Source organism: Acanthopagrus latus, chromosome 6 (assembly GCF_904848185.1).
Source record: "Acanthopagrus latus isolate v.2019 chromosome 6, fAcaLat1.1, whole genome shotgun sequence".
NCBI classification, from domain to species: Eukaryota; Metazoa; Chordata; class Actinopteri; order Spariformes; family Sparidae; genus Acanthopagrus; species Acanthopagrus latus.
The window spans coordinates 18,203,529-18,419,370 of record NC_051044.1 but is presented as its reverse complement, the minus strand read 5'-3'; the positions used below and the strand labels follow the sequence as shown (position 1 = coordinate 18,419,370).

The 215,842-nt window shown below is 40.9% G+C and overlaps 20 protein-coding genes and 2 long non-coding RNA genes across 37 annotated transcripts; 13 read left to right on the top strand and 9 right to left on the bottom strand.

The window, feature by feature from the left end:
* Positions 1-2,842: 2,842 nt before the first annotated feature.
* On the top strand, positions 2,843-4,546 carry LOC119020498 (G-protein coupled receptor 84-like). The gene has a single exon (XM_037099846.1). It carries the CDS (start codon positions 3,255-3,257, stop codon positions 4,479-4,481), a length of 1,227 nt encoding a protein of 408 aa, XP_036955741.1. The 5' UTR covers positions 2,843-3,254; the 3' UTR covers positions 4,482-4,546.
* Positions 4,547-12,366: 7,820 nt separating this feature from the next.
* Positions 12,367-17,408, top strand: LOC119020501 (G-protein coupled receptor 84-like). The gene is made up of 2 exons (XM_037099848.1): positions 12,367-12,455; positions 14,443-17,408. Exon 2 carries the CDS (start codon positions 14,444-14,446, stop codon positions 15,647-15,649), a length of 1,206 nt encoding a protein of 401 aa, XP_036955743.1. The 5' UTR covers positions 12,367-12,455; position 14,443; the 3' UTR covers positions 15,650-17,408.
* A 1,373-nt stretch (positions 17,409-18,781) lies between these two features.
* LOC119020500 (G-protein coupled receptor 84-like) lies at positions 18,782-23,315 on the top strand. Its single transcript, XM_037099847.1, has 2 exons — positions 18,782-18,834; positions 20,599-23,315. The coding sequence occupies exon 2, from the start codon at positions 20,607-20,609 to the stop codon at positions 21,828-21,830; it is 1,224 nt and encodes a 407-aa protein (XP_036955742.1). The 5' UTR covers positions 18,782-18,834; positions 20,599-20,606; the 3' UTR covers positions 21,831-23,315.
* Positions 23,316-23,318: 3 nt separating this feature from the next.
* Positions 23,319-26,236, top strand: LOC119020495 (G-protein coupled receptor 84-like). Its single transcript, XM_037099843.1, has 2 exons — positions 23,319-23,471; positions 24,149-26,236. The coding sequence occupies exons 1-2, from the start codon at positions 23,353-23,355 to the stop codon at positions 25,362-25,364; spliced, it is 1,335 nt and encodes a 444-aa protein (XP_036955738.1). The 5' UTR covers positions 23,319-23,352; the 3' UTR covers positions 25,365-26,236.
* A 1,488-nt stretch (positions 26,237-27,724) lies between these two features.
* On the bottom strand, positions 27,725-37,326 carry stat2 (signal transducer and activator of transcription 2). Of its 3 annotated transcripts, none has more exons than XM_037099827.1 (24): positions 36,831-37,324; positions 36,343-36,496; positions 36,082-36,226; positions 35,768-35,863; positions 35,109-35,201; positions 34,928-35,006; positions 34,702-34,781; positions 34,448-34,599; positions 33,841-33,999; positions 33,654-33,743; positions 33,400-33,459; positions 33,237-33,257; positions 33,026-33,119; positions 32,851-32,898; positions 32,652-32,735; positions 32,396-32,494; positions 32,164-32,299; positions 31,646-31,698; positions 31,074-31,159; positions 30,823-30,959; positions 30,511-30,699; positions 30,288-30,342; positions 29,973-30,064; positions 27,725-28,578 (listed from the first exon to the last, which is right to left on the bottom strand). In XM_037099827.1, exons 2-24 carry the CDS (start codon positions 36,471-36,473, stop codon positions 28,349-28,351), a joined length of 2,409 nt encoding a protein of 802 aa, XP_036955722.1. In that variant the 5' UTR covers positions 36,474-36,496; positions 36,831-37,324; the 3' UTR covers positions 27,725-28,348. The 3 variants fall into 3 exon arrangements, with proteins under 3 accessions (XP_036955722.1, XP_036955721.1, XP_036955723.1); XM_037099826.1 differs by having other exon boundaries at positions 36,343-36,474; positions 36,831-37,323; XM_037099828.1 differs by lacking the exon at positions 29,973-30,064 and having other exon boundaries at positions 28,382-28,578; positions 36,343-36,474; positions 36,831-37,326.
* Positions 37,327-40,265: 2,939 nt separating this feature from the next.
* On the bottom strand, positions 40,266-43,688 carry apof (apolipoprotein F). Its single transcript, XM_037099844.1, has 2 exons — positions 43,410-43,688; positions 40,266-42,848 (listed from the first exon to the last, which is right to left on the bottom strand). The coding sequence occupies exon 2, from the start codon at positions 42,810-42,812 to the stop codon at positions 41,484-41,486; it is 1,329 nt and encodes a 442-aa protein (XP_036955739.1). The 5' UTR covers positions 42,813-42,848; positions 43,410-43,688; the 3' UTR covers positions 40,266-41,483.
* A 10,343-nt stretch (positions 43,689-54,031) lies between these two features.
* Positions 54,032-60,292, bottom strand: c1galt1b (core 1 synthase, glycoprotein-N-acetylgalactosamine 3-beta-galactosyltransferase, 1b). The gene is made up of 4 exons (XM_037099849.1): positions 59,549-60,292; positions 59,103-59,372; positions 57,489-58,153; positions 54,032-57,242 (listed from the first exon to the last, which is right to left on the bottom strand). The coding sequence occupies exons 2-4, from the start codon at positions 59,326-59,328 to the stop codon at positions 56,931-56,933; spliced, it is 1,203 nt and encodes a 400-aa protein (XP_036955744.1). The 5' UTR covers positions 59,329-59,372; positions 59,549-60,292; the 3' UTR covers positions 54,032-56,930.
* Positions 60,293-61,744: 1,452 nt separating this feature from the next.
* os9 (OS9 endoplasmic reticulum lectin) lies at positions 61,745-70,926 on the bottom strand. 2 transcript variants are annotated; one of them, XM_037099830.1, is made up of 15 exons: positions 70,721-70,926; positions 70,112-70,294; positions 68,316-68,379; positions 68,159-68,235; positions 67,638-67,736; positions 67,257-67,458; positions 66,846-67,001; positions 66,017-66,138; positions 65,649-65,709; positions 65,325-65,407; positions 65,011-65,208; positions 64,679-64,874; positions 64,133-64,300; positions 63,500-63,609; positions 61,745-62,971 (listed from the first exon to the last, which is right to left on the bottom strand). In XM_037099830.1, the coding sequence occupies exons 1-15, from the start codon at positions 70,886-70,888 to the stop codon at positions 62,834-62,836; spliced, it is 2,025 nt and encodes a 674-aa protein (XP_036955725.1). In that variant the 5' UTR covers positions 70,889-70,926; the 3' UTR covers positions 61,745-62,833. The 2 variants fall into 2 exon arrangements, with proteins under 2 accessions (XP_036955725.1, XP_036955726.1); XM_037099831.1 differs by having other exon boundaries at positions 70,856-70,924.
* Positions 70,927-71,048: 122 nt separating this feature from the next.
* On the top strand, positions 71,049-83,989 carry b4galnt1b (beta-1,4-N-acetyl-galactosaminyl transferase 1b). Of its 3 annotated transcripts, XM_037099837.1 has the most exons (13): positions 71,049-71,867; positions 72,117-72,196; positions 74,478-74,579; positions 76,094-76,316; positions 76,398-76,574; positions 78,078-78,184; positions 78,452-78,489; positions 78,583-78,763; positions 80,233-80,325; positions 80,437-80,624; positions 80,709-80,849; positions 80,938-81,175; positions 82,029-83,989. In XM_037099837.1, exons 4-13 carry the CDS (start codon positions 76,102-76,104, stop codon positions 82,244-82,246), a joined length of 1,596 nt encoding a protein of 531 aa, XP_036955732.1. In that variant the 5' UTR covers positions 71,049-71,867; positions 72,117-72,196; positions 74,478-74,579; positions 76,094-76,101; the 3' UTR covers positions 82,247-83,989. The 3 variants fall into 3 exon arrangements, with proteins under 3 accessions (XP_036955732.1, XP_036955731.1, XP_036955733.1); XM_037099836.1 differs by lacking the exon at positions 72,117-72,196; XM_037099838.1 differs by lacking the exons at positions 72,117-72,196; positions 74,478-74,579.
* A 1,049-nt stretch (positions 83,990-85,038) lies between these two features.
* On the bottom strand, positions 85,039-113,698 carry arhgef25b (Rho guanine nucleotide exchange factor (GEF) 25b). 4 transcript variants are annotated; one of them, XM_037099832.1, is made up of 17 exons: positions 113,621-113,698; positions 111,381-111,486; positions 97,256-97,581; positions 97,063-97,164; positions 93,138-93,265; positions 92,111-92,177; positions 91,838-91,941; positions 91,570-91,639; positions 90,699-90,788; positions 90,517-90,609; positions 90,211-90,261; positions 89,941-90,018; positions 89,654-89,845; positions 89,383-89,563; positions 89,086-89,291; positions 88,904-88,984; positions 85,039-85,915 (listed from the first exon to the last, which is right to left on the bottom strand). In XM_037099832.1, the coding sequence occupies exons 1-17, from the start codon at positions 113,681-113,683 to the stop codon at positions 85,814-85,816; spliced, it is 2,040 nt and encodes a 679-aa protein (XP_036955727.1). In that variant the 5' UTR covers positions 113,684-113,698; the 3' UTR covers positions 85,039-85,813. The 4 variants fall into 4 exon arrangements, with proteins under 4 accessions (XP_036955727.1, XP_036955728.1, XP_036955729.1 ...); XM_037099833.1 differs by having other exon boundaries at positions 97,256-97,578; XM_037099834.1 differs by lacking the exons at positions 111,381-111,486; positions 113,621-113,698 and adding an exon at positions 108,091-108,465.
* A 19-nt stretch (positions 113,699-113,717) lies between these two features.
* ankrd33ab (ankyrin repeat domain 33Ab) lies at positions 113,718-120,749 on the top strand. The gene is made up of 4 exons (XM_037099853.1): positions 113,718-116,462; positions 116,547-116,676; positions 116,872-117,012; positions 118,739-120,749. The coding sequence occupies exons 1-4, from the start codon at positions 116,202-116,204 to the stop codon at positions 119,581-119,583; spliced, it is 1,377 nt and encodes a 458-aa protein (XP_036955748.1). The 5' UTR covers positions 113,718-116,201; the 3' UTR covers positions 119,584-120,749.
* Positions 120,750-121,429: 680 nt separating this feature from the next.
* LOC119020494 (activin receptor type-1B-like) lies at positions 121,430-132,954 on the top strand. Of its 3 annotated transcripts, none has more exons than XM_037099842.1 (9): positions 121,430-121,558; positions 125,059-125,304; positions 126,477-126,743; positions 127,284-127,514; positions 127,645-127,812; positions 128,891-129,047; positions 129,161-129,285; positions 129,400-129,530; positions 130,083-132,954. In XM_037099842.1, exons 2-9 carry the CDS (start codon positions 125,130-125,132, stop codon positions 130,206-130,208), a joined length of 1,380 nt encoding a protein of 459 aa, XP_036955737.1. In that variant the 5' UTR covers positions 121,430-121,558; positions 125,059-125,129; the 3' UTR covers positions 130,209-132,954. The 3 variants fall into 3 exon arrangements, with proteins under 3 accessions (XP_036955737.1, XP_036955735.1, XP_036955736.1); XM_037099840.1 differs by lacking the exon at positions 121,430-121,558 and adding an exon at positions 121,711-121,930; XM_037099841.1 differs by lacking the exon at positions 121,430-121,558 and adding an exon at positions 121,715-122,090.
* A 515-nt stretch (positions 132,955-133,469) lies between these two features.
* LOC119020503 (5'-AMP-activated protein kinase subunit gamma-1-like) lies at positions 133,470-139,977 on the bottom strand. Of its 2 annotated transcripts, none has more exons than XM_037099852.1 (13): positions 139,883-139,977; positions 138,523-138,574; positions 138,331-138,431; positions 138,147-138,228; positions 138,000-138,058; positions 137,826-137,871; positions 137,680-137,734; positions 136,956-137,082; positions 136,602-136,767; positions 136,459-136,496; positions 136,099-136,245; positions 135,584-135,683; positions 133,470-135,437 (listed from the first exon to the last, which is right to left on the bottom strand). In XM_037099852.1, exons 1-13 carry the CDS (start codon positions 139,889-139,891, stop codon positions 135,427-135,429), a joined length of 993 nt encoding a protein of 330 aa, XP_036955747.1. In that variant the 5' UTR covers positions 139,892-139,977; the 3' UTR covers positions 133,470-135,426. The 2 variants fall into 2 exon arrangements, with proteins under 2 accessions (XP_036955747.1, XP_036955746.1); XM_037099851.1 differs by lacking the exon at positions 139,883-139,977 and adding an exon at positions 139,165-139,217.
* Positions 139,978-140,366: 389 nt separating this feature from the next.
* On the bottom strand, positions 140,367-145,522 carry rhebl1 (Ras homolog, mTORC1 binding like 1). Of its 2 annotated transcripts, none has more exons than XM_037099824.1 (8): positions 145,015-145,522; positions 143,881-143,952; positions 143,706-143,773; positions 143,441-143,523; positions 142,980-143,036; positions 142,820-142,867; positions 142,129-142,210; positions 140,367-142,025 (listed from the first exon to the last, which is right to left on the bottom strand). In XM_037099824.1, the coding sequence occupies exons 1-8, from the start codon at positions 145,064-145,066 to the stop codon at positions 141,933-141,935; spliced, it is 555 nt and encodes a 184-aa protein (XP_036955719.1). In that variant the 5' UTR covers positions 145,067-145,522; the 3' UTR covers positions 140,367-141,932. The 2 variants fall into 2 exon arrangements, with proteins under 2 accessions (XP_036955719.1, XP_036955720.1); XM_037099825.1 differs by lacking the exon at positions 145,015-145,522 and adding an exon at positions 144,683-144,939.
* Positions 145,523-147,501: 1,979 nt separating this feature from the next.
* On the top strand, positions 147,502-153,860 carry LOC119020905 (zinc finger protein Eos-like). 3 transcript variants are annotated; one of them, XM_037100687.1, is made up of 8 exons: positions 147,502-147,657; positions 148,760-148,817; positions 148,913-149,017; positions 150,032-150,286; positions 150,626-150,793; positions 150,885-151,034; positions 151,313-151,444; positions 152,057-153,860. In XM_037100687.1, the coding sequence occupies exons 2-8, from the start codon at positions 148,778-148,780 to the stop codon at positions 152,938-152,940; spliced, it is 1,734 nt and encodes a 577-aa protein (XP_036956582.1). In that variant the 5' UTR covers positions 147,502-147,657; positions 148,760-148,777; the 3' UTR covers positions 152,941-153,860. The 3 variants fall into 3 exon arrangements, with proteins under 3 accessions (XP_036956582.1, XP_036956584.1, XP_036956583.1); XM_037100689.1 differs by lacking the exon at positions 147,502-147,657 and adding an exon at positions 147,854-148,033; XM_037100688.1 differs by lacking the exon at positions 147,502-147,657 and adding an exon at positions 147,854-148,099.
* Positions 153,861-156,729: 2,869 nt separating this feature from the next.
* On the bottom strand, positions 156,730-158,594 carry LOC119020908 (40S ribosomal protein S26). The gene is made up of 4 exons (XM_037100691.1): positions 158,464-158,594; positions 157,342-157,519; positions 157,104-157,234; positions 156,730-156,828 (listed from the first exon to the last, which is right to left on the bottom strand). Exons 1-4 carry the CDS (start codon positions 158,464-158,466, stop codon positions 156,793-156,795), a joined length of 348 nt encoding a protein of 115 aa, XP_036956586.1. The 5' UTR covers positions 158,467-158,594; the 3' UTR covers positions 156,730-156,792.
* Positions 158,595-158,726: 132 nt separating this feature from the next.
* On the top strand, positions 158,727-160,485 carry LOC119020909. The gene is made up of 3 exons (XR_005075441.1): positions 158,727-158,879; positions 159,045-159,087; positions 160,212-160,485. It is a non-coding gene; the product is annotated as an uncharacterized LOC119020909 (long non-coding RNA).
* A 123-nt stretch (positions 160,486-160,608) lies between these two features.
* fkbp11 (FKBP prolyl isomerase 11) lies at positions 160,609-164,969 on the bottom strand. The gene is made up of 6 exons (XM_037100690.1): positions 164,619-164,969; positions 164,434-164,496; positions 162,152-162,239; positions 161,984-162,017; positions 161,745-161,815; positions 160,609-160,862 (listed from the first exon to the last, which is right to left on the bottom strand). The coding sequence occupies exons 1-6, from the start codon at positions 164,742-164,744 to the stop codon at positions 160,654-160,656; spliced, it is 591 nt and encodes a 196-aa protein (XP_036956585.1). The 5' UTR covers positions 164,745-164,969; the 3' UTR covers positions 160,609-160,653.
* Positions 164,970-170,475: 5,506 nt separating this feature from the next.
* On the top strand, positions 170,476-177,271 carry LOC119021858 (ADP-ribosylation factor 3). 2 transcript variants are annotated; one of them, XM_037102400.1, is made up of 5 exons: positions 170,476-170,612; positions 172,376-172,631; positions 172,715-172,825; positions 172,913-173,037; positions 175,030-177,271. In XM_037102400.1, the coding sequence occupies exons 2-5, from the start codon at positions 172,484-172,486 to the stop codon at positions 175,189-175,191; spliced, it is 546 nt and encodes a 181-aa protein (XP_036958295.1). In that variant the 5' UTR covers positions 170,476-170,612; positions 172,376-172,483; the 3' UTR covers positions 175,192-177,271. The 2 variants fall into 2 exon arrangements, with proteins under 2 accessions (XP_036958295.1, XP_036958296.1); XM_037102401.1 differs by lacking the exon at positions 170,476-170,612 and adding an exon at positions 170,638-170,777.
* Positions 177,272-180,788: 3,517 nt separating this feature from the next.
* Positions 180,789-201,571, top strand: erbb3a (erb-b2 receptor tyrosine kinase 3a). The gene is made up of 29 exons (XM_037101643.1): positions 180,789-181,177; positions 188,521-188,678; positions 189,774-189,960; positions 190,334-190,459; positions 190,871-190,936; positions 191,680-191,798; positions 192,133-192,274; positions 192,540-192,653; positions 193,443-193,560; positions 193,926-193,999; positions 194,101-194,191; positions 194,371-194,388; positions 194,925-195,142; positions 195,228-195,360; positions 195,506-195,599; positions 195,744-195,898; positions 195,986-196,039; positions 196,139-196,280; positions 196,364-196,483; positions 196,577-196,675; positions 197,625-197,810; positions 197,937-198,092; positions 198,222-198,297; positions 198,398-198,544; positions 199,326-199,423; positions 199,552-199,743; positions 199,841-199,906; positions 199,994-200,255; positions 200,388-201,571. The coding sequence occupies exons 1-29, from the start codon at positions 181,090-181,092 to the stop codon at positions 201,161-201,163; spliced, it is 4,275 nt and encodes a 1,424-aa protein (XP_036957538.1). The 5' UTR covers positions 180,789-181,089; the 3' UTR covers positions 201,164-201,571.
* Positions 201,572-202,147: 576 nt separating this feature from the next.
* Positions 202,148-209,762, top strand: pa2g4a (proliferation-associated 2G4, a). The gene is made up of 13 exons (XM_037102095.1): positions 202,148-202,341; positions 203,660-203,788; positions 204,051-204,156; positions 205,014-205,083; positions 205,181-205,273; positions 205,557-205,620; positions 205,833-205,911; positions 206,695-206,773; positions 206,890-207,023; positions 207,706-207,800; positions 207,906-208,033; positions 208,143-208,196; positions 208,334-209,762. Exons 1-13 carry the CDS (start codon positions 202,260-202,262, stop codon positions 208,394-208,396), a joined length of 1,176 nt encoding a protein of 391 aa, XP_036957990.1. The 5' UTR covers positions 202,148-202,259; the 3' UTR covers positions 208,397-209,762.
* Positions 209,763-211,046: 1,284 nt separating this feature from the next.
* LOC119021938 lies at positions 211,047-212,918 on the top strand. Its single transcript, XR_005075807.1, has 4 exons — positions 211,047-211,156; positions 211,258-211,284; positions 211,774-211,796; positions 212,583-212,918. It is a non-coding gene; the product is annotated as an uncharacterized LOC119021938 (long non-coding RNA).
* Positions 212,919-215,842: the final 2,924 nt, after the last annotated feature.

Genomic DNA, 215,842 nt, shown 5'->3' with positions numbered 1-215,842 from the left:
TGAACAGAAATCATCCTGGAATTGGAATAAAACAAAATTGAGGGAGTAATGCAATGTGGGGTCAAGGTGAAGTCTGAGCTAGTGAGTCTTCGGTCTTTTGCGGAAGACGGTGGGTGACTCTGCTGTCCTGACATTGGTAATGACCACCATTGAGGCACCAGGACACAGAAGAGTTGTGACTTCACTGACCAACCTTTGTGTGCTCTAAGCGATGGTTTTACCAGCTATCCAGCTGATGTAATGGAGCAAAGTGCTTGCGCTGGGGTGTGTGGTCTGACCAGTGTTTGGAGGTAGATGGGTCCAGTTCCGCTGATGGTCTTTAAGGCCAGTACCATTGACTTGAAGTGTCCTAGTGCAACAATTTATTCGCAGAGGCAGGGAGTCCAGCCAAGAGCGAGCTCCAGTTGTCCAGGTGGGAGATGACAAGCACTTGCACCAGGAGTTATGTTGTGTCCTTTGTGAGTAAATACTGGATCCTTTGGATGTTGTAGAGGGTAGATCTACAAGTTCAGTTCAGGTTTGGGGTGCAGGATAGTCTCTGGTTGAGGATTACACCGAGGTTCATCGCAGTCGACAATGGCGACACTGTGACATCCTCAACAGTGACTTACAGGTTCGTGCAAGGACAGTCTTTCCCCTGGATGAGGAAGAGTTCAGTTTTATGAAGGTTGAGCTAAAGGTGGTGGACAGTTGTCCAAGCCAAGATGTCTGCCAGACATTCTGAGATGCATGTTATAATGTGGGTGTCAGAGGAGGGGGAAAAGAGAGGAACAGCTGGATGTCGTCTGCATAACAGTGGTAAGAGAATTTATATGATGTGATTGCAGAGCCCAGTGATCTAGTGTATAGTGAAAACTGAAGGGGTCCTAGTAGTGCGCCTTGAGGGAAACCAGTTCCCAGAAAGCAGGGTCTGGACAAGGAGTCATTCCACGTGACTTACAGCTTCATATGAAGCTTCATATTGAATGCTCGGACAAGAAATATGGAGTTTTCAGCAATATTGATATCGGTTACAAAGGAAATATGAGCAAATTTCTGAAAGAAAAAAAAACTGTTTGGAGAAATCAGAGAGAAGCAGTCAGAAAGATAATTCATAGTTTTCGTTTCGTTCGTCCTGCTGGAGAACATTGCGTTAGCGGCCGGACCGGGACACAATACAGAGCAGCAACACAGTTGTTTTGGGCGATTGTGATGAGTGATGAGTGTGATGTCCTGTGCTGTCGTGAAGTATGTACATCGATTGCTGCGGTAGCACAGTGGGTAGAGCAGTCACCTGCCACACAGGTGACTGGGGATCAAATCCCAGAAAGGGTACACATTGATGTATTTTTTGTCTTGTTTATTAGCCCATTGTACATCTCATGGTCCTGATGTCAACAGCCTCTCTGCTCTCTGCTCCTCTCTCATGGTCCTAATGTTAACAGCCTTTTGCCATTTAATAAAATGTTTTTTAAAGACGTCTTGTAAGTCATTGTTTTATTGCTTAATTTTCATTGAATATAAGAAAGTTGGGATAAGTAGTTGACTCGTATAAAATAACATGACACCGTGGACTGGATTTCCTCTTGTCCTCCCCAGTTTTTTCAGTCACCAGCTGCCACTGAGATATATATATAGGATGTCCTTATACAGTATTATTATACAGTATTATTCATGTGGCCTGACCAACCTCAACATACCCTATATACCCCTGGTATATAGCAAGAAATGGCCCTGATCTTTAAGGTCAGTCTCTTTCAGACTCCACACTGACTGAATGATGTTCAAGCTGCTTGACAGAGACAGATGGAAATATATTAATATCTTCAACACACATCTTAGCATCGCGCCTGAAAAGGAGAGTAAATTAGGCGTTGTTGTGTTCACATCAGACCAGATGAGGCTGCTGGTAGAGGTTATAAATACTCATGACTAATGCGAGTAAATTGACTGGGGAATGAATGCTGATTGTACACATTCTCAGTGAAGGCAAAAGCCAGATGTTAGCAGGTTTTAGTGGGTTGTTTGGCCAGGATAAAAGGGGTTTTAAAGATACAAGATTTCAAGACTAACATTGTAATGAGATATGACAACAGTGAATTAGAAATGTAATTCGTTGAAAGAGTGGTTCAGTAATGGGAATTTTCGTACAAAGTGTGCGCAATGTGAGTCATTTTTTCTTTATCATTATTATTATTATTATTATTATTATTATTCATTCATTATTTATACACGTTAGGGTACTGAGCAAGCAAACATTATGACATGAAGATGAAAAATTAAGTGTTTGTAGAAGCAAACAAGACAAACAGGATGTCCTTAAAATTGCGTAACAGGAAGACTGACTATCAGTTGATGAGATCACTGTATACCCTTCACCAACTACTGGAGGAAGTCATCAACTTAAAGGTATGGAATTTTTATTGCTGCAAATTATAGTAAAGTGATAGAGGACAAAGTGCTGAATGCTGTTTGCCATTGCTTGTGTCTTGAACTATATGTCAGCTAAATCAAGCATTTTAAAAACATCATCCTGGCATATTAGACTACACGATTCAAAGTTATCCTAATTCTGTGAAGCAAAATGTGCTAATGGCAGCATCTACAATTTATTTAGTTTAAAGAGAGACAACAGATCAGGCTTCAGTCTTTCACTACAGTTATTGTAAAGGGATAGGCATGACAACTGAGTGCTCCACAGGGTAGAGTTATCATGTTTTTTTTTTTGTTAAAAACACACACACACACACACACACACACACACACACACACACACACACACACACACACACACGTATACAGATACAGATATACATATATACTGTATGTACATTTAATGAATTTGAATGTAAATTGACTCTATTTTGTATTAAATGTTTTCAATCAAATGACCTGATAATATTCAACTTCACAGCTGGTATCAGTAGCAATACTCTGTAAAATGAGTTTTGAAACTGTTTCAAACATTCAATATTGATATTTTTCAATATCTTTGACAACACTACTACTGACAGTGATGTTTAAGATGTGTCAGTGTGTGTGTGTGTGTGTGTGTGTTGTTGTTTTTTTTTTTTAAGTACAATTAATTTTGGGCAATAAAAAGCCCATCCCTATGATTTAAGATCTTTATTTGACAAGTGGGCCAGTTGATGGTATTGACAAAGCTGTTCCTCCAGCACCACCTTTCTCCATTATAATGTTTGTTTCCAAAAGAAGAAGTTTAATATAATATGATTCTAATTTAACAATTTGCTTCCTATTTATTAGCTGACAGAATGAACCAAACCAACCAAACAGAGGACGTCCTCCTCTCCTGCTACAATCCTTCAGTTGTCGGCTATCACTACTTTGCTGTGCTGTGGGGATGTGCTGTGACCATCATAGGTACGGTGGGGAACCTGATGACCATTCTAGCCTTCGCCATAGATCCTCATCTAAGGACGCGCTTCAATGTGCTCATCGTCAACCTGGCTCTAGCTGATCTCCTGTACTGCACCATACTGCAGCCCATCTTAGTTGACTCCTATCTACACCTCAGATGGCGCACTGGTCAGCTGTGGTGCAGAATCTTTGGCCTGCTCTTCTTCCTCTCCAATTCTGTCTCCATTATCACCCTCTGCCTGATAGCAGTAGGCAGATATCTACTGGTCGCAAAGAGAGCTGTGTTTGACCGTGTCTTCTCTGACCTTGGTCTTTCTTTACTCATCTCAGCATGGACACTAGGCCTGACCAGCCTTGGTCCACTATGGCATGGTTACGTGTTTGTGCCAAAGGAGTGCATGTGCTCCATTCAACGGAAGACGTACCATCCCTACCCCACCATCCTGCTCTTTTTCTACTTTGTTGTTGGTCTGGGATGTGTTGGTACATTCTACTTCCTCATCTACAGACGTGTCCGGATTGCATCACTTGCTCGACTCCGCTATAGGTTCAGCCGCCGATCCTCCAGGAAGAAACCAGCTTCTTCAGCACAAGACACCAATGACAGTGAACTTGAGCGTGGTGTAGCCAACACATGTAGCTGTGAGATTAGCAGCCAGGCAGAACTAGTCCCAACTAGAGATGACATCAATAGCGAAAAGTCCTCTCAGCTCACAGCTCACAGCTCTGCCATGGCCGAATCAGCAACCAAATCTCCCCCTGATGTCATCACTACACCACCTTCACCCACACCTGCTCCCACTAACGCAGTCTCCTTGTCCCACTGCACAGCCTCAGCAAATGATAGGGAAATTAAGCATGTGACACGCATGTGTTTAGCTGTTTTTCTGGGTTTTGTGTTCTGCTTTGTCCCCTACCTGTTAATCAACATAGGTGACAAACATAACCGTGCCCCACAGGTTTTGTACATGGTCTGCCTAAACCTCACCTGGCTCAACAGCTGTATCAACCCTGTGCTCTATGCTGTCATGAACAGACAGTTTCGACAGGCCTACCATGTGCTGCTCACCAGGGCTGCAGCACCATTCACCTGCCTGTGGACCTGGTGGTCGTCTCTTTGAACACCTGACCTCCACAAATTGAAAGAGATAGCTCAACAAAAAAAACAACATATTTTTCCTTTTACCTGTAGTACAGGTCTTCAGTCTAGATTGTTTTGGTGAGAGATAATGATATTGGAGATGTCTGCCTCCTCTCCAATACAATGAAAAGAAAATCAAACAGCAGTGTCTCTTTCCAGAAACAATGAGCAGGTTAAGATAACAAGACCTTGTAGTTAGTAATTTCATTAAGTAATTTTTCTCATTTTTGAAACATTGTTGCCTCATCAACCATGCCTCTGTCTTGACAACTACTTCGGTAACTTTTCACTTGAGGTGACTGAGCAAGCTGTATTTTGCTCATGTAAGCTAAGTGCTAATGTTAGCTAGCTAGTTTCTCCTGCATGCTTTCTTCTGTGGGGAGATATTGTTGCCAGGTGAAGTTCCACAGAAAGAAAACAATTCATCATACTGCACAACAACAAGGTCTGTAGATAATCTTGTGTAACTGGATCATGATATCAGGAATGAGGAATTGCTAATGAGTTTTTAAAATGTACTTTGGGACTTGAGCGCCACGAGCAAAGTGCCATCTAGCTCTATTATTTTTGAGAGGGGGCAGATATCTTAAACACTCTGCAACTCACACCAAAACAATCCAGATAGACACATGGCACTAGAGGTGAGAAGAAAAAAAACATGGGATTTTTTTGATGAATGGTTAAACTGATGAATATTAAAGTGGTGTATCTGTTTAATTAGACCCCATATGATGTTCTAATGAAAAAATGTTATTCATCTTTCAGTTATTTTCAACTGTTTCTTTGTTCATCTGGGTCAGGGGTGGCAAACATACGTGGGCAAGAAACGGCCCACCAGGGAGTCCAATCCAGCCCACGGGCTTACTTTGCAAAGTATAAAAATCACAGAGTAAACTGTTCATGCTGACAGTAAAACATGTCTGGAGCTTGTCATGTACTTTTTTGCACTTTAACTAAGGAAACATTTTGAAGTTGAGCAGGTGAAGAGGTGTAAGTGACACAGTAACATGGCCCCAATAACAGCCAGGGTTATACTATTCTTTTTATTCCTAAATTCCTCCACCTGAAATGTTCTGTAACACATCTGGAGGCTCTAAAGAGAATCTCTTTATCACTTACTATGACAATCATCAGGCTTTCTATTCCATGTGAACAGGAAGTGATAATTACGTTTCTGTCGAGCATCCTCCAATCTGCAACATATGACTCTGAATCTGCCTAAACACCCTTTGTCTTGTTATTCATGTTTTTAATGTTTTAATGTTAATTTCTGTAATGGTTCATAATATAAGAAAAGCATCAGTGTGAACAAAAAATCTTAATAGGTTAGACATAGAAGCTGCATACACTTTAGCTCTCTGTTTGTGACCTAATGCAACAAAATCACTAACAACTTAAGTAGTTCTGCATTTGCTGACAGTTTCAAACATTTACTCCTGTAAGACAGAGACAAGAAATGTATAACTATTCGTCCAGCTGTATGATTATAGTTGAGGACTACAGACGAATGTCTCTATCAGAGTGAGGTCTCTGTTAAAAAGGAAGTGGTGAATCATCTTCCACCTGTGACTTCCTTTTCTACTGTGGCACTGGTCACATTTGCACGAGAGGTGGGGAGGACTGGATTAGAGTCTAGAAGGACCTTTTATCTTTTCCCTTTTAGAGTGACAAATTTGAAGAACATGTTAAAGTGGTTTTTCATGCATCCACATTTGCCCTCTCTTTATTACTTACTACATAACAATCATCAGGCTTTCGATTCCACTGGAAGAGGAACTTATAAATATGTTTCTATCAAGCATCCTCCAGTCTGCAACACATGACTCTGAAGCTGCCTCAAAACCCTTTGTTTCTGTTTTCATATTTTGAATATTAATTTCTGTAATGGTTCATATCATAAGCAAAGCATTACTGTGAACAGAGAATGTTAATTGTCTTAATATGTTAGACATAGAAGCTGCATACACTTCAGTTCTCTGCCTAATGGGATTAAATTCAGTAGCAGAAACTTCATTGGTTCTGCATTTACTGACATGTCCACACTTGGGCCTGTACGTAATGGTCTATATTTACTCCTGTGCAACAGACAGGAAGTGTATGTGGAACAGCAAAAGGTTCAATTATCACATTGGGTTTTAGTCACATTTAGTCACATGCATCCATCACTAATTCATTATTGCAGTGAAGAAGTAATTAGAGCCACTGGAGCAATGTTTACAGCTGGTATAGTATGCGAAACTGTCAAACTTAAGTTTCATGGACATTACTTATCCTGGAATGAAACTGAATTCATGTTTTTGGGTAATTAAAAAATGATGATGAAATCAAAATGGTTATTGTTGGTGTTCTAATGGAAACAGTGTATGCAGCTACATTTGAGGGAGTGATAACAGACAACAAACTCACTTGGAAACCTCATTTAAAATACACTATATTGCCAAAAGTATTCACTGACCTGCTTTGTCTTGTATATGAACTTAAGTGACATCCCATTCTTAATCCATAGGGTTTAATATGACATTGGTCCACCTTTTGCAGCTATAACAGCTCCAACTCTTCTGGGAAGGCTTTCCACAATGTTTAGGATTGTGTTTATGGAAATCTTTGACCATTCTTCCAGAAGCACATTTGTGAGGTCATGCACTGATGTTGGATGGGAAGGGCTGGCTCTCAGTCTCCACTCTAATTCATCCCAACAGTGTCCTGTCAGGTTGAGGTCAGGACTCTGTGCAAGCCAGTCAAGTTCATCCAGACCAGACTCTCTCAACCAGGTCTTTATGGACCTTGCTATGTGCACTGGTGCACAGTCATGTTGGAACATCCCCAAACTGTTCCCACAATGTTGGGAGCATGGAATTGTCCAACATCTCTCAGTATGCTGAAGCATTCAGAGTTCCTTTCACTGGAACTAAGGGGCCAAGCCCAGCTCCTGTAAAACAATACCACACCATAATCACCCTCCATCAAAATTTACACTGGGCACATTGCAGTCAGGCAAGTACCGTTCTCCTGGCAACCGCCAAACCCAGACTCATCCATCAGATTGCCCGATGGAGAAGCGCAATTCGTCACTGTGCTATACACCACTGCATCCAACGCTTTAGATTGCACTTGCTGATGTATGGCTTGGATGCAGCTGCTCGGCCATGGAAACCCATTCCATGAAGCTCTCTATGCACCGTTCTTGAGCTAATCTGATGGCCAAATAAAGTGTGTGGGTCTGTAGCGATTGACTCTGCAGAAAGTTGCCGACCTCTGCGCACCATGCACCTCAGCATCCGCTGACACCGCTGAGTCATTTTACATGGCCTACCACTTAATGGCTGAGTTGCTGTCATTCCCATTAACTTCCACTTTATTAAAATACCACTGACAGTCGACAGTGGAATATTTAGGAGCGAGGAAATTTCATGACAGGACTTGTTGCACAGGTGGCATCCTATCACAGTACCATGCTGGAATTCACTGAGCTCCTGAGAGCGACCCATTCTTTCACAAATGTTTGTAGAAACAGTCTGCATGCCTAGGTGCTTGCTTTTATACACCTGTGACTATGGAAGAGATTGGAACACCTGATTTCAATTATTTGGATGGGTGAGTGAATACTTTTGGCAATATGTATATAAAGAGGAAACTGTAAATGTGTTGCTGTTTTGAATAAAGCAATGGACAGTTTAGATTTTTGCTTCATCCTCACATATACGTGTGAAACATTTTTAGAGGAAATGGACACTGAAGCATTTCTTTAAGCACTTCTGTAACCTATTCTTGTTAACTGCAATCAATGAAAATGTCTAATAATGTATTGTATGAATGCATGAAGTATTATTTAAAGGTTTGTAAAAAAAGTAGTAGTAGTATTTTTTAGTCACTCATCAGATGAGGACATTTTGGGACTGTACGACAGGTCAGCTGCCATCCCAAAGTGCTATTATTTCAAAATCAACTTTTCTTATATCTTATATATCTGAATCAGACACTCTAATTGTTGAATGAATGCAAGATTATGTAACTGTGATGGCACAGGGTCTTCTAACAGGGTGAATGGTGGTGAATGGTTTCTGCACTATGTAACTTCACTGAGCGGGTTGGATCACAGTATTACATACTTGTTTATTTATAAGATTTTCACACCAAAATATGTGTGTATCACTTTTTTAAAAGTTGGTAAAGTGGGTAAAGCGCCAGAAAAACAGGTAACGGTAGAAAACAGCAAATCCTTCACCTCATCACACTGCATCCAATGGACATAAAAACTTGTTTTAATCAGTCTTAATCAATAATATTCTGAATTACACACGTTTTTCTGGAGCTGATAATAGAAGTTGCTGTGGACTGACACATTTCACTTCCGATCAGCAAGCTGTCAAGTCTTAGACCATACAGAAGCCACACACAGTGGTTGCTTTTCCAGTATCAGTCACTTTCAGATTATGCACTGACTGAACAATGTTCCAGAGACAGATGGGAAGATATAAACAAGCCAACAGCCTTAACTTCATCACACATCATAGCATCGGGCCTGAAAGAGAGAGTAAATTAGATTGTTCACCCAGTTGTTGTGTTCACACCAGACAAGATGAGGCTGCTTGTAGAAGTTATAAATACTCATGACTATGTGAGTCAATTGACTGGGGAATGAATGCTGATTGTACACATTCATAGTGAAGATAAAAGCTAGATGTTAGCAGGTTTTAGTGGGTTGTTTGGCCAGGATAAAAGGGGTTTTAAAGAAACAAGATTTCAAGTTTAAAACTGTGATGTAATGAGATATGACAACAATGAATTAGAAATGCAATTGGTTGTGCAAGTAGTTCAGTAATGTGAATCTGAGTACAAACTGTGTGCATTGTGAGTCATTTTTTCAAATATTTCAAATCACTATGTCTTTGTAAATACAGTACACCCCCCCCCCCCCCCCCCAACACACACACATGAAACAAATAGTTTTTTTTTCTGAATTTCAGCTGTCTAAAAGTTGAGCTCTACTGAGAGCAGACTGTTTCTGTGCCTGCACCTTTAAATGTTAATGAGCTCTGTCTGTCAAGGCTTGCCTTGCCTGCTACACGCCCCATCTCAATGACAGGATGCCGCTTACGCTAGTGGTAGTATGCGCTAATGTTATGGTGGATGTATCGCTATGGTTCGCCATGTTGTCATTCAACCATACCAGTTTGACCCAAAATCAGACCCAGAAGGAGAGGCTGCTGAAGAAATACAGACACTGCATCTGCGGCAGGACGTTTCAGAATGGTTAGTGTGCCTGAATAGTGTCAGTTTGTTCGTATGTGTTGTTACAGTTACTACCATGTAGCTAATGGCTAACAACTAGCGAAAGCTGTGTTGTCTCCAACACAGTCTCCAAATTCTTGGATACTGTTCGCATCATCTCTGTCTCCAGTCTGCATGTTTCCAGACTTTTTTTTTTACTGTGACAACCAAGCTCCATCGTAATATAATTAACATTAAACTCACTTCAAACACCATTGCATAGTGGACAGAAGCGGAGCTAACCAGTTAGCCAATTTCCATTTCCATTAAAAAATTAAAAGCAACCACTGTCTCTTCTGTTGTTCATAGCTCGGACAGAATATAGGCACTTATGTTGATTTATACAACCAACAACAGAGCAATTTGCGCATCTAACTCTGAGCGACGACATTGTGAAACACTGCTATCTTACCGCTGGACACACCGGACTTCACCTTGGGGATGAACACCCCTCTCTCGGATATCTCCCATCACCACACAGAGGAGGCCTGTCTATGTAAATCACCCCTTTTGTTACGTAACTAAAGGAGCTGAATCTGAACAGCCTGTAGGAGCGCCATTTTACCATTGGGTGGGCTGCAGAGACCATGCAGGAATCGCTTGTTTTCCTCATTCTGGGAGTTGGCAGGCTCAAGGAGAATCAGTTTATATAGAGACCAGAGAAAACGTGTTTTTCATAATATGGGACCTTTAACATTTTGGGATGTACGACTGGTTTTATGCCCCAAGTAACATATTTAGGCTGTCCTTTTTTTCTGGCTAGGTCCACAGATTTAGACAGAAGGCGGTAAACTGCTTTTGGGGCGGCAATAGCTCAGTCCGTAGGGACTTAACTTGGGGACATTAAAATTGCCAGTTCAAGTCCCACTGGGGCCAAAAAAAAGTACGATGTGGGCTGGCAGTTGGAGAATGTCAGTTCACATCCTGGGCATTGCTGAGGTGCGCTTGAGCAAGGCACCAACCGCTACAGGCAGGAACACACCGGCCCAACCATTGGACATCTGAAGTGTTTGGAGAGACTCGGATGAGGTCGGGAAAAAATATGTTCGGTGTGTTCAGCTGCGTTGGAAGCTTTCGGAGCCACTCGGACATTTTCTGCTCCGATTCAACATGCAAAGTCAGAGAAGGTTGGCTGTCAGCTGTCTGAGCCATTAGATACTCTGATTGGCGGTGTGCTAGCAAATCAGCACGGTGCGTGGGAGGGGCAGAATACTGTGTGCGCATTGGTTTTCTATGCACTCCGTCCCATCATTTCTTGTTTTCATGTTTTGGAGTACTGGCATGAGACTAGCTGTTAATATGTCCGTTCAGGACAAATTAATGTGTTTGTTTGGTAATGCCTTGCTGCATGTTTACTATGCAGCTGTTTTTGTCTGACATAGTTCAGTTTCGTTTTGATCGAAAGTAAAGAGAGTTGCGTGCATAAACCTCTCGTCCAGCGTCTTTAACACTAGAGCCACCCGCTTATTGCGTCATGCACAAGTGCAGAACATACATGCTACTGTGGATCTTGAACCACGACGAAGCGGTGTGTTCAATGCAACTTTTCTGCCGAACAGGTCAGACAAGAGGCAACGGAGTGGTCAGAGAGTGGTCAGATAAGGCAGTTGGACGTCTTGGCGGTGGGTGGGGGCCTTAACACTGCTCTTTGGGTGCTGTAGCATGTGTGGCAGCCCTTTCACTCATCTCCTCTACACTGTATGTGTGTTTGTGTGTGCATGTGTGCGTGTAATGCGAGTGGAATAAAGAATTTCCCAGTTTGGGTTTATAATAGTATAAAAAATTGGGGGTCTGTTTTGGTCAGCCAATTTGACGGAGGGTAGGAGGGTACACTTTTGTCCACCTCCATTGCTATGTAAATCCAAGCCGTCAATGTGCCGGCAATTGCGTGAGATGGGCGGAGGTGTCGATGACGTGCACTCTTGTGCGACCCACAGCTGGGGAGTTTTAAAACCAGGAAACAGCTGATCACAGCAGTCCATCACTTCATCCGCGGACATCAAGATGAGCAACTGGAAAGCTGCTGAGAGCTGGGAGATTCTAGTGTTTCCTCGGTCTCTATAGCTGTCTTTGTTGTCAGCTTGTTGTTGTAGTGGCATGCTACTAACGGTCACTACTTTCAAATTAAAAGCCCCCCACTAAGGACCCAGTTCTAAACTCCAATGGGGTACAATGTAAAGCTCTTATTTTGGAGACAAATTTGACCCGCTTCTCACGCACAACTTCGTGCCTCACGTCATGTCACATGTTTACGCCTACCCCAGTGGCGGCCAAGTTGCAGCTTTTTGGAAAAGAAGGAATATTACACCTCCCTTTTAGGTAGACAAGGCGGCACAATGCATTACATATTTGGAGTAACTTGCCCAACGCTGATTATAATCTAAAAAATTACTTCTAAATGACAGTAACAAGTAATAAAAAATAATGCAATACATGTTTGGAGTAACTTGCTCAACACTGGTAATAAGCAACTTTAGCACATAACAGTTATACTAAGTGTATCTGCATCTATACAGGTTAGGGCATGGAGCAAACAAACACTAAGACATGAAACTGAAAGTGCCTGTAGGAACAACTAAGAGAAAGAGGATGTCCTTAAATTTACACTTTAACAAGAAGACTGACTATCAGCAGATCACTGTATACCCTTCACCAACAAGTGGGAGAAGTCATCAACTTAAAGGTGAGAAATTTTATGCTTCAAATTCTTTGTTTGTTTCAACATGTTTGTGTGACAGAGTGACTACAGTAAAATTATATAAGACAAACAATTGGATGCTGTTTGCCATCACTTGTGTCAGCTAAAACAAGCAATTTAAAAATATCACACTGGTGTATTGGTTTATGAGTTGGTCAGTTTAGACTAAATTATTAAAATGTTATCCTAATTGTGTGCAGCAAAATGTGTGATGGCAACACCTACAATTTATTTAGTTTAAAGAGATACAACAGATCAGGCTTCAGTCTTTCACTAGAGTTATTTTAAAAGGGATAGGCATGACAACTGAGTGCTCCATTTGCACATCAAGACTGACTGAAAACATTATAACTTTTTCTTTATTTGTAAAAAGCACACACCCACACACATATACACATATATATACACACACAAATACATATATTATTAATAAATACAAATATTATATATATATATATATATATATATATATATATATATATATATATATATATATATATATATATATATATATATATATATATATATATATATATATATATATAAATAAAAACATCAATCAGGCATAACATTATGACCACTGACAGGTGAAGTGAATAACACTGATTATCTCTTCATCATGGCACATGTTATAGGGTGGGATATATTAGGCAGTAAGTGAACACACTGTCTTCAAAGTTGACGTGTTGGAAGCAGGAAAAATGGGCAAGCGTAAGGATTTGAGCGAGTTTGACAAGGGCCAAAATGTGACGGCTATACGACTGGGTCAGAGCATCTTCAAAACTGCAACTCTTATGGGGTGTTCCTGGTCTGCAATGGTCAGTATCTATCAAAAGTGGTCCAAGGACGGAAAAGTGGTGAACCAGCAACAGGGTCATGGGCGACCAAGGCTCATGCGCTTGGGGAGCAAAGTATGGCCTGCATGGTCTGATTCAACAGGCGAGCTACTGTTGCTGTTGTTGGGTGTGGGGCTGGATCGCCGCAGACCAGTCAGGGTGCCCATGCTGAGCCCTTCCCATTGCCGAAAATGCAGACAATGGGCACGTGAGCGTCAGAATTGGGCCACCAAGCAATGGATGAAGGTGGCCTGGTCTGATGAATCATGTTTTCTTCTACATCACGTGGCTGGCGGTTGACTTGGACTCCAGATTCCCCAGATCTCAATCCAATTGAGCATCTGGACAAACAAGTCTCATCCATTGAGGCCCCACATCACGACTTACAGGTCTTAAAGGATCTGCTGTTAACACATCTGGTGTTTTCAATTAAATAACTTGTGTTACCCTTTGTGGTGCAGGGAAGGAGCCCAAAGGAGACATGTCGCAGATGTTGAGTGTAGGCAGATTTAATGACATTCCAACAATGGAATATGCAGGACAGGATGTAGAAAAAATCCGGCTGGAGGGTCCATCACAGAGGGAGAGGTGTTGGAGGAGAAGTTGCTCACTGTGGTGCTGATAGACCAGGTGATGTTGAGCTCGAAGTGAGGGTGCCAGCTGCCGAGCTGCTGAGAGCAGGGTTGCGGAGTGTGGAGCCACTGGTGGGCACCGATTGCCAACCTGATGCAGGTGTGCATGTGCATTCCCCGCTCCAGTGATACAAAACTCCGCACAGAGCCTGACAGGCCGTAACAACCTGCACAGTCCTGTATAATATTCACCTCCTGTAGTCAGACATTACTTGAGATCAGGTTTGTATCAGTCGCAATACTGTGTAAAATGAGTACTGAAACTGTTTTAAACATTCAATATCAATATTTTTGACAATACTACTACTGACGGTTCCATTTAAGATGTGTCACTGTGATTTTGTGTACTATTAATTTTGAGTAATAAAATGCTCATCCCTATTATTAAAGATGAAGTACAGGGATACAATATATAATTGTATTATAGGGAACTCAAATAGCAGTCTCTTATGTTGTTTGCTTCTGTGTGGTTTGTTGACCAATTTCATTCCTGTTATTTGACAGAATGATGATGAACCACACCAACCAAACAGAGGACGCCCTCCTCTCCTGCTACAGTCCTTCAGTTGTCGGCTATCGCTACGTTGCTGTGCTGTGGGGATGTGCTGTGACCATCATAGGTACGGTGGGGAACCTGATGACCATTCTAGCCTTCGCCATAGATCCTCATCTAAGGACGCGTTTCAATGTGCTCATCGTCAACCTGGCTATAGCTGATCTCCTGTACTGCACCATAGTGCAGCCCAGCTTAGTTGACTCCTATCTACACCTCAGATGGCGCACTGGTCAGCTGTACTGCAGAATCTTCGGCCTGCTTCTCCTCCTCTTCAACTCTGTCTCCATTATCACCCTCTGTCTGATAGCAGGAGGCAGATATCTCATGGTCGCAAAGAGAGCTGTGTTTGACCGTGTCTTCTCTGACCTTGGTCTTTCATTACTCATCATCTCAGCATGGGCACTAGTCCTGGCCAGCATTTGCCCACTATGGCATGGTTACGTGTTTGAGCCAAAGTTTTGTGTGTGCACCATCACCCGGACAACGTACCATCCTTACTCCCTCATCCTGCTCATTTTCTACTTTGTTGTTGGACTTGGATGTGTTGGTATATTCTACCTCCTCATCTACAGACGTGTCCGGATTGCATCACAAGCCTTACTTCGCTATAGGTTCAGCCGCCGATCCTCCAGGAAGAAACCAGCTTCTTCAGCACAAGACACCAATGACAGTGGAGTGGAGAGCAGTGTGGTCAACACATGTAGCTGTGAGATGAGCAGCCATGAAGAACGAGCCCCAACTATACATGAGATCAATTGCTCTGCCACTGCCGTATCAGCATCCAAGTCTCCCCCTGAAATCGTCACTACACCACCTTCACCCACACCTGCTCCCACTAATGCAGCCTCCTCGTCCAACTGCACAGCCTCGGGAGATGATAAGGAAATGAGGCATGTGACACACATGTGTTTAGCTGTTTTTCTGTGTTTTGTGTTCTGCTTTGCCCCCTTCCTGTTAATCCATATAGCCGACGAACATAACCGTGCCCCACTGGTTCTGTACATGTTCTTTGGAAACCTCACCTGGCTCAACAGCTGTATCAACCCTGTGCTCTATGCTGTCATGAACAGCCGGTTTCGACGGGCCTACCATGTGCTGCTCACCAGGGCTGCAGCACCATTCACCTGCCTGTGGTCTTGGTGGTTGTCTCTCTGAGGACCTGACCTCCACGAATTGAAAGAGACAGCTAAACAAAAAAAACATGTTTTTCCTTTTACCTGTAGTACGAGTCTGTCTATCGAGACTGGAATGAATGTACTCCTTGGCGTGTGACAAGGGCCATCTAGTTCAGATATCAACACTCTGCAACTCACATTGAAACAAACAATCTCGATGGATAAATAGCACTACAGGTAAGCAGAAAAATAATATTTCTGTACAAATGCCATTTTCATTCAGCCATTGTCAACTCTTTGTTTGTCTGGTGATTAATTTAAAAGGTAGAGATTAGGAAGAATGGAGAAATAGGAGAAGGAACCTGACAGCTTTTGCCTTCAACTGACCACTGATGTAAGGTGTCAAGTCATAAACCAAACACAAAAATTTCATCAAGCTTAATTTGAGAAGTTATAAAACATGTGTCCTTCAAAATTCATGTAAATAGTTTGAAATTACTGTATATGAAGGTAGGTCTGGTAAGTTTTTGCAACAAATACAGCAAATACTAGTTTTACACTTGGCTGATACACAATAATATTATGACGTTAACTATTAATTAAGGTGTTACATAGCTAATGATACTAAAGATTAAGGTTATATTTACAGTTTTTCCACTGAAGTCAAGCTGCAAAAACTGGACTTGGATCCCATTCATCTGACCTGTATAATTACAAGCAATAAGGAACCAAACTGTGATGCATCACTGCCCCACAGTGGTGAGAATGGGGTGTTAGCTACATAATATGAGCGGGTGAAGATGTGTAAACTAGCCAGAACAAGTCCGGGTATAAGAGTCAACTCTCAAAGACCCAGTGTGAATTCCTGAACTAAGCAATCCTTAGAAGGACCTTTATCTTTTATCATACTAACAATTATGAAGGACATTTTAAAGTGATTTTATATGCTTCTACATTTGCCATCTCTTCATCACCTACTTTATGAAAATCATCATGTTTTCTATTACATTGGAAGAGGAATTAATAAATATATTTCTGTCAAGCACCTCCAATCTGCAACACAGAATCTGAATCTGCCTCAAAACCCTATTTTCATGTTTTGAATATTAATTTCTGTAATGGTTCATATCATAAGCAAAGCATTACTGTGAACAGAGAATGTTAATTGTCTTAATATGTTGGACATAGAAGCTGCATACACTTCAGTTCTCTGCTTGGGATTAAATTCAGTAGTAGAAACTTTAGTAGTTCTGCATTTGCTGATATTTCCACACTTGGGCCTGTACGTAATGGTCTATTTTTACTCCCGTGCAACAGGCAGGAAGTGTATGTGGAACAGCAAAAGGTTCAATTATCACACTGTTTTAAAGCATTTAGTCACATGCGCCCATCACTAATTCATTATCACAGTTGCAGTAACTGAGGTAAGAAGAAGTAATTGGAGCCACTGGAGTTAGTCTGTTTGGACATCTATATTTTGTTTCAAACTTGAGAGGTAGTTTAATGAACATTAATCATCCTGAAATTGGAATAAAAACTGAATTCATGTTTTTGTTGATATATGTAATTATTATGAAATCAAAGTGATTACAGTTGGTGTTGTCATTGAAACAGTATATGCAGTTACATTTCTTTTGGAGTGAGCCTTTTAAAAAATATATAAAGGGAAAACTGTAAATGTGTTGCTGTTTTGAAAAAAGCAATGGAAAGTTCAGATTTTGCTTCATCCTCACACATATACCTTTTTTGAGGAAATGGACAATGAAGCATTTCTTTAAGCACTTCTGTAACCTATTCTTGTTAACTGCAATAAAAAGAAAATGTCTAGTAAGTTATATAGTGTATGAATGTCTGAACTATTATTTAAAGGTTTGTAAGAAATGTTGACTTTTGAATCTCTTTCCCAACTCATCAAATAAGGACACTTTAGGATTGTACTATGGGTCAGCCGCCATGCCAAAGTGCCATTATTTCAAAATGAACTTTTCTTATAAATACCACCATTAAGTGGGCTGAACTGTAAATTCAGAGTTAAAAAAAAATAGAAAAGACACAAGTTCTTATTGAAACTGAAACTGGAATTGGGTGTTCTAATTGTTAAATAAATGCAAGATTATATAACCTTTTTACCTTTAAAAAAAAAAAAAAAAAAAACATTTGATGGTACAGTGTCTTGTAACAGGGTGAATGGTGTCTCTTTCTCTGCCACTCCACCTCCCATATGACTTGTTTCTGCTCTATGTAACTTCAGTGAGAGGGTTGGATCACAGCATTACATACTTGTTTATTTTTAACTCTTTCACACCAAAATGTGTGTATATGCAAGTTTTTTTAAAAGTGGGTAAATCAGCTACAAAGAGGCAGATTACCTTTTTCACACTGCCAACAGACAAGTCTGCCTTTCTGTTATTTTTTGACTTTGTATGTCACAATCATCATCACAAATGCAATGGAAAAACAGGGAACAGTAGAAACCAGCAAATCCTTCACCTCATTAAACTGCATCCAGAGGACATAAAAATTGGTTTAAATAAGCCTTAATCAATGATATTCTGAATTTCATGTTTTTTCAAGCGCTGATAACGGAGGTTGCTGTGGAGTAACACGTCTCACTTCTTTCTCTTCTCTGTTGAGAGTTGCTCATACGCAATGCCAATTCAGCGGCTGAGTAGGCTCAGACCACACTTCACAGTGACAGATTAAAAGATATCGACAAAAGCCAGCAGCCTTAACTTAATACACATCATAGCGTCGCCCCTGAAAAGGAGAGTAAATTAGTGTGTTCATCCAGTTGTTGGGTTTACACCAGACAAGATGAGGTGGCAGAGGCTGTAAATACTCATGATTTACGTTAATCAATTGACAGGGAAATGAATGCTGATTGTAGTTGTAGTTCAGTAGTGTGAATTTGAGTACAAATGTACGCAATGTGAGTCATTTTTTAATTTTTCTAATCATGCGTTTGTATATATGGAACAGTATAGTAACACTTGATTTAAAAAACTGTTTTTAAAACAGTTACACTGAGCATATCTGCAGTTATACAGTTTAGGTCACTGAGTAAACAAACATGGAGACATGAAAATGAAAAACTCAGTGCCTGTAGAAGCAACTGAGAGAAAGAGGAAATCCTTAAGATTACACTTGAACAGGAAGAATGACTCTCAGCAGATAAGATTACTGTATTTACTTCACAAACAACTGAAGAAAGTCATCAACTTAAAGGTGAGAAGTTTAATGCCGTAATTTGTTGTTTCTTTCAACATGCAAGTTTGACAAAGTGATTACAGTAAAGTGATAGAAGAAAACTAGCTGGATGCTGTTTGTCATAGCTTGTGTCTTGAATTGTTTGTCAGCTAAAACAAGCAATCTAAAAACATTAGCCTGGCATATTAGTTTATGTGATGGGCAGCTTAGACTAAACGATTCAAATGCTATCCTAATTGTGTGCAGCAAAATGTGCTAACGGCAGCATCTACACTTTACTTAGATTAAAGAGAGACAACAGATCAGGGTCCAGTCTTTCACTACAGTTATTTGAAAGGGATGCACATGTGCGTGTGGAAAAAAATCAATGAAAAAAGGGCAGTGATATTTAGGGCTGAAATGCAAATATTCCTGACTGTTGTCACAATACTGGAATTTCTAACTTTGATGCAATAACTTAAAGAATGTAATATACCAGGGGGAAAAATTGACACAGCATGGGCATATAATCGTAGATTCTTATTAAAACATACATTTAAGAGGGCTTGTGTTCTGTGTGATTAGTATTTAAGGAAATGTACTTCTGACTATTTAAGAGTGGAGTCAGATATTCAATATTGACATTTTTCAACATTTTTAACAATGCTACAACTGAATGTCATGTTTAAGATGTGTCACTAGATCACAAATTTGCTCCTGTGTTCATTTTGGATGTGTTCGATACCTTATATTCAAGGTATGTTTTGTTTTTTTAAGTACTATTACATTTGAGCATTAAAAAGCCCATCCCTATTATTCAACATCTTTATTGGAGAAGTAGGCCAGTTGGTGATATTGAGAAAGCTGTTCCTCCAGGAGCATTTTTCTCCTTTACGATGCTGGTTTTCAGATGAAGAGGAGGAATATAATTAGGGATGTCCCGATCCAATCCTTTAATATTTAGAAAATGCCAATACCAAGTCCCGATCCGATACTTAGCCTTAACTAATATTTCCCTGGATAATACGGATGACAGCAAACCCTTGTGTAAAGCCAGCTGACGTGTGAAAGCTTGTGCACGACGCAGCACAAGCTTGGTACATCAATATCATCCATTGCTGTTTTTCATATTCCTTACGTTGTCGCGTAAAATGACTTTGACCCGTTGCTTGTTTATTTCACACCTGTTCAGCATCTCCTCAATACCCTGTTTTATGTGCTCTGCTGTATGAGACCCAATAAAAGGAATGCACATACCAGCATGCTGGGACTTAAAAGTGGAGTCAATGTAATGTAATGCTGAGATGATAGGGCACAGTTGGGATTCAAAAGCTCCAGATGACAAAGAAAACCCTGATCCTCTACCACAGAGATGAGCTGGTTATCCAGAGCAATGAATTTAATGACCTTCTCTGTAATATTTTATCGTACCAAATTTGTAGTATTAAATGCAGCACTCTTGTTACCCCTTCACGCAGAAGTCGTATTGCAGATGTTACATGTCGCCATTGGATTACTTTCGCTTTCTAATTTAACCAGTTTCCACACTGCAGACATTCTATCCACAGTTTTTCTAGAGTGACGTTACATGGGCGTCTGCATTCTGCCACAAATTGTGCTCTGACATAAATGCCCATATCAGCCTTGATCCCACTCCTGCATATCGGCTCGGGACATCCCTAAATATGATATAATTCTATAATAATATTACTCAGGGAACTCAAATACCAGCCTCCTATGCTGTTTCCTTCATTGTGGTTTGTTGTGTTTTGCTAACCAATTTCCTTCCTTCCTATCTATTAGTTGACAGAATGATGATGAATTACACCAACCAAACAGAGGACGTCCTCCTCTCCTGCTACAGTCCTTCAGTTGTCGGCTATCACTACGTTGCTGTGCTGTGGGGATGTGCTGTGACCATCATAGGTACGGTGGGGAACCTGATGACCATTCTAGCCTTCGCCATAGATCCTCATCTGAGGACGCGTTTCAACGTGCTCATCGTCAACCTGGCTCTAGCTGATCTCCTGCACTGCACCATACTGCAGCCCATCTTAGTTGACTCCTATCTACACCTCAGATGGCGCACTGGTCTGGTGTGCTGCAGAACTGTCGGCCTGCTCGTCTTCCTCTCCATCTGTGTCTCCATTATCACCCTCTGCCTGATAGCAGTAGGCAGATATCTACTGGTCGCAAAGAGAGCTGTGTTTGACCGTGTCTTCTCTGACCTTGGTCTTTCTTTACTAATCATCTCAGCATGGACACTAGGCCTGGCCAGCCTTGGTCCACTATGGCCTGGTTACGTGTTTGTGCCAAAGGTGTGCTTATGTAGTATTGATGGGAAGACGTACCATCCCTACCCCACCATCCTGCTCATTTTCTACTTTTTTTTCGGTCTGGGATGTGTTGGTATATTCTACCTCCTCATCTACAGACGTGTCCGGATGACATCACTAGCTCTACTCCGCTATAGGTTCAGCCGCCGATCCTCCAGGAAGAAACCAGCTTCTCCAGCACAAGACACCAATGACAGTGGAGTGGAGAGCAGTGTGGTCAACACATGTAGCTGTGAGATGAGCTGCCAGGCAGAACGAGCCCGAACCACAGATGAGATCAATTGGGAAAAGTCGTCCCAGTCTACTCACAGCTCTGCCACAACTGAATCAGCAACCAAGTCTCCCCCTGATATCATCGAAACCTCACCTTCACCTTCACCCTCACCTGCTCCAACTAATGCAGCCTCCTCGTCCCACTGCACAGCCTCAAGAGATGATAAGGAAATGAAGCATGTGACACAAATGTGTTTAGCTGTTTTCCTGGGTTTTGTGTTTTGCTTTGCCCCTTACCTGTTAATCAACATAGCCGACGAACATAACCGTGCCCCACGGGTTTTGTATATGTTCTGTAGAAACCTCACCTGGCTCAACAGCTGTATCAACCCTGTGCTCTATGCCGTCATGAACAGACAGTTTCGACAGGCCTACCATGTGCTGCTCACCAGGGCTGCTGCACCATTCACCTGCCTGTGGATGTGAAGGTCATCTCTTTAGGCACCGAACCTCCTGGAATTGAAAAAGACAGATCACCAAAAATATACATAGAAACATTCCTCCAAGTGGATTGCTATTGGTTCATCTAGATAGTTTTGGTGTAAGCTGATGATTCAGGAGATATGGGCAAAAGAGATGCCTGCCATTCCCCCTCCATTCTGCAAAATATGACTCCGTACATGCCTAAAAAGCCCCCATCTCTGATTCCATATTGTTCATGTAACTTCTTACAATTCATTACCTAAGTAAAGCATCAGTGTGAACAAAAATTGCGTACAAGGTTAGACACTTCAGTTATGTGTCTGTGTCCTAAAGGGATTAAGTCACTACCAACTTCAGTAGTTCTGCATTTGCTTACATTTTCACACTTGGGCATGCACGTAATGGTCTATATTTACTCCAGTGTGACAGACACAGGAAGTGTATGTGCAACAGGAAAAGGTACAATAACCACATGGCATTAAAGCATTAAGTCTCATGTGCCCATCATTAATTTAATATCATAGCTGCAGTTAGGGCTGGGTGGTAAATCAGTAAAAATCATTAATTCGAGTTTGTTGTTTAGGACGATTTAAAAAAATTAAAATCGATGTACTCTTTAACTTGCTCCGCCGCCGCTCCACATGCCCTTAGCTCATAGTGAGCTCTGCCCTCCCCCAGCATTTATGTTTCATACAACAACATTGCAGCAAGCCAAGAGTTCATTCCTATAAAGGCACCGTCTCGTTACTAGTTGGGTTCTGTATTAGACCTCGAACAAACGACAGTCCATAGACCAACCCATTTATTTCAGCATCTCATACAGACGCATGTATCAGAGTGGGACACTTGTTGTTCACTACGAGATGCACAGGAGAGCGGCAGCCCCCAAATACCCACTAAAAAGAGCCAACATCAGCGGAATCATTTAATCATTGCGTCACATATGACAAGAAAGGGGCTTGGTGGACAGTTTTTATGGATGCAGTCATGTTGCTAAAGATATGGTGCCCATACATACCGTGGGAAAAGCCGGAGGTTCATCCACATACTGAAAATGTTCGACCCCAGGTTTGTGCTATGAAGCAGCAAGGGGGCATGTCTCAAGCCAGAGGTGGTAGACATGTTCAGCTTCCTTGCCAAAAATGTGTAAAATAGACAGAAAATAGACATTTGATGAAAGTTATGTTCACACTTTATCAATCCCAATGGGGAAATTGATCTGTTTTTATAAAAACAAGCAATCTGACATGATAAATTTATGTTTACAAAAGCATTTTATCAAAGAGGGGCACATTTCTTTCAAGTGAGTTTGAAGCTGTACTATTTAAAATGACAAGGCAATTTTGTGTGCAATAAAAGCATTAAAATAAACCAAATGTGGAAAAACTATGTTTTTGGTTATACAAAAAAGAAAATGTCCTGTGGAAAATTACACAAGATCTCTCTTCCTGATTTTAGACACGACACGGAAAATCCCTGTTGAACACCATTTCATCATTTAACCGGCAATAAAGCAACACTCAACATGCAAATGAAATGCAATACCAGCAGGAAACCAAGCACTCAGTGCAACAGACCACTGCAGAGAGTGACACACATACACATCAACAATTCGAAAGACTGCCAGGAACCTTCAGCCATAAGGTGAGAAAATGATAAGTGTGTTGTTTTGAACATCATCGTATCATCATATATCAAATGTTGAATTCTAGATTTATTGTATACAATGTGTTAATAATTCAGTCATAACATATGTGAGAAATTCGCCTCAGTGATGCGACCAGATTGTAAACTAGATGAGAGGGCTCAAATCTTCTAAAATCAAAATGTTAACAAAACCTGTTGTTATTTTGTTCATTCTGTATTTACACTTATCTGTAAGGGTAAATGGTGAAGAATTAGTTATGCGTGCCTGGCAATGTACTTTGGGTTACCAGAACCACAGCACTTATACACAACAGCTATAAATTAAATTACATTAGTTTATCGTAAAACTGCAGAAAACTTGTTGTTCTTAAACTTAAAACTGTCCTAACAATGATATAGCCACAAAAAAACTATTCAACTATATGATCATATATAACTTTTCATCTAGAGCTATGATTATAGCTGAGGACTGCAAACAGATATTTCTATCGGAGTGATTTCTGTTAAAAAGGAAGTGGTGAATTATTTAGACCACCTGTGACTTCCCTTTTCTTCTGTGGCATTGGTCACTCTTGAACAAATGGTGAGGAGGACTAGACTTCTGTTAAACTTTAACTTTCTGTGAGCCCATGACAAAGACGTCAACTTATTTTCTGATTCCTGTTCGTTGACAGAATGATGATGAACCACACCAACCAAACGGAGGACGACCTCTTCTCCTGCTACAGTCCTTCAGTTGTTGGCTACCGCTACTTTGCTGTGCTGTGGGGATGTGCTGTGACCATCATAGGTACGGTGGGGAACCTGATGACCATTCTAGCCTTCGCCATAGATCCTCATTTGAGGACGCGCTTCAATGTGCTCATCGTCAACCTGGCTCTAGCTGATCTCCTGTACTGCACCATACTGCAGCCCATCTCAGTTGACTCCTATCTACACCTCAGATGGCGCACTGGTCAGCTGTGGTGCAGAATATTCGGCCTGCTCCTCTTCCTCTCCAACTCTGTCTCCATTATCACCCTCTGTCTGATAGCAGGAGGCAGATATCTACTGGTCGCTAAGAGAGCTGTTTTTGACCGTGTCTTTTCTGACCGTGGTCTTATTTTACTCCTCATCTCAGCTTGGGCAATTGGCCTGGCCAGCTTTGGCCCACTATGGCCTGTTTATGTATTTGTGCCACAGGTATGCACATGCAGCTTCCATCGAACCAGGGGTCGCCCCTACAGCACCATCCTGCTGTTTTTCTTCTTTTTTGTCGGTCTGGGATGTGTTGGCGCATTCTACTTCCTCATCTACAGACGTGTCCGGATTGCATCAAAAGCTCTACTCCGCTATAGGTTCAGCCGCCGATCTTCCAGGAAGAAACCGGCTTCTTCAGCACAAGGAACAGACGACAGCGGTGTTGAGAGCGGTACGGGCAACACATGTAGCTGTGAGATGAGCAGCCAGGCTGATCTAACCCAAAGAAAGGATGAGAGCACATGTGAAAAGAGCTTTGCCAAGGCTCCAAATTCATCAGCAGCCAACAAGACTACCCCTGATATCGTCTCTACATCACCTTTATCCACACCTGTTCCGACAGGTGCAGCATCCTCCTCTCACTCAGCAACTACAGGGGATGATGGTGAATTTAAGCGTGTCACACGCATGTGCTTCACTGTTTTTCTGTGTTTTGTGTGCTGCTTTGTCCCCTTCCTGTTGCTCAACATAGTTGACAAACATGGTCGTGCCCCACAGGTTCTGCACATGTTCACTGCAAACCTCACCTGGCTCAACAGCTGTATCAACCCTGTGCTCTATGTTGTCATGAACAGACAGTTTCGACAGGCCTACCGTGTGCTGCTCACAAAGGCTGCAGCACCGTTCACCTGCCTGTGGACCTGGTGGTGAACACCATTATCCTGAACTTGATTGTTTTAGCTGATATTACCCCAGTAGAACATTATTCTCGTGAAACAGTAGTGCAGCTTACATGAAGCTACTATTAACTTTTAAGTTAACAAAAGAAGGGGAAGAATTACTCTCATACAGTGTAAAAAAGCAAAGGTTGAATATGATGAACCAAATTGCATTTATGTGGCATAACTAACATTTCAGACTGCTGCATTTCCTTTTACAACATTCATGTTGTATTCTGTCTTTTGCTTTAATAGTATTTAAAAGATTATATTATCTGTTTATATTATGTATCACGTAATAAATTCTATTTTTTGTAAAAATGTGTTCAGAATTCTGAGCAACAATTAGCCCATACACCACCACTTTTCTAGCTTTTACATCATATGGGAAAACACCAATGTTACAAAATTGGGATATTCCTGTGTCAATCACACATTTTTTTAGAAATTCAGGAACTTACAACTTTAACCTCTGACGTATGTCTCTCATGATCGTGCAAGACTAATGAGTAAAGAGGTTCACGTGACCTGGCCTTTATTTGACATGTGAGTGGGGTAATACTAACAGTGACACTAACCATTAAAAGGAGTGATTGAGGACCAGCCCTGGAGGTAATACTTCTTATAATAGACTAGTGGTTGGCGGGATAAAAAAAATGCAAACACACAGCTGCCTACACATGCCACTGTTTTAAACCACACTCAACCTTCACAGCAGCACTATATTGAGTGGTGTGCACCACTAACACCTGGCCTCTGGACTCACTTCCACTTTGACCTTTTGTGGGCAACCAATAAGATTAAAGCTGCCCATGTGTAATGACAGGAAAGTAGAAACACACAACACATGGATACAACACATCACACAGGGTAAGCAAATCTCACTAAAAAGATTGTAAACAATAGCATTGAAATGACTTGTATCTCAGCTCTACATTATGCTCTGTGCCTTACCAGGTTGTGAGCACAGTTCATCCCTCTGATTACAAGTAGAGAAGTCCCAAAAACTAGTGGGACACAGAACATAAGTTCTGGCCTGAAGGTGGCCCCAAAAGACCAGCCTACATTAGATTTTATCCTCTTTGCTGCTGCTATTTTACAAAATCACAAAGTGATGTGGCAGTAATTGTGGGCCATACCTAACAAATTTGATTTAATGCTGAACAATATTGATTATCTTTGTTTATTGAATCTGCTTCTGATACCAACACTAATTACTAATGAATACATGATAATACTTTAATCAAAAAAGCCCAGTTCAGTGCAATGGATAAAAGTTTGTGTTTGTAAATTTAAAAATACACATCCTTACAAGTATTTCTTTTGAGGATTGAATTCTACCAAGCCAGAGGTAACTGTAGAAAGTCAATACAAGGTGATTTTGGTGATTTTAATGATTTTACATTGCTCTATGCTACAATTAAGTTTGTCATGCATGTTCAGACAGGGCTTTGGCATGTTCAAACAGTCATATCAGTCGATGCTTTTTTATGCCTACCTATAGATTGCAGGTATTTAGGCATGAACTTAACTAGTGAAAAAGTGGAAATAAAGCTTTAACTAAGTAACACAGCCAATTTTCAAAAGTAGTACTCTTCATTAGTTTTGTTTCAAATTTTAATGCGAACTGATCAACACTGTGGTAATATTTCAAAACAGACCTAAGTGTCAAAAGTCACTGCCAGCACAAACAAATATAAAATGTCCTATTTCACCCTAAATTCCCTGACAACAGTAGAAGCTAAGTGAAATAAGAGGTATATACGCTACATTAAAATAATTTAGTTCATACTGCTCTGACCGAATTTTGGCCACTGGGGGTAAGTTAATGATCCACTGAACCACATTTTAGCTAAGCTAGCTTAGCCTAACTGAACCGATAGCAAAATGTACCTATTTTAAATAAACCTTACATTGCCAAATGGGCCAGGGCAACACCTGGCGAAAATGAACATTTACTGACCTTTAAGCACTTGTTGCGTCTCCAGAAACTCCTGAGAAAAACGTGTCGTTTAGTATGCCTGCGGTCCACCTTCACCGTCAGCTGGCTTATGTTGCTAGCCTAACTTGACGCTTCCGGCGCGGTAAGCTAGCACTGAAAACAGCTCTCTACCTGCTGCTGGTTTAAGGTGATAAATAAAGCTCCGTCGAAATGTGCAGTAGTCTATACAAGGCCAAAATACTCCAAGAGTTAGATCATCAACCATACCTACAGAGTGCTGAATTTTATTTAATTTAAGCAAGATAATTGTACTCAGTCTCACTATACGATTTTAATGAATACTGCGCCACCTAGAACCAGCTGTAGACCTGTCATCGTTTTATACAGTGATAATGTGACAAGAAACGAAATATTTTAACTTAACTGAACACACAACCAGTCAGCTCCCCTTTATTGGTTTAAATGAACAGGGTTATATAAAAGCATAGCATATAACTAACTTACAGGAGGCAAGTGCCATATGTCAGTAGTTTATCAACAAGTGTGGGCACCAACATAAAAACAACCCCAAAGGGAACTCACAATAAACATCAAAACAATAAATTAAGTGCAGTGTCAGCAATGTACAATGTCTCTTATAAACTTTTCCAAACACATCCCTTTAATGTGATACCATATCCGGAAACCAAAATGTTTCTGAAGCATGATAGTTGAGGGATTGAGTGCAGGTGACTGGTGCCTCTTTTGTGTCTTCAATAGTCTCAATCAATCATTTTTGACAACAGTACAACATGATAAAAGCAGATTTAAAAAATGTGAATTATGTCAAAGTTCAACTGCTGATTGAAACAGCTATTCTAAAATATTGCAAGTCAGGTTTAGCACAGGGGCTGCCAAGTACCAACAACATTCAGAGCAAACTATCACAATTAACACTGGTTTTGCTATGTATGACACAATTATGTGACATGGATGTTGTAACATAAGTGGCAACAGAGCTGATGATGAATGATAAAGAGAATGACATCAGAGGCTCACTGGAAAATGCTTCCACAGGATTGTGGGGGCAGGCAATTAAATCCCTGAAGACTCAATTCAGGAAGCCCCACATCATTTTGCAATATGTCACACTCAGCAAAGAGGTTGGGGTTACTGAGATATGTCAGTAAATCCTCCTCTTGGGTTGCAGGAGAGCCAGACAGCATGGGATCAGGGTGATACATTTCCAGAGGTGAGTTCAGAGGCTGAGGAGTGTCGTTTTGTTCTGAGAGCAGAGAAAGAGACAAGAGAAAGATGGTGTTTCTGTATTCATGGCTGTTGTTATTTCTGGTACTGCTTTCACTGAGGAAATGAGAGTGACAAACGTGATGTGCTACGCATTCCAAAGAAAACAGAAAGGTAGGACCATACAGACCAAAAGGATTAGATTTTCTGCATGCATGAATTGCCTGCAGAGTTTATGTAATTGAGACTGCAACGAAAGACCCTCATTTTTGAAGTTTGTATTTGTCTCCAAGTTTGTCAAGCTTGACTGGAAGGAATTTCGCTGTATTTCAGGCTTAAGTACGGCACTCACATGAAATTCCACATTGCAGTAAATACAAGTCAACTTAATATTTAAAGTATTCACTAAATACTTAAAGTATTCACTAAGTATCAAATATGAGGCCACAGCAAGCAGCCGCTAAGCTTAGCATAGCTTGAAGACTGGAGACAGGAGGAAGCAGCTAGCCTGGCTCTGTCGAATGGTAATAAAGCCGCAAACCAGTGATTCTAAACACATCTACATCTTATCGACTACGTATTCTATGCGGGTTTCATGAGGTTGACTGGTTGTGGCCAAGAAACAGCCCAGCACAGCTGAGAAGAGACAAATCCTTGTTTCTACACTTCAGTTTTTGAATGGATTTAGCTGACAACGTAAAACTTGTCAATTAGTGAGTTTTAGAGGTGCGGGCAGGTAGATTTTGTGATCATTTGAAAAAAGTTCATTTCCCAAAAGTTTATAACTTTTGCTTTAACCCAAATCCTCCACGGATCTGCATGCAGTCAAGCACATGCATCAAGCGTGATATTTACTGAAGTCAAAGTGAAAAGAAAAAGAAAACCGAATTGTCTTCATCCATACCTTTCCAAGCAAAGATGATTTCCAACTGATTGTATGTTCAATCACTGTCAAACAAAATGCTATCGCTACCACAATTACTCATAGTATAATAACAATCATAATGTATCCATATTTCATTTGATTTCATGATTAATCACCAATCAACCTATGGCTATATTTTACAGTGTCATTTAATTGATTTTCATACTTGCACCAAGCAACATGTTCAAGTGCTTAAGCATCAGAAGGTAGTGAAAAAGCTATAAAATCAAATGAATGTGTTAGTAACATGCTTCTCAAACCAATCACCTCCACAGCTGTTAGATTTTATGTTCAGTAGAAGCAGCCAACAGCCCCATAGGATACAAGTGAGAAGTACAACAATATCACAGCTGTGCCTGACATCTTTATAGAAAGCATCGTCCACATTGATTTTTCGACACCACAAGACCAAAATAGAGAGGGCAACACAGAGCTTTTTGACGAAGGGAGAGCGACTATTTGGATGGGATTTTCAGCTGGATGGGACAGCAAGGAGAGCCATGACTCACCAGCTCCCTCTCCATACAGGCCATTCATTGGCTCCAGGCCTTCACCCTGTGCCATGTCACAGGACATGGGTGACCTAGCCTCCAGTGTGTTCCTACATGACCAATGACAAACAGTCATTACAACCAGTTGCTCATGACAGAAAAGGGAAAAAGGGCGTGGGTACACTGCTTCTTACATGAAGTATGTACATTTTCAGCTTGCTGTTTAGGTTGTTGTTTTTCTTTACATAGCACATCTAGAACACAACATGTTTTTTTAATTCAAACAAGCAAGAAGCTGTAAATCATCTGAAAGAAACAGAGTGATATACTTACTCTTTTGAAACAAACACCAGCTTTGTTTTGATGTACTTTATGTAAAGGCTGTTATCTGAAAGACAGAGTTCAGATGTGATGTTAAGTGTCACATTCTTCTCCAACGCAATCAATTTGGCACAAATTTACCAATGACTACTGCAAAACACAGGTAAACTAACATTTACTAAAACAGGAAATGACATGAGGTGTGTTTTTTATGGGAAGCAAAATCAGTCTTTACCTCCTGTCCTCTCAGAGTAGTACTTCCCAAAAGCCTCGTCTTTGGGGGTGTTGGGATAAAGATACAGAAGAGGGTTTTCTGGGATATTTTCAGCCTCTAAGATCTGAAAGTTTCTGATGATTTCAACGAAGGGGATCTGGGAAAGGTCCGTTTTGGTGAAGGGCTGTACTGTCTTAACGTCAGGCTCACCTACATCAGACGGAGGATGATCATTTAAAGATGAAAAAACAGGAGGCTTGTTTATATTTCTGTCTATAATCCCAAAACTCTGAAGAATCTATCTGAGTCATTATGAAGTAAAACAAATCTTACCAGTTATGGTGGTTTCCACCCAAGAGAAAGTGATTCCTCCAATGACACTTTCACTGAAGCGCAACAAGAACGTGCCTCTCTGTTTTTTCTTGAGGAGGGATTTCTCTTTGCCTTTGCTCACGAACCCCATGATGTGGCTATAGTGCAGATAGAGAGTTCATGTAAAACAACAAACTTCTCCCATTTATCTTGAGTTAAAGGCACACATTGACTGTATTGAGCCCAGGTTAGAAAATGTTGAGAAAACATACCCATCCCTCCAAAGGTCTTCAAGGTATGATTTCACCATCACGAGGATGCCATCAAACCACACATAGAAAGTGTCGGGAGGATTTTCCTTTAACAAAATAGTTTGAGAAGGGTCATCAATACACAACCTTTCCAGAAAGAAGCTATGCTAGTGGCTCTTTGCAGCTGCAATGTTCATTGTAAACTAATCTAAATTGTAAGGTGTGTGTGTGTGTATATATTTAGCAGGTAATGCTTCCGATGTGCGATATCTCACTTTACCATGCTAGTTTTAACACAAAATACATGAAAAATAAACATAAGTAAATGTAAATGAACCAAAACACTAGACAACCTGTCATTTTGATCTCTGATGAGGAAAAATCAGGGGCTCAGTACAATAATGACATTTTATCTCGAGAGGTGTGAGATGAATGTATCATTTTACTCAGAACTAAAGCCGTCCACTGCATGGCGAAACCAGAGTGAGAAGTCAGAGGATCACCAAAGCAGAGGTATTTCGATTTCAAATTTCAGTATTTCGTTAATTTCTTGGGGTTTAAGTTAATCACTCTGATCAATTTGGTATTCTTACCTTGCTAAACTTTGACCAAGCTACTTGGCAGTTGTCATAGCTCTGCTTCTTTCCTGGTGGAATAGAAAATAAATTATTCAACTCTCATTCAATGACATAATCTGTAAAAAGCCATGGAAGATGATAAATTATTGGTGCAGTCCTATCATATCATAATCCTAATCCGACAAATCAATGGGAACTGAGTTCTGATGGCTGTCTGAATAATTCAAATAAAATTCTATCAACACTGTTTTCCACAGACAGAGACAAGCAACTGGATAATAATTAAACTGAGCTTAAATGTGATAAAGGGAGATTTTCTTTTTAAAATCTTGCATTCCCCAAAAGATACAAGAAAAACTAGATAGATAAGATAGATATGTTAACATTTTCAGGGTTTTCTTAATCTTTAAATTAAAATCCAAACAGTCTCAAAATGCAGAAGAAAATGCCTGACACACAGATGACTTTTAGCCCAATATAAAGCAAATTAACCGCAAAATAAGCAAAACTTAAGAAACTAAGGGAGGATTTACCGAATAGTCTGTGTGCAATCATCTCCAGCTGAGCATCATTCAGACCGCGTTTAGTGGCAGAGAGAAACTGCCAGCTCAGCATCTCTCCAAACTGCGGCCAAGCAGCTGAAGGAGTGTTGGCAAAGAACAGGACGTCCTGCAGGAAGGGATCACATTAACACATGCATACAAAAGAAATGTCAAGCAATAATTTCCAATTATAAACTGCAAAATGCTACATGGCATCTCGCACCTTGGTGTCCTGACTGATCATATTGAACCAGAGAACTGAAGCCCAGGCACTCTGCTGCTGGCTGGAGTTGGAGATGATGACCACCGGAAGGGAGCAGGCCTAGGGTAGGTGCCAGGGAGAAACAACTCTTCTTTAGATTATAATTCCATGATCAAAACAATAAAAACAATGATAACATTTGTATACTAAACACTGGTCAGAGACATTTTTATTTAAGTCGGCCATATAACATGAAAAGAAGCAGAAGAAACTTCACCTGCAACTCAACAGACAAGCCTTTCTGCTCAAATACTGTGTTGAAGTAGACGATGTGCAGCTCCTCTGTGACACTGAGAGAAATCTGTCAACACAAAACAAACACACACACAGATCAGCATTTGGTTGTTCATATCATCTTTAATTATGAATAACTGTAAGCACAGATGTTATCTTTATGTTTCCTAAAGTCAACTCACATCACTGGCTCCTTTGCCACCACCTCCACACTTCTGCTCCTTCAGAGTCTACAGACAAATAATTGTACACAAAACAATAATATTACCACCTGAGACACCAGGTGTTAAATCTAACTGTTGTGAAGAGTTTTGTTAGCCATCATATTTTTTCTGTTCTCATGTCAGTATCACTCACCAGATGCCTGAAGTCTGCCACCATGCCTCCACTCTGGCTCTCTGCCATGTTCAAGGCCTTGGTGTTGTTCCCCAGAACATTAAAACGTCGATATCTATAAACATAACAGGTTGACAAAATCAAAATTTACATAAAATGGGAATGTTTATTTCAGCTCTTCTGAACAACCCATGTGATATGGAAACTAAAGTTATCTGAAATAAATACTCACCCTTTGATCTGAGGAGCCTCCCTAATTTCGAGGGGGAGAAAAACAGCGATGACCACAGGCAGGCAACAAAACACCATCCTCTATTGTTTGAGGTCAAGGACTAACAGCTGCTCATTTGCTGTGTGTGTTGTGAGAGTAACTGAAACTAAATTAGGAATCTCACCTGTCCATGGACACATTCACTTTCATGGAGTGGTTCAGCTCAGGAAACTTGACAAGAAGTCTGAAAGTCATGTGTAAGATTTTAGCACTGTTAAATTAAGATACTAAAACGTATAACGATAAATATATATATATATATATATATATATATATATATATATATATATATATATATATATATATATATATAGACACACACACACACAATTTTTAAAAATACACAGCATTGTAACAATTGCCTGGAGTGGCACTGACCTGGTCTTGACAGAGAACTGGACGTTTGTGCGGAGCACCAGGGGTCCTTTCCCCTGAGGCATAGATGGCTGAATCTCAACCACAAAAGAACTTAAAAAAAAACAGTAAAAGAAAAGTGTCAGAAATTTTCACAGGGAAATTATAAGAGAGCAAGAGAGAGTAGGAAAATTCTTTCTAAAATAGAGACCTCTTGAGTAGGTCTTTCAAAAGAGTGTCTGCTCTTCTTTGCAGAGCAGGTTTTTGGGCCTTCACAGGGTCGTTGGCATAGGACACTTTTCCAACCAGCTCCTCCAGCTTACTAAGAAACTCCCGCACCTGGAACAGACACACTGCCACACAGGTGAACCTACAAAACAAAAGGACAAGTGTTGTTGTTAACACAGGTCTTACAAAATGGAGGGGAAAAAAATGGGAAAACACCAACTAACGAAGAAAACTGTAGAGTTTCATAGTGGTGGCAGGATTGGAGAAGTCTGACATTTCAGCTGGAAGACATTTCATGATATCTGTGCTGACCAAGAGCAAACTGTCTAGCCAGGCAATTTATCTGCAGAGGATTTACTGATACAATAATAAAAAGTAAAGACTGATGTTCAAAGTCAAAGTCAAAGTCAACTTTATTGTCAATTCTGCAGCATGTACAGGACAAGCAGAGAATCGAAATTTCGTTACTCTCAACCTCTAGTGACTTAACATAACATATAGAAAAGAATAAACATGTATAAATATATAGAAAAATAGAAAAGTAAATAGACAACTGTATGTGTAAATGTTGCAGGTGAAGATGGACATACCAGGTCTCTAGCTGATCCAGACATACATTGTCTGGAGCACCAATGCAGGCTTTCTGCTGCCTCCTCTGCCACTCCACCAGCTCCTTCTTCACCAGCAAGCTGATCAGCTCCTCAGTCTTGTCCAGCAGCTTGTGGAGGTCTGACAGTGTGCTCTAAGAAGTTGATTGTATTAGAAAAAATTTAACTTAAACAATAAAATAAGGGAAGAATTTAAAAGATAGCTGTGTTATCAAAACATTTTAATAACTCCATACCTTTCTGCATTCATCCAGTCTGTTGATGAGTTGCTGAAAAAACTTCATTTGCTCTTTCTTCACAGCCTCGTCTACCACAGCTGCATGACGGTTTCCACAGCAGGGTCACAGTTTCCACATAAGACAGACCAAAACGTGCAGCTGTGATTCATGTCACTTTATTACTCATCGTCAGAGAACAATGTCAAAGCATGCAAATATAACCAGACCCTGTTAATCACCTTACCTTCCATTTTGTAGGTTTGGAATTTAAAATCGAACTCATCTTGCTGCTCCTCCAGACATGACATTGTGTGCTCCATGCACTATATCCCAAACGTAAAGAGCCAAAGAAATAAAAATGATGAACTGTGATCTCTGTCATCTTCAAAGCACAACATAATGGCATGATGAAATATAATCCACACCTGCATGTCATTCCTAAGGCCAGACATTTTACGTTCAAGGTCCTGCTGGCTGCTTATCTCCATGGCCTCCTGTGCTACGTTCAAAAACTGGACCTGAAACAAAGCAAAGGAGCAGGAGGAACCGGAACAGAGATAAAAGGTTTTTGAGTTGTGATACTCTGTAACATTATTGGATAGAAGTGTGAGAGTGCCAGTTAAAATGATATCACTGCTTGGTGGAAAGTATTTCTAGCCCACACATTGAGTCCTGTAGTTTGTATTCATTACAAGTGGATCATTCTTAATAAATGTAAATATATTTTTCTGGACAACTGAAAACAGTTCAAAACATTTAATTAAATATACAAAGAACACGTAAAAATATATACAATTTATGAATCAAGTAACTGTTCTGCAAACACACAGTCCACCTGCCAATATATAACTTAACAGCTGACCAGAGTTGTATTGTATAGGCAGTCAAGATAGAGCAAAGTATTAAGTAATTATACCATAAAATATTTGCTTCTAAAAACAACAGATGTCAGCTGCCATGTCATATTGCATAATGCCTGTAAATCATTTGGAGGCTGTTTCCATTACACTATTGTATGAGCAGCAGGGTGTGTTCCGGGTTTATAAATGTGACATGCCAACAAGTTAATGAAAAGTTGTCCAACCTGCTCAGCTAGATCAGCCCTGTCCAGGACTTCTTTCTCTTTTTCCAAAAACCACAGGATATTCCTTGCCAAGGTACATGGGTCATCCTGGTACTTCTGTCAGGGGAGAGAGGTCAGACAGATGGCAGTGTCACAGTTTGGTACTTATAATTATTAGGCAGTTGCAGGCAGGGTAATAGGAGAAAAAAAAACACCAGGAGGGCTTTGCTTATCAATATTGAGAGAGCTGATCAGAACCATTACTGTACTCAAATTCATGAGGTTTCCAATTTAAAACAAACATGTTTTTTTCCACAAATCCTATCCACACAAACCTGAAAGTTCTGTTTATAGCGTCTGATGTTGTGCTGCAGCAAGAATGACTCCTCCTGAACAAAGCGGCTGTGTTGGATATCCAGATTCGCCAGCAGTTCCTGGAACAGCACCATGGCTTTGTCAGGGTCCTGTGCTGCTCGTAACCTGCAGAACAGAAAAAGACACAAGCAGTGTTTTACAAGCTAGTTAATTTACTGCATCACTGAATGGCGCCGTATGGGTTGGATAATAGAAGGGGCAAAAAGATAGTGCTGCCTTACCACTCCTGCTTCTCTATCCAAACTGACAGGTAGTGCCGAACATCCATGGGCAAAGCATCCCTGTCATAGAGCTCATGTAACTCCTGCCTGTACACATCAGACAGCTGCCTCAGTCTGTCCCACTGAGCCATCCTAAGGTTGATCAGGAAACCACCAACATACACAGAAACATCAAACCACACTTACCACGCGTGTACACAGTATGAATACTTCAGCAAATCTGAACTGAGAGACAGCGTCGTTTAATCTTAAAATGTGTCTGGTTAATACAAGTCAGTAAACAACAACAATTTAGGGAGCAAAGTACAAACACACAAAAGACGACCTGTGGTTACTGTGTACTGATTTTATAACATGATACGGCTGAGAATTACGTTTTAACAAGCTACTGGAGTGTATTTTATTTGTATGTTTGCAGGCTCTTGGAGAGACTGCCAGTCAACAACGCTGATAGGACTCGACCCATCAGTAACAACACATTTACTCACCTCTCTTTATGCTGCCAGTCCCAGTCCGCTTCGAAATATCTTATTAGCTAGCTAATTGGTGTTAAAACATGTGCATAGCTATTGCTAGCTGTGTTTTCTGGCGTTACTAGAGAGCTGTTGTCGAAGTTGGGAAAGCAAAACAACTACATACAGACGACAAGCGTGTGAATGTTATTTCCTTAGTCTTCCTCACTTGGTTCTCTTCTTTATTGGATGCCCACTAATCCCGCCCACGTCGTTATTCTCAAGCGAACCCCAGGTGCCATTTTGGCTCTTACACAGCTGCCGTCAACGCAGTTAAAGAGCCGAAATGTTCGAGTCAGGTCGCGCAGTTTCCGAGTGAGCTCAGAGCCAGCAGCTGATTGGTCGATCCGGACTCAAGTCAGCACGCGTTGTTGGTCCACTTCCACGCCAATCAGCCGTGTAGGGGCGTGGTAAACGAAATAGAAACTTATGGCCCTGTCCGAGGATTTCCCGAGAAATAAGGTTGTGAGAGTGATGATACAAACATGTGACGCGCTCACTTCCGGATCAGGAAACAACAACATGCGGGTTATGCGTCCCTCGTAACCATGACTATTTTTTTAATTTTGATAACAACGCACCATGTTAAAGGGTTTACTTGATATTAAGCATGCAGATGTTTTCATATTTGTTTTATTATACACAAAATGTAGCGGTCAGGTAATGAAGTAAAAAGTACAGCGGGTTTGTATATAATTGTAATACTAGGTAAAGTGTACGAAAAGCATCATATTCATATTCATATTCTATAAATAGATGTATATGAGATTGTGTTGGCTGCGTTCGTTTGTATCATTTGATTTGCATTTTTCCAAATAAACAGTTCCTTCTTCTGAGTAAGGCGGCGCAGAAGGGCCATTGCGGGTAGGCAAAAAAAAAAGAGAAGACGGAGTCTGGGGAGGGGGAATATTCCGAGAAAACTCGGATGTTTACTGAGGTTAAAATTTACAATGAATGGTGTGGGGGCTTTTGTCAAGAAAACCACATCGTCTCGTCTTGCGAAATCGGCTGAACCTCATTGCACACACAGCACTTGTGTGACTTTATCTCGAGGAATGTCAGAGTTTTTTTTCTCTTACATTTATGACTTGTCATCACGGAAATTCTTAGTTTTCTTTCTTGCAATACCACCCACGCCCCCGGCTCCTTATTTGATTAAGGCCTATTTTATTTTATTTTTTTACCCTGGTAATGTAATAACTGGTAATCGCCCTCCTCAATTTATCCTGCACTCACCCCTATGAAGAAGTTTATGTTTTTTGTTTTTTTCTTTTTCTGTGATGTGGATTCGCTAAAAATGACTCAAACACAACTTTGTTTTGCAACTCTGGTGTTGTTAAACGATAAATCACCACTAGTGACTAACCAGCGATGAGTGCCAGTGTGTTGAACTGTACTAAGTATAGTTCCGAGGTCCCTTGTACTTGTATTTCCATTTTCTGCTACTTTATACTTCCACTCCGCTACATATTGGAGGTAAATACTGTACATTTTACTCACCACATGTATCTGATAACTTTAGATACAGGCTACTTTGCAGATTACATGCTGCATCAGTAGCAAAGTGGCACATTTTAGTCAATATGTTTGATTGACGATCAAATAAAAAAACACACTGCTTACATACACAGTCTGATAATCAGAAAAAAAAATTATCATCATTTTATAAATAATCAATAATAGTCAAAAATCAGTCGACTCATGGTATTACAGTACAGTCGCGATCATATGTCTAAAAACATGTGTATCGTGGCAGTCTTCATGTCCAATGATTTCCACAGCTACCATCTTCCTGTGATGCAATGACAGGAACACATAGCACTTTGTAACAGAAATGTCATGAAGTTTCAATGGTAAATTTATTATAGAAAAGGATGTATGAAAATAAATCATAGTAACTAAAGACTGCCTTGATATACATGCTTATCTTGTGGTCCACAGCTGGCTCTTTGTTGACAGCATAGTTTTGTGAGGATAACAGCAGCATTTATTTTGTTCATCCCTTCAGTTCCCGCTCTCGCCAGTAGATGTCATACTTGACACAAAATTAAATTTGCCATGCAGAGACTCATCATGATGGTACCAGACTTATGAAAATCATCCAAACCCCCCTTGTTGGGTTCATTTATAGCACAATGTAAGCTACACAGCATACACTTTATAGAAATAAATAGTCACAGTGCTACTGGAGCTTCAACACACATTTTTTCTTCGACCAGCTGCCTGCAGTCATCAGAAGGTGTTTATCTGTTATCAGCACACCTGCTCAGCCATGTTCTGACCTGACCTGCATGTGATAACAGCATGAATAAACATTGTCATGATAACTTTGAGTGAGTGGGTCTTTAGAAGAGATTTAAAAGAAGCCACTGAGCTTGCCTGCCTGAGATCGCTGGGCAGGGAGTTCCACAGCTGTGGAGCGCAGACAGCAAAGGCTCTGTCACCTTTTGTGATGAGACAGGACCTCGGGACGATACGCAAAGCTGTGCCAGCGGATATCAGGCAGCGTTCAGGCTCGTAGGGCTAAAAGTCACATATGGGGATAGCTGAGAAAACCTAAGAGAGAGAGATGTTTTCCCTCCAGACAAACAGGCCTATTATCTAACATTATTAAATAGATCTTAAACTAGTGTAGCTCCTCTAATTAAATCACGTAATATTTTCCCTTACCAGGAAGCAGGCTGAGTGTTCTCTCAGGCTTATCTGATTAAATGGAGCCCAGTTTGTTCCTTATCTCTTTCCACTACATTTAGAGCCCTAATGAAGTATGTTATACTGTATATTTTAGTGGCAGCTACTAACTGTGGATTCATCAGGTCTATAATAGACTGAGAAAGAGTCATGGACTTTTTTAGCTGTTTGGTGTATATAAGAGCAAAGTTCACAGGGTGGTGCTCAGAACCAGAAGAGGGATCTTTTATTGACTGTCACTATTTACTCAGCTCTGTTCATGGTGATCAGCTGGGCCTTAGATCAAGAGTAAAATGAATTTGCCTTCATTGTAATAATCTGAAAGAGTTTAACCAACACTTATTGTGGTTCACTTTTAATTAGTGGCCCTTTGTAGCACATCAACTGTTTTGTTGACGGACACAAGTGACTGATGTGTCGAACTGTTTTGCATGGAGAGGAGGTTGACGACTCCAGCAGGAGTGGGGAAGTAGTGATTACTTTTTTGTTTACTTTCACAAACTACTTTGCAGATTCCGAGCTGCATAAGCGCCAAAGAAATGGATGTAAAATTTGAAATTATTTTATCAGGAATCAGACTAAAAGAAACCCTGTTTCTGAACCTATATTATGCAGTATACAAATTAATTGAATTATATGTGTAATTTACCTTTATTACGTTTTTCCAGATAGTACAACCTTTGAGTACCTTATAAAACACTGACAATCACTGTATACACACAGATTTAAAGTACAATTTATTGACATTTATGAAAGACACACACAAAACCACAAACTTTAGTTCTCCGTCTAGTGTCCCTGCAATTACACCCGAGGTGAGAATGTGACATGACATGATAAACTGTGAGAATGATGAAAGACAGTGAACAGAAGTAAGGACACTGCACTGGATGGAAGGCAAAAAAAAAATATCTTGAGGGATTGAAGGTTTACTTTCCTGAGACCAGTTCTTCAAAAGTTGCTGCTTAATATGATAAATTGTTGAACTATTTTGTTCATTATGCACAAACAAAGCTATTTTTCTAAGACACAAAAGGTTCAACGCTGACTTTATGAGCTTATTTTTTTATATATATTATTGAGAGTGTTCACAATGAATTTGTAATTTTCATCACATTTTAGGCTAGATCCTGTCTCTAATAAATGTTTGTTGTTTTTTTTTTTTTTAATTCTTACAGGCATAATATGCAGGATTTCTCTCCCCTTTCCCTATAAAAATGTCCAGATTTATACAAAAGTGATCTCAATCACCACTTACCACTTACTTACCATGCACTAAAAGTTTGTGGATGGCCTCTGCCTGAGTTTTAATTATCATTATTTATTTATTTTTTTTCAGTATGGTTGGGCTTCAACATTTAGGCGGTGGTGTGTTGCCCCCAGTCACCGACAGCGCAACACTGGTGCTATAGATGTTTGCCTCTCTGAACAGCTCAGGAGCCCTCAGTCTTTATAAAGAGCTGCAGGTCTGTGTGTCTCTTTGACCGACGGTGGTAGAAGCTTCACGCGCATACACACAGAACAGAGAGTCAAGGCCTGCTCTACAGCTGCAGTCACGTAAAATCTGTCGGGTTGTGAAGGTGTGGGCTGGCTTGTTCATTTGTCTCTCTCTCGCTCTACCGTTGAACCGGGGGGAGGGGCCAGCTTTGACTGATGTGTTTATCAACAGCAAGTAACAATCCTGCAAATTAGGCCTTTAAATTTACTGACTGACACCTTTGCTTGCACAGTCACACTGTTTTTTTTTTTCCCTTTCAAAATTAACTAATGCAAGCATTTGCATCTTGTCTTCCAAATGATTTGGTTAGAACCAATTTGTCACTCTTCAGTAACAGCTAAAAAAAATCTATCCCGTGTCATTGTTTAAAAAAATGAATATACTAAATATAACGATTTTTATTGCCGAAGCTTCACAGGCCGATTTCTTGATCCTCCAGTCTACTGGACAGTGATGACGCCCTCCTCCCAGCTGAACTGGTTCACCAGCACGTCGTCTTCCTCCTTCATGGAGTTGAGGAGATATCTGACGCCAGCTTTCACACCAGTCTTCATCCCTGCACCCAAAGCGTAGCCTGCAACCCCTGCAGTCCCTCCTGTGGCGACCATGAGCGCATCCGTGCTGAGGTCAACAGCGCTGAGGATGGCCCTCTCCTTGGCTGTTTCCGAGCAGTTGACTGAGGCATAATACACAGCTGTGCCGAGGTTGTAGAGGGTGCTGACCCCGGGGATCCACTCCACCACGTTGTACACACGCTCCTCGCTTTTGTTGATACAGCTCCTCTGGGGGCTTCGCTTCATCCTTCGACCTGAAGCGGGAGGGATCGAAAGATCCTCCTCTGCACTGCACTGACGGATCCAGCATTCATACTCTGTGGACTCAGATGGCAGGATGCGACTACCTTTCCTAAAGACTGCCTGATACCTTCCAGGTTTGAGTAGTCCACTGCTGGTCACACCAGCACACAGGACTCCCAGCCTCTCGCAGGTGTTCACAGCCTCCTCTAGATCACCTGTGACTCCGTCCACAGCTCTTCCTACCAGTGTGGTTGCATTCACCCTGGTCCAACCCTCACAGTGCCCTTCCTGCTTTGACACACCTTCTCCCATCGTGGCCAGCTGCTGGATGTTAAACATCACAGCCTCTATGTGGCGCCCGGCTTCATCCCGCTCTGAAGGCGATGCTGCTGATGCAGGTGCAAGCGTAGATGCAGACTTGCTCAACCTCCTCTCTATCAGACCCTCCACCTCCATCAGCAGCTCCTCCGTATCTTCTATTCCCAGCAGATCGTACAGTTTGAGCACCAGAGTCTGCGCCTCCTGTGGGCAGCCTGCTACCAACAACACAGGCACCAAAGAGAGACCCAGCAGCTCCTGGGGGAGCATGGAGGATGATGGGTCATCCACAGTGCTGGCAGACAGCAGCTCCTCACAGCTGACGTTACCCTGGATGTGGAGACGATCTTGAATATGCCCCTGAAGCCTCCCTCTAAGGTCTGATATTACACGTTTGGCAGATCGGATTCGCACCTCTTTTTGCGCAACCACCGATACAGGACCAGGATTTTCCACAGAGGGGAGACCAGGCTGCAGTTGGGATCCCAGGAGAGACTGATGATCCTGTATGGCTGTCTCCTCTACTTCTCCATGGAAGTCGTTTCCCGGAAGCACAGAGTTTTTCGGAGCCAAAGAAGGTGGGACCCTGCACAGAGCATGTTCATTCAGCAGGAGCTGGATCACAATCAGCCACTTCAACTTGGAGGACATCATTCTGGTCTTGTTACAGCTTTTATTCCCCCAAAGCCACTAAACACAAAAGTATAGAGAGAAACAAGCCAAGAACATAACAAATGAGTTCCCATTGTGCATACTGAACAACGAATTTAAATATATATACATTTCCTAACTACTCAGATATATATATATATATATATGTAGTTAGGAAATGTATATATATTTAAATGTTTCCAAACTACTCAGATTGTGTCAACTCTGCACAAGCATCATTCTATCTCAATGCAAAAAAGTCAGTTAAGCGTATTATGTGAGCAGAGCATATATTTTGTGAGAAAACACAGCAGGATAAGAAACAGAAAAAGTGTTCAACTGTCATGATTCCCACATTAGAAGAGGCCAGCAGGGAATTACAGGAGTGGAAAAACACTAAACAAGAAAAAAAAATCTGGATTTTTAAAATCTTTTCAAAATGTTTTGAAAAACAGAGGAATACAGAGCCCTCACACTAAGCTAAACCATTAATGCATGTCCTCTTTTTCCTGCACTGACTACAGCTAAAAATAGAATTGCTGTTCCACCCACAACTTCATATTTTCATGGCATTATTTTAAATCCTGTGGCAGCACCTACCTTAATAATAGTCAGAGCTGGAGTCCAGAGCGTGGCAGTGTGAGCAAGATGGCTTCAGAGGGTTGGATGCTTTTTTTGTTTACCCTCTTCTCCCTCCTTTTACTTTCTCAAAACATGCATAGCGATCCTCTTTCTCTTTGCCTCCAATGAGAATCTCCTTCTTTACACATGACATCCCACAGCCCTCCCTCTGTCTCATCTGTCTTTCAGCTCCCTCTTCTCTTTGGCCTCATTGCTCAACGGGGAGATCAGGGCTTGAATATTGATTCACGTGGGGAAAGTCCATGTGTCCTAAAGCAGTTTTTTGTTTGTCTGCCCTGCTATCCTCTCGTCCCCCGCGTCCCCCGCGTCCCCCGCGTCCCTCCGCGTCCCTCTGCGTCCCTCCGCTCCCTCTCTCTCAGTCGGTGGGTTTTTGTTTTTGACCCAGATACTTGAAAGAAGTCTTCCCACTTGCCGTGAGCAAATTTATCTCTTATACAGCCAAGACATGTGAGGGAACAGGGTGCTATCTGAGGGGAAGACGGAACGCATTCACAAATGAAGAATAAGAAAAACACAACACCATAGTGGATGCAGTTTTGTCAGTTTAGACCTGTTTGCTGTCTATGCATTTTTACATCTAAACTCATCACTTTTCTGCACTAACTTCATTTAGAGAAGGACCTATTTTATTCTCTGAGGCCCCATTCACTCACGCTATATATGTTGGTCCATCTTTTTCTCAATCAGAGTCATCACAGTCCTGTTAAAAACAATGTATCAAAACAAAATCCAGTTGTCATTAGTCAAGAATGATAGCCCCCATTTTTAGGTTTATGATCAAATATTTTTAACATACATTCAGCTCAAGGAGAATGAGTCTTGAATACTTAATAATTCAAATAAATAAGCTGAAGTGCAGGCTTTGCCTCTCTGCTCTGTGTGTGTGTGTGTTTGTAGGTTTCCCTGCCCTCAGTCAAACAGACACACAGGCCTTCAGCGCCTCATGACAGACCAGGAGTAGAGGAGCTGCTAGAGCTGCTGCAGAGTTACATCTCTGTAGAGTCCTGACTTTGTGTCATATTGGCTGGGGGCTACACACGACTGCACAAAGGCTGAAGTGCAAAAACATCCTGAAAATAGAATAAGTGGAAAATATGCCGATTCAGGCAGAGGGATGAGCATTTCGAAATCACCAAAACTGGAGATCTGTGGTTTTTGGATAGTCATTTGATAGCAATGATACATCATTTCTACATCAGTTAGAAATGTGAACTGAGACTCAGTATGATGAAGGATATACAGCAAGTCTCTGTAAATCCAGACCTTATGAGGAGAATACAGAATGACTATTAAATGCAGGCTGAATTTTTATCCCTTAAAATGAAAAATTAAAAAAACACTGTCATTGAGCAACAGTGCATTTTTCATTGGAGCACATATGCCATAAAATGGAAATCCTGACTCATCTCGACACAGTTTCCCAACCGGCATTCCTCCTTATGTTCTTATTTGTATTTGCTCTTGGATCAATGTTAAGTACTAAAACACTCTTAAATAAACACTCTTATTTTTTTAATTTAAAAGAGTTTTCATCTTATTCCTTCCCCCACTTTTACTATAACGTCATTCCTCTTACTTCCTTTCTACTCTTTCTTTTGCTCTTACACACACACACACACACACACACACACACACACACACACACACACACACACACACACACACACACACACACACACACTTTGTCCCCTCACACAAAAATGGCTTTATTCTGTTAGAGTACTCCAGAGCTTTTCCCTTTCTTTGGAAACAGAAAAAGGCTCATTCAAGACCAAATGGACCACAGCAGCCAAAAACAAGAAGATTCACTACAGTAGCACAAAAACCTGTGTTAGAGTAAACGTATCTAGAGTCTTATATCACCGATGAGTTTTTTCCATTGTGCTTTGTAAACTGTTCCTTGTAAACTGCCACTTTAAAGAGCTATATTTTGAGTTTAGTGTGATATCAATTCGCATCGTGATTTATGACCAGTTAGATTAAGATGCAGTTGTAGGAGAGCAGTGTTTTACAAAGAGCAGTCACCCTCTAGTATTAAAAGCCAAATTCTTTCTCTGAAGTACAGACAGTACTGGGATTTAAAGGATAAGATCACCTCCACGTCGATGGAAAGTTGAGTAAACGTCAAAGTCTCAAAAAGAAAATCTGGAGCAAAAAAAAAAAAAATCATGTGGCTTCATACAATTCGTCTTGTGTCATCCAGGTCTCTGGAAACCACAAGATCCCAAATAGATTTGAAAAGACATCATTTACAGGAGGCCAAAAAAAATAAGTTATTGCAGATTTGCACAGTTTTGTAACCTCTCACTTATTATGTGGCATAATTTTGAACAAAAAAAAAAAAGAGGAACTGACTTGGTGAAAATAAAACACATCAGGCTATGGTACTGTTGATCTCATCATCCTTTTGTGATCTATTTTTAATCAGTGCTGAGTCTGGAGGTCCTCAATTCTGTTTATTTATGAGACCCGGTCACTTCTCTGTCCTTCTCTTATTCACTCTCATCTTTCCCTGCTTTTTTAAAAGTAATCCACGAGAAAATGAGAGAGGGAAAAGGGAGGAGGAATTTATCACTCTCACCAGGAGATGTTGCTCCTTCACTGTCCCCTGCTGGAGACTTAGGAAGTGATCAAACAGGGCTAGAAGGCCTCAACTACTCCAAAGAAACATGTAAAAACAACAAAAACATTAAGTGGGACCTAAAGTGACATATTGTGTTTTGTGTGTGGAGTTACCTGGTTATATAGCCCTTGACAGGCTCTGTGTCCTCATCTGTGTGGGGAAGCAGCCCTCTGGCTTTCACGTATCTAACAACAACTGTGTGAATCATTAATTGTGGTGCCGTTTACATAGTCATTTCTGTGGGGACCTGAGTGGAATAACACCAGTTGATGGATAGGAAAAACCCTCCAGAGTCCAATCAAAACTCATCAGAGCGTGCTGATGCAGGCTGACTCACACACTGCTCCACACACAGATGTGATTTCATCTACCATCAGGGTTTGTGTCTGTGGAGTATTTGCTCTGTGAGTGGGAGTCACCATCGTCATATCGTCTTATCAAACTGACAGTCCCAGAGCAATTATCATGTCTGATGCTGTCATGTATAATATGTGAACACACGTTGCCTCGCTCACTGTAATGTTTTTGGGTGTGATATTTTTAATCCAGACACACACACAAAAAAAAGATTGAACTTGAAGTTAAGTTAAGCTTGGAAAATGTATCAATGGTTATTAGCAATGGTTGATGGTGAAATAATGATTAACTTAAGTTTAATGAACTATTAATTTACTGTTTATGGATGATGGTTATCATAAAGTGTTCTTTGCTTTAGGCAAAAACTGAATTTTGCATCCGTCCTCATATGGGCCTTAAACAAAGTTACATGGTATCCCTCTGCCATAAAGACTGTCAGACTTTTGATCAGTGAATTTAGAAACCTGAACTAAAGGACTAAACCGGTGCTTCACTTGGGTGCCTAAATTCACTTGTGATCAACAGTCACAAGTGAATTTAGGCCCACAGATGACTAAAAATCGCAACTCCTGCTTGCTGCCATGCTTGACTTTGTTTTTTTAACTGACAACAAGAAGGTGTTGGACAGGAAAAACAACTCACTCATGGATAGATACCTCCACCCATTTGTCAAGTTTTCCAGAGAATGTCTCTTGGAAGAACAAGTTTACAGGCATGTGTGATGGTGTATACTGACCTAGTCCAGAGCAAGGTGTCGTGTTGGTGAATGCAGCCTCGAATCAACTCTCCCCCAACAAATTTCCTAATCAGGGCCAAGCTATAAGGCACCTGTGTGCCACTGTTCTACTTCTGGTGTCTATGTGAGGAATCCCCATTTGAGCCCTTACCAGAGTGCTTTCTGTGTTTATGAGTGGTTCATCTGCACAGTAACACTGCTGTTGTGCCCATAGTTTTAATTTTAGTTTTGTCGTTTGCCCAAATTTCCCCCTTTAGTTTAGTTTTGTGTTTCATTAGTGTTGTATTTTGTCTGAACTAATGGTTCAGGTCAATTTTCCTCAGTTATATTTAAAGGTGAATTTGTTCAGACCAACTGGGTTACTGTACATTGTTGTTTGTTTCCTTTTTTATTACTTATTTTCTGACCATTTGTGTAGTTATTTTCCCAAGCAGAGTGCCATATTCTTAGGAGGCCAGGTACCCATGGTGAGGTCCCTTCACTTTTTGCTTGGGTATACACTATTGACTGCACCATTTTGTTGTGAGTTTTGCTGTGCTGCACTGAAGGTGAGTAGTGGTGGCACCCCTGGACACCGCCTCTGTGTAGTCTGCCCCCCAGAGCTTAATTTACCTTTTTCATCATCGTAGTTGGATCGACTGTTAATACAATTGCACGGATTGTCTTAATATTTCACACTGAGGCCTATTTTCAAAGATAATTGTAATAAAGTTGTTTATATTCACCTTACTGATTTTAAGAGTTTTTAATTTGCTCATTAACCCTTTTCCCTCGCAGCAGTTCCTGCCTGTTGACATGGTTTAAGATAGAACCTTTAACTTACTTAAAAACTTGCGCCTCTGCCTTTTCAGTAAAAAGCCTGTGTGTCCTTTTTCATTTCCCAACCGATCTCAATAGCTCAAATATTTCTTTGTTGCAAGTCAAGGTGGTGTTGTTCGGCTTCCCCTCTCAGTGCCCCTCGCCACACGTGTTCCAGTATTTAAGGCAACTTATCTTCCAGATGATTAGAAAATGCAATGTGAGAAACCTGCTGATCCAAAGAACTTTCAAGGTGTTAATTAAGTGAAACTGATCTAGCCTCCTGGGGTCAACAACTATGCGCGCACGCATGATGACGCATTACTTTTGAGGACCCTCACTGACGTAATGCATTCCCTAGCCCCTTACCCTGACTGTTGTCATCATGACTCAATGGCCAACCCTGACCATCACACTAACACTAACCTCAACCCAATTCTAACCTAACCGATAAAACCAAGTCTAAGCCCCCAATAGATCTTTGGAGTTGTTGCTAATCTAGTACAGCACCATGAAACATTGATCCAACTACAACACAAAGCTCCAAGCCAATCAGGCAATCTGAAAAAAAGTATCTCATTATTGTTTGAATGCAAGTAAGTCAGTGTGTGTGTGTGTGTGTCAAACCTCCTCCTCGGTTCCTCATGGAAAATCAGCTTTTCTAATGGCAATTACAGAAAGGGTTGGTTTGGTAAATGAAGAAGAAGAGACTGAAGGATGAAAGTCTCACATAAAAGCACATTTCCGCATCAATGTTATGCTTCCGCGAACCGGTCAGGTTGCTGAGTACAATGATGTCGCAGTGAAGCTGATTGTGATTGTAAAGCCCACTGAGGCGATGTGATTGTGATTTTGGATTATATGAATAAAATGATTTACATAAACACCTTGACCTTTGACTACTCAAATATAAACGGTTCAACCTCCAGACAGAGTGCACGTTTGTTCAAAATACATAAAAAATCAAATGCAGCCATGAACACAGCGTGGGTTAGCTCTGTATGCATATTGGCAAGCAACAGACTTTCAGTGTTGGCATACGTTTCTGTTCAATACATATCGTATTACTTTCAGATGACATTAGGCTTGAATGAGCTGACCTTCCTATCAGGAGGATGAGGAGATGGTGGTGAAGTGACAGCTAGACTGCCAAGTGGGAGAGCACTGTTCAAGACCAGAGCACTTCCTGTTTCAACTGGCAACACTGGGTCATTTTAGCCAGACGTCAACATTACATAAAACTGAAAAAGAAATGTAGCGTTTCAACATAGTCGTGGTTTGCAGGAACATAATCTGCCACCATTTATTCTGTTGATTATTGGCTGTGGAGATATGACCTCATGACTTCCAGGTGGGTGTAATCAAACTTTTGACTTTTTGTGGGAGGAACGGGTCGGTCAGAACGCTTCCGCTTGTCCCTTGAGTGGTCATTGATTTAGAGAGTGTGGGAGTTATTTGGCTCTCTGCTCTCACACACCAGTCAATGACAGCGTCACAAACACAAAACAGCAATATCCGCCCGCAGGGCGTACACTTTTTCCACGTCCTTTCAATTCTTCCTGGGACACACAGAAACCCTATACTTCAAGTTTTCCTATTGTTTACTCTAACAGTATGCAATGTTTATGTTGATTTCATGAAGTAAACACAGGTGAAACGAGAGAATGATATTTTTATACATATCTGTATTAGCCTACTAGAAATGCATCAAATGATTTTATCCAAACTCTTTAATCTATTCCACAAAGACTAATGACGAAGATGTTGCAAACTATGTGTGTGTGTGTAAGGGTAGGATGGGGGTTTGGGTGGCGGGTGGAGCTCTAATTGGATTACACATGAGCTGAAGGACTATAATAATTGGGGAAGAGAGGCTGCTGAGAGGAAAGACGTATTTTGAGTTGACACAGTTGACTGAACAGATCCCTGGCTTATAGTGGATCAGATCCAGATTTAACGGCTTACAGGTGAGACTTTCAGGTTACTTTCCTTTGTATGCAGAGATTACTGTGACACTCCATTATGAAAGGTTACTGTGTTTATTCAGAGAAGATGTATAGAACTTTATTCTATTCTATTCAATTTCTTACTTTTTGATTATATTATTTATTTTTATGTATAAACTGTACCAGCCTATTGTGCGTGTTTACACTGTGCACTGGATGAGTGAGTGAACTGAGTGACAGTTTGGTGTCTTATCTTCATTAACACAAAAAACCTGGCTGTGTTTCAGTGTTTAATCTCACTAACGATTACCTGTTAATTCTGCATAAATATTCAAAATCAATATCAAGTTTCTTTATATTATATAGTTTGAGATTGGAGCATACCTGCCCATTTTTACCATTATTTTAATAGTGGTCCACTATTTCCTAATAATTTGTTGTAAGCATCCTGCAGGCTACAGAACTGTGTAATTTGGCACTAATGCCCTGAGACTCTTTAAGTTTTAGTGACAGGGTTGATGATTTTTCATGGGAAATCCTTGAAAGAGCTGCATGACGTACACTGAAGTAGTTATTCTGAGGGGTTCTTTTTGGGAACACATTTCTCCATTTGTGTTTATTAATGTGTTTTGTTAATCTGATAATATAACTCAAATCTTATTTTTATGCTCCTGAATTGCTTTTATCTGTTTTTACAAATAAATCCCTTCAGTTAACATCAGTTTACAAACCTTTTTACATGTTTGAACTGAATCTGTTTTTTCTTTGCATGTTAAGCTATAACTTCAGTCATTTAATGGGAATTCATGAATTGGTAGTAAGGCTGCCACGATGCTCACGACATGATTGTTGTGGCCAAACCAATTCACAATCACATTAATACTGCATTAAATTTGAGGGGAGAAAATGCAAGCAATCAATTCTGCCTTTAACTTTGTTTGCTTGTGTGTTTTGTCTTTTTTTGAGAGTCTGTGACCATAACTGTAAAACAAATAGTGTGCAAAAAGTACAAGGACTATTAACTATTCAGTCACCAGTGAAACACAACCACTGGCCACTGGATTATTCAGACAGTATTAGCATGTGTATTATTATTATTTTTTTACTTTTATATTTTTCTTATTGATTGCCAAATCACAGTCCTTTCCAAGTAACTTATTAGAAGATTATGAGGAAAGTATCAAAGTATCACTATAAATTTGTGTTTATCCCAAGTGTATATGCCACCAAATTAGCTAAAATACATCGGAGGGTATTTCCGCCCCATGCATCTGATTTTGTCTTGTCTGAAGCAGAACAACCTGCTCTCACAGACATGTGAAGCCGGTATCATCAAGCTGGTGCGCTGCCTTACTTCAGTGTGTATTTTGTAAACATATTAACAAGTGCTACTATTTCAAAGAGCCATAAAAGTGCAATCAAAACAAGTTTACAAGTCTAGATGATTATCATAAATTGAGGCAAAATTGCATCATTTGAATTGTAGGCTGGACATCCTGTTGCAACCGGAAGTTAAAAATCTTAAGTCATGAATGTAGCAGATATATTTTATATTATCAGAAAGTGCTGGAGGCTTTGTGTATGTTCCTGTAACAGCAGGGCATAGCAGGCGTCTGCAGTTTTGATGCAGCGCTCCGAAGTAAGCAGTTTTTGCATTATCTGTACTGTTATTTATATCTTCCTCAGCACAGTCATGTGCTGTTCAAAAATGAATCCCGATTTAGTTAAAGAGCATTCAAAGACAAACAGAGAGACATTTGCTTGAGAGGAGGCTGCGATTGTTGCAGGCCGTTCTGCTGATTGAATGGATGACAATAATCACATACAAACTGATTGATGTGCAGAGAATTCAAGACTGCACTTGTTATCCTGCTCCAGCTGTAGATGCAATGATAGTAGATTGTTGCTTTAAAACACTTAGCGTACATTTAGTCCGTATTCATTATATAGTTCACAATAGCTGTGCGCACGGCCCATCAGTGGGCAGAGTATTTTCAAATAGGAATCAGTTAGTGCTGTAAACAGTGGCTGAGTTTTAAAATCAGTGGTTAACAGGTTGTTGTTGTTTTTTTTCTCTTTCTTATAGCAGAGTTCAACTTTCAGACAAATACACTGAAATGCCCATTTGTTGATAACCACCACACCTGGTTTCAATTTCAGGACACAGTTAACATGAAAGGTGGTAGAAGGTCTAAGAGGCGTTCCTTTAGCTTTGAGCTTCACAGTCAGGAGGTTTCAAACTTGTAACTTAGATAATTACACTGTGGGAGAGAGGAGACATCTGTGAGCTGAAACGACGCTGCGAATTACAAACTATTTTAAACTGTGGAAAAGTCTGAGAAGGCATCGAACTTGACCAACAAATGCACAGGTCAAACTAAAATACCTCATTATGTTACTAAATCTTAAAAAAAAAAAAAAAAAAAAAGACCCATTTTTGTTAAACACACATCTCAAAGTAATGATTAAGTTAGGAAAAAAATGGTCATTAGAATATATTTGGACTTGCTTGGATAAGAAACTAAGTGGGTGTCTTGTCATGTGCAGGTTTGATTGACATTTCACAGTGATGGAGAAAACTTCAAACTGCCGCACTCTCGCTTCTCTGGGAGCTTTGGTCATCCTCGTCTTACTTCCTGCGAGGTCCTGGTGTGAGGACACCTACAGTTCACTGGCAGAGGTAGGATACGAGCTACATGGACATGAAGTTTACAAAGTCAAGTCAATTCTCCGCCGAGTCGCTGAAGCAGGATTACAAGTGACGTGTTTCTGTTTTCGTCTTGCAGGCTAAGCCGCGCTGCTGTGTTAGTGGCGATGCAGAGCTCAAGAGATTTGGCGACATCGACTATGACAGTTTTGTGAGTCTGATGGGGAGGAGAAGTGCTGCTCAACCAAACAGTGAGTGGTTTTCTGCAGGTAGCACCTTGTCACACAGTACACACTGACACTCGAACACAACTAACCCGAAAACTATTCGCAGGCCACAAAAACTCCCCAATGTCAAGAAAAAGTATTTCTGTAATGACCTCGTCTAAAAACTTTCATGACATTTTACCTTCTCTGTTTATCATATGCAGGACACGCAGATCACGTCCTGGCTGCTCTATTGGGACGCAAAACAAGTGAGCGGTCTCATTATTCCACTGATTCTTTTTACACCATTTCACAGTGTGCTGTGTGTTAACGTGCCTGTACTGAGGTGCAGATTTGTGATTCACGATATCACCACCCAAACAATTGACCCATTTGCGGACAATGATTACAATATTTGAGTGCTGAACAAAATGATTCAAATATTGGCTAATATTTAAGGTTACACATAACCCCTATATTGAGTTATTGTACAACTCTAACCAAGATATGCGCCAAGCAGGAGATTTTATATTTAAAACACTGGATGACAGTTGTAGGTGGAAACACATAAGCAGCCATTACTGCTGTGGTGCCTCTCTTGTAAACCTGTTTTTAATTTCCTGCTTTAAGCTCAGTGTCTTGTATCTGCATTTACAAGCTGACAAGCATCTTTCCCGTCATCCCATACCATTCTTGGTGCTCGGTTATGCAAAGTCTTCCTTCTTGCTAAACCAGCTGAACCAAAAGTCTGCTGTATCACAATGGTGGCTGACAGATTCATTACTGTTAGCTAAGTTAAGAACCTGTTTTCTCTGTGACAGGAATGGCTTGTCCGTGTGTTGAAGAGCATTCACAGAAGAAGAAGAGAGGTCAACTCATCAATCGTGCAAGGCAGAGGTAAGAATAGTTGTTAGTTATTCTTAAAAAAAACCAACAGATCCTTGTAGAAAAAAAAAAGAAAAAAAGGACAGAACACTTGCTGCTTAATCTTCACCAAACCCTATTCTCTCTTCTCAGCTTTCTGTAGAGAAGACGTCACGGCCTCGACTGCCGCAACACAGGCTGTAAAACATTCAGTCTCTCTCAGCGACAATAAATCCTTGGAGCTACTGCACCAACAGAGGACAATGTGTCAAAGTTATTTAACGACAGAGGGAAGGGAAAAAAAGCCATATTAATCATGCATGAATGCTCTTCTACAGTCACTGGAAAAGGCTCTGACGTATCAATGTAATATACTGGAAACAAATGTAAAACAAAACAAATGTACAATAAAATATGCATTTATTTATAGTGATTAAAGTACCATTCACTGAAAACGATCTTGCACACTGATCACGCGTGCTCTGCTCACACACTCACACAAACTCATTTACACACTGAAGCGTATCAACTCAATTAAGAAGTCAATACCAACATAAATACATTTGAAATATAAATACAGCACTGTACACCTTTCCCTTTGATAAAATTTGAGAGTTGGGAGTAGATTGTCGAGGGCTTGGTGTGTTCTGGCATCAGAAACCACAGATGGTGGTTATCAATAAAGTGTTTGGCCTCACATGACCCACTGATAGGCAGTCCTCCGCGACTGAAAAGTTGGAAGAATGTTACCTCACTGGAGATCAACAAGTACAGTAAAGAAACCATTGTGTAAAACATGCTGATTTTGGTTTAAACCAGACATTTCCGTTTTTAATAGAAAAAAAAATAATAACTGAACATGCTCTGTGCTCATGTACAGAAGGATAATTAGTGAAAACGTTTAAAGGCATTTTGATAGGCATTAATTAATTACCTCATATGAGTTTAAACTTTAAGGAGAGTAAGACGTTTAAGTGGTTAAACAAGGGAACAAACAGCACTCATGATGCTGAAAAAGTGCATGCAATTGTCAACATAAACTGTTTCAATCAACACTGATCCTGCCGGATTCCTGAAGCCATCTTTTGTATTTGGTAATTACTGTATTTCCCACAAAATTAATTCTTCGTTTGGTTACAAACTAATAAAAGAACTCTGGTGATTACTTTAAATACACATGATGCACCGATTACCAAGATCTGGCCCACCCAGAATTAAAAAATTACACAACAATGTATAAAAGAACAACAACAAATAAAACGCTGTCATGGACAAGTCATACCAAAGGCCATACTCATTACATTGGAGGGGTCCCATAAATTATTCTCCATCTGAAAGCATCTCTCTCATCATGGTAGTGTCACAGTGCAAAGTCATGTGTGCAGCTGATGGCTCATACAATCTCAAATTACAAGGCACGAGCTAATGGGTCTACTAGGGGACGATGAGGAGGAGCTGTGCGTATCCAGTGCCTGTGTGAAGTACAGGTGTGTGCCATGGATGGTTTGAACTGCATTATGGATTTACACAGACTTCCTTGTCAAGCTGTGGGTGTGCCCAACCGACAACGACCAGGATCCAGGTTGAGTGAACAAAGGCCGTATAGTGGACAAACATCCTGTATGTTTGCTGAACACACACAGACGATAGCAAAGAATGAAAAGCGCCAAGATTCACTGCATCACTGCTCCAAAACTACAGGTACAGAAGTATTGACAGGTTTCTTTTGAGCCTGCTGCTCATCAAAATCATTGGTTCGATTGTACAAAGTGGGTCATTTAGACTTTTTAAATTTTGCATCATGGTCACATTAAAGTATCACTATTAGCCATACATATATATACGAGCTAGAGCCCAACCGATATATTGGTATCAGCATATCTATTGTTTAAAATCCGCCGATAAAATGCATGAGTTTGTTCATTATTATTACATTTCCTGTGGAGTTTCAGTGCACTGATGTCATTTTGGACAGTAAAGTTTGTATAAGTAAGGTATCTGCCCCTTACATATCTTGATCACACAAGTTTGACTGAGCACTCTAATATGAACGTATTAAAACAATGCTATCCTATGAAATTGACTTAATATTGGGTTTTTGTTTAAGACGTTACGTTTTAAAAGGGGACAGCTATGATGTATTTGCCTTTTTTTTCAGTCCACTAACAGGTGAAACAGGCTGACTTTTCAAGATTAATTTCTTTCAAATTAAAAATGCTAAACATCTTGTGGGTGCAGCCTCTCTCTTGTGAGGATTTGCTGCATTTCTTTGTCTTATGTTATAATAAATTGCTCATGTTCAAGTTTTGGACTATTGGTCAAGAAAACAAGCTATTGAAGACTTCATCTTAGGCTCTGAGAAATGGGTTCAGTTTTTTCTGACAATTCATAGACAAAACGATGGGATGAGTGATGAAGAAAAAAAAAAATCAGTGGATTATTCAACAATAAAAATAACAATTAATTGCAACCATAGTTCTTTTCATGGTGGGACACAAGTGTGAAATAACCCTTTCCTGTAAAGTCAAATGTTTTTGAATGCAGCCTGAATCATGTTTGGATTTAGCAAGTAACAGGTTATTCAATTATGCCCACAAAAAGGAATTAAAAAAAAAAAAAAAAAAAGTATGTCAACTATCACCGAGTCTTTTGTTGAAGGTAAGGTGCAGATTTAAAATGGGCTAATTCAAAAGAGCCTCGTGGACACTTGAATCCAGCTGCAGTGTATCTTGGTTGCTTTCACACAAAGGAAAAACAAAATGGATCGGTCAGCTGTCTGATACGCTCAAGTTGGATAGTAATAGTAATAGTTGGGTCTAATTGGCCTCACATAGCTATCTATGTGTGAAATTAAGTCATTTTAGTTGGACACTGCAACAGTTAAGAAAAGAATAAAACATTGGTAGAATCAAGTTAAACTCACTCTGTAAAATACCTTGTTCCCACACTAGGGTCATATGGATTTAAAAAGTGCTTTTTTAAATTAATGGTGCTGTTCCCAAGAAGACACATAGTTGTAAAAATCCACCCAACAAACCTGAAAAACAAGGGTCAAACTCATGAATCACCTCTTAGCCTTAAGACCATTCCTGCAGTCACAGTTAACATAAGTAGCAGCCATTCAGCTGGAGAATCCTCAGGCCGCACATTTCTATGGGGGGACATTTAAAATCGAAGTGGACCATTTTTCTACTTCTGTAGAAATGTCAGCCAAGATTAAAAGAACAAAAAGCAAACACTCAAATCACACACTCCTCCTACCTAATGATCAGTCCTCGTCACACACCCTCACAGTCTCACAGTTATTTGCCAGCTGCAGCAGCAGGAGGGTCTTTCCCAGCTGCAGGGGGGGGAGCTGCATCCTTTTTCTCTTCAGTCCTAGATGGATCGTCCCCCTCTCCTTGCACTTTCTCCTGAGGAGCGGGCTCTTTTTTTCCTTCTGCGGTTTCCCGGGAACTTGACTTTTCAATACCATAGCTTTTTGGAGTGGGGGGCTGGTAACGGTATCTGTAGCCAAAGGCACGCAGGTGATATGTGTAATACTCCAATAAATACATCTCTGTAGGTCCTACATAATGGAAAGACACCGACAAGTCCGAGCAGCAGTTTGGACCCTGAGGAAAAACAGAAAATGTGGTTAAGCAATGTTTGACGAAGAGCACACTCGTCACACAATGTTACACACAGAGTCAGAGAAACAGGTTTTTCATGAGTACAAAGCTAATCTGAAGATGTGGTTTGCATGAATGTAATACAATCTAGGAATTATTTTCAATAAACATTACAAATAATCTGCTCATGTTGCTTCATACCAAACATACAAGCCAAAACAGAAATTCCCCAATGTTAGCTGCACTTGCCTCTGAGATGGGGTAGTAGCAGTAGCTCCAATACCAGAAGCTCTTGGGAAACTTGGTCGTGAGGTGCTGCTCGGGCACAAATGGGTGAAATGTCTCCCTTTGCACACTGTCTCGGGAGTCCCCTGCCAGCACCCCAACTTTCTCCATGCACTGCCCCATTGCAAGGTCCTCTACAGAGGTGGTGTGAGTGCACACTTTGTTTTTAAATCCTTCTACAAACCGCCGCAGAGCCTCTTTGCTCAGCACATATCCTGCTCCACCACTCATGTATCCCTGCTTGGTGTAGGGTTTGAATCTCCGCCCAAAGTAAATTGGGTCCTCCGGTGTGTAGTTCGCAAGAATCCACCGCAGGTTGTCTACAATAACGTAGGTGTCGTCGTCCGCTTTGAGGAACCAATCAGCCTCATCGGCATGATGCTCGTACGCGTAATGGTAGGCCCGGATTGTTTTCCAGTACAGCTGGTCCCGACCTTCCTTTGTACCCAAGCCCACAGTGGGGAAGTCAGGGTCATCCACTGAGCTCATGAAGATCACAATGTTGCAGTGACGACTCCATGTGGACTTCACATGTCGAGCCTTCTTCTCCAGGTTGTTGGGTCCAGTCATCACCCAGCAAAGAATACGCACTTTTTTGTATAGCTCATCAGACTTGTGGCTATCCTCGCCTGAGAAGAGGATGTAAACATAAAACGTAACATTTTTAAACTTTAGTTTTTCCTTAATAAATACTTCAGAACAAACAGGTGAGCTTCTGAACTCAACTACATCACCATTCAAAAGAGGAATAAAACACCCTGTGATAAAAGTCCCAGCTCTAAATTAACTGATGCTTCAAGTCACCATCAAGGCATATTTGATGAGGCCAAAAAGGGCTGGGTCACTGCCTATTTGTACTGTAGTTGGTGTCCTAATTTGTGGGCTTGCCTCAGTCTTAAAACTTGATATAGAAAGTGAGAGAACCTATATTTCAATAAATTGTAACACAATTTCCCTTCCCAATACCTATTCTGATATATTTCTATTAGCATTATTCAGCTGTATATTACGAACCCTATTTGGATATTGTGCTATGAAAATGGGAACACAACTTGGTTGTCATAGGGCTATTGGCTACTTACAGTAAAACATTTTTATTTTTTTTAAATCTGTCTCCATACAGCTGTACAGGACGCTGCCAGAGAGTCCCATTTCAAATAAATTGTGCCATTTTAGATCGGTGCTTACACCTGTGTCTTTGCTGTTACATTTAGCGCATTTTAGGCAGTATCAAGGCATTTATCTGTTCGTTTTCTAACAACAGGGACCACTTTGGAAACAAGCGTTCTTACTTTACCATGTTATCCTTGAATACACTGTCTTCTGTTATCCATCAATATGATACTGGTAGTAGAACAAGCCTCTTCCAATTGTCATACATTCAAACTTCACTGATGCAATATCCTTCTCTGAAGGGCAAGGGCTGCAAATACAAGGAAGCTGAAACTTCTAGTGATCCAGCGAGTGTTGGTGAATGCATGGTGTAGTTTAACCCTTTCACAAAACGGACAACCTAGTTGTATACATGGTATTGAAGAGTGTCTCTCTATATCAACTGACATATACATGTTTTGGCACCTTTATGATGGGGGTGCTTCAGGTTGAAGAGAGCAGACCTCTCCTTCTTCCATATCTTCGCCTCTTCCTCGAGCTGCAGCTGGTCGCTCTGAGGTCTGTCCAAGCCGACGGCGTGCTGGACGGACGCACTTCTCTCAAACCACACCTGCCGCAGAAACACGTACAGCGTGAAGGTTCCCACCACGAAACCCGCATAGAAGGAGAATCTGGATCCGAGGGCCTTCATGCTGGACCAGGTGTATAACTGTCAGGCGTTCAACTCGGCAGGCGCTGAATAAAAGACGAGAGAGCATGGAGTAAAGTTTCACTATGACGGCTCCAGCAGCGAGCTGTTCACTCCAACTCGCCGTGCTGCTGAGTAACAGACGTTACACCCAAAACACAACACCGAATAAAAGTACCACTGTTTAAGTGTCACCACACCCGTGAAGGGGCGGTCAACTCACCAGCTGGACTGCAGACACCATAGCAGCTGTATTATCCCACAGCTACTTCATCGTGTCAGGACGCATTAACTTTTTAAAAGCGAAGGCTGACCCACTTTGGAACACGTCGTTTTTCTTTCTTCTTCCTCTGAACGATAACTTAGCTCAGCTAGCCGCACCAGGATGCTGCTAACCGTTATCGAGGCAAAACAGCAACGGCGCCAACCGAAACGTTAGCTAAATAACCTCCGAGACAGAAAACACCTAATCATGATTATCGTTTTTAAATCGTCGGCTCCTGGCCTGTGTGTGTTAGGACATCTGGAATTAACTGACTGGTCCGTTATTTGATCGACATGGCTACTTGAGTTAGCGATCCTCCCCGCCGTGTCAACACAGCTAACAGAAACGTTGAGGTTACTTGTAGCTAACCGACCGAGCAGACGAAGAAAACTGTTCACTGGGGTAAAACCAGCAGTTTAGAGGAAAAAAACAAACAGACTAAAGCACTAACATAAAACTGTTCCACAACGCAGCAAAAACTACTACACCTCTGACATCCAACTTCTCTGACTGCGGCTGTCTTCCGTCCAGGCAAAATTACTTCCGGTCATATATTTCAAAACAAAAGCGCAGTGCTGGCTGAGCAGACACGTATCCACCTGGAGGGGGGAAAAGACTACAGGTGTTGCGACAGAACCTATGACCCGAAGAACAAACGTTTTATGGCGCTTAGCCTCACACTGTATCATGTGACCTATACCACTCGCATTGCAACACATGTTTTAACAGCAAGTGCAGGTCTGTCTGTATTCACGTTGGTCACATTCTAGTTTAACAGATATGACAGGATTCATTATCTTAACAACTTGTGGAAATACAATATATGAATAAGAATGTTTAAAAAAATAAACAAACAAACAGAAAAACATTTACCGTGCCAGTGAAGCTCTAATTCCTAGAATCTGGTCGGTAACTTCTGTCCAGCTTTCAAAATAAAACTAGTCAAACTGTAAAGTAATCACAACGCACGCTATTATTAAATTAATTGAAATCACTTATACCGCGTTGACATATTAAATAAAGTCACATTAAAGTAACTGACATATTTTGTGTCCTTGTTTTAAAACAGCCAGAAGCCAGAGTATCTGGCTGACAGCACCATGACTGATACTTTAATGGTCACACAATATGGAACACACTTTTAGCTGTCACTCCATCTCAGCTGCCTGTATACCTGCAGCTGAGATATGTTCATGAATAGCACATATATAGTCATAATAATAACTGCAAAATACATGCAGGATTGTCAAGTTAGAAGGCTTAGCTGCATAGCTCAGATGGTAGAGCGGGCTCCCATGTACAGAGGCATTGTCTTCACTGCAGTAGCCCCAGGTTAGAGTCCTGGCCTGGGACCCTCTGCTATATTTCACTCCCCCTCTCTCATCCTGTTTCTTGTCATATATATTTTTTTTGGCCTTTTATGGCTTTATTGATAGAGTTGCTGAAGAGGTAATAGGAAACAGGATGAAAGTGAGGGGGCTGACACGCTGCAGCGAGGACAAAGCCTCTGTACATGGGACGCCTGCTCTACCAACTGAGCTAAACGGCACCCCGCTTCCTGTGATATCTTGCACTGTACTATCAATAAACACCATATATAGGCCAAACAAATACTTAAAAAAAGAGAATACAGTAATAATGTAGCTCAAACACAGTAATAAATTGCTTTTTCTGCCTCTACTATGAGTTGTCTAGCTTTACAAATGAGTGTAACTGACATCTGAGCATCAAAATGTCCACAGCAGACTAACATCAGTTACTGTGATTATTGCTTTAAAACTGTATATGCTTTCCCGGATGTCATGATGGAGCTGGCTCATGCTATCACATACTTCCACATAGTCTGACCATTTGTGATCCTGGATAACCAGCATCATAAAGCTGTTAACTCTGGGTTTTCCCATCTTTTCAAAGCATACACATGAAAGGGTGGTTAGAAAAGTCATGTCAATTGGTAATCCATGCATCAGATAAAAGGTTATTAAGTGTGAAACACTCTAAACTATTCAGCTGGAAACGTTCCTCCCACAATGCCTGTGGAATTTCCTCTGCTACCTGTCTTACCCGTCCTCAGGAATGCATGCATCAAATGTATGACTGAAAACATTTCCTTATGACTTCCAAGAATGAAATTATGGTTCTTATACAAGACTGCACAGTCACCAATGTTAACACATTTACTCAGGCAACTCAAGCCCCACGTAACGTGAGCTAATTTACAATAGTTCAGATCAAAAACATTTTTATGCAACAATTATGTACATGTAGATTTCCAGGTAGCCACAATTATTCACAAACTATACAAATTTAGCCCTTGTAAGTACACGTCTGAAGGATCCTTATAAAAGTGTAAGCGGGTCTTGAGGAACTTTACTTGTTTACCTTTGCTAAATTAAATACAGGGAAGTTCTTGTGAGAAACAAAAGCAAAGCATACACTTAATCCCCCTACATTCCATTAATTTTTTTCTTCTGGATCCCTTGTAAAGTACATGACAACCCGACTGAAAACCCATTTTGTGTTCTAATGTTTAACGATGTTAAAATTATGAGTTTACAAATCCTTTTTTAAAATATAAAGTGCCACAGCATGTGTACAAACACTTCTGAATTGAAGGAGCACGTCAGAAAGTTGCAAATACAATTGGACACTGATATTTGATCCATTGAGTATTTGCCCTTTGATTTTCATATCCTTATCAGTAAACTGTAAACACTCATCCAGTCTGTTTAGGCATGTGTATACCCCTCTAACTGTGTCACCAAGAGTTAAGGACTTCTTCATGTAAGACAAATAAAGGTAATAGTTTAGCTGTGAACACAGTGTGCTGCTGACAACTTCAGAACTGGATGCAAATATTCAGTGAAATTCACTGGAATATTTCTAAAAAGGTACATGTAGTACATCACTGGGCTTCTCTTGCCATCTATCAAAACTGAATCCCATCAAAAACGGGAAAATGCATAACTTCATTCAACTGCACAAGGACAGCTGACATTGCTGTATCATCGTGCAACATATAACTGATGCCTACTAAAGACACATATTGCCTATTCAAGACACACAGACACATTTTCTAAATGTGCAGCCAGGTGAGTTGATATTATCTGCCAGCTTTAATAGCAGTAACTGAATCATGTGGGCTCTTTTTCAAATTTGCCACGGCACTGCAGAGTCACCCTCCCTGCTGGTCTCCACAGGAGTTCATTGTCACAAAATGTGCACTGAATGTACTGATTGAGCTCATATGTCCACATCGTCTGAGTCAGAGGTGCTGGATGACTGGGACTCCTCCTGGGACTCTCCCCACACAAACCTATAGTTGTTCTCCAACTCCTGCTGCCGCTTTTGCTCTTTGTAAACCTCTTCTGTGCCCCCAGTCTGTAAGATGAACAAAAAAGAAGGTGTTTTAAAACAACCACATACATTCTGTTTGACCTTTTGGCAATGTTACACAGATATCAAAGTTGTTTCCAACAAGAAAAAGATCTAATCCTCATTTTGAAATGCTAAATGCCAAAAACAAAAAAACATGTGTGTTGTCCTCTTTAATACTGTTGATACTTTTCAGCTATTAAGAAATTAAATATTGTCAAGACAGCACAGCAAAGGCCAACCGCAGATTCTTAAAGTGTTCTTGGGGTTTCCTGTCAGTTAGTCGGTTTCAGTCATATTTTGAGAGATACCAACTTCCTGATTTACATCTGATAGAACACAAAGTGGTTTCAACCTCATCATCTAGCTCTCTGCATGAAAGTGCGTCAAGGTAAAACTAAGGCGGTTCTATACTGTTCACTAAGCAAACTCTACAGCACACAACAGCTGGCAAACACAGTGTGACAAAGCACAGCTCATGTCCAGAAGGATCCAAATGAACCCATAAAAAGCCCTTATCACTTCTTCAATTACCAGGAGGTTTATGAGAAGCTCTCTGAAGGACTTTGTATCCTCTTCAGTCAGCCACTGGTCACCTGCCTCCTCTGCATTTTTCCGCGTCAAGATCTTCACCTCAATTTTACCTAAAAAGTAAAACAACAGAGGAAAAGGCAGGCTTGCCGATGAAACACTTCCAAGTGGTTCAACGTTTTTTTTTTTTTTTAAAGTAAAATGTTAATAGAACAAATCAGGATGAAGAATGGTACAAACACATGGAAAAACACCTTTTGTTTCCTTTTGTCTTTTAAATAAACTTCAGCTAAATGCTCTCAGACTTCTGTTTTGCTGCCATGATCTTAAATTTTTCAATTCATTACAGAAAAAACAGGCAATTGAATGTGTCCCTGGTTTAAAGTGCAGGTACTTATTGTGGCCAAACAGTTTTTAGTCTTCAGTAAAAAGATATGTTTTGGATTGTTCGCAGCTTGAAAAACATCTATTGCCATCAAGTGTCTTTTAACAGCTTATCCGTAGAAAAAAACAAATCTGACAGTCATATGCTTTTTGACAAAGATGAGAAGAGAAGCACAGAACTACTATATGCTCAAGATAAGAGATGGAAGAGAGAAAAGGCCATAGAGTGTTTCGGGCATTCCCCCCTCGTACCTTCTGCCTTCAGTCCTGCTTTCTCTAGCTGCTCTTTAACCACGTCCTTTATGTGCTGCCACTGGGGGTCTCCTTCGCCCATCTCCTGAACTTTGACCTCCCCATCAGGGCTGCTGCCCGTCTTATACTTAGTAATTTTGATCTTAACATGGTCGTCAGCCGCTTGGTCTGGGGTTGACGAGACAAAAGAGGGACAGACAACACAGTTCACCTCAAAACCAATCAGCAGGGCCACAGGATGGAGGAGGTGAGAGCCAAAACACTTTGTTATAAGCATTACATTTCACTTTCAGTAACTCTGATTGATTTCAGCTCTATTTTTATATAATTACATCACTGGCAGCAGAGGAAAGGCCACTGACTAACCGAAGTAGTTCAAAATGTGATAACATCGCTTCTCTGGATTTTTACTGAAATTAACCACATGTGTGAGACTATTCTGGGATGAAAGACGTCACAACATCCGCTGCACATATGGATGGAATATGAGAATGATGAAGGCAGACACAGAGTGTACAGACGTGTGACCTCAGAGAGGCAGGCTACCTGGCTGCTTCGGAGCCAGGCTGGGGCTGCCCCTGGTTGGATCGCTAGCTCTTTGAACTGTTTGCTGCTCTGGGTCCTGGACGTCCTTCTCCTCCAGATGATCGAGCAGCTTGTCCAGCGTTGTCTCCAGTGTCTGTGTCGCCTGAGTGCGATCAAACTCCCCTTTCAGACCTTCTGTCTCTAATTCCTGCTGGGCCTACAATACAGAGGGAAGCCATTCAGGTCAACGCATCGAATTGCGCTGGGTTATTTATGAGTCAGATCTGCCCAATAACATTTTAACATCAATGACACAAACATCAATCTGTGTGTTAAAATTATAGAATTTGAACCTCATTTATGATGTTGTCAAACTCCTTCTGCATCTCCTCCTTTATCTCTTCAATTTTGTCCGAGGGCACCGAGATGTCGGACATCTCATCCTCAAACTCCTGCAGCAGACGTTCATCTTCTTCTTTCCCTTCTTCCCCAAGCTTCTCTGTTACACTTTCGCTGGTTGGGTTCTCTCCTCGACTTTTGGCTTTTGCTTTCTAAGAATAAAGAAAAAAATGATCCATTGAATTGGAATACCCATCCGTAGCAAAGAAAAAGAAATGCACTCCCAAGAGGCAGGCACGCAAACGCAGTAATTTTGTTAAGTACTGACCTTCCTGTTACTCTCTTTGAGGTGCTGGACAAATTTCATCAGGTCTGCAGGGTCCGTGATGATTTTAAAGTTGAATTTTTCAACTGAAAGATATTGATTAGAAGATAGAAATTGCTTGTTCAACACTGAACAAAAATGCACCAAAAAATTGTAAATCATTGACATCAATTATTTATTAAAAATATGAATTATACAAACAATTTTCCAGTTTGCAAATCAGATATAAATAACAGAACAGATATAAAAGACTCTGTGGTTTAATAATCTTGTTTAAGGCTTTCAAAGGCAACAGGGCATAAAATCAGCTGTGCCACTGAACAGTACCTTCATCACCATCATCAAGGACTTCATTGTCTGTCACTGTGTTATCACCTTCATCTGTTGCCTATGCAAAAAAACAAATATCAGGTTAGAGGTAAAAGTGTAACCTACACCCTCTAGTGGCTAAAGTTTGACATGTAAAGAAATATAGCATCCAAGTGAAAGCATAAACTTGGTGAATATACAGTATGCAACAATGGGCTATGAAGAAAAAGGGTTCCACGATGTGTCATTTAAATTAGAGAGCCTGTTCATTCGAAACAACCCAAACTGAGCCAAAATTAGCCTTTGATTCATCAACAATCAAAAGACTCCAGAGAAGCATTATTCATTTAGAGGATAACTGACCTACAAAGGACATATTTTTATACCTGATTCTCCTGTTGAGAAGTAGGAAATGATGTTTTTGAGCTCCCTGGCTTTGTAACTCCCTCCCAGAAGTCAAAATCTTCTGCCTCTTCTGACCCAGCATCCTCGGATACTTCAGCAGGATCTGTTTCAAGACAAAAGTTTATACGTGGCTTGATGGAAATAATGAAACAGAAAAAAAAAACAATAGATATTTCAATTTAGTGCCTTGACAAATGACTACAACACAGTGGAAACCACTTCCAGTAATCACATCTGGGTCAAATTGATTATAACATTTTTTCTTTCCTTTTCTCCTCACGCAGATTACAATGTCAATGACAACTGTATATTCATTACATGACTATGGAGTAATGAAATGGACAACTTCACTAAACACCAATTTACTGAATGTTAAAATTGAAATACAGTAAAGCTGTTTTTAAAACTTTTCAAATAATTGTACAATTTAAATCATCATGTGACCAGCATCATCAATCCACTTGTAGAAGAGCTTTCCCCGTATGCAGTCACTTCCTATCTCCACTACCGGCAGCCAGGACTTTCTGACATTGTTTGAGAAGCATACATCTTCTTTTTTAATATACTTCAATTTGCACGCAGGTAACCAGCAGATGGGTTACCACAAGGCAAAGTATCACCGGGGAATTAACGTTGCTTTCAAAAATTGTATTGGTATATTGCCATGTATGGCAGAGGATTACTTGATTGCCAAAGTATATAAATATTTTTTTAAAAACATTTGTACAGGAAATATTCTCTCTCAAGCTTTTAGATTTATATAAGCAGCTACCACTTTACTTTGGTCACTTTGGAGTTTAAAAAATGCACCTTTTCTGTCTGTCTGGTTCAGGTCATCGCTGGGCACAGGTGATGTCTCGTCTGCTGTTACTTCCACTGCTCCATCTGGCCCTTCATTACCAGCCAGCATCTCATCAAGACTCCTGAGCTCCTCTGAGATCTGCTCTACTTTACGCTTTGTGTCCGCTGGGAATAGACAGAGGGAAGAAGGTGAGGAGAGAAAAAGAGACAATAAAAGAAAGAGCAAAAGAAAGATCATGTCATGTATTTCTCATTGTTTTAATATTAGACGATGGTACATTTCACCCAACATCTATTCAACAATGCAAGTCAAACAGTCTAAATTGTTACATACTCGTCTCGCTTGAACAACTTTAAAGTAATGTAGCAAGACTTTCTCCAAATGCTGCATCACAGTGCCCTTCGTTTTTGTTAACTCACAGACTTGGGCCTTGACGTAATCCATGTACTGCTGGGCACTAAGCGCTGGCTGGCACACGATACCCTGGGGTTTGGCGGTGGACGGGGGCCGCAGGAATGGATGCTGGCAGGTACGACTAGTGTGAACTGTCAGCACGTAGCGGCACGACTGAGGCTCATCCACTCGGGCGATATAGTCACCTGAACCTTCTTCACACACAAACTGTAAATAATAAAGAGTGAGATTGCCTGGGTATGTTTTGGAGGATCATTTAAGACATCATGAACATTTCCACTGACTTCATATATTTGTATGGAATAGACAAAAGAAAATTTAAACAAGAAAAACAGTCCACAGAGGCAGCGGGGAATACTTATACATCCTGCAATTAAATGTCTCACCCGGACTTCAGTCTCTCTGGGATTTCCATTTAGGTCACACTTTGAGCCGTTTACATAGGTCTGACTGTGGTAGCGCTTCAGTCTGTGCTGCTTGGAGGCCTGGGAAATTAAAAGTAAAGATGTTTTACTAATGTTGATTTGCAATATTTGTGAACAACAAGTTGCCTCTGATATTTGTAACTGCTTTATAAAACCAAAACAATACATCAGACTTTCCTGATGATACTTTGTAAATGTAGTCATGACTTTGTTTTATTCATGTTTTCAGAGAAGGGGAGAGTTTATGATACCGAAGCAGCCTTATTTGGTAATTCATAAGTTATTAGCATAACATTTTTTTTATTTGAAGTAGCTTGTGTTATTTGGTAAATGTTATTTAAAGTTTTCCCACACTACTGTCGTGATATGGAGCAAATCATACAATTTCCCTTCTGGTTTTGAATCTATACCGGGAATCTGACCCCATCACGAGAAATAAAAGAAAACAAACAACCAAAAGCACAAAACTGAGGCAACTTTACCTTTGCCGTTTCGTTGCTCCAATCAAATTCAGATTCATAATAACCAAGAAAGAGAATGTCGCCTTTGATTTCTGTGTCTGAAGAGAGAAAAAAATCAGTCAAAGACAGCTCGCTGGTCAGGGTGGGTGTCATGAAAAACATGGAGGTGCATTCTTACCTTCGAGGTGATACTGTCTGATATGCTGACCATGGCAGAACTCATATGTCCACCAATCCTTCGTCTGCAGGAAGCACACACAGCAGATGTTTCAATTTACACCAAGTGACTGACGTATACTTCCAGTCAACAACATAACAGGTCCTATTATACTTCTACAAAATCACAACAACTTGCATGCATGTTGTTGTGTATCTTTTTCATTAACCTTTTGGGTTGATGATTGATTATTGGGATCACAGGAAATTGATGTCTTGGTGCAAGTTGACTTCAGTGGTTACAACAAGTATACGGCTTTTATATGTGTCAAAACAGAGAACTTAAGAGGCATGTTTTAAAAGTTACAATATACTAAGAAAAGATTCAGAATATCTTCAAAGTTAAACAGTGGATAACGAAAAAACTGATCTACAATGAGCTGTCGATCTACACACACAAACAAATCTGTGATCATTATCATCTGGTGGGGTCTGTCTATGTAATTCAACTATTCCTGTTTTTTAATCTGGAGGATACTAAACAGCTACAGTATTATGTTCCTGTTGAACACCAGTGTTTAGGGTCATACTTTGTGAGTATAATATCAGAAAGTAGCAACTGTGCTTGGTATAATGATACTACACATTTGCCCCAATTTAGTTAGGTGACGTTGCCCTGAACAATAGCAACCCCCATTAAATACCAGACATGTGGCCTTTTCCTGCGTGAAACAGTACGTCTGCACTTTTTCCATTAAGCTAAATGTTTTATTTTTTTGTCTCTGACAGGTTGGTCCACAACCTCTATAAAACACTGTAAAAACCCTGGATACAGCGTTAACACATAACATCTCTCTTTGCTGAGCTTCATTTCAGTCCGGGCAAAAAATCAGCTTAACTTTGAACTGTAGTCCCCCACACAGCCATCACTAACTGAGATGGGTATTTATGGGACTAAAATGAATAGAGGGATTCTTGAAGTATTCCTCAAAGCCAACATCTCCTGCTACAGAAACAAAAGAGCCTTGTTTGAACCATCCAGATACAGGTTACTTATGAAGAGCTGAGTGTGTCATTTGGCACTGGGTCAAGGGACAAATTTACGTCATGTCAGCAACTCACTCTCACAACCTTCATTTGACTACGCCACAGGATGAGGAGGACACAAAAAGTTGAAAGGGGAAGAAGGATTTTGGACAGAGGACAAATCCCTGTGCAAAACACTGCTAAAACAGCCAAGGGAGAATTAATCTGTGACACTTTCCAAGACCTGAGTGGTAATTCACTTGAGCTTATTTTATCGACCAAACAAATCAGGCCCTGTTTAATGAATTGATCGAGAATGATTGTGCTTGGTGGTTTGCTGTGTATACAGAGCCTGCAGGTCACTGAAGCAACAAACTCCCACAGAACTCTCATCTTCTTTATCTTTGGCTAACAAGATCTCTCTTGTGAGAAACTTAACTCTAAACTGAACCAGTAAAAATATAAAGCAGCATGTGTTTCTCCTCCATTGCTTTATACTGGCACGACTGTGAGAGCTGAAAATTAATTATTTATGCTGTATGTTTAGAATATAACATTGGAATATACAGTATTTACTAAAATGTGCAGTACAAAGAAACTAGTGTCTTGAGTCGCAGGACTGTGACTGTTCTGGAAAGGCCCTGTTCAGACTTTGACTCCTGGATTGGGTCTACTATAGCTGAAGATGTGACAGATAAAGGTCCACGCATGTCTCAAATGTATTCACAGACCACTCATGGTGGCATAAGAATTTGACTATTGGATCACACAGATAGATAGATGACAACTAACCTTCACTAGACACTGGGCACTGTTCATTGGGCTGAGTAGGTCTGGGATGTCAGGCCCGGTGTACCCTTGTGAGTCAGGCTCAGAGGCAGGATCCTGATGAAACCGGACAGCCTGGGCTGGAAGTCGACACTCATACAGCTGCTTGTACTTACTGGACACCATCATCACCTCTTCTGTCTTGGTCTAAAGGAGAAACACTGTTATTAAGTCTGCAGTCACTTAAATTGGGATACTACCATGTTTTAGCACGAAACTAACGTGTGAAGTTAGTGTAATGCTTGGATTTGTGACTGCACTCATGGGTAGTCATTTACAATCCAAAGAAGTTGCAACTAGCAAGGCGAAAGTGAGGAAGCTGTGGTTTTGTTTTGACAGCTGTCAACGATGGTTGTTGCGTAGGTCACTGGAAAATAACATCTACATTAAAACTTCTTCATGAGACTTGAGAGGAAATGTACGTTTTGAAATAAGTTTCTCACCCCGCTAACGGACATGTCATCCTTTACACGCTCTGGCGATATTTAAATAAGACATTCTACGCTAGCTAACAGTAGCCTTCTCTAGCTAGCAGCTAGCTAACCGTTAGCTCTCCCAGACACCCTCACTCACCTGCCCCAAGATGACGGGATCTGGAAGAATTTGAATCCCATATTTCATCTCGTTCAGCTCCTCTAAATTCAAAAACGCTGGGACGCAGAGGGGACATATCAACAACAAAACATACAATCTTTTCAGCCACCGTACCAAGGAAGCAGCCATGATTGACTCTCTCCTCATTCCCCCATTTGTCTGACAGCAACAAAACACAGAACGTCTGACATGGTGGCAGCGGATTGGTCCGTGTGAGAAGCGCTTCTCTGTCATTGGCTAATTTTTTGTGTTCAGCAACGGGGGGCCAATTCCGTGGTGTGCTCGTTTATAACACCGCTACAGGGTGGGCGTGCGGGGCCTCTGCCTTCGTTACACCTAAAACCATTATTAAACAGCGCACATGTCAGTGGTCGATGTTCGAATTGACATAAATTAAACCAACACATTGGTATCAAAACCGGGCATCTCTTGGCCTGACTGACAAGGCGTGTCACAGTAAAATATCGCCAGATTTATCATGCGGATTCTTATTTTACGAGAAAGCACCGGGCTGTTTTCTTATTTAGAATTTAATTGCTATAAATTAATTCACCTGGTGCCCTAAATTCGACAAATTACCCAGCTGAAATGTGAACTCTAACTGCGTGTTTTTTTTTTTTAATGCATTCAATAGCCAGTATAGAAGCAGACCGTCGACACGCAAAAAAACATCCTCCCGTGAAGTATGCGCTCACATTCCCACACACTGTACTACACATACAGCACACACACCAAGCACATATGTGCACCGACGCCCACACCCAGCCATGTACATGAACGTGCACGTGCACATTTTTTTCCTCCATCATATCCAGGAGCAGGTTTAGCTGTTGGATGCATCAATTGAATTTCAGTGTGTGAAATGTGTTATTTGTCGCATGTCGGAGCTCCATGACGCTGCTGATTGACCGCTGCGTGTTGCGTTGAGGTGCGGTGCGCTCTGCCCTGCTGCTGCTGCTGCTGCAGGGGGAGCGTCCGTCCACTGCTTTATTTGTCTCCTGGCTGCTCCGTCTCTCCACATCTAATCCCATTTGCAGGACCACTGAGAAACAGATTCATTAGGAAGAGCGACCTCCGTGCGGGCAGGAGGTGAAACCATCCCGCACGGTGCGTGTTTGGAACTGAGGTGAGCTCTCTGTTCATATGATTCTTTTTTCTTTTTCTTTTTTTTTTACTGTAACAACAGTAGGCCTGTACCTCTGTCTTTAGCGCGTTATATCTGTCGGTGTTGCCAGGTCTGGGTTGGACATCTGACGGCCTCTTCACCGGTGGGGGGAGACATGAGAGGAAAAGACAGGCGTGAAAGATTTTGGTGCAAAGTCGATCAAATGCCTGAAGGCGAATAGATACTTGTTCTCTATGGCTCTTGTTTCAGAACACAAGGGATGTCATCGTGAAACATATCCAGCTGTATGAGGATGATGTTTCTTTCCTTGCAGTCTTTTGCACGACAAGGTAGGCTAATAGGCCCGTGTGAGTGATCGTGTTATCGCTCTCATTATCTCTGACATTCATGTTGCTGGACACATGGCTGCATTACCTTGAAATCATCGGCAGTGATATCGGGTACAAAATTTACTAACAAAACAAAACAAAATGCAGATATGTTTATTTAATATCCAGAGTGTGAACGAGGCAACAGATCTGTCCGGATCTTCGGGAGGGACCCCCGTACAGAGCTGAGTCCATGTCTGTAGCATGTCCACGGCTCTCCCCCCACCTCACCTCACCGCCGGTTCGCTTTTAGGTTAATCAAAAACAGCAGCGCAACGAATACAGCGCGCACGTTTTTTGTTTTTTGTTTGTTTGTTTTTTTTTTATATATATAATTCTCGTGACCGGGGTCATCTCTCACCCCTGGGTTATCTCTAAGGATGGTGTAGTTTCTGGGCTGTCCTCAAAAGTGTCGGCATGTAGTATGTTGATAAAAAATTCTGCGGAGGCAAGGCTGGGTGGAATGATAGAGCAATCTTTATTAAAACAGACTTGAGCCTAGCATCCGAACAGAGTGTGTGTGGCCACACCTCTGATATTCTCCAATCTAGGGCAAAGTAATGCCAAACGTTTTTGCCCCTTCTTGCCCTATCGGAACTCCTACGCCTTCGCTCGAATTCTACCAAGTGCCACCCCCCTTTCTCTGGTGTGGGGGCCTTTTTTAAAGTCTGTTCTCCATAACCGCCTACTTGTCCCAATTGGTCACTTTGGTGGGTTCAAGGTACATCTATCCAATGGGAAAGAAGAGAAGGATGGGTCTGCCTCACATCCTCTATGAAATAACTCTTGTGTGCGTTACTTAACTTTGCTGATGTCAGCTAAAGTGGACAGGATGGTCTCTCTACACTTAAATGACAATGTATAGCTTGAGTCAGCTCTTAACCTCTGGTGTGGGCTCCTTCCTGTAGCTTATCTCTGATGCCCACCTCAGGGCTGATCAGGGCTCCTGGTTGTGGGGACCCTCACACTGTCACATTCCCGCAGTTGTCTAAGGAGAGCATCTGGTCCCATCTCATCCTGTCTTCCTCCTATTCACTATTGTCTTAGAGCCCAGGATGTGTAGGAAACACACAGACACTACAATGGTTTCTCCATCACAGCTAATAATCATCAAACCATGCACAGTTCACATCCATATGCAGAGATGCAGGATCGGCTAGGGGGTCTGAAGCTGCGAGCCCAACAGGACACACCCAATGTTGAATACATTGTGATTGTCATAGTCTTCACATTGTTTGAATCACAGTTCCTTCATATCCTACCTGTCCCCCTCTGCCTTAGGTCGTATAATGTTGTGTCAGGGCCTGAGCTGAGCAGTAACTCAATTGAGCTACCTTTATACAGTCTGATCTTTGAGATATGATCCTATCACGCTGTATGTTTCTCAGCATCATTGGATTTGCTGCCTTCTCTGTTGGAGGTTTTATGGTAGTTTACTTTCCCCCCCTAAATTCATCATATTGTATTTTTTATTGTGATTTTATCCAGCAGTAATGTCAGCGTTTATTCACTTTTACACTGTTATTTATTGTTGGTCTGTTGCATCTTTGCATTTTATTCTCATGTTACTGTAATTTTGTTCTTTCCCCGGCACGAGAATTTCCTTCGGGATTGATAGTTCTATTTTATCTTTATAATAGTTTTAAACGTCTATTTATTTATATTTATTTTTTAACAAAACTCATTATGTGAGGAGTTTTCTCATTCATAAAAGTGAATTCTGATGGTATTTTTTTTTGTCTGTGTCTGTTGATGTTGCTGTAGTTGTTGCAGCTAGAAATGAGACCATTTGGCTGCTGTGGTATACAGTATAGTGAGACAAAAGAAAGAAGCAGCACTCTGGGATGGGGGGGGGGGGGGGGGGGGGGGGGGGTCATAATTTACATCACTACTATTACACGAGGAAGTGCTTAATAAAGGAGCACTTTGAGGAGCCCTTTCCTAGACATGCTCAAAAGGCACAGCTGATTTCCTGCTCAGCTTTGACTGATTTATTTGTACAGCTCACCAGGGTAACACTAAATTGGTCACCCCCAAACCCTGCAGGATTTCCCCTGGGGGCTATCCGACCAGGCCAGCAGCTGCTGAGGCACCATATGGACTCTTGACGTTTGATTTTTTTAACGTGATGATGCAATTGTGCAGATTTGTGTACAGTTTTATTCGGGAGCTAGTCTGTGATGTTATAGGGATGTTTCTACAGTGTATTCTATGATTACTTTTGTCTTTTTTTTGTTTCCAGATGGGGAAGGCAATTACTTATTTCTGTGACTGTCTACACGGTTTCTGGAGATGCAGGTGCCTTCAGAGGATGCCCTTTCACTGACTGGATAGAGGCAGTTGGGTAAATGTTCTTTTTCCCATACAAGCAGAGAGGTGAATTCTTACATTTGCATGCATGCATGTACTCAGGTGCTGGAACTCCTGTGTATGCATGCAGCAACTGAGGTCATGATTGGAAAAAGCATGCAGATTAATGCTGCTTATCCATTATGATTTTATCTAAACAGCAAACCAAACTGAGTTTTGGTTTTAGGTCACAATAAATGCATCCCTCTCCTTTGCCATCTTTCCATATGGAAAAGCAAGAATGGTTTTGTCACAATCCAGTATAGTGGCCTAATGAAATCTGGCTCATGGAGCTAGAGGCCAAAACATTTTTTTTTTTTTTGGACAGATGGTGGAAAGAAAGAGAGAAAGAAAGAAAGAAAGAAAGAAAGAAAGAAAGAAAGAAAGAAAGAAAGAAAGAAAGAAAGATTTGGTGCTTACTGTGCTGTAGCTTCAGCACGAATCTCAGAGCCAAAACACACCCCTACCATACAGACACGTCACGTCACAACAGTAATTTCGTATAAACATTCAGACCGGAAACTGAGTTTTTGTTCATCACTGCTACGAGGTAGGAGAAAGAGCTCATTGTCTAATGGCACATTTCTAAGACATGAAGTGTCTGCTTTCAGTCAAGTTAGCAGAGAGAGAGGGAGAAAGAGACCAGAAGAGAGAGGACAAAAACAATACAATCCAGATGTTCCAAAAGCTAAATGCTTTCTTGAATGCATACCGAGCTAACTTGCCTGAACCGCATGTCATTGAATATTTATTTTCCTCTGCCTCTGCGTGTGTAAAAGCCATACTGCTGACTGTTGTTGTGGTAGATGTACAGACACCACATAGAGCACAGCTCTTTATTTCATGAATGCTTTTTTGTAGCACTAAGTGCCTCCATCATAAATGTTACCAAGGGGCGCCCGAAGAATGCTCCACAGCAACTCGATGATGATTTACTGGAAAGATCTTTTCTAGTCTGTCATAATGTGGAAAAATGTATTCTAAAGTTCAGCCAAGGCTGATGTGGGGCTTCAACAGCCTAAAGTTAGTCACATGGAGTGGAGAGCTTCCCAAGGGTTCAGCCTTTTTAGGATGGATTCCCTTCTCTCTGTTTCCCCAGACGGTGTCCATGTGCTGAGCAGTGGAGGAGGGACAGTAACTCAGAATGTTTTATTGTCATATTGGCTTCAGCTGAACTTTGAAGTCTATTTTTACACGGAGCAAAGACTGTGGCTGTGGGGCAACAGTAGGTCGGGGGTAGAGCGGGTCATTTAGTAATCAGAAGGTTGCTTGTTCGAATCCTGGCTCCCCCTAGCTGCAGGTCAAAGTGTCCTTGAGCAAGATACTGAACCCCAAATTGCTCCTGATGAGCAGCTGGCATCCTTGCATGGCAGCCTGCCATCAGTGTATGAATGTGTGCATGAACGGTTGTATCTGACAAGTGTTGTAAAGAGCTTTGAGCAGTCTGTAAACTGGACACTGTGTTAACATACAAGTTGTGTAATGTACACGTACATTTGTCCGTGTCAGGTTTTAGGATGCGCTCCCTGAGAAAGACGGTGTTGCTCGCCATCCTGGTGTCTGTGGTGCTGGTACTGGCCCTCCTCCATTCATGGCCCACACGGGCTTACACCACGGTGGACGTGTGGCAACGAACGGGGCCAATAGCAGAGAGGCATCTGGAGGAGAGGCTGCTAGAACCAGACCACCGATTAGGCAACATCCCCTTTCGCGTGAGGGAAAGTGTGGCAAGGTATGAGCACCTTCTCACCAGTCCATTTACTCCGTCTCACCACAACAGAGCTCTGCTGTAAACTGATTTCCTCCCATCCAGCTTGTTGGCGCGTAACGGATGTGTATGCGAGGGCGAGAGTGGAGGAGTTAACCTACCCTTCGCCCAACTCTTATTCCCGCGGGTGTCGGCTCACCCGCTGCACACTGCCTTCGAGGCCTCTGAGCTGGAGGAGATGAAGAGGAGACGGGCCAAAGAGTACAAGAGTTTCCAGAAGAGGTAAGTCGTTCCGTAAAACAGAGATATGAGATAGAATAAATGGATTTTCATCTATTTACAGAGACTCTAATGAAGCATGAGCTATATTTCAGCCTATAAAAGCTCATTTTATCTGCCTTACTCTTGTCAGATGTTTCAGTATCAGGGCTGGACAACATATGGTTATTAAAGTGTTACTGTGATATAAGACTATGTATTGTCTTTGATTTTGGACATCGTTATATTTTGATATGGTTACTGGATTTAAAGGCAGCACTACAGTCAAGTGATTTAATTTTATGAACGTTAAAGACTGACCACATTACTGATGACTGTTTCTCAAATATCTCATTGTGTTAAAAAAAAGGTCATCCCCAGAATATTGTCACTATGCTGAGTCTTTGATCAAAAGCATTGAGATGTTTTATTTTGTCCCCCCTGTACAAGCATTTGTGCTTGAGCAAGATTTAAAAAAAATTATATATAGTAGATCCTGGTTAAAAAAGATATTGCCATATTATTTTAAGGCCATGTTGCCCTGCCCTTGTATCGGATGCTGAATCCAGTTTCAGCGCTCTGTGGGTCATTTATCCATCAGTGAGAAGGCCTCTGGCACCCCCCATATCAACTGTCCCAACCACTTATTATTAGCAGGATGATTACCTCGCTCAAGGAGGTGGTGTGTTCACCCGTGTCTACGCACCAGATTTCCGTGAAACTTTTTCCATGAAAAAAGGAGAGAGCCTAGAATAGACCTCATTAATTTTTGGCGCAGGTCTTGATGAGGAGATGACTCCAGGAATTTCACTGACATTGTGAGATTTTTTCAGCGCAATATCTTGGGGAAATGTGCATTGATCTTGATGAATTTTTTTTAGGTGTCTATAAGTGAGTACAACATGATGTGGATGCTAATAAAAATCCGTATCTAGCTGGTTAAAATGTGTCTTTGTGGAGGATGGTGTTTTTGCAGCCACGACAGTAACAAATAGGTAACAGAAACCTGCAGCTGAGATAATGATGATTCAGAGAGGCACCAACAGTTTCAACATATGTTAGTTTTAGAAGTTTATCCAAACGGAGACTCCTCTCAAAGCCAAAGAGATTTGCTTAAATTTTGACTTGGCAGTCGTGGGTGGTTTAAAGTCATACAAGGTTATCAAGTTTAATGTCAGATGAGGTTTTACTGTATTAAGGGGACTATTGAGCCTTGATGGAGTGCTGTTCTAGTTCAGTGTGCTCAACTGATCCAGAGCACAGCAGCAATGCAATCAAGGTAATCAAAATGGAGATTATTTATGTTCTTTCCTCCCTATAGTTGCTCACTGAAGATTAGTTCGCTGCAAGATGTTCTTTCCTGTCAAGAACAGAATCACAAGGTGTTTTATTAATAGCCTCTGTGTGTGGCAGTGAGTTTGTGTTTAACAAACAGCGGAACGCACTCACTGGATTTGTTCGGCTCGTTTTGTTCCCGTCTGTGCTTGTGAAGACTGCATCCTCCTGACCTGAGTGTTCTCCCCTCAGGTCACAGACTCCTGCAGACGTCCTCATCATTGCAGAGGCTAACAATCCCTTACAGTATCCAACACAGGGCGTGGAGATACGACCCCTGAAAACAATCATCATCCCAGGTGCGAATTCAGACACACTCGTGCCTATTTGTCAAATTAGATGGACGACGTGGAAGCACAGCGTCACTTTATTAGATTAGATTATTTAATTAAAGCAGTGGCCATTACTGCAGCTTAATAAATCAAAGCTCGCTTGTTCGACGCGGACCCAGAGCTGGCCGACATGTTAAATCCACTGGATGTTCAAAAAGCACACCGGATTTAAATTGAATATGTCACAGTGGCTGTAGCATCTAAATCTGTCAATTTTCATCATCATCCTTTCAGGCTTGGCCTTACACGACCTTCCAAGAGACCACTTCTCAGTAAGTATCCCAATATGTCCATCTTTACATTGACACGATGCAGATATCCGCTGTTCTTTTATCCCACTGACTTTTCTCTCCATCTCTCTGCAGATAAACATCACTGCCACGCTGGGAACGCTGAATGTGGCAGCGGAGGTAGACGGCGTGAAAATCAAAGGTGACGGCGAGATGCACATGACCCTGTCGAGCAGCATCCTGCTCAACCTGAACCGACAGCTGCAGTTTGTCACCTACACAAACACGCTGTTCCACCCGAGCACAGCTGACACAGGTGAGGCCTCAGACAAACTCCAGGTCGCCTGACTTGAGTCATTTTGTTGTTACTTCTTTAGAAATGTATGAGGGACATGGAGAGAAAGGATTTTGAGTAAATGGAAGGATGCATCCCATTTTCTGTGCTTTTTCATGTTCAGAATCAGGTGCCATGTGCTCACTGTGATACAAAGTTTGATCATTTGGGAATCATTTTAATTTGTTTTCTCAGCAGAGTTGGACTTGAGTTGATCGTTACCATTTTCATGTCTGTGCAGTAAATATGAACCTACAGCCAGCATCTTAGTAGCTTAGCTTCGCTTAGCTAGTTTAGCTTAGCTTAGCTTAATTTATCTTAGCTTAGATTAGTTTAGCTTAGCTTAGCTTAGCTTAGCGTAAAGACAGGAAACAGCTAGTAAGTTCTGTCAGAGGAGAACAAAATCCCCCTTCTTGTGCCTCTTAATGCATATTCCACCTTGCTTGTTCAATCTTTTCAAAAACCACCAGAAAATCAAGAATGAAAACAACCATCTGAGTTGAGTGACTATTTTGTGGCTCTGAGCAGCCAGTGGAGACACCAGAAAGTCACTGCATAATACCTGGAAAGTTTAAAAGGTCAAGGTCTGCACCAACAGAAGCTCCCTCCTCCCATAAAAACATTGCTCCTGAAACACCTCTTCAGTAGTCGCACCTCAAATTTGTGACTTTGTGACATCATGCTATGTCACCACGTCACACTGGTGCTGGGTCAGGAGTGTGTGAGCTGACCAATCAGAGCAGGCTGGGTATTTGGGAAGGGGGGGACTTAAAGAGACAGGAGCTAAAACAGAGCATTTTAAAAAGAGGGGGAATACAGTGCTACAGAGCACTAAAACATAAAAACCTATTCTAGTAGTAACCCAAAGTAAAAATTATGAACTTGAAAATGAGCATAATATGTCTCTTTCAACCGTACATACATAGGAGTGGTACCAGTCTTCTCATCTAACTCTCCATCATAAAGCTAATGAGTGTGTTTTTCAATATATCGAACTATTGCTTTAAATGTCTTAACTTAAAAAAATGACAACTAAAACAACCTCAGTACTTTGTCTTTGTCTTAGTCTCCCTTTTATCTTTTTAATTGTCTTCATCCCTGTTGCTGAATCTGTTGAAATAGGTTTCCAGGCAGCGTAAATATTTGCTGAATTTTGACACTGTGCAAAGCCGGACAGCTAATCAGGAGGCAGACTAATAAAACAGCCTGTTTGTCTTGCTTCAAAAGAGAATAACGCGGACAAAGCCTGAGGACAGGCACTGACCAAAGTCCAGATTTACCTCATAGGGCATGGGCTAATTTCAGTATTTAATCTTTTGTCCACTGTGTAAAAACATTCAGTGCCTGTTGATTTCTCACTTTACACCACATCTGTCTGCAGAACAGTCACCCTATTAGATCCTATCCTACACTAATCAGGCTTATTAAGTCGTCTCTGTTGTGTCTTTTAGTGCAGTTTGAGACCGAGGGGCATCAAGCTATCTTCAGCATCAAGATTCGTCACGGTGTAACACCCAAACTGTACAACACAGGATCCAAAGGAGGTAAAACACAACTCCAGCACGCCAATGCTGTCCATAACCTTAAACCGAAAAATCCTCCACATTATTTAAACACTGAGCTTTACTTGGTTGTTTGATCTTCCGTCTCTGCAGAGTACAATGTCAGTGCCCTCGTTACCATAGCTACGAAGACTTTCCTGCGCTATGACAAGCTTCAAGATCTTATCGACAGCGTGAGGAGATACTATCCCACTGTCACCATAGTAATCGCTGATGACAGTGAAAACCCCAAAAGCATCGCCGGGCCTTACATCGAACATTACATCATGCCTTTTGGGAAGGTTTGGAGAGTCTTCTTGATTTTAACATCTCTGCCGCCCTCGTTGATGTTCTCTGGTGTTCAAGCTCTGTGTCGCGTGTCATAGGGTTGGTTTGCCGGACGTAACCTGGCCGTCTCTCAGGTGACCACAAAGTACGTGCTGTGGGTGGATGATGACTTCATCTTCACGGCCAACACCAAGCTGGAGAAACTGGTGGATGTTTTGGAGAGGACCACTCTGGATCTGGTGAGGGACGGACGGGTACCCCGTCTTTGACAGATGTGGCGCGCTGGCGTGGTGTTTTTGCTGAGTGTGTGCTGTGTGTGTCGTCCAGGTGGGTGGTGCAGTGCGAGAGGCCACAGGTTACACGGCCACCTACAGACAGACCATCTCCATCGAGCCCGGGGAGGAGGATGGCGACTGTTTACACATGAGGAGAGGGTTTCATCACGCCATCCAAGGCTTCCCCAACTGCGTCGTGACTGACGGGGTCATCAACTTCTTCCTGGCTCGCACCGACAAAGTCCAGCAGGTCGGCTTTGATCCGCGCCTCGCCAGGGTCGCTCACCTGGGTGAGTACAGAGACAGAAGTATTTACATATTGAAGACAGGAAAGATCGGACCTGTGATGTAATATACAGATGTTATAGCATGTGTTTGCATTTGAGATGTGCGTCCCAGTTCAGCACTAACGTACATACTGATTCTGTACAGCTTGTGTTTTCAACTGTTTCATGCTCGTGCTTTGTGCCAAGTGGGAATTATACGACATGTGAACTGATGGCGATTGTAAAACGCATTTTTGTTTTGTTGTGTCGTTTGGTTTTAATCTCTCTAGCAGCTCCCAAAATTCTTTTGGGAAATCAAAACAAACACTAAAAAGAAAATTAACAACTTTCTTTCATCAGATGGTCTGCAGTATTAAGACACTTATCAGAAAAAAACATTGAGACTCAGCCAAAAGACAGCAGAAACAAAAAGGCAACTGCATAATCTGAAGCATTTCAGTTAATAATGTTTCAAAGATTCATATCTCATATTAGTTAATTAGATAGTATCATATACTATATCATCACACTATCATATCATCTTTGCAAAGAAATTAAACTGTGAACATTTCTAATCAGCGCCTGCAACATCTGAGAGTCCCTGATGTCTCTCTGCTGTGATTAAACACATTAACGCAAACTGAGTTTCATTTCAATTTAGCCCCCTGCTGTCCATTTCCCACATCTCCTCTCGAACAGTAGCTGTTTATATTTGACCAGTCTGATAACTGTGGAAGTTTACCACAATAGTTAAAGCTTTAAAGGTTTGAAAAAAAGCTTTTAATGACGACAAAACTCAAAATCCTACAGAGCATTTTGTCTGCTTGCTATTCAAAGTATCTGAATCTGAATAGTGCTGTTTGTGTTTGTTTTGCAGAGTTTTTCATCGATGGCCTTGGATCTCTCCACGTGGGCTCTTGCGACGATGTCATTGTCAATCACGCAACCAAAATCAAACTCCCCTGGGTCAGCCAGTCAGAGAGCGACAAGACTTACGCCAAGTTTCGTTACCCGCCGGCCTCCTCAGACGCCACTCACACGAAAAATGGCCTCCTGTTCTTCAAAAACCGATTCCAGTGTTTGACTCATAATTAGCTCCTCTCCTCTCGATCCCAAGGGTTTCTCTGCTCTTCCTGAGTTGCCAAAGAAGTTCTCCCCCCACATCCTGTCAGATAAGATTTCAGACAAACACTTTGGTTTGCCTTTTCTTGAAAAGCTTCACAGGAAGTTTCAGGCTTTACCCTAGAGAAAATGTGCCATTAGGGCAATTTTAGCATGTTTATTCAGTCGGTGCAGAGCTCTGCGGCGAGCTAAAAAGTTCTCTTCTGGAGCGGAAACAGCTGTAGTAACAAACATACTGTCCTGTTTACACAGACCCAGTTAAATCACAGCGTAATCTTAATTAATTTAAAGTTATTGAGGGACTTTGTTTGTCAAATCTTATCTGGCCACATATCCTCAAGTTGCTCTAACACGGAGACCGAGCTTTGGGAACGTCCCACAGGTAGCATCTCTACGGTCTGAGTCACTTCATTGTCATTCTCATGTGAGTAGAGGTACATTTGTCCTCCTTCAATTTGCACTATCCAAAAAAAAAAGACTGAGCTTGGAAAAGCAATAGTGACGTTAGAGACGATGAAGACAAGGATGACGAAGAGACACTTCCCAGAGAGGGACAGTCCCGTAGACACAGAGCCTAGGTATCCGTTCTACTGATGCCACATGAAGAACGTATTCAAAACCTTCTCACACGTGGTACCTACGCTCCGTGATTGACTGGTCGTGCCAAAGGTTTGGCTGCTGGCTTTGGGGTGTTTTTATCTCTTTGTGTTATGGTTTTGCTGCCCCTCCTTTTATCCAGAATCCTCCGTGTCCTTCCTGAGTGACAAATCATGTCTTGAGGAGGAGCGAGCTTTGGTCCCATCCATCCAGAGTCACGCCTGGCGGCACCTGATCTGGGAGCAGTGCTGGTTATCGTCTGCTACCGTTCCTGATGTCTCTGTCCAGTGCACGCAGATGAATAAAACTGAAGTGATTTGCATCTTTACATGCTGCCCAAAAGGAAAGTTGAATGAACCAAAGTGCATGTTTCCATGGTATGGGAGGGAGAGAGCACATCGGGTGAGGATTAAATTATTAGTCAGAGCATGAGAGGGAAGCTGAGTGGTGCCCGGTGAGACAAAAGTCAGTGAGTCAAGGCGACATGCTGGAGTCCCAAGGCTTGAAATCCTGTTTTTCTGCTCTCCCCCTCGGAGAGTTTGTGTTACTCATGCCTGAAGTGACAATGCTGTTTTTTTATACCATGGCCTTTAGGTGGCGCCCTTGTTTCACTCTATTGTTTCCTAATAAGTCATTTGTTATTCGCAAAGAGGTGCCAGAGATTTATCTACTTTTATTTCCTGTTTTCTCGAGAGGAATATTTTAAAACTATTTTATGTGATGTTTCTGTCAGTCATGAATTCTTTTTTTTTTTTTTTTCCTGTCCATCAAAATGATGTTAGCTTCTTCAGACGGGTCAGAATCAAATTTCATCAGTGACACACTTGGAAAAAAAAAAAGAGAAAGGCTCCTGTCTTGTTGTGTGTCCACAAATCATGTCTCATGTTAGCAACTGATGAAAGATCTATTGCTGGGCGGAAAACCTTTATTTTGTTTTATTTTTATTTTTTTGTTCAAACAGTGATATTTATTGTGTTAGCACTGAAATTTAACTTGCCTGCTTCACCCAAAAGACACTGGTGTGAGACGTCTGATCACAGCATTATGAGCATTTTTAAAATTTATTTTAAATGTTGACATATTAAAATGTCTGTGGAAACACCTTTCCTTGATTTCATTAAAACACCTGTTATATGTTGGGAAGGAAGGAAGGAAGGAAGAGCACAAACACAAACACAAGCTGATTGATCAATTCATGGACAATAACATGACATTCCCAAATCTCCCCACTAGAGGGGGCTGTATACCAACAGCTTCTCTGTTCTGCAGTAGTTTTAGTTTTGAGATCAGATTAAGTCAAATGTTCACTACATTTTTTTCATTAGCTCAATAACAAAGCTGACCATCCCACTCAGAATTGTTCTCTGCAAATAAATATGCACATTACATAGTACAAAATCACCTTTATGAAGGCAAATGTGGCAAAGAAAGCAATGTACTCAAATGTACTCATAAGACTTCACAGATGGGGTCTTCAGGCTACAATCTTCTCACTGAAGCATCTTGGAATATTGTTTACGGAAAAAACGAAAATGTCGTCTGACATTTTCCAGTAGCATACATATTATTATATTCACAACCATGGATGGATTACCAAGCAGGCCCACCAGACACAGGCCCAGAGGTGCCCCTCAACCAGACTCTCTGTTTGAAAGTCAACCAACTACTGTGAAGAGCAAAATGACTAAAAAGAGGTGTGAAACAAAAGCAGAGAAACAAAATCACTGCAAAGATTTGCAAAACGACCACAGAGACACACTAAGTAACAAGAAAATGTAACAAGACTGCAAAACGATCGCAAATATACACAAAATGTTGCACAATTACACAAAGACAAAGACATGACCACAGAAAACAGACACGTGAAATGACTAAAAAGAAACGCAAACCCGTACAAACATCCAAACAACCACAGAGACGCAACAGTTTACACTACTGCTAAGAGATGCAAAACAACTGTGAACAGCTGCAGAATATTATGAAGAGATGCAAACCGACAGCAAAGAGACACAACACAGTCACAAATACAAAATGTCAACAACATGCTTTTTGTCTCTGTCCGGGTGTCCTTCACCCATCGAGGAGGGACATCTGTTCACGCTGAAAAAACGTCAGGAAATGTGTAAGGTTGCTTTCTTTAAGAAAAATAATGATGACGAATCGGGACACCACGAGTCAAAGAGTTTTATTGATAAGATCCCACATGAGATTATTTACATTCAATATGACAGTGACAGATGAGCACCTCTATTTAATCTTTGTTCCCTTTTTCCTCTCTCTGCTCCATCGGGACGCCGTCTTTGAGTGAGTTTGCAAATGTGTTTAGCTCAGATAACATTTTAACAATGGCAGGGTTAAAATAGCCCACCAGAGGGGAAAAAGAAATGTGCAGGGAACGCACAGACGAACACAACTTGTATGGATTCAGATCCCACAGTGAGGCTGGAGTCGACAGTCACTGCAGTTATTTGAGGACACAGTATGACTGCATGAAGGGATTTGAACTCAGAGTTCTCGGGGAATGAAGTGGAACTGGTCCCTTATGAAATTATGCATTACAAAAATATCCATCAAGGAATTTTGAATGGAAAAAGTAAGAAACGTATACATATAAAAAATAAAGTACAGTGTCCGAGGTGCTTCAAAACCAGATCTTCACATATTTCATCTCACTGGTCGTCACCATCTGTAGACGTGCATGTGCCGGGTATACACACACGCACGTAAACAAACAAACCAGTATGATTACACAAAATCCAGATCAGCCCCAACCACAGTGATGTTCTGAGGGAAATTTTGGACAATGCGCGATAAACTGAAACAGTGAGACCTCGAGGACTCCTGTACAGGACTGAAACAAACAACGCTGACACAGAGCTCTGACTCCGTCGAGGCACTCCTCCTCCAGAAGGGTAAAGAGAGTTCATTTGTCCTCGCAGGTCGTTACTGCTCGCCCTCCATCAGCTGATCCAGGTTGGCTTGTGGATGCGCTGAATGACTCCCAGCCTCATTCACTGATGTCGCCTGGACACTGGCGGTCACCACCTGAGAGGAGAAGAAGCGACCGATTCAAGGTTTTTCACTCGAGTTGTTTAAATGTGGAAAAATGTTCAACTCCTCTAAGCCATGATCGTTTGGATGGCCTAAATATTAGTGAAAGTTCTTTGTTGTCAATAACACAAAGCCGTACATTCAAATAAGTCAAACTGTATATACATTCAGATACAAATGAAAAGGGATTCAGGGAGGTAATCACATCACCCAGATACACACACGCGAAACAATTCAACAAGTCAAAACAACCAAATATAAAACATTTAGAATGAAAAAACAAAAAAAAATCCCATTGTGAGAGATTGTGTGAGGAGCCATCCCCTCAAAGGAGAACAAGAGGGAGGACAACATGGACAAAGTAAGAAATGTCAAAAAAGAGGAAGGTGAAGTGATATTTGGAGGCGCATTTCTTCTTCTTGGCACCTGTTTCATTCATTTTCAGCAGCAAACTGAGCAGAGCGGAAGGCTGGAGTGAGCACAAGACGAGTGACACAAGTCAGGCAGGGTCTTTTGCCGCTCGCTCCGTAGCTCCTTGACACTAAGCTACCAGCTAGTGGCTAATTGTGTCTGTCTGCACTTTGTGTCTGAGCGTGTGATGTACAGTGTTATTTAGAGGCTCTTCCACTGATTTAGCAGCTTGTTGCTGATGAGAGAGATGATAGTGAACCAAAACAGAAAACTTGTGGACTGTAAAACCAAAACAATGAAGTGAAAGATGCCAAAAAGCCCCACAGAGCCGCAGAAAACTGAGTTTCTAATTCTTTGTGGGTGACCCCCCATCACATTACACCTAATTATTTGACCAGTTGCTAACATATAAATATCGTTTAGTGCAGCTTTAAGAATGTATAAGTTACAAATAAGCACCACAACATTTACAGGAATACAATGGAGCAGTTACATAAAAATGTAATATCGATCAGAAACAGATGTTAACTCTGAAAAGTCTGTAAAAAGCTTCGCTCTGAGCGATAAGCACCACAGAAATGAAGATTTTTAGGAAGCCTGTCTGAACTCCTGCACCAAAAGCAGGATGGAAACGCTGCTGATCCAAAAACACAAAGAGGACAAGAGCCAGATAAGCTCGTCTAATAAGAGCCCTGTGATCAAACCATTTCCTCCTTTATGTGGAAGTCTGAGTGAATAAGATAAAAAAGCAGGTCAGTGAGTTTTCCATAAACTAGATGACTGAATGACATTGGCAGCAGATAAGGTCGAGCAGGTTTGTAAATCGACGCAGAAACAACAACAGGATATTTGACAAAAGACATCCAGAGCGTCATTTCCCCTCATCGTCAGTGATCACGACAACAAACGACCTCATGCTGCTGACAGAGAGGCAACAGCTTTGTTCATCTGAGCTACCAAGTCTTTAAAAAAACTGCAAATTAATTTGTACTGTGAGCCATAAACACTTAACAGTGTAGTAACAGAGTGGATGATGCTCCCAACCTGACCTGATAAACCTGATAAAATACTCAAGGGAGAACGCCTGGTGTGCCGTACAGAGGAGTGCAGAGTACAGAAGTAGTCGTTGTAAGAGTTAAATGTTGCTTCATGATATTTTTTTCTCCACTACTATGGCAACATGCTGGAATGTTTGTCTACAATCACTGTCCACTAAAGTCCCTTGTGAGACCAGACTGGAAAGCAGCATTTCACTTCCTGACTGTATGTGTGAGCACAATGTGCTGTGTTGCACCTGTCACCAGGCTGTTAAAGTGAAACTCTCGCCAAAATGCAACCTAGGCTTTATTTGTGAATGTATATGAGTCAAAAGCATAATTACGACGAAAGAGTCACTTTTAAGATTTACCGTAGTTTTGTTTTTGGGCAAGCTAATTTTCAATGGAGTGCAGGGGCACTTTAGCGCTAGCATCAAAATCACTATTTTTAAAACACTAAGAAGGCTCGACACAACATGAAACTTTGCTCGTAGTATCACCAGGGTCTCTACAAATGAACACGAGCATTGAGAACATTGTTTGTGTACACAGAGTTGACTAAAAAGAGAGTTTTTAGACAACTCAAATTAGCAGTAGAATCTCCGGACAAAAAGTGTCGATCCACGAGTGCGACCTAACAGAAGGGAGAGTAACGGTGGACCTCCCAGCTGTTTGGTCACAAGTGTCATGTTGTGTCAAGCCTTCTTAGTGTTTTAAAAATAATGATTTTGATGCTAGCGTAAGAGTGCCCCAGAACTCAATTTAAAATTTGCTTGCCTGAAAATGAAACTACAGTAAATCTTAAAAGTGCCTCTTTCGTCATAATTATGCTTTTACGCGAAGGTTTTACTCATATACATTCACAAATAAAGCCTAGGTTGCTTTTTGGTGAGAGCTTCACTTTAAATCTTTCTTTAAAAGGTCTTTATTTTGACACACATGAAAGAGAAAGGCTGCTTGCCTGTATTCACACTACAATACCATTTAGTATGCCAGAAAAAAAAAAGATATAGTGTGTCCCAATACATAGTATGTCGAGTGCAGTATGCCAAAAATACCAGGAAGTCCTCCTGCATGCAGTTGCATTTTGCAGGAGGAAAGCCAGCATTGTTTTCTGGCTATTCTAACAAACCATCGTTTACACAGAGGAAGACACGCCACATCAACTAAGCTGTTGAAGCGAGCACAAACAGATGATAGCTCATTGGCTGTCTATATTGTTTTACTTTGCTTCAAGATGAAATATTATGGTGAAGTAGTACGCCCCAAATATATGCATACTGCATGCAACAGCCCGTACGCTGTAATGGCAGCTGCAGTGCGTACTGAAACTAAAAAGAGAAAGTATGTGATTTGGAAGGAAACTATATTTCCCATCTTACCACAATAGTATCAAACTTGTCTGTGGTGCTCTTACAGTATTCAGAGGTTCTAAAAAATAATTTGAATACACTTTTCACTGCTGTCTAATGTGGGTCTGATGTACCTGGCTGCAGGGCGGCAGGCCACTGAACGCCGCCCAGCAATGTCTCACCTCTGTGGACGAACTGAGCTGCTGGTTGGAGGAGAGCGTGGGGTGAGCTGGTCGATGTGTCGCTGCACAAGGATTTGAAACCTTAAGAGAAAAAGAGGAATCAAGTAAAAGGTCGATGTCGGAGAAGGGAGGAAGGATTGTGTAGAAATGTGTGAGGGAGCGTTGCTGTACTGGCCACTCACCACCTTCAAGGCCGGGCAGTGCTGTGGCGGGTGCAGGGAGGGCAGGGAGGTGTTGTGAGGCAGCAGGCGGGGGTGCTGACGTCGCTCCATGGATGCAGAGGAGTGAGGTCGCAGGCCAGATGCTGACGCAGTTTGAGTCTTCATGTTCCTGCCCAGGCTGTTTGAGTTGCTCTCCCTGCGTTGGTACTCTATTGGAGACTGAAGAGCTGGAAAGCGGACAGGGGGAGGTCATTAATGTGACATTAATCAAACTCTTAAATGTGTGTTTCAACTGAGGAAAACACTGAGCGCTGGCACCATTAAGGAAGTTCCTCTGAGTCTCTAAGATCTGAACCACGTCATCGAGCCAAGCCTGCTTTATTTCCGGAGATGATGCCTGCATGATGAAGCGCGTCACGCTGCCGTCAGGCCCACGGGAGGTCAGGACCAGACAGAATGGATCTTCCTCTGAGTGTTCCTCCACGCCCAAACAGCTGACCTGAAGCACACAAGAGACTTGTTAAAAAAAAATCAAAACACTAAACCAAAGACGTTTTAAAGTTGTCTTAAAACATAGTGTCGCTCGCACCTTGATGCTGTTTTTGAAAGTGTACCCTGGCAGCGAGAAGCCTTTCTTCTTATCAATTGGCTCGCTGAACATGACCAGCTGCTCAAACAGGAAGACCCGCCTCTCCTTGGCTCTGGACAGGATGCCGCCTTCCTGCTCACTGACAGCAAAGGTGTCCTGCTGGAGCAGCTTCCCCTGAGCTGTGATTTTCCCCTGACACACAATGTAAACATTGCCATAGACCGTAAGTTACACTTGACATGTATTTAATCTGTGATGGTTAGATAGATTAAAAATGCGTGTCTCACCTCAAAACCTTGGAGCCGACCCACATTCATCATATCGTTACAGCGTTTTGGCACAAAACACATGACCTCCACCGCTTTCTGATGGGGGAAATTAAAAGGAGAATCAGGGAGCAAAATCAACCTTTTGATTCACAGAATCAGAAAAAAACTAATGTAGTTAAATTTCATAGTGTCAGTTAATATCTATACTATACTTTTGGAGGATGTAGTTGATTGTACTGTTGAACTATGTCACATTGTACAGGCAGGTGTTTCTGTATCAGCTCTTACCTGCAGCTCCTCGACATCCCGTCCTGCTTTGCTGTAGTACTTTAGGAAGTCCTGGAATCACCAACCAGAGAGAGGTTTATTTAGAGTTTGAATCAGTCAGCGCACACTGATTCATACAGGTACAAAAGTTCAAAAGAATTTACTCTAGTGGTAGCGTGATCAAAAGTCAGACTTTACTGCCTGCAAGCTGATTCTCTGCACTGTTACATAGGGAAATCTCATAATTAAAGGCAGCAGTTTTTGAGTTTTAAGTCAACATGTAACAATGCCTTGCATGCAGACAGACAGTCAAGTGAAACAGCAAACCTTCAGCAGCAGCTGATACTTCATGATTCTCTGAACAGGTTTGATGAGCAGATCGTTGAGCTGCAGCCTGTGACCCAGCTGCTGCCGGAGATCCTGTCAGGAGCCAAAAAAGGTGTTTGTAAGAACAAAGAAAAAAGTACCTTGAGAGCTACAATAAAACTGAAGTATAAAGGTTTGCTCACCTCAAAGTAGGTCTCAATGTACTCAGAGACAATGTGCTCTGATTTGGGTTTGTTCTGACAGTAAACCACGTACATGTGAAGACGTCGCTCCTGGAAATGTAAGAATGTAAGAGAGACAAGGAGAGATCATGTGACAATTATTTAAAATTGTCTGTGTGACAGAAAGAAATACGGATCTGCTCTGACCCTCAGTTTCAGTATCTAAAGATTTCTTTTTGGGGGTTTTTTGTTCAAGTTTTCAGTGCAGGACCTGTGTCTCATTAAATAGTTCCAGTGGCTGAGAAAGAATAGTTTAATTTGACACGCTACAGTACACTGGGTGTGAAGCTCCACCAAACATAAATATTTCTTTCTGAATTTTCTGCAGTAGTTTACTTTTATGTTCTTAACAGACCCCACGCTGATATGTACACTGCCAATAAAATGTATGCACCACGTGAATGTTTGAACTTCATGTAATCCATTTGTAGAGATCTGTTTCCACTTTGACGTTAAAATATTCAAAGTTCAGTGTTTAACAGCTGAAAATGAAAAACACCACGTCTTAAAGAGCTCTCAGGTCTGTAATTCCAGCACATTTCCACACACAGCGTGGTCTCTGCGGAGCGTCTTTAGCACTGATTGTCGGCTCCAAGGGATCTATAGTCAAATGAGAATGATTACAAGATTGTTTGTTCCACAGCTGCACCTGCGGACAAATGATCTGTGACATGAAGACACATCTGGATGGCAGGGGGCCAAGGCTTTACGTGCAGCCAGAGCTCTGATCTGTGGGACGGCTGCAACCTTCAGCCAAACTGAAAACACGCAGAGACGGAAAGAAAGAGAAACTTCTCATCCACACTTGTTACTCACTGATGCGTAGACTCACATGTTTGATGAAGAGCTCAGCCAGGCCGTCTGGATCACCCACACATTTCTCCAGCTCTCCCAGGAAATAACTGTGTGACACGGAGCAGCGAAGGTCAGACACACACACACACACAGGCAAGAAACAACCACGGGGGTCCTGACACAAGCTGAACCATCATGAAACACAAGAAGCTCAGAAAATATAAGTGTGCACTGCAAGAGATAGCTCAAATTCAGAGGAACTGAGGGGGGAAAAGACAGAAGAGACGCCTCTGACTCTGACTCACTCCTTATGCCAGTCATAGATCTGGTGGATGTTTCCGAACACAATCCTGTCCTTCCCTTTCATGTCCTCTGGAACTCCCTGATTGGCCATGGTGGCCATGTAGCCCTAAACACACACGCACACATGTCATTAATCACATCAGAGGAGGTTTCCAGATGGAAAACAAAAATGTCTCTCGAAGCGTAATGTTGCAAAATGCTGCTGATAAAGGAATCTCAGTAATGTCTTATAAATGTCATGAGTGGATTATTTAAAGGCTGGAGAAGAGACACACCTGCACTATGAGTCCAAGATCTTCCACGTACAACCGCTCTGTCTCTATCAGCTCTGTCAGCACATATCTGAGAGGCAGAAATTTGAATGATGAAAATCATTGTACATACATGTAATAAGACATTTTGGGAAGCACACGTATTTGCCTTTCTGCCAAGAGCGAGAAGAGAAGATCTATATCACTTGTTAGAGCCACGAGGAAAACAGTTGGAAACGATTTAGGTTCTAGTGTACTTTATTTGCTAAGGTTACACAGTTTCATAATTTTAATGGAGCATTCTTTATTAGTTAACAATTAACACTGCAGTCAGCCCTGGCTTCTGATTGGATGGAAGACACAGCATGCTGCCCTGTTTTTGTTAAATGGTTTTGGAGGGAGTCGTGCAGCCTTGGAAGCACACTGGTTGTTGACCACATTTTATACTTAGCATACCGTTTCCTGTTTTCATCATACTTGTGTAGAACTTTGTGTTGCATTTTTTTGTCTTAACTTAGCTTACTTTAGCATAAGACTAAAAATGTGTGGATAATGCACATTTAGTTCTGTCCAAAGATACCAAAATCTGCCAATAGGTATGTCTAAAGCTCAAAATTATACATTTGTATTATATTTCATCAGCATAGTGATTGGCATAGACTTTACAAAAGATGGACGTAGTCTCTGTGATGTCACGCGTAGGTTTTTGAAGCAGAGTGTGGTGTCTCAGGCCACAGCCATCTTAGCAGTGCCTGACTTTGCTCATCTCAATGTTAATATCAAAGTAAATAAATAGATGTTTATTCCTGCAGTAAAGTTGGGCATTTTAATATTGGGCTCTTTGGAGTTTAACTCAAGGAACTGGTTTTGGTACTTTTGTGTTGGCTTCACCTATTCTCAGAACCAGACTAGCTGATTTCCCTTGCCTCCATCTTTATGCTAAGCTAACCATCATGAACAGACATAAAAGTGTCTAACTCTGCACAAGGAGGCATATGACCATATTTTTTCCAACATGTCACACTACTCCTTCATTGAGGCGAACACCTACATGCTCTTCTCTAAGGCAGTGTTTCGTTCCTCTTCACTGTCCACTGTAGCAGACCACTGGCTGGCTGAGTCATCGGTCACAGTGTAGCTGTCTTCCCCTTGTAGAGTGTTGATGCTGGACTTTTGACTCTATTACACACAAACAGGACAGAAGAGCTTTTGGTAAACATCACTGTAACATGCTATGTAAGAGGAGACAGACAGCTAGTCATTCTGTTGTGTGAGACAGTGAAACTCAGTGAAAAGTACATTAACACAAGTACTGCACTGAGGTATTATTTTGAGGTACTTTACTGAAGTATTTCCATTTACTCCACTACTTTTATTTGATAGTTACCTAATGGTATGATTGCAATATGATGTTTATGAGGTGTTAGCAGTTCTAACCAAGAAGAATTTCCCCATTAAACTTCTCAGGTGGTTTTGATTTTGGGGTCAAGCGGTAAAATAAATAAAGTCCACAAAACAAATACAAATATGTGTAGCAGTACATTTTTTTCCTTTGTCCTCTCCTATTCATCATGACAGCGGAATGGCTGTGACTCGAGACGGAAAGAGGGCTGTCCACTAATCACAGGGTTGGTGTCTTAAGACAGTTGTCAAAGTGTCCTTAGGCGAGACACTGAAGCCCAAATTGCTCCCAGTGGGGCTGTACAAATGCAGCCAGTCATTATTTATCTCAAGACCCGTCACATTAATCTTGTGATCCTTTGGGACAAGATCAACGGGAACCACTGAACCTTGACCAGCTAAAACCTGTCTGCATTGGGTTTTTTTTAGCATTGAAAAATGCAAACCTATTCTACTTGTAACTCAAAATAAAAAGTCTCCTTTAAAGCTGCAACAAGGGACTGTATTTTATTGTCGATTCTAGCGGCCCCTGTGGACAAAAGTGATATGAGCAGCACCACCTCATGTTGTAAAGTTCTTGATCTGGCTGTCAATTTGCAAGCAAAATAAAGGATGCACAGATATTTTTAGCAATATCTTTCTTTTCAAACACAGCTTTTTGCAGGATGCATACCAATGAGGTTAATGCATCTGTTTGTGGTTATGTAACATGAACAATTGCAATATGACAATGATGAAGCAAAGTAAACTTTGTTTTAGTGCTGTCAGACCAGACTACAGAGCAGCTTCTCGTGAGACTCCTCAGCAACCAGCCATAAAAAATCGTTTTAATTTTATGACTTGTTCGACATGGATAAGTCTGAATTCGACCTCGGCATTAAGAATAATTACAATAACCACACAAAAGCAGCTAATCTGTTCACTAATGGTCTTGTGTGCTAATGTAGATCATATAAGGGATCAGTATCAAATTAAGGGAACGTTTAATTGAAGGATCTAAGTACGTCAGACCACCGGGCATCAACGTCACAAACCTAAATCATTAAGCCTCATGTACAGCACATCCTGACCCAGCCAGCACACATCTGTAGAAAACTATAAAGTCTGGAGGGTCCTTATCCTGCGAAACACATCAGTGGGCCAATTCTAATGATCCCTTTTGGAAAGTCATGCAAACCTCAAATCCTAAGTAACCTGAGAGTACTAATCACTTTTTAATGTGTCCTGTTGCTAAGGAGACCATGCAGAAAAATTTGGAACAGCACAGCCAGGCCTGACGGATGAAGGTGAATAATGAGCAACATTTGTACAATCTGTCAAGACAGATGATAAAGGTCGAGGTGACTGACCACAGCATGGAGAGATGTTATATAAGAAATATCACTCCTCAGCTCCAATCAGCTTAATCTAATGTGAATTTGACTGTAATTCTCTTGACATACTGTAGGCTCGCCACATTTTGTTCTCTGCCGCGGTGCACTAGATCATAATCCTTCTGTGGAGTCAGTTTGGAGGTCAAATATGCACTTTCTGTTTATTTTCTCTCTTTGAGGCGACTGTTTGCGTCCTCACCCAGCAGACATCCTGCCTATGAGAACCATCTGAGCCATTTAAACTGCTGAGTGTAGCTTGTTGATCTAAATGTTTCCTCCTCTGTTACAATAATTTCTCATCAGCTACAAGTCCATTAGCCCCTCTGAAATGCATGGGCAGGTTAAAGGAATAGTTTGACTTCTGGGAAATATGCCTTTTTGCTTTTATGCTGGGTGTTGGACAGGAATATCAATACAACTCTCGCGTCTCTTGGGTGGATATGTAGCTGGAGCCAGCATCCAGTTATCTTAGCTTAGCATAAAGAAAAGGGTAAACAGCTAGGATTACTCTCCATCTACCAACACCTCTGAAGCTATAATCAACACAATACATCTTGTTTGTATAATCCCCACAAATAATAACATGCAAAATGGACATTTTTCAGAGGGTTATGAGTCATTTTTTGTACCAGGAACTCCTCGCAAAAATGAAAAAGTTAGCAACCAAAGTCAACATTAAGCTGCACGTGTCTGTGGATTATTATTGTCCCACATGAGGGCCACTGGACTGAAAAAGGTTGAATGTGAGGACAGTCATTAATCAAGCAGAACAATGAAACACTTTATTATGGTAAAAGAATTATTTCAACCCTTTAAACATTCTTCTTATCTCTTATGTAAAACTTGTGTAACTCGACTCTAGAGGCGTACTGTCCAACACCCGCAGGCCTCTCATCTTGCTTCTACTTCTCCTAATTTTGACAAACAGTGGTGTCACCATTTTGAATTTTATGGTTGTAGCTATTGGCTGTCTGATCTGGTGTGTGGGCTGACAGGTGTGTGAGCACAAAAAGAGAGCGTCAAGGTCTTTTTTACACATTTTTTATGTCTGAAATTAAATGACAACCAGGAGATAGATCAGATGATCGCAAATCAAGAAAGGAGATCAAGAGCAACATGTTCCTGACGTAAACACTCTTTTACCAGTCTGACACCCACCAGCAGTATTTACATTCACATACGCTGTTTCCCTTAACTAATTTGCTCTTTATAGTTTGGGCCGGTTGGTTGTCGTGATAGTACGCTCATCACCTCCAACCCTGACCTTTTTTCAGCCTGTTACAGACTGTTTAGCTAGTTGATAACTTCCAGATGCCGCCGAGAAAAGCCCACAGGATTGATTCCGCTCCACAGGGCCTTTCAAAGAGGGTTACCGGAGAGTGTGTGTGTGTGTGTGTGTGTGTGTGTGCGAAATATGCCGCAAAATGTGAAAATCTGAGCTATTTGTTGAGCACAATTGGTGGAAGTCAAATGATTTGTGTGAACACAGCCGAACAGGATGTGGAGGGACATGCATGTTTTATAATTCACAGTTTCAGTCTGAGCCGTCTTGATATTTAGGTGAGTGTGCTTCGGTGATTTAAACACCACTTATACTCAGGCGACCTGCATTACGTAAAGGTGCTCCATTCATTTTAGATTTTGCATTAATTTTGACAGGCTGGTTTCAACAGAATCAGGAAAACATCTTGCACAGACTGGGTACAATACGAACCATTTCTCTGACACAGTCCTGTTGAAGTATTTATCGCTCAATTAGCTCAAATTGAATTATTATTCAGCCTTTTCTTGAATCATAGTTTATATGGGCCACCAAATGTTCCATTGGCTCGGCGGTTACACATGATATATAATATCTGGTTCCATATAATAAGGTTGCACATATTCAGTGCATGCACATGAATCATCTGTTGTAACTGTTTTTCAGAGCCTCTAATCCAACTATAGCCAGTCTCTATCAGCCTCTAGTTGAAATACTGTGATTTCTAAGGGGAGACCTCGCCGTCACTGTTGGTGTTCAACTTCTGTATCACAGAAAAGTATAGAAAAGTAAATACAGACTTGGGGACCACAGCCTTGACACTGAAAAAGGATGACATTTTGGAGGCTGGATCAGAGGCTTCACATATCTCCACAGTTGTCTACCCAGAGGTGACTGTTAGCACAGTGATTCAGTCTGCAGAACAGAATATAAAGCATTACCAGACTCTGTGTGTCTCTTCCTTGCAGGAGGTCACATAAATGGTTCTGACTGGACAGCTGTGCAGGAGGATATGCTGGACTCAACGGACCATCTTTCCACATCTGTGCAACACAAACAACAACAACCGTTACAAACCACAATTTAAAATGTGCTCATACATGTCGGAGGTATAAATTGGTCTTTAAGTCTCACCGTGTCTCCTGGGGGGAGGATGGTGTAGTTGGCGTGCAGTTCCAGAGGCCTCGGTTGAGTTTCGCTGTGGGAAAGCAGCGATGGTGGCTGCCTCCTGTCTGACCTGCACATCTGCTTCTCGACTTTTCCCGCTCCTCCTCTGCCATCAGAGCTCAGTTTGCGGACAGGATTGGTGAGCCATTTCTTGAGGGCGCTGACAGGGTGCCGTGATCCTCCAGACGAGGAGTGCGAGCAGGGGCTGGAGCTGCCTGAGGCCTGATGGGGCACAGAGCCCGCTGATGGTGGGATACTGCCGTCATTGCCCACCACGCTGAAAGACTCTGCTGCTGAGAGAGAGAGAAAGAGAAAAGGATTGGGTTAAAGTACAGCAGCTAATTATGGGGTACATCCTCTCAGGTCAGATGCTAAAGACAGATTTCTGCACAAAAATGTTGTTCAATTTCCTGTTTTAAGTCCGAACTGTAACTTTAGTAGCTGCAGCTACTGTACCTCCTGGTCCTAAATCATTATAAACACAAGAACAGATCTGTTCTCACGAGGAAGGACTCCTTGTGAGAACTAATTTAAGTGGAAATGATACACTGCAGCTTGACGCCATGCATTTGTTGTGCAATGTCAAAAAACAAACAAAGACTTGTTGACATAAACTTAACGTTGCCATTTACATCATTGTACTTACAGCACTTTTACTTAGCTAAATGAATAAGAAACAAAGCTGGAGCATACAAAAAACAAAACAAAACTGAACATGGAAAGTCTTCCCTTTGATGCACCGACACAAACATTAGTTGCATTTGCAGACGCGGAGTTATGGAGCGTAATTAAAATACTGAAAATCAAAATGCCCAAATTAAAGTCCTGTTATATAAAAGAACAGTCAAAGGTTTATAATCCATCTACACTAATTGCACAGCAACATTTGACTGCTTTAAACTCAGTTTGATATTTGAAACATACGGTACTTGAATCTAAAGAGCACATGGTTGGCTCAGTTCTGTTGCTTTTCTGTGAAAAATAAAATATTAAATTTTAACCTCATTATATAATGGTAGAGGAAGTGTTACAATTATTTACTAAGGTGTAACTAGCATTGTAAAAAATATCAAAAGTGTGGGTCAGAAGTCAAGAAAGTCATCATTTTCATTAAAGTAATAAAGTATAATCACATTTTTTGTGAAACCACTTGTTGAACTACACGTCTCACTCAACCTACGTCAGAACACCAACATGGCCGTCAGCCTCGCATAGAAAAAGTATTGACTAAAGTGAAAATGACAACAAGTCTGGACACATTGACAACTGCAACTGCGGCTTTTCAAGGTTTTGTTTTTAGGTTTTGGCACGCGTTAGACAAGACATCACTAACACGACTGTCGGGTGTGAAGTCTTTATGACTACATATTTTCACAATCTTAATTCAACAGTTTTATGACAAACTGCAACTTTCTTGAGTTGAAAAATTACCTTTTAAATTGATAAACATCATATGTGTAATTCATGGCACAATTCAGACAGGATCAACTGATGATTTCTCTCTCTCCTTTCACTACCACTGCTATTTGTTTCTGTAATAAGGTACCGTGGCGGTCCAGTGGACGGGGCCACACTTTGCCTTTCTATTCTTGTCAAATAAATGTTATTTCCCTTCCATTGTAGTAGATCTCTGAAATAGAAATGTGTGTTACTACCTCGTTATTGCACTGAGGTAAATGTACTTTCTCTGTTGGAACATAAATATAAAATCTGCGCTGGAATATAATGACACACAGTTAAGACACCACAAACTGTGGCTTTGAAAGCTTTATATCTACTGTGGTAACACAAACCCTCATTTATCTCAGCTACAACTGGGACTCTGGTTTCACTGTTAAATGTAATTAAGTTACTGAATGAAACGTTTAAAGAGTGATTTTTTTTTCCAGCCCTCAGTGGATTATGTGAATTTAAGTTAGTCATAACTGAGCCCGTCATGTCTGCCCTCATTCTCTCTGCAGCTCAGGCTGCACCAACACTGGAGCTGACACCCTTTTATGCCACAGCTGGAATTTGTTTCCAGCTTTAAGTCTCTTGACTATGGAAACTGGTACCTAATCCCCAACCACACTGTTTTAATCAAGCACCCCAACATTAACATTTCACTCTGTTCTGCTGATCGTAGCAAAGTGGAATCTTTCAGGAGCCCCATTTTGTCATTTTGGACTCTTCCCAGAAGCCACTATTCCCTGTCAGCACATTTATGTAAGCTGTAATCATAATAACAAGCTTTCAAGAAGGCAGTGGAAATCTGGGTCAGCCATTTGCCAAAACTGTCTGATGCTGCCATTAAACAAGACAACATATTGGCAGTAAAATACTAAATAATGTGTTTTTCTTCCTGCTCCATTTCTGTTCTCTTATTTCATGGGGAGCAGCAAAACCATCCCTAAATAGCCTACACACAAAAACACATACATCTTTTAAGGCCACATTTGCATTGATTGTATTCAAAGACATGTGGTGAATATTCATCATGATAATACGCTGGTACCTTGAATGACTGTTCAATCACCTAGAAAACAATCTAGACATCTAAAGTTGGCTGGATTCAAATGAGAGTGTAATTAAACTAATTCACTGCCTGCTTCTTCTCTCACGCCGCGAACAACACAAACTCATTTCTGTAATGGGATGATTAAGAGGGAAGGGAGGAGGGTCGAGGTTTGTGTGTGTGTCTGTGTGTTACGTGTGTGTCTGGTGGTTCTTGGCGGAGGTTTGAACCAGAGGACAGTTGGGACAGTTTGCTTACCTTCAAGTGAATCAACAATAATAAACCATGTTTCAGAAGGTAGGAAAAAGAAAAAATGGATCCAGAAAATTGTGGAATTTAAAAAAGGAAGGAAGATAAATATTTTTGATGGAGAGGAGAAGGAGAGAAAGAATAAGACATTGGCCACAGCTTCAAGACATTGATTGTTAACTGGGGTGGAAAACAAGTCTGCAGCTCTGTGAGGCTCACAATCATCAGTGCTTGAGCTGAAAGCTAATATTAGCATGCTAAAATACAATGAAGATCCTAACATGTTATTTTATAATGTTTACGATGTCGACTTAGTTTAGCATGTGAGCACGCAACATTTGAATGAGGTGGGTGGGAATATCATTAGTTCTGCAGTCGTAAACTTAAGTGTTGAAACTGAAATGTATGACTGATGATGGCATTAAATGAAAAGTCAGTGGTCACTATTGATCCTGAGGGGATCAAATTTGAATATATCTACCAAAGAGAGATGACATCAACCAACCCGACAGATGTTGGGAGATTTTACTCAAAAGTGAAAATGTCCACCTGGCACTACTGGAAGTATCAGGATATCATCAAGGCTGGGGATCATGAGTGTCTCCAAAACATTTCAGGGCAATCGCTCCAATAGTTGTTGAGATATTTCAGTCTTTGTTGTTGAGAAGCATCCGTATCATGACCTTCAAGGCATGCTGTTGTGTCTCTTGTGTACTTCCAGTCACTTTCCAAAGTTGTAATAAACTCAGAAACGTAATATAGTAATGAGGAAACAATGAGATTACATGTTTTTTCCAGGGCTGTTTCTACATGGCAGCAGACTAAACAAAGCAGTCCAGAGCAGTCTGAGGTCTTGAAGCATTACCAAGAGTGTCCCGAAAATCCACATATCACTGGGGAAGCATGACAGCATCCACATAATGAACTGCATCCTCTACAACAACTCCAGCTATATGACTGAAATGTGGACGCAACAGGGAAAATTCAACAAAATCAGTTAGTGAAACATCTGGAGATGCCCACATACACACACACATACTGTCATCAGCCTGAGCAGCGACAGCCATCTGGTCTCCTTGCTTTTTATCTACGGAGGTCAGTTCAGGACCACTTCATTAACTATCGCCTCACCATCTGTTGGTATGATCCAACAAGTGCACCTTACTGTAGGTGTTTCTGCAAATACATCAACAGTTTCTAAGAACTGACCCTTAATGGAGCGTAACCGTCATTGTGACGTCCAAACCACTGCCGAGCCGAGCGACTCAGCTTGTCATGTTTGTTCGAGACACTTATGTAATATGTTATGTTCACACAAAGCAACAGCTGGACCACCATACGGTACTGTCTGCAAGCATGGGAGCTGTGAATGCATCCTCACATACAAGCCTTATGGGATTACAGGCTTCCGTATGGGACACCTTTGATGCACCTGTCCTCAACATGCAGCCGTGGAGAGATGTTAAAACTATGTCCAGCAATGTCTTTCCTTCTACAAAGTGTGTCATGGTACTCAGTTTTAGTTTTGTTATTTCCTGTTTAACGTTGCCTCTCCTTGTGTGTCATGTTTTACTTTCCACTTCCTCTCTTTGTCTTTTTAACGCCCCTTTTTCTGTGTACACCTGTGTTTCGTCAATCAGCGTCTGTGCATTGCTCTTCAGTTTTCCTTGGTCTCTCTTTAGCCTGGTTTTGTTTTCCGCGCTTTTGTTGCCTGCTTTTTGATCGATTCCAGCTTGCATTAATAAAACAGACCTTTTGTTTTTTCACCTGCATGCCTCTGTGTCTTGTGTTTGGGTTCTTTCTTTGATAGACAGACATTACAAAGGGTTCTTCTCTTTCTGAGTAGCTCATTTCAATTTTCAGTAAAGAGGCAGCTTATTCATCAACAGACAACATGGTGTGAAGCGACGTGATGTAATGTGTAGTTAATGTCATATCTGGGTAGATGCAGTGACTGGACATTGACCACTTCAGTGCTACTTTTGAATGAAAACTATAACACTTAGACAAGCAAAAGTAAACCTATTTCATATTTTCAAGTGTATGAAAGAAGAAAAGATCTAATATGGTTTTACAGTGTCTTGATGATTAACTTGAAGTATATGAGAGGAGGAGTTTATACTGTATTTGTGGTCACAAGACTGACAGGAGAGAGTAATGTTACCATGACCTACTTTACATGACATCATTGTCTCTCTCTCTCTTGGAGCAGATGGTTAGGAGAGTTAACTATATCTTCCCCCACTAAACCCCATAGATGGTGATGGTCAGCCACAGCAGGAATTATTGAGATGCTGTTGGAGCGCCGCTTCAAACAGGATGATGACACTTCCCCAAGTGTAGACATGACTAAAGCTTTACACATGTAGCGTGCCAGGCCTTAATTTGTCTGTTTATAGGGGATGAGTACTGCGGGAGCTTCGTATTCTGTGCATGCCGATGGATGTAATCATCATTATTGTAATCGAAACACGGTCATTTTTGGCAAAAAATGGCCTGCCTCACTTGCTGTTGGAAAACACCCAAAGCAAAGAGTCCACAGCGCCGTCATTACCACGACCAGTGATCAGCCACTTTGATGTCGTCAGCATCCACTCGCTCCTAAATTAGGCTGATGCGCGCTTTATTAATCCCAGAGAGAGATAGAGTGATAGAATCAAAAAGCGCACACATTCACCCGCGAGCTGATGTCTCCTCTTCTTTGCTACTCAATATCTTAATGACGGGTTTCATTTCTGAACATGTGAGAGGACACATTTAACATGTAGCTATGAAATTTTACATGATAGAAGCTTTTGCTTATCAGTCATTCTCCACTGAGATTCACCTGACATTTAAACATAATTTCATCATCTATATTGCCATACATATACAGATACATATACTTAAAATGCCTGTGGTTTGCACTCTATGCTCACAGTGGCCTGGGCCATTACTGGGTCGACTGTGTTTGCTAGTAAACTATGACAAGAATGATCATGATGAATATCCCCTCACATCACATGCGATTACATCCTGCATGTTGACAGCTGACCCAGATACTATTCCTCACGCCACCACTTCCTTTTTTCCCACGACACAGCAAGCAGCTGATGTGGGCTTTCACTCGTACGCTTCAGTTGCCTCTCGTAGTTTTTTTGATGCCCGCAAAACACTTCATCTCCCCTCGGCGAGGGTCAGGTCTGAGTTTTGTGAAGTAAGTCGAAGATGAGTAAGCATCGTGACATGTTTTAACCTCAACACACCGTTTTCACAGGTCTCTGCACTGCTAACTTGCAGTGGTCCGTTAACGGTTCCAAGAGTGCAACTTAAACATGAAGAAGCACTATAAAGTCACAGCACTCTGCACCACAGAGCTGAACAGACTTTCAGAAGACACTTTTAATTTTCACTTCCTCCAACTCAAAGTTAAATTGCCTTAGACTGAAGCTGAAACCTGCATTAATTTTTTTCGCCACTTGGACTACGGGCCCTGACACACCAGAATGCAGGGGCCATTATAAACATCCATGGTCTGAGCACTAGTCTGCCCTCGTCAAACGACTAAGCAGGTAGAATCGGCAGCAGAGCCCATCAGCATGATAAATCATTCTGACTTGCTGTTCAGCTAAGTAAAATAGCGCAGAGAAGAAAAAATGGAAAAAGTCGCTGTAGTAGACATTTTTTCACTCCTCTGTCACAGTTTGTGCTTGCTTTTCACCTCTGCCTCTTCTCCAGTGCCATTTGCCAAATTTTATTGGGCATGTTCTTGATTAAAAGTGGCTATTTTAGCGTAAGTGGTGTGACGAGACGCTCCTTTTTCAAAACAACAATATGTACATCTGTCGACTTGGTTCTTTCAGTTTAACGTTAAACTCTCGCCAAAATGCAGCCTAACCTTTTTTGGGAATGTGTATGAGTCAAACCTTCGTGTAAAAAAAGCATAATTACGATGAAAGAGGCACATTTAAGAAGATTAAGAAGATTTTTAAAACAGTAAGAAGGCTCAACACAGCATGAAACTTTGCTTGTAGTATCATCAGGGTCTCTACACATGAACACGAGCATTTTTCGTGTACACAGTTTACTAAAAGAAAGTCTTTGAACAACTCACATTAGCAGTAGCTTCTTCCTCTAGCTGCATCATGGCAGCCCAGACATACTCGGGGATCGACACGTCTGGGTAGAGTGTATGTGGTTCAGCTGAGCTGTGTAGAGACTCTGGTGATACTACGAGCAAAGTTTCATGTTGTGTCGAGCCTTCTTAAGGTTTTAAAAATAGCGATTTTGATGCTAGAGTGAAAGTGCCCCATGCACTCCCATTGTAATGAGCTTGAGCTAAAAATTAAATATACGGTAAATCTTAAAAGTGCCTCTTTCATCATACTAATGCCTTTACAGGAAGGTTTGACTTTGACATATATTCACAAAAAAAAAGCCTAGGTTGCATTTTGGCAAGAGTTTCACTTTAATCCAGGCAACCAGGATCTCAAGTTATCCCAAGTTACGTGTGGGACTGTATTTCAAGCAAAACGTGATCATTTCCTAAAATCAAGCAAGTAGTTTTGGTGCTTTTATCTTGAAAGTGTAAAATGCGACAATGACACATTGGACTACTAGGTCCATTAAACAGTTTGGCTTGGAACAATGTTAAAAAATATCAAATACAGCATCTCTAAAGCTGCAGTAGGCCATTCTGTAGAAAGACAATTTGTTGTGTGTCAGTCCCAGGTCATTAAACACCGACCCATTAGTTGGTGTACGAGTCAGTCTTAACACCAAATGCTTATTGTTGAGTTTTATATTTGACAACCTAGGCACCAGACCCAACAAATATTTTTTCTCCAGAATCCCCTTTAATCTCTAATCATTAGCATCGGGCACTTAGATCCTATCTTTCAATTATGTCTCTGCGTTACCTTTTCAGAGTCCTTTAAAATGTCTCTATCCTCATAATTTGCATTTCATTTTCCATATTTACTGTTTTCTGTCTAATTCTGTGTTTTAATTCAAATCCAGTTAAAAAGTGGATCAGGCAGTTATGTTGTTCAGCAGAGCACACAGCCACCAAAAAAGTGAAATATGACTGAGCCTACAGATTGGCTGCTGTATATGTAGATGTTCTGTGGTACTATTCACTTTTGCTGCTTGTTAGTCATCATGTTTACTTCTTCACATACTGGCAGTGATGACCTCAGATACACTGGTAGGCTAATGGACTATTAGTCATGGCAGCTTCTGAGCCAAAGTGATGTATATTTAATGAGACAGCGAGATTGTTGGCAGGACTTTTAAGTAGATTTCCAAGAAAGTTTCCTTTATCTGGAGGTGTTTCTCTGCCTTTATAAATAGCTGTGGGACACGGGGCCAAATTAAATGAAACACTCAAACAGAGATCGCAGAATGGAGTTACAAGAGGGAAGTCTTCAGGGGAGGTAGAGGGAAACCAGAAAGCTGCAAAAACAAAGGAGAATGCTCCAAACCACACAAGAACACTGGAAAAAGAAAAATCTCTCCGGCAAAAGTGTGTCTTTCCTGCAACCACTGAATGTAAAAACAAATAGATTAGATTAAAAAGAGGGAGCCTGTGCTATCCTCACTGTGACCACCAGGCTTTCTATAAACACAAACTCAACCACAGACTCGCAATTGGACAAAAAAAGGTATTTTTAGAGTCAGAGAGGAGGAAAACACCTTGTATAACAGCAGCGCTGACATCACATCACACAGGCGGTGTGTATCCTCAAGAAGGCTCCATGACCCAAGGTGAGAAAGCGAGGCATCTCAACACATGGCTGTTTTCCTATTTCACATTTCACACATCTATTCAGAGGGCCTGTCACAGCAGTGCAGCTCAGAGTAGAGCTGTTCTGTAATCACTCCCGCGCAACTGGAACAACAGAGGATTTAAGGGTCGGGGCAGTAATGGGACATGTTTGTGTGTCTGTGTATGTGCATGTTTGAGTGTGTGTGCGTGTGTGTGTGTGTGTGTGTGTGTGTGTGTGTGTGCGCGCACATACAGCTGCCTTTGCACTGAAGCAGCGTCGCAATTTTGTAGGGGTACAGATTAAGAAAATCACTTTCTGTTAAATTGCATTTAATATGAAAGCTACCCCCCTCCATGCAGGAACAAAAAGAGAATTGTCTTTTTACTAACATAAACTAATGCTTTCATCTAATCAGATCTAAAGACGGTGACCCGTAATTCTTGCAATGATTTAGTGATCAGCTGCATATTCAGAGACACTTCACAGATCCAATTTTCTAGCCAGTTCACAACATGAATCTGCTCTTGATGTACGCGTGCCACATCCATAGAAACACAAACTGCTGATTTACTGCAAAAATATGAATGGAACTGTCACTGGCCCGTTTTCCTCATTATGGTTGTAGAAAAATCCTCATACAATGCTCCTAATGCGTTGTCTTGACTTCACCCGACAGAATTCCTGGTTAAAGGAATAACTGCTGTTCAGCTCTGTCACGTTGTCTGCAGGGGTCGAGGGAATCATAAACATACTGTATGGTGCAAAGTTTGCTGACACTTAGCACTGCAGCAAGGAACAAGGACTTAGCATTAATATTGTGGCTTATGTGCATATAGTAGTTGTATAGTTGCCTTTTTGTGCTGAACTGACAAATATATCAAACAATATACAACTGGTCAAGGCAGGAATGTGTGTAAAAGACACAAAGACAGGATATGGTATGGTCATATGGTATTTGCACAACTCAAAACTGGGAGACTTTAAAGGGAGCTAGCAGCCGTTAGCAGCTAACTCAAGGAAAGCAGAACAGTTACCAAAAATGTCAAATCAAATCTGTGGACACAACAATGTCCAAGAGTTCCTTATCGTCTGAGCACAGGAAGAGGTTAAACCACAGTCTAACAGAGGTAACAGATGATCGCTACTATAATTATATACCTTTGCCTTTCTCACATAAAGCGCTCTCTGACAATAATGTATTATGGCATCAGTGCTGGCATGCTATCCACAATCATACACTAGGGCATCTCAATGTTGCCATTGTTTTGGTTCAGTGTAAATAAACAAAGGCGGCTTAAAGAAGGAAGTATTGTACAGTCTTTGTCTAAAAAGGGCTAAAAATAAACCAAACCCAACATGTGCAAAAGGGCTTTTGACAATCTGTGGTGTAACATCATGGCCTATTGTGCTTGCACAATTTTACAAGCAATAAAAACAAATATAATGGGGCAAACAATATGATGCTTATGATAGCTAGCAAACACTGTGTGAAAGCTGTCAGTACCTGATCTACACAGGGAGCTAGCGTTGCTCGACAAATTTGCATAGGTCAGGTCCTAACACCTGACTGATGGTTTATTATAACCCTTACCAGTCCCAAACCACTTACAGTGAGCACACTTTCACAAGTGCGTAGAAGGAATTGGGTTACCTGTATGGATCAGGCCCCAAGAATAAAGAATATTAGCCTAGCGGGACTAGCTGAGGGGTGTGAAGGAGGAGGTGTGGGAGGGGTTACATCTCATAGTAACTGTTGACACAAGTAAGAGTCAGATTGTTAGAAGAAACACACTTTTTTTTGCCAATACTGAATGTAAATGAACATTTTACATTGGTATATCAACCTCTGAGTATTCCTTCAATTAGTCTGATCACCAAACAAGCACATGTTTACATGTTTATTCTCTAACTTTCAACCCTGTAAAAGGCAATGATTGCTTTTATTCTCACATGTTTCCTTAAATTATGCTGTGAATATGAAGGACAAACAGTGGAAAGATTTTGTCCAAACTGCATCATCATTTGTATTCTGGCTATCTCATGAGTAGGTACCACACACACATTAAAACTGCGACATGAAAGGATGAAAAACAAACGAGAATGACGAAAAATGTTGTTAATCTGAATTTACTCCAGTTAAAGAAACTGAATTTAGCTTTGATTTGTGATAAACAATAAAGTTATGACCAAGTACACCGCCTATTATTCAAAAAACTGTGTAAAAACAACAGTATAAATATTTGTTTCCTTACCTTTGTTACATTAGAAAAATTTCAGTAAATGTCCCACTAAAGGGCAAAGCATCAACATACCTCTAACTTGAACAATGCAGCAGCCACATTTGCTGAGCAGTTTTCTGAACAGGTGCTGACATCCACACCCTCGCTGGTGGTGACCCCCTCTCATGATGATCCACTCCTGCTGCTAGACTCAAGACTATCAGAGGCAGGCATCATGCTGGACGGAAAACACACAATGAGCACATGCACGCACACTATTCCTGCGATAATACCCGGAGGGGATGGAAGCGCTCCACAGTCATAGTCCAATCTGAGCAGAAACCCTTGGGATTAATGAAAACTGCTGCTTTTATCCCATGATTTGAAGATGAACAGTGGAAAGAAAACCCCACAGAGTCAGCACTCTCTTCCACTCACAAGCCTCTCTGTGTGGTCAGATAGTGGGCAAAGATTACAAGAGGGACCAGAACTAAGTGAGAGAGAGAGAGAGACAGAGGGCAGGGAGTGGGAGGGTCTGTGATGAGGGAGGGGGAGGTGGCTAACATGCTGCACTGCTGCGCTAGCATCTGTTTGCCCGTTCCACCTCCCCTCATTCCTCTCCCCTCCCTTTCTGCTCCCTCTCCCCTCTCTCTTCTCACCTCCCTCATCAGCCTCTCTCCCAGTGCTAACGCTGTGGTGGTGGGACCTTCACTGTCATCGCATGAGCAATGAATAACGTGGACTTTTCCATGAAATTAGCAACATATTTCAACCGTACACAGCAACTCTGCATTCCGTGTTTTGTCACTTTTTTCAGTGTATAGCAGTGTCTATCAATTGGTTGATCCACACGTTAGTCCAGACTGAAATATCTCAACTTCCATGAGATCGATTGGTGTCCAATTTTATACAGTTTGATGTGACTTCATCTAACTCATGGTTCCCAGAGGATGAATCCTAATGACTTTTCCTCTAGCACCACCACAAGGTTTGGGATCTGTGGTGTTGAGTGAAATGTCTCAAAACAATTAGATGGCTAATCATGAAATTTGGTACAAATATTCATGTTCCTGTCGGGATGAACTGTAATAACTTTGGTGATCCCCTGACTTCTCACTGAGCCCCAGAATCATTTCAAATCATGTGAAAACTACATGGAGTTAATGACCAAACAAAACTAACAACAGTCCCATCAACCACTGCTCTACTGTGTTATGTGTTAAATAGCTACTTTTAGCATGCTAACACACCAAACTAATATTGTAAACATGGAAAGCATTATACAAGCAGAAAATATTAGGGTAGTGTTGTCACAATCATGGAAATTGTTGCAGGTCTTTCAGGAAAGGCAGCAAAATATCCACATAACAGATCTCTGGGCCAAGACTTCCTCCACTGCATCTGGTCTTTCTGACTAATCTCTATGAAAAAATATCTGAATCAGATGATAGTTGATGAGGTCAGAGATTGCATTTTGGCTAATGCGTTCTGCGAAGAGTCTTCATTCATCAAATTACAGTCATACAAAGTAGTGAAACTTTTTCACTGCACTTAGTGGGCAGCCAACGGCCAATGTAAGACCCTCAAGGACCAACTCCAGATCTCATCCAATGCCTTAAGTCACAGGCACCAACCAAAGAATAAACTAATATACATACATGTTGTGATGGCAGGGGGAACCAAAGCATGTAGAGGAGTACATGTACACTCTACACAGACTGTTTATCTGCACGCAACCCGGCCCTCTCAATCACAATTGGTCAAACCTATGACTCAAATGTCCCCAACGGAACGATATGTCTTATCTTACCTTATCATTTAGCTTGAAGCATCACTGTGTGTGTGGGGACTCTTGGACTCATTGAAACAAATGTAATCCCTCATCTGTTTTCAACCATACAGCATGCTACATAAATAAAATATGACAGATTGAATGTCAAGGCATTTATGGACTTTGCACACTGTCAAGCAAAAACACACTAACACACAAGCAGCTGCAAAAGTGCAGACACAGAATGAAAACCAGGTCTCTCATGAGGTCACAATATAAATCTTAGGAGACGTCAGATGATAAACAAGGATGGTAAAATGAAGAAATCAGGTATATTTCTGCCACACAAAAATCCTTTCTGTTTGTGATATACAGTAAAGGGTAATGTTAAAAAGGGGGGAAAAAATCACTTAGTTGAGCTAGCTCACCAGCTGACATATTGTGGTTTTAGAGGAAATTCAAACACCTTCCTGGGAAATTCACTTGATCTCTGGTGTAAAAGTCACAAAAATCAGGAGTATGTGTACAAATACCAAGACACGTCCCCTGCGAAGCTCGGTGTTTCTCTGAAGGTAACTCACTGTGTCACATTTTCAGATGTACTTGCAGGTTAAATATGAATCAAATCTGATCAACGGAGATGACTTCTGATAGCTGCTTTTGAAAGGTGCACTATGTAACTTTGTTGTTAGCTCTTTTGTGTCAGGGGCTCTCTCTCTGTTTATAGGCCTGTAAGAAAAGCCACACCTTTAAAACTGGTGAAGAATCTCCTTCTCTAATCAGTGAGGCAGTTGCCTGCTTTCCTTTGTCACCACAGCTACTAAATGATTTCCTCTGCTGTTGAAAAAAAAAAAACAGCATGTGGAAATAACCGACACACAGCAAACTGAGCTGGCAGGATGGAGGCAGACCCATTTAATCTCAAAGCCAAGATTAAGCATTCATGACTAGATGATCTTCCGGGCACAGCTGTCCAGGCTCGTGGCAGCCGGTGGTGTGATTCAAGGAGATTTACGCATTAACTCATTCGAACCCAAACTTGAACAAAGTCAGGGAGGAAGAAAAAAAATGAAGGCAAAGAGTCCGCATGACACAGCTGCTTGTCTCTATGTGACACATGTTTACTACACAGTTCCATGGACACACAAACAGATCAACGCACATTCACCTCACAGGTTAGCCAACACAACCCTGGAATCTCAGTCCAGCGAGGACAGATTACAGCTATAAAAATATCAAAATGCTCTTGCTCTCTTGGCCATCGAGTTAAGCTTTTAAAAACTCTCCCGACATGATGATCCCCGTGAGCTTAAAGGCACTGATCTCCCCCACAATGCAGGATTACTGTGCGTACATGCATGTGTATGTGAGCATGTACATGCCTAATGAGCCAATATTTAATCATCAGGGTAAGGAAATGTGTATTTTTTTTATGTGTGGTGTTGCTATTAGTACTTTAAATCTTAAATCCATGATGTTTTGTGTGCAAAGTGAAATCAGATGAGAACGTGCTGCTTCGTTCTGTCACATGGCTCCCCTCAACGGCTGAGCGACGAGGTGCACTCGGCAGGAAGCCACAGTCCGAGAGCAGCAGATAAACCCTCCGAGTTACCTTTGCGTCCTGCCGCCACACTGAACTTCCTTGCCCAATGCGTCTGTGTCTGCACGTCCTGATTGTTTTCATCTGACAACAGTTTCTCCCGGCTGGTGTCTGAAATCTTTAAACACAAGACAGACGGGAATGATAAAGAGATGAAGTTCAGGTTTCTATAAAAGCATCAAACAAAAACATTTATTTATATCGGTATTTGTATTCTAATGTTTCTTGGGGTAGGGAGGACTTTCTAAATTGGAAACACTAATTGAGCTAATTACACCACTTCTATCTCACCTCTCTCTATCTGCCCCTCTCTCTTTCCTATTTTTGCTTCAGCTTGAGCAGCTTTCTTATCTTATCTGAGGAATTTCTCTGAGAGGGTTAAACTGGTCGGGAGAGAGCAGGTCAACATCGGATCCTAGGCCAAAGAGGGTCTGACGCCATCTGAAGAATAAGTTTCATTTTATAAATGACTGATCTATAAAACACTGAAAACCACAAAAGCAGAGCGTGATTTTGATTTTTCTCTGGTTACTGCCGCCTAACCAAATCTATCAAAATAAAGAAAGCGGGACAGTTGAAAACGTTCAGACAGTACATTAGAGAGAAACACTGCAGCTTGTTAAATTTTGATGGACTAGGCATCTCGCACTGATCTGCACCTCAATGTGTCTTAATTCTCAAACTTAGAAAGCACTTCCTCATGAACAGCAGCAACATTTTGTCATCACATAAGCTGAATAAATGTGAGTCAATATCTGTTTTCATGACACATTGCTAGTTATTCTTAAAAGCAGACTATTAGGGTTAGAATAGGATTTGTGACTGTGGCGCTAGTGGAGTGAGAAAAGCAGCAAAACAGAAAATAAAACTTTATTTCAAAACGGACATGTTCTAAAGTGCAAACTAACATGGCCATTCCCCTCAGATGACACCTCAGATTTTGCATGACTGCATCCAAAGCGCAAGCTTCATCCTGTCCATTGTTTGCCTCTCTGCCCTGCCTCTGTGTGTGTGTGTGTGTGTGTGTGTGTGTGTGTGTGTGTGTGTGTGTGTGATGACCAGCCACTCAGTCAAACAGACACACATACCTGAGCTCTTAATGACAGAGCAGTAGAAGAGGACAGAGACGAAAAGAGTCGCTACAGTTTCAAAGTCCTGACCCCATGCAGTTACTGGCTGGAGGCTACACAACACTGCACCAAGAGTAACACCCATTAACATCCCAAAACACAGCAATGTACTAGAGAAAGTCTGGCAGAGGGGAGGGTCTCCAGACAGAACCACACATTACTAATGGCTCAAAAGAGATGACAGGGATGGCTAACTTTGGTATGTATACTGTTAAATAGGGAAAACCTGCCTAGTATAACTTTAAACTAAGAACGACTGAAAATGAAGCCGATCGTTAAGAGATATCATAAGATCACTGACCCTAACCCTATAGATTATATCAGATTATATGAAGAGCAGCAGCATTGTTTAAATTCCTATCCAAAAGGAACTAAATAATTGATTCCAGCTCTAAATGAAATATATTCTTAGAGGGAAAGATTTGGATGAATGAAACATAAAGATCATCTGGCAAATTCAAATGCATACAGAAATGTCAGGCTGCATTTTAAGAATGAGCCCTTTAAATAGGGAACATATACTAACCATTTGGTTTGTTTATTAGCATGCATTTTGGTAGCATACTGATTCTTGATTAATCATTATAAAACACTTATAAATGCCTTATTCTGCATAATCAAGTCATAATTTTTCACTTTCTTTTTGTTTTTTTATTTTACTTTTGTCACATAAGAATAAACCACATATATCAAGTATTATTAGTAAACCGCGCCACCTTTTAAAGTCCACACTGAACAAAGCATATAAAGATCATAATTAATGTACAACATCCTTGATTACTATCAGCGGGCTTTAACTAGAAGGTTATTATGAAAACTCTTAGATAATGGCCTGGTTGTTATAGAATAAAGTCATGCTTAATATGGTATAAATACGTGCTTTATAATCAATAATAAAAAGCCAATATGCAACTAACGAGCCTGCTAATAGCAACTAGTTAACAGTTAATATGTGTTCCCTAAAGTGGTACTAAAACGTTCTTTCTTTCAGGTCTGGTCGTCTTTACATCGCATATAATATTAGCATTTGTTTACGAGGATAATTATGAAGAGTGGCCCAAGTCTATATATAAGACTCCCACACTTGAACAATGTTGACCTCGTGGACCAAAAGACACTCACTTTATCGATTCTGTATCGCAGAAGTTGTTCAGTCCTCCCTTGTACTTTTGCCAAAGTCTTCATTCTGAATATCTTGCTCTTCCGATCTCCTTGAGTGTGTCGAAATCTGGCGTCCTTCTTCGTATTGTCTTTAAATTCCCCTCATTTAGGCATCGATGCCTGAAAAGATCCCAGACAGCCTGCCTGATGTCCAACAGAAGGATTAAAGTACACCATCTACGCTTCATACCAGGTCTTTTTTCTCCTCTGGGCTGACGAAGACAGATGTTCAATTGCAGTGTTATCTGTCCTCAGGCTCTTCTGGACAACAGATGGGTCAGTCGATCCAGACAGGTCCAACCATGTCCAGCCATGTCCCGCAGGCCCCATAGGCTAATAATGTCAGCGGGTGACCTTTCCCAAAGCAAACTTAACTTCTAACTCAAAATAGCTACAGAAAAACTTCTAGTTTCTACACTTACCCTAAATTGCATTGCAAGTCCTGCAGTGAAAGCAAAAATGTACTTAAACTACTTGGAACTCGCTTCACAGAATGCAGATGCATTTTAGATTGAAATCATGTTGATGCATGTCCTTGATATTTTGGATACAGCTACAACTGCTCATTAGTTTCACTCTATCACAACCAAATCATAAAGGCTGAAGCCAGAGAGCAGAGCCTGTGAAGTGTGCGAGAGATCCCCATCCTGTGGCAAACCTGGGAAGTATCATGACTCAGCCTCAGCTGTGAAATGACTTGTGTTGCATGTTTTAACTCTGTGCCCCAGAGCACATTGGTCACCTCAGATGAGATCTGATCGTCTGCCAGTCAGCCAGTCTAAAAGAATTAATTAGATAAGTCTGGCTTTAGCAGCTTACAGTTAACATTTTATACATATACAATTGGATCAATTACATACACTGTACAGGCTGGCAGAGTTTTTTGCATCAATGCATTTTTATTTACATCTGACAGAAGGCAAGGTATAGTTGTTGTTGATGTGTGATTGTTCTTCTTCTGCCAAGTTTTCTTCTGTTTATGCTCTTATTTATTTTTCCAATAAACTTTCTTGCCTTTGTTTTCGTGCCATTTTATTGTGGGTTAAATGTATCTGTAACCATTCAGAAAGCTAAAGCTTTGGGAATTTACTTATTTTTAAAAAAAAAACCAAAAATATATTAAAAAAAGGACAAAAAGTGAGGAAATAGGTGGCACACTAATTCAGGAAACTCTCTTTAAATTAGCCAGACAAAATGGTATAAGTACAGTGGGACTCATTACACTGGAGATGTGCCAAAAGATGAAAACGGCCAAGGCTGTCAGTAATCCTTGACATAAAGCTGTTGTAAGTGGGATGAGCCGAGCACATGGTATCTCAGTGCAGACTCCACTAAGACTCCTCCCCTTAGTTGTACCATCACAATATGTAGGATGGAAATGGGTAAAGTAACTCTATTTACGGGCCGAGGAGGAAACTGTGACCTCTTCGCTGCTCTGAAAACACAGTAGGAGCATTGTAGGAAGTCAGAAGCTGGCCACAAGAAGTCAGAGAGGTGTGACACACAGGCACCGACACGTGGGTACATCTACATTTGCAGCTGATCGTTACCCTTTGTGGTAAGTGTTTCATCTTTATGTTGTTAAATCTGTGTCAGTGAGTTGATCAAAGTGATAGAAAATACATCATGTGATACAGTAACAACAGTTGAGGCTGCAGTTCTGTCTTTGAATTTCACTTCTGTAATTTGGATTCAAGATCAGTGGGTTCTCACTGGTGTTTGACATTAAAGATTTGATATCAGGAGCGACTGCAGAAACAAATGTCTGAAGTGGACTAGAGCACATTGACTTAAGCAGCAAACTTGGTTCAAGTAATAACTGATCGACACCAGGTGGGTCTTCATTGGAGCTAAAAAAGGAGACATTTGAAGCTTGTTTACCTCTGCTTTCCACTATAAAGGAACCACTGTCTGTCCATTTTACATAGTGCTGAGAGGAGGCGAAGTGTGTTCTGTGAAACTATCTGGAAGTCAAGTCTCATTGATGCTCTTTAGACATTTCAAATATTCAAAATCACAACTATGTGTCAGTGTAAAAATTTGCACCATGACATACACATTACATTAAATATAGAAAAAGGTTATTAGTCATTCATTTTAATAGTTATAATGGCTTCAGAAAGCAGTAATAAAGCCAAAACTTGAGGTGAGCAGGGCCACATGTGACATGAGGTTATTCTGAGGTGGGTTGTTCCTCATTTAGCCCTCCTGTATGTTCAGCAGAGCTTTTCGATGCTGATCCAGTTACTCAACAGTAAAGGCACACTGAGCTCACACAGCCACACCCACTCCATGACACACAGATAACACACACTCATAATCCCAGACGGACAGAGGCACGTTATCCTGACATCCCAAGCAAACTTTAGATCTGTTAATGTGGTCAATCTGAGGCCTTGCAGTGATATACACGCTGTGATTCTGAGGAGATGATATCGATTTACAGAGAGCTTTCCAGGGAGGATAATTCACTGTTTTTTCAAAATGTTCTTGTAGATGTAGCCAAACGAAACAGCACCATCACCTGTATTGCTGTTGGAAGATGGCCACCGCAGCGGTGGACCCCCACCTGGGCTCCGGCCCTGATGAGGACGACGTCTCTCTTTCGGGGAGCGAGTCAGATTCAGACAGCATCCTCTCCGACGACTCAGTGCTTCCAGATTATATGCCAGCGAGGAAAGACGGGAACGCGGCAACAACACTGTATGAAGCATGCAACCGCAATGACCCCGTCACCCTGCTGAAGGTTCTGGAGAGAGGGGTCACACAAGAGGAAGTCATGGAGCTGGACATCAACGGCTGGGTGAGAGTCTCACTCATTATGTTAAAAACACTGTGCATCTTTCTCCCACTGTCACTGATCCTTACCTTTGATTACTGCCAACAGAACGGCCTGATGGTTGCCTGCTGCAAAGGCTTCATTGACATTGTGTACGGGCTTCACAACTGCCCCTTTATAGACATAAATCACCAGGACAATGAGGGCAACACCGCTCTGATGATTGCATCCCAAGCAGGTGAGTCGTTCCTACACAAAAAAAAAGCAAAACAAAAGTCAAGTTCTGATGATAAACTGGCACAAAAGTACAAAACAAACAACTGAGCTGCTTCAGTTACGGTCTGTGGTCTAGTTTTGTGAGCAGCTGTCAAATGTTTCACATCATCTGAATCATTGCTGATCTGAACTCTGATTTCTGTGTCTTTATCTCCAGGTCATGTCAGCACAACAATGTACCTCCTGAACTACTACCCCGGTATAGACACCGAAGTAAGGGACTGTCGAGGTTTCACAGCCCTAATTAAAGCTGCTATGACGGGCCGCACTGATGTCATGGCTGCCCTTGTTATGGCTGGTACGTTTATTAGTCTTGAAAACATATTTTAGTTTGTCATTCATTTCATCATCATCACTGATTAAAAAAAAGTAATGCTACTACTACTACTACTAATAATAATAATAATAACAATAATAATAATAATAATAATAATAATAATAGCTTTGAATTATATAGCACTGTTCATGGTACTCACACAATGCAGCATGCATGATTTACAAAAAGACATTTACACAAACGTATAAAATAACGTTCAGATGACAAATAGTGTTCTCATCAGGTCTGGCATTCAAAGAACCAACTTTTTACCAACACTAGTCTTTGTGTCTTCTTCATCCACCAGTGAGACCACTGTTGACATGTGCTGCTCTCATACAGGAGCTGCTGTACTTTGATGTTATTAGGTCTTTTGTGAGACCCTGACGTTAGCTCATTACCCAGGATATTTACAGCACCGAGGGTGAGAATAGTTGACCCCGTGGTTTACCTATCCATCTCTGAACCAAGCTAACTACTTTTGTGAGTGAACGTGCCAGTGACGCCAGACCGGTTTAAGGGATCATTCTCTTGACTTTATCACATCTTAACACAATAATCTCTGATTTACCAGTCCTGCAGGCCCGCTGTGGATTAGCCACCTGCAGCGCTAATCATAGGCTGCACACGTTTCCTAAAATCTCTGCTAGTTATCATTCATTATTCGATGCTGCAGTTGTGCTGCAACTAGATTTTTTAAAATGAACTGATCTGCTCTGTTTTATCAGTTAATTAATTTATCTTTTTTGAAACGTGACAAACGTTAAGATAAACCAAATACCTTCTTTTGTCCAACTATCACTGCTTAAATCTTTCTAGTTATTAAAGGTTACATTCATATTTATCATAATTTCCTATTCATAACTATTGCCATATGTTAATTTTGATATTATAGGATCGTTACTATTATTTTTATTATTATGACAGTAAGACCTGTTGACACCCCAGACAGTCCAGCTGGTTGTTGTAGCTCTTCCAAGTTAATTACATGGAATTTAGACACTATATTTTATTGGATATCGTCAACAGTTTGTGTGATAGTATAATGTTGGAAACTTGTAAAACTCTACTATCTGCAATATCAGCAGACCTCACCAAATCTGTACCAATAGGCCCTTTTCACTGAAGATATTTTGACATGTTAGACTCTGTAAATAATAACATTGATGGCTGAATTTCAGTTTCAGGATCCTGGTATTGTGCATGCCGACTCAGAGTCACACTGCGACACTTGTATAGAACTGGGCCATACTGTTATAAGACACACCTGTCCTTTTCCTACAAAGAGTCAAAAAAAAAAAAGAGTGCAAAAAGACAAAGCACATACAGTGATTATGCTGCTTTAATTTGCTGTTTTGTTTAGTACAGTAACTGGACTTTTTAAGATCAGAGATTTTGACACATTAGAGCAGAAAGCACAGGTGTAATTATTCATTAATAATGGCTGCATTAGACCGAGGTCTGTTCACTGTTAAAGTACACTCGGATATTTATCTGTGAACTGGAATGGAGCCATCATTAATAAGGTTAAAGACACCTCTGTTTTTTTCTTCTGCAATAGCAAGCTGAAATGTCAGCTGTTAAAAAAAACACTCGACTCTGCAGATCCGAATTACACGAAAAAAAGAGGATGAATGCATTATTCATTGTTAAATTAAAACTGACCATCACTCTCATTATTCCTTTGTTCTTCCATCTTTATTCCCAGGGGCTGACATAAACGCAGTAGACTCCACCAAGGGGAAATGTGCTCGGGAGTGGGCACTGAAAACTGGTCGTTATGAGACCCTGCAGCGTCTCCGCCGCCTTAAGTTGCGGCCAAAGGCTGAGCAGTTCTGTGAGAGTTATGTCCTTGAGTGGCCTGAGCTCAAGGAGAGGGTCGCCACTGCCATGGCTGTGAAAACTACCAGGGAAAAAATTACCCAGCGGATCAAAAACACATTCGGAATCCGACTTCCTCGTGACCCGGAGGACAACGGGTGCTTGGACCACATGGTGCGCATGACCACCAGTGTCCACAGTCCCTTAATCTCAACTGGATGCCGTCCACTCTGCCCTACAAGCCCTCCTGAGATGGGAAAGAGGCGACTGGCTGTGCCAGAGCTGGTGAAGAAACACTCAGATAAGGAGTTAGAAAACAACTCGGTGTGCCATAGCAATGGCTCCGTATCACACATCATTCCATCAATCCACTCTGCAGAGTCAGTCACTGCAGCGTGCTGTGTCGAGACAGAGCGGCGAGGCAGCATGCTCTCACTCGCTTCTACCAAAGTTGCTGCTACATTCATTCCCCGCAGTATGGCGAGAAGGAACAGTGTGTTCCCCTCTGGATGCATCCCCAAGATCAGCGTCAACAGGCCTTTGGAGGCAACACCAAAGAAAGAAAAGAAGAAGAAGAAGTTGGATAAAAAATTCCTGGAACCACCCAAGTGGAGGTACAAGGAGATCAAGGATGAGAAAAAGAAGGAGAAGAAGAGAGCTGAGAAGGAAAAGAAAGAGGCAGAGAAAAAGGATAAAAAAAAGGAAAAAAGTGACAAGAAGGCCAAAACCTAGGACTTTCTAAAAAGGGCTCATTTTGCCTTGTGAGTTGTCCCTTTTGAAAACAATATGGTTTTAAAAACTACATTAACCTCTTGACATCAAATCATTTTTCATGGAAGGCAAATGTTCAATCTAAAGACAGAATAAGGAAGAGGGAGGATATTTTTTCTTTGAAAAAAATGAGTGAGAAACGTCAAGTACTGAAAAGACTCTTTGGGAGGGAGTTTGAGGCTTTTAGCCTCCAAAAGTTGAGATACGATAAATATTACGTGTATTTTGATTTAGGATAGAAAAGAGTGTATTTTTCCACAAATATATTAAAGATTTGACTATGAGGACCTTCTTAACATTGCCATTATATTACATTAATATTATGATATCATAATAAATACAATTCAGTTTCACAGGTGCTGACACATTTATGGTATCTATCACATCAATAACATAAAACTCAGACAGAAAGGCAAATATTATTTACAGACCTGCATTCTCTATGCAAGTTGTAAATAAAGACACATATAGCTACCTCATAGCTCATTTGCATTGTTATGTAATGTTTCATGTTTTGTGTGAAATCTGTTGACATTATTTTTTTAAATAGCTCACCGACAATTGTGAATGCAGTACAAGATGTAGCAAACATGGATCAAACTGGAGAATCTGTTTCATCCTGTAGTTAACTTTTATGTTTTATTGCCATTTCTGATGCTGCCAATAACATATTCATATGACACGTTCTTCTTCTATTAACTCTATGAGTGCATAGATTCAACTTGCTTGAATTAACAAATAAATATAGGAGAGGGAAAGATTCAAGTTAATCAATGCTGTCATTTGTGTTTTAAACTACACCCATAAACTTTTTCCATATAAAGGCTGTACCACCAGGCTCTGACGTCTCTCTATTGAGATTTTATTTTGTCTCGTTGTTTTGATTATCTAGCCTGCGATTCCACTCTCATCAACCTTGTTTCCGGCCGCAACTTGAAACTGTTTCTCAGCCTTTGATAGCTAAAGAGCCAGTTATTTTTGTCTGAGGTTTGCGGAGGACCCAGAGCTAAAAACTGGATTTATGACTTCTCTAAAAAATGACCATTGATGTTCCTCCATACATGCTGGATGTGAAAAAAAGGGAACTGTTTGTTAACATGTTCACAAGCTTATGTTCATTCATTGGACCAAATGGAAAATAAATAAATAAATATACAAATGTAAAAATAAACAAAGCTTGAGTGTCCTAAATCCTTACAGGCTTTAAAGCACGTAAGCATTTGCAGCATCACTGGATTATAATTAGTGATGTACTAATGGGTAAGCATCAACAATGCTGCAACTGGTGAAGGTAAGGTTAATGCAGACTACTTTGTATACTTCCAAGTAGTTTAATCTAGAACAATAGATCAGCATTTGTCAATTACCTTATATTAATAATCTAAATCTGTTAAAAAAAAAAATTCAAGTATGTAAATGTATTGCTGCCAGGCCAGACACAGATCTATCTCATGTTATAATGTAAAGAGATCACTTTAAAATTCACATCACAACAAGATGTTTTCATGCCATTACAAAATACTTTCACATTATCATGAAGTAGAAACAAGAAAGGTTTCAGAAGAAGGAGTGTACTGTTATAACAATAAACTTTTAATGTTATATAACCTGATACTGATCCATTTTCTTTGGTCTGGCTTGGGCAGCAACACAATTTCATAATCAAACTAATGAATAACTAATGTTGTCAAATAAATGTAGTGGAGTAAGAAAGCCCAATGCTGACTTCAAAAATGTTGTGGAGTGTAAGTTTTAAGTAGCACAACAAGCAAAGCACAGTACAAGTACCTCAGAATTGTTCTCACTTACTACTGAGCAGCTTATATAGCTGACATGTATTAGTGAAGCTGGAGGTGATAAGAGAAAAAAAATGCATGGACAAAAAAAACAATAAGAGCCTCATGAAAAGGAAAATCTAGGAAGAACCTGACCACCTGTGAGTGACCTTTATGACCTGATATGCACCCTATCAACCATTTAAGACTACAGTACATCCTCATGATGTCCACCTTAGATAGATAGATAGATAGATAGATAGATAGATAGATAGATAGATAGATAGATAGATAGATAGATAGATAGATTCTCACAGTGTCCTGTATGTGTGCTGCTGCCTGCTGGTGGACCATGTTAGTCAACTGTGCCCTCAGCACTGACAGCCTGGTTAGCTGTCATCAGCACGCCTCACCACATCTTGGCTAACTAGACGCGTTAATGCGATGAACCGGGACTTTATTGATCATGGCTAACTTACGGATTTCGTTAGCCGTCGCGGTTGTTCAGACCGTCCTGTACAGAAGCTGTGAGGGTGAGTAACTCGCTGTTTGTTGTGTTCATGAGACCAGCGCCACTGCCACCATCGAGCCGAGCGAATGTGGGATTAGCAGCGAGCTAACGTAAGCTAGGTTAGCTAGCCTAGCCGAGTCGAGCCTAACCGAGCGGCGGATTGAATTGAGGCTGGAAACCAGGTCAGCCTTCACTCGTATGGACACGGGTGCTGTTTAAATGTCTTTCACGTGAATGTATCAAAACACGATATCTCACCGTGTGTCCGTCGCTGTTGAGCAAGGTTACGGCAGTCTTTAACCAGCAGTTAAAAGGTGTGTTTAGGTAACCAGGACTGTCAGCTCAGTGAAGGGCTTGTCTGTAAACACAGCTCTGGAGCCGCACAGCTTTTTTGTACTTGTCGTTATTTAAGTTACCAAATCGAAGACATGGTTGTTGTTGTCGTTGTTGTGTGTTCCTTGAATACCTCTCGCCGACACAGTAATGCTATCCAGAGCCCCTTAACACGAGGCTGGTTAGATAATTATGCCATCAGGACATTATACTGTGTGACAGGATTTCTCTTCAGTGATCAAATGTTCATGTAATGTAGGATGGAAGTACTCGAATTACTTGTAGGCAGACATTAGTAATGTTATATGTACAGCACCCAGCACACAGAAGGGTTTGATGAGACTCTTTGTTCAGTGTTGCTGTGAAGAGACAGTACACATGTTAATACCTTTTATCTGATGCCAGGTTATTTCACAGCTTATCATGAATTGGAGCCTGTTGAATGAAGCTTGTGTCTTGAGTAGTAAGAGTATTATTTTTGTAGCATCATTATTATGTATAAGAGATTATAATGTATTCAGCAGCAGTTTAATAACAGAGTATAGCATGCTATAATATCATTTGTAGGGCAATGCATTGATATTACGTGGTTATTATGGTATGAGACTATAAACTGTCTCAGGTTTTGGAAATTGGGATATTGTCATATGGAATATATGTTGCCTTTTACTGGTTTTAATTCAGCATTAAAGCAGTGAAGTCATGTAATTCTATGACTTGTTCTGCTTGTGATAAAGCTTTTCTCAAGCCATGTGGTTGTTTCATCCACATTGCTGATGATTGTTGATCAAGGAATTCATTTTTATAACAGTCATCTTTCCATCATATTCTTATCAGGCCATATTAGCCAGATTGACATATTTGTCATCAATAATTCCTCCTTGACATTCATATGGCATCCTTCATAGGTCAAACAAATGGACGGAAATGTAAGCAATTACATTACATATCATAACATTGATGTAGAAGTCTAGCACTACAGCTAACAATTTTCACTTTCACTTTTCATTATCATTTAAATAGTCAGTTATCTGCTTAATTAAGTGAGTCATTGTCTTGTTTTTTTTCTTGAATTGTTTTCAGTGAAGTAGCAAATCCTAAAGTAATGATAAGAAATGTGGAAACTGTCCCTTCTCTTTTCTCCTGTCGTTGCAACCTGTGAAATAGTATGAGGAACTATGCAGCACATTCCTTTGCATCCCCACCCTGTGCTAGTTATTTTACATGTAACCACTGTAACCTGTATTGTCTTCAAAAACACGGAACATAACGTTACTGTTCGGGTTGTAAGACATGTCACAAACAAAAAATCTCAATCCTGTTCTGGTTTACAATACAAGAACTGGAGCAAATGTGACTGAGTGCTGAAGCAGCTGAATACCAGTGGTGATGTGTTTTTGTACTTTTTAATTGTTATTTATTTTGACAGTGAAATGTTTGAGGTTTGGAGGTAAAGATTCAGAAAATATGTTTTTACTACTGCCTTTTTATCACGGTTGAAGCGATCAACAATTTGGCTGTGTGCTTCTGCATGGTTCTGAGATTTCCATTACCAATAATACATATTTTTGTCTTCTCTGCATACTCCTTTGTGGTTTTACAACCATCAGCCCACTATTGTTTAGAGTAGTGACATTTACAGCCACGGAAAGTATGAAATATCAGAGTGATTTCATGTTTAGTCAGCGTTTATCTTCCTTATTCTTTTCATTTATCTGATCGCACGCATCTGCCAAAATGTGTTGGAAATATGTGAGTCAGTACCACAAAAGATGTTGTAAGGCCTTTACTCTAAAATCCCTGTTTGACGTAGATGACACTGAAGTTCAGCTGCATGTGCGCTGGCTTCCTGACAAGCACATCTAGCTGCACACAGGCTCTCCAGCAAGGTCATTTCCTTCAGTGAATCCACTGGGGGCTCTTCCAAAATTACTGGAATGTCACATCATGTCCGTGTCTTAATAACATAATTGAATTTCACAGAGGAAGTCTCAGTCTCCTGTTAGTAAAATGACAGTCACAGCTGATCAGTTAATCTCTACTCCTACATGCCCTCACATAAACCCTCCACCCATCCTTCAGAAAGCCCCTGCCACCCCCACAACACACCCCACCCAACCTCCAACACTTCCTCTTCTTCCTGAACAGACCTCGCTTATGCCATCCTCAAATCTTGAGTTCATTTTGGCAAGACATCGTTCATCTGAAAAATTTCCCTTAATACTAATACTAAAACGTAAGCGTTTACCCTCGAATCTCAATGACTCTTGGTCGCTTGATTAATCAATACATTTTTTGGTCTATAGAATGTCAGAAGATTGTGAAAAATAAAGCCAGAGTTCACATTTTCAAATGTCTTTTTTTGTGGTGTTGCAGCATTATACCCGTTTTTGTGGTAAACCATGGTATGAAACTTGAGACCTCACTGTGTATGTTTGCTTATCTAAGGTAGGAATTCTACCATATCAGTGTCATTAAATACAAGTATATCCAAAGTTTATATCAAATTTTATGTCAGTTGGGATGTGAAAACAAAATAAATGTTTGGTCAACCTGAAATAGACGTCTGTTTTCATTCTTTTAAGAATCATTGCATCTGACAGTGATAATAACGGTTTAATAACTGTGTTATTTTCTCAGATGATTGTCGTACCAGGAAAATCTGATAGTGTTGCAACTTTGGTTCACAGCCCAAAGAAAATCTGGACATGCTATGCCCATTCGCAGTGCTCACAGACCGAGGTTCAGTTTTTTTTAAATGCAGAAACTATTGTATTTGACACCATGCTGCTTCTTCTGCCCCCTCCACCTCTGCAGCTCTGTGGTGTAACTGCACCACAGCCCTGTGTGAGAAGAATGGCTACCAGTGCGAGACCGATGGAGCCTGCATGGCCTCCACTTCCTTCATCGATGGCCAAGAGCAGCACATCCGTACCTGCATCACACGGGACAACCTTGAGCCCCCCGGACAGCCGTTCTACTGCCGCGGTGCCGAGGGCCTGCTGAACATCCACTGCTGCTACACGGACTACTGCAACAGCATTGACCTCCAAGTACCCTCAGGTCAGAACGCAGCATATACAGCATGATCAGTTACATGTACTGATGATATCACCATGACTTTGGCATTTAAGTTTTCTCCTTGTTCTCTGTGTCTCTGTTGTGCAAGCTGAAGCAAAATATGTAATCCAAAAAAGTATCTGTTTACATGGAGTATACCTGCTCTTGAAATACCCTGACTGAGCAAAACCCAGGCAAGAACATGCAATAACTTGCACTGTGTACACTGCTAAATTACTGGTTCTGAGAAGGAGCTTTTGCACCTTATTAACTTAACTCCTGATAATGAACAAGCGGCCTAGTTATAACATGCATTCATCCATCGCCTGTGATGTTATCTGAAGCATCTCGACACTTGTGAAGAGTTTCCTACACACTTGAATGACTCATGGTTACTGAGAAGCGTCTCTTCTGGTGTTATGTACAGCGTTCTCAAATATGTGAAGAGAACTGTGCCAGGAAGTTATGGACCAAATCCATCCTCAGCATGAACAAAAAGCACAAGTTCATATGAAGCTTTTAACCAGAAAACGGCACCTTAAAAGCCTGGTATAAACAAAGAGACTCATATTTGAATCCAAGCTTTCTGTGATTGGGATCACAGCCTCACATAATTAGAGTGTGAATATTGTCACCAAAACTGTGAACTGTGCAGCACACTATGATAAATGGGTGTGAAAGACCAAAGTTTTCTCTCCCTCAGTATGCAGGTTTGGCGATCTTGAAATGATTAGAGTGCCTGGGTGATTTGTATTACAGCCAGCAATAAGGATTTTAAGCACAAATAAATAGAAGGGTGCATAAAATGTTTCAAGAGTGGAGTCGGGAAGAAACTCAAAACTCAAGTAAAGCATTGTTGAAGCACTGCTGAAATATCTGAGTGTGGTTAAACAAGAGAACAAGCTGACCTTTAGAGGTATTAATGTGCTGTAAATGTAATTTGAACACGTCTTGTACATCTTGTTCACAGTAAAAGCATTTCAGTGTGGAGAGCTGAGCATGTCTTTGTTAAATAATTAGAAATAATCAATAGAAGTTAATGCAAGAGTCATTTTTCCAATTCTCTCGCTTTGTGCCTTCCTCCCTAAAGGACACGAAGCTGTTCATTATATATAGTTGTGGAGTAGAGTCAGTCCTGAGTGTGCACTCACTGCCGCACATTGTTCTCTCCTCAGTTACAACTCAGACAGGACTGGGGGGAGGCTACGGCCCAGGTGGGACATGGGGGCTGGTGGAACTCGTTGCTGTGATCGCGGGGCCGCTGTTCCTGCTGTGTCTGCTGCTGCTGGTGGGCGTGTTCCTGTATCAGTACCATCAGAGGGCCTACAGCCACAGGCAGAGGCTGGAGGTAGAGGACCCCTCCTGTGATCACCTCTACCTGGCCAAAGACAGGACCCTGCAGGACCTCATATACGATCTGTCCACGTCTGGTTCAGGCTCCGGTTAGTGCACAACGTGATATGATAATGTAGCTGCAGGCCAGCACTTGTCTTGTGTGGTGGAAATTCTTGTTGAGAGGTGAACAAATGAATAATGATGAATAAACAAAAGGTTGTCTTTGAGCAATTTAATAAAGTGATATAATAGAAAAATAGAGAACAACAGTGTCAATCCATTTCAGCTGAAAGGTCAGTGGTATTCACACTACGGCGTTCTGAGTGTGACTGACATCGAGCTACAGTGAAAGTCACAGTTTGTAGAATGACAAAATAAAAAGGGACGTATCACAGTGAAACACCAAACGGCCTTGAAAGTACCACATACCTACATCCTGAGAACAGAATGTTATTTGCCCACACAGATTCAGATAAATAAAGCTGTTAAATTAGCTATGTAAAGTGAGTAATGAAGAGTTATAATACGCAAGGTGCAAAAGATTAAATGTGAGGTTAATACATTTTGCTACCAGATGTTGTAGTTGACACAGGTGTGTATCAGAATGCTGCTGATGACTGTTCTCTGTTCTCATCCCCTTTGAGCAGGTCTGCCCCTGTTTGTCCAGCGGACGGTGGCCCGGACAATCGTCCTCCAAGAAATCATTGGTAAAGGGCGTTTTGGGGAGGTGTGGCGAGGACGTTGGAGGGGTGGTGACGTGGCGGTAAAGATCTTCTCATCCAGAGAGGAGCGCTCCTGGTTCCGTGAGGCAGAAATCTATCAGACCATCATGCTCCGCCATGAGAACATCCTGGGCTTCATAGCTGCTGACAACAAAGGTGCAAATCACAGTATATTGTCTTTTCTCATCAAAGAATTATATACAGGTTATTGATCTGTTTGGACAGTGTTTTTTCATTGTTCTTGAGTAAATGTGTAATTTCTTGGTTATTTCTGTGTCTTGCCCAGACAATGGCACATGGACCCAGCTGTGGTTGGTGTCAGACTACCATGAGCACGGCTCTCTGTTTGACTACCTGAACCGCTACTCTGTCACTACTGAAGGAATGATCAAGCTAGCGCTGTCAGCTGCCAGTGGCCTTGCACATCTGCACATGGAGATTCTTGGAACTCAAGGTACTTCTTTTCCCCTGGCCTTAAGTGGTTTGATAAATATTTACAATTTGGTGTCTACCAGTTTAGGAATAAACCAGCCAACATAAATGAAGTCTACTTCCAACATTCCTCTCTGATCTGTTTGTGCTGTTGCTAACAACTAAATCACTGTTAAATCTTCTAAATTTCCATCTAAATGAAAATGTTGTCACTGAATTGTTTAATTTATAGTTCCACACTTCTTAGTGGCCACAGAAAGTGTTGAGTTTTTAGCAGTTATACATGAAAACAATATGTGTACCTAACTAATTGAGAAATTATTTCAGAAATTATTTAACTGAGAAATAAATTTAGCAATATGTATACAAACATGTGCAAATTGTGGGTTGGATGGATTTCCCTTGTGAAACACATTGCTCACGTTTCCTACCCCACCCACACACTGACACAAGCTCTCTCCTGTTGACAACTGATCTTTACCATCTAATGCAATATTCTGATGCAATTTAACTGAGTCATTAAACAGAGGATGTGCCAACAGTTTAATTAAATGGATAAATATGTTTTTGGAGACATTATTTTATTATTTTGCATTTGGAAAAAAACGTCCGGTTTCTCCTCTAATTATCAGTTACCGATGTTTTTTGTGGTGTGGTCAGGGGAAATTGGGATAGATTAAAATAGGGAAATTTTTTATCATCGATTCTCATCTTGTTTAACTGTTGTCAATGTCATGTACAGGCAGGCATTCTAGCATCAGACTGTGTTGACTGCAAAAAAAAATTCAAAAATGGTAATAATTACCATCAAATGAAGACTTGTATCTTGTATCTACTGGCCATCTTTGAGAACACTTCACTGGTGAATCATCTTCTAATCTGCCGTTCATGGAAAATTAAAGTGCAGTGGAGGACATTCTGCAGCTCAAATTGGGAAGTGTTCTCTATTTTTATCAACCACGCTGATGTCCATAAAAGGAAACATTTCTAGTTTTTAGTTAGTTAGTTTTTTTCCATAAAAGAGCCTGCATGTTCATGTTGATAACAAATTTAGAGATAACAACTCACAAGTGTTTCTCATTCACCTTATGTTTGGATAGGAAAACCAGGCATTGCCCACAGAGACCTTAAGTCCAAGAACATCCTCGTGAAGAAGAACTGCACCTGTGCCATCGCTGACCTGGGCTTGGCTGTCCGTCACGACTCTGCAACAGACACCATCGACATTGCGCCCAATCAAAGGGTGGGCACCAAGAGGTCTGTGTCATCATACACACCTGCAGCTGCTGAGCGTCCTCTCTCACAGATACCTCTGACACCTTTGTCCTTCAATTCTTTCTCTAAACTGGTGCTGTTTTTACATCTCACAGGTACATGGCTCCAGAGGTTCTGGATGAGACGATCAACATGAGACACTTTGACTCATTCAAGTGTGCTGATATCTATGCTTTGGGTCTGGTCTACTGGGAGATTGCACGCCGCTGTAATAGTGGAGGTCAGACTCTTTTGTTTCCACTCTGGATCTTCAGCCTGTGTTCGTTGTTTTTCTTTTATCAACCCCTGAGATCATGAGTATTGATCCAAGCTCACCACTGTCCTGTGTCCTCAGGTATCCATGAAGAGTACCAGCTGCCCTACTATGACCTGGTACCGTCTGACCCGTCCATCGAGGAGATGAGGAAGCTAGTGTGTGACCAAAAGCTACGCCCCAACATCCCAAACTGGTGGCAGAGCTACGAGGTAGAAAAATTAGTGATTAAAATGAAACTTTTGTCACAGTTTACTGGATCATTCAGGGTCATTCCAGTCTATTACAACGTGGTTCATTCCTTTCTATGATCACAACACTGCTCACATCAAGTTAATTGCTGAGAGGAGCGCTGTGGAATCACTAAAATGAGTTCAAGAGGTTATCATGTTCTTTCCTCAGGGTGAAATTATTAATAATAAAATGATTAAAACTGCTACTCAAACTTTGGAATGGCATTAGACGGCTTCTAGATTGTCTTCCAGTAACATATTTCCTGTGTCATCAGGGATGCACGTTGCAAGCGTCCTCCTTCATTTAATCGGTATTAGCTTTTCTTAAGTTTATTGGTAACGGAGTATACATTGGCCAATCAGAAACTGGTGTACAGCAATACCTAAGACAATACCTGGACAAGTTCATATATCTTGGTCACAATTCTCCAAGAAACAACGTCAAGTTTCCATCAGCAAATACTAAAGAAAAACTCTAATGTGTGTTTGTCATTTTTCGTACTTAAGTGATTCTCCCCCCTGCTGTTCCAGGCCTTGCGGGTTATGGGCAAAATCATGAGGGAGTGCTGGTATGCCAACGGAGCCGCCCGCTTGACAGCCCTGCGCATTAAAAAGACCCTGTCGCAGCTCAGCATTCAGGAGGACATTAAAGTCTGAAGTGAGCAGAGCACTGAGGAAGAGCTTTGAGCAGGACCCAACTCCAGACTGTAAGACGCTGAGAAGAAAGGGGCCGGGCCTTCTACAGAGAACGCACAAAGTAAGACAACCTGATGGAGAGTCGTACTCTGTAAAATATTCCTCCATAGACACTCCTGCCAGTTTGAAGCCACTTGATTTCTGACAAACCCTACCTCGCTTACCCAGCCAAACTACCAAGAACATCTTTCCTGTCTTGTCCTCAGCTACTGCTGCCCGCCCTGAACCTTTTTGTTCCTCTCTACACTCCCTACTAACAAGGATCCTTGGATTTCCTGTGTTACTTGTATGCAATCGATAATAGGATATATAATTAACCAGTTAACGTTTTGAAAATCAGTTGCTGATATTTCCACAGAGACTCTTCGATCACAGTTGCATTATATTTGCTCTTTTTGTCTTTGAATAGGGGGCAAGCTGGTAAGGTTGGGAGTGTTTTTAACTTATTTTGTACTTGTTCTGATATTTAAATGACTAGATCTTGTTGTTAATATATATGGGTGTTGGTGAGGTTTTTTCTCTGTGCCACCTACAGCACACAGGCATGTCACAAACTGCTCAGAAATCCTTCAAAGAGAATAATCCATCTGGTTCTGCTACAAATGTGTGCTTTTGTAGTCTGCTGATTATCACCATGTAAGCATGTACAAAGCAGTTCAAACAGATTTTGTAAATGCAGCCCATTAACTTTGAACAAGGTGTTTGAGACTTCAAAGTCAGTGGAGCATTCAAGGCAACTTGCCAAACACGGTCAAGCCTTTGGACCACTTGCCAGGGGCTCTTTCCATAAGCTGTTGTGAACCTCAGGTTTTCCTATTGCTCACCAATCAAAGTTTTTTTTTGTGGGTGTCTATATTCAGAACAATCTTAAGAAAAATACCCATTTAGGAATTATTAAGCAAAAATGCAATTCGTTAGGATGAAGGGTTGCAGAGCAGCAGCTGCCAGTGACTTGACAATAAGAGTTTTGACCTTGATCTTCTTAGCTGACAACACTGGCTGGCTGCAGATTGGGGCACACAAACACTTGTTCCTCCATGGTACATGTATTATATTTAAATGGTAGCATTCCAATATGAATGCACTGTCTCTGTCTGTTGGTCAGCCGACAGACCATGAGCTGCCATGTGAGTATACCCTCTAGTCCCTCAGATAAGCTGGTACACTCAACATTCAGATAAAACTTTGTCCTTTGCAGCAGCCACTTCTCTTTACACTGTACCTTTAATACGGGCCAGATCGTTCATATTTATCCGTTTTCAAATCATTAGGAATCTTTAGTTTGTTTTTATGTTCATTTGTTTTTATTGTCGGAGCATGTCCATTATTCTTTTTTTCCCCTTGGGGTGAACTCTTCCTGGCCAAGTACAACTACTGCACATAAATGAATACATTTTGAAGATAATACTTGTGTACATACAACAGGTAGATTAGATTTTATGTTGATACCTAGGTCATGTTTTAGATGGTTGATCTTTTATACCGGCTTCTTGGTTGGTGGAAAGAAAAGGTAAGACTTTTGTACCTACTTTCTGACATTTGCAGTAACATTATGAGTCAGACACACTGTTTATGTTCACTTTCTCCTACAGCCCTCTGTCACTGCAGAGCGGTGTTTGATTTTTAATTGATGTCTCCCCTGGTGGCTCATTTTGTTCTCGATACAATACCTCCCCAGTGTGTGGATTGTCTCCTTTTAGCTAACATTGTCAAAAATCACTGTCTACATTTGTCTCTAGCTGTATGCTGAATCAACAGGTACTGTTTGTGTATAGACTTTCTCGTGTTATTTATATTTGTATGCCCTGAGTCCCTATGGAAGCCTGAAAGGCCACATGTGCACTACTACTGACCTCTCGCAGCATTATAACCAAATTGTTCTCAGAATCATGTCTTGTCATGGCTGCCAGAGTCTATTTCAGATCCCACTACTGAAAACAAGAATGTTTATATGAGTCAGTCACTGTACACTCCTTCTAACTGGAAATCCAACTTTTCTTTGGGAGAAGAAATGTTGACACTAAATACTACTGAAATGTCTCAATGCTGTTTCCCAAATGTGTTTGACCAGTTCTTTTTATTTTGGAAACACTTGCTTACTGCACTGTATTGTTTTAAGTCTTGCAGGATGTTTGTTAGAATGAATAAACTGCACCTGATGCTGTTGTTTTTGGCTGGAAAGACTGCAGAGCTCTAATGTTCGATAGGTGGTTGAGTGTCAATCATATTTATACAATAACGGGGTATGTTTGTCAATTGTATTTGCCTTACAATGTATAAAATGCATAGTGTATTTAAGGTTTTGATACCTTGCTCCAAATGTCCCTACGCAAGAATAGGATGGGTTTGAGTCAAAGAAATTAGGTGTTATTCTCGGGTTGTGACAACTTCCAGGTCTCCGTCCAATTGTGACAGAGACAACTGCATCCATGTAAAAAACCCCTTCAGGACTTCAATGATGTACCTTCTAATATAGAGTAATAAATGCAATTGTTTTCCTATGTGGTGTCTGTTTCTTTTGCTTTATTTCAGCTCAGCCAATCCCAATGGTTAATGTTTCAAGAGTGAAACAAATATTTTTTACATGAACAAACGATGACTTGGTAGTTGTAGTTTATGTTTATTACTGTTTTCATTCGCTCTCACTGCACTCTTAAAGTTCTGCTCTGAAAACCATATTCTATGCTACCAGTCCTACACCGGTCAGCAGACAATGTTAGCAACTAGCCAATGAACATAATGGAGTGTTTGCCACTGAAGAGGGTGCTGAACTTCAATACCTCTTTGATTTTGACTTTCTGAAAAAACAACTAACAAGTATGGGTTTAAGACCTTTGAAATATTTTGGGAAATACTCTGTTAAAGATATATAAGGTACATATTAAACATGTGGCTTTCAATCTCAATCGTCCAGTATTTATTGTTTTTCCTTTTCCTGTATTTTGTTGTTCCTGTTATATCAAAAACAGAGCTAAATGAAGAGTGAGTATTGGACTTAAATTGATCAGGTGGACACAAAAAGACTTCATATGAATGCTGATCTTACATGTCTGCTGGCCATGTACATAAGCAACTGTTTGCTTATATGTTCACCGTAGCAACGTACCAGGTGATGTCAGTGTTTACTGCTTATGTCGCTGCCCATAGATAATAAAGATTGAATTTAGCTGAAGTCGCAGTGTAAACCACTTTATAAGATGTAAGCATTGAACAATTACACCATTTAAAAGAAACTCAAAGGACCTTTATTGCTCATCCTTTAAATTATAATCTCGATATAGATTAGTACAAAACCTGTGCATTTTCATACAGTTGTACACACTCAATTCTATACATACCAAAACAGGAAGTGTGGCACGTTCCTGACCTATCTCATGAAAGTGTAAGGAAATGCTGGTAGTTAGCGATTCTGTTAAAGCCCCCAAAACACAATGATGGAAACAGTCTGATATAACTTTAAGACAACTGACTCTAACTGACATTAACAAAACACACCAAAAACATATACATCAGAGCAACAACACCACAAAGATTTGAATTGTTAAAGTGGCAATAGACAAGTTTTTTTGTTTTAATTTATCCGCCTGCAAACCTCACATTCACTATGCTATTCTCTCTGCCACCGGGGACAGACTCTCCCAGGAAAATGAAGGCTGGCAGCCTGTCACTATTCCTGTCTTCTTTCATGTCTCCATTAAAAACTACAAGACTGAACACACGTTTTGTCTTGTGTTGTTGCTTGTTGCAATTCAGAGAAAAACAGACAGCATTGTCTTTGCATCAGAGGTGCCAACAATAGTTCCACTTGGGGAAAAGTTGTCTGTTGTCACTTTAACTTGACCATTTAGACCACTTTTTTTGGTGATTATGAAGCTTTGATGAAGTACGCAAATCCCTTTTTATGTTAATAATGCCAAAACCCAAAGTGTGGGTAATGGAACAAACGGAAAACGGTGTCTTCAGAGTAAAATGTACAATCCATTAAACATTTTGTTATACATGATAACACAAGACAAGATGTCAAACATAAAAGCCATAAATATCCAGAGCTTGTGACAATTAACGGTTGTCTCTAGCAGCAGATTCTTGGATGCTGCTCTAGACTTGAACAAGGTTATCTTAGCCTAAAGTGCTCTTCCAGGTTTGCTACTTACCTCTCTGGCTACACAACAGATTGAAACCTGAGCCCTTGAATTCTTCCCACACTGTTAAATGTGGCAACTTGATTTAATTATTGACAAACTGACATATATAGGTTTTTTTGAGTTCACTGTAACGTGGCTTAAAATGTATCCAGATTTACTTTTTGCTCCATTCCTGGCTTTAGTCAGACCGTGATCAGGCCTCTCATTTTACATCTGTGAAATCAATTCAAATTAAAAATGTCTAATGTTTGAATGAAAAATTAGGCTAAATATTTTTTATAATCTTCACACATAGCCAGCATGTAGCTTGCTTTTATTAACTGTATGTACAATCCATACATACAGTTATAAATACTTCAGTAACCATTACCTCGTCCACCAATCTGTATTGAAAGGTAAAAAATGACATACAAATCAACCCTCCACCTGCTTTTGAGTAATCAAGTCTAGTTGAATAATGAATTTTAAGATCATTTAAGCTTGATAACATCATTCTACTGAAATTAACAAAGAACAGAGCTCAGTCAAATGTCATAACGTGCCAAAACAACACACCAAATGTTGTTCTGACAGTTACTGTATTCACATTAACCCTTATATAGGCTTTATGCGCATCTTGATTTACATTTTATTGTAGAAATGAAATGATGCCAACAAAAGGCAATACAGATAAATTGGTTTCCCTTTAGCTGGAAACTGACTCATTGATTTATATTATCAGGAATACATCTGTAATCAAAGTCACGATTAACGGTCCTCTTCAGAGGTCTCTTGAGCTTTCACATCTCTCCTGTGGCTTGGTGTTTGGCTCAATTTACTTCCGTTTATCCTGTGCTATTTTACTGCTGTTTTGCTATGATTTCATATTTTTGCAGAGAGAGGGAGAAGTCTTCGTGTGCGAGTATAGAAAAGCTGGTGACAGGAGACAGATGACACTTCGATATACTGTCTTAATTCCCCTGCATGTTCTCTTTCTCCCTTAGCTCTGACCTCCACTTAAAACTGTGTGGCCTTTCCTTGTTTGAGTAACTTTCTCAAGCTGTGCCTGTGGACAGAAAAAATGAAATTACTTCAGGTTTATCATAAACAAATTTAGGAAAATGTGTGAATGATTACACAGCTTCAACGACTGAAATACTTAATTTAATGGTAAGGTCCAAAAATCTATCAAAGAAACACAACTTCACTTACCCTCATCGCCATCGGTTAGCACTAGTGCCTGGAGAATATCTGACAGGGAGACAATTCCCTTCACCACATCCTGCTCATCCACTACGACCAGCCTGTGCACCTAAAAGACACACAGGAGCACCATAAATGTTACTTTTACCCTTGCAAAACAGTATTTCTACCAAGGCCAGAAGAATTGATTCATGACAAAGTAACTCCACACACACAGTGGTGTCAATAACAAGAGACAATGTAGCTTTTCTTATAGTTATATAGTTTAGTGATGGCACACTAAAGGGTTAAAACATCCTTCTGACTTCACTATGTTCTCAATTACTTTCTTTTGAAAGCAAAATTAGAGTAAATCTGGTTGTGGCCTCAGCTAATTATAAGGTAGTGTTTGATGTGACCCTCGATTTAGGAGCTTGATTTGAAAAGTAATTAAAGTGTGGAGGATCATGTCCGACAGTGTTTATCATATGCTATAGGCCTCATAGAAAGCTACTTGGTTACACAAAACAACATCCAGGTCTCACCTCAGCCTCCACCAGTCTGTTGATGATGGCCTCCAGGGTCTCGTGTCTGTTGCAGGTCAGCACTCCTTCAAAGTACTGAGAGCGATGCTGCAAGGCTTTGGTCACTGTCACATCCAGATTGTTGTACGTCTTCTCCGCTGCCAGGTTCTGTGTTAACACAGGCGTTCAAGTTAATAATGCTTACTCTTAATAAACTCCTCATGAATGTCTTTCAAAAGAAATACAGTCATGTGATTCATGTACCAAAATTCAGGTAAATCTATCTCTCAACTAAGGGTGGGTATCGTTAGTTACTCCTATTCACTTGCAAAAAGAATAAATATAAATAAAGTGAGTAGACACTGATAGATATCAACTTACTATAACATCAAATTTTGAGTATATATCCACCACTCGACCTGCAAAAGAGAAGCAGCACATCAGCACATAAATAAACAAACTCAAGAGGCTCTGGTCAATAATGGAAAAATCAACAAGGATGTCATTTCAACCAGCCCACATACCTTTGTCATCCACAACGGGGAGCGCTGACACTCGCTGCTCAACGAAAATACCCAGTGCTGTGTACAGCGGTGTGTCTGCACGGACCACTGCTATGTTCTGGAATGTTCCAATGTTCAGTTCTTCTAATGTTTGCTTCAAGAATGAGGGTTTTGGCATCTCTGATATCTGAAAATAAAAACAAGAAGTTGTGCAAGCTTGACCTAAACTGTAGGGAAAATTGTGTCTTTGTAAAATGCTTTTGACAAATACTGTTTGCTTTACTCTGCACTGTTGAGACTACTGAGAAAAACAATGGCAGATCATTTGAAGCATTAAATGAAGTGTTAGTGAGGAGAGAAGCTAATGTGACTTACAAAAAGTTTCAGGAACTTGAGAATCCTCTTGTGTGTGAGAATATAGAGCGTGTTCCCCGTCAGCGGGTCGATTACAGGAAGTCTGTGGATCTTATTCTTCAGCAGAGATGAGACAGCATCATACAAACTGAGACACAGAGGAGTTAAGACAGGAACACGTTAATCAAGTTATTTTGGGCAAGGCATGTAGTGAGATAAGATAGCTAAATAAAGAAACTGAAAGGAAAAAATCAACAAGACAGTTACTAATGTTAGTTTGTAAGCTGTTGGTCTCAGCAAGAAATGTAAAATCTTCAAGTTTAAGTTAAGTGTAGCATTCATACTATGAGTGGTAACAGACAAAACTAGGTTTGAAAATGAAATCTTGATAACTTATCAACATATCAATCACAAATTTGCAGAAAAGCTGGTTGTAGCCATGGCTAATCTACAGGTGGTGGTGTGATATCTGCTTCTACTTACAAACTCTAGTCAAAACAATAAAGTGTGGAGGAGTGTTTCAAACAGCATTCCTGAGATATTAATATGTTGAGATTTGTGCTTCATCAGTGACATCTGTGCTACTGCCTCAGGCTAAACCATGATATGTCCCTCTAGTATGCCTCCTGACTGTCAGAGCATACAACATCTGTGTATTTGAAAAATTTAAATTTGCTACCAACAAAAAAAGTTGAATGTCTGGAAGTCAAACTGCAAACCAACCATTAATTTAAAAAGAGCTCACCTTGCGTTGGGAGATATGCTAACCAGTGGCTTGAAAGAATCTTGAAGGTACAGCTCTGTTATGAACAAGAACAAATAACATTATTCAAGACCTTCAAGAAAACTGCAGTAAATCACAAGCAATACATTATACACAGACATTCTCACCTCTCCATGTTTCAATTTTGTGTTCCTCCAATTCATATATCTGAACCTGAAAGAGAGGAAGGGCTGACAATGAACAAAGAAAGAAATCAAGCTCTTGATACAAATGGAAAATGAGCAAGGACACATTAAGTAACATATTAGTATACAGTAACCATTTGGTTTCCACCATCTTACCAACGGAGATTTGTAGTAGCGATGAAGGATGTTAATAAAGTCTGTGATGGTCAGCATACCTGTGGAGATGCCAAAGCAGCTTAAATAAAGACTGAATTATTTTTTTCTTAAAAAGAGTAAAAGTGTGCTGAATAAAATGACCCTTACCAACAAAGCACTGCTTCTTACTGTCCCACAGAGGTGCTGCTCTTACTCCATTAGATACAAGAGCAAAAAATGCCTTCTTGACCTGTAAAATCAATTACACCAAAGGTTTCAGCTTAGATTAGCTCATAAGCAATAGGTTAAAAAAGACTGTTTAGGATTTAAAGCATTTTGTTTGTTTTTTTACCTGAAGTGATGTGTCAAACACAACCAGTTTGGAGCTGGTAGGTACGAGGTCATAACACCGGTGAGACTTCATAAATCGGGTGTACACGTTGTGTTCTGGATCTGAAGGAATGAGACACAAAACACTTTTGAAGACACCTGTTGACTGTTTTTAAATGTCAGTGTCTCACACAGATTTACAGAATTTCTTTACCCTCTAGGACTGGGTCTTTTTTGCCCTCAAGATCATCAATTGCTACTGGAATCTGAAATAAATAAAAAAAAAGATTAAGGCAAATAAGATTCATTTTGTCCAGACAACTTAAAAGATGAAGTGAATGTGTCAACTCAGCTATCTAAAATCTGTTATATTTAGGTTAAAGATGCAATATGTAAGAATTCTAGTTGAAGGCATAAAAGAATAAAGTTTTTGGGAAAAAAAAAAACTTAAATGAAATGTTAAGAAAATACTGTTTTGATGTTATGATGTTTGTGTATTGTACTACAGAGATATCTACTGAACTCAATATGGTAACTAGCCTACCTTGTCCTGGTTCATGGTTCCCGTGGCACCAGTGTAAACATCCAACACTTCTCTGGTCAAGACTGCTACCTGCACAGCTAACTGAGCTAACTAGCTAGTGGCAGCTACAGGTGGTTGCAGTCAGCAGTCACTCTGTGCTATGCTGTACCCTATTCTATTTGTTCTGACTATTGATTCGACAGTTGGCCAATTCTTACATATTGCACCTTTAACATTGGGACTGTTCGGGTTTAGGTAAAGTCAAGTGGTCGATGGAGGCATCTGTAAACTATATGTACATGCTTAAAGCGGATGTAAAGCTGTATTATTTACCAAGGGCAGGCATATGTGACAAAGCATGTTTGCTTCATCGCCCATGACTGCTTCTATGGGATGTAGCGACAGAGTCAAATTACGCTGCAGTCAGCTAGTTAACGTTACTCATCAACTTACTATGTCCTAACGTTAGCATTAACGGTAAGTTATTTAACATACAGAGCACAATTGTTTACTTAAGTAAACATAATAGAAACACTGTTGTTTTTATAAATGGTTCATCTGACACTGTAATTTTGTAAAACTCTTGCTATCGAACTGACAATGTCGTTATGAGCAGAAGGAATAAACCACCTTTGAACAAAACCTTCACAATAAAGTCTCTGATACTGGTAACGTGAGCTAAGAATTAGCATTAAGCTAATCAGACGTCACTGTGTTGACGTTGAACAGCCAGTCGAGGTGACTTTCCTTTTCAGCTCTGGCTTTTACGTCAATTACCCTGGCGGCATTATATGGTTTGCCGTCTTATTTCAGCAACCAATTTACACCGAGACAATGAAAGACTTCCCCAGTTACCTTCGCCACGGGAGTGAATTGCTTCCCCACGGCTGTTTAACATTACTGTGGGCTTTGCTTGCTATACACAGACTTAGCTAGCTAGCTGCTACCGTTAGCATTCCTCGGAAAGTCACGTTAGTTGGTGAATATACGTGGAAAGGATTTGTTAGAAAGCTAACCATTAATAAAAGCTTAAGTGGGCTAGGTTACTTACACACTCCATATTCCATTCGACGTATCGCCCCTCCTGTAGCCGGGTTCGTTAACAAATGGCAGGATCTCCAAGATCTTACAGCTCTTCCGCTACAACTTGCAACGAGCAACTTGAATGGCTGTACAGTCGTTACCGTAAAACACGTAGTGTTACCGCACCGCGATCTCAAGTCACAATGCGTGCAAATGCAATTCCAGTAACATAATACACACCACTCAAAATTAGTTACACACAAAATTAGGATATTATAGTGTTTAACTTGATTGTTTTTATTCTGACATAACTTATCAGAATTTTGATTTGTTTTGTAAATATTTTTGGGCCCCAACAAAAGAATGCCACGCATTTAATTTTTTATTATATATCCATGCACATACACACCAACATCCCAAAATCCCCAATTAATTTTGAGTAGTGTATATATTTATATTTTAAGTTAACCATTAGCCACTCAAATAATGCAACCAATCTGCACAATGACACATCAAATGAGTAACAGATTTATTTATATACAAAACTGTTTACAGCAAGATTTCTGAATTAACATTGACCCACAAGGGAGTATTGGTGTTCAGGAGCACAACACCACCTGCACCATTGTATCAAGTCAGCAGAAGGAAAAAAAAAACCCTTTAAGAGCACCTTGAGTCATGAAGGTAAGCAGATGAGGGAGTTTGAAGAACTGTAAGGCACAAGACACAGCATCACCAGCTACTCTTAGACCATCATCACTCACCTATCAATCAGCTACTTACTCAGCAAAGCACTTCATAAAAATTTACAAATACCTACTATAGATACAACATGAGGATTACGGGGAAAAATCCACATTATTTCATGTCTTTGCAAAGCTACAGGATCTAAGGAAAACGAGTAATTAAGGATCGCCTGCGTGAACCATCAAATCAAAACCATGAGCGCAAAAATTACTATGCTAACTCTGTGGTATTCAGTCATTTAACGTCTTACACCGTGTTAAAATGCAATTAAATAAATTGCAGCTCAACAATGTTCACAATTATAACGCGTTTATACTCTACTAAGGATATTAAAGGGAGAGCACACCTGCACCACTCAGGATATAACCAATAGTGTCAAACCACTTTCTAAGATTCTATTTATACTGTATAAAAAGGCCATAATTGGTAAATAACAAAGATCTATTAATATCTACACTAAATTTCTCTGAGGGTTGTCTGTAAGAAAACATCTTTATTACAGTCCATAAGGAGAAATTAAACTGTAGAAACAACGGAGGAGGACTATTCTGCTTAGCAAAATGTGAGTTGTTAGATTTACAAAAAGATTCCTCCATCACCAAGACACATTTCAAGAGTTCATTGGTGAAAGGTACCTGAAGAGGTGTTGATAAAAATTACAGCGAGAAGAACTGAAACCACAGTGAAATTTCTTGTGTGAAATCTCATTCCAGGGTGTTCAAAGAAACCCACCATTTGTGAGAAATACTGACGTTTTAACACCACATTTAAAGCAATGTGTACTGTGACTATCCATCATTGTCAAAAAAAGAATACCTGCCTAAATGCCAGTTCTTAAAAAGATGGTTAACAAGCCCTCACTGTGCATTAATTCAACTACTCAAAGAGTTATGAGACATAAGCCAATGTTGTCTCAAACACCAGTTTTAGAAGTTGTACTCAGCATAACATGTTCATGTAAAGAAGATTGATACAATTCATTGGGACCAATATACCTGGCAAACCTTGTTTTCTGAGCATTTGGTTGAACTCAAAAGTCAAGAATTTGCCCAGTCAGATTACATTTCAATAAGTGTTCATTGGTGGCGCATCTTTGTCTAAATCATAGACCACCCTTGCTCTTAGAAACTTCTCCCTGTGGTTACAATTAGTGGAATAGTTTATCAACTGCCTGGGCAGTTGCCTTGCTATGTAAATCAATCTGGTATCACAATGGAGCCAACAAAGCTCCATTGCAGTGCCTTGGTGTCGGTGAGGTCGCGATTGGCAAGCTGGTGAAGTTGTGCCTCCTGTCTCCAGCAAAAGAGCTTACTGATGTCCTGGATACACTTTTACATCACAGCACACTTCTTCTCTTCTGGGGGTGCGTTTCCATCTGCTTTCTCCATCTCCAAAATGATCCGCTTGAAAACCTCCACCGCAGTCTGCATTTCATGAATATTGTCATCAGAGTGTGAATCTGTGTCAGAAATGATATAATCCAACTGCACCCATGAGTTGGCATTCAAAAGAGGCATCTATCCTTACCTCATTCTCCTTGGCTGAGGACTCCATGAATGCAGCACCCCAGGAATCAGCAAGTTTCTTTCCCTCCTCGGCCTTGATAACCCTGGGAAAAATATAATGGAAACTCCACACATTGAAAACTGAGAACTCCTTTTGTATTGCTGGTATACACTGACTTGGAGTACTCTCTGTAAGGACTGAGTGGGAGGTAACACAAAGTATGAGAGAGACAAAGACAAGACTGTGGTACTTTTAATAGGGATGAGGCTATTTCTGTTTTCAGCAAATGCAATGAAAGAACCGAAACCAACAATGTGTTTTCATTTTCTTAATATTTTCTGACTGCCTTGTGAAGTTACTGGTTCAGACATCCAACACTCAGTGGGCCAAACAAATGTACCTCTATTTAAGAAAGGGGCTAATTTCTTCAGCTGGGCACTACAATTCTGAGCAAATATTACTGAAACAGGAGTAAATGTTGCATTTGTTGCTGTAGCTATTTTAGCAACAGTCAATGCTCTAGTGAGTGTGTATGACAGCTAACAAATATACATGGGATCAAAATAAACACAATGCAATGCTCAATGTTGATCATAATGAAGAAAAATCGGATCTAGAACAACAGTGTGACTCACTGATGAGTTTTTAATGTTTTTGGACAAAAAAAGGGAACAGAGTCTGACATACGCACAACAAGCTGTATCGTAATTACCTTTCCATGTGGAGATCTTTTTTGTTCCCTACAAGAACAGTTGGGACCCTAAAAAGAAAAAAAATATATCCTGGTTTAAAAACAAAACAAAACAACACACTTGGAAAAACAAACAGAAAATTTCAAAGGCATTTCATTGTAATGATTTAACGAAACTCACTGAATCTTCCCGACCATGTCTAGCAGCTTGTCATGTAGAACCTGCACAACTTCAAAACTGAAAAGAGAAAGAGTAATTTTAGGTGCTGATCTGAGTTGTCAGTATGTAGCGCCAACCCGTGTGTTACTCACTATTGTAAAAGCCTAGAATTTTGCATATTTGGTTAAAGCAACAAGCCAATGTGCTCTTAGTGGAGTTGACTTAACGATTGCTAAGAATTGATTTAACTCTTTTGTGATCCAGTATAAAAAAAAACTGAAAATGACATTATAAACCTACTTATATGGCGCTAGATGACACTGTTGTTATACATAATGTTAACTCTGTAACTGTATCTTTTAAACCAATGCTTGCACAAATAGTAAGACATATAGTGCTGTCTGCCTAATCTAGTATTTTATGGCTTTTGACAGCTAACCCCTCACTATTCACAAAGATATGTAACTCAATCATCCACTCACCTTTTCATGGAAGTCACTGAATAGACAAGGACATAGCCATGGATGTCCATTGAGTGGGATTGGTGAAAAATTGAGTACTCATCCTACAGACAGGAAATGGTGTTATAATATCTCATTGAGTAGGACTGTTACCAATCATGCTATTAAATGGGGTTGGACATACAAGACTACAGCTCTAGAGGAAACTGTACATTCAGTTAAGTAGACATTTGTCAACCAAGAGTTCAGTTCTTGTTTCAGATGTGGTGCCAGATGAACAACTTACTTGTCCAGCTGTATCAACCAGCTGAAGATTGAAGTCTTGACAATTCACGCTGACCAATTTGTTAAATGCTGGGAAGAGGAAGAAGAAAGAAACCAGTTTTACAAAAGATCATTTTTTTAACATCAAGCCAAATTTGCTATGATTCTCTTTTCTTAAAAACAATAACAGCACATACTGTTTTCGATGGTGGGGTCATAGGAATCAACAAACTGTCCTTCCACAAACTGTATTGTAAGAGATGATTTTCCTGCGCGGGGAAAAGAAACATGACACGGCTGTTATACTACGACTGCCAACATTAAAATGATCTTGTCCTGTCAAGCAATCCTCAACATTACAATACATGGCCGTGGAATAAAAGGCACTCCACAACCCGTCCAATTTATTTGACATAATCGGGAATTTCAGGTATATTACCATGGTGGAAGGTTTGATTACACCAAATCACACTTTATTTTGATAGTCAGCACCAAAGATGGTTCGTCCATAAGGGTCTCACCTGCTGATAGCTATGATTTAGTTGATACCTGAGACCTGTCAGATTGTGGGATACAAGAGGACATAATAGATGATAAAGACCAAAGAAGACATAAATAGACACGTGAAGTAAAAGTGCTCTTCACATGGTCCTGTACACTGAAGTGTTGCTCCCAGAGCTATCAACATGTGTGGTTTATGAGGTCATTGTTTTAATCTGTACTGATATTAAACCGTGTGGCCTTTGGTAAATATAATCGGGTAGCTTTGCTGGTAGTGGCTGTTGTAACAATACATGACATGATAAAGTATCATACAACGTGTACAGAACCAATCCAGCGTATTTTTTATGCTCAAGTACAGCTGGAAGTCGTACTAGTGTCCCAGAATCTGAGCGGTCATATTGAGCCCACAAAGGCGCATTTAAGAAGACCAACGACTGATATTAACACGGTAGATCGTTTACAGACTGATTTCCTGACATTCTGGACGGTACATACTTGTCTCGTTCAGCATGCTAGGCTCAAAGTTTCGACACAACACTTGGCACAACACCAGGACGTCACCGGTGAGCTAACTTTGTGTAAACAGAAGACGTTACAACTACTAACAGATGGATGTTGCTACACGACAAGATGACGGTTATTTCTGGGCGTTTTTGTACTCGACTGCCCAGTAAACACACGCAACACACAGAGAGGCGAACAAAGGTTATCTAGCGTTAGTGGCGTTAGTGGGATACATTCAAGAGGAAAACAAAGCCAGGACGTTAGCCTGTTAGCCAGCTAGCTAACCAACATTAGCCGTGCACGACCTCGTGTGCTTTACTCACCTACAGACCTGTAACCTATTACAGCAATCTTTCGATGCTTTGGTTGAGGCATTGTGGTGGAAACGGTGTCCGGTAGGTTTTGATAATGTGGTACGCCACCTAGTTTTACTACCTAAACAAACTTTTATCGCACATTCGTCTCACGTCACGTGACAACAACAAACTTTTCGGAGCTGCCGCTCGAGCTCTCCGGTGGGCCTTGAGCTGGAAGTTAAGAGTTTAAGCACGACGAGTACAAGTTGTACTTCCCTCAAAAAAAAAAACGCTCGCTTCCTGGATCTGGCACAGTAATCAATATCGATCGATGGTTCGAAATTACGAAATAGCCGTTTCGGCGGAAATTAGAAACGAAAGAGCGCTCGTTCAACGGGATTACGATTTGCAAGTCAAACTCACGGAAACTGTCATTGTGTAAGCACACCGTCGTAAAGCGGGCACGTCAGGACTGACACAGACGTGCATTCTGGTCGATTTGTACAGCAGAGGTCACTCTTTGTGCGTCCCAGCATGTTTCTGACAGGCATCCTCTTTAGACCTTTCCAGACTCACCTTCAGACCGCAAACACCGGTGAAACTCCACAGTCCTCCATCATAACAAGTGTAGGTTTCTGTTGTGTCAGCAGAGAAACGATATGAACAGAGACATGTGAATATAAAATGTTATGATTAAAAACCAAAAGAGATGGTAGGTGACAGCCTCCTCTGAAAAGATTTTTCGTATTTTTTCATTTTTATTGTCCAGGAAAGTCTGTTTGACAAGATGCAGTTGGGATGAGTGTTTTGGAAGTTAAAGCAACCATTCACCTAAACATAATAACGCAGTCATTATGTATTCAGCAGCATGCTGATGGAAAGTAAGGAGAAGTGGTCCACAAAACATTTCATGGTTCACAGATCTTGACTAGCACGATTACATAAGGTTTCAACTGTTTGTTGTTGTTTTATTTTTTGAAACAAGTCCCCAGCACATACAAATACCTGGGTCTGGTGATTGACAGTAAACTTGAGTGGACTACAAGCACGGAGGCAGTCGACAAGAAGGGCCTGGGCTGGCTTTACTTTACTACAGGGGTACTCTATCTATCTATCTATCTATCTATCTATCTATCTATCTATCTATCTATCTATCTATCTATTGCACCCATCTGCTGCTATCCTTCCCCATGACTGATAAACACAAATGATAGATAGATAGATAGATAGATAGATAGATAGATAGATAGATAGATAGATAGATAGATAGATAGAGTACCCCTGTAGTTCTCTGTCTTTATGTCTGTCTTGCTCTCAGTCACATATGCTCAACATCAGATACTCCAACTAAGTGAGTCTAGACTTGAAACCATGAGGAATGCATTCTTTTAAGCCAAACCATAGGACAAAGAAATGGGCCGTTGAATAAAACACTCCATAAATGTTCAAACATGACCACATAGCACATTACAAACTGCACACTGAAATGGGCCTCATTAAACAAAACAAAGGAGACTGTCTGCGGCCTCAGATGGGAAGGGCGTTGGACACATTTCTGACGACTGCCGCAGTGTTTAATGGTTAAGTGGACAATATGCATTCAATTAGTTATTCACCTAGTTATCATCTGTTAAATAAAGAACATATGGATGAAGATGATTAATGCTTCTGTACACACCAATGCACTCCACTTGATTGTTTGAGCTTGGGCAGCTGTGGCTCAGAGGGGAGAGCCTGCGCCTTGTTATCGGAAGGGTCGCTGATTCGATTCCCCTTGTCTTGCATGTTGAAGTGTCCTTGGGCAAGATACTGAACCTCAAACTGCTCCTGATGTGCTGGTCGGCACCTTGCATGGCACCCACCGCCATCAGTGTACGAACTGCTGTAAGTCACTTTTCGGACAAAAGTGTCCACTAAATGTAAATTATTTTGAAGATTTCTTTTTGCAATTCTGCCTTTTCAGAAGTTTTGCTAATTCATATAACAAAAAGGGTTTGGTTGAAAAATATGACTACATTCTGTCTGAGGCACTCAAAAATAGCTATTGTGTTGACACTGGAATAAAGTAATAATAATAAAATAAAAAAAAAACGCCAATTCCCTTCTTTAAAATCTAAAATCTTTATAACTATCCTCATTCATTTCACAGGAAACAAAGATGTGCACTGCAGCAAGAATACAGATTGGGACCTGTGTCTATAGGCTAAATTAATAGTAAGAGAAAAGCTTCACAAATTAGAAATATATTTATTTATTTATTTATAATATATATATTTAATTTGTGAAGCTTTTCTCTTACTATATATATATATATATATATATATATATATATATATATATATATATATATATATATATATATAAATAGTACTATTAATATATATACTATTATAGTATATATTTATATATATTTATTCGTGTTAGAAATGTCAGTGTGTGTGCCTGCTGAATGAACAGACTTCAGCTGATCTGCAGCATTGCCAGGTTTTTTATGCAGATTCCTGGTTCATGTGAGGCTACTCGCCGCTGTTGGCTGACATGCAGCTACATTCGGGATGTAACCGGAAATTGTTTGGAGCTGGAGGTAAACGCTGCCGGAAGATGCTGCCGTCATAAACAGGCAGATGAAAATACGGAATAACCTCACTGAAACGGCCCTGACAGGCACAGGTAATGCAACTGCCACTCAGAGAACCGCATAACTTTAGACGCACATCTATATTTGACTGTCTGGGCTGCGTTGTGTTGTGAATGTCGGCTCCAATGCTTCAGGGAGAGCTAGCTAGCCAACCACTAGCTGGCTAGCCATAGCATTGGGGAGGCGGTGGCTGCCATAGCAACCGTTTAGGCAACATTGGCCGTTGAGCCTAGCTAGCTAAGATAGTTCAGGCTAACGCTGGTTTGTTATGCTAGCGTCAAACAAGACGCCGTAGAGACTTGAATGTTCAATTTAGCGTCGGTCAGCTAATTAATGTCATAAGTCAGCGTAATCAACTTTGTGTATTCGCCCGTATCACTAAGCTACAACTTTGCGCCATGCTTTTTAGTAAGCTGTCGATGATGGCAAAGTGTTGTAACGCTGTAGTGTTGAGTTTAGCTAACTCGGCTAACGGTAATGTCCATCACATGCAGTAAGCTAACGTTAGCTACTAAGGCCGATCAGTAAACTTAGGTTACCTCAACGCCACCGTTATGTAAACGTCAAAGTAAACGCAATCTTTCCCTGCTGCGATTTGTATTTCAGACCCATTTGTCTCAGATGAATCTAATGTTAGATTAGCTTGGCATGAGCAGTTTAACAGTTAGCTAACGTTACTTTATTGATCTTGTCATGGGTCAACCAGTCAGCTGATCTGTGGCTGCTAAGGTTTGAGTTGGCGCTAACTTAGCTGCTAGTTAACCTCTTTCTTGTACGATTAGTCAAGCGAAATTAGCCAGTTTTCTCCATACTTACTTTGGTGTTACGGTTAATTGAGACTACATGTACTTAATATTGCATCGACAAGTAAAGGCCAGCTAGCTGACATCCACGTTAGATTTTCGTGTTTATTGAATTATTTATTTATTTTTTGTCATTGAATGATAAAATAACTTGTGGATTTGTTATTATGCAATGCCAGTGGTTTTATATTTCAGTCCCTTAGACATCTACCTGTTACTTCTGCATTACTTTCATGCTTTGTTCAAGGGGGTAGCAGTGTGGGGCTATGAGTGAACACATGAGAAAGATAATTCAGCCTGATCTTAGCCTCTGACATAACTGTCATTTCAGTGTTCAGCCTCAACTACTATGGATGTTGATGAATGCAATGGCCGGTCCTACATATCAGGTAGGGCTCTTATTTCATCACAGATGTATTTTTCTTCAAAGGTTGGCATGTCATTCAAATGACTGAGCTTGCTTTACTTTCCTGTTTGGTTGCAGCTAGTGGAGACTCTTCAATGGAAAGAGAGTTTTCTGGGGCCCTCGGAGGCCCAAATGTGAGCACCCCGAACAGCAAGGAGACCTCTCCTAGTCGCTCCCTCAGCGGTCAGTGAGAAAATACCCGTGAATCTGAGGGAACAGATGGTTAATTAAGTCCCTTAATCTTATTATCTCACAAGTGACTCGTTTTCCATATATAATGGGACACACATGTTTTTTATTTGCATCTGGTGAGTGTCAAAAGCAGCAACAAGATAGTGATGATGATAATAGGATTGGCATCTTCGCATTTAAAGTTTGCTATCAGGTACAGTTGTTCGTTCGCTTTGACTGCGTTTGAGCACCAAGCATCAGTGACATAAACACAGAGTCCACCTCTCTTCATCCTGTTGTAGTTCTGCACTCTATCAGCTCGGAACACAGTAACAGCCTGATCCAGGTTGTTGTGGTGGAGACAGGTCTCTTTTTAAGATGTGGGCACCACAGTCTCTGTTTTCCCATTGCTTGGCCAGCCTGGGTCCCATTTTTTTCCATTTCATTTCCCTTTTGACCAGACATTAAACAAGAGCAGCCTTAAATCTAAGTTTAGTATGACTCATATCTCGACTCTCTTCCTCTCCTCCTTGGGGCATTCCGGTCAGTCATGTTAGATGGCTGAAAGATGCCGTCGGCAGTGAACGTTTCAAAGACTGCTGCTCTTAAGCTAAAATCCTTGCCTCTTTTTCAGTGCTGACGAATGTATTTCTGTCAAAGGAAATCTGTGTTTCAGTGATAAAGCTGATAAAATCACAGATTAAAAACAAAAATGCAGCAAAGTTTGAAGGAGCTTAGGGCCGCTGCATGTACACCACAGTTGCCATAGTGAAATGTCATAGTAACATCTAATTTTACTATCGTATGTCAAATTTATTTTTTTTTTGACTATTTTATTATTCCAATTGCACCCAGAACATCTAATTGTATTAATATGAGATTTGATTATTGGTAGGTAGCCATACTCCAATCACATAAGCAAATATATGTTATCCTTTGCTTACTCTGATGTTACTTTGGCAACACACTAGCTAACAGATTATCTTATTTAAGGCCATCTTTATGTTTGATCTTGTGCCTCTGTAGCCAACTCCATTAAAGTGGAGCTGTACAGTGATGAAGACCCAGGTCGCAGTACTGAAGATGAAAGAGGGGAGCGGGTAGAGGAAGGAGGTTCAGAGCAGGGGTCTGAGGCTGTTGGAGGCTACAGGGAACCCACCAATCCTGACATCATGCCGACTGGAGCCACCAGAATGCCAAATGGAAAGCTCAAGTGTGACATCTGTGGAATGATCTGCATTGGGCCTAATGTCCTCATGGTGCACAAACGCAGCCATACAGGTGACTGAACAGTAGTTCAGATAAGTCATTACATATATTCATTTTCCTTTTTGTTAAAGAGATCTAGTTACACAAAGAACATGTCTTTAGTTTGGCAAATCATTGATAATTGAGACAGAAAATTGTGATACAATTATTTTTCTGAACATGAAATATAATGCCACGAATGTGTCCTAATATAGGACCCCAAAACAATTAGAAAATATTAATAATCATACCAAAGAGAAAAACGCCACAAATCTTCTTGTAAGCTTTTATTATTTTTGCATGAGTATCAATGTGCCAGACACAATAGATGAAGATAAAGAAGGTGGGCTGACAGGTTTGATCCATCCCCAGGTGAGCGACCATTCCAGTGTAATCAGTGCGGCGCCTCCTTCACTCAAAAGGGCAATCTGCTCCGTCACATCAAGCTGCACTCAGGGGAGAAGCCCTTTAAATGTCCCTTCTGCAGCTACGCCTGTCGAAGACGAGATGCACTCACCGGCCACCTTCGCACTCACGCAGGTGGGAGAGTTTCAAGCCTGAAAAGAGAGCTATTTTTCTTATGGTGGTGTACAATGACAATAATAATGCAATCTTTCCACTTTGTACCCAGTCTCCTCTCCAACTGTAGGAAAGCCATTCAAGTGCAGCTATTGTGGCCGAAGTTACAAGCAGCAGAGCACCCTGGAGGAGCACCGTGAGCGCTGCCACAGCTACTTGCAGAGCCTGGAGTCACAGCAGCCATCCAGTGCACAGAATACAGGTATGGTTTTTGGCAGCTATGGAGATGACTTTTCAGACGTAAACTACATTATCTCCAATAAGACAGCCTAATGTTGTTGTTGTGGTAGCGTATAATGTAGAAATGTAGTCTGCCCCCTTAACACAGTAATGCACACAACCCCTTATTTAGTTTTTATCGCACCATTGGTTGAGATCCTACTGAAAAGCAGCCTACACCTTAAACATTTGGGATAAATGCTGTCTGGGTAATAAGCAACCCCTAAAAATAACATCACAATTTGTTTGTACTCTGTGCAGGAGAGGAGATGAGAGAGCTAGAGTTTATACCAGACTCTCTACTGCAGCCCACCTCAGACAAGATGGCATTTATCGATCGGCTCGCCAACAGCATCACCAAACGCAAGAGATCCACACCACAAAAATTTGTAGGTGAGCATTCGGACTCAGTGTGGACAGGTAGATGAAGTGAAGCAGCATCAATAGCAGCATCGATTGGAAGCCACATACAACAGTACTGATCTTTATGTGCTAAAAATGTGAGCGGAATTGCACAATTGTATGTATCTAAACTTACTGTTGTCTATACAACAGTGGATACAAGCTCAAGGCTAACTGTACAATTAAACAATTAACAGCTTAACAGTTGTAAACCTTATAAAAAAACAAAGCCGCTGTAATTCAAGTTGTAATTAATTTTTTTTTACTCCACAACCTGGATTTTTTTTTTCTGTTGTCCTGCATCCCTGTGTGGGGGTAAAAGTCTGACCACCATGATTAGGTGGTATAACTGAATCCTGTACAGATATATTAAATAAACATCTTATGGCATTTTAGGAGGGAAATTAAATTAAAGCTTGATTATGAATTTAAATTAAATCACAACTTCCAACCTGATTATGGGAGTCAAATGAATCCAAAATACTGGCTGGTCATTGCCTGGGAAGGCCACCTACCTTATTTTATTTTCTGTCTCTTGCAGTTTTGAAGTCTTCCACAATGTTTCAAAGAACAGTATCATAAGATTATGCATCTCTATTGCAGGACAGAAGCACATACGCCTCAACCTTGCAGATGCACCTTATGAGCTTAGCGCTGGATTGGATAAAGACAGGGAGATGCACGCAGGGGACCTGGAAGGCCCGCACTTTACTGGTCTTGGAGGAGAATATGCCGGTGTAGCAGGTAATGGAGGAGGAGGGGTGTCAGACACACTGAGGCCTCTACACCTTCCAACCACTCACCCATCATGTTTGTCAGAACTCAGGCCCATCCACAGCTCCATTCACACCACTGTTGCACTAGGCCCGAGGCTGGATTGTACAGGGACTGGAGCTGGGCTGGGAGCTGCAGGTGTAGGGGGGAGGGAGGCAGCAGAGGGTCATGAAGACCTGCCTGCTGGGCGAAGTCACGCACCCTCGCCAAGCAATGGTTGCCAGGATTCCACGGACACGGAGAGCATGCCAGATGAGCCGTGCAACAGCACTGCTCCAACGCCGGCCCTGCACAGTAACAACGGCCATCATCTTATCCACTCCAACCATCACCCGGCACCTCCTCCCGCTGCACACCACAGGAGTCGGGACAGACACAGTCCCAGCCATGCCAAAGACAGGGAGGTGGAAAGAGAGGATGGAGGTCATTCAGCCCACCCACCTCCTGTCCTCGCACCAACTCCTAGCTCGCCTACAGCGCCCTCGTCCACATCCAGGGAGGCTTTTCGGGTTGTAGACGGGGAGGGTCGAGCTGTGCGTTCGTTCCGTTGTGAGCACTGCCGCGTGCTTTTCCTGGACCACGTCATGTTTACCATCCACATGGGCTGCCATGGGTTTCGCCAGCCTTTTGAGTGTAACATCTGTGGCCACCGCAGCCAGGACCGCTATGAATTTTCTTCACACATCGTCCGTGGAGAGCACATCCTTGACTGAGGAGGAAGGGTGGACAACCTGTTTTACGTAGAGACATTTTTACACTTAGATGAGGACCTGGTGGAGTTTGGTCTAAGCAGAAGATGAAGGAGAGACAGATGACTGATGCGCATATTTCAAACAGGTACATTAATTTTAGAAACACACATTGCCATGCAGGCTGATACAGTTAACTTGTACCAGCATGAATGTGTTTTTCTAAAATTAATGATAGTCCTTATGATTTTAATGCACTTTTAACGATAAATCCATTTTAAAATGCACTTTTAATTAATTAAATGTACTCTTAAGTTAATGAAGAGCCAATGCACTTTTTCATCCACAGATGTGCCTTGACCCAAAATTCAGGAATCAAACCTGATGCACAAATTGTGGTAGACAAATCTGACTTTCCCTCCTTGTGCACTTTAAAAAAAAACCTTAATGTGAAGTTTATAGGCTCATCCACAATGGAATCAGTAGGAGTTTTAATGGCATTTCCTAAAAGCACTCATTTAATGAAAGGATTTCCTAACAAACCTCAAGTTCGGCAAAGGTTTTTCCAAGGTGGGCTTGATTCTGTTACAAGAAATAGATCGCTTTTTTATGAGAACTGACGTGCAGGCCAAACTCAGACACCAGGTCCAAGTCGAGGAGATTTGTTAGAGGGGTTGTCCATCAGTTAGAACTGCACTTTTGTTTTTAACAGGGGATGGTGTGTGTGTTTGTGTGTGTGTGTGAGAGAGAGAGCGAGTGAGAGAGGGAGATCTTGAGAGCCTCTGTGTTCCTTGGAAGTAAAGTGGAAAATGAAGGCCTTTGTGTGAATGCTGTGTGGGGCAGCGTTTGAAATGTTTTGTTTTTCTTTCCTATGACTGCTTTTGTTGCACTGATACCTGCCAGAATACTATGATTATATTAAACTATTTTATGGAATACATTAATGACCTGCACATTTCTGTCAAAATGTGAGAAAAACTGATGATTGAATGTTTTTCTCACTGTGTAAGGAGTACGAGTATCACTGCCACAATCTTAGAGATTACTGAAGAGGTTAGGGTCTTTACAAGCTTTTAACATTTTAACCCTTTCGAACTGCAAACCAACACTAATTTATTCATGCTATATTTAAAAGTGATTTTGGTGTTATATCTCATTGTATTGTGCCTTTCTTCACCCTGATCACACCTTGTTGACCAGACTGAAGGACATGGACTACCAACTGTCAGATCTTCAGATTATCCTTGGTGTTTTTTAGAGATCATGAAGTACAAAAACGTTTGTTTCCTAGACACTGTCAAGTCTCTGGTGTATAGCTTTGCATAATATTAAATAGAGCATCGATTTTCATGAATTCATTAACATCAATTCTGCTAATTTATCAAAGACTGAAGGTGCCTGGTGTTTGGCACGTGCTGCTGTGACATGAATGAGTGCAGTGTGGATTGGCAGTTTACTACCGTCCAAAATCCCCCTAAAATGTGTTTTATTTGAATTTTCTCTTAACAAGTTTCTGTCCACAACGTCACCAGTGTCACAGCAGAGTTAACAAGGTCTTTATTTCAAATCAGTTTTCCAAGTTGTGATAAATTCACCTTTTTAGGTGATATGGTGCAGAAATTAACTGGCCGTCAAGAGAAATGTGTCAGTTAATACAACACAGTCAGCTCCTGTTTGTCTGTTTACATGTCAAAACAATAGTCATTACTATTTGACTTTACACACTAAGCACAATATAATGTATGTTCCAGTTAATGATAGAGTAGTCTAAAGTCTAGAGTAGAGAATTGGGCACAAAAATCAGCTGATTTTGAAAAAATAATAGTAAAATAATAAATAAAGGTACGTGTGAGACAGATTGAATTTTTAAAGTCGTCAGTTTAAATTAACTTGCAGAAAAATGCTTATTAAACAAGAGTTTCCCTTTTGTTAAACAAACTGGTATTTAATTTTATTTCACAAATGTAAATGTAATTTTATATCATCAACAAAGTCTTTTGCTGGCTAAACAGAAACCTCTGAACCATTTAATTTTTTGAATGGATACTTATGGTCATTTTATTGTTGTAATTGGTTCCCCGGTTCTGTCATATCCTCAATCCTTCGTTGAATCTTACATTTTTAAGTAGTGATCTAGATGTGTTCTCAAAGTACTGTTTTTATGATGAGGAATAAAAGAAAATTACTTGGTTTTCATATTATTTGTAGATCACCATGAGTGTGGTTCTGTATAGCACCAAATGATGGTTCCCCCATGGCTGAGCCAAAGAACCACTACTTCTTACTGTTAAGCACTTTTCCCTGTTATAGTGGCAAAATGACAAAAATATTAAAGTGAATGAATATATTTGTACATACAGTATGAATTAGGAAGAAGCTGTGAGGTAATATTTATCTTTTCATTGGTGTCGGTAAAACCTGTAAATGTTAAAAAGGTTTTTCTTTCTCCACCTTGACAGAGTATTCAGAGAAGATCATGTGGGGGTTCCCTTTCAAAAGAAATGTAGTAAATGCGTAGCTCAATTTAAATTTGTCATTAGAATTGTTTCTTGAAGTGAATCCACATATGTTTTGGTGGATGGTAAGGCTTTGCACATCTATCTGACATTTTAAAGAGAGTCAGTTTGTGGTGATCATCTCATCAGTATAGAAACACAAACAAATGAAATGTGAGGTTTAAATTTTTCTCTTCCAAAATGGTGGTTTCATTTATTAATCAGATTATCTTGCCTTAACATAAGAATAGAGACTGTTACGTCATGTTGGGACAGAATCTTGAAATGAAGTTCCGTGCACCCTAATCTACAAAACACTGACTGTGACTTTGATGTAAATCGACACCAAAGTTGTCATTGACATTCACTGAAATTGTGCATCTCAGTTTGCATGGGTAAAAAATGCTTTGATCAATTACATCTTACTTAAATGTGTATAATTTGTTTAAGGAAACACCGTGCTAGGCCCAGGTGTGATTTCTGTGTAGTACACATTACTATTGTGCCTTTGGCTTAATGTCTTCTCCTGCATTTTTTCTCTCAACTGTTAAAATTGTATGTGCAAAACATGGTTTGCCAGTTGTTAATCATTTGGTGCACATACTGCACATTAACTAATGGCTCCACATTTTAATCATCTCTGAATCTTAGGGTCACCAACAACTACAGAGTAAACCCAAACTGCTTTTTTTTAAATAACCAGTTGACCATAGATTAATTAAATGAAAAAGCATTTTGATTACAGACTGTTCGGAGCCAAAGAACTTACAAAACTTGTAAATCTTACTGGATATTAAGCTTTGCATCAAATAAAAACATTTGCCCCCTTTCCATTTTACATTTGGCAAATTTGGGTGTAGATTTTTTTTTAATTCATAATGTACATGCAACACTAGACGGTAATGTGCTAAACCTTATGCATGTGTTACCAATGCTGTTTTCTAAACCTTCCAGTTATCTGTGTTTGCCACAAGGACAACCAAATACAATGTCTACTCCAACTTTGAAGACAGAAAAGAAACTTCTACTTTTGTGGCATTTTGTGTTTCTCTTGTTGCACTGTTATTCCCTTTAGTTTTACCATGTTTTTAACCTCCCCACTCCTGTAAATGGTCTGAAATCGCTTTAAATAACTGCAGAGCCTTTTTAAATGTATCATATGTAATTATGCATTTGCGTAATTTGATCTTCAACTACTGTAAGTTTTGTACTGTAAGAAAGTCTATTGTAAGAAAGTCTATTCCAAATAAAATACCTTGCAGGCCTGTCTTTCCTAAAACCACCCAACACATGGTTAGTGAAAAATAATGAGAACACATTCAAGGTTTTGTGAAGACTTTTGAATTTATTCTTCAAGTGTACAGCATCTTCAAATTCTGCTTTACATGGGTTTAGGAGGAGCTCTTGGTGCACCGGCCTGTAGAAAAAAAAACAAAAAACATATAGATTGACATCTGAGACAATTCTCGACATGGACCAACTTGAAAAAAAAAAACAGATGTAACAAATAACAAAAGGCTGTCTTGCACTCTGGAGTTCCAACATCCTACTTTGACTAATTTAATGACTACAAACCATCAATGTTATTAATTACAACTGTGCTTTTCCTGCTAAGGTTAATAAATGTGTATCACTCTGTATAGCTCAATTCAACAGATCAGACAGTAGTTCTGTTCTGTGTAGTGTACTCACAGCGGGCCTGAATCTGGGTGGAGGGGTGCGGTCTTTCCTGGCCTCACAGGAGCGGTTCCTCACCACTTTACTGTGGATGGCACAGCTGACACAGTAGTGCAGCTTCACATAGAGCTTGGGCAGAATGTAAGCTGCAGAGTAGAGAAAGGCACAGATGAGTACAAACCACCAAGGTCAAAATACAAAAAAGGCAGCTTCTGCTGACGAATGGTGTGGAAAACATGGCAAACAAACTTACAGTCAAAGACGCTGGCCTCTGTGATGTCTCTCACTGCAGCCGCCTCCACTATGTTCCTGATGACGAACTTCTTGATGGCCTTGTCCTTGGGGACACAGCGGGCACAGTTGGTGCAGCGGATGGGCTGGACATGGCCACGGCCCTTCTTAGCACGACCGTTATTCCTCCTCTTCTTGGTCTGTAAAAGAGGAAAAACAGAAAGATGTTTAAATTACAGCCTGCCAGCTAGAGTTGGAACCTGAAACTAATTCTTTATTACACATAAGATACTCTAAAATACCAAAATCTGCTTCATTATAATGAGACATTTATTAAATGTCTTGTACAGCTGCTTATGTTTAGTCATTTGACAATATATCAGCTGAATTCCTTTGGATAAGAGCTAAATAAAGAAAACGTCATGATACTGGCCAGTTAGTAAAACACATCAACGTTGTAGATTACTATTAATCTATCGTTTTTTTACCCTGTGGACCTAAAATTAACTTAGATATTACAATAATTGACAAATCGTTACCATACTAAATCATTCTAGGATATTAAAGACATAGAAATCTTCGACAGCAATATCGTAAAATGACTCGATTAAGAGACTTTTGATCTGTAATAATCTGGTTTAATGCGATGCATTAGCCGTCACATTGGGTACAACACAAATTAACTTTGTATACTGAACGCCTCTTTTCTCTTTTCAACAATGTGGATCAGCGGCTGCGTGTGATGGCTGCAGCGTCTAATACCGGCTGCCATTGCAACACTGGGCTAAAAATATATATACCCAATTTAATAATTTTCGTCTTACGGTTTTCACATTAGTCCTCTTGTTAAACTACGAAACATATTAGACTTGGGCTGCCTCGCTGTTTCTCCGCACATTGACAGCGACACTCATCCAAAACCAGTTCACAGGAACACATGCACAAAACAGCTAGCATGCTAAAAGCTAGCATTAGGCCCAGACTATATTTTAATCAAACTGAGTGACATCTAAGGACCGTTCACGACATCGTGGTTTAGCTATGACATTAAACTACTTAGTAAGGATCAATCCTGTGTGTTTTACGAGTAAAAAAGACAGTTTATTCTGTTTTTGCCACACGGCCGCCGATGAAACACACTCACCATGTTGCACGGGAAGCTGGAAAGAGGACCGGAAGAGGTTGTACCGCGAGAAGTAGTGCTATCCGCTCCGCCCTCGAGATAAGTTTTATTAAAATAAAACAAGCTGGGTCATGTTTTTAATTCATTTGATTAATTTCACTTTAGTATGTGTTTTGTGTGGTTTTTAAAAAGACACACTACACAAAATCACTTCGGGAAAATTACATTACTAATGTTTTTATTCGCGGAGGGATATCAGTGACCTCAGGGTTTGTACAAGCGTCACCCGAGTGAGCGGAGTTAACCATTACTGCCGTTTCAGTGGGAAAAGCACTGCTGCCGAGCAACGCCATACAATTAAACAAGCACACCTAAGTTCCTCAACTGTAACTCCACAGGATAGAGAAAATGATAACAACCATTGTGTATATTGTCTGGTAAAACAATAAGTCTGATAAAAGAGTTTAGTGCTTACTTTGTGACTTCACTGTTATTAAGATTAATCAATTCACTGTGTTTAATTAGCCCTATATTTTTTGTATTGTAAATACTTGTCGTACAAAGGAAGGAAAATCTGAATTCTTGTAATCTTTAAATTCCAGCCAATCATTTCCTTTGAAGGCAACCATTCATCTAATCTGCAAGGTAAGAAAACGAATTTACAGGCTTGACTCAGATTAAGTTTATTCGTGGTGATGGAGTTTAAAGCTTATTACAGTCTACACTGCATATCCACTCAAGAATAATGCTTAACATAAAATGACAAAATTAGACATAATTATCACTGCAGTGAATAACCTAATATAGACAAGATCAAGATTTTCATAGGTTGTGGGAATCTATGGCTCCCACAGATGCAGACAAAAATTCATTGATCAAAAATGTTGGTCACCCATGTGCCCTGCAGCAAGCACTCAGTATCATTCACTCCACATTAGTTTCTCCACGCAGTTATAGCTGAGCTTCAAGTCAAACAGCTGGACAGCACTATGCTGGTGCACGTGTGGGAGCAGTTTCCTGTATGCACAAACACCATGCTGCGTTTTAATCCATGTTCTTTGAGACCACTCGACAGTACTACATCAGAAACATTATCTAACTGGAGGATGTAAATTTAAACAGTCCATTCGAATGCTCATGATGACATCAGACTAGGGGAAATTTTATGACTTCAGGTGAAAGCTTCTATTTGATCATTTAAACAGATTTTTACAAATGAGTAAGGCTTTTTTGCATCCTGTTATCTCCTCCTCTTTGGCTAGACTACTAATAAGTTGAGTTGCAGTAAAGCCACAAGGGATCATCAGATGACTGTGACCATGTAAAGCTCAAGAGAATGGCAAACAAAAAGAAAGGGCTGCAGTAGACGCAGATCCACAGGTGTAATATTCTAAAACAATCTTAATGTCTTATTGAACTAGTTGGTTCTTTTGTGTTGCCTGCTGGTCTTCCTTAAAAAATTCCAAGGATGATGATCCCATCACCTCTGAATATCTCTTCAAAAACACGTCACTTAGTCATGTTTCTCCATAAGACTATTACAAGGTGGGGCCTGTTTTAGATCATCTGCTCTTTACATGGCGATAAACAAGCAGGACTTTGCATTTAGTTATTTCATATGTTCACATACAAAAACCCAAAGATGTCAGTGAAATGTTCTGCAGGCCTTTCTAACATTAAAGTGTCCTTGGACTTTTACACAGCATCCTCTTGCTGTTTTGTAATGTGTTTTCATTTTCCCTTCTGCTTGTACCATCTCTGTTGAAAAGATGCCAGGGAGAGACTCTTTTAAACAGAGCCACCATCTGAAGGAGCAAAGACGTTACTGCAAGTTGAACCATCCTTGGGCGAGACGTTCAGCCACAAATTGCACTCGAATCCGCTGCAGACCCGCACGTTGTGTGATTGATTACTGCCATTTGTGTAATCATTTATAATTAACTATCATATAAAGACGATCACAAAAAAGAACCATTAGCCTCATGTTCATGAATCTGCAACTACTCTGGAAGTAGAGAGACTAGTAGGCTAACACCTGAAGACAGTACAAACCTTACTGTTATTGAAGTTAGTAGAAGTGCAATATATATTCTGAACACTGAATGCCAGCTGTTAAAACACAAGACAAGCATGTATTCATACTTAATAAACATGAAGAGGCCAAAATAGAATTAAAAAAAACTTTATTTAAATAGTTCTGCGCTGCTGTCATTATTTCTTCTTGCTCTTCTTATCCTTTGCCTTCTTTTTGCTCGGCTTCTCGACGCTGGCCTTCTTGTAGAGGTAAAGTCCCACCAAGCCGAGCAAAGTGGGCACCAGCGCCAAACACACGAGGGGGAACACGTCGTTGACCATTTTCTGCCACGGCGTCTGCTGCATCAGAGACACCACCTCCACCTCGAACTCAAGAGCAGCATCACCTATAGTTGACCAAGTCAAAGTCTTTATTATCATATGCAATGTAAAGATCAAGTTCCCTGTTCAGTGAAACAAGGAAATTCTTCCTTCTTAATGTTGTTGTGAGTAAACAAAGACGTCTGCCACAGAGGGCGCCATCTTGAAGTCCATGTTCAATGTTTAATCGCATCAGGTGTTGATCTGAGTTTTTTCTTTAATGTTTGACCAATTTATATTATGTACACATGTAAATCAATGAAAATATGAAATATAAGATAAAATGTATATTACATAATGGTCACTAATGTTCATATATGAAGGAAAGAGCAGTGATATTCTTTATTTTCCTTGTTATCAACAAGGTTTTTTGCTGTTTTGGGAAATTCCAGACCCCCTTTTTGTTTTTTAAATGTAGCAATAGTTTCAGTCGTTAAAGGACCAGTGCGTAGAATTAAATTTAATCTAATGGCAGAAATTGAATATAATATCATATTCATGTTTAAGGACACAGATCGACAAACCCAACACTGACTCACGGGAGGGTCTTTCATGTTTTTGCATTTTTAGTGCCCACTGTACAGTAGGTTCTCCTACATGCTTTGAGAGTCGGGATGAAAGGAGGATGTTCAGTTGATTGCAATCTGCATCCTCAACTGCTAGGTGCCTCTTAATCCTTCATACTGGTCCTTGAAGCATTTCAGTCTTCAGGACGACTCTAACGTAAGAATCGAGAGATGGAATGAAACCTATTTGGTTTTGGTCTTTTCATTGAATATAGACAATAAGCTTTAGACTAACACCAGTCTTATGCCTAAACAAATGTTCAGTGTGACTGTGCTAATCATGTGATCATAGTTGTAAAGCTGTGTAATGTTGCTCTTTGAATTGCAAACTTTGTTCAATACCTGGAATTGTAGGTGGGTAACCTTTCTTTCCATATGCAAGGTGAGATGGAATAGTGGCTTTGATTTTCTGCCTGAATGAGAGAAACAGAAATTTGAAAGGCACATTTACTGAGGAAGCATTTCTCAGATTCCATCACCAATCTATTAGCCGTGGTATTTCGCTTGTCTGCACACAGCCGCCGAAAATTAAAGCTAGTGCTGAGCCTTTTCTTCCCGATGGACCTTTACTTTTCACTTACCCTTCACACACGCCAACCAAGCTTTGTTCCAGACCTGATAAGAAAATCACACAGAGAAAGTCAATCAGCACAAAGAAAGCACATTCACTCAACAGCCTGCAGTCTTCTCTCAAATGTAAATGAACCGTCACTGCCTGAGCAACACAAAAGGATTTATTGTTTATTTACCGGCAATGACCGTCCTCTTCCCCAGCTCCACGACAAGAGGCTCCACGGACAGAGACGAGTCGATAACTTTGCCGTCCAGCAGTTTGCCCTGGACAGTCAAACATACAGTGTGGACAAGAGGCGAGTGACATAAAAGAAAAACACTGAGAGATTTCACAACTTAATTTGTTTATATCTGAGTAGTTTGATACATGTTTCATAGAAGTGGTTTTGTGAACAGTATTACAGACATAAACTTGAAGATATAACATGTACATATTACTTTAGAAATTTTGGACAAACTAGTTATTGGTATTTTCGATTAATACCAAAAATAGATAGTTAGATGAAAAGACATTTTCATGTCACTGCAGTAAAGTTTTGAACATGCTACTGTTGTCTTTTTGTTGTGTGTGGTCTTTTTTTAAATGATCTTTTCTGTGAATATCTATCTAGAAATCTGTAAAACCTGTTGGACTACCTCTCTGGACGTCTGAGATGGAAACAAAAACAATCCTGCTCCTCAAAAGCAAAAGTTAAAGTAAGAACCGGGCGCAAAGTGACATACGTTTATGAATTTGAATGTATATATACAGATGTAATGCAAATGGCCTTGATCCTGACAAACTGAACACCTGTAGCAGCAATCATCCAGTGCAGCTCTGCCACGTCTTTAATGCTGAAAAGTCTTTCAAGGTTGTACTTTTCGCTTCATTGGAATGGTGCTCAAAAAATGTGATTACCTTATTTCTGCAAATTCAATCTTTCATTCAGCAGTAATAGTTTGCCTCACCTGTCTCATTTTTTCAAGAGATCTATGTCATTCAAGGTGAAGGGAAGCTATGTTATCAGCTACAGGTGAAACAGGTGTGAACTTTCACGAGTTGCGACTGTATTTCCAGCCAGAAATGTCAAACATCTTTCTCCTGCTTTTGCAGCGCACAGTCAAAATATGAACATATTGTTTTGTCTAGAGATATAAACTACTGTAAGACGAATCAATATTAAGTATATTAATAATACTGTTAGTAGATGTTAACTTTGTTTGGACTAGTATGAGCAGATCCACTTAAAAAATTAGGTTAAAAATGTCTTCTTATTGTTATAAATTCTTTCTTCCAGGTGGTTCGTAGAGTCTTTAAAGGCTTTAGAAACACATTAATAACAGTGTTATTATACGACCTCCTGGATTTTCAGATTAATCCGAGGTTAACTCTGTTGTATCAGCATACATGCTGTCCGACGTGCGCCGATATGGAAACCTTTTTCTTTTTAAAACAAATTTGCAGTCTGCTATTGTAAGTGTACAAATGTACGTATGCAGTATGTATGGGTGTTTGCATGAACACACGTGTTTGAGTATACTAAGTATATCTATATATATAATATGTGGTGCATGTGTAACCTTGAGCCATAGTCTATGTTTGTAATCCAAGATCAATGTTCTCTATGTCTTTTTCTGTGTTGTTGTTGTACTTTTTGTTTCCTTTTGTTCTCTGTGTTTGTGTTTGAGAACACTGAATGACTTTATTAACCATATCTGTATTTCCTCTCTCTATTTGTTGTTGCTGTCTCAATTTCGTATTCCTGTACTTGACCTAATACTATGTAAAACCTGTCACTGAAAGTGTAACTTTTTCCTTGTTCATGAAACCAATTTTTCCAAAAAATCCAAGTGAAGATTATAGTTTCAAAGCGCTAATGCCAATATATTACATTACATATCTCTGAGAGAGAGAGAGAGAGAGAGAGAGAGAGAGAGAGAGAGAGAGAGGTAGGAAGAAAGTCAGGGAAAGGTGTTTTTCTTTTCCCCTTAGACGAATTTGAATTTTTCAAAAAACATTTGATGTAAGAAAAAAGCCATTATATGTATATATTTCACAAGTGTGATGAGTGGAGACCACGAGGCTGCAGCACTACTCCACACAGCGGAGCTGAAACCCACAGCTGTTATTGCTGACGTGTTGCACCGCCCCATCAGTCCGTAGTAAAAGCAGAGGCGATCTTCTCACACACGAGATAAAAAAAAAACAAACAAACAAAACCCAAATAAACCTCAGTGACAGACACCAGAAAACAATCTGCTTCACGATCAAGCGCAAAGCCTTTTCTGGCGGCTGTGTGTGGCTCATATTCAGTCGGTGTGTGAGCGGTGTCCACATGGTCCGTGCAGACGGTGCCACATAGACAACGACTGCGTTCGTCATCTGCTGGACCCGTCTCTGTACAGATCTGAATACAATGCACACACAGCGGACTGAACTGTTTCAGCACAGAGCAGACAGCCAGACGGTTCTTCTTACCGTGTAGTGGATCTTCAGCGTGTCTCCCATTCTGGAAAGTACAGAGCAAGTTTCGGGCTTCACCTTCGGGACAGGAGAGTTCACTGTTAGGCTGTGTGGCATTCATTCTCCGGAGGCTGTTATTGGGCCACAGCTGCTGTGTCACAGCTGTATATGGCTGGTACATAATCTGGTGTCTCACTCACCAAGGTCTCCACCTGCACCTCCTCGGCCGCCTGCTCCTCTCCCCGTGCGAGTCCGCAGGTGAAAGCTGCGAGCAGCAGCAGAAAAACGCTGGTCTTCATTGTCAACTTGTGGAAAATAGTCGCCATCAAACAACTTCCGTGTATCTTCTCCTGCAGACAGAGAGAGAGAGAGAGAGCAGAGAGAGAGCCGAGCCGCGCCGCGTCGACCACTGTGTCCAAAATGGCTCAGCAGCGACTAATGCTGATGTGTTATAATGCTGTGGTGATAAGGACTAGCGGCCCGTGGACGTTGTCCCGACACCTGGGTCTCCCCGAAGAGCCCGCCTCAAACATTCCGCCAGCATCCCATCAGGCTGCCGCGGCCGACAGGCGGAAGCGGCTCCCTGCAGGGGCGCTGGGGGGCGGTGCTGCGCAGCCTCCGCGCGGCTCCTGCCGATCCATGGAGGAGACCAGGGACTTGTTCATGGAGGAGACTGTCAGGAGCGGACGTCTGCTGGTAGACCCCGCTGTACAGGCGCCACGTTGCTGCTGGTCCCCCAGCAAGACACTGGCAAAGACTACCAGTGGTGGAGGAAGTACTAAGGTCCCAAATATTGTTAAAATGTCACTTGTGCTACTACTGCTGGAGTCACAGTCTTCAAACATCTGACATTGAATATACTTAAAGGTCCACTATGTAGTTTTGAAGAAAATCTTCGAAATATGACTGAATGAACAAACTGACCTTAAAGGACAGCACAGATTCATACTGATTTACTTTGTTTATATGTAGCGGACTCTGCCAACTTTCTAGCTTCAGACAGTGTTCTGAGCCTTATTTTCCTCTGAGAACAGCTTGTTTATTCAGCTGTGGAAAAATACATATTTTTGAGTTGGTATCATTTGTTCATTAATAATGTAAAACTTACAATTCTGATTTTGAATTTCTTCTCCGAAACTACATAGTGCCCCTTTTAAGTAGCCAAGAGCGACACGATGTGAGCGACCAGAGCAACCACAGGCGATTTTATCGCTTTTGGTGAGAACGCAGAGTAAGTCAGAATATTTGAATGAGCACAGCTCCCAGGTTCCTCCCTCCTCCTCCTCCAGGCCCCACAGAGGAGCCTGCGTGCATGAGCAGGCTTGTAACCATGGTAACAGAGGACGCCAGATAACCAGGACGGCACATTCAAAATAACAACAACATAAGCCTCAGTTGTTCTATTTCTGACCAATACAACTGAATTACAATGACGAGTGCCTCATGCAGATCACAGCAGATATCCTGAGTAACAAAGTTACCAGCTAATTACCAGGTGCAGTTACCAGCTAATCATTTCCCGGTGCAACATTTTTGCCATGCTGCCTTTCTGAAGCATGAGTAACAATATTTCTATACACCAATTCAACCACTTAAGAGCATCCTGTACACAAACTAACATTATAATTGCCCGGTCACTTTAAAGACGCTTTTGCTCACCAGTAGCCATAAAGACATAGCTAAACACCGTAGTTAGTACACAAGCTAACAAGCTAGCTTTAGCAACAAGCCACTTAGCTCGACTGCAACATCATACGGGGATATGCACTATTACGAGTATTACTGTAACCAGAGTCACCGTAGCCTTGTGGTTAAAAAATGTAATAAAACATATATCAAGCAGGGGTCCAACAGAAATGCAGCTAACTCTGTGTTGCTCTTGCTCTTACAAATCCTACAGCTCCCTCCACCTCTGAAATGACTCTCTGATATTTATCCTATTTTTCTTACTTGGTCCAATACTTTCTTTTTACATTGTTTTTCATCATTAATCTTCTTATTTATTGAGCCCAGAGCAGTGGATTCTTGCAAATCAAATTACAGCCACTGGGTGGAGCCACAGACAGTGGATTTTTACACAGCTGACCTGCATCTTATTCTACTGTCAGATCATAATAACACAATAATTTTAGCAACTATAACAAAAAATAGTTACAGACTACAGCTTTAAGTGCAATTATCATTTTTTATACTTGTTAATATTTTACATTTATTTGTCAAACAAAGAGCTGCTCCCCATGTTTCTTTGTTTTTAAAACAATGACAATAAACATCTATTTAATTCTATTCTATCTCAACATATATACTTGAAACATTTTATTGCCTGAATAGACTCATGTAGTAAATCAGCAAAATGTATTTAAAGTATCAAAAAAAAGTGCTCATGCTGCAAAAAAATAGTCCCTTAGTACTTTGCTAATATAGCCAGTAATGGAATGCAACTGAGTGCATTTACTCAAGTACTGTATTTATTATATGTTTATCATTGTCTATTTTGCTCTACTTGTACTTTACAAGAGTATTTCCATTTTCTGATAGTTTATGCTTCTACTTCACAACATTTTGAGGCAACTTTTAACTTAATTACATTTTTTTGTAAAAGAAAAAAAAAGTATTTCTCTGTAACAATGATGTCTTAGAAAGCAACAATACGCTCAAATGTGGGTAAAAAAAAAAAGCAAGTATTTGTTATTTATCAAGAGTTTAAAACTCAGCTGATCTGCTTCATAAGGATGTTGCTGGTGTGATTTTATCCAATTTGATTGACGTTGATCAGGCAGCAAGCAAACAACCACAGCTGTCATTTGATTTGGATTCAAATGTTGAATACTCTGACTGGTGTAACACATGGCATCGTTTTTTCCCAAAAGAGTTCACCTTAAAACACCTTTAATAAAGCAAAATAAAAAAGTAGCAATCGAAGCTGGTTTGTGTTTATATAGTTCCACATTGCTCAGAGTCAGAATATGATTGAAACATATATTGGGGGCATTTAAATCATCAAGGGGATCTGGATGATCTGTGCTGTCACATACAAAGTAGATTAATTGTATGTTCACCAACATATTCCACATGATTATTTAACATTTATGTGGTTAAGTGAAAAAGGGGATTTCTCAATACCACACATTTTCTCCACCTATGACTCACTTTCGTCATTTATTTTCATGCTCGCTGTGACGTATGATCACTGTCACCGATCTTGTCATGTGGAAACCCTCACCGACTTTCAAACAGGGTCAAAAATGTCAGGTATGAAGCATAGTTGTGATCACTAGTGAACTCAGGCGGGGGTAGGGGAGAGTGATCGCTGTAAGGTAATTCAAAAAACCTGAAAAAGTGTCCTCTTGCATGCCCCTGATAAAACATGATGCAGTGCCCTCTATTAAGCCTTTTCAGTGGTGAGAGCACGATGCAGGGCCATGGATGGCAATAAAGTGGAAAAAAATGGGTGTGGGTGGGTTTTCAGACCCACTGTGGTACTCTTCCAGCAGAGAAAATGCATGCTAGAAAATTATCTGTCCTCTATGTGCCTCTAAATGCTCAAATAGTTTACAGTTCTGTCTCTTGTTTACACAGTAGTTTTAAGTAGCTTTAAATCTGAGTCATATTCCCAGACATCATTAATCTTAAACAGAGTTTGGAACTGTTTCATGCTGGTGCCCTTTTTATTATTATTCATCCATGCCTCAATCTTAATCTCAGAGTTGTAAAGAAGTGATGGACAAAGGTAGTTTAGCCCGGGCACGCAGTTCTTTTCTCCATGTCAACTTTGTTGTTGTCACCCACAAATGACTCCCACCACTTCCTCTTACTTTATTTGCAAAAGATGACCTGCAAAACTGGAACCAAATCACCAACTGTCTCAAGTTGTTTGTTTGCCAGCAGAATATTATGAAAGTATCACTAGCACAGATTGCACTATTAGTGCCAAATGCACACGTATTAGACAAAGAACAGTTTTTCATGCAGAGGAGTCAGATCATAGCGTAAAGCTTTGTCAGGTGGTGCTAACCACAACAAACTGAGGTTGCTCAATGATAAATATACGAATGGTCAAATCAATGTAAATGTTTGGTCAGTATAAAACTTAAATGGCTGACAGCACAGGAAATATAGATTCCCTGCTTGTGTTAAAAAGATGTACAATCAAGAATGGTACATTAAAACACTGTCACAGAGCAGCACTGAAATAGATTTGAGTGACTCATCTTGCAAACCAAAGATAAAACCTGCTTCCTCCCTCAGATCACAGAAGTAGATACAAGGGTACGTTTTGATAAACCACAGTATTACATTTTAATGATTGGGCCCCATGCCACCTTCATCTGCAGCATCACAATGCTTTTACATTCACAAATGCTACCAGTGGGCCGATTTTCTAAGGTATTAACTCTTGAAAACATGTCAGTATGATTTGATCTGGCTTTATGAGTCATATTACTGAATACAATGTTTGATACTGATCATATGCATCACTTTAATTTAGAAGTTTTTCTTTGTTCCCCTTCGCTGGATGAAAATATTGCACAAGGTCTTATGCAATACTGACGACCAATTCACTGTTTCCGGAAAACTTCACACATACAACAGCAACTTTATGTAACAGGATGTCACGCTCAGTGGCCATTAAATTAATTGCAACTTCAAAATTCTTGGTCTTGTCATTTCCAGTTAGCACATCATTGCTGAACTTGATGCTAATTAAGATACAACTAATCAAAAACCTCCTAAACCTGTTTACAGTGTTTTCATGAGGGACATTGGTGACACTTTCCGACATTTAGTGTCTGGTATTTGAAAACATAATATGCTCCACTAGATGCTTTTCAGAGCAGACGTATTGACTGGTCGCATCGGGAAAAGCAGAAGTGTAACTGTATAACATTCATGATGTGCCCAACTGAGCCATGGCAATAATCCAGCATGCACCATACCTAACTAGTCTACCTAAATGTAATGCAGCTGGTACACCATTAGCTCCACCTGCAGTTTTTCTGCTATGACACATCTGCAGTGAATTATATGGAATATATAGAAGCCCATTTCTGCCAGTTAAAGAAAAAAATAGCCTTGATAATATTTGTATGTATGTATGTATGTATGTATGTATGTATGTATGTATGTATGTATGTATGTATATGAAAATATTAGATACAATTATTTTCTTTGGTCAAGATTCGTTTTCATTACATTTTTATTCGTTTTTTTAGCTGGTGGAAATGGAATTCCACAGGGGAAGGGAAGTGAGAGAGATGTCAGTTAACGCCTGTGTCCATCTTAGTCCTGATAATGAAGAAATAGAAACTACAGATCACGTGTTTTTCTTCTACTTTTCAGTACTTTTTTGTCTCTAACTCTTATCATCATAAGGGAGGATAAGAACTCTTATCTTTTTTGTAAAATATGTATTATTACTCTCAACTTATGATATTTTTTTTATTTTGATACAAAAATTGCAAATGTATTCAGACACATCCCTTATTGGTGTTATGTGTGAGTGAGCTTTATCGCTACATTACAAACCACGAGGCATTAAAAACACACAAAAGAAAACTACTCAACATAATTGATGCCCTTCAGCTCTTTATATTGTTTTAACTGACTATTTGATTCATATATATATATATATATATATATATATATATATATATATATATATATATATATATATATATATATATATATTTTTTATTTTTTTTTATTATTTTTTTTTTTTTTGTTAAAATGCAATTTTCCATATATTGCCATACAATTTCTATATCAAATGAAGGAAGAAGGGTGAAAAGTTGCCAAAATAAGTGAAATGCTTTGATGATCCTAATTCCCAAAACGTCATATTTCTATACAGATGTGTCCATAATTAATAAGTGGAATACGGGGTAGTATTTGAGTTTGGTCAGACGCAGACCAGGGCCAACAGGGAGAGCCAAGTCACGCACCTGTGTGTGTCCATTTAACTGGGACACTGTTTGACATACAAAATGTATAAATATTATGCTTTTATAAGTCACACAAGGTCTTACAATTAACCAAATCGTTCACAGATTTACATTCAAACCTGGCTGCTCAAACGTCCTTTTCACCAAAATTTCTGCTCCGGTTATCCTAATATTCTCGCGAGATCTCGTGCACTGCTGCGTTGTTCCCCGGAAAATACCGTGAGACATTTAGTAGAGGTCTACTCAGCAAAGGTAAGTGAGGATCCTGGCACCACCATCCTTAATACACACGTAGGTCCAGGCAGTTTGTGAAATAATGTAGTGTTTGCTGGCCGTTCTAAGGCGGTACTGTGAACTCAGTGATGCCCGTGCTGAAGCAGCGGCGGCCGGCTCGCTGGCGACAGGACGCCCGCTGAGGTGAGGAGCGGATGGATGAATGGGGTGGATCGGCACGGCAGATACGCTAGCTGTCGTTTCGCCTCATCGCTCCAGCGATTAAAAGCCTAACTCGACTGTGGAATGGGTTTATAATACACCAGATATTGGGGACATTTTCAAGGCTGGAAGAGGAAAATAAGCGTGAATCTTGAGCCACAGCGGAGATAAATGCGGGGCCGACGTTCACGGCTAATAACGGCAGGATAGCCGTAACGTTACCTACCGACCGTAGCATCCTGGCTAACGTAGCCGGAGTCACCCGGAGCTGGATTTACATGATCAGGCCGGAATATCGTGGCCCTGCTCCCACATTAATCACCATCTTAAGAGGTCACATTTAAACGCGTGAACCCATGTGTGGGAGGATGTGCGCTGGTGTCAGAGTACGGTGTTCCCCCTTCAGGACCATGGACAGGGGCTGCTGTCAGCTCCGAGTCCACCTACTGAACACCTCAGGTGTCTGTGTTGTATCTTCTATCTCCACTTTAATGAGTCTGCTGCTGATCCGAATCCCTCACTGTTGTTGTAGGACGATAAGGTCAAATGCACTTTTGTTCTAAGGGTTTACATGTATAGTATAAACTGAACCACCTTGTCTCTTTTTTTTTTACACATTAAAATACAGTTTCTATACATACTTTACAATTCAGTAGTATGTGCAGTGACTGTGACATAAACCCAATATAGCACAATGTCTGAAATATGTTTGTACATTTGGAAGACATCATTTTAAGACACTGCATTACTTACAGGTGCATCTCTACACACATTTGTTATATGGACTACAGGATGCTCGCCTGGTCCCAGACCTCTGAGCAACCTGTTCAGCACTTCAAATGATGACAATTAAATGAATAAATTAAGGGAAATCAAATGGATAATGAAGTGAGTGATGTCATAGTATCTAGTGTTAGAAAGCTACTAAGTGGGATCTTTGAGATTAGATAGCTTTGTTACATGTGCAGTTTCACTTCAAGAGAGTATTGTATTTCCCCTCTATCCCACATTTCTGGCACCTCACAATATATTAAGATAGTTTCCTTATAGACTGCACAGGTAACATGCTCTTCCGTCCCTGTTTCAGGCCATCTGGCTTTGTGGTATGGATTTCAGTTTGATGTGTTTAAGGGATGCCTGGTAATGTAGGACATTTTGCATGTGCGCCGAGGGCTTGGCGTTGTTGCAGGCTAACATTTGAAGGAGAAAAAAAAAAAAAAAGCAGCGTGAAGGGTCTGAACAGATTGTGCTGCAGCCTGGAGTCATGGCACTGACATCCATCTCCTTCACTCTCTCTGTGACGATGACCGTGGGCGATTAGCATAACTCGCACCTGTCTCTGGGTGTGCATTTAGAAGTGAGATATCCTGGCTTGTTAGAGTGTGTGTTTTGTTTTTTTGTTTTTTTTTCAGAAAGCTGAGCTGGAGCATTCTCTTCATTATTTCACCAAGTTCTTATAGAGTTTAGTTTATTTCAACGTTAATAATTCAGGCCAGCAGCTCTCATCGGATGTTTACCTTGGGTTTTAGCGACGCACGCAGAAGTGTTAGTAAATGGTTATTTGTTCTGTTTCCTTTCAGCCCTCCTTCATAATCTGTCCCTGCTGGACGATTCCAGATCTTCACAGAAAGCCATCTGAAAATCAGGACTGTAGTCACGCACCGAGGTTTAACCACTCCATTTGAATCATGGGGAACATTTTCGGGAATTTGCTGAAGAGCCTCATAGGGAAGAAAGAGATGAGGATCTTGATGGTGGGGCTCGACGCTGCAGGAAAAACAACAATCCTCTACAAGCTCAAACTGGGGGAAATAGTCACCACAATCCCAACCATTGGTATGTGCACAGTCGCAGTAGCATTAGTTGTAAAGGACGTTCATGCCCACTGTGTTTCCTTTACATGTTGCTCTTGTTTTCAGGGTTTAACGTTGAGACGGTGGAGTACAAGAACATCAGCTTCACTGTGTGGGACGTGGGTGGGCAGGACAAGATCCGCCCTCTCTGGAGACACTACTTTCAAAACACACAGGGTGAGCAGAGCTAATCAAAGGGTTACACTTGCCTCTGCTCTTCCTCTGAAATGTGATGTATTTAGTCAGTTCCTCTCGCCGCTTCAGGTCTAATCTTTGTGGTGGACAGCAACGACAGAGAGCGTGTGAACGAAGCACGAGAGGAGCTGATGAGGATGCTGGCCGAGGACGAACTGAGAGATGCTGTACTCCTTGTGTTTGCCAACAAGCAGGTAAGAAGCCATAACAGTTCTGCACATATACGTTTATTATTTAACGCGTTTTCATTGTAATTTCGTATACATTTACAATTTGACGCAGCACAGAAAGAGATCGAAAGAGATGTTTTGGATGAAGAAGAAAGCAACATCCCTTAGAATTTAAGGCTCATGGGTTTATGATGTGAAAAGAGAAAGAGAAGAAAGAGAGCTGGAAAAGGACGAAGAGAAATCAGAAAGTGGCTCAGCTGAATAGGGAACAAGAATACAGAAACCATGACAACGACACCAAAAAAGATAAACACATGCAATAATCTGGGTCAGATCACACCAGTGTTATGAAAGAAATCAAAACCAAACCTCGAATATTCCTCCTTCCTCATTAACACCTTTTAAATTGCGTAAGTCTCAGAGTCTGACAGTAGAGTCATTCTCTCTAGAGCTGCAACTATTATCATTTTTTAAAATAATTTATTAATCTGCCAATTATTTTGTAATTTTTTTTTACATAATTTTCTAGAAAGCAGTGAAAAATATTCATTACAGTTTCCGTGAATCCAAAGGGGACATATTTATATATCAAATTTATATAAGATATAGAAATCCTCACAATAGAGAAGACTTAGACTGAGAATTTTTCAGGCATCCTGAAGCAATTACCTGCGAACACATGGTCCTGCTCCAGCCATCTTGCTCAGACTGTCTGTCTTCAAACTCACACACCTGCAAAGTTTCCTGAATGTATTTTGCATGGTTGTGATGCTATTGCACTGACAAAAATCTCAGACGATGTCCAAAGACGGACAGAAAACAAACCCAGCTGCAGTAGAGTGGACAGAAATGATCGGAACTTGTTTACAGGGATTTTCAAATTAAAACAAATGTGCGCTAGGGGCGCAAAAGTGTGGCGACAGTAACCCGATTCCTACCTCGTCTCTCCGTAGTTCCGGGCCCTCACTTACTTTCTTTTTAATCTCAGTTGGACACCTGTAAATATTCGTGACTGTATCTTGTGATGCAATCAAGCTGACAAAAATCTGTGCACAGGAAAAGAAAGACAGACAAATAACACCTGGCAAAACACTCAAAATCGCTTCTTCGGTAATTCCTGCGACAAAAGGTGTCTCCGGAGTGACATGTTGTGAGGATGACAGACAGACTCAGAGAGTGAAAACATTCCCAGCCAGCGCTGTCTTGGCCTGTAATCAGTTATCAAGTGTTGCCTTTGAATCTTCTGTAGAGCTGACAATCTTTACATGATAACAGAATAATGACAACTAAATGCTAATACCAGTTAAATTAAATCTAGACTCCTAAACCGCATGTAGAAATGTAGCTTTCACCGTGGAGTTTTTCCTATATGATTTATTACAACAGTTAGTTAACTAACCCATTCTCCATGTGGATAAAAAGTAGCTTTGCAGGACTTTAAACAAGCCCTTTTAACTTGCAATGTATTGTTATCATCTCATTGTACACGTTCTTCCTGTTGCTTGCAAAGAGTTAGATGAGAAGATTTATACCACTTTAATATCTGTCCCTCAAATATGAAGCTCCTGCCAGGAGCTGGTTAGATTAGCCGCTATACTGAAAACTGTGCCAAGGCCACAAATGGTCCGCCTCACAACCCTCTAAGAAGTTTTCTGCACATTAAACAAATTCAATACTACATGTAAATCAGTGAACTTTAGAAGTGCTAGTAGGTAGCTGATAACTGCCTTTACGCCAAGCTAATCTAAGCTAAGCTAACCAGCTGCTGGGTGTAGCTACTCCTTTAAATGTTGACCATTTAAGTTTCCTCTGTAAAACTGCACATTACTAAGGTTGCAATTGAAAAATCAAAAACGACAAAAACATCCACTGTCTGGCCTTTACAAAGCCGCACCATTAAAGGTGTGGTCACTCATAACTAAAGTGCTCATATGCCAATATTCACCCATGTGAGTTTGCACCGTGTTCCTTGGCCTGCTCCCTCCTCACTGAACTCTCTGTCTCTCCGTTCGACAGGACTTACCGAACGCCATGAACGCTGCCGAGATCACAGACAAGCTGGGCTTACACTCCCTGCGTCACCGCAACTGGTATATCCAGGCCACCTGCGCCACCAGCGGCGACGGCCTCTATGAGGGTCTTGATTGGCTGGCCAATCAACTCAAGAACAAGAAATAAGAAGATAACCGGAAAAAAGCAGCCAGCGACTACAACAGTCCAAGTTATTCTTTGTTTTTTGTTTTTTTCGGGGAATGTGGTTGCGTGTCAGGGTCAAGGGTTTTGATTGATAAGACAAAAGCAAGATCATGGGCTGGTGGGGGTGGGGGTGGGGGGGTTGATTTTTAGGCTTTTCTGTTGAGGTTCTCAACGCTTATTGAAAAAAAAAACAGATTCTCACATACTTCATATTTAACCTCTCTCTCACACTCACACACACACACACACACACACACACAAGAATGCACACTAACCGTAAGCAATCACAGCAGACACTTGCTTTTTCCTGTGTCCACCTCTTGTCCTTAGGTGCATTGTACTGTCTGTTAGTCTCTAGGTGCTGTACCAAGTCATGTGTGACTCCACCCAGTCAGCAACGAGTCAAATGTGACTTTTTCTGTCGTCCATGCGAAGAACTGTTCTGTGTAGGTTGCGCTCCCTGTTTGTTTGTTTGTTTTTCTTTTCCTATCCTATGGGGGTAATAGAGCCATTTTTTTTAGAACAATCACAGCTTAATAGTTAATGGTTTGTTCTCCCTTGTTTTTGTGAGCAATGCTGAGGCACTCTGATACTCAGACCGAGTGTGTACCTGTACCTGTGCTGTGCTGTATGTGTCAGTGCAGGCGGCCCTAGTCAGTATTAATCGTGAACGACCTAACAGCAACAAAAAGACAGCAGGACTGGAGCTTGCTCTGTCACGCGTCCTCTTTACTGCCTCGTTTTTGGAAATCTTTTGATATCTGTGGCGTGTTTCTACTCCCTGCGTGAAAGCCGGCCCCCCCCACTCCTCCTTTTTGAATATTTTAAAAAAACGCTAGACACGTCCTCGACTGCCTGAACTGCATGCTGACATTGTTGCATCCTCTCTCCATCCTCTGAGCTGCATGGATGTTGACGCTGTTTGTGGGGTTGTTAGTTTCATTCTCTACCTGCTCTCATCGTGTTCTGCAGCTGTTTACAGTAGGACGCAGAAAAACTAACCGGAAACCACCGATTTTCTGCAAGTAGTTGTCAACACGCACTAAATACGGCATAGTACAGCTTTATGGTCCTTTTTGATGTGTCAAGTGGTGAAAATAGGTTAATGACCTGCAGAGCTGCTGCTGCTGCTGCGGCTGCTGCTGCTTCATGTCTGCCTCCATGTGTTGTCCAGGTTGCTCTCGCGTGCATATTGGGGTGGTGGGATGATGATTCTGTTGCTGTGTTACCGAATGTGAATATTGTCGATGAATCTATATATGGCTGTAATGATATTTATTTGACACACGCGCATATATTCCTTTATTTCAGTGATGTGTCGGCGTAATTATGGGACAGTAAAGCAAAGGGGTGAGCAGATCAAATTCATTCACTTGTGAACAGCAGATGAGTCACAGCGTCGCCACCGATACCAGCAGAATCCACAGACTTCTGTCAATGAGAGGAGTTCATCGTGCCATAAAAACCAGTGACAGTGCAACATACTGTAAATCCACCCCGTCAGGTGACGAAGCACATTGTTCATACTCCGACTCTATCGTGTGTTAGATCATTAAGATGAATCATTTTTGGGTTTCGTGGCCTTATATTCAGTGCTGACTTCAAATTGATTTTCCTCTAAGCCTCCATTTGTTTCTGATTTTAGCTCACATATATTTATCTATAAAGAATGATTTACAGATTTATTTCTCTATGCCCTCAATAGGCGGGTTTTGCACCACAGTTCAGGATGATTAGGTAAAGGTTTTTTTGTTTGTTTTTGCTATTTTGATGCATATATGGTGGTAGATTTTACTTTATTTTTTATTTTGTATTTTCTTTGGGGTGTAAAGAAACTTCGATGTAGACTGTGTCTGTGAAACAATGATAATTATGTGCGAACAAAAAGATAATAAAAGTAACTTCTGATGATTCATTCTGTACCGTTATAGTTACACATGTAGATTTTAAAAACGGTGAAGAATCATGTTTCAGTGCTGAATGCAAGGAGACATCTGTATGTGATGTAAGACGACAAAACAAAAATCCTGCTGTATTACAAATAAACCCATTTTCTGTATGACCCGTCTCATCAGCTGAGAGTGAGTGTTAGTGATGGACTTCATATTTTCAAGTGATGAGTGACAAGTGTCTGCCAGAAGAGGGCAGCCTTGAGCAGTGACATCTACCAGAATGAGGACCAGTGTTCACTGACATGTTGTGGATTCATCCTACTTGTTATATTTGGGGTCCTGTAGATCCGAGGCCCTGTTTATTAACAGCTCAGCAACATGTAAAGATTGTTAAAAAAAAAAAAAAAAAGCTTGAAGCTTTCCATATTTTGTCAGCACTCCTGCGTTATAAACACGATTCTGAACTGATGATGTCTCTCAAGTCTGCTTCACAAAATCACACATTTCTTATGTTTGACTGTAAAATATTCACCGGTTGATCCTGACCAGATCTTTGTTTGTTTTTTTGACACTCACAGTTCTGTCCTTAAAACTAACACATCTATTTGAATGAAAAAATTTGAAGTTCTTATCTTTACATGTGCAGGTCCGCGGGAGCCTCAACAGTGAAGTAAAGCTGCTGTCTGCAAAACTCAAAGGTTAAAAGGCAAATGTCAGCATTTTTAGGGTCAGTGTGTTCTTGCATATAGTTTTTAAGGAATTAGGAAAAACATAAATGAAAAATTAAACACATTTTTTTTCCCCCACCAATATTTATCTCTAGTTTTTTTTTTAAGCAACATCTGGAGAATCTGTTGGGCATACTGTTTTGTAACTGCCGACTCCTGTTCTGCCTCAGGTGAACAAATGGAGTGACATGATAAACAGAGACAAAGGGGAGGAGGAGGAGGAGGAGGAAGGTAATCCAGTATTTCAGAGGAAATCAGTCTAACTTTGGTTTGAAATAATAAAGTTGAAGAATAAACCATAGCTCAGGTGGATGCTTCCCTGATACAACGAGCCAGTGCAGTATTGATATGATTTATGATTTGGGACAGAAACATGTATATATAGAAATAACCCTGAATGTTTTGTTCTCAGTTTTAATACAGTTGAATATGTCACATGGCCTCATGAAGCCAGAAATATTTTGATTGCTATGTTCTTAATTTGTCACACCAGTCTTTTACATGTCTGGTGTTTTGGTGGAAAGAATCAGTTTCTGAAAGAGAGAACTTGCTTTTTTGAGTGCAGCGTTTCGACAAAATGATTTTCAGAGTTCTGAGAAACCGAGCTGCAGTTTCAAGAAATGTGTTGAACCATTTGGAAAATACTGTAACCGTTTTGAATTAAGCATGGACAAATATATTAAGGTTTTGTACATGTCTTTGTTTGAAGTTGAAGGCTGTTTGGATTTATGGCCTCAGTTTTTCCAAAATCGAGATTATGGCTTACTTGTGAGTTAATCTAACTACAAACACCATCATTTTGTAGCTTTCAAATTATCAGCCCAGCTTGTAGAAGGGCAGCCATGGGTTTAAGTTATACTGTGCTTTTCTTCAAACATAACTCTTTAGCAGTTTATTTCTTTACTTGTTTTTGAGCATGTGGTGTTACAATCGTTTTACGTTTCCCTGAACGTCTTCTTGTTCTCTGGCAGGTTGTTTTTCTGAGAGAGAACAGCAGTAGTTTTTCAGAGTCACTTCCTGGTGGTGGTGAAATATTAACCATTTGTTTTGAAAACCGCTCCAAGATCACAAATGACTCTGAAGAAGAGGAATTTGACTTTCCTGTGAACTGGAGACCGTCGGATGTATAATTCTGAACTCTATGTAATTAAGCCTGTGTGTGCTTGTTTGTGTGTGCGTGTGTTTTTGTGTGTATGTGACGGACAGACTGGAGCTGCAGGCCGAGCCAGTTTCCACAGAGCAGTTCAGCTGGCTCGGCCACTCTTCCAGGCAGACAGCCGAAGCGACGGGCTAAGAAAACGACAGGAAATACGTTTTTTTCTAACCAAACCAGATATTAGTCTGAAGGAAAAACTTCCTGCTGTGCAATTTGAGTTCAACACCGAATGTCTGGCATGACAGATGATGCTGTTATGCACAGCTCATGCACAAATGAGTCCTAAGTGCAGCAGTAAAATCATGAAGCAACAGAATCATGCTGCAATAAAATAATCTTAGATTTCCAGGGCAGCAGTTTAAACGAGTGGAGGGGTCAAAGCCCAAATGGTACGACAACAGTTATGTCCCCAAGTGAGTGAAGTGAAGGAGGGTGAGAACAGATTTGTTTTTGGGTTATTTGTTGTTGGTTTTAATTGACTCAATTAGGCAGGATGTGGTTCTTTTCATCTGGGGAGTGAAAAATGCTCCATTCTTTGTTGAACGGACACGTTTTCAGTTTTATGAGGGGGACAGAGGAAGTGACTCACCCACTCTGACCGAAATGATAAAGTTACTTAAACATCCATTAAACCATGACCTGAACAGGCACACTGAAAGCTAAGATCCATCTCGGGTCCCTTTAGGCAAAGTAACCCGATAAGGACTGAAATAAAACTGCCTGAGCAAACCTGAAGTGTGTCAGGCTCCTGAATATTAACTCTAATGATTGATCAGTGCCCACTCCTTATGTGCAATTTCACATAATTGGCAGTGACATGTGATCCGATATTCATTAATGTAAGACAAATACGGAATAAGGAGGGAAAATTCCACTCCTGCACGATGTAGCTTTAGAGAACAATGGTTGGATGCGTCACACTCGTCTGTCTCTGGCAGCTGATTATCTCTCGCTCACTTTATTCACGCGCAGTCAACAACAATCCTGCAGGTGCATCTGATAAGATTTGTCTGTATCAGATCATCCACAAGATACCACATCATGACAGTGTCTCTGTGTGTGACTGACGACCTTTGTTTCGTGTCTCCATCCGTCTCAGCTGTCAGATTTTCAAATGAAGGCGACGTGCTGCGCGGTTGCTGTACTTCTCATTTTTGGTTGAACTTGTCCTTTAAGATGAGATCTTGAACTTAAGTCTGTCACTTAAACTCCTTCACCTTCTTGAATTTGATGGTTATTTTAAATGTGATTCTGTTTTATAGATATGGTTTTGTCACTGACTCTATTTCTGTCCTGCAACAATTGTGTATTGATCAGTCCATGGCAGAGAAACAATTTTGATCATTTCTTTCATTCTCAACATTTCCGGCTACTTAAATGTAATGATTTGCTACTTTTCTGTGCCATTTATGATTTAAAAAGCATGAGGACGTCACTTTGGGCTCAAGGAAATTGTGATCCATATTTTTCACAATTTCTTGACATTCTAAGGAGCAAACGATTAGATTACTAATGGAAGTAGTTGAATATGAAAAATAACGAGTGAGAAACAATCGTCAGTTCAGTGTTTAGGGCTTTTATTCTGAAGCACCTCATACATAGGTTGGAGTTATCAAATAATCTTGCTTCGTGCGCCAGTTCATCCTTCGAGGTGTTTTCGAGGTATCCAGGCTTTGCATATAAGCCACCAGGTGCTCTGTGACGTCGTCTGGCTGCAGGTAGGTCCCTCCCAGATAAATCAGTGCCAGAGGAACAGGCGCTCCGGGCTCTGATTGGCGGCGCGCTGCGCTCCAATCACTGACACGTAGTGATTCCTCTCACACAGACCACAGCGGGAGGCTTGGAAAGTTGCGGCTCAGTTAAATGCCACACAGAGAATAAAAAAAACACACAAACAGGTTTTCCACGACTAGGAAAGCGAAGGGACGGAGTGAGAAACGATCTGGATTAACTGAAACCCTCCTGCTTCTAAATGGTCTCCCTCGGATTGAAGTCGAACGGAGTCGGACGATTTGTGACGAGCAAAGGACACGCTCCCTCTTCCTAATGTGATCACCGTGTTTGTTTGAGACGTCACCGGGGAAAATCGGGAATTCGAGCGAGCATGGTCGCTCTGTCGAGGAGGGTGCAGCAGGTGCTGTGCGTCCTGCTGCCGTGCGCTCTCCAGCTCTGCGCCGCGCAGACACAAGAAGGTGAGCTCTCACGCACACACACACACACACACACACACACACACACACACACACACACACACACACACACACACACACACACACACACACATCTCTGCCAACACCTGGATTAGAGCCGCGTACTGCAGTCCGTGATGTAGAAAGCACCTGTCCTCCCTCACAAGCCCCAAACACCAGAACCTGTTCCGCACACCTAAAACTTGTTTGCAGTGAGTCACCTGCACCTCTCCCACGACTCTGTGCGCTTTATCATGCATTGACTCAATTGTTTCAAGGTTTTGCGACGGAGGAGCCCAACCTTTCACCGCCTGTTGACTGACAACCACAGCCAGCTCCTTTACAATGGAAAAAATCTTTACCTCTGATACCTTTTAATATCCGGTTTGTCTCTACAGTCAGTGGTGGGGGGAGTATTCTCAAATTGTAGTTGAATAAAAGTAGCGATACTACAATGTTAAAATACTCTGATGCAAGCAAGGAATCCTGTTTTAAGTACACAAGTATTTGCCCCCTATCAGTGTCATTACTTGTTATGTAAAAGGGTTATAAATGATGTGTTTACATGTAATTAGTATTTCAGTGCTGGAGCTGGTTGAAGTGAAGCCAATTAATGTCACATAAGACACGCAAGAAGCTGTAACTTGTAATGTTTTGTATTTTTAACTTTTAAAGTGATAAACAGATTATCCAAAAAGTTGCCGATTAATTTCCTGCTGACAGACTGGTCAGTTGATCGAAGGATTGCTTTAGTTGTGGAGTTAGGACTCAAATAAATGAAGTGAAGTGAGAAAATTCAATACTTCTTCAAGAAAGTAGCATCCTAAAGAATTACATCAAACTTGTATTCGAATCCAGGACTTGAGTAAATATACTTAGTTACTCTCCACCTCAGAGAGAAGTGTTGTGATTTGAATCTCAGAGGGGCTCTGAACTTTGGCCTCCAGCGCTTGTTGCTGTCACCTGGCGGCAGGTGAATCAGGTGGCACTCTGAGTTTGAGAAAAACAGTGTGAACATGAGCTCATCAATCTTCGGGCAGCTGATGCTCAGGTAACAAAGCACAATGACCTGCTGTGTTCTTTGTGTTTCATTAGAGGTAGATTGTTTATCCTGAGGAGACAAGGGTTGATGCAAACCTGCAGGACAACTGAGACATTTTCGGGAATTTCAGAAGCGTGTTTTGATATCAAATCAACGTTTTCACTCATCAGCCAGCTGATGAACAGGATGTTGTTGTGGAGTAACCAGGCAGCCGTGAAAGAGGTTGTTATGTTGTTACGCTGATGTACAAATAGGAACCTGTATGTTGATTATTTCATTTCAGATTTGCTTTGTCAGGAAGACCCAGTACAAGAGAGACATGGTCAAGGTGCAGCTGTACAAATCACAACACAATAAAATGCAACATATAACACAAGATGTACAAAAATCCACAGTAAACCAGGAGAACAGGCGTCCAAACACAGAGGCATCTCAAAATAACAACAACATGCCTCCCTCACATTCCTTATGATGTCCTTAAATGTATCAATGGATATAAATGTATAGGTGTATAAGTGTGAAATTAGATTTCAGATCTTTCATGTCAACAACAACATCAGGTGCTGCCTTTTTAGATTGCGTCTGTACGTTTACAGATGTGACATCCAAAATAACAGATGAGTCAAAAAGCAAATATGCTGTTGCTCCTGTTGCCAATGCGTGATGTAAAGCAACGCTCGGTCGGTTCAGTGTGAGGGAGCAGTCCTGCGCACTGGCAGAAAATAATCTTCTAATCAATTTGTGCACGACCTGTGGCTGTGAGCCAGTGAATGCACCAAGAATTGAAATAGTTCATGTGCTCAGGTGTCCGTCTTTGTGTTTGTGCACGCGCGCCTTTGCGCGTTGCCCGCCAGGTATGCAGTAATCTCTGTCCATCCTGTGCCAAGTTTCTGTTTACCTCAGTCATCGTCTCAACCGCTTTAGTGAGCTTGTTTATCTCCTCCTCCCTCTTTTCTTTTCTTTCTCTCCCTCTCTTCTTTTCCAGTATTGAAACCCTGGTAACAGACGAATGAAAAAAAAAAAACAGCTGAACCTGATCCGTGTTATGTTATCGTCATGTGTTGGGTTACAATGTAGTGCCGAGGACAATGACACCATTTTGCGTTTAGTTCATGTGCAGTATGTGACAGTTTGTAATAGAAGAAGTGGACACACTGCAGTGTTTGTGTCAGTGCAGACACATCCCGATGCACTGCAACACTTGTTTTTGCACAAAAAGAGCTATTGTATTTGTGTGTGTTTGTGTGTGTGTGTGTGTGTGTGTGTGTGTGTGTGTGTTGACTCTAAGCCCTCCACCCCATTCCTTTTCTCTCCATCATCCATCTGCCGACACTGAAAGTCCTCCTTTGACAGAGAAAACCCACTCAGCCTGTTGAGATTTTCAGCTGCAGCGTGTGAATTGTGTGTATGGCCGACATACCGTTTTGTCACACGCTGTGCTGCATGTGAACACACCGGTTCGCCCTCTTCTAGAGTGGGCTGTGCTTGTACTGTATGCATACTGTATATACTGCAGCGTATGGAAGGTTCCCGAGCCTATGTGCAGGAGTATTTCCCAACAGGCAATTCCAAGCGTTACAGAGTCAACAGCTCAAGTCATCCACTGATAGCAGCGAGGGTGCTCTCAGGGTTTAACTAAGGTGGGGTCGATAAAGAGCTTCACCCTTGAGCAGTTCATAAACTGACAACACGTCCACTGAATGGCTTTTAATGAGCAAAAGGTTCTGGAAAACAAACTGATTGAGACTTAGTCACACAAACGTAATTTGATAACCCTGGTGCAGAGTAATATATAGATATACCCAGGCAACAGCATGCGTAGTTGCAGAGCTGTGTCACATCCAGTGATAACACTCTTACTAAGTTTATGGGTTTGTTAGGAACAGGTGAAAAGTTACTGGTCGACATCGAAACAGCAGAGACCGAGGTCCAACTTTTGATGCGTCTGTATGTGTCAAGCTCTATGAACACTGAATCCTACTCTCATCAAAATGTAGCTCAGCAGAGTCTTTTAATATGCTGCATTTATGTTTCACTGTAATAATAGTAAAAAAGAGGAGCAAAGTGAAAAAAAAAAGGTTCACATCAGCCTTGTTAATTTTAAATAGTGTTTTCTGACAGTAACTTTTATTGCTGAAAAGAACAGACGATGACGACAAAAGTGGTGACAAAAACTTGCAAAACCACCACTAAAGAATGTATTAAAGGGAAAAGTGCGGCTCATAACCCACTCTACTTCAGCTTCTGCCCTGATTAAATGAGGATATAAAGCATGTTAATAAGTGAGTTTTATAGATCCTTTTCTCACATAAAAGATGGGTGTTACTTTTTAAACACAAAACACACGACAACTACAAGCTTCTCTAGCAGACAAATATAACCAACAGCAGGGGGAAATGGTGTTGTCTTTACGGAAACTTTAAACTCACTATTTGCTTACTTACTTACTCCTCATTTAACTTAAAAAAAAACCCACCATTCCTTGTTCATGTTGCGCAGCGAATGCAAGCAACAGGGATGAAAACTGGAACAGAGCTTCAGGCTCAGGCGCCCAGCGTACGATACAACTGCATGAAACTGCGCTAAATCGTTAGCTGACACCGCGTGCTAACTGCATGTGTGGGTCAGTTAGGACACCCCCGTGGGAAACAATGATATTAAGCTGATGATGCCACGTGTAGTCAGTGGAAATGGTGTTCGCTAATGACTTAATTTCCCAAACAGTTGAATCATTCCTTTAACACTCATTCAGTTGATTTAACCAATTAAAAAGGACCTACACAATAAATGTGTTTGTCCTGGTTCTGCTCATTAACAAACCACTCACCAAGCAACATGTTAAACAGTTCATTTATATGAAGGGCAAGAGTCCCCAACCCTATCCTGAGTCCGAATGACTGGTTTTCCTGTTCTTCCCATTCTTAGTCTAATAAATACTTATCTTTCAAACTCCATGCCCCCCAGTTTGAAACACAGGGTTTCTGTTTAAAATATTCAGCCTCTCCAGGTCCAGATAACCCTGCTGACGTCAGTATGTGTCCAGATTTTGAGATATAATATCATCTGAGCGTCCTGCTTCCACTCCACCAACCCCTCAAAAGTGAATTGTGTTTGTTGTGCTCAACAATTTGAAAACAAAAGACATTAATAGAAATCAAAAGCACCGTGTCTTCCCAGAAACCATGTTCTTGATACTCCACAGACGTCGCTGCTGGGAGTGAGACATGATTTCTGGAAAGAAAGCCTGGACTGGCGTAAACAGAATTCCATTCACCTCTGTTGCATCGCGTCGGCGGCAGGACTTTCCAAACCTGAAGTGAAAAACATCCTCAGATAAAAACAGATCTGTCTGCATGGTTAGACACCAAACAGGGCAAACAGGGGAGACGTATACGTCTCTGTGATTTTAACTGACCCATTAAATGTGTGGTTGGAGCGGAGCCAGTACTTGTGAACCCGGTGTTCTCAGAAATACAATAAAGTGACTCTTATCAGGACTTTATGGACGGAGGACGTTGTCTTTGTCACACACACACACACACAGACACACACACGCACACTTTGACTTCTGTGCCTGTGAGGTTACTAATCATTAGCCTTTTTATGCCCTTGTTGATCCTGTTGTTCTAAGTAGGTGGAATGTGTTTGTGTGTGAGCGTGGTTTAACACACATTCTTCAAATACAAATGCAACCAAGTCAAACACAATTGTAAATAATCAGAGTTGACTAGGTCATGGTAATGCTTGGGCTGAGATTAAAGGGTCACTTCACTCAAATGACTCGAAACATGTTCACCTTTATCTCTAGTGGCATCTAGACAGAAAGGAATGGAAATTAAATCTAGAGAAATCAGTAGCCACACGTCCAACTAGATACAGTGTCCTGATTACTAAAGAAGAAACAGACCCTGATGAAAACAGTTTTCTGTGGATTATCCAGAATAAATGTGACTCTTCGCTCTACCATGTGTTGCTGTTGGTTTTCAATGCTATGGCCACTACGAATCATTCACCTTCACTGTAGAAGCAGAAACCTAATTTTCTTTGTTTGGTGGTTTTCTTTGGTTTATATGATGTACTGAGTACCAAAAAGATGTGATGGAAAAGATCATGAAACAGAGGGGCTTGATCTGACCACATTGGTCCCATAAATAACAGGAGACAGAGGAAAACAAAGGCAGATGACAAAATCTTGAGAGATAAAATCATGTTATCTGCTCAGGGGAAGTGACGTAGTGCATTTAACAGAATTCCCAGTGGCATTTTCAATTTATCCCAAAAGATGGATGCAGATACCAAACTGGTCAAACCAATTCTTTATCCAAAGCATGTGCACTTATTATGTATGTGACAAACGGTTGTTTTTGATCTTCTGTCCTCTCTGTCCGTCACTTTCTCTCTGCTGCTTCTCTCATTTCTGACATTTGAATAGCAAAGCAGCCTTCAAATGACGCTGAATGGCTGAACTCCCACACACCATAAACAAGGCCTCGTATGTTTGTCTCAGAGAGGGACATGTCCTGTACACAATCCTCAGCTTGTTTCACACTGTTACAGTACATTCATTGATATTGTGCGAACAAAACACAGTGGGTTGTAGTAAGTGGCGGAGCACAGTCTTTATTAGGGCTTACGCTGTTTCTTCATGAATGATTTAATAGAATGTGCATAGTTTAACTTGTGTTGTAAACGTCAGTGTATATTTTTCTCTTTGACTTTTTTGGTAGTACACCCAGTACTACTATAGTAATGATTACTGACTTGTGATACATAAAAGTGAAACTGTCAGTGCTGTTCTATGCTGTTCTTAATGAATACTAATCCCATAAAATGACCAAAACTAACAATTCATTAGTCTGTCTCTCAGTACTTTCTGACTCCCACAGCTGTCTGTAGCATTCAGCCACGAGGCCAGTGCTTTGAGGAACTAAACTGAGGAACTAAACCTTTAATCACAAAGTGAGCTGAAATCACGATATCACATCTAGCAGAGCCGCTGTTCCACCAGCCTCTGTAACTCAGTGCAAGCTCTTTTTCATCATTTCTTTCATCAGTATTTTTCTGCAAAAATGAATCATGTCCCTGAGATATACTGTCCATCTAAGACTAATCAGCCTCCCCCGCAGTAGCTGCAATTAGAAATTGAAACCTGTGAACGGCAATTACTTTGTGAGCACAAAGGAAACTACAGCTCCCAGGAAAAAGTGCCAGCAGCTCTGGTACTTATAACATCTTGTAGCTTGGTTTTTCGTGCGCCACTCTGGCTGCAATCTCTTCTGCTTAAAGACTTCTGCAGCTTTTAGTCTGCTCTTTTCTGCCTTTTTGATGATGGATCGGATTTGTATGGCGCTTTTCAAGACACCCAAAGCGCTCTGACAGGGTTCCAGGTTCCATTCATTCACACACAGTCATACCAGTGGTGGTCAACTACAATAGTAGCCGCAGCTCCTCCGACCACCACCTCAAACATACAGCAGTCAGACACATTAACACAAGGCAAGGTGGGTGACGTGTCTTGCCCAAGGATACAACGACACAAGTGGCAAGGGCGAGGATCGAACCGCCAACCCAGTCCACCACCTGAGCCACGGTTATGATAATGACATGCTTGAACTAAATACAACCCTTCAAGTGGTCAAGCAGTGACGTTTACCTTGTGGAGGTCTAGAGGGCTTACAGGAAGTTGGGTTTGTTAAAGATGGCCAACAACAGAAGTATGAGCAACAAAATTAAACTTAAAGAAACTTCCATCAAAACATATGAAGCAAGGCAGTGAGACACACAGCATTCTGTGAATAGTTCTTTGTTTGTAGTTATCAGCATGGTTCAAAATGTCAAAGGGAAGAGTTTCACTTCAGGGTTCTATTTACCTTCATTTTTTTTTTTTTTTTTAAACTACATGATGTCTTGAAGGTGCTGGGCACTCACACTCAAACAGGAGTAAGTAGCATATTTGCTGGGGACTATTTTCAGCTGCGGACTGATACACATTTGGTGTTCAACTGAGTGTTTACAGCAGCCAGACTGTGTGTGAGGGATCAATTCAAAAAATATTACAATGCCCAAGTTTATGGTAAACAGGAACTTGTGTGCAGTGTGAGGGTCACATATTTTTAATCATTTCTGAACTGCAGCGGATGAACAAACTATACCTGGCTCTGGCCACACAGGCAACACTTGTGAAATAGATCAATTCAGTTGATTCAATATATTAATTGTTGGTTTTGGTGTTTTCCTTGTATTACATGGGACATATTGACATTATAGACACTCATTAACGAGAATGAATTCTTCACTTTTCCAGTGGTCATTTGTTCCGGCACCCAGAACGTTCTGAGCACGACGGGAAACTCAGAGATCCAGTACAACCTGATGAAGGACATGTACACCGGCTGTGAGATTGTGATGGGCAACCTTGAGATAACCATGATGGAGCACACCAGAGACTTCTCCTTCCTCCAGGTGAGGTTTAAAACACAGATAAGGGAAAGCAGTACTCTCACATCCTTTCCCAGTATGTGTCACTGAGAAGAGACAGCGTGGTAACCTGTTCAGACAAGGACCTGAATAAACCTGATGCCAGTAACAGAACAAGCTATTTATCACAGTCTATACTGGATGATGTTTGTGTCTCATGTTCACAATGAGCTCATTTTTGTCCCCTTCCAAGTCCTGCAGTCACTGCACTCCAGTCATAATGACTCACAACACAAGCAAACACACCTCTGCTGCCAAGTTGTGACTCTGATAACAATCACTATGGCTAACAAAAGCAGAAAGCACATGTGTTTTCTTTAGCTGGCAAATACACAGTACAAATACTTGGTTACTGTACTTAAGTAGATTTTTCAGGTTTGTGTACTTTACTTGAGTATGTTTTTTTTCATTTTTTTTTTTATTTTTTACTTTGACTCCCTACATTTGAATACAAATATCAGTACTTTCTACTCCCAACATTTTCAATACAGGATTGTTACTTTAGTTTCATTGCATTTTTGGAGACCTATCGATTGATTGAGACACCTTACCAACCCAAACTGTTGGCGTTTGACATCCTGGGATTGACAGCGCATTCATATGTTTTTGGAATATTCAGAAATAATGTATTGCTGATTGGGAAAATTGAAGCGAACAGCCCCTCAAGCCAGAGCAAAGACTCAGAAAGTCTGAGAAAATGTTGGCAGCCAATTGGCGAAATTGACATCATATGATGCTCAAAGATGGTAAGAAAGTAAACATTGGGTTGATGGTGACATTTCCTTTGCTCTTTCCTGTCACTCAAATACTGCAAACATCTTTCAGTCTGTTGGTTAAATGCTCTGAGCAATGAAATGCAAAACATCATCCACGTTTGTCCCACATTCCGAATTAATGCAACATGAACGCACAAAAATTGGAACGACCCCCGAACCATGCACGCAGCGTAGGGCATCAACAATCAGCTATCTTTCTGCTTAGGTTCAGGTAGCTTTGCACGGAAGTGACCAATAGAAGAACTTTTTTTTAAACTTTATCTTACTTCCTTTTCTTTAACTTCTCTTTCTTTTTCTTTTTCAGTCCATCAGAGAGGTGACGGGCTACATCCTGTTCGCTGTCAACGAGTTCAGTCGCCTCCCTCTCAACCACCTGCGCGTCATCAGAGGCACCACGCTGTACGAGGGCCGCTACGCTTTGGCTGTGATGGTCAACTACCAGAAGGACGGGCAGCATGGCCTCCAAGAACTGGGCCTGACACACCTTACAGGTACGCAGGAAGTTGCTCAGCTTAGTGTGTTTAAAGTGTGGGAGGCTGGAGTGGAGCAGATAAAGTCAGGCTGGATGTGACACTTGGTTACTGCTGGAGCTCCCACGCCCACACAGTGCAGCCACACCTTCAGAGTACCGGTTGTCAGAGAGCAGCGGTGTGTGTAGCCGCCGTGATGTGAAGTCCCTGGAATGTCTCGTGTGCTCAACCGCTCAACTGCCAGTGTAACATGAGCTGCAGCTCATTACACCGAGGTTGTATGTGCTGTAGTAAACAGCCAGTGGCGGAGGTCAATGGGATGAGTCACGGGGCTTGCTCGGGCTCGCTTTGCTGGTTGTCTCTCCATGTTTAAATGATTGTGTGCCGCCCACAGAGATACTGGAGGGAGGAGTCAAGATCATCCAGAACAAGTACCTGAGCTACGCCCCACAGGTGAACTGGCTGGACATTGTGAAGGATGCATCAGCGGATATTATGATCGAGGGCAATGGGCCTGAAAGTGAGTGGATGACATGGTTATTGCACATATGAGCATTGATTACCCTCTGTTTTAAAGAGGAGACACTCAGGCACCTGTCAAGTTTGAGATTTGGGGGTCATTTTTCATCCGTTTCATGTCTTCTTTCAGTCGAGTGGAAAGAAAAAGTCCGTGTTGCGCATTCAGGTGTTCATTTTAGTCCTGATATGTGCTCTGAAAATGTATGAAAATTAGTGCATATTTAATAATCAATGCCTCATTTGCATATTTCACTGTAAAGTATCAGAAAAAACAAACAATTGACTTATTGTAAGTAGTCCACTTTAAAACAAAAGTCTGATGGTGATATCAACATGTTTTTGGTTTTTGCATCCTGTTCACCTTGAATGTCTCTTTAAAAGTTGCTCCACTTATGATAAAATATTATTTTAGAGCCCTGCAACGAAGCCTGCAGAGACGTCCCATGTTGGGGTCCAGGAAATGACTCGTGCCAGATATGTAAGTGACATCAACATCCCTTTTATTTTCCCATGCATTTTATCGTTCTAGTCGCTGACTCAGTGGTTACCAGATGGGTTTGGTGGCCCTGGGGCTAATACGAGCAAAAGGTGCAGCAAGATTTGTTTATTTCCAATTGTTGTACATTTTGGATAATGTTTCACCCCATTAAAAATGCTTTGAGCGCGACAAGCCAGCAGGTGTCATCTAGTTCCATTAAATTTGAGAGCTGATATCTCAAAAACTTCTGCAGCTAACACCAAAACAATCTAGGTGGAGAAATAGCTGTAAAGGTAACATGAACATGTTTTTGATTTTGGGGTGAATTGTCCCTTTAAACCTTTTAAGTATGACACTGTCACAGTAAGAACACATGCCTTTTGGTAAGTGTGTTTTTCAGGCACAAGGAAGTCAGACATATCAACGGTCAAGAACAAGCAATGAAAGATTTATGACGATGATAAGCTATATCTCAATCCTTAACATGAAACGAAACGAAAAGCATCCATTGACTCACTTTTACAAGCTTACAAGGTTGATGTATGTAGCATAAATTACATTAATCTTATTTTATTTGTTAGGTCCTTAAATATAAAAATGCATGTTTCTAACAGATAACCATGGTGTCATTTTTAGCTGAAAGGGGCATGGGGGCAAGATAAAAACAACTATGTAGTGCTCCCATTAACACAAAGCTTGGAACCTGTTGAAATGAACAAACACAATCTCCGTCTCTCTTTCAGTGACAAAGACTGTGTGCGCCCCTCAGTGTAACAGCCGGTGCTTTGGTCGAAGCCCGAGCGAGTGTTGCCACATCGAGTGTGCTGGAGGCTGCACTGGACCTCTGGATACAAACTGCTTTGTGAGTCTGCAGCTTCAAAATGCCTTTTCCCGCAAGAGACATTTTGACATGTCCCATGAGGAAAAACTACAAGTGTAAATGATAAAGTTAACTTTGGCTGAATTCCATTTAGTTGCTCAGTTTTCTGACAGCCCGTCATGCCACACTGTCAAAAATTGAATACAATAGAATACAATATTGTTAATTTTACTAGCAACACCTGCAACTTTTCTGTTGTGACGAGTCACAGTGTCTGTCATGATAAATGTCTGTCATAGACACAAATACACAAACTGACACAACACATCTGTCTGCTTTGTTACTGACATGGCACACTGTACATGATGTTTTACAGGCGTGCAGGAACTTCAACAACTCGGGCTCTTGCGTGCCTCTGTGTCCTCAGACCCTCATCTACAACAAGCACACATTCAAGCTGGAGCGCAACCCCAATGCCAAGTACCAGTATGGCTCCATCTGTGTGGCCCAGTGCCCCAGTGAGTCCACACACACACACACACACACACACACACACACACACACACACACACACACACACACACACACACGCTGCTTTGTGTCCACTTGTTCACACAGACTCACAGTTTTTGTACAGCTGCAGTTTGTATGTTTGTAGACGTCATACAAACCTTCCCCTGATGTTCCAGTGGCTAAACTGTTGTGAAGTGATATTTGTATCTTAACCTACAGATACGTCATTTTAGTTTAGCATTGTTAAAAATCACTTATTTATTTCCTCAGCAAACTTTGTGGTCGATGGAAGCTCATGTGTGAGCAACTGCCCATCTGATAAAATGGAGGTGGAGAAAAACGGAGTGAAAAGGTGTGAGCCCTGCGGAGGCCTCTGTCCAAAAGGTAAAATTAAACTCATACTTCTACTACTCATTCAAGACAAGCTAAGCTAATCCTCTGGTTCAATAATCCTTTACTTAAAATAATGCAGTAAGGTTAAAAAAAAGTCTGCATACAAAATAGTACTAAATTGAAATACAGATATACTATCAAAAAGTCCTTAAAAATCAGTCATGTGTATAATATGATTTATATTTCAATAAAGTACAAGCAGCAGTGATGGAAGGTACAAGTACATTTACTCTAGTACAATACAAAGTATGTTTTTAAGATACTGACTGCTTCTTTTTTCTGCTATGTCTTACTTCCACTCCACTACATTCATTTCATAACTGTAGTTACTTTGTAGTAGTTACTAGTTACTTTGTAGATTGCATGGTGCATCAAAGCTACAGCGTTTACATTTATGTATCTGGTAATTGTATTAAAACAAAAAACAAAACAAAACAACAAAAAAAAAAACAGTGATTCCAATAATCAACCAGGACAGTGACTCAATTTTACAGCATAAATGTACATACATATGTGTAAATAATTATTTCCTTTTTTTCTTGTACTCAAATCACTCATACTTTTACTTTTACCAAAGTGATAACTTAACACCATATTTTTACTTTTGCTTAAGTATGTGTTGGTTGTGGTGTTGTAGTTCGGTAATAAAATATTTGAAAAAGATATGAAAAGTATAGTATAGTATAGTATTTCCCTTTAAAATGTATGTAAGCAATATAATAAAATAGCATAAGACGTTTTAAGTGATTTTCTTCCTCCTCTTCTTCATCTTCCTCCCAGCTTGCCACGGCACAGGAAGTCCAACCAGACAGACTGTTGACGCTCTGAACATCGACAGTTTCATAAACTGCACTACGATCCAGGGCAGTCTGCACTTCCTGGTGACCGGGATCAAAGGGTGAACTAGACTCTTCAAGACTTTCAGTGGTTTAATAGTTTAATAATAGGACTCCAGACTAAATGTTGACACTGGCTGCACTGGTGCTAGTACACCCAATAATCCATTTTGATTAATTTTCTTTCTTAACATGTTATGCAAATGATTGTCAATAGGAATAAAGGTGCAAATAGGCGAACATGTTTTTTTCATTGAAACCACAGCACAACAAGAAATGGCGATAACCTTATTCACTATAAGAACAAATTACTCTACACATCAGGCTGACAGATGTGACAGATATTCGGGTGCATGTGTGACCGCAATAGTTGCACCCTGGTGGCCTGTGATGATGTTCATTTTTCACTCTTTCTTCCCTCCCAAAGTGATGATTACAACAGCGTACCGGCCCTCGATCCAGAGAAACTCAAAATCTTCAACACTGTGAGGGAGATTACAGGTGTGTGTGTGTGTGTGCATTTATGTGTTTGTTTTCAATGTCACATCACAGGCGTTTGCAATCTGGTTAAACCCTCTGAAACACAATGTGTCCCATTTCAGACATCCTCAGTATCCAGTCGTGGCCTAGAAACTTGTCCGACCTGTCAGTCTTCTCCAACCTCCAAACCATTCAGGGCAGAACTCTTTACAAGTGAGTTGTTGTTGTTTCCCCGCCCGTGTTCCAGAGATTGTTTTCGTTTCTCGAGTTGACAGAGGTCATGCCACTATCGTGTTGTTGTATCTTCCACTGCGCTGCAGACATGATCTGATTGTCTTTTTGTATCTTGTATTTCTTTCTTCTCTTGTTATATCTGTTTTATCCTGTTTTAGAGGAGTGAGCTCTAGAAGGTACAGTAAATGTTTCACATGGCCGCCTGTGTCTTCCCGTCATCTGCAACTATTTAAATCCATGTTCTTAGTTTAGATTATTAGTCTTACAGGGCATATTCAGTACTGGGCTTGTGTGACTTAACTGGTGGTGGGCACAAATTTTTAATGAGATCACTGGTTTTCTTGCATGCTCTTTCTGATGTAAAATGGTTTTAAGTACGTTGATTTGGTGTTTGGCTGCAATATGCTGGGAACTCAGAAGGTGGTTGTATTTTATGGAAGCAAAGAAAGGCCATACAGATTTCAATCCTATGTGAAACTTATTTGCTGGTTGTCAAATCTAGTGACCAGTGACTAATGACATGTGAAATGTTGAAATTCATACTTTGTGTTCGAAATTGCAAAACTTGAAATGAAGCCCCAAACTGATGGTTTACAAAGTTCTCATAAAATTGTGATTATCAGGCCGTCTTTGCTTCCTTCTGTGCTGCCATCACGTCACAATACTGGCAACTGTTATCCTCCACACACTTACTGACCGCCCGTTATTTCAGGGGCTACTCTCTTCTGGTGATGAAGATCCCCTCGCTGACCTCCCTGGGGTTGCGCTCGCTGCGGAAAATAAACGACGGCGGCGTCTACATCACAGGGAACAAGAAGCTCTGCTACCATGACACTGTCAACTGGACTCGCATCTTGAGCAGCGGCTCCCGTCCGCAGCGACGCCAGAAGCACATCGACGTCAGAGACAACAGGCCGAGAAACCAGTGTGGTGAGCGGCCCTGGAAAATTTCTAACCAGCTCCTTGTCAGTGTGAAGAGATGGTGTCATAATTTTTGTTCCGTTGGTGTCTGTAGTTAACGAGGGTCACGTGTGCGACCCCCTGTGCTCCTCTGATGGCTGCTGGGGCCCGGGGCCAAACCAGTGTGTGTCCTGTAAGAAATACAGCAGGGGAGGAACGTGCGTGCCAGACTGCATGTTCTTAACCGGGTCAGTCTTTAAAAAAACGACTAATCTTGCAAATAAAATCAATCGGTGTTTGCCTTAATGTGTGTAATGTTTGCTGAGTGTTTCAATCTTATCTGCAGTCTTTTCAAAGATGTTGAAAGTGAATAACTTTTCACCTTGAATGCAGGGAGAGGCGTGAGTTTGCTACTCAGGCAGGGGAGTGTATGCCGTGCCACTCCGAGTGTAAGGTCCAGGCGGGGAGGGAGACCTGCACAGGCCCGGTATGACTTTCTGTTTTCTCTCTGGGCGTGCTGCTGCCCCCTGATGGCATTCCAGTTGACGTAGCTATCCTCTATATTGAACTTATTCCTCCTCTTTGTAAAGTTGTGCCTCCTTTACGTTTGTCTGTCCCTCCTCCTTTAAAGGGAGCAGATGAGTGTGTAGCATGCGCCAGCCTGCAGGACGGTCCACACTGCGTCTCCTCGTGTCCCGAGGGTCTGATGGGAGGGGAGGAAGTCATCTTTAAATACCCCAACAAGCAAGGCAGATGTGAACCGTGCCACATCAACTGTACCCAAGGGTGAGGAATGACTAGAGCTGCCCCTCTGTGTATTCACATATATGTTGTGTTAATATCAAAATGAACCTCCTGTCTGCGTTGTTTTAGGTGCTTTGGTCCAGGGATTCGTGACTGCGTTGGGTCATCTCGCTACATTTCTGGGTAAGGGGCTCCTCTCAATCTGGCATATGTTTGATTTTTTTGCTTAGGTGTCAGGTACTGACAATGCGACATCTCTTCTCCCTGCTCATCTGCCGTTAGCCAAGCAACTACAGCCATCGTCCTGGGAGTGATCGCCCTTCTCTTTGCTTCGTTCTCTGTTTTTGTGCTCACCATTCTCTACCGCCGAGGTCTCGCAATTCGGCGCAAGCGAGCTATGAGGAGATACATGGAGAGCGGAGAGGTCAGTGGAAAGACCTGACGTCTTTATTGATGCTGCTATTCTTCCGTTAGGTTTGTGTTGACGTATGATCAATGTGCCCACAGAGCTTTGAACCAATGGATCCTGGAGAAAAAGGCACGAAAGTCCACGTTCGGATCCTGAAGCCAACAGAGCTGCGTAAGATCAAGCCGCTGGGTAACGGAGTGTTTGGAACGGTCCATAAGGTAGGAGTGACTGTCTATACAATCCTCTTCTTGAACATTTGATATTCATGTATTTAGAAATGTATAAATCTGTCTCTATTTCTTAACTCTCAGGGCATTTGGATTCCTGAGGGTGACACAGTGAAGCTTCCCGTGGCCATAAAGGTGATTCAGGATCGCAGTGGAAGGCAGACCTTCAATGAGCTGACAGATGTAAGAAAATGTGACTTGTATGTAACAAATACTCACTGATGGTACGCTCGAAAAGTGGCTGTGAAAGGTTTGTAGTTTGCTTCTTTGCAGAGTCATCTTGAATTCACAGACGTTGCTATGGATTTCTCTAGCAACCCGAAATAACTTGTCAAAGCTTACCTAAAAAGACTTCTAAAGTCACTCCTGTTGATTTGCATGTCAAGTATGTTTCAAGTACTTGTTTTCCTCAAAATATATCTCAATTCCTGAATTTCCTGTCACACCGAGGCATCCTCATTGAAGCAAACCTGACACAGCATGTGATTGGAAGAATCATCGGTCCACTGTCATCTATCAGGGGCTAACTTTAATCAATACGATTGATGAACCATATAAAGCAACAGCAGAGCTCCACCAGTTAATTCATTGATCAAACTCTTGCTGAAGCAAGCTGAGAGAAAGGTGAAAAACATCTTTTCCATTGTGAAACGCCTTCACTGCTGTATTCTGCTCTTCCATCAGTGAAGAAATATTCTTGCTTTCTGATGCTGAAGCATCTACGGTACTTCTGCATCTACATCTATATATGCCAACCTCTTCAGGAACCACCATTTCAGTTGCTTCTCTCACTGGTCATCACACATAAACTCCACCTGTAGCTGCCAGTATTCCCTCACAGGAAGCTGTCAGGTCGAAATCACTGTCGTTTGGGTTTGAGCGCAAAGCTTGAGATTAAATCACCTGATCTTGTGGACATTTCTGTGGGGTTTCCTCGTTCTCCTCACTCTGGTTGTCATCTGAATCCATTCTAACTTCCGTGAATCCAAGCTGACAACAGCTGAACCCGTGCAGAAACTATCCTCAAACTCTCGAGAGCCAACTGGAAGTGGATAGTTGAACCTTACATGATAGACCTTTGCTGGACTTTCTTCTTAATCTTCAGTGATCAAATCTAAATGTTCTTCTGCAGCACATGATGACGATGGGAAGCTTGGACCACATAAATGTTGTCAGGATCTTGGGAATCTGTCCTGGAGACAGCCTGCAGCTCGTCACCCAGCTCAGCAGTCAGGGCTGCCTGCTGGATCACGTCAGGAACTGCAAGAACAAGCTCAGTCCGCAGAGATTACTCAACTGGTGTGTCCAAATTGCAAAGGTAAGGGACCAGCCATTTATGTTCGTTTGTGCATTTGTAGGTTATATGTTTATACATTCACAGAAGTTTTGGTCTATTCCACTGCTAGTGTAAGCACATAAAAGCACTGTTGTCCTTTCTCATCAGGGTATGTATTACCTGGAAGAGCACAGGGTGGTCCACAGGAACCTGGCTGCCAGAAATGTTCTCCTGAAGAATAACTACACTGCTCAGATCTCAGACTACGGCATTGCAGACCTGCTTTACCCCGATGACAAGAAGTACTTTTACCATGAGGCCAAGGTCCGTAACCTGGCAGAAAAGATACCATAGACACACGAACACTCAGTACAATGATCAAAGTTCATCAAGAATGTCTTTGACCTGAATTTATTGTGCACACTGTGAGACATTTTCTGTTTATGTGTTTAGGCACCAATCAAGTGGATGGCCCTAGAGAGCATCTTGTTTCGCAGATACACACATCAGAGCGATGTCTGGAGTTATGGTGAGTCTTAAGTCTTGAGGTTGGGTTAACATCGAGTGTCTATGAAAACTGTAGTGAAGATGCTGTTTCATGCCGTACTAAACCTGTCACCTTCTTGTAGGTGTGACAGTGTGGGAGATGATGTCCTACGGGGCAGAGCCGTACACTTCGATGCGTCCACAGGATGTTTCTGATCTGCTGGAGAAGGGCGAGCGTCTGTCCCAGCCTCAAATTTGCACTATTGATGTCTATATGGTTATGGTCAAGTGTGAGTGCCTGTTTTTCAGTCCTTTTTTCACATCTGGTCTGAACTACAACATAGCAGCCGTATTACAAATATATGCTTTTTAGCCATGCTAGCATGTTGCGAAGGGAAGCCAGTGTTGGTGTCAGCTGTCCACCAGACTGAAATATCTCAACAAGCGTCGATGGATTGTGATAAACTTTTGTACAGACATTTATGATGCTCAGATAATGAATCCTACTGACTTTGACCCCCTGGCTTACCCTCTAGCACCACCTTGAGGGTGGTATAAGAAATGTCATGATAACTATCACATGCATTGCCATTAAATATGTCAAGTACTTATTTGTGAGCCAGTTTGCAAATGTTAGCATTCTAACACCCTAAACAAAGCTGTTAAAAATGATAAACACCTGTAGCTAGTTAAAGCCGGGGTTGGTAAAGTCAGAGAAGGCATTACAAGTAATCATATTTTGACAGTTGCGCACAGGTAGGCAGATACGTAGGCAGACTCCAGATTCTTTCTGTTTATGTCATAGCATGTGATTTATTGATTGCTGTATTTGAAGACATTTTCTAAAATCACAATGAAAGACAAAATTACAATAAAATTACCTGCCCTAGCGTCAGGACATTTGCATGGTGATGTTGTTGTACAACCTCACCAAGTTGCTAGCATGTCTGTATACTTGTAGTTTTGTTTATATTAACTACATGTCAGTTTCAGATTCTCCTTGATGAGCATTAGTGTCAACAACTCAATTGAACTGACTGGCTAACTGTGGCTGCTGCTTTAAACTTTTAGGCTGGATGATTGACGAGAATGTCCGTCCAACTTTCAAAGAGCTGGCGAATGAATTTACCAGAATGGCCAGAGACCCGCCTCGCTACCTGGTGATCAAAGTAAGAAAGGCTTGTTATCACCTACTTTGTACAGCACCTACTTTCCGCTGATGACAGAGACTTTTGTATTGTAGAGTTAAAGTATACATGAAACATGTTTTATGTTCTGTCTCACTTTTGTTTACCAGGAGGACTGTAGCCAACAGGACACAGGTCCAGATGAACTTGCTCAAAAGAGTGCAGATGATCTTGATGACCTAGACATGGACATGGACATGGTGGTCCAGGAGGAGGACGTGATAGATGGAATCACTCCAGCCCCCCACTACCTGTCTCAGTCTAGGAGCCTAAGTCGCCTGTCAAAGATAGACACTCACAGAGTAAGAGACGCTACTTTCTGTCAATTTTAGACCTGGACAGGTTTTTTTTTCTGTCACCTCCGGGATCTAAATCTTACTTCTTTATTTAACTGTAAAGGTGGTTCTTCCTCCAAACGTGGCTGGATACCTGCCTATGACCCCAGGTGTCGACAACCAAGGACAGGTAGCTGAAACACCAGCATCATCCTACTGCAAAATTCCCACTCTCGTCACGTTACTAATACAGGTCTGGTTGTGTTGTCTTGTGCAGGCCATGTGGCAGTCCCGCTCTCGACTGAACTCGGCCCGCACCGTGTCTGAGAGCTCGGAGGGCTGCGGCACAGCCGTGGAGCTGGAGATGAGCGAGGACTTTTCTCTGGCTGGGAGCCTGAAAAGACGGCGACATCGCGAGGACAGTGCTTACGTGTCGCAGAGGGACAGCTTGTCTGGTGGGCCACCAGATACTCCATCACCAGAGATAGAAGAAGAAGACCAGAATGGATACGTGCTTCCTGGAGACAGCCCAGAGAGAGGTGATAGCACCACTCATATGTGTTGTCTATTGAAATTATCATTTCAATGTACATGGCCAACAATTTGAAGATTACATCTTCATCAGGCAATGCAAACATCACCTTATCAGTTTTTCTTTTTCTTTTTTGCAGAAACCCTTCTGTCCACGTCGCGAGCCACTCATGGCAGAATGCGCAAGTCTCATTCTGCAAGCCTGTTGGACCCAGATGATGAAGAATATGAGTACATGAACAAGCAGACATGCGTAACACCTGTCTCGCCCAGACACAACAGCCACTGGAGGAAGCCGAACAAGAAGCGCACCTCCTCTGTATCATCACAAGCGACAGCATGCTCAGGTGACACCACACCTTCTGCGGAGGTCAGGGGAGGTCACACAAGGAGCAATCACAACTCGGATTCAGAGCAGCAGGGATCTAACGATGTCCAGTATGAATACATGGACATCAGGGGTAATGAAAAAGATGACAGTCCTCCAGCACATGACCCTCCTCCTCCACCTCCTCTGACATCAGCAAGGATGGCAGAGGAGGAGGAGGAAGAGGAGGATGAGTATGTGGAGGACAGTAACTATCATTACACGAACAGACAACCAAAGCTGCGACAAGCTCTTCAAAACAGGAAGGAGCTGAAGATACAGGGAGGGGATGAGGAGGAGGCGTATGAGTATGAGGACATGGACTGCTTTGCTACCCTGGCTGGAGATGCCGTGGTGTACCAGAACATGCAGAGGGGAGGGGAAGGAGCAACGGGGGGCACGGAGACACATCGATCTGGGTTTGAACCATACGTAAAAGTACGAGCTGGAGTCGGCGTAGGTGAACCTGCAGCTGGTGACAAATCGTTTGACAATCCCGCCTACTGGCACAGCAGGATGTTCCTGAAGCCCAAAGCAGTGCCTACATGAAGAACAACATTTTTAAATCACGTGAACTCCCCTCTGAGACACAATCATGAAGGACCAAGAACTGGAAATGCAACCATAAACCCGATTAATGATGTAGCCTATGACACAATTTCAAAAACCCAACTTGTGTGACTTTCTCACAGCTTTTGTTGTCTGTTACAGGCTGACGTTATGTTTTGTATTTTGGAGAGTTATTCGGGGCACTTTCCAGAATTAATAGCACTGAGTGTTGAAGCTAACACTAACAGAAATGAACAGATTCCAAGCTATATATTTTTCCTGTTTACATTTTGAAATGAACAAAACTTGCTTTTGAGAACAAATATTTGGAGTTTGGACTTAAGAGTTTTGAGAACTCTTTTAATGATGTATACATTTTCTACTCAATAAAAATATTTTGAATAATGATTTTGAAGCACCAGCTGTTTATGTGTGTGTGTGCGCGTGTGTGTTTTGTCTGAAATGCAAGTTATGTTCTTTGGTTGGCAATCGAGCTGGCTAACTCACGGTTTAACCCCTGGCTACCTTGAATGAGGATAAACTAATTTTATCATGCAGCTCTTCTGGACTTTGGCTGGACAGTTAAAAACTGTACCCACCATTGTACAGGTGCTTCTTTGCAATATTGCTTTTGGGAAAAAGTATTTTTGGGCTGCAGCTATTCTTTAGGCTTGGTCTTTAGGCTGAACAAGATCGACTGAATTTTGAGGGCGTAAATGATCATCTTTTCAATTCAGCTCGGGATCTTGGGGCTTACGCTGGCTGAGCTGTCTTCCTGTAATGATGATCATATTGGAAATAATATGTGAAAATGCTCACATGGGCTGTTGATTTTCCATCAACTTGTGAAACAATGTTAGCACATTCTTCAACACGAGGTGAAAACTGTCAAACACTGACTGGACACGTTTTGTTGCACTGGATGCATTTTGGCGGGGTTGGGGTCTACGTGACGTCATTAGCGTCACTGTGGAGTGGGAGGGGCTTGGGGGAGCAGCAGGAGGCCGGCGTTAGCAGAAACGGTCAGAGCGGAGCTGAACCGCGGGGAACTGTCGCTGTTGCAGGGCCGACGAGCGACTGAAACTCCACTGCCAAGATGTCGGACGATGAGCAGGAGCAGACCATAGCCGAGGATTTGGTTGTCACCAAGTACAAGATGGGTGGTGACATCGCTAACCGTGAGTACATTTAAACGAATGGCCGTTGGTGAGTGGATGATTTTACCGGCTGTTTTCGGCCTGTCGTGCAGTCAGTTTCCCCCACAGCAGCAGCAGCCATGTGGTTTACATGCGAGACACACATATGCTACCCTAAGTGGCTAGCAAGCTAGCAGGTGCAGCTGGACCAGTTTAAGCTAATGCTAGCGCCCCTGTCACTGATAACGTTGACGTTAGCCTTTACTGAGCGCCAGAGAGAGCTGTCCGTTTAACTAACATGAGATGCTAACTGACCAGCTAATACAGCTCAGCCTGTTGCCCTGGACAGTCAGCTAGCTAAACATGCTATGCCAAACGTTTCCGAGGTGAAAGATAAGCAGGCAGCCACAGATAGGAAGCCACTTTAACGGCAGTTACATGTTCACGATTCTCTGACACACACAGCCAAGTTTGTGTTAGTTTATCCTCAAACTTTTAATGTTAAGTTGTATTTTTAAGTGACATGTCACATGATATGTCCGCTACTGGAATAATATGATGACCACAGTTTTCATGTATGTCATTCCTGGATTATTTGTCATACAAAAAGACTGAACTGCACATGAAGGATGATGTGTTGGAAAATAGGAATGGGGAATATCGATAATATCCTCTATCGCAGACTCTTTTTTTGCTACGTAGTAGTAAGTAGTTTGATAGAAAAATAAAGTATGTGTTCAGGAAGAAACCGAGGAACTATAGAGGTTAAAGAATGAATAAAATACATAGACAACTTGGCAAATCCAGCAAATTAAATACTTGTAAAATCAACTTTTCATAATATTAAAATCAAACAGCTAACAATCAACTAACATTATAAGTCTCTTGATTTGCAACATGGTCCTCTGATATAATAACGAATGCATTTCCACTGTATAAACTCTCATACCTCATCATATCACACAACCTTATCTTAAATCTAACTGTGCTTTGCAAATGGTATTAAAACTAGGGCTTGGTCACTATAATCAGTGTCACTTCACATGTTTGGGCATTCGGGGGTTCATTTTACGTAATTTCAACGGTCACATAGGACTAATGCATTGTCTCATATCATAGTGTCACAGGGCTCCAAGGGCCGGATTAAAAAAAAAACCTATATAAAAGTATTTCTGTTATTAAAATGTCTTGGTGTGTCTGCTGTGATTTAAAATCCTTTTTATACATGTTAACAGTTCACTTAATTTTTCACAAATGTATTGTTTTTTTTGTGCTTCTGGCCTAAATACATACATAAATGCATCTACCTGCTCTAACTTGTGCCTCTTTTAACAAATCACTGGCTGTTTGTCTCCTTCAGAGGCTCTGCGTCTGGTCGTGGAAACCGCCAGGCCCGGCGTGTCAGTGCTGAGCCTCTGCGAGACGGGAGATGCCTACATCATGGCTGAGACTGGAAAGGTCTTCAAGAAGGAAAAGGAGATGAAGAAAGGTGAGGCAAAGATGATGCTAGTTAGGCCCTTGGTTTTCGGGTGAACTTGGGGGGGGGGGGGGTTTCATCAAGAAGAGCGCAGATGCAGTCATGTTGGCGGTGTGTTCGAGTCCACACAACCATGATTAGCTTTAATGGCAGCAGGGACGTTTAAACGTTTTACTATTATGGTGGCAGAGTGTCACAGTGTAGTGTTTAGTTTTGCTAAAATTTTCAATAATTTCCAAATGAAGACTTGGTGGTTCTCTTTTCCCTCTTCTAGGCATTGCCTTTCCCACCAGCGTCTCAGTCAATAACTGTGTTTGCCACTTCTCTCCCCTGAAGAGTGACCCTGACTACACACTTAAAGATGGGGATCTGGTCAAAATGTAGGCATGACACTCTGCAGTAATGTCACCCTCTGTTCTCCCCTCGTGTGTGTCTCGAGTCTCCCAGTGTGTTGTCCTCCCTTCTTTCCATGCGATATCTTGGCTTTTATGTGTTTTCTCTTTGCTGTTGACTGTCTGCTTCATCAGTGAGGTCTTGTCTTCCTGTCTGTCCTGTGTGGCAAACGACAAGTAAGGTTGGACATTTTTTGAACAGGGGGTTTTGCCATTTTCAAAGTGATGCATTGGATTTAATCTTTGGTGGTCATCTGTCAACTAAATCCAATTCATCACATTTTTTTTTTTTTTTTTATGTAATGTGCTTTGAAAGAGGAAGTCAGCTCATCTTAGTTGTTGTGTTGCCACGTGTGTCTTCATCCTCTGTGATGTTTTGTGCTTTGTGTGGAACTGCAATGGTTGTTTTAGCTCATGGTGATGTGGTTGCACATGCACAAGGTTTGTATGTTTCCCAGTTTTCACACGCTCCCAGCCAAACCTTCTGGCTGTGCATGTCTGTTCAATTCAGGAGTGCTGCTCCCTAGAATTCACAATAAGTCCTTCACTGTATTCCAGCTGATGTAGAGCCAAATAAATTCACCTTGGAGTATGTCTTCCAATTAATCGCCATAACAGATTAAATTGTTTTTATATTTGTCTGACCTTATTGATTATTGTTTAGTCCTTGTTCGTATTATCTTCCAAAGTGGAGGATAGTTGACATTTTGTCCTTGACTTGATTGGTAGGATTGATTAGTGATCTTGACAGGAAGCAGTTAAACTTACACATTTGATGCATGATTATTTTAATTTGTTTCATTGTTATTTCATAATCTCATCTCTTCTCCCCTTGTTTTGTGTAGAGATCTAGGGGTTCATGTTGATGGCTTCATTGCCAATGTTGCTCACAGCTTTGTGGTTGGAGCCAGTAAGGTGAGAGTGTTTCTTCAAACAATGCTGTAGTCCAAGTTTTGTGTCCTCACACAGGCAAACCTATAAGTCCTCATCTCGCTGTGTCTTGTTTCTGCAGGAGAACCCCGTCACAGGCCGGAAAGCTGATGTAATCAAAGCAGCTCATCTGTGTGCAGAAGCAGCTCTTCGTCTTGTTAAACCTGGAAATCAGGTATGTGTAACACCTTTCTCAGTCTTTTATGTCAGTCATAAATAATCTCTTCAAGAATTCTCTGGACCTCCACCAATAGTCTATGCTTCTCATCCCTCTGCTCTGCAACCAGCATGTAAAAACAAACAAAATAAGATCACATTATAGGCCATACATGCCAAAATCAACAAATGTATTTAGACTGCATTTAAGCTGTTGATGTTTTGTCGTCATTTTCTTTATGTCAGTTAATGTAAATCTGCGTTTTGCTTGTCAAAGTAAGGTGTTTTTCTTTGTCCCTCAGAACACTCAAGTGACAGAAGCCTGGAACAAGATTGCTCAGTCATTCAAATGCTCACCAATTGAAGGTGAGTGTCCCATTAAATGGTTGTGCCTCTCAGTGCCGTGTTATCAGAGTGTTCATATTGGGATGTCCTTAACTGTCCCTTTTCAGTCTCTTCAGATTTCTTAATTTAACAGGAAGACAGTGCTTATTAAAGCTTAATATGTGCAAGTGAATTTTTTCATGTAAGTGGTCCCCTTTACTGTTATTGATATGCTTGTCTCTGTGTTTTTAAAGGTATGCTGTCTCATCAGCTAAAGCAGCATGTCATAGATGGAGAGAAGACCATCATTCAGAACCCGACAGACCAGCAAAGGTACATTTAGGGAGGACAAACTAAAGCCTTCTGTGGGTGTCTCACAAGGCTTTTTTTGTCCAAATTTACACATTAGATGTTAGAGAATGCTAGCATGTATTACCATATAGTGGGAATTTAGTGGAATTTCTAAATATTGCATAATGATGTTTGTCTATTTGTCTCAATGCACTACACTGTATTTTTTCTATAGAATATTGACAGTGTCATTTCCCTGTAATTTTCTTTCAATTTAAACATCTAATCCAAAAAATTAGATTAGTTTACTGATTTGACCCGGCATTGTTTTGAACAGAAGTAAGAAGTTGCTGGAATGTTGGTTACTGTGGATAAAATACCACTCAGCTCATACTAAAACAGGCAGGCTGTGTGTAAATAGCACAAACACACGAAAAATCTCCCAGTAGTTTATCATAGCTGTTTTGAGCTGGACACAGTACTATTTATTTAAAAAAAAAAAAATACCATGATGACTGCAGACTTGACCACCAAAATCACAAGACTGCATATTTCCCAGCAAGTTTCATCTTGATGTGGTTAGTTTACAGATCTCTGCCTGAAACTGTTGCTGAAACCAAACAACCACAGTAATATTTTGAAACTGTCACTAAACTGTCTTAAGTGGAATACTTTAGATTTTAAAACTTTTCACATTGAGATCTATGGATTACCACAATGAACTGATGTGCTGCAACTATTTTCTAACTTCTTTACTTTTTATGATGAAATGAGTTCAAAATGTGTTGGTCATCTTTTTCACAAGCTACTGACGTTCATTTACAGGAAGGACCATGAAAAGGCAGAGTTTGAGGTACATGAAGTCTATGCTGTGGATGTCCTGGTTAGCACTGGAGAAGGGAAGGTCAGTGTCCTGTCCTTCATTGCTCATAGCTGCTGACTTTGCGTGCTTCAGCTGTAGATAGTAAGCACTTGGACTGACTGTTTTATTTGGTTTTACCCTTTGACATTTCCAATTAGGCCAGAGATGGAGGTCTGAGGACCACCATTTACAAGAGGGACCCCAGTAAGCAGTATGGCTTGAAGATGAAAACTTCCCGTACATTCTTCAGTGAGGTGGAACGACGCTTCGATGCCATGCCCTTTACTCTTAGGTATGAACACCACACAATATTAGGGGTGTCATTGCACGATTTTAATCTGCTCAGCAATGACGTACATTGATAGAGTATGGCTGGATTTGTAAACATCAGTAGATCATTGTTTCTTTGCCCTGACAACATTTTCATTTGACATTATTTAAAAAGAGAGATATGTTTTACAAGAACAGTATGACTTCATCCTGCCTAAGTTTTAGGCTAGTTCACATAATATTTACCAAAATAAATTCAGCAAAACACACCACCTTAAGGGATGAAACAACAAAACACAGAAATTCTGCTCGTTACAAAGTTTGGTCTCCCAAATCTGTTGCAAGCAAACTCTCTTCCCAAACAACTAAAAAACTAAGAAATGAATAGATAAACCAAACATTTCCTGACACTGTCTGATACCAGTCATGTCTTCATGTACACAAGAAACAGTCTAGAAGTTCAGCCACAATATGATAACTCGCCTTTGAATTGTTGCTTTTTATTTTATTTCCTCAGATGGGCACAAGTAGTAGGTGGAGGGTAAAAAATACTCACAGAATCCTGCTTCTGATTTCATTATTTTTTTCAATAATATTTCCAGTCCAGTAGTGCTGAAGTCCTTAAATTGAATGACAGCAGTTTTATTATTAATATAGTTTGGCCAAAGCATTTATTTCATACCATCCTCTATTTCTGTCACCAGGGCGTTCGAGGATGAGGCCAAAGCCCGCCTCGGTGTGGTGGAGTGTGCCAAGCATGAATTGCTACAACCCTTTAGTGTGCTGCATGAGAAAGAGGGTGAGTGTTTAGCTCTTCCTCTTGTAATGTTTTTGTCTTTTTAACTGCATTTACTTACTTATTTACCACCACCATCCTTTCTGTCTTTTTTCTTTTTTTTCTCAGGAGAGATTGTAGCTCAGTTTAAGTTCACAGTGCTGCTGATGGCCAACGGGCCTCACAGAATCACCAACGGACCTTTTGATCCAGAACTCTACAAGTCAGAGCATGAAGTTCAGGATTCAGAGCTAAAGGTGAAGATTCCCTTTACTTAAATAGAGTCCATACATCATAGAATGAATAGAAGGATAAAAAGTGAATACCTTCGTCACTTTGCACTGAAACTTTTCTTCTCTCCCCCAGACTTTACTACAGAGCTCCGCAAGCCGTAAAACACAGAAGAAAAAGAAAAAGAAGGTAAATTATCGTGTGTGTTTACCATTGCAGCTAGATTTTGACCCGTCACGCTCTTATCTCCCAGCTTCTTGTCTTTTGAGTCACAGAGAATACATATTTGGTAATCCTTATGCACTTCCCCTTTTCTCATCCTACAGGCCTCAAAGACAGCAGAAAATGCCACTGGTCAGCCAACTGAGGAAACAGAAGCCGCAGAATAAATAAACAGATAAATAAATACTGCCTTTTCACACATGCAAGACCCCAAAGAGAAGCAAGAGAAAACACAACAAATTCCCCCCAAACACTCTGCCCATTAAACACTTAACAAGAGCTGATTTCACAGATTAAACTGATGAATTGATAACAACTTTGTAATTAAATGAATATTTAATGATCCAGCAAGGATGCTTTAACCCTTTACTGCAGTAATTTAATGTTCCATGGAATGAGTGTTGCTTTTTCTTCCCTTACTTGAGGAGGAAACAAAGAACATTTGAAAAGACTTGTTGCCAAACTGGTGCCTGTTTTTTTTGTTTTGAGAATTCAGTCCTTATTATCCACAACTTAATGTTCTTAAATTACAACAGAAAGCTTACTGTGGTGTAATGCAAGTGGATCAGTCTATATTTTGACATTCTTTTCATTTTGAAAGATCATTGGATGGTACTGAGAGAAGCCTGGATCATATTTGTGATATTAGTGTACCTTCTATTTGAGGCTGGCATGAATCAAATGATTCGACTGGCTTGTCACATATTTCCTTGAGGCAACAAAGTTACCTGAACTTGTTTATATGTCTGCAAATTTAATGTTCAAAGAAATATCCAGATATTTTATTGTAAGGTTTACGGGCACTTCTGTGTGTGTGAGCGTGAGTGAGAGAATCACCAGGAACGAACAGTTAAATCCTCCAGTGCATTATCAAACAACTGAGACCTTTTAAGAACATTTCATCAGAAACATGAATTTCTCACTGCATCATGTGGTAAAGGGTTGAATTTCAAATTCATGGCGCTCATTAAAATGGCCGACTAAGAAATGTAACGCATTTGATGGTTAACGCCAGGAATTGTAACGCAACAGATGGCATTTGCACCAGAGTTAACGTGGTGAAGGTTTACGCCTCGATCATCAAGATTTGACCACATTTTTGGCTACGACGAGACAACCACACCTGATTTTTGTTTAAAGCAATAACCTGAGCAGAAGACACTTTTTTTGTGTACACTCAAAAAAAACTACAGTTGCAATCAGCTTGACTCTAGGGAACAAAACTGCCACATTTACTGCCATTCCCCTTTGAATTATATGAAAAGAAAGTAATCTTCACATGTTGCAATTTTGAAAACTTTTCTATTAGCATCACCTGTAACTTGCTTTACTACACCATTAGTCTTGTGAAGCATCAAAACTGGAGCTTGTAAAACTTTGAGAAGGTTTTTTGGGCTTCTTCACTGTAGTTGGACCATTAAGGAGTTTCACCTGGAGGTCTGGGACAGTGTTGGGAGAAGAGGAAACCTGCTTTGTAGCTCCATCAGTGGGCAATGAAACTTTACATCCAGTGAAATAAATCATTTTCATACATTTTTTGTCTGTTTACTGTGATGATTTTCTTTTTTTTTTAATGAAGTTAATTATTGGAAATGTCTGCAATGCAATATCATGACTGACTGCCTGCTTGAACGGTTTGAGATTATAGATTCACATACTGTTGTGGAGTCAAAGCTGCTAAAGGAGAGGAAAGGAGATGCAGCATCACTGGGATTGGCCAGATTGATGGGTACGTTTATCGACCATCAGAGATTACGCTGTATATGTTGGGGGATTAGCCCATTGTGGGAAACGGTGTGCAAATCAACTTTGGTGTCCACTGGCCAAATGGTTAGTACCTGGTAGGTAGAATAAACTGGAAATCAATGGCCAGAACTTCTTCATGGCAACATGACATATTTTGAATTAATGTGATGAAGTTATTTTATTTTGTGGGAATTTACTTTCCTGCTTTTGACAGGAACCATCATTCTAGCTAGGCTTTACCAGATCATGATAGATATTGTTACAACAATTTGTTTAAGGAAGGCTTTGTGCTTAAATCATTTTAGGTTAGCTAGGTAATCTAATTCTATGATCGATAAGAGGGTTAAAGCTTCTCAGGGTCTATTAAGTAACTGCACTGGAGCTTTTGACCATGTCACATGATTCTATGCACATCTTGGACTTTATCTGCAAAAGAAGACTGAGGGAGTCGGTGGAAAGCTCCAGATGAGAGGATGTATATCTAAATGGACCTGAAGGTGAGAGTGTTGTGTCACCTGCTTGTTCTGTGGTCAGGAGTTAAACTTGTTTAAATTCACTGTATTTGTACGTCATGACTAAGAAAAATGCAAAAAGAAAAAAATTCAACTAAATAAATCAGATTAAATGAATAAATGTCACTTGCAGCTGCATTGTTTTAGCAGCAGCTCTTTCAGCAGCAGATCAGTCTCCCCCACAGCCATCAGACTGTTTAATTCAAGCACAACGTTAACAGCTACTTTCCATTCATTTATTTTCTTTTTTGATCTAACTTATTTGTCTGATTCTTTTTCCTGTACTTGTTGCATATTGAGCTGATATTACAAGTGCATTTCCCCATAGTGGGATAAATAAAGCCTATTTTACCTAATCTGATTTAATTTATTGTTTCATTAATTCAGTTATGTACATGTAATGTGAACAGTCCAACCTTTATAAGCAAAGTCTGCTTATTTATTTAAGCACATTTATTTGAGGTCCTTAAACATGGGCTCAGTCTTAGAGGATCATATCGTGTTGGAAAAGTAGATATCATATTCAACTGAGACAGATTTGACCATTTGGACTACAATTCCCGGTGAGTTAACGAGACGCAGCTGGCGCTTAAAGATGACGTAAAAGCCGGTATAAGTACCGCCCTCTTTCTTCGTCACATCCTCTTTCGTTGCTCTTCTCGCTTTGGGGTAAGCAACATATCGTCTCTGCTAACCGAATCCAAACGAATCTTTAAGATTTACAAATCATCCGCAGTCACTAACATTTGTATTTGTTTCCTTTTTCACAGACCCTTCCCCACACGATGAGAGCCAAGGTAAGTTAATCAGACAGTTTATGTATTTTAGTGTTTTACATCCTCTTCCTGTTCTGTTCAGTGCTGCTAGCTAACAACCGAACAACTCCTCCTTTCCCGCTTCTCATGCGTGTTGGTTTAAAGGATGCTTCTGTCTTAAATGTATAAAGTAATATTAACGATGCAATGAGAACCTTACAATATCATGTATGCTAGTGGTATAAATGATTGCGGTGCATAAGTTAAGGCCCACTTTGGTGCATGCTAATGTTAGCAGTTGTAACCTGCTAGCTAAGGTGGTCGGGCTTATTTAGTAGAAAGTCCACCAATGGTAGTTACCAACACAACTGATGTTTTCAGTGTCAGTGTAGCTTTTAAATTTGAATAACTAGCAGTATTTCTGCTCCATAATATCCATGTGGTCTGTCACTCGGGTCAATAAATGGGAGGGCTCACATGGCATGGTGGACTGCAGACACTACACTAACAAATCTCCCTCTTGTTTTCTAGTGGAGGAAGAAGCGTATGCGCAGGTAAGGAAACAATCCACTTTCCTCTATACAAATTACCAGTGGTCAGATACCATCAGTTCATTTTGATAAAAGAAATGGTGTGTTATTGCCAAAGTTGGAAATGTTATCATTATGTACACTACACTTGAGTGCACTGCAGTCAGTTCTGCACCAGAGTTTTTTTTTTCTATACCAATAAAAAAAAAAAATTACATATTGAAACATTGCTTTCATGTGTTAATAGCCATTGTCAGCAGAAGTGTCCCTCAAACATGTGACTTCAGTCTAGTTAAGTATGTTTTGATGCCATGTTTAAGTTTGGAACTTTCATTTTGGTTTGATTAGTCTTAGTTCTGTAGGCCAGACAGGACCCCATTTCACAGATATGCATGTGGCCTTTGCATTATAATGTACCATGTGCTAAATAGCTGTATAGTATCTTGAGAACTCTGGTTGTATTATGAATGGATTTTTTTTTTTTTTTTTTTTTTTTTTTAAAGCACTTCAAAAATAACTTTCTCAACATGGCTATGTAGTGAAACAGTCGCTTGAGACTCTAGTTAGTTGCTTTTGGTGTGTTTGCAGTTAAACTGCATAAGTACAAACTCTAATGTCCCTAATCCAGATACTAGTTAGATTTAAAGGTAAAGTTGGGAGGTTAAATATGACAAAAGGCTTGTTAAGTGCACTCTAGGCAACACTATCACATGTGAAACAAGCCACTAAAACTGGATTTCTCGGTTCAGTCAGTAAATGGACATTAAGTAGAAAACCTTTTCTAACTTCCTCCCCCGTATTTCCTGACAGGCTGAAGCGTAAAAGGAGAAAGATGAGGCAGAGGTCAAAGTAAGCCCTCATCCCCGTCAGCTGTGATCCCGTCGGTGCTTCTCCAGAGGACTGACACAGGAGGCTGAAGTGGACTGTGGAGCCTCAATTTGTGGGATAAAGGCCTCAAAACCTGAGTTCAGATGACTGCACGTCTTATGGATCCAACTGTGAATGTCTGACTGGATGATGGCAACAACGCTGGACAGATCTCTCAACATCAGAGCTGCAGCTGCTTTGTTCATGGACCATATTACATACGTTCACAACAACTGTCACATGGTGTATTGAACAATAAATGAACACTGTTAAAGTTTACCACAAGTTTGAGCTTCTTGATTACATTATTCAGCTGATGCAGTATTGATCTGTGGGTGATAGAACTGTGCTTGGCTTAAGTTGGTATATTCAGTAACAATGGATTTGTGTCAGTATTGTTTCAGTCTGTGCAGGAGTAAGAACCAAATACAGTGGGGCAAATAAGTATTTAGTCAACCACTAATTGTGCAATTTCTCCCACTTGAAAAGATTAGAGAGGCCTGTAATTGTCAACATGGGTAAACCTCAACCATGAGAGACAGAATGTGGGAAAAACAAACAGAAAATCACTGTTTGATTTTTAAAGAATTTATTTCCAAATTAGAGTGGAAAATAAGTATTTGGTCAGCTACAAAGAAGCAAGATTTCTGGCTGTCAAAGAGGTCTAACTTCTAATGAGGCTCCACTCGTTACCTGTATTAATGGCACCTGTTTTAACTCATTATCGGTATAAAAGACACCTGTCCACAACCTCAGTCAATCAGAGAGCAGTATTTGTGTTGTTGCCATGGTCTCTCTCTCTCTCGCTCTCTCGCTCTCTCGCTCTCTCGCTCTCTCTCTCTCTCTCGCTCTCCACTTACTTCCTCCAGCCCCTCTTGCCGCTCACCAAGCTCCACCCACAACAATGGGTAGAAAAGGGCAGACGCCCTGAGCTACTCCACCAGGCTCAAGAGCTCTTGACTCGACTCAGTCAGTCACACTCCAAACTCCACTATGGCCAAGACCAAAGAGCTGTCGAAGGACACCAGAGACAAAATTGTAGACCTGCACCAGGCTGGGAAGACTGAATCTGCAATAGGTAAAACGCTTGGTGTAAAGAAATCAACTGTGGGAGCAATTATTAGAAAATGGAAGACATACAAGACCACTGATAATCTCCCTCGATCTGGGGCTCCATGCAAGATCTCACCCCGTGGCGTCAAAATGATAACAAGAACGGTGAGCAAAAATCCCAGAACCACACGGGGGGACCTAGTGAATGACCTACAGAGAGCTGGGACCACAGTAACAAAGGCTACTATCAGTAACACAATGCGCCGCCAGGGACTCAAATCCTGCACTGCCAGACGTGTCCCCCTGCTGAAGCCAGTACACGTCCAGGCCCGTCTGCGGTTCGCTAGAGAGCATTTGGATGATCCAGAAGAGGACTGAGAGAATGTGTTATGGTCAGATGAAACCAAAATAGAACTTTTTGGTAGAAACACAGGTTCTCGTGTTTGGAGGAGAAAGAATACTGAATTGCATCCGAAGAACACCATACCCACTGTGAAGCATGGGGGTGGAAACATCATGCTTTGGGGCTGTTTTTCTGCAAAGGGACCAGGACGACTGATCTGTGTAAAGGAAAGAATGAATGGGGCCATGTATCGAGAGATTTTGAGTGAAAATCTCCTTCCATCAGCAAGGGCATTGAAGATGAGACGTGGCTGGGTCTTTCAGCATGACAATGATCCCAAACACACAGCCAGGGCAACAAAGGAGTGGCTTCGTAAGAAGCATTTCAAGGTCCTGGAGTGGCCAAGCCAGTCTCCAGATCTCAACCTCATAGAAAATCTGTGGAGGGAGTTGAAAGTCCGTGTTGCCCAACGACAGCCCCAAAACATCACTGCTCTAGAGGAGATCTGCATGGAGGAATGGGCCAAAATACCAGCAACAGTGTGTGAAAAGCTTGTGAAGAGTTACAGAAAACGTTTGGCCTCCGTTATTGCCAACAAAGGGTACATAACAAAGTATTGAGATGAACTTTTGGTATTGACCAAATACTTATTTTCCACCATGATTTGCAAATAAATTCTTTAAAAATCAAACAATGTGATTTTCTGGTTTTTTTTTTTCCACATTCTGTCTCTCATGGTTGAGGTTTACCCATGTTGACAATTACAGGCCTCTCTAATCTTTTCAAGTGGGAGAAATTGCACAATTAGTGGTTGACTAAATACTTATTTGCCCCACTGTATGAACTCTAAAATGATGCAAAAAACTACTCTGCATTAAGTGTATTGCAACCAAATGTTCACCCCTGCTCCCAAAATCAGACTAGATCTAAAGGGACGATACCCAAACTATTCACTCAGTATATGGAAAAACTTTGAGTGCAAAATGGCTTGTTTTCCTTAAAGGACCATCCAGAGGAAAGCTGGAGGTTTATCAATCAGGTGTCCAATGGCAACAGCACACAGTTAGATCAGCAAACTATTTACATGAGTTAAAACTTTTTCTTATTGTAGGTCATGAAGCACATCCTGCTAAATCTGCTCAGGATAGCCTCAAGTCCTAACAAGCTGTTCAGGATGCAAAGCAACATTAGTCCACCATCATTCATTTTTGACAGAAAATGAAGATGGTGCATACACATTCCTCAGATTAGCAAAACATGTCTAAGTGTAGAGAAGATCAATGTTGACTTCCAGTATAAGTATTAAGGCCACAATCTCATCACTACTCACTAGAGAAGCATATTTGCTAAGTGACAAGCAAGCACATTCAATCTCAAACAACTACTTCTTTATTCAGTTTTGTTTGTAGAAACCGACAGTTTGGGTCATTTGGGGTTTGCGCTGCTAAATTGAACCAATAATGTTATTTGTGCTGACTTAATTTTACATACTAACCTGCGACAACACTGCTCATTTTGTTGTAGTAATGTGCCATACAAACAAACCTGCCTTGCCTTGTGATGAATTCAAATCAATAGTATAGCATCTGTTAATGTATGTAGTACAAACCAAATCCTACTGCTTTAACCTTGTCTGAGTAAATTAGGCCACAATCTATTTTAGCACCAGCAGTGGTGGACACCAACATCATGCAGCTGTTACTGACAGTAGTAAGTGGGAGATCCTTTATTTCAGGAAACAAACCAAAACATTTCTGTTAAAACAAAAGCCCTGCATTCACAAGCCCACTAGTTTAACTACATACAA

Bases quoted from the DNA above. Each gene is read 5' to 3' on its own strand.
- LOC119020498 (XM_037099846.1), top strand. From the start codon at position 3,255: ATGAACCAAACCAACCAAACAGAGGACGTCCTCCTCTCCTGCTACAAT.
- LOC119020501 (XM_037099848.1), top strand. From the start codon at position 14,444: ATGATGATGAACCACACCAACCAAACAGAGGACGCCCTCCTCTCCTGC.
- LOC119020500 (XM_037099847.1), top strand. From the start codon at position 20,607: ATGATGATGAATTACACCAACCAAACAGAGGACGTCCTCCTCTCCTGC.
- LOC119020495 (XM_037099843.1), top strand. From the start codon at position 23,353: ATGCAAATGAAATGCAATACCAGCAGGAAACCAAGCACTCAGTGCAAC. The intron at 23,472-24,148 runs GTGAGAAAATGA...GTTCGTTGACAG, and splicing joins CAGGAACCTTCAGCCATAAG to AATGATGATGAACCACACCA.
- stat2 (XM_037099827.1), bottom strand. From the start codon at position 36,473: ATGGCTCAGTGGGACAGACTGAGGCAGCTGTCTGATGTGTACAGGCAG. The intron at 33,120-33,236 runs GTGAGTATTTAT...TTATGTTTATAG, and splicing joins GAGGCTCCTCAGATCAAAGG to ATATCGACGTTTTAATGTTC. The intron at 31,160-31,645 runs GTAAGAATACCA...ATTTTGTTAAAG, and splicing joins CTTGGTCAAAGTTTAGCAAG to GAAAATCCTCCCGACACTTT.
- apof (XM_037099844.1), bottom strand. From the start codon at position 42,812: ATGATGTCCTCCAAGTTGAAGTGGCTGATTGTGATCCAGCTCCTGCTG.
- c1galt1b (XM_037099849.1), bottom strand. From the start codon at position 59,328: ATGAAGGCCCTCGGATCCAGATTCTCCTTCTATGCGGGTTTCGTGGTG. The intron at 58,154-59,102 runs GTGCCAAAACAT...TCCTCTTCTCAG, and splicing joins GAAGCACCCCCATCATAAAG to GCGAGGATAGCCACAAGTCT. The intron at 57,243-57,488 runs GCAAGTGCAGCT...GTTTTTCCTCAG, and splicing joins GCTACTACCCCATCTCAGAG to GGTCCAAACTGCTGCTCGGA.
- os9 (XM_037099830.1), bottom strand. From the start codon at position 70,888: ATGAGGAGAGAGTCAATCATGGCTGCTTCCTTGGTACGGTGGCTGAAA. The intron at 67,737-68,158 runs GTAAAGTTGCCT...TTAATTTCCCAG, and splicing joins GGAGCAACGAAACGGCAAAG to GCCTCCAAGCAGCACAGACT. The intron at 64,301-64,678 runs GTAGCCTGCCTC...CGTCAACCCCAG, and splicing joins CCTGGCTCCGAAGCAGCCAG to ACCAAGCGGCTGACGACCAT.
- b4galnt1b (XM_037099838.1), top strand. From the start codon at position 76,102: ATGCGCTCCCTGAGAAAGACGGTGTTGCTCGCCATCCTGGTGTCTGTG. The intron at 76,317-76,397 runs GTATGAGCACCT...CCTCCCATCCAG, and splicing joins GTGAGGGAAAGTGTGGCAAG to CTTGTTGGCGCGTAACGGAT. The intron at 76,575-78,077 runs GTAAGTCGTTCC...TTCTCCCCTCAG, and splicing joins TACAAGAGTTTCCAGAAGAG to GTCACAGACTCCTGCAGACG.
- arhgef25b (XM_037099832.1), bottom strand. From the start codon at position 113,683: ATGAAGACTTTGGCAAAAGTACAAGGGAGGACTGAACAACTTCTGCGA. The intron at 91,942-92,110 runs GTGTGTCTCTTC...GTGTGTGTTTAG, and splicing joins ATCTTGGACTCATAGTGCAG to GGCTACATGGCCACCATGGC. The intron at 90,789-91,569 runs GTGAGTCTACGC...TTACATTTCCAG, and splicing joins CTGAGCTCTTCATCAAACAT to GAGCGACGTCTTCACATGTA.
- ankrd33ab (XM_037099853.1), top strand. From the start codon at position 116,202: ATGGCCACCGCAGCGGTGGACCCCCACCTGGGCTCCGGCCCTGATGAG. The intron at 116,677-116,871 runs GTGAGTCGTTCC...CTTTATCTCCAG, and splicing joins GATGATTGCATCCCAAGCAG to GTCATGTCAGCACAACAATG. The intron at 117,013-118,738 runs GTACGTTTATTA...CTTTATTCCCAG, and splicing joins GGCTGCCCTTGTTATGGCTG to GGGCTGACATAAACGCAGTA.
- LOC119020494 (XM_037099840.1), top strand. From the start codon at position 121,864: ATGGCTAACTTACGGATTTCGTTAGCCGTCGCGGTTGTTCAGACCGTC. The intron at 125,305-126,476 runs GTCAGAACGCAG...TTCTCTCCTCAG, and splicing joins TGACCTCCAAGTACCCTCAG to TTACAACTCAGACAGGACTG. The intron at 127,813-128,890 runs GTACTTCTTTTC...ATGTTTGGATAG, and splicing joins GGAGATTCTTGGAACTCAAG to GAAAACCAGGCATTGCCCAC.
- LOC119020503 (XM_037099851.1), bottom strand. From the start codon at position 139,209: ATGGGCGATGAAGCAAACATGCTTTGTCACATATGCCTGCCCTTG. The intron at 138,575-139,164 runs GTAAATAATACA...TATTTATTTCAG, and splicing joins GTCACATATGCCTGCCCTTG to ATTCCAGTAGCAATTGATGA. The intron at 136,246-136,458 runs GTAAGTTGATAT...GTGTTAACACAG, and splicing joins ACTCAAAATTTGATGTTATA to AACCTGGCAGCGGAGAAGAC.
- rhebl1 (XM_037099824.1), bottom strand. From the start codon at position 145,066: ATGCCTCAACCAAAGCATCGAAAGATTGCTGTAATAGGTTACAGGTCT. The intron at 143,037-143,440 runs GTGAGTGGATGA...TTCTCTTTTCAG, and splicing joins TCAGTGACTTCCATGAAAAG to TTTTGAAGTTGTGCAGGTTC. The intron at 142,026-142,128 runs GTAAGGATAGAT...CATGAAATGCAG, and splicing joins CCTCAGCCAAGGAGAATGAG to ACTGCGGTGGAGGTTTTCAA.
- LOC119020905 (XM_037100687.1), top strand. From the start codon at position 148,778: ATGGATGTTGATGAATGCAATGGCCGGTCCTACATATCAG. The intron at 150,794-150,884 runs GTGGGAGAGTTT...CTTTGTACCCAG, and splicing joins CCACCTTCGCACTCACGCAG to TCTCCTCTCCAACTGTAGGA. The intron at 151,035-151,312 runs GTATGGTTTTTG...TACTCTGTGCAG, and splicing joins ATCCAGTGCACAGAATACAG to GAGAGGAGATGAGAGAGCTA.
- LOC119020908 (XM_037100691.1), bottom strand. The intron at 157,235-157,341 runs GTAAGTTTGTTT...TCTACTCTGCAG, and splicing joins AGAGGCCAGCGTCTTTGACT to CTTACATTCTGCCCAAGCTC. The intron at 156,829-157,103 runs GTGAGTACACTA...TTTTTTCTACAG, and splicing joins CACCCAGATTCAGGCCCGCT to GCCGGTGCACCAAGAGCTCC.
- fkbp11 (XM_037100690.1), bottom strand. From the start codon at position 164,744: ATGGCGACTATTTTCCACAAGTTGACAATGAAGACCAGCGTTTTTCTG. The intron at 164,497-164,618 runs GTGAGTGAGACA...CCTGTCCCGAAG, and splicing joins AGGTGCAGGTGGAGACCTTG to GTGAAGCCCGAAACTTGCTC. The intron at 162,240-164,433 runs GTAAGAAGAACC...TTGACTGTCCAG, and splicing joins CGCTGAAGATCCACTACACG to GGCAAACTGCTGGACGGCAA.
- LOC119021858 (XM_037102400.1), top strand. From the start codon at position 172,484: ATGGGGAACATTTTCGGGAATTTGCTGAAGAGCCTCATAGGGAAGAAA. The intron at 172,632-172,714 runs GTATGTGCACAG...TCTTGTTTTCAG, and splicing joins CACCACAATCCCAACCATTG to GGTTTAACGTTGAGACGGTG. The intron at 173,038-175,029 runs GTAAGAAGCCAT...TCCGTTCGACAG, and splicing joins TTGTGTTTGCCAACAAGCAG to GACTTACCGAACGCCATGAA.
- erbb3a (XM_037101643.1), top strand. From the start codon at position 181,090: ATGGTCGCTCTGTCGAGGAGGGTGCAGCAGGTGCTGTGCGTCCTGCTG. The intron at 192,275-192,539 runs GTGAGTCCACAC...TTATTTCCTCAG, and splicing joins CTGTGTGGCCCAGTGCCCCA to CAAACTTTGTGGTCGATGGA. The intron at 195,600-195,743 runs GTATGACTTTCT...CCTCCTTTAAAG, and splicing joins GGGAGACCTGCACAGGCCCG to GGAGCAGATGAGTGTGTAGC.
- pa2g4a (XM_037102095.1), top strand. From the start codon at position 202,260: ATGTCGGACGATGAGCAGGAGCAGACCATAGCCGAGGATTTGGTTGTC. The intron at 203,789-204,050 runs GTGAGGCAAAGA...TCCCTCTTCTAG, and splicing joins GGAAAAGGAGATGAAGAAAG to GCATTGCCTTTCCCACCAGC. The intron at 204,157-205,013 runs GTAGGCATGACA...TGTTTTGTGTAG, and splicing joins GATGGGGATCTGGTCAAAAT to AGATCTAGGGGTTCATGTTG.